This window comes from Poecile atricapillus, chromosome Z (genome assembly GCF_030490865.1).
Source record: "Poecile atricapillus isolate bPoeAtr1 chromosome Z, bPoeAtr1.hap1, whole genome shotgun sequence".
NCBI classification, from domain to species: Eukaryota; Metazoa; Chordata; class Aves; order Passeriformes; family Paridae; genus Poecile; species Poecile atricapillus.
Genome location: NC_081289.1, coordinates 53,400,390 through 53,688,747, shown reverse-complemented (window position 1 = coordinate 53,688,747; position 288,358 = coordinate 53,400,390). Strand labels below are relative to the sequence as shown.

The 288,358-nt window shown below is 38.7% G+C and overlaps 3 protein-coding genes across 4 annotated transcripts; 1 reads left to right on the top strand and 2 right to left on the bottom strand.

Annotated features, from left to right (window-relative positions):
• Positions 1–78,164: 78,164 nt before the first annotated feature.
• LOC131573407 (protein FAM3C) lies at positions 78,165–108,158 on the top strand. The gene is made up of 10 exons (XM_058827346.1): positions 78,165–78,303; positions 91,779–91,838; positions 96,085–96,189; positions 97,319–97,348; positions 97,744–97,867; positions 102,290–102,348; positions 103,876–103,926; positions 104,372–104,456; positions 106,419–106,545; positions 107,563–108,158. The coding sequence occupies exons 2-10, from the start codon at positions 91,826–91,828 to the stop codon at positions 107,650–107,652; spliced, it is 684 nt and encodes a 227-aa protein (XP_058683329.1). The 5' UTR covers positions 78,165–78,303; positions 91,779–91,825; the 3' UTR covers positions 107,653–108,158.
• Positions 108,159–113,340: 5,182 nt separating this feature from the next.
• On the bottom strand, positions 113,341–123,522 carry LOC131572890 (protein Wnt-16-like). The gene is made up of 4 exons (XM_058826317.1): positions 123,194–123,522; positions 122,863–123,101; positions 121,759–122,045; positions 113,341–115,078 (listed from the first exon to the last, which is right to left on the bottom strand). Exons 1-4 carry the CDS (start codon positions 123,277–123,279, stop codon positions 114,614–114,616), a joined length of 1,077 nt encoding a protein of 358 aa, XP_058682300.1. The 5' UTR covers positions 123,280–123,522; the 3' UTR covers positions 113,341–114,613.
• Positions 123,523–139,939: 16,417 nt separating this feature from the next.
• Positions 139,940–287,815, bottom strand: LOC131592688 (cadherin-like and PC-esterase domain-containing protein 1). Of its 2 annotated transcripts, XM_058864370.1 has the most exons (23): positions 287,510–287,815; positions 286,561–287,035; positions 274,207–274,393; positions 253,069–253,175; positions 251,128–251,203; positions 239,691–239,847; positions 237,998–238,166; positions 225,387–225,529; positions 223,964–224,036; positions 222,238–222,405; positions 221,151–221,255; positions 219,947–220,116; positions 215,237–215,304; positions 214,878–214,922; positions 212,830–213,016; positions 209,879–210,047; positions 165,652–165,769; positions 159,041–159,177; positions 149,099–149,319; positions 148,750–148,851; positions 148,439–148,526; positions 146,435–146,581; positions 139,940–142,836 (listed from the first exon to the last, which is right to left on the bottom strand). In XM_058864370.1, the coding sequence occupies exons 2-23, from the start codon at positions 286,810–286,812 to the stop codon at positions 142,609–142,611; spliced, it is 3,117 nt and encodes a 1,038-aa protein (XP_058720353.1). In that variant the 5' UTR covers positions 286,813–287,035; positions 287,510–287,815; the 3' UTR covers positions 139,940–142,608. The 2 variants fall into 2 exon arrangements, with proteins under 2 accessions (XP_058720353.1, XP_058720352.1); XM_058864369.1 differs by lacking the exons at positions 274,207–274,393; positions 287,510–287,815 and having other exon boundaries at positions 286,561–286,693.
• Between the last annotated feature and the right edge of the window lie 543 nt (positions 287,816–288,358).

Sequence of the window (288,358 nt, the reverse complement as noted above, 5' to 3'; positions counted from 1 at the left end):
GAAATAAGTAAGTTTTCTAGTAATTTTTTTAGTTACTGCTTTAAAACCATGACAGTGAGGAAATCAAAACAAATCAGCAGAAAAATGCATTGAGGTTAAACTCACGAGTTTTGGGGGAATTGGGTTTCTCATTCTTGCTCAGTTCATGTTATCCACTTATTTGGTTGCAGCAACTGATTTTATTCTTGAAATACAGTTTTTTTCTTTTTCATCACACATATTTGAACTTATGCTATTTTAGTGCTTTATTTTGAAGGGCATTTCGCCTCAACTTACTGTCCTGTTCATCACAGTTCACTCCACTACCAGACAGCATGGTCCCAGTGGATCACAAACCTTCAGTGCTGTCCTCAACCTGGCTGAGTCCAGAAGCACCTTGAGTCAGAGCCTCTTTGTCTGTGGACAAAGGAATGCAAATTAATTATAGAAATATTCCAGGATAATTGAGTATGCTCTAAGATAGAGACTACAGATCAAGAGAAAATGCATCTTGAGCTGGATGTCTTTCCTGAGAGGTCTTTGTAGGACTAAAGGGGAGCTAATGGCTTCTTCTGTTCCAAAGGTAAAAGATTATTGCTATTGCTTTTACTAATAACATGGTAATTATAAAAAACATGTTCTAGTACACAAAGAGATTTCCATTCAAAAGAAAGCATTTTTGCTGTAAGAAAGGAGGTTTTCACTCCTGCTGTGTCTGGGCAATACCTACATCCTGCACTGCCCTTATCCCTAGTGTTTGTTGGCATGTTTGTGAGTAGTTTTCTGCTTTAGGTTTACACAGGTTAGGGTACGTATTCAGCTTGTGAGTAATGCAGGTAGATTTTTAAAAGTCTTATATTCAGTTGGTTAATCATAAATACATAGTGTTGTGCATGTCCCTACACTAACTCATCTGCTGCCCAGCTACGCATCTGGAAAGGCATAGGTCTCTCTTAGATCTTGCAAGAGACATGCCAACTCTGTAGAAGTACCTCAGATAAACTAGGACTTCTGGTATATCAGCTGATATCCCTGAATTCTTGCCTATGTGTCTCTTAATTGTAGTGGAGGGTCAGACACTCTGTGAGGAGTTCACCTTAAAATTTTAACACTGGAGACAAGTGCATTTAGGAGCCTCAGTTGAAACCTCTCCTATGTTGCTATGTGGTCAGGGGGCTGAATGGGATTAAACCTAACCAGGATTTTGTGTACACTGTTTGCTTGGGGTGGGGGTGGGTTATGTGGTAGGGCTGTGGTGGTGAGTGTAGAAGGAGGGGTGAGTGGGAGACATAACATAGGAAGATGGGGTTTTGATTGATTATCTGGATTGGTTTTACCCACTTTGGTTCTAATCAGGTGGATTCCCTGACCCTGTGTATTCAGTCCACTGCAACACAGTGAGAGAGGTGATATAAGGTATTTGGTATCATGTCTGACCTGTGCTGTCCTGAACTGCTCTTGGAGCATCAACCTAATAGAAAAGTTCTATGACCTAATTTTGGATCCAAAACCCTCAAATCTGAGGAGGAGATGATTATTTTTCCTAGCTTTGCTGTGCTGTCTCGGACCAGAAAAAATGGGAAAGCTGTAGGTTCATTCACATGTTTCTACTGTATTAAAAAAATAGTAAAAGGGAGTTTAACCACATTCCCTTCAGTGCTTGCTAAAACTTGATCCTGTCTGCAATGTGAAATGTAAGACTAGAGTGAAACAAAATGATAACCTCAAGGTCTATGCTCATCACAACAGAAGAATAAAATGCAAAAACATTGCCAGGAGCAGGAGTGCAATACTGAGGGTTTTTTTCAGAATGACTCACTTTTAATAAGGTAGCATTATTCATAATGTTGTAAAGGTTGTGCATTAAAGTTACTTTTGACTGAGCATTCTTAAAACGTACACATTCAAAATATGAAACAAAATAAAAAGATTTGGTTTCTTCCAATACCTCAATGGTTTTAATTAAAAAAAATTGAAATAAGCCATTATTAGCTGACAACTAATCAAAGACATCCCTCCACATTATCTAATGCCCTGTCTGATTGTTGCAGTTACAAAATTCAAGGATTCTGATTTTGCCGTGCTGATACTTAGGTACCTGGTTCTTTTGGCAGTGTTTAGTCACAACTGAATTTTATTTTCAATGAATGGATGATTAGCAATCCAGAAATCAAGATTTAGGTGACGTGAACTAGGTGGATATGAAAACCAGAGGTAAATTTATGTTTTAAGTTCTGCCTCTCTTTCGTATATATTAGAAACTGCAATTTTATTAGTTCTGTTTTTTAGTGCCTCCTTCATGCCTCAATTCATGCCTTGAAAATACTCCAGCAGTAGCAGCACCCTTTCAAGCATGGTGAAGAACTTGTCTTTCAGGCCTGCCACAGGCTCAGACCCACATAACAAACATCCTGGACAAGTTTGCTAACCACTGAGTTGTGGACAAGGCTGTTGTCTCCCACACTGAGCATGTGATATGGTAAAAGGGAACACAAACACCATGAATGTAACGGCAATGTCTGGGAAGGAATCTGGTGACTGGGACACTCCTGTAACTTTTCACTGGGCATGCATAACAGCAAAATCTTACCTTAAAACAGGAAAATTCAAAGCACTGAACCATGTTATAGAATGTAATTTGAGCAGTATTTTAATTTTACAATCCTTTGTTCTTCTTCCTCTCTAAATTAACTGTATAACCTTGAGTGTAGGAGTATTGTGTTCCCAGACAGAAGCTGTAGAGCCAAAGTTAAGGTGCCTTGATTTTTTTTCCATGTAAACATGAAAAAAAGATATAAATGGACCAAGGGCAGTTCCTCAATCAATACAAGTTGACTAACTCCTTATGTTGCTATGCTATTTCAGAGCCAATTGCCTAATGAGAGATAATCAAGTCTGAATGCTAACTACCTGTATTACTGAGTTCTTAAGGCAAATATCTTAACCACATACTGCAGCTTTTATATAGCATCCAGAAGTGCGTTAGGTACTGATAAAAGATAGAGTTCCTACTGCAAAGTATTTATATAGCCAGATTATTCATGAGAGATCAAGCCAAAAATCAAAAGAATGGGAAGAACAAAGGGAAGTAAGACCAAAACATAATGTGTCAATGTGTTTCTTTTTCTTTTGCTTCAGACGTCTTACTAGTTTGAGCATTGTGCATACCTGTGTGTGTGTGTTCTGTTAAAAAGAAAAAAAAATGAGATAAAAATAGACAAAACCCCGATGTAGGATGGGAGGGCATGTGTCTGCACAGAGTACATACAGCAGGGAGAAGGGGTGGCAAAACAAAATTATAATAAAGTGAGAACAGTGAGGAAAAAAAGGAGCAGTTAAGGAATCCATGCCAGGATATAAGTCAAACTGTGAAAAAGATGAGGCCAAAAGGGGGATGATGGGGAAAGGTCATTTGCAAGACAGTCTTACATGCAAGTATTTCCAGTACCAGAGCCCAGAGAGACTCCAAAGGTGACTGTTGGGTGCTTAGCTCCAAACAATCTGTACTTTAATGACATGACCTAATAACATACATGGAAGGTCAAAGTTATACCACAGAAAATGATGTACAGTTACAGCCTGCAAGGGACCAAGTTAACAAATCACAGAAGCAATTAGTTTGGAAAAGACTTCTGAGATCATCAAGTCCAACCTGTAAACCAGCACCACGATGTCAATTAGACCATGGCACTGAGTGCCACACCCAATCTTCACTTAAACACCTCCAGGGACAGTGATTCCACCACTGCCCTGGGCAGACCATTCCAGTGTTTAATAGTTCTTTCTGTGAAGAAATTCTTCCAAAACCTCCCCTGTCATAGCTTGATACTATGTTCTGTTGTCCTGGTTGGTTGCCTGAGAGAAGAAGCCAATGTCTACTTGTTAAAGCCACCTTTCAGGGAGTTTTAGAGAGTGATAAGGTCACCCCTGAGCCTCCTCTTTTCCAGGCTAAACACCTCTAACTCCCTTAGCTAAAGTTCTGAAATCCCTTCTCTTGTTGAAGGTGTTTTCCTCCCAGATTAGTAAATTAAACAGAAGTTGAGAGTTTGCATTGCTAGACTGATTGGAACCTGTAGGGCATGAAGTTTCTTTTCGACTCTGGCTAATCAGAGCAGAAATATTAGGTTATCCTAACCCTGTCATTCCCATGAAGGATTTGAGGCAACAGGTACCAGTGCTAGGGCATGGATTCTCAGTGATGAATCTTGCATTTGCTCCCAGCCATTGCTGTGCTGGCTCTTTGCTCGTTACCTTCATAAGACTTCAGCATAATACAGAAGAATTTGTATTTTCTGAGTTACTTCTGAATTACTGATATCAGTATATTTCAGCTAAATATTTATTACTTGTTGTAACATTACTAACATCACCCCTTTTTGAGCAATTATTCAGCATATCCTAGGTCTTAGAAATATGCTCTTAGCCTCTCCACACTAATTATTACATATTCAACACTTCCATACACTTATTTTGATTATACAGTCCCCATGTGCACATTAAATGATTATCTCTTCAATGCTGCTCTTTTCTCACACTAACAACTTTTGCAATCAAGTCAGATGCCATGAAAATACCTGTCCTGTCAGCACAGTTCATAAGAAGTTGAAATAACCAATTAATCACTGCATCTGCTTCAAACTCCCCTTAGAGGTTTGCATTCACTGAGCCAATTGCCCTTTAAGAGTTTTTCTTTATCCCCAGGCACTTATGACTTCATTTGATCTGAATGTAATTAGGTGCAGAAGAATGTGAAAAGCAAGTCATTAAGACAATGGAACACAATCATCAACACTGAATCTTATAGCAACACCCATAGTAGAATTATCCTAGGAATTTCAGAGAGCAGGCAAATCCCCACGTGATAGTATTTTCAAAGCAAAGGACACAGCTCTAGTGAATCTGGTTGTAGAAAGATGTTTCAAATTTGAAATACTGAAAAAATGGGCTTCAGATTGCATTTTGAAGCAAAAAGGGAATAGGTATGTATTGTGCTTCTGGGACAGCTGTAGCAATTCCTGCCTAGTATTTCAAGGACAAAATAAGGGGCAGGTAAGCCACAGTTTGGTGTTTGTCACAGGCCATCCTTGTAGCAGCAAGGAGCTTCTTTTTTGAGTCAGCATTGGTTCTGCTCCTGGATACAGAGAATGCTTACTTAGAAGAGCATGTAGTGTGCTTGTCTGCCATGGATACTGACATTTCTTCTTTCTTCTGCTTATCTCTTTTATTTTTACTAACTGTTCTCCTAAAGACCAATTCTAATGACTGTTCTCCTCCTATCGATTGCCAGGAGGGGAGAGGTCAGGTGTCTGATTTGATAGGACTGTAGCAGAAGGGTTGTGATGAAAATCCCATGCAACCTTTAAAAATATCACAGACTCAAGAATGGGTAAGTACTCCAATCTCTAAACAGTCACAATGAAAATCAACAATTTTATTTTCCAGTTTATTAAATTATGCTTCTTATCATTTGGGACAAAGTCACTGAAACCCAGAATGAAACAACATAAAATTCAAAAAGCCGAACATCAGATTTTAACATCTTTTTGTCCAAAATGCTACTCTTCATCATCAGCCTTCTTCATCAGAATCCAAATGAACTGGAAGGTGTTTCAACATGGTCTGGAAATTAAGAGCTGCAGGCTACTTACCAAGGGTTAACACAAGTGATACTTAAATGTCCTTCCTTGAGACCACTATGCCATCAGGATTCAGGCATTTCAGCTGAGGTAGGGTTCAATCAGGGCTCTCAGCTGAACTCAGTAGTTGTGATGGAGCCCAAAATGGCATATGCAAGTGGGAAGAGGAAGGGGGGTGGGGTGTGCGGCCTAAAGGAGTTTTAGACTTTTGATCCAATTTTATGAGAGACTTTTGCACCACTATTTGAGTTCAAGTAGCAGTTCTTCTTTCAGAACTAGCATTCTACCACTGATGCCAAAATGAACTTCATCTTTACCCTCAGCACAAGTAGCAAAATACTCTAAATCTGCTGAAGACAAAAGCATGTGTGACCCATGAGCTACAGCCGGCCACTGATTACAGATGACTGGGGAGCCAGGGAGCTCTGCACAGTGCATCACACTGCACATCTTTGGAGGTGTGCTGAGGAGGCAGCAGGCAGCTGCCTTCTGCATTTTGAACCAGCTAAAATTTGTGGTTGTGTCTTCAAATTCATATCAGAGCACAACAGTGTCATTGCACCAGGACAACACAGACTGGCACATACACAGATTTGTTCCCCTCTGTACTTAAAACATAAGAGACATTTGGTGGTTACTTTCATTCTGACTCTGTCAGCTGGGCTAGGGTTCAAGATGGATCTACCCATTCTGCCTACCAGGTCAAAACCAGTGTGTGAGGTAGATCTAGCCTGGGCATGAGTTTTCTTGCCTGGAAAGTCAGTTGTCTCATTCCAGATGTGAGTCAGGGTGTGAGCAGGTGTGTGGGCTCTGGGCTCACATGACAGCTCACGCTATGAACTCAGATGACTGTAGTTAGCTCGACCAGGGTTGAGTCATTCACATTCATTACTGCTTCTAATCCCTGCAGGAATGTCACCATTTTCTTCACCTGAGTGATGTCTGCGAGATTTAAATAAAATTCTACAGATCTCAAATTCATAAGACACATTGAAAAAAGGTTATATTTGTCTTACAGTTATTTTGTTATTAGGTTTGCAGTTATTTCAGGCCGCTGAAGCTGTTGAAAGCTCAATCTGCAGATTACAGCAATATTTCATATAAATATATATAAATATATATATATATATATATATATACAAAAATAGATAAAAACCTGACACATAGTCAGCCTTAGGCCTGCAAAATCTCTGTAATTATTAGAGAGAAAAATAGGAATTAGTTATATTTTTAGAAAATTAATAATATTCTACAACTATTCAATATGGAAAGCAAATCCCTTGCTATGGCGAAACATACAATATATTTCTAGACATGAGAGTGACCTAGTTTTGCTTTTCTGATGCTGTGCACATTGCCTTCTGTTTCAGAAATCTCATCATTCAGAGCAGGAGGATGTGATGCTGAGTACAGTGATGAAAGCCCTTGCCTCAGTCTTCCTTTCACCTATGCTCAGTTACACAGACTGAACTTTTCACTTATGAAGGAGTATGAAGCCAGTTGTACAGGGACAAACAAGAAACAAAGTGATCTCACTGTTTAGCTCCTCCTGTGAATGGAGCAAACACCTCATTGCCCAGAGGAGACAGATGGACATTGTTCACCTGGGTTCACTGCTGCAGGAAACAAGCAGCCATGGAGTGAAGACCCTAACAATGCTCTCAGGCATATGAGAAACTAAAGTCTTTGGAGAATAAAGTTTGTGACATGTGTTTTGTGTGGTTTTTTTGGTTTTTTTTTTCTTTTGCTGTGGCAGGGTTCAACTTCTCATTGCAAACTTCGGCTCTTACTTTGTAAAGAGGCCCCATGGCATGCTATTATTGAGTCAAGACCAGTATTTTTGGCTGAAAATATGGTGGACATTTGATTTTGATTCCTTTTCTTTTTTTCTTTTTTTTCTTTTTTTCTTTTTTCTTTTTTCTTTTTTCTTTTTTCTTTTTTCTTTTTTCTTTTTTCTTTTTTCTTTTTTCTTTTTTCTTTTTTCTTTTTTTTTCTTTTTTCTTTTTTTTTTTTTTCATTCTTTCCTTTTTTCTTTTTTATTTTTTCTTCTTTTCTTTCTTTCTTTCTTTTCTTTTTCTTTCTTTTCTTTCTTTTCTTTCTTTCCCTCCCATCATCTCTCCCACTTTTTCTTTTCCTTTTCTTTTTCCATTTCTTTTTGTTTTTCTTATTCCCAGATTTGAGTTTTGTGTGTTTAATTTTTTTCAGCCAATCTGGCAGTTTACTGGGGACTGTCCTAGAGAGGGCCGGCGGTGCCAGGGCTCAGAGGAGCTGCGGGAGCTGCCCCGTCCCAGGACGCCCATGTAGGCATGCCAGCAGAGCCCTCTCGTGGAGATGCCATGAGGAGCAGCAGCACGTAGGGGTTTTCCTAACTCGGCTCACGTAGTTTTCCTAAAAGAGCTAAAGAAAATTCTGAAAATGCCCCCTCTTCTTCATTTGACAGGTCTACGAATGGCATTTAGTGGTGAAACCAAATTGCCTAGGGGGGATGCTGGCTTAGCCAACACTTGCTATCCTGGCTAGAACTTGTATGATTTTTGGCCTAAGGTCCTCAGTTTAAGCTGAGAGATCTAAGTAGTCCTAAATACATCATCATAGGTGTGTGAACAAATTGTGTCTTCTGTTTCACATCCTTATGCCAGCAGAATTGCTTATGTAGGTGGAAACAGGCTGATGGAGGAGTGCTTTCATTGGCAAAGGTAACCTCACTAAGGTATGGTGGTGTGTTGGTGTGTCTGTCAACAAGGGGAAACATCTTTCTTGAGGCAGTGCCTGTGTTTCCCTCAGGGCTATCAGCTAGACAGAGCTCTGATGTATGGATACTGGCTCTAAACTGCAAAGAAGGAAAACCAAGGTACTCAACTGCTCAAACTGTGTCTGTGAAGTCTTAGGGTAAATCTGTAACATCAGCTTTGAGCCATGAAGGTCTTTGCGGGGCTGTTTGTCCAGCAGCCTCAGTATTTCACAAGCTCCGGACTGGTAGAGTAAAACTACATCTCTCATGAAGAAATAGCCATGGTGATGGAAGGACAGGTGTGAATGTATAACTGGTTTTGCAATAGAGTTTCTGCTCTACAGCAGAAAATCCTGAAGTGTAGTCTTAGACTGTAATCCTCTGTGGTTTTATTTGCTGCCTCTCAAGGAAGAATAGCACTAATTAGATTATTGACATTTGCATTTATCACTGATTACATTTTAATACCACTTACTTTGTTCTTCATCTCACTTGGTTTAATTATCAGTTCAAGAATTTGGTGAAAAGTCAATAGCTACTTTCATCAGGACACCCCTGATCTTTGCTAGGATTATTTTCTCCAGTATTCCCCTGGAAGTTGCCAAAGCTTGCTCTCTGAAAACTGCTGGATAATTTTTGTTATAGTACAGGTTTGGTTCTTAGGAGTTTTGAAATACAGTTAAATAACCTTCCACATTAGAAGGGAAATGTGCTATAGGACAGGGAATTTTATGTTTTCTGTCCTTTATTTGCTGCCATTCTTTCAGTAGGACTTAGTCTTCATGACAAATGATTCCTGTGCTAACCTATAAAACTGCTTGACACCTTGTACTTTCATATTCTCTCTCTTAATATTACTTCTCGATCTCCCCTCTTAGAGCTTGTGGAAGGGCAATTCACTTTTGTGGCGCTACTGGAAAAGCAGTCCAAAGAGGCCATATGGCAGTTAAGCCTTCTCAGTCACCAGGGAATGCAATCCCATTAAAACTATATTTAGCTGGCTTTAGTCCAGCCTTTTTGAGCTGTGACAGTAATGTTTCTGTGACTGTCAAGGCAGCAGAATCAGATGGGGACTAACAGAGGGTCCTTAGCCTGCACTGCACAGCATGTTGGTTTCTGAGACCAGAAATCCATGGGAGGAAAGAAAGAAAGAGGTAGAAATGGAGGCAGAAAATCTATGAACTGGTTATAGAACCTCAAGAGGTTGTAACAGGGAAACAAAAGGAAAGTTAAGCAAGGAAACAGAATATTCCAACTTCCAAATGGGCTCAGTGATAGCTGATGTTTGTATCATGATACAGGCTTGTATCAAGGTGCAGAAGAGGATCTTTGGACCTCCCACTGTTACGTGTCATACATTTTTCTTGGCTCCTACATAGTCAGTTTCAGATCATTGATTCTATAGGATTGGGGATCCTAAGAGAGATAAAACAAACAGTCTGAAGACTGCAGGGAAAAATAGTCATAATCCTGTGCATGCCTATTTGAAGCGCGTCTTGAGAGCAGAGAAGAAATTAATGTTTCACTTTATTGTTCCCCAGAGGTTCTGGCTCATGCTGTGCATGCTAAATTACCCATGCTTGTGTTGTTTACCATTTGTCTAACATTTCTGATCCTAAAATCACCTAATGTGAATGTTTCTGTCTATCATTTTCTTAGTCCAGAAAGTTCTGTGGATACAAGGGTATCTGCCAAAGAGTTTTTTGTTAGCCTTCTCTGTCTAATGTTCTCCCTCTATGATGATGCTTTCTTGGGGTTTTTTTGGTTGTTTTTTTGTGGGTTTTTTTGGGATTTTTTTGGAGGGGTTTTTTTGAGTCCAGGGGAAACATAGTGTGGCAGCGGCCTCAGGGAGACAAGGAGTTACATTGTCCCACCCCAAACCCCTTGTGAAGGGCAGCCCAGGAGTTCTGATTGGGTTTGAGTCCCTGGGGGGTTCTCCCTTGATGTGTTTCTAATGGTCCCTGACCCTGAACTCCACCCTCAAAGGTGTAAACCCTCGGTTCTGTCCCTCAAAAACCCCTGCTGTGCCTCTGTTCAGGGCTCTCTGTTCTGGACCCGAGTTTGTTCTCATGCTGAATAAATGGTTTCATGAAAGGGAGCCCGTCTCGTTGGTGTTTCATGCTGGTCCCCAGAACCCTGCTGCTTCCCTGGACGAAATCCTGAGGTTGCAGACTGCAACACATAGTACAACACTTGTGTACACAGTAAATTTGGCTCAGAGTAAACCGGGGAGTAAACTTAGAAGACATCCTCTTGAGTGACCTGCCTTTGTGAATCTGAAGTCTTTCCTGAAGAGCTGCTTAAATTACAAAACAGAAAAAGTGTAGAAGGGAAAGAGGTTGCTAAAAAGGTGATTTGTTTGTGAGACATCCAGGGCTGCTAACAGTAGGGGCATCCTGTCTCTTTGTTACTGCATCACTCCAAATGTACCCCTCATCCTCCAATTTTCTCCCCAATCCCACTGGATGGCTGCCTGGTGTTTCATCTCCAGCTGGGATTAAAATCAGAACATTGTCTAACAGAATTCCCCAAGTAAAACAGGGACATGTGGGAGCAATCTTCAGTTCCCCTTGGCAGAGGTTTTTCATCTAGGTTACAAGTTTTTCATTGGTCATCTGAGTATGAGTGCTCTCATTTGGATCTTTAGACCATACAAATGTACGTAGCCTTTTCCAGGGTAGGGAAGCATATCCATATTTCTGAAAATTCCTAATCCTACAGACACTAACCCTGCCCCCACCTCACTCTGCAGGGAAAAAGAATGCATTTTGGTGCAGACTCATTCAGATGCCCCTGAGAAGTATGGCAGCAGGTCCTATCCTAAGGGAGTTCTTAGGGAAATTCTGATCTCACAGAAGCACAGCATTTCTCTGCCATTAGAGAAACAACTAAGTGCATGAGGAAAAAACTAACACAGATTTTTACCTGAAATTACCAGTAACATACTTGTCTCTGGAACAGATGAGATGTGCTTAACAGACAGAGTAAAACACAGCTGCTGAAAATCTTTGAAAGGTCCATGCCTTTCTGGGTCACTGGCTAATGGCAATGTGAGATATCAAAGAGCATCTCAAACAGGTTTTCATTTTTATTGGAGTGGGCATCCAATAGCAAACTAATCGAGTTTGTCATCTTCCTACTCCCAGGGCAGTGAGCATAAGGGAGTCCCCTCATGTAAATTGGTTTTATTAATTTCTTTCATTTGCTCACAGACTTACAGAGCTCTCTGACAAAAATCGGGATTCTTTTAGCTCTTGCATCTGCATTCTGGACTGAGATCAAAGACTTTTTCAATGTGATTTGTAGGGTGAAATAATAAAGAGTAAAAGAAAATATAAGAACATAAACAGAAAAAGGAAAGAAAAGTTCCAAGGGTAAAGATAGCTGTAGCTGTAAGACAGTCATTTTAGCCATGTGGATGCCCCAGCATTAGCTCTGCCTGCACAGGGAGCTAGAGATGACGAGAAATAAGGATCTGGAAGTAACATATGGGAATGTCATAGGTGGTGAGTATGGAACACTGAAGTGACTTTTGCACCAGCATTGTGCATCCATCCAGTCATGGACCATCAGAAGGAGGAGAAATGAAAGGAAACATCTCAGTTACCTTTGATTGGCAGATAAGTACAATGTTAATCTGAGAATTGCTTTGCAAGTCCTGTTAAGACTGTTTCAGGCTCCTGCAGCCTGTTCAAGCCTTGTAAATATAGCAGCCTGATCCTGTACGTCCTGTAGAATGCAGGAGTGCTATGTCACTCCCAAGTACTGGGTATCAGATGTTTCCTGAAAACTCAGTGCTTTATTCACATGGTATTACTGCTAGCTTAAGACATTAATTACCACAGGTTCACATGCCAATATGGATGATGTCTACAGGAGTGTCCACTAACAAAGTTAACGCTCTTCTTAATAACAGTATTAATAAAGCATTTAAAATCTTGAAAATTTGAGAAAAAAAAAATTATGAACACTTGTCTTGCTTAATACAGAAAGTCTTAAAATCAGTTAATTTTGAGGTCTACAGATAAAATTTCTTCACAGAAATCCAAGCAAGTCATGGAGACACATAGGGAAGGTTGCTATTATCCTACACTTTATTACTTAGAAACAAGATACCATCTAGTCCTTGTTAGCATGTCAACCTAATTCTTTTTTCCTAAAGGCCAATAAACATGTTAAAGCCCAAAGTGTACCTTTTGCCTTAAGCATGACACTAAACTCAGGTGTAATCATAGATGACTCATTTAATTATCATGGTAATTGCTTCAATTTTTATAATACATACATACATATTTAAAGGTCTAGTTAGCTAAGTTATCTAGTTAGCTAAGAACCATATTTTAATGAACAGTCCAATTTCACTATAGGCAACACCCTTAATGATGCCTGTAATTCACACTACTGCTTTTGCTTTCTGCAATTGCCAAATCTGAGGTATTTAAGCATATGTCCAGTCCTGATGGTAACCTAAAGCAATTTACTGTAATTTCATATTCAGTCATCCAGTCATTTCCAATAAGAAAATAAAATTATAATGTGTCCTGAATTATAACTCTTACCTGAAAATCTCCTGCATCCCAATTCTTTGGAACAAGTAATTAAAATTGGAGGTTCACTTATTCTTGTGAATGTGCCCATGAAGTTCTAGTGAAAATCTTTCTAGAGGTACACATAACTTTGAGAACTTGCAAGCAGTGTTGACTTTCCCAACATATTCATAATTACCTGGGGCTCATTTTTCATATTAACAGAAATTCACAGCCAGGTGAATTGCCTATACAATGAATTTCCTATGTACATGTAGGGGTGTGGTTGAAGTGTTAAGTGAGGAGACAAATAAGTAATATCCAAGAGCCATCTCCTTATCCTCTAACACTGAGCAGTGCTGAGGCCCTGTAACACCCTTTCTTTCTCCAATATATCTATGCTTGCCAGGAAAACTGAGGGAGTAAGGGTCTCTCATCTGCTAACAGATGCAGGTACACAGCCTATCTGTAAGTGATTAAGGAGGTCCTTCAGCAGAGGGACAAATTCTGTTTCTCTCCAATCTCGTGAGCCAGATTACATGATGTATTTGTATTAATCTCAATTTTTAATAATAAGAATGTTGTGACCTTTTATATGTAGAACAATAATATTATTTGTACCTTGTAATATCGATGAAGCCTCAATTGCTCTTCACTATTTAGCACATTACTAACAGGACAGTTAATTAAGTTATTAATTAACCTAATTAAATTGGTGAATATTTTGTGTTTGGGTGCACTTCTACTGTAAGACAGTGTAGGTGGGAGCCCAGGGGAGTCAAAGCTGAATAGTGTGTTCAAGACTCCCAGACACCAGAAGTGTACAAATGAGCCAGATGTGCCATGGTCACCACCAAAATTATCCCTGCTGCACACTGGTGATGTGCTCTTCAAAAATCTTTCTTTCTTCCCAAACCTCATTTTCTCTGTTTGCAGTGCTGGAAGAAAATAATTATAGAGGGTCCCTTATAAGATTGTAAATGTTAGAAGCATACTATGCAACCTCTTAATTAGTTCCATTTCCCTAGTGTGCACTCAATAATCCATTTAACCTGGATGCTATTAGAGGCTTTTTCTACCCATCTTGTTTCTGCTGCAGCCTTTTTCAGGCAAGTGGCTTCACTATCATAGGTGGAACACCTGGTGTCCATCAGAGGTGCTCTATCACTCCCCTCCTCAGCTGCACAGGGGAGAAAAAAAATAATGAAATCTTGTGGTTTGGGATAACGTCAGGGAAGATCACTCATCAATTACTATCACAGGCAAAACAGACTCAACTTGGGGAAAATATTTGAATTTATTGCCAATCAAATCAAAAGAGGATAATGAGAAAACCCCCAAATTTCAGAACACCTTTCCCCCACCTTTCCCTTTCTCCTGGGCTCAACCTGATTCTCAAGTTCTCTAAATTCTCCCTGCAGTGGTGCAGAGGCATAGAGGGTAGGAATTATGAATTGTGGCCTGTTCATCATGGATTGTCTCTGCTGCTCCTTCTCCCTCAGGAGGGCTCCTCACACACTTCTGCTCCAGCATGGGGTCTCTCACACAGGAGACAGTCCTCCATGAACATGAGTCCCACTCATGCCTGCAGTTCTTCATGACCTGCTCCAGCTTGGCCTTCCCACGGGTCATAGGCTCCTTTGGGCATCCACATGCTCTGGCATTGTGCTCCCCATGGGCTGCAGGTGGATTTCTGTGTCACCATGGTCCTCCATGGGCTGCAGGGGAGCCTCTGCTCTGGTGCCTGGAGCACCTCCTTCCTCTGCTTCACTGACCTTGGTGTCTGCAGAGCTGGTTGTTTTCACTCCTCTCTCCACTGAGAATTCTCCATTTCTTATGCCTGTTATCCCACCATCACTGATGGGCCTAGCCTTGGTCAGGGGCAGATCCACCCTGGAGCTGGCTGGCATTGGCTCTGCTGCTCTTCTGCTTCTCACAGAAGCCACCCCTGTACCCTCCCCGCTACCCAAATCTTGCCACACAAACCCAATGCAATGGTACTTTATATTAAAACCAGATTGTGAGAGAGGCTCTAACCTTTGTGTCTCTGAACATTAAGCCCAAAATCTATCACGAGACCTAGTCTTGGACTGAACCTTATTCTTAAAATGGCCTAGACATTATTTTGATCACCATGGTTTGTCAGCTTTCTAAAATTTGTCTCTCTCCTAGCCCTAGCCAAGGGAGTGGGCTAGCCTTAGCCCAAGACCCACAGGTGTGTTAAAAAGTGCAGACTTGGGAGAGGCATATGTGAGCCTTACTTATGTGCTTCTGATATTGTTAAATCTGATGTGTTTATGTTTTTTGTTCAGTTTAAGGTTATCTATTCATGTGTCTACCTGTCTCATCTGTTCTTATCTTCCAAATTTATGTTGTCAGGAAATTGCATTAACAAAGTGTTATTTTGATGCCCAGATTATTAATGAAAACATTAAGAATTCACTGCCAACGAGTATCTTTGGAAGCCTTTGTTACTAATCTCTCGGAAACTCAACAACTCCTTCTTCGGCATGACTTAGTGTTCCAAGCAATTAGATCAATTTCTACTCACTTTTATTAAATAACAATCTTAAGATCATTAACCCCTTTGTTTCCTTCCTACTTATGGTTGTTCCCGTGTTCGTATCCTCATCTCCAATGACTAGATTATCTTTGTCCCTAGGAAGAGAGGAAAACAAGTTTGAACGTGGTAAACTGTGATTCATTATAACATGGCAATACAATGTTAGTATTTTTTAAACATAAGGTTGGTCCAAAACAGGTTGGCCAGAGTTGCTGTGGACTTTTCATCACTGGAGATGCTCAAGAATTAACAAAACGTGGCCCTGAGAAATTTTCTCTGATTAGATTTGCTTTGAGTTGATGGACCCGGGCATGAATAGTGGAGGATGACCTCTGGAAGTGCATTTCAAATGCAAATATTTAATGATTCTGTTTTTAACATCATGATCTTTAGTGAATTCAGAGGCTAATGTATCTTAATGTTTTTTAATTTATATTCTGTTCTCCCATCCCTGCAGTACTTCTTTTCTTGTTCCCCTTCATGTATAAGATTGAAGTGCTTGTACTGTATTTGAAGCATGTTCTTGCTTTCTTATTTTTAAATAGTGTGGAAACACAAGTACAGTTACACAGGGATCGTGTGTTCATAAAACAGTACTGTCTTACTAAATAAGTAACAGCAAAATACTGATTCATGAGATCAGAACTTGAACCATCAAACTGAGAAAGACACTTCTTGTTGAAATAATTCACAGAAAGGTGAGGTTTAAAATAAAAGACAATATAAATGAATAATCCTTCCATGTCATAGAAACCAAGCTTCTTCGGCAAATCAGATTTATATCCATAAGAGAGTCTCACTTTTTGCATAAAGATATGCAGAAATTCTTAAAAGATAATAAAATGCTTCTGTGAAAGAAAAGGTCAAGAGACACTAAGGGAACTAGTCTACAAGATATTGCACTTATTAAATCCTGAAGCTTTTTCCCAGAAGCTTTGACTGTGATTCTGCAGACTGAAGGTGGAGCAGAAATGAAGTAAGTGAAAATATGACTAAGCAAATGTCCTTGTAATTTTTCTTGTTAGCAGAAGTACAGAATCAACTTAGGAGTTTTTGAGGTAGTCTGATAACAAAAATGGTAATTATTTCTGTTAACATCCTGGTAAAAAATCCCAGGAGGCTGTTGGCCTCTCAGAATAGGTGCTGAATACGTGAATTTGGGTCTGTCTTGTCAATCACTTACTTTAATTTGTTATCCTTCAAAGTCTTCCTCTGACTGTTCCCCTTTGTAGCAAAATCATGCCTTGGGAGGTTTTACCTGAATCTCACTGTACCAAATAAACCTGCTTACACAGAGATTGCTACTCTGCTGCTATTTAGAAAGCTGACAGTTCAACATCATTGCAACCATCACGAATCACCCAGGACAATGACTGAACACTGAAGATACAACACAGACATTCAGCTAATTTTAAATTACCCACAAGCATTTAAAGAATTGGGCCAAAACATTTTTCTTGCCCAAAATATCCATCCAACTAATCATGCTTATTTAAAACTTGGGCATATGTTTACAGAAAAATCAATTTTTTTTGGTCACATCTTTACTTAGTCTGAACATTAACTATGAACATTTTCACAGCTCCAGGGAGAATTCTCTTCAAGCTTCATGACAAATTGCAAATACTTGCAGTTTCATCCTGCTTTAGCCTCCTAGTTATAGGAATTCTCTTTCAACTTTATTCTTCTGCTTGATGTATGTCTCAGAAAGTTCTTTCACAACCATCTTCCAGTCAAAATCTCACCATCCTTTCAAATTCTTCTAAAAAATCTGTGATATCACAGAAATATATGAGATGGCCTCAAAAAGGACCTCAAACAATTGTGGTCAGATACAGACACCTTTGAGACCCTTATGGAACTATAAAATGCCATTATCATCTAAGTCTTTTGCTTCTGAATATATTTTGTCCCAATAATCAGAGTTATTAGTTCATGACCAGGCACCTGCAAGATTAATTGTGACATAGGGACAAATGTCAAGAACTGGGTTTCTTTTGCTGAAGTTCTGTTTGTTTGCTAGGAATGTACATGAAGGTGTTTTCTTGCATATATTAAACAGATAATTTCTTTGCTTTCAAATGTCACATCTAAATACTTTGTCAGTCTGGGACAGAGAAGCTCTAATTTTTGCTGCTTCTAGAAATCTTTTTATATTTTCTGAAGGATTGTACCATTGCCTTCAGCCTCAAATGCATATGGATATCCAGCAGTGTAGTGTCCTAGCTTCTGATCAGGTTCCTGTTGCTTTGAGTAGTGTTCTGAGTTACTCTCTGTGGACAGACTTGATTGCTAGTTCCATTGACCTAACACATCCACCATCTGTGAATAAGCCTGTTATTCTGCATTTAGCCAATGACCCACTGCACAGAAGCTGTTAGTACCTTCCAGCCCTATTTTTAGTCAACACATTACTCAAACACAGCTTTTACAATTAACTCATTCAAAACATCCCTTTACCTGACCTGAGGCCTGAGTCTCATGGCAAATTTTTCCACCCTCACTAAGTTACTGAAACCTCTGTAAACAGCAAGATAGATTGCATGAGTCACTCCAATTTAATCCCTCTTGTGAAAGTTTACACTTCTATGCTAATTGTTATGAATAATTTATTTCATCTTTTTTTTTGTTGTCAACATCCAGTCACTGATAATTCAACAGACACTGAATTTCACTGCAAATTAAAATGGAATTGCATTGTAAAAAAATCCTTCTCTATTTCTGTGAAATTAATCTAGATTCTAGTTCAGATAAAACCAAAAAATTTAAAAATTATTGCCCATAATATTCAAACATTTTGTGCTTGTAGACAGACCCAAATTCAGCAGTTAACCCAAGCAGGTTTTGTCAGCTACTACCATCCTTCACTTGCACTTGGGTATGTTTTTTTAGCTGTTCCAGTCTGATACTGTCAATTTTCCAATGTTTATTTAAACAACATATTGAAGAAGGTTCATGCAACTTGACATTACTATGGAAGGCTTTATCCTGCCCAAAACCTTATCTGTGATGGTCAGCTATTAGTCAGTACCCCTGCAGAATTTATTAAGAACTTAATAAGGCATTTATACTTCAAATGTGTCTTTCAGAGCAATGGATAATTTTCTCACGTTTTATCTAATTTATCCTGTGAAAACCAGGACATGCCTTCCTTTGTTTTGTATAGAGACATTTTCTTTCCCTCATTCAGCTATTATTTAAAATTCTATTACAGAAGTTCTAGAGTCCATGAGGATGTTTAGAAATAAGCAGAATAGCTTTGTGTTAACAGCAGCAGTCCTAAATTCAATGGATCAGAAATATTTTCGTTTCATTATATAGCTTAATAGAGAAGTTAGAAATATTTGTCTCCCTCTTTCCGTTATCTGCTAGTAATATTAAAAAAAAATATTTTTGGAAATAGTAGATTTTTCCTCTCAAAACAAAATGCATTTTTTTTCCTCATAATGTCCTCAGTATCATAAATCAGAGAATGTTGCAATGGCCCAGAGAGATTGTGGTAGGCACTGAGCGGCAGTGCTCGGTACAAATCCTTCAGCTCAATGGCACAGTAAAGTAACAGTGTGTAGAAGCTGCAGCAAGTCAGCAGTGGTGGAAATGCTAGAAATGTTTCACCAGGGGCACAAGCACAAGCTCCTAGGGCATAGGCTGAGGGCACATGTCCTGGAATACTGCACAGACATGCCCAATTCTACCCCACATTTGCTGTCTATGCCAGTTTGTGTGATTCTGGGATGTGCTAGACAATTCCTCCTATGGTTACGCTCTGAGGAGCGCTGGATGGCTGGAGCAATGAACATCCTGACCGTTTAGAGGCACAGTAATGTTCCTAGTTACCATGGCAATCAGCAAACTACTGTCAGCACGGACTTGCTTCTCCCCACTTTTAGCAACCCTGTTCTAGACGGCCAGCACAAGTGGCCATACAGAGCCCCAAAAGTGACAGGCAGCAGTACAGCACCATTTTGAGGGGCCTCTGGTCCCTTTAGGATGGACTTCTCTAAATGAAGAGAAAAATTACTTAAAACCTCTGCAACACCACCTGTGTGAGATCAGGAATATGCTGTCACTGAGCTACACCTTGGACTGCTCCTTGAAACTCCCATAAATGTTGCACTGTTGGTAGATGGAGCAAATGTATTAGAGGTTAGGTGCTGTGTGAAAAGGGAAATTAATTATCTCTGAACTGCTTTAGCACAATAGTGTTGCTGGCATTCAAATATTGGCAGAAACTGAGACACATTTGCTGTATTTAAATTGTGCAGTGGAGAGCTGGTACCATTATCATCAGTTAATGTAACACTCTGGTCTGTCCCAATTTCCTGAGATGTAAGATCATGTTCCTAATTCTACTCAAGAATGACAATTTTATTGGGTTTTCAGTGGTACAGAATTATAGTCCTGGAGCCCTAAAGTCCCACTTAGCTCCTACATACTCCTCTGTTTGAAGGCTGAGTAAACTCTGAAATTCTTCAATAAAGAGATACATAATAATTTTTTAAGTTGATTTTTAAATTTTAAGAATTTTAAAAAATTTAAGAATTCTGTGGAGAGCTTTAGTGCTGTTGGTGTGAATTAAAATCTTTCTGCTGATGATGGTGTGATCCAGGCAGGATGCCAACCTTGACTTTCTCCCAGTGATAGCTTTGCCAGCTTGTTATCAAAACTGGTCTCTACTTAAGCCAAAGCTTCAGAGCAAGAATTCCAGCTGTGATTTGAAACCTTGACTATTCATTTTGCCTACAGAGAACAGCTGCAAAGTGATATGGAATAAAAAGATTAAACCCCTCGTTTTCCTATTACCCCCTCACCAGAGATTAAAAGGCAGCCAGGCAGCCAGTTGATTTGACATTCATCTGCATATCTTGGGGACCTGAGAGTCACTAATAGGATTTCCCTGCCTTCCAGAATTCTCTACTCTTTCAGCTGTTCTGAATCAAATGTTCTAGCTGAGGGACAGGAAAAAGTTGCAGAGGGAAAATGAGGATGAAAACTACTTTAAATAGAAATTAAAATGCTTTATTTTTTTTTATCACCGTAAAAGCATTGATCAAAAACTAGGTAGCACTTAACAGTCCTAAGAAAGATATAAATAACAATAAATAACAAAAAGGGAAAAAATATATTATTTGATATCTCTCTGAATTAAGGAGACATTTGCCCCCAGCATTAAATAATAGCAGATGTTTTTTTAATATTTATATTAAATCAAGTCATAGTAACATTTCAGTTAAATATAGAGATAATCATTAGAAAAAAAAGCAGAACCTATTCTATTACTGCATGTTTTGAAGACATTCAAGTGATGGAAAAAAGTAAGATTGTCACTGAATTGGTTAGTATGTTTGAAATAGAACTTCTCTTCAGTACAGTGTGTTCTTCATTGACACTCGCTAGGGGACCTATACAATCAAAATAAGTATTGAAAAACCATGAAGGGACATAAAAGGGCCTTTAACACAGTTATTTTATGTGTCTGAACTGGTTTTGGCAACCCAGATTTCAACCTATCCAATAATTTTGTTTTCAATTGCACTTAACCCCTTTTTTTTGAGTGGGGGGAGAGGGGGAGGGAAGTGGAATTTTCTTTTTAAGTTACTGATCTAGAAATATTAGCTCCAAAGGAAAAAATAAGTGTGTCCCACTGTGTCCTGGGAAGGTATTTGTGATGGCCATCATTCACCCAGCAGTAAGCAACCACTTACACTGCTCACATGCAGTAAAAACCTTGTATTTTGTCTCTGCAAGGGAGCTAAATGAGAGCTTTAATCCTCTTCTGCTTTATTGCAACAGTGGTAGTTATTTATAGAACTGCTCTGGTGATGGGTGGGCATTACAGATGGCTCTGTCTCACCACAAATCTAAATTAAGTAATTTGTTTCTGAAGGGGAGGTTTATTTATTGACCTCAATAAAGTTAATCTTTCGCCTAGAGCTCAACACACAAGTCTAATCCAATGGGTTCATTTCACTTTCTCTATGATTTTTCTGTCTTTAAATCCCTAGGTTTGTTTCTCTTTGCATCCTTTATGTTTAAATGCACCTCTCATTTCAGACCCCGCTGCTTTAGGCATATTTTCCAGCGTCGTTTTCTGTAAGCGTTTTGATTTAATTGCTAGGGAGCTCTCTAACCAGTCAGAAACCCTTAAATGTCGTACAAATAGCCTTGTGGATGAACTCCTCTCACCAGAGAGCCTGTTACATGGAAATAGAGGATGGAAGCTGCCCTGCCATCCCTGGAGACCTCCAGCACTCCTACCGACTGCTTTGTTGGTGTGCCTTCAGGTGCTGCTGCTGAACAGTGCCATGGCCATTCCTGGGAACAAACGCTGCTGAAGCTGCTATTGCAAAGTGACGTTGTGGCAGCCAGCTCTTCTCCTGCCCTGCTGAGGCAGGCAAATCTGGTCTTTCCCACATTTTCACAATTCTGACTGACATGGCATCCATAGTGCTGCTCTGCATCTTCCTGGTGTCTCTCACCTTTTTAACTTCAGGAACAGAAAAAAATAGAAATGACTCCTGAGGCCTTATCGAGAACAGTATGTTATCACAAAACATCATGACCTAAAACTCATACACAAGAGCCAAGAGGAATTCTGTGTGTGTGCTTACAAAGAAACATGTCTTCATGTATTTTTCTACATTCTAGGTCTGTGTTTTACCTGTCACCTTGTGCACTTCACAACACAAAATTAAAACTATTTTTTAGTTTTTGGAAATAAATATCCTTGGTCTTTGGGCTGTATATAAGAAATGTAGTTGGGTTTTTTTTTTAAATTTTAAGTGATCCCTGCTTTGTTATGGAAAATGCCTTTAGTGGTTGAATGTGTTTGGGTGACACACAGCAAGCAATTTTCTTTGCATCTGATGTTAATCACTCATATTTGAGCTAATTCCAGACAGTCTTCATACCTTAATTTAATTTCTAAAGAAAGGATGTTATACATGATGCAGTTATAAAAGCTATAATATAGTTTAGATATTAAAATGTTTGAATGTTCTCCTGTATTGGTGGCTTGTTACTGCTGTACTAGAATGAGGAACTACTAGAATTTTATCCTACCTTATTGAATTTATATTTGAGGTGAGTTTCTACTTTCTACTAGAAAAAATATTGCTGTTGTTTCTATAACAAAACCCACAATTTCTCCAGCTACACAGGAACTGCTACTTTCTATTGAATATTCAGAAGGGTCTTAACATGCCAAGAACTCCATGTGGTCAATGAAAACAGATAGTTTCTCAGTCCACATTTTTTTTTATTGTATTAAACAGGAGGGTTTTTTTCTGTTCTGAAGATTACAGCTGCTCAAGATGCAGACTACCATGACCTCTTATGCAATAGCATAAAGTCATTTTTTGCCAGAGGAAAAATGAATCAATGTTGTGTTTTACATATTAATTTTAGTTATACTTGTTCTGCCATATAAAACACTGTGACAATCAACGTCATTTATGTTCTGATTGCTTAAGTGGAATCCACTTAACCCTGCCAGTGATTTTTAGTCATGGTCTAGTTATTGTAGTAAAAGTTCCCTGAATATCAAAATGTTGCCTTGATCACATATAACCAGCATAATTTTTTCTTATAAATTTTGGATAGCCATAGAAGAATATTTGAAAAGAATATGTATACATTTGAAGATTTTGTAGATTTTTTTTAGTTTAAGTGCAGAAATTTGTTGGAAGATGAAAAATAAAAAATTTTAGGTGAAAACGGAAATTTTTGCAATAATTATTTCAGCTGCTTTTCCTAATGATGTTTGCTACTCAAAACTAGCATTAAATATATCTGTAATGTGCAAAGTGAGGTAATCTTGACCCATTTCTTCTACAAGTCAGCACGAGGTTTGCTCTTGGTTGTTGCTATATTTTATATATTAGTAAAGGCCTGTATGCACAAACCAGCCTTTGAAATAAGTCGTGATATTAAAGGCTAAAGTCCTTGAAACCTTCATGCAGAAGAGAGAGTAAAGTAAAACAATATCCCTGTGTGTAAGAGAAAAAATGTAAACTGTGTGTGTTAGCCAATAGTAGCTCGTTCTGCTCGCAAACCCTGTAGAACCCTATAAAAGTGTGCTGATAATAGAAATAAACTGGCATTCACGATTACTTCTGTGAAGAGTGGTGAACAGCTCGGGGGTCTTCTCAATATTTGGCGCTCCGACCAGAGACACCCTGCGGGCAGAAGGACTCTGGAGTCATCGGAGTGGATCTGGGCTCTACGTCGAGGGCTTGGATCGGCACCAGATAGGCAGCCTGAGCGCGGTGAGACGCGGAGCGGTTAGACGTGGAAGTAGGGCTGCTGGGGGGGGGCCCAGAAGGCAAGGGCGTGTGTAGAAGGGTCGCAACCTTCCCTCTTGCGGGTGCTGTCGTCATGGATGTGGAATTTGCGGCAGTAAATAAACTGCTTCTCAGCATCCTCGTTAAACGAGGCGAAGCAGCCCAGGAAAGGGACCTGGATATGCTCATTATATGGGCTAATTGTCTTGAGCATTTGCAGTGCTCACTGCTTCTTGCGGGGCAAGAACGGACTGATATATCGGCTCTGATATGGGAAACGGCAATTACGGAAAAGAGCAAGGACACTGTGTTTCTCGGTCGAACTTGGCAGATTGTAATTAATACCTTAAAAAACAGAAAAGTGAGATATGCTGAGGATGTGAGCCCTGTAATTCTACCTGCGTCACAGTGGCAGATGCCTTTACCTCCCACTGCTGGGCAAGCTCTCCTATCTATATTGCCCATGGAGAGAGGGAGGGAGAGTTAGGAAGAAAAGAAAATAATGAGAAAAAAGTTCCACAGGGAACGCTGAAACAACGAACAGAATCTGTTCAGTTATGGCAGGATGTGATACATCCAGAACTATTTGCTTCGTTTTTGGAGTTACTTTTAGCACTACAACCTTATTTAAGTTCCATCTTTACCACCCTGGAAGAAAAGAAGCCAAATTTAAATTGGTTTCCACCCGAACCAGGAAGATATGAGGGACCGAGGTGAGCGCAGGGAACAAAGGCACCCTGGGGGTAGAAGCAGCGCAAGAAAAGTTCCAAGGCCTCTGATCGCCGTTGTTAGCACCTGGCCGTGAGAGACTTTTCGTGTAAAATCGCCTGCTTTTGCATAATCATGCCCTTTTTTCCTCTATCAGCAAACAACAAGAGAGATTGAGAGAAAAAACTGCATTTGTTAAAGTTAACTTTGTGAGGCTTTTTTTTTTCTTTCTCTCCGTTTTTCCTCGCTGCGAGAGTATGTAGAGAATGTGAAGAAAGATAAGAGCAGAGCTGCAGCAGCAGCAGAGCGGGCGGTTGACCCCCCCGCTCCCTCTCTCGGCGGGGGCACTGGGATGGTGCCTGGTTTGTTGTCGTGATTTATTGGGTTTTCAAAATGTTTTTATATACCATTGTAGAGTTAATTTTGTGTTTTAAGTAATTGTGAGTTTATGCAATTGCAGTTTTTAGGATTTTACTATAGAAATTATTGTGGTTCTTTAAAAGTTAAGAAAAAAAAAAAAAAAAAAAAGTGTTTAAGGTGAATACTAACAGAAGTTGTCTTGCAATAACTGGTTTTAGAATCCAAGGTTAAAATATGGTGTGATTTATAGCTTTTAGGAAAACCTTCTTCCAATTAGTGTTATCTACAGAAGAGATTTGTGGTTTAAAAAATAATTAGTCAAGAGAATTTTACTGTATAAAACAAAGTTAAGTTAAAGTATATATTATCCATTTGCTCTTTTTTTTCCACAATTTTAATAAGGAATTTATGTTATTGTTATATTGTGTTTAAAAGGTATATATTAAACTTTTAGTTGCTTTTTTGTAGTAACAGAATAAGATTAAGTTATGTTTGCATTTAATATAGATTAAGTGCCAATAGAATTAAGGATAGTCAAGTTTTATAATGTTTAGGCTTGAATGTTTTTAAGTTAAGTTTTCTAACTTAGATATTCTTTTAAGGTTAAGTTTGTTATTTCCTTTTGTCATATATAATTATTGTGGAGTTTAGAACAGTTTGCTATGCTGTAAGCATCTCATAGCTGCTACTATTGAGAACCTTGTTTTAGAAATAAGTTAAGAGGCATCTTTCCAGTTTAAAGCCTAGGCCCTGGCCAAGCCTTGACTTTACCTGGATAGAATGTTTGCCAACAGATCCAGATATTTTCTGTCCCAAATCAGTATTTGAGTCACTTTTTGACTCAGCAATTTGACCCTATTAATATGACAGCTGGATCAGTTTTGAAGTGGGCTTGGAGAGTCATTTTCCGGAGGTGATGATCCAATCCTTCACTGATTTTTGTTTCTGTTTGTTTGCTAACTATGGGATGCTGGTGCAGTGTTTTAGTAATTAATAGCAGTTTTATATTATATATGTTATTAATAATGTTTAAGATTTAATTGATTTTTAACTAGTATAAATTCTTATTAATTGTGTATATGGTTTTGTGTTAATGTTGAACAGAAGTACATCTCATTTTTATTTTTTTTAAGAAAAAACGGGGGAAAATGGATGCCCCACAAGCATTTAATTAGTGTAATTTATTAACTTCAAGGAGAGAAGTGTCTGTGTTTTGTTGGCAGGTTCAAAAAGGTCACCTGTCCATCTGACCAGACTGTCTGTCTCTGAACACATGAGATCCAGTGAACAGAGATGTCATCACACAGCCTTGGTACTCCAGACATGGATCAGAAGTGGACCTGTCAGGACACAGTTGTGTCTGAACACTATATAGACAGTTGCCAACAGAGATTTTATGTTGTTATTATGATGTTGTGTCTCTACCAATTTTTCAGGCATCCTTTGTTTTAAGATTTAGAAGGATCTGAAGAACAACTTGAACATCAAAGCCCTCAGTCACCAATCAACTGCCAGCTGACATCACGAGAGCAGTGAATGTTCCAGGACTGAATCGTGCTGGAGAAATTCTGTAGAAGATCTAAGAAGTGTAGAGACTCCATTTAATTGTATATAAGGCAAATTGTAGTTGTGTGTTTACCCTTTTAGCAAATTGCTTTCACGCTTAGACTACATATATACCAGAGCACCTGTGTTAAAAGTAGTTAGATAATAGTTTAAGTGTTTAGCTTGTGTAGTAATTGTTATGTTAGTATAAAGTATAAGTATTCCCTCTTTAAGAGGTAGTGTAAGCATCTTTGAAAGTTCATTTAACGATTGAAGTTCTAGCTGTGAGTTTGCAAATATGGTGTCATTTACATAGTAAAATGCTTATGGTAATTGTGTTGTGTATAGTCGTGACCAACTGTCTGCTAACTAACATCCAAAAGTGACAGAATATATGGGTCACTCTGGCACATTGAACTGGCCAAAGGTCAATGTGTTTGAGCCTAGCCACCCCTGGAGATCCTTTCGCACCTGTCTCACAGGAGTCCCTGAATGGGATCCTCAAGCATTTAAAAGTTTAATTAGTAATGAGACTCGACTGAATCGATTGGCAATGTTGCAAGAGTGCAGTCGCACTGTTGGCTTCACATTAAGACAACTTGAAGCCTGTTAGCAAGCAAGAATTACCAAAGTTCTTTATGTTACAACCCTCAGAAGAATTGGATTTGTTATGTTCCACCAATGCCTCGGGTGGATGGATAATGTTTGAACCCCCGACAAAAAGTCATTCTAACAAAGTAATACAGCACTGAGTTGCAGTCAGCCCTATAGCTGATCTCGTTACTACCACTGTAAGTAAAGCCTTTATTCGTGGTGCAATCTCACAGGACAATTACCAAAGCGATTACCTAGTTCCATATTCCTAATCTGTGGAGATAGAGCATGGAATTAGAATTCCTGCTAATCCACATGGAAGACCCTGTTATCTTGGGAAACTCACTTTGTTCCGCCCAAGCTTACATCAATTGTTGAATATAGCTAGCAAAATGAAGAACATCAAACAGTCAAAGCGAAGCCTGAATGAATTAAAGTTTAGCCACCCTAAAAAGGCTCGCTTGCTGGACTAGGAAAGAATTAAACTTAACATCCACAATGTTAAGTGAGCTTTCAGCCGATGTGAGTAGTGTGTATCATGCAGTACTATGAAATCAAGTTGCAATTGACCTTTTGCTCTTAGCACAAGGACATGGTTGTGAGGAGTTTGAAGGCATGTGCTGCTTAGATCTTACTGATCATTCAGCTTCCATCCATGAGCAACTACATCAGCTACAGGATGGGTTACATGCCCTGAAAGAAGATAGTGACCCCACTGGAAGTTGGTTTGCCAGCTGAGGCATCACTGGATGGTTGAGGTCTCTTATGCTAGAAAGGGGACGGACTTTACTTATAATGTTAATTGGGATGACAGTCTAAGTTGTATGTTATCTTATCCAAAGCCTGGTTTGTGCAAAAAGAGAAAAGGGGATTTGTTGCTATATTTTATATATTAGTAAAGGCCTGTATGCACAAACCAGCCTTTGAAATAAGTCGTGATATTAAAGGCTAAAGTCCTTGAAACCTTCATGCAGAAGAGAGAGTAAAGTAAAACAATATCCCTGTGTGTAAGAGAAAAAATGTAAACTGTGTGTGTTAGCCAATAGTAGCTCGTTCTGCTCGCAAACCCTGTAGAACCCTATAAAAGTGTGCTGATAATAGAAATAAACTGGCATTCACGATTACTTCTGTGAAGAGTGGTGAACAGCTCGGGGGTCTTCTCAATACTTGGTTTCAGTAGCAATAAGCAAGAGCTTGAGTAGAGAAGTTTTGCTTGGAAGTGAAGTTTGCTTCTTGAAGACTTGCCCTTGACTTTTGTCAGTAAATCAAGTCCCTGGATGGGCTATAATGAAAAAGTGCATCTGTCTCGCAGGAATTATCCAAACCTTCTTCCAATCTGCTCTCTATGGATTTTGATGGTCCTGCACAATTCCACAAAGGCCATTTTTCTGCTGACCATGAAATCGTGCTTGAAAAAGTCCTGCAGCTTAGATGGGGATAACCTCTGCTGGGACCTTGCGCAGGGCATCATGACTCTCTGTCATATCTGCTCAGTATTTTGTTCCCATCCTTAAGAGAAGGATTATTCTGCTGAAAAGGAAAAAAAGAATGCAGCCAGGCTATATGGTAATGTAATTTCTACATTTCACGAGTATCAAAATATAGATAAGTAGATTGTGCCTGGGAGTCATTAATTAGATTCCTGTGATAGGTGCCATGGTTTTACTGAGTGCTTTGTTCTCTGATTATTTATTTATTTGTTCTGAAGTTCCTAGTTAAGCCTTTCTTTTCCTACAATCCTCTTGTGCATAATTACATAGGAATAGATAATTCCAGAGCAAAATCCTGGTCCCACGGATGTCATTCACAAAAATTAGGTCAATTGCCTCATTTGTCAGAAAGCCAAGATAAAACAGCCTGAGTCCTGAGCTTTTGACCTGGCCCCAGACATGCTTTTAACATCTCATTATGTATGCTACTTTTTATCTTCATCAGCATCAAATAATAACCAAAGGTGGGCCAAGTTTTGTTGTTCAGGTGTGAGATCCAAGGGACACCCAGCAATCCAGTAGGTGCTCAAACCGCACAGCAGGGCTGCCAGAGTTCCTTGTGAGCAGGTGCTCATGGAAGAAAACTTGAGAAGGTGGAGGCGAGAGATAAATTGCAAAATTTTCAATGGGATTTGCACCTTCCTTTCCTGGATTTGATATCTAATACTTTGTATCCCCATAACAAATACTTGTTAACACAAGCTTTAGAGGATAAATGAGTTTTCAGAAGTGAAGGAGAGTAACAATACTGGTTATTTAAATGCACTTCTGCTTAATTTTCCTTTAAAGACTAGAGAATATGAAACACCACCAGATTATTCACATATTAATCAAGTATTTTGCTTATCTGATGTTTGCAAGGCTTAAATCTAAAAACAAGGAAAAAAAGCCTCGGAATGACCTTTTTCTCTTGAAAGACATTACAGAATTACTTCAAAATATGCTGCTCTGGTAGGAAGTCTACATCAATAATGAATTAGCTAAAGAGATAAAGCATTTATTGTTTCCATGCCTATTATTTAGCTCTGATATTTAGACAAGTACCACACCCTATATACAGCATTGTGAAATAGAACATCTTTCTCAATATCAGCAAATTAAAATAATATTAGGTCATTACAGAAGCTTACATACACAACCCTCTCCCCCTAAAGACCGATATGCATTTACTCTATCTTTCCTCCAAAATCAACATTTACTGGGGACATTAAAAGATTATGTCCCTATAATCCATGGCAAACAATTTTCCTTCAAGCCCCCTCTACTGTCAGATGCACTGTAATCCTTCGTTCACTTTATCAAATATAATCCTACTTCTACATTAGATATCTAAATGCAGCTGTGCTGCTGCTGCTGCTAGGACACAACTGCCTTCCCCCACCACTTCATCTCTAACACACAGAAACCTCCTGGCAGCTGTGGCACAGGTTAACTCTGCAGCCCACGTTTCATTTTTATCAGCTGGAGCAGCTCCAAGCAAAACAGATCAAGGTGCAAACCTGTTTATTTTCATTTTAATGAGCCAGAGCTAGGTTTCTCTGTTATTAACATTCCAAACTACCTGGTTTGTGCTAATGCAGAGGAATGCATGCCTTCTGTAGTATTTATGTTTTGGATTTTCTTTTTTTGCTATAAATTGCAGTAAAGAGTGCAAGATTGAAAACATATGCTCTGTTGTAATTTAATATGAGTTCGTTGTCATTCACAAACCATTAATGTTCAATTCTCTGTATTAGCAGGTCATCAAAACTCCCTACATTGTATTACCATCCAATATTCAATTTTCTATCTCAAGTTATTCTTTATTAAAGTATGAAGTGAATCACTGTACAGCAGGCAGTTTGCCAGGCAAGAGGTTATAAATCAAATGCAAGAGGCATAGATTTAACCATACTAGCCTCTTTTGTGCTCTGATTAGTGGCAAGATTTGTCAGAACACCTGTTTTAGTTTTTCATGCTCTCAGCCCCTCAACAAGGTTTCATCAAGATAGCTGCTTTTCAAAGACATCTGACTTTTGTTTGTTTTCTTGCCACCTGCAAATCCTGTACTGCATTAATTTTATATACAGAAATGGCAGCCACCTTCAGTGCTGTCAGAAATATATATTCCCTGTCTGACTCAGAGCATGGCTATTATAATGGGATTTCTTATTATTTAACTACTAGGATTTTTAGGTGAGGCTCCCATTATGTGCTCTGCCTGCTAGATTTCTTGCTGCAAAAGGAAAATGGCATGGAGTGTTTTTCTTTCGCAGAAATTTGATTATATTATCCAGAACGTGACATCATTGAAACACTTTGCTCTAATCAGATCAACCGTTTCTGTCCTTATGTTTTATCTGTTCCCCTTGAGTTTAGACACTGCAAGCTGAAAATTCTCATGTCTCATGCTTTACTAGAGGGACCCAGGGAATACTGAAAACAGCAACTCAGTATTGCTGTCACGTATCCTGTGAAACAGATGCTAACTGTCAAGAGGGGGAACATGACATGGGCAACAGTACACTGACAGATAAATGTGACAGTAGTAGGAGGATGTCTTTCTGCTCCTTGAAGTCACAGGAGATCCATCAGTGAGAAATCCATAAAGTAGCAAAAAAGCACCAATGGGGTCTCTGAGACAGAGAGATACAACCAGGCTATGGAAGCACCTACATTAAGGAGACAAAGACTGAGGGGAAGAGCACGCAGAAAATGCAGATTACTTGGAAGTCATGGAAATACAGAAAATGCAAATTTTGATCACTGTTGGCCATGGTTCAGTGATGAATGGCATGAAAAGAGTCTCTTCCAGTATAGCAGCTAGATGGTAACAAGGAAACAAGATGGTAGAGGCAAGTTTAAAACAATAGATTTTTTTTCTCACATAGTGTACTTAAGATGTAAACCTCCGTGTTTAAGGATGTGAATGTTAAAAGTTTGTATTGATTCAAAGGAGGTCTCAATGGGTTTCTGAAGAACAAATCATGTATGTTGAATATAGAGAATATAACACAGACAGTATCTGAATGTGGTTAGAGATTAGAGGGTCCTCTAGAAACACATTGCATTGGTCCTCACACTCTTATTAGTCTTTCATGAGCATCAACTTTTGGCTGGTGTCAGCAACAGGATACTGGATTTACAGGAAGTTTTAATCCAGCCCAAGAGAGCAACTTCATCTCCTGAATATGAACATCATAGATGTTTACCATGGATTTCAGAAAACGTGCAAGACTAATGAAATTTAATTAATTTCAAACAACAGACTCACAAAAGGTTTGCTTAGCTGAGATGTCGGTCATTTCAGAAAGTAATCAAATTCAACGGGTTAACTGTAATGATTTTCCTTCTGAAATTACTCCTGAAATGTTGACTTTTTCATGCACTTTTTAAAAAACCTACATGATGCAAGTGATACAAGGCTTATCTTGGTAGCTGTGATTATCTGTGACAGGTTGAAAGTTAATTAGAAAACTTGACTGGATTTGATAAATGTCTGCATTTCACCAGTTGTTAACCCTGATGAAATATTGATGTGTAAACCAAGTCTACTACCAAGCCATGCAGATGACAGCACTGTATTGTCACTGCCACTTACATCCTCATCTCAGAACCACCCATATTTAACAAACTCATTTCAGGCACTTATCTCAGGTGCTCTCAAGTATTCAGGAGCACTGCACATTAAACAAGGTTGCCCTCAGTGCTTGTTTCCATTCTTCTTGAGAAGAGAATGAGCTGCACCTGCATTCCTGACTCATGGGACCTACTTGTATAAAGTCAAAACCCATGTCACACCACTCAAGGCACACCCTGAAGTCACAGAAAGGCAACACAGAGATGCTGCTGTGCTACCACATTGCTTAACCACCTCCAGACAAGACCAGGGAACATGGAAACAGAAGGCATACAATGTCATGGTCCCCATAACCACTCCCATGCCATGTTTTGCACATTCCATTCGTCTTTTTTCATTGGGTTTCTCTGTTCAGAAGAGAAGTGTAGAGTTGTCATAAATGAGAGAAGAGCACCTTGGGTGGAAATGAGGTGAGGAGGGAAGAGAACCTCCCTTACCACAGGAGGTCTCAACACCTTCCTCTGCATCAGGAGGTGAAGTTCCCCACAGGGAGCATGCATGATCAGGGAGGTTAGCAGATCTCCCCATCCACAGCTCTCAGAAATCCCACTGGGTCTTCTCTCCACAAATGTTAGCAGTTCTGTTATGCTTGGTGCTAACCATGATTCTCTTTGTGTGCTCTGTGCTGTGACAGAGCCTGCTGATTCTGCCTTTCACAGCTGCAGGAACATTTTGTCACTGATTATGTTTAGGGAAGAAGCTCAAATGGTCTCCTCCCCCATACCGTCTCTCTCCTCTTGAATGAGAGATACTGAACTTGCTTCCGAGGTCAAAAAAAGGAGATTCAACATTTCTGAAAGCCTGGCCTAGATTTTTGCCAGCTTTAAAGGTCGAGACCCTTTTTAACACTGGTAAAGGACTGGATTCATCTGATGTCAGTACTGTTGCTGGCCTGCACTGCCTCAAGGCTGTGTAATTCAAGCACTAAATTTAATTTTAATTTCCATTTGGTCCTGAAGATCAGCAGGGAATTGCAATAATTTAGCACACGTTGAAATGCAAAGGAACACATCCAAGAGGGAGGAATAAAATCCCTTCACATCAGAGATAAAAGAAGCTCTTTTCAGTCACGGTTGTTGTCTTGGAAGCTAGAAATAGAAATAGAAAGTCATCAGTGTGTTTTTTGTCCTGTTGTCATAAGGCAGGTTTTCTAAGTGATGTGAAATTCTTCTTTTATATACTTTGGGACTCAGAGCCCTAATTTATCTAATACTCAGCTTGTCTCAGCGTGTGATGAAATATAGATCTTCAGCATGAATAATTATTCTCAATCATAAAACATATTCCTGTCAAAGGCAGTCTCCAAAGGCAAAACGAGAATGATGATGTTGTGCAATTTTTACAAAAAAAACCCGTCAATACAACTTGCTTTGTTGAACATTTACTCAGGCTGTGGTTCTGCTTCTCTCGTCAGTTCATCTGGCAGATATGGAAACAGCTGGTAAATTCTTCCTGTTTTCAGTTTGCCTTCCTCAGTGCTGTATCCCTGGCCATCAGTGAGGTTTAGGTGTTCCAGGGGGACAGTGATAATCTTTCCAGCAAGTTTTCTACACTAAGCAGTCTCCTCTCCCACCTAGCATTTATGAAATGGCTTCCTTTCCACTGTCACATTTAAGTCAATTGGGCTGAAATATGGTTTAAATATAATAGTGAAAATAAACTCTTGCTAGTATGTTTATTCTTTTCTTTACCAAGTCCCAAAATTGTAACATTTGCGCAGATTTTACGGAGGGTATCTCTTGACAAAAGGGTTCAGACACTACCACTCGTGTCCTGCCCTGCAGAAGTCAGATACTGTAGCAGCTAGAGGATGGTGCTGAAGCAGGTTAGCCCAGCTCAGCCCCCAGGCATTCAGGAAAGAACTCCACCAGTTCTGAGCAGGGGCAGAGCAAATCTGCACCCACCATCCAAACAGATCCACTTTGAGAAATTTTTATCAGTCTGCCAAACCAAAGTTTTTCAATTTGCTTAGTTGCACTCTGGATTTGGATTGTGTGCACTGTTGAGACAAGAATTCACATTTCACATATTCTTTATTCTCAGTTAACAAAGAATTATTTACATCTAAATAGGGTTGGAAGATAAGACAGGAATACTATTAATGTTTAAAAAACCCCTGGTTTATATTCAGACACTATAATATTACAGACTGAACTGACCAATCAAAGGCCTTCATATTCTAAGAAAAAAATTATTTTTCAATCACTAAAATTGAAGATTTTCAGTAGTTCACAAGAAAATCCAGAGAAAGTGATATAAGTATACAGAAAAACCAACTATTGTATGTTTTAAAGATAGACCTTGAACACATCATGTTAATGTCAACAATAAAGACCTTAGGGTGATTTTGAAGTTCTGTGTGGAAGGTAAACTCCTTATCTATGTTTGGATCTCAAGTTTCCCTAATGATTTTTTTCTTTGTTTGGTGTTGGGGTTTTTTGGGGATTTTCTGAGTTTTTTTTTTTGTTTGTTTTTTTCTTTAGCAAGCTAACATTTCCAAGATGTCTGTGAAGACGAAGCAATGCAGAGATGGTACAGGGTAGAAAAGGAGGTGAGAGAAAAATCAGGGATCCAGGAAAGATGCAGGATCAGAGCTGCAGGAGACAGTTAGCAGGTGGCTGCTGTCTCCTGCTTTATCATATATGTGTGACTTCTGCTGTTATACATGCTTAACAGAATTTAAAGAATTATTTATATTTTAAGAAGTGTAGTATTGCTAATCTAAAAGAGTTTTTTTATTATTGAGTGTATTCATACATGTAATACTGTGAAAATAGATATATTTCAATTCCATCCAAACAACACTAGATGGCACTGAGAGCCCCACAATTCTTGGTCACAAGATGCAGCCATTAGAACAAATTATTTAGGCTCCATTGTATTCATGTTTCCTTCAGATTTATAAGATTTTTTTTACCAAAAGCAAATCAGTTTTGAACATGTATTTACATAACATGTTCTGACATATACTTGTTTCAATTTTCTCAAATATCACTGTAGTAAATAAATAATTCATTTGTTGAAAGGATATGTATCATCTTTGCACTTACTGAAAATAGGCTGTAGCTTTTAAGTGCATCCCTAGGGTTCTTGGATTATAAACTTGTTTAATAATAGTGGCATGTAGTAACATGGTAGTTTGAGCAATAGAACAGTTTAACATAGATGGGATCATACTTAAATAGAAATAAAGAAAATGCTGAGGACAGAACTAAATGGAATCTTTCAAATCTGTTCCAGTTCTGAGTGTGTCAGCTGCCAAAGGCCTAGTGAGGAGAGTCTGATCAAAATCCAGGTCCAGCATCACCCAAGGAAATTATGTGACCTTGGACACTTTTATCTGAATCTCTCCATAGATGCAGAGTTCACATAAGCCAAAACTAAGATATGAGCTTCTTTTTCACCATCTTTCAGTTTTCCCAAGCCAGAAGTTCACACATTTTTGACTCATTTCTAGCAAATTACTCTCCAGAATTTTGTTGACTTGAGGTATACAATTCATGTTGACTTCTGTCTTTTAAATAGTAATAAACATGGACTATTTGGGGAAGATTTCAAAAAACTGCTAGGAAACAGTTTTGGCAGACATTTGTCAATAACCAATTCTAAATTTTTTTTTTTAAAAGATCAACTAGCGTGCGGAGAAATTTGTGACTAACTTAAGAGGTGTGTCTGAGGAATATTCTTGCAATTTAAATAGTCATAGGACTTCAGGAAGGAAAGAAAAATATTTTCTTAAACCACACCACGAGGAAAATGTGAAGCCTGTAGTAAGATGCTAGGAAAAGCCCTGATGTTGTCATGGCTTTTCTCTCTCCTGCTCTGTTCCTGCATATTTTTTATGCTTCTGACTTATTAGAGGAAGTATTTGAAATTTGTTTGTTACAGGAATTGTTGTGCAGTTTCTGATACAGCACAGGTGTTGTGACCAGGTTTTCTGACCTTTCTGAATCTACTGTGAGTGGGGACCTTTATGATCGCAGTCATTGAATGATTACCTGCAATTTAAGGTGCAAAATTTAAGGTACCTTAAATTTTAAGGCTAAAAGATCCCTTTTAACTCCGCTCCTACTTTCACTCACTATAGATAATAATATAAAATTATTATACTGCAACACTAGGAGCTGCTTTTGGTAATATTTTCTTCCTCACAAATGAAACAAGATTCTCTTTTGTTAAAAATTCACTATCCCCACATTCTCCAAACTGGGATGACCAAAACATGGCTCCAAAATCACCAGAACATCTTCACTGTGAGGATTTAAAATACATATTATAGATTTCTTACTTTCAAAATAAGTGACTTTATTAAAAATGGCTTAGCTTCATTGTTAGTGTATAAATGTTTTCTTTATTCCCCATGGGTGTAAATGTGAAAGAGCACATCATGCTGATGCTCCAGTGTCAAAGAGCTCAGAATCCCCTTCCCCATGGCTACAACCAGACCCAACAGGTCACAGCTGTCAAACAGCCTCAGAAATCTCAGTGGCAGAGTTCTGAGGGGACAGGAACAGTTGGGAGCAGAGGAGGGAGGGTGATACATGTTCATAAGGATGTAAACATATATCATTAAGGAAAACTATTATTTATGGAAATTAGCCTGGTCCCAAAGTAGAATTTTGATGGAAAAATTAATTTATTCCAAAACTCTTACCAGGTATCCAGTAGAAATTAATTATGTTTATTATATTAAGTAATTAACATTCTAAAGTGAGGAAGTGGCTTTGTGCTGGAAGGTGCAGCTGAATAGTACAGACCCACTACAGATTCACTCTAAGCTGTGAATCTGACAGGGACTATGAAGATTTTAGTCTCTCTGAATAATGAAGGGTAAGTTCTGGAGTGTGGAGTGCAAGGAGATAATTCTCAGCACTTTGGCTAAATGATGCTTACTTACCCCATAGTGGATAAATTAATTGTCTCTTTTTCTGTTATATCTCTTCTGCAGAAGGAATTACAGAGAAGCCCTTTAAGCTTTAATTAATTTCAAGATAAGTAGAGCTATAATACCTACTTCACAACCCCATACATAACGGCCAGTATCACGCTATTGGTGATTATTGGCCACAAGTATGGCATTCATAAAATGAGAAGAGTCTGTTTACACTTAGTCCTCAGGTGCCTGTGACTTCTACAAAAGGAAAAAGAAAAAAAGAAACTTCAGAATTCCCACGAGGCAAAGTAATTACAAGGAAAAGCCCTAAAATGTAATTTCACTACTTGCCCAGTATCATGCCAAACACCTGCTGGCTCCACAATGCTGGCTCCTGCAGGAGCTGAGCCAACTTGGCGTTCTGAAGTGCTCAACATGTTTCAGGACAGCACCTGGCTGAGCCTGATACTCCATATGAATAGACAAGATCACCAGTGATTGCAATCTTTTAAGGGAAATATTGCCTTTCATTGTGTATAGATACTATCACCTAAAGTGGGTGTAATTAGAAAAAATGCAAGTGGATGTAATCAGTTTGGAATGTGCAATGGGCAGTTCTTGAACCAGACTTGCAGCACTGATCCTAAGTAAAAGTACATTATGGAAGCAATTTAAACCATCTGAATTAAAGGAAAATTCTATGTGCAATCATATGAAAATGTTGAATCTTGAGGATTGTTTTGGGAGAGGTTTTCCCTGTCAGACTTTCTCTCCCATAATTACACTTTCATGTAAATATTCAAAGCAACATCTATTAGTGAGTTTATATTAATAACCAAAATCATCACAGACACAAACCAGACATGAAAAAAACCCATGTGCCCAGATGCTATGAGCTACTGTTTCTGCTCCTCTTTGCCTTGGATAATTCTTAAATTCTTCTCAGCTTTTTCTAGAAAGATTCCACTTGCACCCCCACAGATGGAGTCTTCCGTATTTTTTCAGTAAAAGATTAACAAGAGTACTTGAATCTTAAAAATTTTATAAGCCACAAATCTTGCACACACAGGCAAAGTCTGACCACTGTATTTTGGAGGACTGCAACAGTATAATCAGCAATCAGCGAATGAAATGTCTCCTCCTCTATGGGTTCCTACTCCCAATCTCCATGGATAATTCAGTTAATCCCTAGCACTCATGCTATTTAGAACTGTACTTCACTTAGTTACTGTTTCATAACATTTCATTAATCTTACCATTAATGACATTGCTAAGGACTAGCAGCAAATCCCAGTAGTATTTTATTTGTACTTTTTGATAACTAAGGCTTGTTCTGTTCATTAACATTTTTTTTTTCTCACTTATCTCACTACCTTCAAGGCCAAGTTACTTTAGAGTATATTTTGTTTTCTTGCATACTTTATCAAAACTTCTGGTGAAATGATAAAATTCCATCTGACTTGCTTGGGGCACTAGCATATGTTTATTTATTTTATATACAGTAGTTTTTTTCCCCAGGAATAGACCTTCATAGACAGCAGCAGCCAATAAGCACAGGCTTCTGTTTCTTTTCTTTGCTGATGCTGAGTTTTCCTCACATATTTTAACCAGACCACATATTTGTAGTTGGATACTTGTATAGCTGGAATGCTCTTTTACAGTCCTGAGAAACAGTTGCTTCTACTTTTACACTTATAAAATATAATATATATTTTATATATAAAATATATAAAATATATGTGTATTTATATATTTATACTTTTATATATATTTAGACTTTTGAGTTCTTTCACTCAAAAAATGAGCAGCATGAGTCCCTCTCTTTCTCTCCTGTTTTTACATGACTAAACAAGTCTGAATCTTTCATAATTGAAGCGCTTAGAAAGAATATCTTAACACTGCCTATTGTCATGTGAGCCAAGCAGTAAGAGCTTTCTTCAGGCTGAATCAATTGCCTCAAAGAGAGGGAGCAGCTTACAGTCTGGAGAAATCAGCTCACTGAATGAGTACCCATCTAGACTAATTCTTAGAGGAAAAAAAACCCATCCTCAAACCTTCCTTCTGAATTTTAAATGCCTTAGACAGGCACCACTGAAGAGCTTTAACCTGTCCTATCTCCACAGCCTTATTCCAGAGTTGTGACTGGAAAGGAGCTGCTAGTGTCTTCTTTAGTGTTCTCTGTGAGGGGGTTCATATTCCCTCCTGGATCCTCACATTCAGAGCTGTTGTTCTCAGAAGCTGATGATCCAGTGGCCCATTTGAGGTGAGGCCACAATTTCCATGTCCCAGGCCGATCAAGTCGTGAGGCTGAGCACGTACCATGGGTGCTCACACACGCACACAATATGTATGCACACATCTGCATACAGAGACAGATATATCTACACATGGCTGCCCATGCAGACAGAAAACACAACACTTAAGCAAGAAGAATAAAGAAGGCCTGATCCTGTTTCCCTCTCTCTCTGATTAGGATAAAACCCATAGGTGGAAAACATGTAAAAATATACACACATGGCCAGCAGTTGTCTATGGATCCCAGTCTCCCCTTCTGCTGTCACTGGGACAGACACACCCCCAGGCTGCTACCACAGTCTGGTTGGTGGTGCTCTGACCTGCCACACACACCTCCACACCCCCCTCCCCAGAACATCCCCCTATTGTGAGGATCAGGCACAGGGCACTACCAGACACCACCACCTGTTTACACATTTTATCCCTTTTCTCCTCTATTTTTCCACTCTTGTTTTTCCTTAAATGACCTCATTCCTCCCTTTGCTCCACTCTTGGTTTGTCTCCTTAAACATCCCACAAGAAGTCAAAAATGCTTTTGCCAGCATTCCATAATGGATTCTACACCCTTGGAGGCAGGAATCCCCCTGGACTCCCAGTCCGTAAGGTGAATAAGGTCTCCCTTGCAAGGCAGTGAGGCTGGTAGCTCAGAGAGAATACGTGCTTGGCTGGCACTGATTGGGTTACAGGGTTCCTCATCCTTGCATTTCTCCCCTACTCATTTATGTTTATGAAAATTAGCTTTAAATCAGGTAGTGCAGCAGTCCCACTTTGCACAGAAATCGTTAGTCACTAGGCTAAAGTGAGCTTCAGTCAACAGCCTTGCTCTTAGGTGAACCTTGCAGTCACCCAAGAGCAACCTGGGTCTTCTGGCAGCATGGTGATGCCAAATAAAACATCCACCTAACAGCAGAGATCCTGGATTTAAATTCCATGATGTCGTCAGATCTTTACAGGTAAGTAGAACAGTCTGTGCTCTTTTCAATGCTTTATGTGCAGGTTAGAGTACAAACTGGAGGCCAGGTCATCTTCTTGGTGCCTGAATCATCTAACCACCGACTCATCCTCTCAGTCCTCATCTGCCATCCCACTGGTTTGATGAACCTGCCATCTCCAACATATAACCAGAGTCTGGATGCTTTCCCAAGCAAGCTTAGGCTTGCAGCTTTAAATCCACTCCAGCAGAAGAAGATGCATCACCTTCCTCCCTCTTGAATATTCATCCTTGAACATCTGCACATAAAGAAGGAAAATAGCACAGCCAGCATATGCTCCAGACAAGTATTTGGAAGAGATCTGTGTAGCCATTACAACATACATGCCTACTGGACTGATTCCCATCTGAGAAACAGTCCTGTACAAATCATGATGTGGCTTCATGTTGAACAGTTCTTGAACTTTTGTAGATGCATAAACTTATAAGGAAAAGTCTTCAATTACTTGGGGAATACTATACATGGGAAACATGGATACCTGTGGACTTACAGCATCTTGAGGGTTAGATGGCAAGACATTAAGCGCTAAATTTTGGATGTCTACCTATGATGGAAATTTGAAATTAAGTAATTGAGACAGCCTATCCTTCTGTATTCTTAAAGCCTATCTGGCATCTACGTTTGTTGTGTGTCTACCTTGCAACCCTGATGGCTTCTCTGCACCTTACCTTTGCGTTCTAAATATAGGCTTTCAAGCACACACAGAAAACACCTTGCCCTGAGCTGAAGTCCAACACTTTTGCAGCCAGATCTCCAAATGGGCAGAACAAATATGTGCACTCAGCATCTGTTCCAAGAGACAGCCACACCTTCAGCCAGTGAGTCATACAGTGAGGTAACACCTGAGCTAGACGTCACCTGTGTTTCTAGAATTCAAGCATAAACAACTTGAGCGTAAGTTTTGGTTTACTGCAAGATAAATACACTCAGCACTTCCAGCTATATTGCTGGGTGTCTCCTCAAAAAGGCTAAATTATCTCACAAGTTCTACTCCAGTAGATTGACATTAAAAAATAAACCCCCAATTAACATGAGCCAAATAATGGTTTATGTTATTTCTTCTAGCCTATGTTCCCAGGACTTTTTGCATCCATTATTCAATACAACCTTGTGAGAAAGACAAGCATTACTTTCCACACTTTCTGTATAAATAAACAAGCTCAAGCAAGGTTAAATAACACCAGGTAGCACAGGAAAGCTTTAATCCCAAATTACTGCAGTATCTGCATTGCTGGAAGAAAGGGTCAAAGCTCCAATGCTATTTTATAGTCAAAAAGTATGAAATTACTTGTCTGCAGATTCATTATTAATATACAGAACCATCCTTCCTCCTACAGACTGCAAACCTATTTAATTAACCTGGGGTTCATGCATTTTTAAGAAATAGAAGGCAGATAAGATGGACTTTGCTCTTTCCCATTAACCAAGTTCTCATAAGGAATATGAGATAGGCTGTGTCACAGATGCACCTAAGCACTCCGCACTAAGAGATAAGATTATTTCACCTGCAGTTTAACAAGCTACTGGTAATTGATTGGAGGTTCTCGCTGCCAAAGTGGTGTAAAACACGTCAGCTCAGACTTCAGTTTAGGTTAACAGATGAAAAAATGTTTCCCCTGATATGTACCAGGGAAGGAGCAAGCACACTGGCAATCACCTGCCTTGGCTGACATGCAGTAACTTATTAAGGTTCAGAAACCCATAAGTCTACCTGAACCATTAGAGATAAACAACCTATTGCCCTAATTAAAATGCAGCTCTGGAAGCTGCCCTTCAGGAGTAATGGCATGTGCAATGTTAGCTCGATTCTGTCTCATACAGGAGGGAGAATGATTATGCAAAGTCATGAGTTCACTTTATAGCTGAGGGAGTAATATTAATGAAGGAGCTCTTGAAAACAGAGAAGCATGTGCAAAGCTTTCCTTTCAGAATAAGAGATTATACTGTCAGTGTTGAATAAAATCTTGCCATGTACTAAATGGGTTTATTTTTAGTGGACATTTTCAATGTCTTTTTTTTTCTTTGCTACATTCAGTTGTACCTACTATAAAGTATTATAAGAGCTTACATCACTTTTATTTTGTAATTGTCCTTTTCTTCAGGAAATAAGCCCTCACATTGGGTCAGCATAGGGTCACCTGTGCTCCACCAGTTTTTAGGATGGTTTGAGACAGAGGTGAACAGGCAGCTGAATAGAGTGCAGGGCTGCAGGTATGGAAGGGCAGAAAGAAGGAGTGTCACAGGCTGGAAGCCACCTTGCCCACAAGAACAGTGGGAAGCCAGCACCTACTGCTTTTGCTGCTGTCAGGGGGAGGGCACAGTGTCCTGAGCTGGTGGTGGCTGCAGGACAAGTGGCTCTGGATAAGTACCTAAGAAACTAGAGAGCAAAGGCATAAACACTACAATAAATTATTAATAATGGCTCCATCTTTCTCCTATACAAATCTACAGAAATTTTCCCATTTAAGCAAGAGGGGATTGGGAAGCTTTGGAAGCAGAACTTGTTAATTGCAACCTTACAACTGAAAGCAAATTTTGAAGTGGCCTCATGCTGCATGGTAATATCCTTGTGCTTTCTGTGCTAGCAGGATGGGTACTGCAGAGAGAAGTGCAAGCAGGCTGCATCCTGACGTGTTCCTCAGGACATTGCACAGCCAACAGGAGTCAGAGACCCAAGAAATCCATCTGAAGTGCTTTGCAAAACCCTTTTATTTAACTTATATTGTTTTCTCTATTTGAGGGATTTTCTACCAATGAAGGTGATGTTTTTCTCTGTAATAGGGATTTTTTTTTTTTTTTAAATTAGAGTATTACCACAAAGTTCATTAATCTCTCATCCCAAACTTTCTGACAGCAACCTGCTTAATTCCATTCTTGGACTGTCATTGAAAAACAATTTTATTTAAAATTCCAGAAGCAGGTTAAAATCATCAGTCGTCAGAACTCTATTCTCTTCAGGAAAAAAATTAAAATAATTATTATTATTAGCCACTACCTTACTCCAGACATTTTTTTCCCTCTTATCTATTGAATTATATGGTACTGGGAACATATATTATAGCATTCACTAGCAAAATGAAGATAAACATCCTGCAACAGATTTCAAAACTATCCTTGAACTAGAAGCATGAAGAAGCAGATGAGACACTGAAATGCAGTCTGAATTTAAATGGACACTTCTAAAATAATCTCTATTCAGGGCTAATATTGTGTGAAAAATTCACTTTGAGCAAAATAGCTCAAAGAGAGGTCTCATACGTGAAAATAAGCAGAAAAGAAGCAGTGGAAACAAGGAAAGAAACAGTCCTGTAAGGGAATTCTGCTTCCATTTCAAAACCTCTTCTTCTCCCAGGGCTCCTACATTGCCACTGAATATAATGGCAGAACAGTTGCACCTCTCATAAAGTTATTTTTAATTCGGACTGAGTGGCAGTCTAAGAAAGTTTCCTAAGGAAAGGGGAAGACAAGACATCAAGGACTAAAACATTTGACTTATACAAATCCAGAGAACAACCTCTCTTGACAACAGTCAAAACTCCTCAATAAGGTTGCACTGCCTAAAATGACAGAATGTCAGGGTAATCTTTGCAAATAAAATATCCAAGGATTTTTTGGGGTTTGCCTCTCTGTGGATGATCTGTGAAATTATTTTCACCCTGATAGCTGCAGTTGTGCCAACCACAATTATTCCTGGTTTCTATTTTCAGCTAGTTCTTTTGTCCAGTGCCCACTTACACACTGTGAACTTCAGCAAAGAGTGCTTTGTGTGCGTAGACCAGCGTGCAGGCCAGGCTCTGCTAGGTGCTGTGTAGGTCTCATCAACAACTTTCAAAAGGACATAGAGCAAGAAAGAGACAGGAGTTTGGAATAATTAGTATGTCAGCCAGACCACTCTGGAAAAGCAGGTTTCCAAAACAAATCTGTCCTGATTGCAACATCAGGACATGGCTTTACCCTAAGCAATGTTTGAAGAGCCAGTTTGTTCCTCCTGGAATATCCAAGAGCCAGTGTTCTTCCCTGGAAGGAAGAGACAAGAAAGGTGATGCAACATTCCTCTCTTCATTCCTGCAAGACAGACGTTCCCAGCTCTCTGTATACAAAACACAGAGATGCTTTGTCTGGGAAATGCCACCATAAAAATACAGATAGGTTAGCTCACAATTTTGCCACCACCAGTCTCGTGGCAGCTGGCAGAGATTTCTGCTCATTTCCATTTTAGAAAAAAATATTTAGAAAGATGTCTTCTTGCCTTCACATTGCCACAATTCACAGAGAGGGCATTTGTTCAGACCCGTGGAAGGTGTTTCCAGGTGGGTATTCCACACTGCTTCCTTTGCTCTCTGCCCTGGATGGACTGACTGAGGCAGTCTGTATTAGCTGGTTAAATGAGATTGCAACACATTACAACAGCAGATTCATTTTGCTCTGTCGTTTGCCACAACCTTGCCTCCATCAGGTAGGTGACCAAGCCTGTCAGTCTGTCCTAGAGTCAGTTTCATCTGGATACAGCCCCATGTTCCTCCCTCAACTCATTCTCTTTTACACAATGCAGAGATTTATTTTTGTGAAAACGTCTTTTCTGAAATGTAATCTCTGAGTACTGAGAGCCAAATTTTGCAAAGGGAAGCCAAATGGGAACATTTTAGCAGCTAATAAAGGGATGATCAAGCTCATGGGTTTTCTCATCAGGGATCCTTGTCTTGTGGTTGAATGATTTTGGATACTAATCCTCCAAAATAGTGTGGTGTCTTGCATTACAGTGACAGAATGGTTAGTGTACAGATAATACTTCAGGCTGCATGAAGGAATGTGGTTTAGCAGGTCACACCCTTGAGGGATTTTTTAATGGGAAATAACTTTTATAGAACCAAGAATGAGTTAGTAAGATACTAATTCCTCATGTGCTTCTGCAGTGAGAACACCCAAAGGCACGCTAACATTGATAGGTAATTTTTGATTCTGTGAGTGTAATTTTGCATCATGCTTAAGACTAAATTAGTTCACAGCATCTTTTTACCTTCATATTTTTGTAGGCATTACCTGTATGATTAACCCTGGTAGTTCATGGGATATAATGTGCCTCATGCCACAAGTATACATTGCAAGGACTCTGCAGGAGCATCCTGATGAGCAGTGACATTTTCTGTTTCTTGCTGTGTGAGTCCACTTCAGTAAAGAGCAGGTTTGTGGTAAAAGTCGCATGCTTGAGAATTACCCAACACTGAAAATGACAAAAGCATCATTAGACCTGAAGGCTTCAGCTCACAGATGGAGAGAGCTCTGATGCCATCTACAGAGGACACACAGGAGGGAATGAAATAAGCAGGCAGCTTCTGCATGATTTCAGGCCAAGCAGCATGAGGTTTGGCCAGAAATCCTTCAGATTCCTGGTATAAACTAGTGAGCCCTCATGTCTGACCCAGTGTGGTCCCGTTGGCAACCTGTAGTCAAATCTGGCATTCAGAGCACTTCCATCTGGTGTCTTCCCTGGAGGAGATGCAATAGTCACTCAAGTATGAATGACACTTGAAGAGACAGATGCCTCTTCCAGAGGCTATGAATGAGCAGCACTGCTGCTGCCGCCTCTGGCAGATGAGGACAGGACCCAGACCCAGATCTTCCAGGCATAACTACCTCTTCCCAATTTCCTCTCACTGCCTACAGCAGCGATCTCCCTGAGACAGTCATGGGTTACTGCTCTTGATGGTAAGAAAAGGAGGCAGCAATCATTTCCTGGAGCTGAGTGGCCAGTGGGGGAAAAAAAAAAAGAAAAGAAGGATGCCAAAAAAAGATGAGTTGTTTTAAAACACCTGAGTGAACAGGTTGCCTTTATCCCTGTTCAGAGGCAATGGCCAGGGTAAGATTTGAGATGTATTTTTAAGCAGAAGGATTATCCCTGGCACTCTGATATTTCTGAAGTGCCCTCACAGAGCTGAAACCCAGGCTTTGGACTGAGGACATGCTCTTTCTTTTGTCTGGACTCTTGTTTCCCAGAGACCATCTTGGCTGTGGAGCCAACATTCCTCATCCAAGCATTGCCTGGAGAAATGGAGAACAGAAATAGACATAGCTCTGCCCAAAAGACGTGGGGGTAGATAAGGGAGTCTTGATACCGAACAGACTGAGCGCTGAGGCGGTATGACACAGACAGGTAAGTGATAAGGCAGAAACACTGTGAAGCAGCTGGCAGTGCTGGAGCTACAGGATATAGTATCAGGAGGAGATGCCAGGAGAATCACCAAGGCTTCTTTGCAGACAGCAGGCAGCTGGAGAGGGGTCTGCCTGAAAACAGCCCTGAGCCCAAAATCTTTACTGTTGACAGACATCTGAGGGCAGAAGAAGGAAAAACTCAAGGGTATAAGGAACTCTCACTGGGAGGACTGTGTAATTTACTATTCACATATGATAATTATTCAAGTCTTCCTAAACTTTCTTCAGGTAATGAAGGATTTCCTGTCCCCTTAGCAAAGCATTCAGCGCTTGTCAGTGATAATGTGTTTTCCATTAAATTTGGCTGGGAAGCCATCTGGCTTTCTCAGGTTTCAGAGTAACACTTGACTCAATTTTGGTTTATATGTTTACTGAGGTTTACTCATCCAGCTCTCAGTTTGCTGTTCCAAAGTCTAAGACTGCTGATAATAATTACATTACTCATATCCTTATGCCTTTGTGTTCTTCACACTCCTGGGTATAATTAACAGATTAGTTAGTTGGGTTGAAAAGTGAGGGACAGAATGGCCCTTTCATACACTCCCAAAAGATAAGCAAATCAATCTCTCTCTAGGTAATTCCTGAAAGGACATTTCATTTGTCTTATGGATACCAGAGATACATGGGAAACAGGAAAGACTAATTTTCTGGTTTCTCAGGGAAGCCCTTCAGTGCCTGAAAAACAATTATGGCTGGAGATTTTTTTTCTAGCCTTCTGTGTGGTCAATGCATCTGACTGCTTCATAAATAATTTTAGGGAACATTCCAACATTTGTGGGAATAAAAAAGCACAAAAAACCCAACCCAAACAAACAAACAAACAAACAAAAAAGCCAGACAGAGAGAAAAAAATCAGTGTGAAGTGTTCATTTTCTGAAGAGATCACATACTGGAGTTCTTTCATAATGACTATTTCTATTGTACTAAATGACTGATGGAGTACTAATCAGCTAATCTGATGGCTTCTGTGTGCCAGAGTGGCATTTTCTCATGCTATTACTATTGATCAATTACCATCCCATTAGCTTACAGAATTGACTTAGCAAGCACTTTAGACATAGGTAAAATAGATACTACACTGAAGTGCCCTCTATTTTTATTAATACACTAGAGTTAAATTCTCAAGGATTGACACCACTGACATACAAGAAACTGTGACTTGTCTGCCACTTAGCCTTGTAGGTCTGTTATTCGCTTTATGTCCCCATGGAGATAGTGCTAACCGGATATGGGATGTCCATTGCTTGCAGTAGTATCTCTTGGTTTAATATTAACAGATAATTAACTGCAGGGTTACAGAACAGGTGGAGTCTAAGCACACTATATTCTAACTTTAACTATATTTGCAGTTCTCAGCAAGCCATTTTCCCTGTCAGTTCCTGCTCTAGAAATCACAATGATAAGAATTATCTAGTAAAGAATTTTTTTTACACAGCCAACTTTGGACAAATAATTCTAGAAGGGAAAAAGTTTTTGAGCCTCAGAAATTTTCCAAATGCTACTCCTCATTCAGTAGGCACACAACATAACTTCTTTTTCACATCTGGATTGTGAACATACTCTCACTAAAAATGGGCTAAAAATATTCCACTGATGTCCCAGGAAGATGAGCAATCCCCATAGTTCACATTTTGACAAGAATCTAAATAAACACCAGGTCTTTCATGAGTAGAACTGGCTTTAAAAAGAGGTGAAGAAGATGATTGCAGAAAAATCCACAGTCAGTACCAGTGAGAAAGTGGCTTTTCCATGGCCCCATTTGCACTGACTGGTTCAGACTGTAGAGAGCAAGTCAGCCCCACAGCCGCTGTATTACACAGCCTGCACCCCTGTCCTCTCCTGTCTGCCTTTGCTCCCCCTGGGGAGAAACCACACTAGCAGGAGGCTTTCTGGGCACAGAGAGAAGAGCAGAGAGGAAACCCACGGGTGGACAGCACTACCCTGGCTTGCCTTTCCCTAGTCAGTCACCTGGCTAGGGCTTGGCACAGGAGATGAAAGGGAAAAGAGGGACAGGCACTTTCTGGGTCCAGGCATGGAGGTAGCAGATATGTGAAATATCCCTGCAGAGAGGGGGATTTGCTCAGCCTCAGGGCTCCCAGCTGGCCATGGAAGACGACACTTCAGTGAGCAGCTTTGTTGCTGACACAAAATTGATTTTTTTTATGACCCAGTAGGAGGACAAAATAATACATTTAATTTTCAGCTTTGGGGAAGAAAACCACATTTGCCTGCTTTACTGAGGTTGCAGAGCCTACCTTGCTCGCTGAGGCTGTGAAAGAATCAAACAGCTATGTGCAGTGCAATGTGACAAAGAGATCCCTCTGACAAGAGCAACAAGGAGGCAGATCCATCGTGTCTGCCCCAGATGGAGGTAGACACATTTGAATCACCCTTTTTCTGCAGCTTAGGCAGCCACTGACACCAGTGAGGTTAACTGCTAGCAAGTCAATTTGCATTCATTTCAGACCTGAGAAAAATAATGAGTGTATAGAGCACAGTGGTGGTGAATGCAGCCCAAAAAGATGGGTGACTGGCACAGCTGTCAATGAGCTAAATGAAATTGACTCTACTTAAACTCCACATTTTCTCAACCAAATGTGCATATCACAGAGTAGCATATCTTCAGAAGAGGATATAATTTGCCTCTTAATCTGGAAACATGGTGCCAATATAAAATCTACCAGAACCTTGGTAAGTGTGGTCAAGAGTCACAGATCCTTTATGAGCTTCCAAGATAAGCTCAAAAATGAATAGTGCAAACAAACAAGCTTTATTCTTGACTGTCCTCCTGCATCACTTAGCAGCAATTCTGAATACAACCCTTTATTACTGTAAAAATGACTGCAGATGGTTCCCAGAAATGGACTCTCGGAGGCATGAGGAATGCATCTCCTCATTTTTAAACCATATAAGGATCTTCCAGATTTGTAAACTGCTCAAAAAAAAAAAAAACATAGAAAAAGTAGTCTGGGAAAATAGGTCTGAGACAAGTTTGAATGAAAGCTGATACTAACACTGTGGCTACAGGGAACAGGTAGAGAAAATAGAATTGATTTTGTAAACCCATTACTCTTTGTCCTTAGCTTTGACAGTGTCTGTTTAATTCCTTGAACACCTGAGGAGACATCTTTTCCTCTGTGGAGATCACTCATATTAAATGAATAATTAGTTTGTTCTGTTGCTTCAGTTTTTATTTAAAATATAATCCATAGGCAAATTCTGTATTCCCTCTAGATTTTATGAATTATAAACCATACACTAAATCCATTATACTTAAACCAACAAACTTTTTCTTTGAAAAGACAGTTCTTCCACACTATAATATCTTAAGCAATTTCTAAGTAGGCAGATGATAATTACTCTGGGTTTTTGTCAAGCCTGTGAATCTGATGCACACTAATTGGAGTTTTATGTGCAAATCAGTAGAACTTCATTCTTCAAAGTTCTGAACAGCTTGCCTAACACCTGGAGGTGGGAAGCTGCTCTTCAAGGTGCCAAGCTCCTCTAAGAACCCTTATGGTAATGGGACCTCTGTTATAACCCAAGGCTTCTCCAGTTGCCTAACAGAGTTTGATACATTCATTACAAATTCTGTCCCAGAGAGAGAAATCCCTTTATATTTATCTGTCTAATCTTTGTCTCTCATTCTTGGCTAGACAAACTTAACAGAGAAGAGTGAGTGTTGTCAGAGTTGTAGTAATATCAGCTGTGTTTGTAATCATCTTGCAAATTCTTATTTTTACAATAGTGTATGTAAGTGTATTAATGTAATGTAATAATAAACATGTCTGCAGTAACTGCATACCACGCAGGAAAGTATTAGACAAAAATCTCACACTCTGAATTCTTTATCTAACTCAACTCTCTTATGATGTGGCTGAAAATAGAAGTAGGCTTATTTTTCTTCTGAAGAGTAGTTCTCTGTACTCCTGTATTTGCAGTCACTGTTCCACACCCTGATGCGCTGGACAACAAAAGCCAGTCAAAAATCACCTGAGAAATTAGTACATTACTATAACGATAACACCAAGAATTCGGGTTTTGTTATTTTAAATTGTTAATGCCCTTTTTCATGTGTACAGAAACATTTTTTGTTCAACATACATGATAAATGCTTTTTAAAAGCTTGCGTGTCCAGACAGACAAAATTTCATCTATGTTTTTAACTCTGAAAGCATTAAGTAAGTTTCTGTGTTTAAATTACTACCAGTTCAGATCATCAGACAGTCTCCCTGACCAGAAACCTTCAGTTGAAGGTTTTCTATTTCCTTAGAATGCCACTATACATCATTCACATTTCTGCTCCCACAGGAGTTTAATTTCTTAATTGCATATAACATTGTATGTTAAGTGTGTACTGCTTAATTACAAGAGAAGACCTAAATTTCACAGGTATCTTAATGGTGCAGGTTTTTTTAAGTAACATTCTGTTTATTTTTATCATCATATAGTACTCAAACTAGAAGAAACTGAAAAACATTCTTTTCAATTAAAAAAATAAGTTTTGAAGACTCCTCTCAAAAATTAGGAGCTGGAAAATAAAATCCATTATTTAATTCTATTGTGATTTTCTGCTCACATCAGTGTTGTGCATCACACTACATTACCAGAAACTAGCTGAAATTTGCTGTAGCCATTTGGCTAGCTGCAATGAGTACTTTGTTCACAGACAAAAAGTAGTTGCTTTTCTGGATACTACTGGGTAAGATCTGCCTGCTGTTTGAATTGTGTTGAGTATCATACAGATTTAAGTGTTACAGAGTGATTTCAGATTTGCCATCTTTATCTCTGTGTTGGAAGTTATTCAGACTTTTGCTTCAGCAACATAGAAATTATTGGTTTGAGGAATGTGACTATGAGTTACCAAGCATTGACTGTTTTTGAAATAAGCAGTGCAATACTCAATAGCAAAGGGAAGGGTACAATTTTCTCACTCAGAGAGATAACTGAAAAGAACATCTTCCCCACAGTTTTCATGATATGACCACTATCAGAAATGATTCTATGTTGTTGTTCTGCTATGAAAATTTTGACTGAGGCAAATACATGGGACAAAGACTGGAGGTACAGAATGAAAGGTGGAACAAAATACATAGGAATGTCTGAAGGTGCCTGGATTGAGACGTTGAAAATTCACAGAGAATTTTTTGCTTCTGTAAGGTTTTGCCATGTATTTTTTTCTTTCTCTGAGTGGTACGTGCTCAGAGTCTTAATGAAAAAAAAAAAAAAAAAGAAGATAATAACAAATGCCCTGTACTGCCTCCTTAAATTAAAGAACTTTTTCCTTGTATCACCTTCTAAGCTGACTTACTTTTTTACCTAAAGGTTCAGTATGATTCACAGTCTCTAAAATACGAAAGTCATATCTACTCACATACCACATATCCATTTAAACTGTCTAATAAACATAAAAGATAATCAATTATAAGGAATAGGAACAAAAATCTCTAATTGTTATAAAAAAGCTGAGTTTAACACCAAATTACAAAAATATTACACAGTTATGCTTCTTTTCTAAAACAATGGGCTCCCTCCAGATAAGATATATTTTGCCATGACTCTCTTAGCTGTTTAAGTGATCTGCTGGGTGAAGCCTCTGTGACTCATTCCATTCAGTGGCAGAATGTAAACCCTTCAATAGAGTGCAGTTCAGCTGACCTAGAATACTGGGGTGGGTTCTTGCTTTTGGATAGAGGAATGACCAGGTTTAGAGTAACTGGAATATCTGATATGAGAAGCTGCATTCCTCAGGGCCAAGGAAACCAAGAAACAAGGGTGGGTGTAGCTTGACTTCCTTTTGACAGGTGCTTTGGTAAGGGCACTCCCTGGGGCTGGGCACTGTTTGAACTCAAAGAGACATTCTGCTTCAGGACAGCTGAGACAACATCGTCCAGTGGAGTGATCTAAATCCCCTGAGCACAAGAATGGTGGGACTTTGCTTTTCTGGTCACTTGCCCTTACTCAGTTCAGATCAACAAGAATAACACTTAATCTTGGCCAGGGAGAAAGGGTCTCGTGTCTCCCCTCCACTGTGTCTGTATGAGCAGCAGGAACGGAGTGTTCCTGGTCTGGGCTCATGGGATCTGTCACTGCATGGCCACCCTGCATTGGTGGTGTGGGTAATAGGCACCACTGGGCAGAATCAGCTCTGAGGACAGCTCAATGTGAGCAGAATGACCAGGACTTCAGGGGCAGGTGGGGGATACACGTGAGAGGCCATAACTAACCATTCAACTAAGGTAAGAGGATGAATGAGCCCTGAATAGATGAGGATTACAGAAGGACAGAGACACCTGAAGATAATGAAATTACTAAAGATACCTGTGCCATCTCGTTGGGATTAATAGGAGGACAACAAGTAAACCAATATATAGGAGAGAGGTGGCTGTGGGAAGAAATGAAAGTTTTGACTTCCTTTGTTTTGTGGGTGCTGCCAGGAAATGATATAGTATTCCTTTCTTTTTATTGTGGTCGTGAATAGGAGAGAAAAGTGAGAAGTTTCAGTCCTGCTCAACAGTAGAATTAGAAGTAAGGAAAGCAGCTCTAGCTATGTTTTTTATCTGTTCTGATGGGAGAAGGGAGCTAGTGAGGGAGCTGAGCAGATTTGATTTGCATATCTGCTGGAAGAGTGGTGGGCAGAGTGGGAGGACAGTGAAACCTTTCATATGTTTCTGAGATGAAGAGAGCTGTGAAAACTTGAAACCTAGTTTCACTTCATTTGGTCACTATTGTGTGGGGCACAGAATAAATCTAAAAAATTCTATTTTATTTCACAAAGGATTTTAGGAGACCAATTCAGTATTTGATTTATCCTGTCATGTACTTGTGTTTGTTTGTATTTCCTGATTTTTTTGTCTTGGTATACAATATGAGTGTATTGCACAATTTGCATTGTGGTTAATGCTCAATACAATTCTAAGAAAAGGACCATAAGTGGGATATTTTTATGAAGGGGAGCATGAAATTAGTGACAAGAAATTCCTTTTTAATTCCTTTTTTCTTTAAAAAAAAAAAATTTCTATGACAAGACAAGTTTCTCCTTATGCCTCATTTAGTCCAGCCCATTTAGACTGGGGGTAATAATACATGAAATGTCCCATTTGAGGATCAGTGAGACAAACTGTTAGTGCCCATACTGTCTTTTACAATGGCAGTAGAAAATGCCACTGGGAGAAAGCAGAAGAGGCTCGTTCCCTACTGTCCACAAGACTTGGTTAAAAGATGTCAGAAGGTACCACGCATCACTGCCTGTTCCCTTTAAAGAATTTATCTACTCCCTTTTAAGGCTGTGATAGTATCTCCATTTTGCCTATTTTAAATCAGCTTCACCAAGTTCTCTCTAACCCTAGCATTGCAAGATGTAGTAAATTTTACTACTGAATTGACCTTTCCACTACCCTCATAATTTTGTAGTTTGAGTCCTTTTTCCTTTCAAACTTCATTTCCCTCTTAAAGAGCTTCCACCTTTTGAATCTTTCCTTGTAAGACTGCTGTGATATCCCTTCAATCATTTTAGTTGCCTTTCTCTGTACCTTATCTAGGTCTTATGTTTTTATTGAGGACCCAGAAATTTCAAGTTCACAGGACGAGGGGTTTACGTTGTGGTAAAATAATGCTCCTTGTGTTATTTTTCAACACCTTTCCTGTCAATGATCTGTATTTCACTGGCTTTATGGGGGGGGCTGATACTGAACACTATGACAATGATTCTTGTAAACTGACTGCAGTGTTTCCAAAATCACTTTCTTGAGCTGGAATCCTGAGAATCCTGAATTCTGTAGGTGCACTTCAAATTCTTTTTCTCTATATGTACTGCTTTTCTTTTAGCTAGAATGAAATGAATTAGATATCTTCTTTTTCATTCAGTTTTTTTAACTGCCTATTGTAAGAACTTGGTATAATTTTCAAATGTGAGGAATTTGCTGCATTTCCTTTTCCACATCACTGGTGAAGAATATAAATAATTCTGGTCCTCATACTGAAGTCCACTGCCAATATTTTTCCACTCTCTACAGGATTAGCCTTAATTTTCCAAACTTTATCCATCTTCTAGTAGATAAAAGGTCATTTTCTGTAATCCTATGGCTATGAAAGATTGCGTTTTTTGTAAACCTTTGGCATGTAATCTAGTCAAAGGCTTTTTAGAAATTCAAGTGTTCTACTCCCTGTGCTCGTGTTATAATTCCAGCAGGCCAGGGAGGCAGGACATCCCTTCACTCTAGCCATGCTGACACTTTTTCAATAGATACTGTTTATTCATGTATTCAGCAGTCCCTTTCTTTTCTACAGACCTGTTGTACCATTTTCTCATGAGTCAGACTCGCTGCTCAGTAGCTCCCAGGTTCCCCCTCCAGCATGTGCTGTGAATAGCCAATAGTTCTGCAGTATTATGTCTCATTTCCTTCTGAACTCTTGGGTGACTGTCATCTGGTCCTGGTGACTTATTAACATTTAATTCTTCTGATTAGTCTAAATACTTTGTGTATGCCTACCCCAAATCAAGCTGTCATCTGAGCTCTCTGCTATAAAAGATACAGGTTATGGGACTCTTACCAAGACTGAAGCAAAGAATCTACTGAGTTTTTTTGTTGTGGCTCTTTTGTTCCCAGTTGCTCCTTATTTCTAGTCTTCAGACAGTCCCACCATTTTCCACCCAGGCTTCCTGCTTGTCTGGATAGGGCTGCTTGACATACAAGAGTAAAATGTACAGCACCTTCTGGGATGCTCTTATCCCCTGTAAATGTTGGAATTCTGGAAAACTGCCACTATCACCTTGGCTGGGATCCAAGATAATATTGGTTTCTTACTCTATTCATCTTCACTGTGATGCTCATGATTTTATAGGTGTCTCTCATATCATATCTCAGGGGAATGCACCTGGCTGAATAGCTTTGTCTAGAAAGTAAATCTTTTCCTTTCATTCTCTTGAGCACCCTTATCCTTCTCTGGGCCTTCAGCTGGAGATCTTTGCTTTCCTTACCTGTTATCCTTTGCCTGGTTTGAATTGTTTTGTGCAATTTGGGATAATTTTTGTCTAGACTGCAATGTGCAAAGCTGAACATCCTGCAACCTTTGTTTTCCTGCAAATAAATCCTATAAACTTGTTTAGTTTCTTTCCCAGAGCTCTAAGTTTGTAACAACCTCTGTCATGGGCATTTGCAACTCTTTTAAATTGTATATACCTGTCCTCATTTCACATTCAAAAAGCATCTCATATTTTCATTTGGGTGTTCTGGGAATAAAAAACACACATGCACACTAGGAACAGTGCCCATCATGGTTATTCATACACAGTTAAACTTATAGCTGCACTAAGTTAGATGTTCACCATCTGTCAGAAATTGTCAGAAAGCTAACTCTGCAAATGAAAAGGGTGCAATTTTTCATCGGATTAAAGAACCTAATCATAATCAAAGCATATCCTACTGTGAGGCATGCTAGAGCAAGAGAGTTTTGCAGCAGCAAGCATGGGAAGAAAGGGCAGGAACAGCCTCTGGGAGGCAATGAGCCGTGGCCAGACTACGCCTGACCTGCACACTGACTCACTACAGGTGGGACATTTATTTAGAAGAGAGAGGTGATGTAAAAGTATCATCCCCAGTCATGGACATGGGAGCTGCCAGCACCAGCACTGGGCACTGCCTCTCTCCTCCCACTCCTGATATTCACAGCTGCAGTCAGACCCATCTGCTGGGGCACCCACCCTGCAGCAATGATGGACAGGTTTCCCTGGGGAGAACCAGGAATGGGCTGGCAAGTTTATAGGGGTCTGCATCTAGTAGATGGACATGGGAGCCCTGGGATGCAGTACATCTTTGCTCCTGCACATTGATACAAGGGTCCCCCTGCGAGTGTTTAGAGGAGAGTGTATCAGACATAGCCCACATGGCCCTGATAACAGAGCAGGAATGTTTGAGAAAGAGGTGGGATTTCTTGACCTTACAGATTTCTTTTTTCAAGTTATAACTTCATAATTACATAGTTTGAGAAACTTTGGACTCAGTCCTAGTCACACTTGGCATTTTTCCAGCAGGAGGATTTGTTGTAGTTATACTTTCCTTGTAATTGTGGGTATGGCAGGAGCTTGTTAGTTATAAGACTGTGCTGTTTCCCTCTTTTCTAATTTTCTGAGTCCAGCTGTAACAAGAACAATAACAAGCTCCTTGAAAAGCTGCAGTTAGGTAGGGACATTCTTTTCACAATTCTGCGGAGTCTGTTCTTTGGTTCAGCTACTACAGGACATAGGCTTAAAAATACAATAACTGCAAAGCATCGCTCCAAACAAACAAATGAAAGAATGATTTATCTCTGTGAAACTACTCTGTTTAGGACAAAAGAACAAACAACAATAATACATACTTGTAGGTGCTGAATATGCATTGTTCAGGTGAAATGCCAAAAAACCTTACAGCCATCCAGAGATGTTGTCACACTTGCTGAAGATGGTGAAAAGATTTTCATGCATTTTAGTATGAGGGGAATTAGACTTGGCCATCTCAAATATAGCAGGTAATTATCACACCATGTAAAAGAATGAATTTACAGCCTACTATCCTGTACCATTAAAAGTAAAATTCACAGTGCTTTGAAAATTGTAATTACTTTTCTTTTTACTCATTTGAACAGCTGAGTATGCAGCAGTTGCCATAAGATTATTTAAATTGATGGTTGCTTTCTTACTAATACTGAAGATAAGTGCAACTCCAGTATTCTGATTATCATGCTCTCTCTGGAAATCTGTTTCAAATTAGCTTTCTTCTTTCTTATACAACCATTGAAAAAAAAAAATTAGATAGCAAAGCCAAGCATTCATATGCCTGTAAAATGTCCCAGTGAGGTCTCCTCATTCAATCTCAGTTTGTTCTCCCTTGTGTGTGTTATGACATCATGTTTAATTTTAAGTTAATGGTAAAATATTCCAGATTCACAAAGAGAATGGATGATCCTCCTGGAAAAATCTGGAGCCTGTAAGGGTAGAGACTATAGGTTATTTCCTTTAAAGACGTAAGTAGACATGCATTGGTGAGCCAGGGAAAAGCAGGATAGCAAGCGATGATCTTAAGACTATATAGTTGAGTGCTTTTCTGAGGAACTGAACCTTCCTCAACCACAGACTGCTTTTATGGTTCCAGACATTTTATTACGTTTAACCTACTGTCTTGGTCAATAGGTGAGCCTCACGCTTTGGAAATGTAGGGCCCTGGTGGAATTTTCTTCTTTAATAGAAATTAGCATATATTGTGCATTGATAATTTTTGTTTTCATTTCTTTGCCTCTGCTTATAGAATGAGAAAAATGATACCGCATAATGTAATAGTCACATTGTGGAGGTAACAATAACAATGATTTTGAATTAAATAGCTTATTCTCTTAACAGCTATCATGAAAACTCTGAAAAGAAAATGCAATTTCTTTTTAATCCAAACCATGGTCTGAGGCGGGGAAGCACTGAAAAATGGAAGTACAGTTTCATATTATTAAAGACAATCACAATGTCTGTACACTGAAAGAGCAAATTAAAATTGTACAGAGGTCCTCAATTCTGTCATGCTATAAGTTCCAAATGTGAATTCAATTTTTTTTTCCTTTTTTTTTATTTCTCCAATTCTAGACCTAATATTTAATTTTCATTCCTAGTACTAATTTAATCACTTGAAGCTCTGGAAAAGCAGATAGCAATAATAATTATGCTATGCTAGGAAGAGACACAAGTTTGGAAGCTGTTTTCTGATACCAAGATATGTTAACTCATGAAACCATAATGTTATTCTAAGATAATCAGACTCAAACTATTATTGAAAAATAAGCATTTTTATGTAGTACTGCTAGTCCCCTCATCCTGAGCATCTAGGCAGAATCAGTGGAGTTATGAACTAATCTGTATAGATGCGAAAGTGATTGGCAATGTGGTTCTTTGTTATTGTTCTCATTATCTGCAAACAGGCATCAAGTCCATATCTTTGCATTGAGGAAGAGGAAAAAAATAAAATTGGGTTATTCGTGAATTTTGAGTTTTCTTTTGGTCTGCACCCCCCATTGCCCCCCAAACCCCAAAAATTCTTTTGTTGCTAGCTGAAGATCATGCCCTAGAGCTGGAGTCATCCTTTGGCCTCTGTCAACTGCACTGTTCCACCATATTCCTCCTTCTCTTGAAAAACCACAGCTCCACCAGTCTTCTCTTGATAGCACCCACATGAAGTCCTTCTGCTCTCTGCAGTCATATTTTTGCATTCCAATAAATAAAAGTGATGACAGCCTGGTTTTGACTGAGAGTTGACAGAGATTAATCCCCACATCGCATAAATTAGCATAAGCTATCTAAAAAGTTTCAAAATGTGATATGCCAAGCTTGAATTTATCTTACAGTAAATGTAGAAATCATAATACCAAAAAATAAACTTTATTAGCATGAAGTTTTCACTTTCATCGTAGTCATTAGGTCATAAAGACACCTCAGTTCCCAAATGACATTACTTTTCATTGCAGTATCACAGAAGTAACCATTTTTAAAAGTAAGTCAGGTAATAAAAATAATTCTCCAGAGTAATTAGCCAAGCAGCTATGTCTGAGATGAGACATTCAATTAGAAATTTAATTATGCAGAGCTTGTTTATACTGATATTAATAAAAAGGATTCAGTCCAACCTTGGAAGCCTGTGTCTTTTGTTAACATTCCGATCAAGACAAATTCAAGAATAAAGGCTTTGTCTCAAGCAAACAAACAAATCTTTTTCTGAGCAATTATTATCATGCTTCGGGTAGTAGAACTTGAAAGCCATGATTCTGCATGCCAAGTGAGAGACTGCTAGAGACATAGAAGTAGCCTTTAGAAACGTTCTGCCAGGAGTGCTGCCTGGTTTTGAAATCAATTAAGGGACAGTAATTAAGAGCAAGATCAGGAATCTTTTTTCTTTAGGTATCTACGAGGGTGAAATGGTATCAGAAGACATCCCTTTTTACTCTGCCTGTGAAATGATCACAGTCTCAGTACTTGTTATCTCTTGAGAAAGTGATCAGCTCTGTTCTAGCAGGGCAGAATTGGGCACCCCTGCTAGTATACCTTCTGCAACCACAGAAGGATACAGAACAAAAAGGAGAAAATGCCCTTTTCAAGTATAACAGTGCTAATATTTTCTTGAATGTTACAAAATTTGGATGGTCACTTACAAATTCATCTCAGTCATTTTAATCTCCTAACTGAAGTTCCCGTTGCTTAGGGTTTTATTTTACAGCAAGAGGGAGAAATGTCTTTAAAGAGTGATTCACCCAAGCCAACTGCAAGCACCTGTTTCTATTCATTGATTCGAGAATGTTTGTTGGAGAATTCAGTTAATGGGTCCAAAGCTTTTTTTGAATACGTTTATTATTTCCAGAAGTGTCACGGGACTGATGGAACTTCCTATTATTCACACAGACACATGAGTGCTTTTTAAGCACACAGAGCCCTCAAATAATCAGACCACACCTCTTCTTATTATTTTGCATAGTAGAACTTTTCCAGGGCTATAGGACAGCCTATTCTTGGTCCTGAAGCAATACTACAAACAAAACTTATTATATTATGTTAAAACTATGTAAGACAGATTGACTGTAGCTTTGCTACTCTATGCTATTACGTCCAGTCCCCTAGTATTAAGCATTATTCTTTTAGATGATGCAAATTGTGTTAGTTATTTTGCCTAGGAAGTCATATACCCAAAACCTCATGTGCATGTAGAATACTGAAATTTGGCTTTAAACTAAAAACAGAAACTGCTGTATAAGATTAGTTATCTAAAAAATACTCCAGTGTCATGCATTGTACTGAACATTTAGGAAGTGGTTTGATATTTTCTGGCCATTTGTACAGGACCAAATGCACCACTGGTACAAGAAGATTCAACTCTGATTACTTCATAAGCATTCCATTCATTTGCTTGCAGAATAGTCAAGGAATTGAAGTCAAGGAATTTCAAAGGGTTAAGAGATCATCAGCAAAGGGGGACACAAACACATATTATCACATAGCCCTATTTTACATGAAAAATCGACTTCTTTCCGTAATATAGTTATGATACTCCATGATATATTAATAACTTCCTGTGCATAAAAATTGCCACTAAGAAGTCTTTCTTATTTGTAGTTGCTGTTCAATATAATCTCAGATACCATATCTCCCTCTATTTTAAGGGACAAATTCAAGTGCAGAGATACTTACCATGGAAATGAAGTCTTCTTTATTCTAAACCTTTTGTTGTTTTCCTCCTATGGGCTGTGTGACACAGAAACCTTTTGCACACCTGGAGCTTTTCTTGTTGATCACCATGGCTCTCTTGGCAGGCTAACAGCCTTAACATTAAACTCTAGTAAGATAATAAGAAGAAATAGGAGGCAACACCAGAGTTACAGTAAATCAATGCATCTACACAGAACTGCACATCAGCTTTGGTGTGAAACAAGAAGAGCAGGCCACAATCTAAAACTTTCTGTGGTGTCTGTATGTGGCAAAAAACAAAGAGAACACACTCATCCAAAAGCAATCCAAACTCATCTGAAGAGCAATAGAGAGGTGGACAAATTAACTATTGACTCACATAGGCAGCTTTGTGACTGTGAACATTATCAGTCACATGCTGGAAAGTCAAGGGCAAGGCAGAATTGATTGCTTGGTCTTTCCCAGTACACTGATGGACACGGGTCTAATAAAAATGTCAAATAAAAGCATCTCATACGCCATCAAATTTTGTGTCTCTTCTTGGGGAATTAAATTAGGCAACAAGCTGTTAAAAATCCCTATAGCTCAGAAACAGTGCCAATAAAATATAGAAATATACCTATAGAGACAGGAATAGATATGGCAATGCATCTTCAAGAGTGCATTTATATCTCTCTTTGTTATCTGAATCTCTTCCTCATCTGAGTCAAGTAAGGCTCATAGTTACTGAAAGAGGTTGATAATACAGTCTGCTGAAATTAGTTCTGCAAAATAAGATAGGTGGATTTCATCCAGCTTCCAAGAGAGACATGTCTTCATCCCAAAATAAATCATCACTGCTTCTGCCACTAACAGGCATCTGTGCTGGTATTTTCAACAGAAGAGCTGAAGGCACTGCCGGCAGATAGGGAATGGAATCTTTACTGCTCCTTAGGGCTGTCATCTGGGACAGGCATGAGACACGTGCAGTAGTAGGGAGCAAAGAGTGCCTGCATGTACTGCCTGAGAGCCTGCATCTCCCCACTAACTCCTAACTAACGCCCTTATGGCCATCATCTGTTCTTCACAGCTTTCACATCTCAATTACTTTGAGTAATCTGTGTGTGTGTGTGTGTGTGAGAGTGTGTTTATCTCACATTTTTTGAAGCATCAAAAGCATTCCTTCCCTTTTTCTTCCAAATGGATTAAAAAGTGAGGTGAACCTGCTAAATGACTTACCAGCACTTATAAAAACAATGTTCTTGCTTCCATCATAGTCGCTGGGCACAAAGCCAGGTTCCTGAGAATTGTTTCACAAATGGTTGACTTCCAGCTGGGGTGAACAGAGGTCTTCAAATTGCAGACATGTTGGTGTGGTATGTTTTATAGATTTGATACTCTGTATGTATTACATTGAAGAATAAGAAAGAGTAGAAATTGCTTATATATTCTAGGTATGTATGCAGGAACCTTATTCTACTATTTAAATACAACAATACCAAGCATGTAATGCTGTCACTATTTGTGGTCAGTGTATTGTTTATCCACTTTTTGGTTTTGATATTTCATTCAAGATGACTACAGTCCTTTCAATCGGCTTTTAAATTGGTATTTCTACTCTTACTAGGAAAATTCACGTGATCTGTAATTCAAGGGATTGAATACACAACAGAAAATAGTTAATTGCTGTCCTCAGAAACAACTAGAGACAGACTGGTGTTAGCTGCCTCTGAGAAGCAATCTCTGCCAAGGTTCCTCCTCAGCAGCTTAGAGCATTCCTGTCCCAAAACCTAAGTGTTACTAGGCCTTGCTACAATCAAAATTTAAATGTTTCCTTATGCTGCAGTAAAATATGGATAGAGAAGTGCAGTGTATAACAAATACATAACAAAAAAGAGCTGAAGGTGCTTAGGCAATTTACTTGATTTATCATAAAGCTTATTATTTCCATGGAAAAAATAGCACTTTAATACAAGAACTAGAGGAATAATTCTTTATTTACCATGTTTCATCTGGCTGTCAGTATAAAATTTCTACAGAGACTTTAATCAACACCAGCTTTTAACTCCCAAAAGCAAAATAACTGAGATGTTTCCTAGTGTTATAGTGATATCATGTACAAAGGACAAAAGTTTTGGTACCTTTGTGAGGGTCTCCATCTTTTCATCTCTTTGCCTTTTTTTAGACAACCATGTTTCAAAGGTAATCTGCTTTACAAACACAAGGAGTGTTTTACATACAGTCAGAAAGAATAAAACCCAAACAAACCAGTCTGTAAATTAAATGCACTTATTTTAGTGAGTCTACAAAATTTTGTCTCACATGAAAAATACGCATTCAAATTAATATCAAAAAAATAAAAATCTTGTCTCTCTCAGAGATAAAAAATTATGTAACAACTTCATAATATTTCCTTTATCCATCCTTACTTTTACAGTATCAACCTTGTGTTCTCAAAACAGGTTTCATTTTCACGGATGCTTGTCAAGTATACAATTTCCAGCAGTTAAATATTTAATAAGAGACATCAAGTCTACAGTGTTGAATGCTGTAACCTGCTACCACATTAAAATTCCTTTCATCAAGCAACAGTTGCAAAAAATTAATTACATTTTTTTTCCAAGGTCTTAGATTGAAGGTCTAAAAGGCACAGTATGATTTGAACTAATTTATTTTTTAATCTGTAGTTTAAGTGAAAACTGAGATGGTTATCTCACACAGGCCTGTGTTTATGTCACAATGATCATCAGGGCTGACAGTTTCAGTTTGGCCCATGCTGTGCATCAGAACAGCTTACAAGCTCTACATCCTGACTGGAGTACTTTTGCAAAACCAAGTGGAAAAGCCTGTATCTGTATAAGCTTTCATACCTCAAGCCACTGCAGTTCAGGTTGAATTGATACTGCTTCAGTTTTCTTTACCAGCCTAGCGGGAAAAATCATTAGTTTTTTCCCGGTAACAGCTATGTCTTGAAACAGAAGTTATCTCCAAGTACAAGTGTGCATCAGTAAAAAGGAAGTTAGAAGCAGTAATTATATTAGTTTCTCAATAAGACACTCTGATGGACTTCTTACGAGGACAGGTAGTGATAGGACTTGGTATAGTGGCTTTACACAGAAAGAAGGTAGGTTTAGATTAGATATTAGGAAGCATTCCTTTGCTCTTAGAGTGGTGAGATACTGGAACAGGTTGTCCAGATAAGTCTTGGCTGTCAATCCCTGCAAGAGGTCAAGGCCAGGTTGAACAGGGCTTTGAGTCACATAGTGTAGTGGAGGGTGTCCCTGCTGGTGGCAGGGGGGTTAGAACTGGATGAACTTTAAAGGTCCCTTTCAATCCAGACCATTCCATGATTCTCCTATTGCTCAGCTTAGTCAAAACTAGCCCTTCTACACATTGAAAATTATTAGAGTAGAAATATACTGTACCATGCTCATATGTGTGCAGCCTGTTCAAACTCAGGAAGCTCTGTGGGAAGGTGTGGTGGTTTGCTTGCATATGAAGAAAAAAAAATTAGTTTTTAGCAGCTACTGCATCAATATCTATTTCTTCATTTCTTTCAGCATTGAAGCCTAAAGTTTTGGTTTTGTCTGATACACAGGTTTAAATTTTGTTCCTTGCTTTGTGTTTTGTGAGAGAGCTCTCAAAGCACTGAGATAAAATGACAGGATCGTGTCCTTACAGGAAGTCAGGAAAGTCTCCCACACACTGGCTATCATGCATGTAAGGCAGATAGCCACAGTGGTGTCTCTTCATACGACATATTTTTTATTCAGATCATCTGGAAAATAGCCATCTTGGTCTCACAGGTTTGAGGGGAGGTCATGCTGTACTACCTCAGTTCTTAAAGAAGTAACAATTCATGCATAGCCATCTATTCTGAACTGTGATTGTGAAGATTTGCATAGGTTTTACCAGGGTATGAGACTGAGATGAGAATACTTGTTTTCTTCCTTAGTGATAAGCATCCTGGCCATCTGATTTCAAACTATCTTGCAGCCTTTGGGAAAGGATATACATTGCCTGAAACCAGTGATATTGCAGACACATGTTGAGCAACATATCATTCTGCTGGTGAACTCAACAAAGTCAGAGGAAGTGTTGTAAATACATATTATAATATTGGCTTTTTGCAAAATATAGAGATAGATATTATTATGTATAATTGAAAGTAACTTTTCTATAGTTTTTATTTCTGCTATTAACTAAACTTAGGCATAGTAGTGAAATAGCTGCTATAGTTATGCTTGTGGTAATTGAACTGCCTGCTTGGTTGGGATTATATCCAATGAATGTATGATGAAGACCCCTGCTGCTGATATGCCAATTACCAGCACCCACCATATGAAGAAAGTATGGACCAAAACCCAAGCTGGAGGTGATAATAAGAATTGACTGAAACCACAGCTGAGAAATGTGCATGCTCTAAAAAGGCGGGCTCAAGGAAGAGCCAGTTCTTGGACCATTTAACTAGTTTGGAGAAAAGTTTAAATATATATAATTGTTTATGAATTTGTAATAGGCTGATGCAATAGAAAAGGTCAGTAAAGGGTGTCTCCAAAACAGCAGGTGTGCTCCTGGCTGACTGCCAAGCACCCTGCTGCTAAACTTTGCTTTATTATCTTTGTCTCCTATTGTCCTTTATTAAACTTTTAGATTTTAACAGGAGAGTGAACTTTGTTTTTCACTGGGAGACTGTCATCTTTTTAACCCTGCCTACTACCCCTACAATCTTCTTTCAGACTGACAGGGATCATGTGTCTGCACATGTACGGAGCCTGATGTACCCCAGACACATCAGAGCTTGTGCATGTGCAGACTGAACTTCAATGCATGTATAGCAAAACCAGTGTTCAAAATGAGTCTTACTTCCAGTGCATGCACAAATCAGTAGCACAGTGGATCCCATATGCTATAAACCTCTCAGGCTGTGTCCACACACCATAGCACAAGCAAGCACTAGAGCAGTGGCTGTATGTCCTGGATTTGTGGACATGCAGAGATGGAGATCCTTAGAAATCCTTCACAAATGGCAAAAACCCCAGCAGTTCAGAAGGTGATTCATAAAAGTAGTAACCAGCTGCTAAACTCGGTAAAGCCAGAGTGTGCAATGCCTGGCAGAGCTGTACTGCAGACTAGTTTTCGATTGTGTTCCCAATGCAAGCTCAGTCATAATGCCAGACTACAGTGTAATCTGAGAATGATGACCATTTACATTACAATTAAACCAATTTAGAGTCTTAGATATTTTCAGAGAGCTTGGAAACTGTTTAAACATTGTATACACTAAACTGAGAATAGGAAGTCTGAGGGGATATATTGGACTGCAAAACCATGTAAAAAATTATGAGGATAGATATAATAAACTTCCACTGATATCTCTGATTCTTCTGGGTGGGGCTCTCCACTCTGTGCAAAATTGACTTGAACTTAACTTTATACCTATTAAATGCTTTTTCAGCTGTGTTTTTCTGACTGACCAGGTAGTCAATTGAGTGAAGCAGTTGACTCAGGAAAAACTCCCTGTCTTGCTCTTGAACCCAATATTTCCTTTTTCTATCCTGGAGAAGTTTTAATTTCTAAGACTGAAAAACCCTATCCAAGACCAAGAAAAGTCACCAGTGGTGTTCCCAAGCACGGCAAAATACAGATAAATGAGACCTGTGGAAGCAAGCCAAGACAAATAGTAGTAGGAGCCTGAAGATACATAAATTTCAGATTGAGTCAAGACCACACAGAGGTTCTGCTTGACAAAAAAAGTTTTAAATAAAAAAATAAAAAAATAAAAAAATAAAAGTTAAATTAAAGTTTTAAATAAAAGCAGCCCATTAAATACAAAATGTTGTGGCAGAGTACACGAAAATGTATCCACTGAGGGACTGATTCAGCTTAGTTTGAATGCAAAGAAAGGAAAATTGGGGACACAGTCCAGTACTTTGGAAATAAAATCAAGAAATAATATCACCCTTGAGGTAGGAAACTTGAGTGTAGGTTAGCCTAAGAATGCTGTAACAGAGAGAAAAGCCTCAGTTTTGAGGTAGGCTCAGACACCAGCCTTTCATGTGCTTCCCAGGCACTCTGTGTTTTCCATCTATGGCACAGTAGCTGTTATCCCATAACATGACTGAATGTTTGGTTAAGCAAGAAATAAAGTTTAATCACCACATAACAGATAATTTGATATTAGATACAACTCTGCCAGCATCTCTTGCTCACATTCATCAAAGTTTTGCTTCCTGTGGTTCATAGAGTACAAGGTGTTGGCCAATGAAGACAATGGGAAGTTTGCCATGAATTTAAAGGAATCAGGATCACCCCCATATTCATCACGTGGCAGTGTATTCAGCATGACAGCAAAAGTGGGAATACTTTAATACTCATTTAATATGTGCAAGGAGTAAAATGGATATTAGGTAACCAGTCAATGGTGAATCCACTCAATACCTTGTCTTTGCCAACACACATCTATCCTTCAAAAGGCACACTCTTTTGCATAGTTTGGTTTCTAAAATGCTCATACTTCTTTATTTTAGTCAAGTGAGTGGTAAATTAGCACTGCTTTACAATCTCTTAAATGGGCAAATAAAAACTATATGCTTGAATGCTGTTCCACTGAAATTGATACAAAAACTTTCCTGGATGTTGCATAATACCAGGATTTCATGCTGCCTCAGAGGCAGTATCTAAACATACCGTGTCTATCAGTTGTGACTGTTGACAGGAAAACAGTCAGATTTTTATTACCTTCAGCAAATATTTACATTCTACAAATGCGTAAGAGCCAATGTAATTTCCCTTAGGAATCTAGAACCAGTATTTTTCTTAATAGGTAGGTCAATGGTCCCTTTAGCTCTGTATTTGACAATGGCTAATACTATGTATTTGTGGAAAAAAGGTCACGAACAGCCATGAATAGAGCACTTTTTTTTCATATCCTACCATAATATCCTGGTTATTTGCAATAAAGAAACTTCCAGGTTCTTGGTTTCAGTTAGACAATTGTGTTGAATGTTAATTAAATAAAATTTTAGAAAATACAGTTTGAATGGAATCATAGAAATGTGGAGGTTGACTGGTCCATTCTCACTCAAAGCAGGACTATAGCTTGTCGTACCTTTAGACCCTCCCTCATTATACAGGTTAAAACAGCAATTGTATCATTCTCTTGGCTGTTCTTTAGGCTGGACAAATGCTGTGACATGCTCCTACCCCATCACCATGATAGTGGCTCATACTCAAGCTCACATCCACTGTGACCTCCACCATGAGCCCTTCTCATCAGTGCTGCTACTCAGCCAGTTAATTCTCTGTGTATGGGGTAATCCTGCTCCAGGTGCAGAACTTTGCACCTCTGCTCTTACGCCTCTGTGAAGTTTCTGTTGGCCCAATCATCAAGTTTCCAAAAGTCATCCTGGACTGAAGCTCTACTCTTCGGTGGGCCACCCATTACCCCGATTTTGTGGATTGTAAGTAGTTTTCATCACATTTAGTAATTCTAATTGTATATTTGACACTGTGCATCACAAAAGAGATATTGGAGCTTTTCCCAAAACATTTTAGTGTGAGAATACCAAACAACTGTGAAACACATGAAGAGCAAATAGCTTTTTTTTGAAAAAAAAACTAGTGTGGCTTCGAGGTCACTGCCATCTCCATAGCTGTTTTCTACTCTCCTGTTTGTACTCTCCTCCCTGTAGATCACCAAGCCCAAGTAGCACCAGTACACAGATCTTGTTGCCATGTTAGGCTAACTTTGAGACAAGAGCAACTGCATCACATAGGATTGGAAAAGAAACAGACACATACTCGCTCTGTGAGCTGAGCTGTAAGGCCTGTAAGTCCCTTGACCACAAGACTAGCACGTGAGAAGTGAAAAGTAAAGAGAACAGGCAATAAAGTTATTTCCTTTGGCTGAAGACAGCTTTGGATGGTCATCTAAGGTACAAAAGAAGGCATTTAATTTTAACTAAGACTCTTAATAGAATATGCTGGACTTTGAAATAGTCAACCTGATTATATTAATATGTTTTGTGGTTCTAAAATGCCAGTAACACTTCCATATGAGGTTTTTTTTTTCTTGTATAATGGAATATCATGTATTAGCATTTCAAAGATATATTGAAAGAAGCAGTTATTAAGTACTGTGAAGAAAGCAATAGCAACAGCAGTGCTATATGCCCACATCAACATGGGCACTACTATCTTGTCTTATGTTAAGGTGTGGCCTTTGTCATTTGCATGCCTATGTATAGTCAGCCTGCCAGAACTCTATTAATCTGTGTAATTTTATACAACAGCTTGTAATAAATGGATATGCACATGCTTACAGGATTAGGCTCTGATCTGGAATAAAGACTCACTAGAGCATCTGGAAGAAATGCAATTTTTTTTTTTAAATACAATAGAAGATTTTAATATTTCAAAATTTGGAATGAAACCAAGGAGTGTTGAGTCTTTTCACGGCATTATGCCTCAGTTCTGGGGAAGCCAGTTAGTCTCGCCCCCACAAGTCTGGATTGCCAAGAAGCCACAAAGAGGAGGGTCCTTCCTTCCCAGCTCTCAGCACTCCGTCAAACCCAAGGCAAAGCAGCCTTTAAGCTCAAGATCTCTTGGAACCAGCCAAATGGCTGTTTAGAAGAGAACTGGCAGGCTCATTTGTCTTGGAAACCTGCCCAGATTCCATTGGAAATTGGTCAAAAATGGAAATTCTTTTGTGGAACATTTTGATTTCAATGAATGGCATACCCTGATGAAGAAATATTTCACCAGAAATTTTCTAGCCAGATTTCTCTCTGTTGGAAGTAGATAAAGCTATTTTTATGGGTCTTTTTGTTTTTGTTGTGTATTTTTTCCACACCCACGTGGTTTGGTAGGATCAGGTTAATGAGCAAAGCACTCTGAACGTTCAGTGGCATTTGATTCTGAGACTTTCATCCAGAAACCCCTCCCTCTAGCTGAAATCTAAGTTCCCTTCAGTTAGCGAAATTGTTATCAAGTGACGCTGATACCAGAAGATAATTAATTGCTCTCCACTTCCACATTTCTTTAATGTCCATAAATGCTCTTAAGCTCAGAACAGTTAATTGAACTAGAAGCCTGCCTCTGATTAAAGACAGGCATTAATACCAGATTAGTCCTAAATACAGGAAGGGGATATTACCTATGGAAATCTTGGTATATCTTTCTCTAAGCAGTTTTTATTCACTTAGACAGCTTCTAATAGTGCTACAAGAAATAAAACCTTGTAGTCCCAAAAGCCGGTTCAAAAAGTGTAGGATTTTCTGGTTATTTCAATTATAAAATGGTAGTAAGTAAAAAAACACTCTGTGACTGTAAATATATTTTATTGTTATGTGGGCAAATGTCAGATTAATGTCATTTGTTGCTGTGAAGTCAATGAGAATTCTGTTAATGAGGGAGAAATATTCCACCAAACACCACAAAGACTAGATGTCTTTTCTCAGCTAATCATCAGAGGCCTTATCATGCTAAAGAAAAATAAAATCATTTAGGTGGGTGATCTAACCAAGTCAACAGGCCATGCAGATGGGAGAAATGCAGTGGCTGCAATATGGTAGGAGGGTTGTGGACTCTGTCTTTTTTGAGATTTTCAGGTGCAATCTTGGCACACAAGACCTGAAGAAAACTTCCATGACATGGATGCTATACTGCTGAAAGGAAAATGCACTCATCTGTGTAATGCCAAAATCCCTGTGCTGCTCTGGTGGTCTATCCTGTCCTGGTTCTAGTAAAGAATGCTGCTTCCATTGGCACTCCAGATGATGGAATATTGCTAAATAAGCAGCTACAATCAATATGTAGGAGCCTGTGAGGGTTTTAGAGAATAGGAATACCATCAAAAAGCTCTTGACAAAGAGCAGAAATTATATAAAAAAGGCTACAACTTAGAGTTCAAAAAATCAGCTTCATAAACATAGGACTGGAAACTCTCATCAGGGTGGCAAATCCACAGATGAGGATGTAGGGGTCACACACAGGCAAGCATCAGTAAATGAAATGTAAGAAAACATCATGGAAGAGTACTGTGTGCCATAGATTATTTTATATTGGTGATGCCTACATAGGGAAGGTGTATTGAAGTTTGGCTACCATGTTTCAAAGAAATTACAATCCGGAGAAAGAGACTGAAAATCTGTAAAATATGATCTGTGAGTAAGGATTAGAGGGAGTGTTTTGTTTAGGGAAGGCTGAGAGAAAACAGAAGAAGTCTTCAAACAAGAATATCACAAACAAGAATAGCACAGGCAAAGCAAATAATGTGGTTCTCTATACATCAGCTCTGTAGATGAGAGGAAGAAATGAGTATGCACTACAACAGGGAAGGTTTAGATATTAGGATTATAGGTTAGGCATATTAGATTAGACATTAGGATTATAAACATAGATGGGTAATGGCATGGATGATTTTCAGAGACCAGACTCTGTCGTGATTCTGATGGGAAGTGAAAAAGTGAAATAGGAGACCACCAGAGGCCCCTTTCAGCTTCCTCCTGACATCTGTGAAAACTATGTGTATCTTTATCTGATCAACCAATAAATTCTAGCAAACCCTAAAAGGAATAGATTGAGGGATAATTTCAATCATTTTTCTCAGAGAAATATCTTCAGTGAATTTGTAACAGAAATAGAGCATTACAAGAAGGGAAGTACACTAAAAGATACTTTGCAACTCAAATCTGTTACAGTAACAATTCTGTCTAGGCTAAGTGGAGTCACTTTAATTTCAGTGTGTTTGGCCTAGAAACTAACTGCAACAGCAGAACAGACTTTCACTTTCACTCTTCTTCCTTTATGCTGTTTGCAAGATAAAAGACTGAGAAGACTGAGAAGAAATAAAAATGTAGAATTCAAGTCTTGCCTAGATCATTTTTAGTAGTTAATAGATTTTCCTTTTGACAAGATTTATTGCTGAAAATTAAAAAAAAAAAAAAAAGAAAAACAAAAACAGAACACCCCCCTCCCCAAAAAATCCCCAACCAACCAACCAATGAACAAAGCAGAAAAAGAAAGACCACATTCAGGCAAATACAAATGCCAAAACCCGAAACTGCTGTCTCTTTTGTTTTAGATGGGACTGTAAGCACTTTCCTTCAGAAGTGCAAGACATTTTATGCACATACACTGCAAGACACATGCAATGTCACATTAGTTGAACTAGTGAGGTTTCCAGAGACAGGGTCACAAGGCAGGCCATGGCCTGATAGAAGAAATTCATGCTTTGGAGAAGTTTGCCTTCCTCTGGATGTTGTGCACCTCTGCATTTTCAGTGGGGTGGATCTAGGAGATTTTCTGTCTGGACAATCTACAAGCTAGTACTCAAGTAGAAACTTGAACACAAGTTTAGCAAACTGGGTGAATAGACCCAGCAAAAGCAGAGCACAAAACACCACAGCACCAAAGGGTGCCTGCCTTGGAATAACTTACAAGCTGCATCTTCTTATACCTCATGAGCTCTTTCTTTCCTTTGATGTACAGCACATTGCTGCAAAACAAAGCAAACATTCTTCCACTGGCATTATTTTAACTAAAATGTAAGTTATCTGTCATTGTATCATATGGAATATATGGTTTTTTAAAGTCAATAACAGTAATACTATTCTTTTGTCAGAAAATCTATGGTAGTAAACTCGTACAGTATTGAAGCCAGCAGCATGAGAAACACTTAAAAGTGTTGATGTATAGGGAGGGGCTGTCCTGCTGCAAAAAAGAGGTGTCTGTTCTGACAGGATACTGTGCTTAATGAGACTATTATTAAAATTGGCTGGTTCTCACACCATACCACTTTAGCTATTGAGATAAGCCTCCTTCAAAGACATCTGAGTTTAAGTGACCATATCAACTCTGTAGGAGAAGGAAGTAACCAATGAGAAATATTTTTTTCCTCCTAAACTGTTGAGCTCATAAAACCACCATGCCTGTGGTGAACAGAAAATCTCCACTGCATTTGTTTTATTGCTCAGAAAGGCTGAGCCCGTGTCTCAGCCAGAAGAGTCTTTGAGACAAGAGTTGGTTAGCTGCAGGAGAAGCCAGAGTCTGCTTGCATTTCCCTGTAAATGTTATTGTGGTACTTTGAGATGCGCAACATTGCCATTGCTACATAGATACTAGAGGCATAACAACAGTGTGAAAATAGCAAGTGAACAGTGTCAGAGAGGCATATGGATTAAACAAGGAGCCAACAACTTCCAAGCCATCCCTGAAGTTCTCATGTTTCTGGATCTTTTGCCCACAGCTGCAAAGCAATGCTTTCTAACCTCGGCATCCAAACTGCCATAGCTTCAGTATTTTACCCTCAGAGTACTGTCTTCTGGTCCTTGAAGAGATAATTTTTGCTGTGTGATCTCATGGCTGGTGAGCTGTAACTTCTGCTTCATCACCATCTATCTCTTCCTGGAATTTCCACAGTTACCAGGGATCCTTTCATTAGATTTGAGCCGCCTGTACTGGCTCAAGCCTAGTCTGGTTTCTAGATAAATCCCTTTGACCTGAAACCTTCTGCATTTTGGTCTGCTGCACCCCAAGTGTGTTTGCTGTCCAAGCTCCCTTTTTCACTTTCAAGGACATTCAGATGTCAGTTCTGTAATTCAGTGGTTAGGGCTCAAATTCCCCTTTTCTGGGCTGTGCCTATCAATCTAGGTAAGGATGCAATTTCTTTTCTGTGGTCTAGCCAAGCATGACAGTAGGGATGGAGTGACCAACACTGCCCATGCAGTTTTTATCTTACTCATCACTTGAAGCTTAGATAGAGGAGGGTACAGTCATTCCATCCTGGTGAAAGACGTGTGAGCTGGCAGAATCCTTAATTATACTGATTTCTATTTCTGAATACACGGGATTTAATGTTTTTTATGATAGGAGCACCTAAGTACCTAACCGAGTAAAGTCTCTACTCTGCAGATGTTTGCTGAGCTGCCCTGTCTTTCTGCCCCATCACCCTCAATGTTTTCTCAGAAGATTAAATTCTTTTCTTTCCACTAGAAAAACACAGATATGATAACTACTGACAATGGTTTGTATGTTGGTATAAGGGGGAGTGGTTATCTTGATTGAGCACTAAGGTGTGGGTGGACACAGAGAGACTATCAATCCATTCCTCTCTCACCCTTTGTGATGTGTTGGAAAAAATCCGAGCACATTCCTCACACATTCACACAGGTGGGGGAAAGAAGATTGGAAACCTCTGGCTTTAGCAACAGGAGGAAGGCTCCTATTCCTATCTGCAGTCCTGCACCTACAAAGTACTGAGTGCCCTGGCAGCAGGGTCCAGCAGCTTGGTCCAGGAAAACAATTGCACCAACTAAGCCTGAACCTGCAACACCACCAGGTGAGAGCAGGGGCAGACTCCCTGGTATGGGGAAGAAGGTCCCCATAGGCTGACCTCACCTGCTGGCAAAGGGAATTTTCTTCTTGCTGGGGCTTGTATTTCAAATACTGAAGAAAGACTGGTGGGGCCTTAGACTGTTACCCTTGCTACTCTTCCACATGGGCAGCAATGACTTTGGCCATGGGAAGCTGGGAACATGTTAGGCATAACTCTATGGCTCTGGTAGTGAGAGTCAAGGACACGGTGGGCCAGGTGGTTTTCTGGTTAATCCTGCCAAAGAAAGGAAAACAGGTCTTGAGAAGAAGTGGACAGACACTGCAGATCATCAGCTGGCATCATGCAGCTGGCATCAATAACAGGGACCTGGTTTTTATGGTTATAAGATCCTATCTGAGTGTCAACTGCTAGGAACAAACTGGGTGTTCCTGAAAAAGGGGAGCTAAAGCAGCTCTGCCACATGATTGGCAAGCATGGTAAGGAGAGCTGGAAATTAGGAATGACAAAACAACAGGGTTAGAGATGACGGCCTACCATCAAGTAAGCAAGTGGTGTGGGATGAGGTGTAATACATAGAACAGGGTGAAAGAGGTCAGCTTAAGCCAATACGCAGTGATAAGAGAGTGCCAAAAATATGGCATTATAGAAAAAGCTCTCATATCTTTTTCTGGGACATCAGCTCAACCTGGTGCCTTGTCTGGCATGCTTGTACATGAATGCATACAGCATGGAGAATCAATAGGGGGGATCAGAGGTTGGAATGCAGTTGCAGAGCCACAGTATCTCATTGGGATCACCGTGATGTCATGGCATAGTTCACACATGGGGGTGGTGCTACTGATGGATACAGGCAGTTTAGCCAGGACTGGGAGGGAGAGGAGGAACTGACCTCTTGTGAGAGAGCAGCAGCGATGCATGGAGCTCTGCCTTGGGAAAGGTAGGGTCTGGTTGAGAGCCTGTGGATCAGGAAAAATATCTTGCTGAAATGAAATATTAATAAACTTGGACGCAAACTCCATGTGTTTTCTATGACAAACAGTTACATTTGGAGGAGGTTTATTGTGTGGAAGAATTCTCATGCTGCCACAAGATGTTCAGAGTGGCACTCATGACCTTTTACAATGCAGCTCATGAACAATACAGTCTGTAGTCTGTCTTTCTCAGGACATCTACAATTTCCAGCTGGTGATGCTTGTTCTTGATCTCCATGAGTACAACCTCAGTTGGAAATGTTCCTCAGATGCGTCTCGTCTAAAACTGGAGCACTGATTTTAGTTCCATACCCACTGTTACCCAGACATCTCGTATCAGACCTGCTATTTTGGCTGTTTGAAAATCAACTTTTGATAGCAACAGGGTGAGGACACAAAAATATATACTGAATGTATAAATATTTTAAATTCTACCACATCATTGGACAAACTTTAAATAATACATTCTCTTTCAGACACACACCCATACTGCTTATATAAAATTTTATAACACCAGTCAAAAAGCCAACATGACATAATTTTCATTTTTTCATAATTTTGAAATTTTTTTCATACATGTTCTCACGTGTTTGGAAGAGGCAGGAGAGAAGAGTGAGATTCATGTTGTATTTATATATTTTAGTTTCTATTTATAGTTACAAGACTCACACCTTGGTGAAAATCACATTCTCCAGCTTCTTCAAGGCAAATTGCTGGTAGCATTCTCTAAGGAACTTTCTTCTCTTTTATTTCTTTTTTATTTTTTTCTTTCTATAATGTTTAAAAGAGGGCTTAGGGATGCAGCTTATATATCACAGCTATCAAATGGTGCTATCAAATGCAAAGTGTTTCCTATGACTGCACTACTCTGTTGAGAAAAGTAACTTCTATGCCACAGATATTTCTAATTTTGGAGAGCTGTGTCTCCACCAGTAATCTGAGTCTGGCTCATTCAAAGTGCCATGGAAAGATTTGCTAGGGCAGAAGTATCAGTTTATAGCATATGAACATGAAGTTCAGGCTTGTAGGGAAATCATGCTTTTAAAAGTCACCAGAAATTGCTTTGATACCACAACTGAGAATCAAGACTCATGATTAATTAGCAGAACATCTCTTGCCAGAGGCAATAATCAACAGAACAAAGGTAAAGCACATGAAAGGGTTTGCTTCTGTATTTTACTTTATTTTCATTTATTCCTGTTATCTCTAGGATGCTAAATGAGGCTTGCAGTACATCTAGTTTTCCTGTAACTACTTTAAGGAAATGTTTTCATTCTCAATATAATCCAAAATCATAGTTCAATGCTTTGATTTCACTTAGTAAAAAAATGTAGTTATGAGATAGACAAGAAAGTTCAGGTCAAATGCTAGAGACACTAGCAAAGAAATTTGTCAAAGATGTAAATAAGGCCATCAAGGTCATCTCTGTTCAGGCCCAATGAGCACAAATTCTTAAGACACTTTGGTTTATGATGTTTGCAAACTAAAAAATTATAGTATATGTTTTTCCTAGACAGTGTAATCATAAAACCAAGTTATTTCATTGATTTATCTCTAAATAAATGTAAAAATTTTGGAATTAAAAATTGTAAATTTAGAACATATTAGGTCATGATGAAACATTTAGAATATATGTGGCTATGAAACACATTCTGTTTCATGACAAACTTAATCTACAGAAGAAAAAATGGTCAGTTCATCACAGACAATAATAAAAAAGCAAGCTCCTGTAGGTATATATATTTATACTTCTTATGGAAGACCTCTACTTAATGGGTATAGCAATTTTAATATATGGAAAAATGGACAATTAGAAGATAAATTAGAAATGGTAAAGAGGAACTATGAGCCTTCTTGAGATACTGGGAGGGCTGGCATACCCCTTCTTCTTTGGTTCCGTCAGCTGCCACGTTTCCAAGGAAGTGTGACTCTACACCCCTCTGTGTGTTGTGGCACCTTTTCAGCCAAGTAAATAATCAACGGGATTCAATTGCAGCTGTTCTCAAGTCTAACTCCTTTTTTTTACTTTCATACAGATGTATTCTGAAGTATTGTTTATTGTGCAGGTAATATTATTTCTTCTTTAAACAATTTGATACTACTACCTATGTAATCTTTTTAAAATGTTTGTTTCAATTGCAAACATTCGTTTATCAAAGGAGTCAGCATCTGTTAGCATACCGACTTGACTAAACAGTTACTGACACCTAATTAATAACCAGGGGAACATGGTTAAATTTAATATATTAAGCACTCTGTTAAACTATTACGTATCTATATCATAAATTAGAACTAAAAACTATAAATACCTTCCTTTTTTGTGTGCAATGCTCCCACTGTGTACTCTTTTCCTTATTTTGAGATTACATTATGCCTGAAACTTCATTGTGTTGTGAAAATTTTCTAAAGAAATTGCTTGACTGAGGTTCAAATAACCATCTCATACCAATGACCAGTTGGTCTCAAAGCACACTATTTTAAAACCAATAAAAGAAATACCAAGTGCCCAGAGTCGTTAAGTCGTTAAAATAAGACACGGAAACTTCCTTTTGTCTACCTGACACTGATGATGTCCGTTATGCCCTACGTTTTGTCTGTGGCTTTGTTCTTGGCTAAGAGAAGTGCCATGCTGATTTTGTAAAAATGCTCTCTCGCTGTTTGGCAGTAGCGGAATTTACAGAGTCCGGAGCTCTGCTTCCCCAGCACTTTCCATATCCACCCCAGTAATAGCCCAGCTGAGGGAGTTAGGCCAGTGGAAATCCTGCACAGAATAAAACGCTGCTCTTCGTGCTTGCGTCCCCACCCACCCCAGCTACCCCTAACTCCCTACCTACCGCAACTCATGGCGGGGCTAGAGGAAAATCAGCGCCAAAAAAAAAAAAATAATAAAAAAAGATAAATAAGAGTCAGAAATTATCTTTTCTTCTTATGCAATAACACAGAGCAGCTCAGTCCTGCTGATTATAGTGTTTTTGAAAGAAAAAGGCTGGACTTTATTTTAAAACAGAAAATGTCATTTCTGTCTGGAACAGACGATAACTTGGGGTGTGTTTGGGTAAGAAAAAAGAACAGAGAAAGCCAGCAGAAACACCTCGGTGTCCAGGTGTCTCCCGGGGTGGGCAGTGGGCAGGCAGGCCCCGCCGGGCTCACTGTGTGCGGGGGCGCTCCCGCGGCCGCCCCGCGCAGCCCCCGCGCGTCCCGGGGCCGGGCCGGGCCGGGGCGAAACGGGGCGGGGCGGGGCGGGGCGGGGCGCGGCGCTCCCGGTCCGCCACCGGCAGGGGGCGGGTGCGCCCTCCGCGCCTTCCTCCGGCTGCGCAGCGGCGGCGGCTCCGCTCGGTTCCTGCTCGGGCCGGGGCAGCCTTCGCGGCGCGGCCGCCGAGGGGACGCTGCGCGACGTGTCCGCGTCCCACAGCCCCGGTAGGTGCTCGCGTTCTCCGCGGGGCTGCGCGGGGCCGGCCCGTGCCCCGCCGGGCATCCCGCCGCTGGCTCTGCCGCCCGGGCGCGCATCGCTCTCCTCTGCGCGGGGCAGCCGCCAGCCCCTGCCCCCGCGGCCGGCTTTCCCCGGCGGCGCCCCTTCCCCGGCCCGCCTGGCCCTTCCGCCATCCCCTCCCGCCCCGGCAGGGAGGCGGGCCGGGGCCGCGGGTCAGAGCCGGGCGGGGCGCTGGGCGGGGGTCCCCGGCCCGGCCAGGGGCTCGGGGCCAGGCTGGAGGCGGCGGCGGGGCGGGCGGCGAGCGGCCGGAGCTGCGGCGGTGGCCGCAGGAGGAGGAGGAAGAGGCACCGGGTGGCGGCTGTCGGGCCGGCAGGACGCCCCGGTCCAGGCAAATGAGTGAAACCCTGGCAGCGTGGCAGCCCCTTCCTGCTGAAACAAAGTCAGCTGCTGCTGCTCGGTGCTGGTGTTCCCGTGGCTTTCCCTGTGGAGGACGGGGTCGCGGACGCTGTTGGCACTTGGGTTGTGTGGCTCAGCGCTTGTTTAACAGGAACGCTAAATGAATGCATGGTTACAGAGAGCAGCCGTGAGCTCCTAAGGAAGTTAAATGTGCAGTTTGCAGAGAGATACTTGTCGAAGCAGTCTGTGTGCCTTTGGTTACTGGCATCTGAGTTGCCGAAGTAGGAAAATCTATAGAAATTACTTTTTTCTTTTTTTTTTTTTTCTCTTAAATGCCACCATATGTTAAGTCGCGTGTATGGCTGAGCCACTGAGAGGCTATGTAACTCACCTGACTTGTTTATCTTCCCATTTTCTCACATTTAAAAGAGGTTAAATGACAGTAACTCCGGACTTGGAAGATCTTTGCATATTCCAGATATTTTAAATATTCTGTGTGGCCTGTTATATTGCACAGACTTGGAGCCCGTGGTTGCTCTTTGCTGGTGAAACCATCTGACTGCTCCTCTCTTTTAACAAAGTATTTATGTAATACTAATTGGGGAGTTATTTAGAAAAATAATTAAAACCACAAACCCACACCAGAAAAGGCTACTTAAAGGCTGTCATGTTGTTTTCTTTTTTTAAAGCTTTCGAAACTTCTCAAGGTATAGGTGTTTTCTCATTAGCACATATTTTCCCTCAGGGTTGCTTTTAAGTATGAAGAAATCTTTTCTAACCGTTGATTAGCATAGTTGTTTTTGTGGCAAAACAAGTTTTGTGACTTGTTTTAAGCCTGCAGGTAGGCTCTTCACAAACAAATAGCTTGTTATTGTCATGTAATAATATCTAATCACTTCAGGATGGAGGAAGCACCTGTTTGTTGGAGGCCCTTGCTTGCTTCCATCTTTGTAGAAGTTCTGACCACTTCACCCAGTAAGAGTGCAGAGTAAATAGATAATAATAGTTGCTTCAGGGAACCAGGAATTCCTGTCCAGCCTCTCGAAGTGCAGCCCAAGTGCTTCAGGACATACATGCTCTACATGGAATGGTATGGTTTGGAAAGGGTCTGAAAGACAATCTATTTCCAGCCCCCCCTCTGCCATGGGCAGGGACACCTTCCACTAGACCAGGTTGCTTAAAGCCCCATCCAAACCTGGCCTTGAGTGCTTCCAGGGATGGATTACCTGCTGGCAAACCTCCAGTGTGTCAGTTCACCATCCTGTGTCTAATCACCATCCCAATACCAACCTCTGAGGCACACCACTTGGCACTGCTCTAGTCTCTTGGACACTGGACTACAACTCTTTGAGTGCAGCCATCCAGTGGCCACCCACATTTAATGAGAATTCTTAGTGCTTGTAGAAGGGAGGGATAATTTAGAGTTTAAAATTTTAGTGGAACTTTGGAAAATTAATATTTAAAATGTGAATTCCTGAATATTTAGTTTTCAGTTTTTTGGGGAAAATACTAACATGCAGGAAATATATTTTTTATTTTTTATTTTTTTTAAACAAAATCATAAGACAGATTGATACTGTGCAAAAATACCTGTCTACTTACAGATTATATTGCAGCCTGAAGGTTAGGTGTCCATAAAATGAACCCACAGTAGACACAGAGAACTTGTTCTTAAAGATTTAAATTGATCAAAGAGGATTTGTTATTCAAACAGAACTTAGGTTTGGTTTTTTAAACCTGTCGTTCCAGTGAAGTCAGGGGATTGACATGTGAGTGTAATGGCTGCAGGTCTTTCTAGTTATATTGGTAATCAGTATGTTCATGAGTCATTATATAAGTCATGTGTGTGTTCAGTTCTGAGATTTTCACTAAAATTTGCTGGAACTGTGTAGGACTTGAGGCATAATTATTGTAAATCTCCATGTTTCACCTGCCAGTGGCCAGCTGCATTAGCTCTGTGACAATTGTTTTGCTGTTAACAGTTCTGGAATTATTGTAGTTGTTTTGCATTTTAAAAGGAACTGAGAAGTGTCACATTGGTCTGAAACCAAGATTGTACATAAATTCTGAGAAAAATTGTAATTTGCATTAGTGTCAGAAATCTGATAGTTGTGCAGTGAGATCATGACACAGGTGAGCAAAACTAGCAGCCCGATTCTGCTTCACTTTGCCTCTCTTGAAAGCTCTCTTGAAAGTTGTCCTCTAATCTAAGTTGTAGTCTCTTTTAGTACATTAAGTATCCTTAGTGAGCAAAATCATGTGAGCTGTAGCAGCCTGGCAGGTGAGCTCACCTCTCTCATCAATTTTCATGCTTCCTTATACTATATATGTCTGAGATCTCCTGGCATGAGGACACGATAGAAGGGTGATGAGGAAGTAACTTTGAACTGGTATTGCTGCTTGAAATCTCATTTCCTAGTATTTCTTAGATTAAGCATCTGTAACCTATAAATAGGTGCTTCTGGCTTCCTGCTTCATCATCTACAATTCTGCGTCTAACCATGAATCTAAGCATAGCCTGCTCATACTTTTGTTAAAGGTATATGCACCCTGAGAGGAATTTAGGAAATTTTTTTTGTTAAAATAAATAAATGAATATTTTTCTGGGTAATTTGTAACTCTAATTCCACCCTGTAAATTGTTTCTGTCTGCTTGCGTCTCAGTGTTATCTATAAATTTAAAAATCTTATCCTTCTTCAGTAGTTCATTTATGTTTCTGATAAGTGGTGAATTGCTATATTAAATGGTATTTCACTCAAGGTTCCTGAAATTTAGTCACACTGAAGTTTTCACAGGGCATTAACAATAGCTACTCTTTTGGAATTGTTCTACTATTTTTGCTCCCCATATACAGTACTGTTTTTTATAATACAAAAATAGTTTGTATCTTAATTAGCAGACTGAGCTGCAAATAGCATTTTCCAGCCTTGGCCTCACATACCCTCAGTGCCAAGAGAATGTGGAAGAGAGGAGGAACTTTTTAAGACTCTAAGGACAGAGGGAGCTGCTGGAGTAAACTTTGCCCTGCGTTTGATATACTGTTGAGTCAGTATTAGTGACAGAAAGTTGCACAATATGCTTGTATGTACAAACACGTGCTAGTTCTCATGACAGTCCAGTTAAAATCTTACCATTGAAATACATGACAGTCTCCCCTCTATTCATAAGACTTGCTTTCTTGTGGCTGGCTGGCTTCCCTTCTCCCACCCTCTCTCCGGTTGTCTTTTGTCTGAGGAGAAAGTAACCATCTTCTAGTAGCACCGGTTTTTTATTTTAATTTTTCATTTTTATCTGTTTTGGTATCGATTAGTTGAGGCATCATTTCACAGATGTTTGGCGTTTGCTAGTATTACCGCTGCTAGAAAGCCACTGACCTGCTCCCAGACACTTAATTGTGCTTTTGGATCAGCCTTGATACTCTTGCACTTGCTAGGGGGGCTGCCCTGGCTGTCTGTGTGCTTGCTGGTCAGCTCAATGTCAGTGACACATGAATGGTCTTTGAACTGCATTTGAGTTGATTCAGACAGAGGTTGATTAAAGGAGTTCCCATAACAATTAGATAATTTCTCTTAGAACAGTATGATCCAGAGGGGATCACAATGAGTTGTTAGAGTATGCAGTGCTTGCATATCAGCATCTTTGTGTCAGCTGTGCATAGAGTCACAGTGGAAAGGTCACTGTAATAAGCACCTTCCTGTCACTGAGGGATGCTGTTCCTCAAAGGAGTTTATATGTTCCTAATGTGGTAAATTTCTACAGAGGTAATGACATGCAGTGAATTGCTATGCAGCCTAATTTTAGATTTCTCCATTCATGATGATGCTTAGATTATAACATCTCAAAGGATAAAAAATGTCTGTGTTGAATTTTACTTCGTGGATATATGCCAGTTGTTAACTAAACATTAAAGTGTACAAATTATGTAAATATATAATATATTAAAAAATGCATTGTCCCTAGATTTTTTTTGTGAAATTATTCCTTTCAGATATGGCTTATGGTTTTGGTATTTTATATATATATAAACAATATAAATTATAAATATTATATATATTATGTATATTATCTATAATGAAATATATTATATAAATATAAAATAAATAATTATATATATATATTTGCTGTAAGATTGCACCTAGCCAAGATGTAGGTTGTGAACCCTTGTTTGATATCTTCATGCTCAGAAACCTGGAAACTACAGGTTTTGGGCATCTTTTATGTCTTCAGTAGGAATAAGTGAGTCACTCAGAGCTGTTAAGAGTCATGTCAATGCCTGACTTCCTCTCCATTTTCAAGCATCTTTCACCTCATCACTCACAAATGGTGGCCAGTGCTAATGTGGACCAGTAGCAATGCCTTGCCAGCACCACAGAAGCACTTTGGTTCTGGGTGCCTCATGCACATGGAGGCTATCAGGCAGCAGCAGCAGTCTCATATATGCACTGGATCCCATTAGCAGTATCCTGTAGGCGTGGTGTGGTGAGCCTGCTTCTGCCCTTCTTCCCCAAGCTGATGTGCAGCGCTTTCTCTGCTGGGTGCTCTGCTCAGCCAGTGACGTGCTCTTCTAATCCTGCAAATGGCCAAAACATATCCAAATGCTACCTCACATGGGAGATGAGTAGATGACAAAGGGCTCTTGAGTGAAGCATGGATTTCATTGTCCCTTAGAACAAGAAGAACTTGAGATACCAACAGTGCTGTGAGCAGTGCCTGTCACTGGGGAGGACTTTTCCCCAGCTCCCTGGTGAGATCAGGGTGATACTAAGCAAAGGTTAAAACTTCTCTCCAACATGCAGCCTCAGATCATGCTGAGCTTTTAGATTGGGTTTTATTTCCAGCAGTGTATGGAGATGTCCCTTGTCTTAGTTAGTAGTCTTAATCCTCTCTGCCTTGTAAAGTATATACAAACTTGGTGGCTTGCCATGTTTGTAGTCTTGGTATGCATCTCTGGCATGAGGTTGGTGTGGTCATCTGTGTAGTAAATGAATCTCATTCAAAGGATGATCATCTCATTCTGACACTTTAAAGCTACTATCTAGAGTCTTATTGTGGTTGGAGAGAAGATTGGTTTTCCTGCAATAAACCTGGAACTGTAGAGGAAGTGTTTGTAGTGCTCCTTTCGTCTTCTCCTTGCTTACTTGATAAATTTATTTAAAATGGACCTCAGTGTAAAATGATGATGTTCCATAACCATACCATCAAGTAAATTTATGTGGGGGTCATATGTGGTTTTATCAAGTCCTCAGTACATGTGAGACATGGAGCTCCTGGAGCAGGTCCAGCAGTGATGGTTAAGGCGTGGAGTATCTTTCTTTCAAGGAAAGGCTGAGGGGGCTGGACCTGTTCAGCCTTGAGAAGAGATTACTGAGAGGGGACCCCATCACTGTCTGTCAGTATCTGAAGGGAGGGTGCCAAGGGGATGGAGCCAGGCTCTGCTGGGGGGGGCTGACAATGGGACAAGAGGCAATGGGCAGAACCTGATGCACAGGAAGTTCTGCCTTAGAGTTCTTCTGAGGAAAAACTTCTTTACTGTGCAGTGACCATGTGCTGGAGCAGGTTGTCCAGAAAGGCTGTGGAGATATCTCCTCACTGGAGATACTCAAGAACTGGCCACAGTCCTGTGCCATGTGCTCTGGGATGGCCCTGCTTGAGCAGGGAGGGTGTACCAGATGACCCACTGGGGTCCCCTTCCAACCTGAGCCATTCTGTGAAGTCACAGGTATGGGTACTTTATTATTTATTTATTTATTTATTATTACTTATTATTTATTGTTCTTCAGGCACATATCCTTTGGTATGGTAGTTCTGTTGAGAATTGCTCTATAGCAGGGCAGGATAATATTACTTGATAGTGATGCAATATTCTAATAAGAGGCTTGGCATTTTTTATTGATGTGAATGTTCTTGTACATTGGAAACATCTACTAGGTTCTGGCAACACCTACAAGTGAGACCTGGTGATCCCACAGATTAAAGTATTGCAAAGCTTTATTTACTTCCTGTTGTGGGAAAACTGAACAGTCTTTGCTGTCTTATGAAATCAAGGTTATAATTTGTTTCTTAAAAGTACGACAGAAAACAACTAATTAAGTTTTAAACTTTTGAACAGGTGGTAATTACAGCAGTGTTTCAGTTACAAAATAGTTTGAGTTACCTCATTCTTTTAAATCTTTATTGTGAGATTTATATAGTTTGCTGTGGTGATGTGGGGAAGTAAGTTGGTGGATGAAGTTCAGCAATTAGTCCTTGATGATTTTATCTCTCTGAACTTCAACATGTGATATTATCCAATGGCATGAAACACAGAGTTAAGATTCTCTTATAACATATAAATAGTGTGGGTTTTAGGGACCATAAATCACATTCTTACCTATATGGACCAGAAAAGTTTTGTAATAATTGAGAAGAGTCTTCAAAGTATGGATTGAGATATTGGTATAAGGCTAAATTTTTGTTGTTGTGGATTGGTTGTGTTGCTTTCTTTTCTTGGATTGCTGTGGTTTTGTTGTTTTAATTGCAGAAGGAATGTGGCTTGAGTTTCATTCTCCGTGGGAAGAATGAATGCCTTAGTACTTTTATCTCAGCTTCTTGGGTTTCAGAAGAATTTTTCAGTGTTTGAGACTGGCTAGTTTGTGTGTTGCCTAAGATGAAAATACTGGCTTGATGCCACTAGCAAAAGCTCACTTGGTCAGTGATTTGACATGCTGTTTGGGAAAGGTTTGTTTTGCACGTCAACTTTCAAAACACTCCAGCACAATGCTGCTTCTCGTGTGTATTTCCTTTCCTAAAAGTGAAACCACAGAGTGGTAGTCCCAACACAGGACATGCAACAGTAGCTGGATTATCTATTCCTAATTTTGGAATAAACTTGAGTTTCATTTCCTACATTTATCTACATTCATTTGTTGTAGCTACAATTTGATAGAAGTAAAACTTGTATTTACAAGCTAACACTTTGAGTCTGATTCAGTTGTCTGGAATACCAGGATGAATCTTGATATGTGTTTGGAACAACACAATTCTCATAAGATTCTCATTTTTATAAGAAATTAATAATTTTACTTCATGGTAACATTTGTCACAAGGGAGAAAAGAAAATATGTATTCCTGAGTCTCTAAATTTTTCTGTGTGGACAAACCTTTTCCCTATGTGGACTTTTACCAGAACCTCAAAGAATTTCTGTGGATGTAGGAGTGCTTCCTGTAGGAGTCATAGCCTGTGTTTCCAGAAGACACAAATGGTGTGTGATTATAACAATAAAATTGAGTTTTACTGTTTACTTTAATTCTTTTCCATGTGTGTCATTCAGTAATTTCAAATTAAATTAATTTTGTAAATGTATTGAAAAACTGTTCATAGCCTAGCAGAAAAGTAAGCAATCATCTGGATAAGAAAATGCATCCTGCATTTAAAAAGAGTAGTCTTGAATGCTTTTGGATGTCTTAGCTCTTTTTTCCATGGCATGTAATTCAGGTTGGCACAACCACTGTTTAAAACCAGAATTCACGTAAGAATAGCTAATGCTGTCCTTGACATATCTAATTCACTGTGTAATATTGAGAAAAAAATCACCACTGCTCTGAACTGCTTGAACACAGCAGACTGAAATATCTTATCAACAGAAGCTGGATTAAACACAATGATTATATTTTGCCAGGTATGAAAAGCTAATTTTTTTTGTTTGTTTGAAGGATTTTTTGCTCTTCTCTCACAGGAATAAAATGCATCTGCTAATCATTGAGGAATGCAGTTTGTGCTAAAAAAACCTCAAAAACAAAAGACAGTGGCCTAATCCACTAAAGTCTTGGAAATAAAACTAAAAGCTCGAGTGTTTTTGGTTTTTTCCTTTGGGTTTGTTTTTTGGGGGGGGAGAATGAGTTGGTTTTTTTTGGTGCCAAGTAATTTTGAATATGTGTTTAAATGCAGTGTAGTGTATGCTATTCATATTAACAAATAGCAGATACATACAAAACCAGGTATAACATTATTTGACCATGCTAGAAAGTGTACAAACACTTAAGTCCTGGTCTGGGGAAAAAATTTCCCCCCAAATTGAATGCAAAACATGTCAGGCTGCCACACATTCAATATTACATAACCTGGGTACAGATTTGCATGTAATAGTATAGAAATGCAGGCTTAATATTGAAGGGGACATTAGCTCACACCTTGTGGACTATCTGTGTTAAGAAAAATTGTCTCTGTTTCCAGACTTTTATGATGATTTACAGCCTCCTTTTAATTTTTTTGTTAATCCTTGTAACTGTAAGGTTGTTTTTCTGTGATATTATAACTGCAAATAGGTAAGCAGCAGCCAGGGAATACTGAGAGTGGTTCTTCTCAGCATTTTTTTTTAATTATAAAAATATATATTTAAAGTAATAATGTCTTTAATATATATTTTAGATTTTCTATAAATAATAGTATTATTTTAAAAAAAAAATTCTAAAAAATTTTAGAATTACACCTTGGAGATAAGAGATAAAGATGTCTTATCCTGACATCATATGTCTTTCTTTCACAGTTCCTTGCAAAGCAGACTTGATTCTTTTATCCCTTAGTTGGTTTATTTAGGTCATGTAATTCTTATCTAGATTCTTCCATTTGGGGATTATGCATTGAGATAGGAAAAAACTACATGAGTCAATTAAAAGTCAAGATAGCACATAGAGCAGGGTATTTTTTGTTTATTTAGGCTGTACAGAGTAATTGCTTTTTTTTTCCATACACAGCTGTTCTATCAGTGCAGTTCACAATGAACAGTTAAACTTTTGTGGCAGTATGACATTGTTGACCCCAATATTAGAGAGCTGCTATAATCTCTTTTTCCATTTCTGCTGCTTGTTTTTCTGCACTTGATGTCAATTTTGGAGTGCATAATTTTCGGTTTTATTAAGTATCGTTATTGGTTTTGGGAGCCCTTCCTAATCAGCTAAGGTCAGCATTCAAAATTATCCTGACCTTCTATATTCTTGCCTCTCATCTTTGCTTGTTTTTGTGTGCCCTTTTTGTAAGCATAATCCAACTCAAGTTGCTAATGGAAATAATATTATCGTGCAAATGAAATAGACTGATCTACATGTTTCATTATCATCCTTCAAAGCATTAATTACAATCATATCTGAAACCTCTCTTAAGGCAAAGTTTGTGGTAAGTGGCCGCAGCTTTCTGCACAGTAAGTAGGGCAGAGGCTGTGCTCCTGCCCTAGTGACGTGTGTCCCATCTCTGGACAAGTGTTGAGAAAAGCCTGATAAAGAATTAACCAAATTGAATTGCATCCAGCTTGGGACTAAAATCTGCTCTTCATTCAGTGTTATGTCAGTGAGGCCAGATGAATAGGAAGTGTTAATTTGTCAATTATCTCAATGCTGTTTCCTCTTGCACAATGATGCTAGGAGGAAAACTTGCTTGATGACCACTTGGTCTAACACATGAATGTAGAAAGAACTCAGTCTTGGTGTGTTAGAAACTTTATATCGTCTAACAAAATATGATAACGATTTGCTTGGAAGGATTATAGGCTTGTAATTTTCCTAAATGAAGTCATATTATTAGCTTCCTCCAGGAAGGGCCTAGCAGGGTTCCCTCAAGAGACACAGGTTAGTTTTAAAAGCAAGCATCTGCTGGTCTACTTATTGAAACTAGTTTAGGTATGAACAAAAATATTTGTAGTAGCTCTGTGGAGTTATATATGAAATACATTTATTAAATTTTTTGTATTTGTATTGAGTATGTCATCGCACACAAGTTAATCAATTGGAGCAGAGTGGGGGAAAGCCTTTTGTTTTTTCTCTACCTTTTTTTTATTATAAACTGCTGTTTTCTGTGTCCCATGGAGAGCATTTTAAACTGTCATGGGTGTTATTTGGGATGCACAAGGAGGCAGGAAAAAAGCAACCAGTAATCTCAGCTCCCTGCTGTCTTTACATGTATCCTCTCCCTAGTTTGTATCTAGAATAAACAATCTTTTTCTGCATGGATGGATGTGCAGCTCTGTGTGGGGAACTGGACAGTGATATGCCAGCATTCAAAAAGGATTTATAACCTCTAATTTCTTGTCTTCTGTTCAGGGTCTTTTGTGGATAACTTTTCATTTCAAGGCACTGCTGCACGAGAGAATTTTTGGTTTCTTTCTGCTGTCCAAGCTGTAGACTTTGACTGAAAAACTTCCTAAGTTTTGTGCTAAGAAAACAGTCTGAAGAAAAAGAAAATCCTTATTTAAGTCACATGATTCTTCCCAAACCCAGCCATTTACTTTGCAACTTGAAGATGTTGATTGCTTCTGCTGCCTGTTTTGTGGTGTTTTCCTTGGTCTGTGCATCTCTGTAGGTTCTGCTGTACTCATGGGGACACTGCCTGTCAACCCTGCCATGGGCTGCACCTCCTGCCTCAGTCTCTAATAGGGGATGCAGAGGGGCCTTTTTGTACTGCCTGACAGAGAATGATGTAGTAATAAATGGTTATTTGTATTACTTGACCCTCATAAGTCAGGAGGATACTAAGGTTCTAATTCTCCTGCCTCTGCTTGATGGAATTTACGTCAAAGAAGAGAAAAATAGCGTGTAGGTTGTTTTGGCCCATTTCTAAAGCAATCAAAGGAATGTTGTTGGTACTGGTTTTCTGCATCTGAGTTTGAGCAAGCTCAGTTGTGATCCTGTGTTGTTTGTTTTTAAATGATCCAAAAATGTAGACTATTAAAAATTCCAAACCACTTCTCTAATTTCAGTTATGAAATTCCAAATCTAATGACATCTAATACCAAAGATGTGGAGTAATGGTCTATAAGCATTTATAAGGGTTCACAGCTTGTCCTGTTTTATTTCTGTTCTGTCTTGAAATACTTCAAAAAAACAATCTAAGATAATAAGTGTAGGAAAAGAACTTGATGTCCATAAATTATTTTCCTGCAGCTGGAAAGTGCTGTGTAACACTTGTCTGTACGGTAGCACTACTGTATTTTTTGGTAAATCAAACCTCATGATTTTTCAGTATACTGTAATTTAGAAAAAGAATCACTAAATTTTTTTAATTCCTTTCAAGTTTAGGCATAGTATACTCATTTTTCCTTTTTCTAAATCAAACCACATTCCATGCTTAAAAAAGAATGCATATCCTTATTTGTTGCTTGCAACAAATAATGATCCCTGAAATGGGTGAAAGGGAATATTGGGATAAAAGCAGTCAAGGTTAGATCATGTGATTGTTTCACTTAGATTCTTCTTTCTGGTTTTGTTCATATTCTTATTTTCATGCTTTGAATTCATGATGTGGTTTTGTTCAGAGTAAAACAAAAAAGGAAACTTCTTTTTTTTCAATGCAGACCTAAAACAAGCTTATAGTTGTTCAAAGAACAGCCAGTGTTTATTGTAACATTGAGCTATTTCTGCGTGTCTGCAGAGGAAGAAGCCTAGAATAATTCTGTTCCCAGACTTTGAAATAAAATGAGTTTATCTGCCCCAACAGATTAATTTTTGCCTTTTTACAAGACAGATAAATACTAGCCTTTCACTGAAAGAAGTTCTTCTATGAGGATATAATATGTGTGGCTGCAGCTAAATGGATATATTATGGTCTATAATATGCTGTGAGATTTCCTTTACTGTACAACATTAGTACTCAAAAACATTTGTCTGCTTTTAAACTTTGGTGATAAGCATTTTCAAATTCTGATAGAATGGAAACAAATATTTCTGTACTTGGATTTTTTTTTTCCTGTTTATTCCTATGCTGACATTTTCATGTAAACTTAAAGGGATAGGGCACAATGACTGAGTCTTCAGAAAAGAGGGTCTGAACACACATCACTGAACTTGAAGATACTGAACTAAGTGAAGGCAAAAGGTTGTCTGCATAATACCAACTTTTTCTCCCTAGTATAGACCATGAGAACTATATGGGTGTTTTAGTGCTTGTCTCCAAATAATTTGTATTTCTAATAACAGCAGTTTTTCTAATAATTTCTAAAGATAATGTTTTTGATGTTTTTCAAAATCATAGCATAGGACTGCAGAGGGTTAGGGATGCTATAGCTTTTGTGATGGGTCTGGGACAGCTGCTTGGATTATAGTGATAGCTGATTACATGTTTTCAGTGTGGCAGTAGTGTAGATGACTTAAAAAGATCCCTGAATTTTTCCCTGAAAGTTGAACCAGATGTCCAGGCTCAGTGCAGCATGTGTGCACCAGGACTGAGCATGAGCATGGTACAGAGCCACCCTGGAGCAGCTCTGGCTCTGCAGGTAGAGTGCAGAAGATTTGGTATGGTCCCTGGACCCTGTGTTGCTTGAGGAGGAGGAGGTGAGAGCTTTTGTTCAGAGCCTGTGGAGTTTGTGGCCCACTCTGTGCGGTGACCTGCTCTTCTCAAGAAGCTGGTGGATGCTTAGGCACTGTTTGCTTAGAGTGGTTTTCAGTTTATTCTGAAGTAATTCGAGTACTAGGGTTGGTGCTTCTGTCGTTGACCATCATGTTACTCCTCTGTCTGTACCTATGAGTGACAAATGCGTTGTTACATTTCTGTGATGTAGAGATTAAAGTGTTGACCTTCTTTCAGTTCCATTGAATGCCATTTATGTAGTATCCTAGAGACCAAAATGCTTAAATCTTTCTTCTCCAAAGCATAGTTTGCTATGCTATCTTGCCAAATAGCAACTTGCACCCAGAAGCAGGTAGGGTTTTGATGGAGTGCAGGTGGAGTTGTTGACTTTTACCACATAGCTTTAGGAAACTGAAGACTGCTTAGATAGCGCACTGGTAAGTACTTAGGTCACAAATTGAAGGACTGAAAGTTAAACTGAATTTGTAGGGGATTAGATGAAATTAATGTTTTTTTCAGAATACTTCTTTTGTGGAGAAACAGATGAAAGCAAGACATCAGAAATATATCTTAAATCTTCCCTTAGCTGTGAGTGCTAAGAAATAGGTATTCAGAACAATCATCGTTACTTTTATTGACTAGAAAATCTGTGGGTTTTTTTTACTCATCACAAAAGTGCTATTTTGGTTCTAATTACGGTAAAGTGTTTTTTTAATATTTGCTTTATTTTTTATTTTTGTTTGTTTCCCCTAGGTGGCTGTTTTAATGCAATAGTGTCATTAGCTGGCTGAACACTAAACATGAGAATAGCAGGTAAGTATGCTCTGTAAAATCAGACTTTGGTCATTTATGAAATGACTGCTATGGACAACATTAACAAGTTGTGACAATAAGGTTTCAAAGTCATAGAATTGTAGAATACCAGATTAAAAGGGATCTCATGAATCATCTGGTCTGACATTTCTTGTCAGAAGCACAAGAAAGTTGTCATGTGAAAAGTGGAGATTTCCTCAAACCTTGAGTGTTTGATTAGTCTGTCAGCATACCAGGAAAGCCGAGATCCTTGTGCCTGACTAATCCGTGTCCTGTTATGGGACCCTTCAATGAACTTTCTTTTCATTTGGGTGGATCTTGAGTGACTCTAGTAATACATACTTTTGTTACTCATTGATGTAAAATTCTTTTGCTTAACTGCTACAGATATAGTCAATAAAATATAGAGCATGTGCTCAGTTAGGGGTGATGTGTACACCGGGGGCAGGTAACTTTGGGATGATGGTGTAAGTTAATATTACAGTTAAGTTACGAAGAACAGAGTTCATCTCAGATGAGTGATTTCACCACAGTTGCTGGTTCAGCAGCAAGATACCTGCTCTATATCCCTTGGTTGACAGGTGCTGTACTGGTTTATCAGCTACAAAGTACCATTTGATTTCAACAGAGCCTGTCCAAGGAGTTTCCATCCTGTTCCACTCTGTTGCCCGTTAGCATGTGCTTGAGGTTGCAGATTGTGTGTGTATGGCATCATTGTGGGATAGGATTTGAGCATACTCACAGCATTCCATCCAGGAAGTGGCGGCTGTATTTAACCCTATAATTTTCATACTGCTGTAATTTGGTCTAATTTGAACCCTAGCCCAGCACTCTGTCCAGCCAGATTTTAAAATGATCAGTGTTAGGGAGTCCACCACTTCCTAGGGAGATTATTCCAATGTATAATTGTTCTCATTGCGACAAATTTTCCATGTCTAACTGGAATCTTCCCCAGAATAACTTGTACCCACTACCCCTCTTGTTTTCCATGTGACTCCTTGTAAAAAAGGAGTTTCCATCTTCTTTGTAGCCACCCTTGAAATACTGGAACATGGTACTAAGTTCTCCTGTAAGTCTTGTCTCGAGGTTCTCCTGTAAGTCTTGTCTCAGCAGTCTCAGCCTTTCCTCATCTGGCAGGCTTCCCAGTCCTTTGATTGATTATCTTTGTGTTGGACTGTCTGTAGATTGTCCATGCCTTTGACTTTTTTCTTTTTTTAATAGCAGGATCCAGCACTGAAGGGAGTGTAATAAGTGTGACCTGACAAGTGCTGTGCAGAGAGGAATTATGACTTTATCTCACTCTGCTGGTGATGCCCTCGTTGATGCAGGCCAGCATCTTGTGGCTTCTTTGCCAGCACCCTCCATTTGTATTGAGCTTGATGTCCACCAGAATCCTCTAGTCCTTTTCCACAAACCTGCTCCCCAGCTGGGTAGATTCCAGTCTGTTCTTTCCTCCTGGGTTATGAGTTCTGTGGTGGAAGATTTTACACTTGTCCTTGTTGAACTTCACTGTTCCTGTTAGCCCATTCTTCCAGCCCATCCAGGTGTTCCTGCAGGTTGGCTCTCCCTTTAGACATGCCTGCTTCCACTCAGTTTGGTATCACCATCAAACTGTCAGGGTATGCTTCGCTTAACTGGCATAACAGGCATTGCTGTTCTACTTTATTGACGTTTAATGAAATTCATTTAGGAATTGGGATGGTCGAAGAGCCATTACCTTGTTAAAGTGCTTGTAGCTGATCTGCAGTGACTGCTTAGGGTGCCTTGACTTGACATATTTCGGCTGCTATTTCTGTAAGATGATGAAGGAATAAGGAAATGGGAAATGGTTGTCTTAAGCCATTTCTTTCCTGCCTCACTGAAGTTGCTATGTGCTGTTTTAGGTGTCTGAAACTTTCTGAATGGCTGCTGGGAGTTTGAAAACTATAAAAGCCTTTTCACAGAGCTAAGTTACTGTAGAACAGGCTTTAAGAAACTAATTCTACTTGACAGAAGGTATAGTGGTTGTGAAAATAAGATCTTTGCTAATATGGCAGTAAAAGAAAACATTGTTTTAGACATTTACAGACACAGACAGTAGAATAGCCTATGTATCAGTGGAACAGTTTTGAGTTTCTGCTGCATTGCACTTTTAATAATAGCTAGTGTTCTTTTGCAGAAGGAGAAACTGTTGCCTCATCTAGAAGAGAATGGCACCTTTTCCAAGAGCTTGTTAATGCAAGCAATTTTTGTCACTACTCCTAATTTTGCTTTATTAACCACAGTATATATAACTGGGAGCAATTTGCTGAAGTAAATCTGATAAAGAGCTGGAAAATGCTCCAATTTCCGGGTGCCTGATTCACCTGGAAAATTACTTTCCAAATATGGTTAGGGTTTTTTTTCCCCCTTGCATACATTTTTTTTCTTTATTTTTTTTCCAAAAACCACAAAGTAGATATGGCAGTTCCTATAGAATCTTTCACCCATAGCAAACATACCAGTTTTGATTCAAATGCTTAAAGAACCTTCTAGGAGACTTCTTACAATTCCTTTGGAGGGAGCACTTGCAGTTCACTTGCAAAGCTCAGAATATAGAGGGGATGGTTAGTCCTCAGGCGGAGTTCTTGTTCATCTCACATCCTATATACTAAAACATGCTCTCCAAATGCCACTTGATAGATGACACATTCCAAAATCTGGTACCATCTTGTGGTTTTAAAGAGTGTTGCTTGGAAAACCTTTACCCCATTTCTTAACATATGTTCAGATCATCTGCTTCTCCAGTGCTTACACATGGTTCCCTTCCTTTCCAGTGCAGTGATCTTTGGAGTTCCAGTATAATATTTTTAAACTAGGTTTGCACCTGTGTTTTCTTACATCATAATATGTATGTGCTCACACAGGAAAAAAGACCAAACTACAAGCAAAAAACCCTTGTATCTTTCTTCATCTTTCTTTTCTTTTTCTATCCCCTTATCTTTTTTTAGCCTTTTGGGAGGATTGATTAGCATCTCTCATCCTTCTGAAGGCTGAGTAATCTGTCTATTTTAAGTTTTTCTGAGCAGCCCATCACAGCAGCAGTCTGAGATCTGCAGGAGTATATAAGTTTGGTTTTTCCTAAAGGGTTTGGCTGGCAATCTGAGAAAAAAGAGCATGCTTTCAGGTTGATTCTTCCAACCAGTTTGACATACTGCAGTGAGATAGGAAGGCAGAATGTTGATCAGATGCCTCCTCACATGACTCGTACTCTCAGTCAGTACTTTTTAGTCAGTATTTTGCAGTCAGTTAAGAGTGGAGTATTCTGTAAAAATGTATTGCAAATTATGCTAAAAAATGGTGAGATTTGTGGCAATATCAGGTACATTTCCATTTCAGATGTAGGTTGCTGTGGTTGTGTGGTTGCAGCTCTTCTCCCAGGAAGTTCTTCTCCCATTGGCCACTCAGCACTGCAGGAACTTAGCCTTGTAAAACTTAGAGCTGCCTCCTTCAGTATGTTAAATGGGGGACAGGAGAGGTACTTATTTTAAAATAGCCTTTGAGTCATCAAACTTGCTTTTTGAAAGAAGTCTCACTTTTTCTTAAGTGAGAATGCTTGTTTCTGGTTGGCTGGTGGTTTGATTTTGGTGTTTTGTTGTTGTTTGGTTGGTTTTTTTTTAATGTCCAGCTGACTGACTATAGTAGCCAAGCTACAGCATATAAACCTATATAAACCTTAGATCCCTAATCCCTCAGTCTGGGCCATATATTAATACAGGGGTAGCTCAACTTGAGGGCAGGGGGAAGCACAGTATTTGTGAACAGTGAGGAGCCAGGTACTCCTGGCTAAGAGGAGGGAAGTGGAATGGGGAAAGTGGGAATTTTGCCTTTGGACGATCGCTAGGTAGATCATCTTAGTTCATTTGGTTAAGCTGGATTTTCATGGAAGTCTGGTTTCTCCTGGCTGCGGAGATAAGTTGGTGTACTATGGTGTCAGACACGCATGAAGGTAGAGAAAGTTAAGAGCAGAGTGCATTCACTATGATAACCTGAAGGACTGGTGCAGTTATATCCTACATTCTAATACCCATCCTATGTTACAATATCCATCCATAATAGCCATCCTTTTTTTCAGACTTACTCTGTTTACTAGGCCTACAAATGATCATCCTGTTCCTGAGTTCCCCAGAATGTAATCTGATACACGTTTCTCATGTTGCTAATTTTGGTAAACCAGTGTTACCATTTGCAGATAATTTTTTTGAAACTTCTTTCTGTTTCTTGACAGGTGCTGCAAAGTTGGTAGTAGTCATAGCAATATTTTTATTGACGTTTTATGTCATATCTCAAGTGTTTGAAATAAAAATGGATGCAAACTTAGGACACATATTTGGTAAGTGGTGGCTTTGTTTTGTCTGGACATTTATTAATATTTACTTGAGCCTTTATCTAGAATATCGTATTAGTTTTGCCTTAGGCTCTTCAACTTAAGAATACTGTCTTTATCCTTAATATGTGTGCTTGTTATTTTTTGTATATAATATATGTATTAATTTATTTTCTGTATGAAATATTTAACCTACTCTCTTAATCAGTTTGATTCTATCTGCCAAGGAGATATAATTTTACCTGCTTTTTTTTTTGTTTACTGGAAATGCATTCTTAGTGTAGAGTAATAAATCAGGTGACTTGAACCATGTTGCTGGAAATCTGTGCTCTGCCTTACTACTGATAAAGAGATTTAGAATTTATTTTGGGGGGGGCTTTTTCTGTTGTGCAGATATGCTGCCATGTTTAATTGAAGGTACAGTAATCAAAACATTCCAGCTGTGCCCAGGTGTCCTATGCAGAAAAAGATTAGCAGTTGAGGTGTCTCAAATTTCAGTCTATTTTGAACCAGAATTTTCTTTCAAGGTGCTTTTTATTACCAGAAAACCCCCAAACAATGGTCAGTACATGGGTGGAGTTTGTGCTCTTTAACTCTGGATTACTGCAGTGTGAGCTGCCATCCAAACCAGTCAGCAGAGACATCTTTAGTAATTATTGAAGAGACAGAGGTGTCATCTAGATGTGTGCATGATGGGGGCTCCTGTGTCTCTTCATGTCTCAGGAAAGGGTGTCAGGAATGGCTGGGTTGAAATACACCTGAGCTGCAGGCTTCCAGTTTAGGTGAAAGGAACCCCATCCCAGTGAAATGTAAGGAGGGAATTAATTTCACTTCAATGCCCTGAACTCCATAAATTTTCAGAGATTTTTGGATATCTGTGGGTTTTGGACTCCATGACTCTCAAGGAGCCATAAATTAAAGCAGTACTTCTGAACTGGATTCCTAATCACTTTCATTCTGCTAATGCATAAAAGTTGTTTTTTATTGGAGCATAATATTCAGGTGTGTTTGATACTTCATTTCAACCAGCCTGTTTTTGTAGGGGTACAGAAAGATTTTACATTTATAGGGATATGATTTAGCAGATGACATTTTAATAGTAACATCTTGTTAAAACTTTCTTTTTTCATTTTAGCTAGATCAGCATTGGATGCAGCTGCACGCTGTGAGTATTCATAGACATGTATTACTGCTGTGACTTGCTTTTACTAATAACAGAAAGACTGATGAATTTTCATATTTAAGAAAGTCTTAATTACACTTCAAATGCAATCAGAAACTAATTTTCCTCTTCTCCTGATTTCCCTAAATTTCTGGTAAAGTCTGTTTTGTAGTTTTGGCTTGTGGCTTTTGATGACATTGCCAGAACAAGCAGCAGGGTGACAACAAGAAGTTGGAGTAATGAAGTGCTTCAGGAACTTAGAGTATTTTAAACTGCTGTGTAACTACAGATGCAATAGTATTTGTGTTTGCTCTCTTCCTTGAATTCCTTCAGAATAGATTTGTCAGTTAGCCTACCTCTGGTGTTCTCTAAAATCTTGGTTTGTTTCTTTTTGAAAGCTACAAAACCTCCAAGATACAAGTGTGGAATCTCTAAAGCTTGTCCTGAAAAGCATTTTGCATTCAAAATGTCAAGTGGAGCAGCGAATGTAGTTGGACCTAAAATTTGTGTAGAGGATAATGTGTAAGTATTTTTACCTGTTGCTTTTAAGTGTCTCTTTCAAATACTTAGATCACTTTGCACACAAAATCAGCAGTTTAAAATAGGGTTTTTTTGTAAACAGTTTGGCTCCGTGGAAAGGTCACATTGCGTTATAACCTTATCTCTGATGAAGCACACTTAATGCTATGCCAGTTAATGAACAAATGTATGTTATATTAATACATGTGAGATAGCTTGCACTTTGTTTCAGGTTTTCAGACTTAAGGGTTAGTTAGATTTTGTCAAGTCAGATGCACACTTGTCTCTAAGTAAGTTGTCCTTGTGCCTCTAACAGTAATTCAGTGAATAATTGTATTGTCTTTGCAAGTAATCTTTTAAACTATATTTTGTCTGTACCAATGTCAGAACATATTTTCTACTTTTCTTCTAAGGTTGCCTTCAAAAAGGAAAATAATATTTTAATGATCGGTAGTTATTTAACTGTGCTGATGGTAACTAAAGTTAATAAACTTTAAATAATTTTGAAATGAGGAAAACAAATGATTGAGACGGTTTGGTTTTAAGTCCTCTTTTTATTAATGCTTTTGACACAGTATTATCAATAGTACTGTGCATAAAATATTTAACTGAGTACTTTTCAGTAATTCCCATAATGGCAATATTAGTATTTATTTTTACATGTGTTTTTCCTCTTATGTTGTTCCTGCTTATTGTTACCCAGAGTGTGAAGCTTCCTATTTCATAATTTATCCACTTGATTTTGCAGGTAACATATCAGAAAAGACATGATGTTGCTGAAAGGAGTTGGTTTTTTTAGTATCAGTCACACTTAATGCTTTTGCCTTCCACTTAAGCTTCTCCATTTTATCTGTTTCTCAGCTCACTCTATATTAGTACAGATAGCACATACAGCAGCTGGTGCTAATGAATTCTAGAGCCAATGGCAACTTGGCTGTGAACAACAGAACCCCACATATTAAATAGCATAATTCATGTAGAAGAGAAAAAAATGTATTGGCAACATTTTCCATCACTTTACTGTCTAACAGCTGTGAGACTAGTCTCAAGTGATCTTAGAGAAGCCTGTATCTAGCACCAAGCAGCATTCCTGTGTAAGGCTGGCTTAGCTCACTTGTGTGGGAGTCAGTTTGCAGCAGAGCACCTGGTGTTGTTGGGGAGCACGTGAGCTCACCTTGGCAGCTACCAACTGCAGGCTGCTCCTTCTGCTTTCCATTCTCACTGGGGACTTGCTTGGTGACCTTGGGCAGGCTAATCTAATCTCTCAGCATGGTATTTCTGCTGGGGTTACAAAACATGCCACTGTCTCATTCTGGTTGCTTAATATAGGAAGCTTAATATCTGTGAAGACTTAAGCTGATTTGATGATTAAAAGTTGAGAATTCAGGTAATATATTTTAATTTCAGGATTGTCAGGTTGTTTTGTTTGGGATTTTTGACTTTTTTTTTGTTTTAATGTCTTGCCGACTGATTAACCAAGAAGAGTTTTGTTATTTCTGTCCAAAAAAGAGAAAATCCTCTACTAGATATTTTGCTAAAGAAAGTGATGTAAAAAGTTGTTGCTGTAAAAAGTCCTCTAAGCAGGCACTTCAATTCACAGCTATTGGATTCTATAATCCAGCTTTCCTTGGCAAGCATATTTCTGAATTCCTTCAGAGGAGAACTGGTCATGTCTGTGAAACCTAACTGTCAAATCATTCAACTTTTCTGATTGATTTTATATGATCTCCTGCTTTGCTCAAAAGAGGTTTTCTTTCTCTTTCAAAAGCTCTCAACTTGTTGACTAAATTCTTGGAAGAATTCTAAAACTGATGAAGGGCTGCCCTCCTGTGAGAAGCTGTTGCATTGCAGCCTGTTGTGTTTGTGATGATGCACAAGCTGTCTCAAGTGTATAAAGTAATATATCTGAGCTCTGAAAGAATATAGTTTCCTCTTGAGTAGCTTTTTTTATATTTTGAACTCATACCTGCAAAAAGGTTTTTCTGATTACTTTGTGTTCTTCATACTTCCAAGACAGGACATCAGGAATGAGTTTTCTTAATTTGTGAATGATATCTAGAGTATTTTTCCTTTGTATTAAGTGTAGGGATGTCACTTGATGTATGAAAGCACTAAAGTTGCTGATACTATTCAGAATGCAAATAATTTGTCAATTTTTCTTTATTATATACATATTTTAATGTGAAACAGGATTTCTGCTGTATACAAGTTCAGTTATAGCCTTATTCTGTATTGGGAGGCCATAATCTGAATTAGTAAAAACATGCTGGACGCATCATCAAAATATTAAATATTGTAGTTGCTACTTCATGGGCTTTTTAGAGGGGGCTGTATTTACTTCCTTACCAGCAACTTCTCCATGGAGTTCTACTTTAGTATGATGCCAGTTGCTTGATTGTGCCACAGTAAACCCAATGGTAGAATGTTGTACTGCATTCCTTTAGTAACTAGTAATTCTTGGATTCATAGTTGCAGGTTTTGATATCTGAATCCATTATAACTTTTTAATATATGTCTATAACTAGATACTGAAAATGTGGAGTTTCAGTGTCTAGTCACCTCAGTATTAGATATTTTTCTACTGGTACTTATTTACAGAGAATTTTGTAGTTAAAATAAAAGGAAGTTATTATTCTTTTTGGTAAATTAAATGCCCACTAAATTTTACAGGAGGAAAAGAATGGGTTCAGAACTTCACTGCCCTTATTAATTTATGTTCCAATCTTTATTTGCCATGTTTTTCTTGTTTAGAATGTTCAGACATGACGTGCAAATCACATGATCAGAGCAGAATTGATCCTCTAGTAGCTAAAATACTTCTGGAGTTCCCTACTAAGTAGAATTAAATTGTGAATTTCAGCAGAAAATTTCAAGTATTTTCTTTCAGAAATTACTGAATTAGAGTTTTAATATAAATCACAGTTTTTGGCAGATAGTATAATTTAAGGGACTAACAGAAGAATATGAATTTGATCATCTCTGATTACTAGTTCTTTAAAACCTTTTAAATTCACTCTGCCAAGAGGTGCCCTTATCTGGTGGTCTTTCACAGCCTCTCTGAATAATGAATCTGTTTCTGATACTTGTCTATTCAATTTGTCATTCCTCTAAATTTTAGCTTCTCTCTTCATCCTGGGTGCAAAAGATAGCACCAGAGAGGAAGATTTTGGACATACTTCCATGATAGACCATTTCTTGTTTCTAGCCTGTCACTAAGAAGTTGGCATAAGAGAGCTGGTGTGGAAGCTGTGTGTGTAAGGATGCATTGCTGAGAACAGGTGTTCAGACATGACCGGAAAATTGTATTGCTGTAGAAGAAACGTAAAAAAAGTTTAGAATGTAACAGGATTGTACACGTGTGCAGCCCCTTCCTAAAGCCAGCTAGGGAGGTTAAAGAGATCCTGGTCAGGATGAAATTAAAACATTTTTTAGAGTGTTTGTAACTAAGGACGTGTGCACCTCTGCTCTTGCTGAGATGCTTTCTTTAATCTCTGCTGAAGGCTTCTTCATTATCTTAAATTATGTAATTGTTCCAACTGTTTGTCCTGTTTGTTACCTCTTTTAACCCTAGCTTGTTAATTGAGGGATATTTGGGGCCTGAAGGCAGATCAGAGTTCTTCACACTGTGTGAACTGCCAGTGAGGCAGGTCTGGAAGCTTTCTCTCACTGGAGTGGTACAGCCACCATGGTCTAAGGCAGCACAGCATCCTCTCTAAATCTTAACATTCCTGTTTCCTCCTCTTTACCACTCTGAAGGGCTTCCATTTCACAATGGGACTCTTCAGCCTCTTTGCCCCTCTTGAGTTTGCTTAATAAATTACTGTCATGGATTCTGACATGGTTTTGGGATTTTAGTCCAACATTGCATGCAACTTTTGCTAAAGTCCCATCACTGCGCTATTTTTCTTACAGTTAGGTTTCCTGTTATGTGTAATCTAAGTGCTTTGCCTTTCTTGTTTCTTAATGTGAATTTTAAATGCTTCTGTTCAGGTAGCTTTTAAACTCATTGACACATTTTTCTTCATTGTGTTCTTGCAAAAAAAAAAAGCTTAAAATGTTGGTTATGTGATGCTGAGCTCCGCAAATTAATATTTGGTTATTTTTTAAAGCACTAATAACATAACTACATAAATAACACTAGTTTTGTAGCAATTTTAATATACAGACATACTTTGAAACCATGATTAAGTAATCAAATAAAATCAATACAGCTGGTGATACTTGATGTATTATTCTAAATTCTGCAGTGCTTTAAGAACATAGATTAGTTCAAGGAGATTTTGCTTCATTTAAATACTTGTGAACATGCAGTCTTTTAACTATGTATCTCTTAGAACTCAGTCCTATTTAAAAACCAGAAATATTTCAATCTGAAGAAGATTGAAGATTGCCCTATTAAAAATAAAAATATTTATTTTGTTGCAGTTTAATGAGTGGAGTAAAAAATAATGTTGGCAGAGGAATAAATATGGCCTTGGTCAATGGTAAGTGACATTTTAAGTGGGCAGATTGTCTTCATTTTCAAATTGTTTCTAAAATTTAAGGTGAAATACTATTCGATGGTGAAAGGCAAGCACCAAGGAGAAAAGGAAGTATTCAGCTTATTTATACTGAGATCATGTCAGGTATTGGCACTGACACCTTGTTACAAAGCAGAAAACCCAGTGCATTTTTGCTTCTAAAAATGGGTTATAAAAATAGTAATGTGGAATGCTGTGGTGACTGCCTTCTTGATATATCATGTAAATTCTTAATGCACAGAAAAATGGAAAAAGACATGAGATGCATGCTACTTCTCTTGGCCTTGTGTGTTGCCACCACTAATTAAACTGTAGACTGTATTCTTCTGTTGTTCTGTTTTCAGTGAAACTTCTTCGGCATCTTTAATAGTTTTGTGACTACACAGAAAGACCAGTTCATTATTTCCTCACTTGAATCAGAATATTTGGTCCATAGATCTTGTCTGTAAATACATCATATTAGGCAATTGTGTTCAGGGTTTGTAATTTTCATTAAAACCAAACAAGTTTAACTCTGTGTTACCTTGAAAGCTGAACTGAATGTCAGCACTGGCAAATTTGTCTTTAATGTGTTGGTAAACGATTCCTTGTAGAACTGAGATAGCATTTTGTCATTTCACTGCATAACATAAATTCTTGTTATTTGTGGATTGTACTCCAATTTTCATAATTTAAAACATAACTTGAACAATACTTCCTAATCCTGTGTTGCTTTCCTAAATTGTCTCAATCTTTTCAAAACCAAAATACCTATCTTTGTATTTTATAGATCCAGTCTTTCTCTCTGTCTTCCAAACTTTAAATAAATGTATATATTAAAATATACTCCACCTTTCATCAAATACTCCTTTGTAGACAGCATAATAAAAAAAGGTAATGAGATATACTATATTGTCCATTTTTTTCTATTTATTCTGGATGTTTAAGTCTACTTAAAATTTCCAGTCTATAGCAAAACATGCAGTCTAATTTTAATCTTTCTGACTTTCCATGTGGCACAAAAGGCAGTCTAAGGCTGTACTGTCTATTTTTGCAAAACTGTCTTTAAAAGAAGGCAGATATATGAACTGAACATTCTTTGTTGGTTTTAGAGCCTGTGGGTGTTACCATTTATTTTAGATTCTACTTCTAGCAAAGTGATTTTGATGCAAAATCAATTTTGGCATAAATGATCTGTACTTGAAGGGACCTTTGAGATCACCCAGTTTCAACCCCCCAACACCTTGCAATAGACCAGGTTGCTTAAAACTACATCTGGCCTGGACTCCAACACTTCCGTGGATCTTCCCACTTTTTTCCTCATACCTTTTCCTGCACTTTTTCACAACCCACTATGCTGTTTCCATAAAAGAAAATTTACCATAATTAATTTTTCTAATGTATTCTGCAGCATTTTCTCTGAAAGTGTAAGAGAAGTCGGGCATGTTATCTGTAAAATAATTTTGGCTATATTTGATGGCACCAAATGTTTCTTTTTCTCTTTTTCTTCAGGTAAAACAGGAGAATTACTGGATACTAAGTTCTTTGACATGTGGGGAGGAGGTAGGTGCAATTACACTGGTCAGAGAGAAACAACAAACGTACCTTTTTTCTTCCTTCTTGTCCAGACTCCATTTGCTGATTTAAGGTGATAGTTAAGGGAGTGCTTCACCTCTACCTTTGAAATTGTGAGAAGAGTGCAACTTTAAAGAAACACAAGTAGTTGAGATGGGAGGGAATGGTGTGGTTAATCAGACTTGTTCTCCAGAGTAGTTCTCATTAGTAGTTATGCCTTTACACAATCCTTTTATAAAATAAGAGTTCTCTGATGCATTTTAGCTTTCTCTCACTCCGTGTCTTATAATAAAGATATATATACAAGTATTATATATATTTATGTATATAAATATTATCTTTACAAATATTCTTAAAAGTAATATCTTTGCAGGTGTTTAAATACTGAATTATTGCTTGTTATTAAACAGTTCTATGTTCTCTTTCTTTTCAGATGTGGCACCACTTATTGAATTTCTGAAGACCATCCAGGATGGAACGATTGTGTTAATGGCAACATATGATGATGGTGCAACCAAGTATGTAATTGATTTTAAACAGCAAATATTGCTTTAACTTTTACATGCTGTTTTATACATTAAATATACATTAAAAAAAAATTATCACACAAGGACTTTTAATAAGATTTTGTTCTTCCAAGGTGACAGATTTGGAACTATACTTTCAGTTCACTAGTTTAATAATGCAGATGTGATTTGGGCACAACAAAAATCAAACTAAAACTAAGCAGGTACAGGTATGCTGATTTTTCTATTACTGACAGCTCATTCTGTCTTAGGCTAGTAAATTCAGATAGGTCCAGACACAAGAACATGATTATGAGAACATACTGTGGTGGAAAGTGTCTGTTCTGTCTTTCTTCAGATCATCTCCAAGACAGAGATTGGTGGTTACAGGATGGCAGAGACCATTCCCAACAAGCCTTGCCTGTATTCTTACATTTAAAGTCACAGAGGTTACTAGTGTGAGCCTTATATTTTTTTTTGCCTCAGTGTTTTACTGTTCCACCCTAAAGCTATTCAATTTATTAATCTAGATGTAGTCTAAGAGAGTTCAGATCTCTTGAAGCATTGTCTTCCAACTTTCACAACTTGGGTCAGTTTCAATAGATACTAAAATCACTGTGGAATATGTAGTATAATCTATTCCCTTAAGTCATTCTGTACAAAGGATTGTCTTTCACAGTGAAAATTGAAACTTCTTTCCTTTTCCTCTGTTTTTTTACTAATTAACTTTTTTTGTTAATGTAGTCTATACATTTTTTGTTCTCTTTTGGTTCAATTTGTTATGTACAACTTGTCAGTATTTTTGATACAGAAGCAGCCTCCCTGTGACTAAGTCCTGACTTTGCAGTGTGGAATCTTCACAGTAAACAGTGTGTGTTTGCATCCACTGCTTTTAGGAAAGAAGAAACCAATTTACTGGGGTTTTAGCCAAGATTGGATCAATCTCTGTTGTTCTATTCACTTGTTTTTTTACTTTACATTTTACTTTCTTCCCTTTCTTCTTTGACATTTTAGATAAGTAGGGTTAGTTTTGCTTCAGTAATCATGTTAAAGCTGATGTTTTTGCAAATTTGTATGTAGATAGAATACAGCTAAACAAGAAGTTGTATTTGGCCTTGTCATGCTAACAGCCAGGAACTACTGCTTACTGACAATACTACAACTAACATTGGTAGCTGATAGTAAATATAAATGCCAGGTCTTAGAAACAAAATTGCAAATAATCAAGCTGTCCTAATGCTTGAAAAAGTTGGATTATGTGTTGGGCAAATAACTTCCACAGTATTTAATTATTTTCATAATTTTGCCTATAGTGAGTCATACATCTATATCTCAATAGGTGGTAGTAATCAGAAGTTTTGTGTCCTGTTTGGTAATCAGGCATATTTAGTAAATTGAAGAAATAAAGAGCTTCTATTTGGAGATTTTGGAATGATATCTCATCCTACAGAACTGTTCCTTTCGATACTAAAATTATCCTACTTGGGTTTACAGACACTGAACCATGCTGTGAGGCAGCATTCTGGATTTTCAATCAACTGCCCCAAGCATATGAGAACTTACTTCAGATACTCATTTCATTCTTCTAATCTAAAATAGCTTTTACTTTATCTAGACTTCAGCTTGAGCCTGCAAACAATGTTTGCTTTAAAGGCTGACTTTTTTAGTTGCTTGGAGAACTGCTAACAGAACTTGAGATGTATAAATTCTCACAGGAGAGGGTTCTTGGCTGTTGTTGGTGTAGTGATAGCTTTATATCCTGGTTCCTTGACATTATAGTATGAAAGAGCAGCGCTCGTTGTATCAGGTGATTTCAGAACTAACCTTACCTGATTCTGAAAGATAGATCTTGCCCAATATTGACTGACTTAAAATATATAAAAGTATGTTAAGTAAGATCAGGTGCACTGAGCAGTGAAAGCTCTAGGGGCTAATGTATTTTATTTACATACAAACTTCTCTGGCTTTTTCAAGGCTTAATGAGGAAGCACGGAAACTGATCGCAGAATTGGGAAGCACATCCATTACTAACCTTGGCTTCAGAGACAACTGGGTCTTCTGTGGTGGTAAAGGAATTAAGACTAAAAGTCCATTTGAACAGGTTTGTGATTCTGTAATTTCCTGTAATTTAAGAGCCTGCATTAATAGAGGCATAGCATGTTTTATAAATGCATTTCTTCAAGATGGCTATCTACTGCAGTACCGGCACACAGTGTTGTTTTCAGGTTTTCTCCTTAAATATTGTCCTCCTCTTAAACATACCAAAAAAAATTCTTTGGTGACTCATAAATAAGGAAAAAAAATCTTAAATGGTGTAGATCTTACTATGCCAGTAACTAGATTATTCATCCTTTTAATGAATAAAGTTAAACTGAGGAATTCAAAGCTTTCTGCCCGAGTTGTATTTTAGATGCACTAAGAACACTGAACTTCCATGAGATAAGTGGGTAGTTAAGTTGTTGGTGTTCCCAGCTCTCAGGTGTTACCGTTGCTCTTCTCTCAAATTGCTGCCATTGCAAAATTTGTGAAATAGAATATATTCCCATATTTTAGCTGTTAGAATTCAGCATGTGTCAATGTTGCCTTTAATTACTGGTAAAAGTAGCTCTGTAGTAGCAGAGTAAGGAAGATGTGTTTTCTTCTGCCAGCTTTGTAAGGGAGGAGAAACTAAGTGCAGAAACAGTGGCAGACTCTTGGAGGCAATAAGGTCTTACCTGACTGTAGATGGTTGTTTGGTGGACAAATAAAATGTTCATCCAAATCTCACTATTTGTTTTCATTGCCTTGTAAATTTAGAATCCTTATTTATTTTTACCTAGTGGTTCATGCTTTAATGCATTAATTTTCCTTGCTTCTCTCTTCCAAAGCAAACATCTATAATAAAATTTAAAAATGTTTTCCCCATATGGCTTAACTTTTTACCATACACTGGTCTGAGCAAGTTACTTTAAATGGCGAATACTTACAGATTGTTATATTTGATTTAAAGTACAAGAAGTTAATAATGATGATTTTTCATTGTTCATGGCCTGAAAATAAGTATGTCTTAAAGCTTTGAGTTAAAGCAAAAGGATAAATGACTTCACGTTAACGGCAGATTGATATTTTCCGTTTGTAGCATATAAAGAATAACAAGGACACAAACAAGTACGAAGGCTGGCCAGAAGTTGTTGAGATGGAAGGCTGTATCCCTCAGAAGCAAGAGTAAATGAAAACAGAAGAAAAGGAAAAACAATATGGAAGAAAATGCACTTTCTGCTATTATTAGAGAGAGAGGGCTATGAAGGAGACTGTACTGTAAAATTTTTTTTTAAAGCATGCAGCCATCTTGTCAGTGTGTGCATGAGCACTGACATTTTGAATATTGGGATTATTTATTGCTAACACACATAGAAATTCTTTTTGTAAATAAGTCCAAAATAAAAGAAACATCCAATCATTTCTATGCAGGTTTCTTAAAAGCACAGTATTTAGTTTGCCTGTGGTAAATAATACTTGTAGATAACTGGCTAATAAATTATGTATGTGGACAATAAAGAGATTGTGACAAATGTACTGTCCTCTTAACAGTGCAATGTTGCTGTGACTATGTAAACTTGGTGGAATATTGTAGATTTTAGTAACACGTTAATAAGGAGCTTTAATTTTTTTTTTTTATCCTCTGCCTTTTTAATGGCAGCATCAATTTTTATTAAATCTATTTGGTTATTCTAATACCAAGTGCTCCAAAAATTTATTTTGTAGTCCCCCATCAAAACTGAATGATCAGCAAAGGAAGACTTACATGATGGTTTAACACAGATATGCCATGAAAGGCACAATAGAAATTTTTTTTCCAATCTTTAGGGGATGAACTAAGGTAAATATATAAATAGCATGTGTGATATTTAAAAGCAGCCTGGAAGAATCTGTACTTAACTTGAAAGTGTTTACTTTATAGAAAGAAACTGGCACATTAAGCAGCAGTACTGTAGCTGATTTTTTCTTTTTTTTATTGCAGCTTTTGTACCGCTGCTTACCCATTGATTTTCTCTGTGGCTGATCAGCTGCAGTGGCTGGTCACGCAGTGAATGTGCGTGATGGAAGAGCTTCCTCTTGTAGTTCTAACATCAGGAACAAATTCCCTATCACAAAGAGCCTGTTAGAAAGCAGTGTGCCTTCTAGTGAGGGTTGTTTCAGGGTACACATTTGTGCACCTTCACCACCTACAGTACTTCTCGTGAGCCGGCGGGGCAATCTTGTCTTCAGTGGAATGTCAGAGACAGCATTGTGTCTTGGGTTATGCAATGTGTGACGTGTAAACTTCACTGATGATGCTTCCCTCATCCTTTTTTTCATGGGGAAAAAAAAGGACCAAGTTTAAGTGGCCTTATTCTTACCTTATATCAGAGCTGTGTGAAGACCTTACCTTCTTTCTAAACACATGTTTCTTTTAAGTAGGGCCAGCTTGAACTTTTCCTGAAACTAAGTTATACCATGCTAGCTGACTGTGTCCATATTCACAAAACTGGGGCTGACACAGAACTGGCTATAATCTCTTGGAGCTTTGTGTCATGAATTCTGGTATATTTCTCAAAAACTTCAAGCTACTACTGTGGGACAAAAGCCACAAAGGATTTTTCAGGAGCCCACAGTGAGTTTAACACAGAGGCATTAGAAATAGTATTATTGTTGATGTTATCTGAGTCAAATTCTGTGCACTAAAAGTTTCAAGCAATATTGAGAATTATCTTGTAAGAAAAATAAATACTCTCTGATACCAGAGTAAGACTGGATTCTGAGTTGTTCTCTATGTTTAACTAGCTTTTTAAATAATGTTTGTTTCCCTCGGTATTAATGTAAATTAGCTATAAATGCACCTGACACTTTGAAAAGTGAAAGTGCTTTTGTTAAGCCTTCCAGATTTTCCTGTGTAGGAGGATGTGTTAATATATGTGTTTTTTCACTGAAGTAAAATCCCCTTTTCTAATCAGTTTGAAATGCTATTTCATTACTTAAGCCTGTTGTGAAAAACTAACTGTTTAATTCCTGGAGTTTTCACACAAAAACAGTTCTGTTGGTGTGTATGCCTGTATTGGCTACACTGCTATTCAGAATAATACCAAAATAATTTTGATGTTACTCAGCAGGGTCTTAAGAGGAAGAAACTATTTGGCTTCATTAGTAGTTTCCCTGGACTACACTTGTCTTAATTGTCTTTATTCTTTTGACTTTGAATGCAAATGAATATTTCATCTTTCTTCAAATTAAAAAGTTCAAATTCCCTCTACAAAATTAAATGAAGAATGTGTGCCTTTATTAGCAATCCAAGTTGAGTAAATACATCATGAGTCTCTTAACCCCTTAAGGTTGGACTTGCAACAAAACTTTGAAACAATGAATTTTAAGACAATGTGGTAAAATTATTTTTGTCACATCTTAAATAATTTGATTCTTACAATTTTGATGGAAATCTTCCTCTTACTCTTTAAGCAGTGTCCTCACAGCCGTATGGTTTCATATTTAATAAGACTCTTACCAAATAATAAGAAATTGTACTGGCATGGCCACACAAGCGGGATCTCCTTGCTTTTCTCCACCATCATGCCTCCTTGACTTGCTGCAAGATCTGGTCCTGCCCGCTCAGCCTTGAGTGGGGAAGTTACAGTATCCTGCTGCTGAGGTGAACTCTCAACCTTATTAGCAAGACTTTCTGGTAATCTATCTGCATTTCATTTGAGTTGCCAAGCACAAAGATGACTGTTCTAGGCTCTCCAGCTGGAGATAGGAAATCAGTTACAAAGGTACAGGTGTGTGAATACCTGTGTGTGACAAATCTCCAGGATCCATATTTTCCATTGTAAGGTAATGGGAACATTTGTAACATCATGCAGACTTGAGAACAGAGCAGCAGGGGAAGGGCAAGAAAAAGGTTGTGAGGTATGTCTACCTGAAAAGGCAGAGCTGTGAGAAGAGAGGGGGAAGAACACAAGAAGGATTCAACTTAATTTTCACCAAGGAATACCCAGCTGAGATTCAAAGCGCCTGAACATGACTTCAATGTAAACCACAGCTCTCAACTGCTTTACTAGTGCTGCTTTATATGGATTAATAGGAGTCCTAAGAAATAAACTGAAGGGACTCTGCCTTGATGCCTCTGGACCTTCCCTAGTGTCCTTCATGATCCAATTTTTTTCCCCCTTCTGGAAAAAAGCAGACCCTTTTACAGCCTTAGTTTCCTGGTTGCCAGTTTGGAAAAAGCTTTATTTTGGTCAGCATGTTTTGCTTTCCACGTCTTACTGTGGCACTTTCCTCAAACATTGAATTGACTGCTAAATGCTTGATGTGTATGTAATGTCTCCTGAACTGTTTGGGTTTTCTGCAGTCTGAGTGTTTCTCAAGAATAAGTGTATTAATAAAGTAAGAGGCCAGGTGGGTAATTTCAGAAGGGGAAATAATACTGCCACCCTAAGTGCTGACTGACTTTCCTGTGTAAGGATAGAAAGGGCTGCGGTGCCCCCCCAACTGACTTGGGTCATGGCAAAGGTGGATACTGAGCAAAGGGCTTTTTATTGATGAAATCCTCTTCAGTTTTAAGGCTGTAAGGCAATAGCCTAGCCTTAATCCAAGGGGCCTGTTAAAGAAACTTGAAGAAGCCTGTAAGGCTAGATGGGAACTTTGAGGCTGAAGCAGGAAAGTGTGAGAACAGCTCATGACCTGTTCTGTGATACCATGGGGTGTCAGTGGCTCCTGATACTGTACAAGGGATACAAGGGACCCTGCTTCTCACCCTCTGAGCAACAGGACAGCAGGGCACAAACACCTGAGCTTCAGCCACATCCTGCTCCTGCCTCCCTGGGGGGTGAAAAAATGAAGAATGGTAAGAGAGATCATGCTCTGCTTGAGTTGTTTCTTTGCATTTCTGATAACATTAAAGCCACTTTTAGTTCCTCCTTGCTACCTCTGTAGTTATCCCTTTCAACGTTACAAAGATCTAAGACATCCTTCATAGACTCATAGGTTAAAACAGATTCCTCAGAGATCACTTCCTGTGCTGAACTGTCCATCTAGGTGGGTTGACTCGTGCTGTCCAAATCTTCTTAGCTGAAAATTAACAATTACTTTTTAGCAAGTTAAAAACTGATGACTCTCCACTTAGGTATCTTTTTACATTCTTCCTTGCCCTATGTTCTCTCCAGAACTTGCAAACCAGTTCCTTTAATATTGTATTTTGATTGCTATAATCTCTAAATATGTAAGCACCTGTTGCCTCAGAAAGGTCTGTATCTTTCTTAAGGTTGTCCATAGCATGATACAGCTGCAGGCTCATGCAAAAACATGAAAAATGAAACTTGATCGATGGCAGTGGAAGAGACTGCTATCTTCTGTGGAACATAGCTTGCAAAAATGTTTTTTCCTTCCTAATGCTACAGCAATCTTCTCTGCTTATCCTTTTCTGCCTGCTTTTATCAGTACAGTCTCAAGTTCCCAGGTCTTGGTAGGTGAATCATCTCATTGAAAACCTTGGTGGATGTCTTGATTTCTGACTTTTATATCTTAGTTCTCCTAAGTGCCTCAAAAAGACCTAACCCACCATGTAGATAGCTATACCTTGTGTTTTGTAGTATATTAGTTAGTAAAATGAAAATCATCTGTTTATCATCATTTGAAGTGAGCAGATACGAAAACAATGTTTCAGGGCATTAGAATATATGTGGAGAGAGGTAGGGATCAGCACAGAGCACCGTAATAGTCCAACTACATTGCCTACTATGTAATATGTATGGAAATCACTCCATCCTTTGGGAATGATCTGATCCCTGGAGGCAGCCAAAGGAGCTACTTAATTCTCTTTCTCTTGCTGATCTTTAAATCAGTGAACAGGAAAAAAAAAACCAAAACCAAAACAACTACTGAGTTCAAATAATATTTCAAGGTTATTTAAGTGGTCAAAATGGTATTATCCCAAATACGGTCTCAGCAGGGAGTATGATACTGTTCATTCTGGACTTAGTGCTTTTTTGTCATCACCCATCCTTGCTGCCAGTCAGTCCTGTGGCACAGCTTGAGGAACCTGTGGGTTTATTTTCACTGTGGAAACAGCCTGGGGTCACAACTTTCTCTTCAGGGTCTTCCACCATGATATGTCTTCCCTACCAAGTTTTCACAGAGAAGGTGTTGAAACCTCCTGTGACAGTGAGGCATCCTGAGCACCCTTCACAAAGACAGCAGATTTTGTGGTCCCAAGATAATAATTTGGTCAGGCCAATGGAGATGGACTGGCCAATGTGGAGTAAAGGTCCAAATAGCATATAATGGACTCCACTGTTGCTGAACTGATGTTCCTAAGATAATCCACATAAGGCAGTGAAATACCACAACACAGAAGATTTTGTTTCCTTCTTCCTGATCTACACATCCAATAAAGAGTGACAGTTCAGAATCTGGTCACCATCTTTCCAGGGAAAATAACTGACAACTAGGAAATGAATTCTTCAAAGTAACTTTGAAAGCCTCAGCCAAACTGTCCCAAGTTTCTAAAAACTGGCTGTTAGTATGAAAGAAGTAAAGGGATTGCAAACCCTTCCAAGTTCCCTTGATTTCAGTGGGAGTACTTACTGCTGGACCTGGGATTTCAGTGTTTGTAAAATGTATTTAAGAGAATAATGAAAAAGAAAGTATGCATAATACTAATTAACGGATCATTTACAAAATCATAGTGTTTCTCATCAGTGTGTATGAACTGCAATAGTTATAACCACCCTGATGGTAAAAACCCCTAACATTTATGCAGTTCTCTGACTCATTCCCCCCAGCACATGCAAATAAAAATCAATTAAAGGCTACTAAAATATTAACAAATATCTGACCAACAAATCTCAAGGGCTGTAGTCTTATCACATTACTTCTGGAAACCTTTTACATAACTTGCATAATTTAAATATTTACAAAATATAAACTTTCTTGTCTTATCAAAAATAGTTCTTTGCACAATTAAACAACAGTAATCCTTTCACATGATGCTTTTTAAGCCAGGCATTAAATCACTGCATAAAAATAAACAATCTTTCACAGATGTAAAATAAAATTAAGCCAACATATGGAGACAGAGAAAATGTTATCATTAACAGTTTAAGTATTTTAGTGGTGTGAGTCAATCTATAAATTACATTGTGTATTGAACTTACTGAGGATGCAACCTAATGAAAAATTCTGCTGATTCTATAAAGAAAATACGTTTTAAAAAATCTGCTTTATGGCAGATTCCTTTGGACTAAATCTCACATGGTAAATTTTGATAATGATGGTGAACCACCAGTGACATGGTTGAATGTGGCAGGTTATTGCATAGAATTCAAGAGTAGGGTGACAATTAGCTGACTTGCAAGATGTGTGCTCAGATACTCAGGAAATGCCTGCAGAGGATTTTATTTCCTTCAAATGTCAAACTGGTCCCTTCTCAGACTAATCCCTTGCGTGTTTGAAGGACAACGTGTTAAAAATCCTGAGATTGCTATTTGGTACCCCATTCACATTCTCCAGCCTCTCTCCCCTGGGCACAGCTTGACCCTCCTTTTCCAGCAGACACTGCTGAGCTCTCTCCAGTCACACATGTTCCTCACTTCCCAACACTTTTCTGCACATTATGCAGAAGGCAGTTTTCTGAACGGCTGCAAAGCAAATGCTTTGTGGTCAACAGCTGAACTCTTTCCCTACCTTTGTGGGTTTTTCTGAAGTCTGCAAAAATTAACTATCTAGTGGATCCATCTAGTCCCAGTTTTAAAAGCACAGACATAAGGACTATATTCAATGTGTCTTACAAACTCTCTTAACTCTTCTGTCTCTGGCTCAATGAGATCTTGACATTTTTCCACTGTACCTACCCACCACACGGATCTTCAGGACACCGTGTCTATTGAATGCTTGAAAAGTTTAGCATCTGTCCCTGCTCATGGAGTAACACGTTCAAATGTGTCATCAGGAGTCCTTTTTTGCTGTCTAAGCTGTCCCTGCGTGCAGCCTGGTGTTTGCTCAGCTGTTTCGGTCGCGGCATGCTTGGGCTCCCCGTTGTCTGGCAGTACCTGTTCCCCCTGAGGCTGATCCCTATGAAATCCCACATGGTAACAGTGATTGCTGCCCCAGTGCACCACACAGCGTGGATGGTTTGGCCAGGCCTCCTGTACTTCATCTTACTTGCAGGTGTGTACGTCGGTCATGGTCTCGCACCTCCTGCAGCGCACGTAGCAGCACCAGACAAACTTGCACTCGCACCTTTCCACGTGCCTGACGACGTGGGTGTTGTACCCGCGCCCACAGCACAGCAGGTTGCAGCCCTCGGGCCCCTGCGAGGTGCGGTTACATTCTCTGCCCTGAGTGCCAGGGATCCCCAATCTTTGGTCTTCGACGCAGTAATTGGGTGATTTGTTCACATACAGCAGGTCCTCTTTCCCGATTGGTATTTTTCTCTGGCTTTTCTCTTTCCTGCGCAGTTTTTTTTTCAGTCTGTCTGATATTTGTATGCTGTTTTCGTACTTATCCTTTAAAAACCGGCCAATCTTTTCAAAGGATGACATGGTTTTCCAACAAGTTTTCACAGCACAGGACCCAGAAACACCATGACAACGGCAATCCACGGACATCAGCTTTGCTACAGCCTGAAAACAAAGGAAGAACAACATTTGGTCTTCCATTCATCAGGAATGCTGCCTGACATCAGTAACACAGAGGTCTCAAAGTATTTAATATTGCAGCTGCCACTGCCATTTCTGTAACAGGGAAGTCAGAGCACGTGTTAGAAACCAGGTTTCCAGACCTGGACCCCCACTGTGAGAGGCATGATCTTCAGATGTGCTCTTCATTTGCAGTTTGCAATGGGCATAATGTAGCAATACCGACCATAACAGTGAAAGCTGTGATTTCTGGATGGCTTTCCATTCTGGAGGATCCTAAATACCTGAATGACATGTCCTGAGCCACTCCTCCCACTGCTGGAATGCAAAAGGCTCTCATGGGTTAAAGGGTCTAGTGGGAAATAGCAGAAAAGGAAAGCAAGGATAGGGCAGGTCAAGGCACCCTTCCTATGCTGGAAGACACCAGGCAAGTAAGTGCCCAGTTATGTTGCCTTTTTAGGGTACTTTACAGCTACCATGATGATCACTAAACATTCACAGCACTGTTTGTAACTAAGGCCACAGGAATGGCTGAAGTCACACAGCAGTGCCTGGGCAACCAATGTGGCTCTGCACCCAAAGCAGCACAAGAGGAGGCACCTCAGGGCAAACTGTGGAAAGAGCAGGAGGATGCTCACATCTCTGAGCTTCACAGAAAGCCTATCAAAAGGCCCACCATGGTTTGGCAGAGGTGTCTTCAGCTCAGGTATTCTGTAATAAATCTCAGGTGCTTCTCACTTATAGTCTTAAGCCCTGTTCTTTTAATTTAGACTTAACTAGTTCTAGTATGGATTTCTAGTGTTTCCAGTTTCATAATGGCTCTATTTCACACAATTAGGAAGTTACATTCATATTAAATTAAAACTCTCAATGTTTTAGCAAGGTTTCCACAGTTATTGCCAACACTTAAATACCCTTAGCTGAGTTACTTTTCTATGCCCATGCAGAAGCAAGGGCTGGGCTGAACAGTAAAGCTCTGACCAACAATGGGAATCTGAAGCCTGTGTTAAGCTTTTTGTAACACACAACAATTTTGGCACAGTTTATAGGATATCAAGCCTCAAATAACTGGAATCTGTAAACAAGCAGTAACTTCCTTTGTCTCATCTTTATCTAGAGACTGACTCAAACACTCAAAAGACAATCAATACAATACTTCCTTCTCTAACATCTAATAGTCATGGTATAAAATCATACAATTAGTCTTTTGACAACCCTCACATTAGAGTCTGGAAAGGGCACTGAAGAACCACACATGTACACACCTGTACACATGTACAGATGTAGCACACGATACCATAATTTTTGGTTTGTTTCACATTTGCATTAATGTAGCTTCTGAGACATCCTGTAGACTCATATGGGCCATTGGTTAGTGGTGTGAAAAGCTCATGTTGCCATCTTACATTTTATTAACCTTTTTCCCCATATTTAATTTCCAAAATCAAAACAATTGGGAAATTTAACAGTAAGTGTGGATTTTAAATTAACTCATAGTAAGTTTGTCTGGAAACTTCTCATGCATCAAGGCCAATGCATATTCAAATTAATTTCTTCTGGAAGAACCACTTTTACTAAAACATGGGGAAAACAAAAGAAAACCCAACATCCCAACTACAAGATGTTTATTAAATTTCATCCTAAGCCTTCACTTATCCCTTCACCTCCACAGATACTAACTGCTGTCAGTCTATCTCTTTCTGAAACTGAATTCAAAAAACAGAAGACAAATCTAACATCCTCCTCTGGTTGTCCCTGAGAAAATAGTTTAATTTGTGACAGTTCCTAAGCCTTGATTCTGCAGTGAGATCTGAGACCTCAAATCCTACCAAGCCCCACTGGCCCTCTGCAGGACCAGAAAAAAACTCAGGTCCCAGGCTCCACATTGGTAACTCAGGCAGCACAAATTCCACAACCAGCCAAGGAATAGGGCAAATCAAATGAGCTTTTTCTAATCTGTGTGCTAAACTGGGTCTTTTCATGAGGGTGACTGTGGTCACTGAAGTTTGGGATGAGTCCAGCATGGTTATTACATTGGTTTAAGTGGGCATTGAGGCCTCCTGCCACATTCTGCCCCAAAGGTACACAATCTGGAGCTGGCATTTGGACAAAACTCTACAAACATTTTAAAAAACATATGATTTAACTGTTTGCTTGGAGTCACATCTTTGGTGAATAAACAGGAATGATTTGTAGGTGGTTACTACAGAAGCCAAATATGCAAGACATTCACAAAAAACATTAGCAAGAAAGAGCAGGCATATGCCCTGACCTAGAACAGCCATTAGCCTTTGCAAATTAAACCTGGAGAAGAGAGGCACCTGTACAGGAGATACTTCCACGTGCTGTGGGCTGCTTTTGCAATTGGAGATTTTTCAGCGCTACTGGAAGAAATAAAAATATCGCAACAAGCAAACTCTCACCCATGAGCACATACTTTTAGTGGCAAATCAACTGCTAGTTAATACTGGTAGATACTTACCATCTCTTTTACACAGACTAGTTTCTCTTTAATAGACAGACTTGACCTTGCTCATATCTCAAGAATCTGTCAATAGTGAAATCACTGGGTAGTCATAATATTAATCATAAAGATGTAAGAGTGATTGAGGCAGATAAGAATTTAAAATAAAAGGACAAAAAGTCTGCTAGAAGAGAGATGACCTAAGAAAAATGTGAAGGAAAAGAGAAACACAATATCAAAAGATACATTTTACACACAATTTTAAAATAGAGAGGATTTAATAGTATTTTTCAGATTTTGAATGATAATTTATTTTTGTCAAGTAACTTGAATCTCAAAGTAGTTTTAAATCAAATTGTGCTACTAGATTTATAAGGTTACAGATGTAATCCTTGTTTTCACTGCAGTACTTACTAAGGGCTGAAGGATCCAGAAATTGTCAGAGGAAGCTCTAGACATGCCTGCTTGGTGCAAAGGGTGAGCTAATCCCATGTGGGCAAGTAGCCCAGCAGATGACACTCAGAGTCATCTGAGGATGAATTAAACAAAAGTAGAGGGAGACCATTTCTAAACAGGAGCAGAAACTGATGTTGAAGTCTTAGACTGATATCAAAATATAAAAATGCAGCATACATTAGCAGTGTGTGGATGAGAAGATGAATGCAGGAACTACAAATACAAAAAGATGAATGTGGAACTACAAATCTGGCTTCCCAGCTGCTAGGATGGGCAAATTTTCAGCCTGGACTCCAATATACTTTAAGCTGCCAGCACAGGGAGGGGACATTTTGCTTTGCCTGATCACAGAACATGCTGCTGCATCTCAGTCTGCCATGTGAACTTCAATGAAAAAGTTCCCATAATTGAACATCTGGAAAAATTTAGGGATTAGGCATCTTCTCCTGATGCAAACAAACCTAAGATAGTGCCTCTAGAGCCAACAAGGCCTTCAGGTGTGACACAGCTGCAGCACCCACCTGTGTCTCAGCAGTGCCCAGTGACTGCAGAGTTACTGGGACCACGACTTCCAGACTGACTCCACAACCAGTGTTCTGTTTCACACTTTAGATTCATATGGTGAATCTATTCAGTTATTCATGAAATAGTGAGCAGATTCTCCCTATAAAACAAAATTCCATGGAGAGCTCCAGAGGAGCACTGTTATAGAAACCTAGGGGATAGAGAGATGATAGATAGATTAGATAGATAGATTAGATAAATTAGATAGATTAGATAGATAGATAGATAGATAGATAGATAGATAGATAGATAGATAGATAGATAGATAGATAGATAGATAGATAGATGTGTTGCTCTAAGCAAGTTGGGACAGATTTTCTTAGGTGGGTATGGAACTGACAGCCTGTGAGAAATGGTCAGTGTGGAGCTGAGCTGGGTCCACAAGTGTTGTGGTCAGCCACAAACCCATCTGAGCAGTTCCTCCTGCCCCTGTTGCCACCACTCAGCCTTGGTGGTACAACACACACAACAAGAGTGCAGGGTTAAGTGATGAACGGGATGAATGCCGCTCTTTTTGAAAATTAAACCTGAGAGAAAGATCATTTTTAAACTGTCTTCCTTTCACAGATCCAATGCAATTAACAGAGGGAGCAGCACAGGGTGGGAACCTGTGGCTGGAACAGAGAGAGGAGGCAGAAAGCAGAGACTGATTTGCAGCAATGAAGAGTGTCAATGGAATCACAGTTTGCATACCCTCTAATGCCAGTTAATGCTTAACACCTCCAAGTTAAGCTTTCTGTTTGCAGGCACTGTTCTCAGCTGTGAGACAAGGACTGCCAGCAGTTGTTTTGTCATAGGAACCAATGCCTGTAATCAAATGTCCCAATTCCAGCCACTGGTGAAGACAAGCACGTCCTACCAGAGGTGCATCACTTAAGAACAGTTCTAACTGCTGGTGAGTCTCTTACCAATCCACAAGTATCAGCAAAAACAAATTCTCTGATAAGCCAGGTTTTTCAATGAGAGAACACAAGCCCCACATCAAATAAATTTCCACAAGTGGAAAAGTGAGCAGAATTTTTCCAGCAGTAAAAAAATACTATCATTAGTATTTTTAAATTTTTTTTTTAGGTTTTTTTTTTATGACTACCATAGTTGACTACTGTGGTACTCAACCCATAGTGCCTGACTCCCCACATGCTTTTGTATAAGGAGCAGAAGAGCTCAACTCACATATGGACATCTAAGTACACTGAAAATTGCCATGCTAAAAGATGATGAATGTTTTTCTTGTAACAGAATAAGGATACAATCTGAATCTTCTGAGAGTCAGATTAGTGGACAACTCAAAAGACACACAATTTTAAAACATAAAATTTTTAGATGCTGATACGATAACTATGAAATGTGGAAGTGTAAAATAACATTTTGTACTGAAATAGGAGAGAAACAAGAGAATTCTGCACATACCAGTCCTGTTACTAACTCCAAACAAACTCAGATGTATTGTCCCTGGAAGACTGCTTTTGCAAGACAGCAAACCAGGAACATGATAGTATTTATTATAAAAGGTCATAAGAGATCAAAACATCCTTCTTGAAAGCCCCAAAACATGAAGGCAAACATTTTCCAGCATCTCCTAGTTAAGATTTGAAAATACAAAAAGGAAGAGTTATGCTAACTTTACTTCAGATAATATTTCTGCTAGAAATCCCAAGTACCAACAATAAACATTATTTTACATTCTGGACAGTGACCAAAATATTTGTTTTGTCCTACATTTTGCCAAGAAATTACAAAATATTTATGCATGGAAGCTGACTATATATTTCTTCCTTAACTATTTCACTCTACAAACATGATAAACAATACTTTTCTCTTTCCTTAAGGAAATAACAATTTAATCTTCTGTTTCTCTTATTAACATCTCCTACTGCAAGATACCAATCACCCTTCCTTGGAGATTATTTAGCTGACTGGCATCTAATTAAATGAATAGTAACTGTTCCCAGCTTTCACTTAGGTTTAAAGATTGCTTTATCTAATTCAGTTATGAAAAGGGTCTTTGTCACAGTATCATGGAATTGTGGAATGGTTTGGGTTGGAAGGAACCTGAAAGACTTCCTGCTTTTCCAGCTACATAGCTTATATGAAATAACACATATTACCTATAAAAATTACTTCAAATTAAAGTAATTTTCAGTTATACCATCATGGCTCTTACGATGGCTTACAATGGCTATTCCTTGTCTATGGCAGATAGGAAAGCTGGTTAAGTAAAACCCACTGATCCTGCTTACAGCCACAGGAAATTTTGGAGTCACAATGGAGTCCATCAAAACGTGTAGTCAAAACCAGAGGTTTTCCCTTTCTTTTTTTTTTCCTTTAGCTAAAACTCTGTCACTAAGCAGAACAGATTTAAAGTATTATGGGCCCAGAGAGACCATTAAAGATAAAATCTCCAAGGTAAAGCAGAGAAAGCAATTTTAAAGGAAAAATAAGGCTACAAATCTCTGCCATGCCATATGTAAGCTCCAAGCACTAGATTACAGGCTCACATCTCCCTGTATAAGTGACTTCTGCCCCCATTTTATATCCTCTGCAGGACAGGAAGGAGAATCCAATGTCACACACGCAAACACAGAGTCTTCCTCAGCAGCCCTGGGTTGGAAGTTCTTTGGGATGAAAAGAAGCCATCTAAAATCAGTCTCCTTTCACTTCTTTGATGCATGTCCTAACCAATGAGCTACTTTGAAGGTATCATTTCTATCCCATGTTTTTACAGAAAATATTAACTCTTTATTTCCCCTTAGAACAATGTTAAATTTGCACCTGCGGGTGTGGACTGCAGATGAGTAATGAGGCCTTCTGTCCAGCTGGCCTTCTCATTCAGTATTAGAGAGAATTAAAAATGCAGGTCATGATAGTGACAGAATAAACAGTGACAAAAATCATATCCTATTATGCTGATAACAGGACTATTTCAAGTTTGCAACTGAATATCAAATATCTAATTAAGATAAATTTACTACCTAAGCACTACAGATCTATTACTTTTTTTTGTGGATTTTATTTTAACATACAGAGATGAGTTGGTTAAAACCAGCTCTGATTCAGAGTTTGTACATGTTTGTTTGATCGTGTTACTGCTGCTCATGCCAAGAACCCGCCGCCTTTGCCTGATGCCATTTTGTCAATGAAGGTCACCGAGCAGGCGCTGCCACATCTGAATGACACCTACCTGCCTCCCAGCCTCGTTGTTGTGCAGGTTCATCGCCGCCAGTCCGCTCCCGCTCTTGCCTGTTATGTTCTTGAAAGGCACGTCCAGGAACTTCCTGCTGAAGGCCATTCCATAGTGGATGTCGTCGGAGCAGCCGCCCCAGTGCCATCCCTCGCTGGCCGAGCCGCCGTGCCGCAGGGTGACATCGCAGGAGCACTCGGTCATGTTCCCCGCGCTGCACGACCGCGTCACCGAGTGCACCAGCCCCGCCGCCGTCACCGCCGAGACGAACGCCGTCTCCTTCGTGCCTGAACGGCAAGGTGTGAAATGTCACCCCGGGACTCCCCCCGATCGCCCTCCTGGCTGGGCTACACACAGGGCCTTTACAAGCCAGATGATTATTAAAAGAGCACGGTTACAAGTCTAAAGTCATTACAGCCTGGGCTGTAGCGTTAACTTGTTCAGAGCAGTGGATGTTCATACCCCGAAATGACTTCAGGGCCTCCTCATATGACCATGCTATTAATGATGCTGTTTCACACTACTTGTACCAAGCAATTTTTTGGTAACTTCTTTCTAAATCTGATTAGGGATTTTATTTGCCACGGAAATTTTCAAGCCAAACAATAAATAAAAAATCAAACTCAAAGCTAACCACATTCCAAACCCCTTACTCTCCACTCTGCTTTTCACCTGCAAGTGATTTTTTCGAAATAATATGTCATAGACCCACTTATTTAGTAACTATGACACAAGGGGATAAAACCCAACCGAAGTCTAAGAACAACAACATTTCTAGTTAAGTAGATCTAACCACGGGCAGTGTCATCCACGGACGTACTACGCGAAAATTACAAGAAGCAACAGCAACGTAGCAAAGACAAGGGCAGGTTTCGTCTGCTCGGAGCATTCGGTCTGCCCGCGGTATCTCCCGGCTCGGCGGCGGGGACCGGCTCTGCCGCCGGGGCTCAGGGACGCTCCCCGCGGGCTCCTGGCCACACACAGACACACACACACACACACACACACACACACACACACACACACACACACACACACACACACACACACACACAGAACGGGGCCAGCCCCGTGTCCCTCCCGCCGTGCCTGGAGGTCACTCACCGCTGCTCAGCTGCTGCCCGAGGGCGGCGGGGCCGCGGCGGGCGGCGGGCGGCGAGCGGCAGTCCCAGCGCTCGTGTCGGAACTGGCTGCGGCACTCCTGAAGCCCCAGGCGCGCTCCCTCCCGGATCGCGGGCATCAGCTCCGGCTTCTGCTCGCACAGCTCCTGCTGCCGGCGGCTCAGCGGAGGGCTGGCGCAGCCCGGCTTCTCGGGCCCGCCGGCGGCGGCGATGCCCAGCCACCTGCGGAGGCAGCCCCGCGTCAGCGCCGGGCCCCGACGGACACGAGGGCTCCGCGCAGCCCTCCCACCCTGACCCCGAGCCCGGCTACTCACACCCAGGTGCTGGCGGCGGCGGGGCAGAGGGCGAGCAGCAGCCCTGCCCGCAGCAGGCACGGTCCGAGGGGAGCCCCGAGCCCCATGGCAGCCGCATCAAGCCCGGCCCCGGGCGGCGGGGACCGAGGGGACTGTGCCCAGGGACACCCCCCTGCTCGGGTTTCTCCCGCTAGAGGGACAGGGGGCAGCTGGCGAGGCGAGCCCGGCCCGTCGGACGGCCCTCCTGGGGAGGCTGGGCCGGCAGGGAGGGCGGCGGGAGGGGACACATCGGGAGCGCTCCGTTCCCGTCAAGGTGAGAAAGTTGGGACTGATGTTTTCCCCGGCTCCTTCCCCGGCTGTGCCTCTCCGCCCAAATGCATTGGCCGCCCGGGGACCGGGGCGGGCCGGGGCGGGGCGCGGTGGGGGCTCCGCTCCGCGAAACACCGCTCAGCTCCTCAAAACACCGCTCAACTCCTCAAAACATCGCCCCGCTCCTCAAAACACCGCTCAGCTCCTCAAAACATCGCCCCGCTCCTCAAAACACCGCTCAGCTCCTCAAAACGTCGCTCAACTCCTCAAAACATCTCCCCGCTCCTCAAAACACCGCTCAGCTCCGCAAAACACCGCTCAGCTCCTCAAAACATCGCCCCGCTCCTCAAAACATCGCCCCGCTCCTCAAAACACCGCTCAGCTCCTCAAAGCGCCGCTCAACTCCTCAAAACACCTCCCAGCTCCTCAAAACACCTCCCAGCTCCTCAAAACACCTCCCAGCTCCTCAAAACACCGCTCAGCGCCTCAAAGCGCCGCTCCACGCAGCACCGCTCCGCACGGCCCCGCACGGCCGCACCTCTGCGGCGCTGCCTCTGGGGCTGCGAGGGGTGCGAGGGGTCCGGGCTCGGCAGAGCAGAGCTGCGGGCAAAGGAACCCGTAGGTCTGCAGTGATTTAATCCACAGAAATGAGAGAGATGCTAATACATCATAACATTCCCTACACTTTTTATTCATATTTTCTAATGCTTTAGCAGCATTAACTGAGTCAGCATCAGTATTCATTAGGACAACATTTGCTCACTCCTGCTAACTTCAGTGAGACAGTCTTATCAGCTGCTACCTCGATTGCTAGTCCTTAGTTACACATTGAAAGCCAATGAGTCAGCTAGCACCTGATGTAGAGCTGGCATTGGCACTCTGGACTTTCAAGTCCTCTTTGATCACAATATATTGCTGCTTCCCTCTGTGTAAGCAAAACACCTGCACTAAAAATAATCTGGATAAAATGACAGATCTGTAAAACTTTGATTTGACACTGTTGTAAATTAGTGAAACAGCTCTTGTGGACTGACAATAGCTCCAAGTGAAGAACACAATAAATCATCTCAATAACAAATGAACATTTTTAAGAGTACAACATGTTGAGAAATAATCATGTAGATGTGCTGTTTTCCTTGCGTTTCCCCCCCATGAATGTGCAGAGATGTTTTAAGAGCACAGTCTGTGATCTATTTAGATCTATAAAATGATGCCTCCTTCCTACTTCATGCTTATGTGTCTGCTCTCAAAGTGTCTCCAAAGCATCATCAGCTCTGGGCAGATTGCTAATGACCCCACTAGTTATTTAAAACCTTCAATATAACTTGTTTTCTCTGCTTTGTACTGAATTTTAGTCTAGAGAACATCTGCTTGTGGTTGTAGAGGAACTTAGACCAGAGTGAGGGACATTGAAACACAGGGAGCGAGCCGTAAAACAGGCCTGAACCAGCCAAAATGTGTGGGCTTTGTCAGAGAATTATCTAATTATTCCAGGACACATGGTTCATTTTATCCTCTTTGCTGCTTCCTGGCTCCATCTTCTAAAGTTAATTCAAAGCCTTGGTCTAGCAGACGTGGATTCCTTATGTGCTGCTTTATCTGCTCTGTGAATTTATCATCCACTCTGAAACTATTTTTTCCTGCAGGTTCTTTAAACAAGTTTCTTCTCTGTGGTTGATTGTTTGTTTTGATTTTGTTGTTGCTGGTTTTTTTATTTTTAATTTATTAATGTTAATATGGATAGTTTGTTCTAAATTCTTATGTGTGAATTTTTCCATACTAGCTACAGAATCTTACATGCAAATTTCAGTGTAATATTTAAATTTTAAAAATATTGATTTCAAAAATTCCATTCCTATTTGTAGCATTTCATATATGTCCCCTTAAATAAATAAACTGCCTTTCTGTTGGGTTCTCATGGGGATCTGATTTTATGTACATTTTTTGCTACAATCATCTTTGTCTAGTCAGGTAGACCCATTGACTGCATACACTGTGAAGTGAAACACTTCCAATTTGGCTGGCTGACGCTAAACAAAAAATAATATTTATTGTAAGGGACTTCTTGAGATCATCCAGTTCAATCTCTAGAAGTGACTGGAAGCAAACTACATTTTTCCATGACCATCTGATCTAAAAAACTTTCAGTTACTATGTGTTTGAATCCTAATCTCCCATCTGCCTTTCTTCCCATCTGTTTCCCTTACAACCACTCCCCTGTTGCTGTCACAGCCGGATTCCCCACCAGATCCCCATCCTCTGCCCTTCTCCTGCCTTTTAGCTTCCTGCCTGCTATTTACACCATCTCCCTTCTTTATTCCCTCCAGCAACACTCTTCCCCAGGCAAAGGCAGCACATAGAGTAGCGTTCCTGCTAGTCTAGAGCTCTGGGTCTGCATGCAGGTCAGCTGGCTACCAGGAGTGGAAGGGCAAACACCTTGCTTTGCACATTATGTGCTTTGCAAACCTGCAAAGGGAAACAATTGAGAAATGCCTTGCTGATCTCCCAAAATTTATTGTAATTTGCCAAATGTTTCTGAAGGCTATAATTCTAATTTACTGAGGCTTCAGAGCCCTCTGTGCTGGAAAACCATTTACTCCATCACAGACAGCAATGTGAGTGGGATGCAGAGACAGTGAAGCGAATCCAAGCTAAGGTCAAGTGCCAAGATTCAGTGAACAAATCTTACTATAAATCACAGAAGATAAATTTGACTTTCTGCTTATCTTGCTTTCTCTGGCCGTGGTGGGGCTATCTGTGGCCTTTCATACTAAAATGCCCAAATTTTTTTATGTTAAAAAGATGAAAAACAAATGCTGATAAAAGGAAAAAAAATAAATAAAAGGAAAATGTGTCTAAGCAGGTTTGTATTTCCTGAAGATACATTTATTAATTTAATATTTAATGAACATTAATGGGATCCTGAGAGGGTCAGTTACATATATATATATATATATATATATATATATATATATGTATGCATGTATGTATATATATGAATATATAAATAAATATATATATGATTCACTAATATATAAAAAAATACTATATTGTGCAGAAGCTCTGTGAATAAGTTTCACTCCACAGATAATGTGCTTAAGAGATGGACCAATTATCTCTTTAAAAGGATAGTGGTTAGTGCTTTCACTATAATCAAGTTTTGTTGCCTTAGTAGATGTAAGTACACACAAAGTTAACTTCTCTTAAGCAAGCCACCACTTTAGAGAGCTTTATTCAAATTATTTTCCTTCTCCTGGAACTTCTGATGCCCATCAGAGACATGACTATGCCGAACAAACTGCATTATCCCACCTGTACATACAATGGAATCATTATCCCCTTATCTTATAAAAATGAACCGAGAAAAACCAGTATCAGGGTATCCCTTCAGCTATGACATTTATCAGGTCAGGCTCAAAATCTGTACTTCTAACAGAGAAAGCTTTCAATGTCCTGCAGTGCTTGGCTGCACGGTGTGCCACCACTTTGGGAGCTGAGGACGTGCCCAGTCCTTGCATTGAAGGCACTCTGTTGGCAAAACAGTGGTACCCAGGCAGAGCCATTGCACCATGGGGTGGTGGGAGTACTGCATCCTCAGTGAGAAGGGGCAGGAGGAGACGTGCAGAGTCCCTGGACTCTGGGGTGGGAGTCCTGGTGCTCTTGGTGCAGTGCTCCCTCACAGTGCAGCATCTCTCTGTCAGGGGGTTGTCTGTAGAGAAGTCTCAGAACTTCAATAAGGTCAGGCTGGCAGTAGAAGGGAAGTTGGGAGAGGAAGACAGAGATTCCCCTTCTGCCCTACATGGCCCTCCAAGATCCCTCTGCCCCTTGTCCAGAGGTTTAACATTATTGCTGTTCTTCATTTTAATATTTATACCTGAAAGTACACACTGTTGCTGATTCAGATGTAGCATGCTGAGTTCAGAATTGACCAGGACAGCAATTAAAGTGCATCCAGTAGTGACATGTTGTCAGATGGAGACTTCATAAACAGATCTCACAGACATGTAATGATTCTAAAGCTACCCCTGAATATTATGTTCATAGTAGCTGCATAACACAGAATACAGAGCCACATTTTCTATGTGCATGGATATATATAAAAAAGGGAGAAGTAAGAAGGTGAGGAAAGAGCATGCATGCTTCTTACAATTCCTTCTGTTTTTGCCAAAGGATCCAGAGGAAAATAAAGCTTTCTGGAGCCCGTAACTCCAGATAGCTGCTGAATCAATTGCTGAGCAGGTCTTCTGGCAATCTACATCTACTGGTGGCTTGCTGCCAGAAAGTCTGGCTTTAGAGTCTGATGTTTCCTGTGGTCACAAATCTGGAGGCAATGTCCTGGGCTTGCCAATATTTACATGTGTGCTTCAGAATTGCTCATTTTGTGGGGAATCCTGGAAGTAGGTATGGCTTTCTTCTGAAGTGCTGCTAGCAAATTCTGTTCTTTGACATGGGCTGTCTAAATGTAGATATTTTCTAGAGCTACCCCAGGGGAATATTTTCAGCATACTATTATATATACATATTATTAAGTAAAATTCACCAAGGGAATGCTGTAAAGGCTCCAAAACATAGTGTGAAAGGTGTGGGAATAAAATCCACTTATTCATTCTAATTTCACCCAGACTTTACTTACTATTAAAAGCTAAAATTAGTAGTAAAATTGTATTTGATAACAGTGCATCTTTATGGTGCCAATGAATTTCCCTGGTTGTTTTGAGGATGATGAGAAATCTTGGAGATTTCTCTTGGCTCTTGGAGACAGGGTATAATGAAAAAACAGAATTTTCCCCTGATCTAAAGTGTGCTTAATGTTTTCTTTGTACTTGAAGCGAAATAATTGATTTTTTTTTATTTTATTTTTTTTTAGATCAAGTTTATGAGATTAGAGTAGATGCTGCTGGCTGGTGTTGCAGAACTTCTAGAAGATAATTGTGTACTTTGGTAAAAAGAGTAACTCAAATGCATGGCAGAATCCAAATTATTTCAGTGCAGAGGGGGCATCTGGAGGTATTCCTTATTTAGTTTTAAATCATTCTCCCCTGAGGATGTAACACCAGAGCTTTGCTGATGTGTGTGTAAGCTTTACAGAGAAGTTCCTGAGATAAGCAGGATAAGGCACTGTGTGTGTGTGCTCATGCTTATTCCTGATGTGTGCAGAAGCAGCATGCTTGCTCCCAAAGAGGACACTGGATTTTAGGTATAACACAGATAGAAGAATGAGGAAAAATGGCTCCCCTAGGAGCAGTGCTGTCTACAACTCAATTTATATTCCCACCCCACCTGATAATTTGCATTAACACTTTCCACATGACCCTTTTGTAGATGATTTTGTTACATCTCCTAATGGAGACATGATTCACACACACAGAACTGTCAGCATCCTGTGAGAACTGACATTCAGAGAGCTATTTAATTTTCTGGTGTCAGATGGTGCATTATCATCAAATCCATGATCAGGTCCTTGGTTTCTCATTGCTAATTCAATTTCTAATGCATTACTTATTGTTTGAGTGAGGATAATGATGGGAACAAGAATCTGTAACAGTTGTAATACAAAGCTCTATTTGTTATCTTCTCATTCATTGAGATATGGATATGTGCCTAATTTGCAAAGCACTTGGTCCAGTGGTCAGGCTTCTTGCACCACACATGTGCATTTACCTACAAGGCCAGATTAAACTGAGGAAGCTTAGGAAGAAATGCGAAAGAATGTAGTAGTACACAGAAGTAGTCCCTTTCTATGCATGGTGTGGTGGTAATGGGAAGAAATTAATGGCCTACTTTTTCAACTTAAGAGCCATTCAAGTTATAGGACAGCATTTAAAACATTCCAAATTAAAATAATTAATTACACACTTCCCCCTCCCCCCCAAATTTCAACGATTTCTCACATTTCAGTGCATGAATTTAATCTTTTGTGTCTTCCTTTACATTCCCAATAATCTTTGTTACACTTCTTGCCCCATTCTCACTTAGCAATTTTTGATGAAAAAATTAAAAAATTAAAACCTTATACGGTTACATTATGGATAATCCAAGCCCATATAAAATCATATCTCTTCACAGGTAATGAGCACTGCTGATCTCAAAAATCAAGATGCAAGAATCTCCCTAGAAAAAAAGCAATCTGTCCCTTCATAAGTCTTCATTTTAATCTCAAATGCCTTGTACTAGCAGGTTCTATAAGACTGTCAAAATTTTTGATTGGGTTAAATGACAAACATCATATCTTTACTAAATCTTGCTAAGTCAGATTGTTACATGTTACCTCTTTCCTGAGCCACTTTCTTATTTCCTCTCCTCAGTGATCACCTCCTTTTCTCTTTCTAACAACTTTTTTCTTTTTTGACTGGGCCTGGCACAGGAGTATGTGAACCCACTTAAACTTTTTAACACTGTTGTCAAAGAAAGTCAGCTTCGGAAACCTTATCCTTCTTATATTCCTGCAGCTGTGATATTTCTCCACTGGTGCATAAGACAGGGTAGTTGTGGTTTAAAATGTGTGTAGGCATGGGCAAGATGCCAAAGACTACAGGTTTTGGCTGTCCCCAACTAATTGAACTCTGCTAAACTGGCAAGTTATCAGAATAGCTGGGGTTTAATATCTCAGCAACCTTGTAATAGCATTGATCTAAATCATGCAAAAGTTAAAACCATGGGGATAAAAGGGAATAGTTTGAGTAGTTTGGGGAATTTTTGTATTTTTATGATTTTCCCACTGGTAGTTACCTATTGTGTTTATAATTATTTATTTGAAAACTTTCTTTTACTCCTGTGTTCTAAGATGTTTGAGCAGCTCAACAACTGCAAAAACCTCCAGGGACCACCAGTGAAAATGGGGTCAGTGTGGAGCTTGAGCAGCTACAATTTCCCCTGCTCCTGTGAGGAGAGATCTGTATTCCTTAGCATGGCACAGGCAGTAGCAATCATGCCTTGGGATTCATCCTGGAGAGTAGGGCAAGGCACGCTCCACCCCAGCCCCATTCAGGAGATGACACAGCCAGGTAGTCTCTGCTGGAAGAGACACGCAGGAGGAACCTGGCCCAATATTTCCCTGGAGCATCCAGGTGATGCCAGGACTCCATCAACACCTCTGATGGAAGTCTCTCAGTGCCTTAAAAGTGCAGTGGTTAATCCTGGCTCCCAGAGTGGAGCTGGGCAGTTTGTCACTCTCTCTGCCTTTCCTCACCATTCTGCAGAGACAGGGCTGCTGCCCAGATGCCTGGAATCTCTTGCTTGTTGCAGTTCCTAGGGTATGTGAAAGATTTCCCAGACAAAGTGTAGAGGAGCTCACAAACACAGCTGTAAAATTAAGTGCCATGGTGCCATAAATATCTGCTTTTAATAATGCACACAGTATTAAGTTTCTCTCCTGAATGAACAAATTATTTACAGCCTCCAAACCAAGTTACTGTCATCTTCTGTCTAGAAATAAACATATTTCTATACTTTAAATATACTCACAGCAAATGCTTTCAACCTCTGATATTGCTCAGACAATTCAACTATGTTATGATTCAAAATTTTCCTACCTTTTAGGTAGTGAAGGACAACAGGCTGGATCATCAAGTCCTTTGATTTCTCATTTCTGTAAATATAATCTATTTTATTTTGTAATTATCCTCAGCAATTGCATTAGAATTTGCTTGGGCTCACCACTGCCCCAGCTGTGCTTGGTACTTTTGCATGTCAGAGTCTGACAGGTGCTCCATTGCTGTCACTGATTTATTTTTTTAAATATCTATGGCTATTTCTGCAGAAGTGATTAGGAAGTATTTTTGGATAATGAGCTTGGAGTGTAAGCTCTATGTTATTCCTCAAAATTGTTTTCCAGTGCCAGACATCCCATTATCTGTGTTTTAATGGAACATACATCCTCTTCAGCTGCACTCTGAGAGGTGTTATCTGCAAGGATCCAAGAGAGTCCATTTGGTCATGGACAAACATCACGATGATATACAACAGGCCTGGTCCACACCAAAAAAAGGGATAATAAGCCCATTTTCCAGAAATTACTATCTTTAGATCTTTACATCATCTTGTCTTTTCCAAGGCTTGTTACACTTCCATATCTGTCGGAGCAAAGGGGAAGAAAGCTCTAGGGGCTGTCTATTTTTATTAACATAGAGCTGACTTGGTTAGCATGCAAATCTAGTAACTCTGCCCTTCCTGTTTACCTCATCCTCAGGCTACACAGGATATCACAGCATGCTGGCCAATAGTATGGGGCATTCAACAGGAAAGAGTTTTAGACTCACGTGGTGATACTTGTGCTTTGAAGTACAACTAATTGGGTACATGTGATGAAAAGCTTTCATGATTGTAGAGGGAGCTTGAGTGTGTGATTCAGGTGCAAAAATACATGAAGGGGAAGTCAATATATTTTGTTTTATTGTAGCTGTCACAGTTATGAAGAACTGATGTACTGTTTTTATTTTTACAATTGAGATTGAAGATGATATTGTTAACAATGTCAACACTAATGTCTTCTTATGGTAAATGTAGATACTGAGGGCTAAGAATATACTGACAAAGACCAAACAAAAACATAAGCTGAATTTAAGGACAGAGAGTAAATACTTATTACGTATCTTTACCAATAAAAATTACTTGTACTCCTGGAGAAATTGGTGAAGGCGAAAACTAATGCAGCATAGCTCAAAGGGAAGCCTAAATACAAAATTTTAAGTGAATAATATGTATTCAAAATGGAAAGAAACATATTCTCAGATCTGATGATAAAATCTTCAGAGCTTTCAAATACTCCATATGGTCTCTATTTTATATCTATTGCTACTTTCAAGGAATAAATGACACTATGTGTACCAATAATGTATAAATAAAGCAGAAAAATAAATGTCTGGTGAATGAAGCTATATCAGACTATATTTACATCATATAAACTTAACAGTATGTGTCTACTGGGTCAGATCCCTCCTGAAATATTGGAGGACAAAGATTCATTGTATTATTTGTGGCTATAGAAGGGCTGTATATTAACTTTAAATTTACCTGCCTTACAAAAATAAGCAAATGTGTTTAAAAAAAATATAATCAGATGTTAAACTACTCCCTAGCTGCAGAATCTGTCACTTTCAGAAAGTGGCCAGAAACTATGGAAATAACTTTTTTATAGAAGCTTTAAGACTCTTAAAGCTGTATGCTGCGGTGATGTGTTACAAGGGGCGCTGCTTTACAATATGACTCCTGAGACCACTTATGCATGTGTGAGTGTGAGAGTTGGTGCAACTTACTCACCAAATCCCAAATCTGCCCTGTTATGGGAACACAGCTCCACCTATTTAAATCAGGGGTCTCCACCTCAACAAAACAAATCTTTCCTTCCTTCGGTACACCATCCCTGTATTAGAATTAGCTAAAAAGGAAGACATGGCTGTGTAAATACACTATTTAATTTTGTCTATTACAGGCACAGGGGGTGGAAGATAAATGGAGAGGTAGGACACATTTCTATGAAAATAAGATTTTGATGAAATTCATTAGCTGGAGAATAAAATGAGGGAGATGAAGGAAAAGATGGATCTTGTAAGCAAAAATGAAAAACTGAAATGTATTCCCACCTTATTTTAATTTTTGACTTCTTACAATTTTTGCTTCTAACAGGTTTCAGTTATGCAGTTCGCCTGTGTAAACACAGACACATTGTCTTGCTCACAAAGCCTTCACTACTTGTACAAAATAAAGCTGATGGAGATCACAGCTTCACCAGCTGAGAACTGGACACTAGTCAGCAGGCTAAGGTGATGGGTGGAGATTGTAAAATGAGGTTGGTCACTTGTTCATAGACAGGGGAGGTGGAAAGGGAGATGTAGAATTAAGGAAAAATGATGGAAGTGGAAAAGAAAGGCCCAGGATTTTAGCAAGGAATATTCAAAGAAAGGCAGGAAAAGGAAAAGACAGGGAATGCTTTTGTAGGAGGGTGACAATTATTTGTTTTCAGGATTCATCAAGATGTGCCAGGAGACTCCATGAATTCCTTGAACATGCAGTCATGTTCATAAAGCGTATGCACCTAAGTAAGGCAAATCTGAAGAACTTTGGGCTTCAGAGGTTTATAATTTTCTGATCATCTAGAGGGCCTTGTTGGGGATCTTTTGAAACAAAAGTATAACCAGTTGGAAAATGGAGTCTAGACATGAACAGGTTCAAATATTGTACCTATATGCAAGACACAGCATTATCTGCATTCTTGGCTAGATAGCCATAAATATTTATGGATCCAGGAAGCAGATGCATTGATTGCAGTTGACTATGTGAGCACAGCAGGGCATTTTCTTTGGTGTTTTCATAACAGTTGTCTCTAAATTTGTCACAAATAACCTGGAAGGAGATGGAGAATTTCTGCTGGATTTCTATATTTTCTTCAAAAGCAATAAGATATCATGTATGAACAAGCCAGGATTGGACCTCAGATTCCTATTTCAGCTTGCACTGCCATTCATATTGGTGTGTGATGAGAAAAGTTCCCCAAATGTTCCATTTGAAACAAACAAAAACAAAAACAAAAAAAAAAAAAAGGCAAGATCTTTCAACATTAGTTGGTGAAAGATTTGAAGAATCAAATCCCTATTTAAATCTACCAGTGTTGTGTCATAGCATTTTTACCAGAGCACTTGTAAATCAAGCCTTGATTTTTCTTTCATTTTATATTGCAGTGCACTGCCACTTGGACATTAGCCATACTTTTCACTTCAACAACTTGTCTGTGACTGAATTACTGTCAAACCCTTAAATGTTCTGTATTTGAGACTTTTCTCCTCAGATCTTCTATTCTCTGTGTTGAAAGCCTTTGCTTAGCAGAGGTGATGACAGCCTTGAACCAGGCAACAAATAGTGAGGTGTTTTCATTTACAAACATCCCAGAAAGTGTGTGGTCAGGATGATGGAAAGGGACAGGACCATACCAGCTTCCCCAAGCCCCAAAATGAGGCAGATACCTCAATATGGTGGACAGAGCAAGGCAAATCTTAAATTCCCAAGTGGAATAACCTGGAGGAAATCCACGTCAGGTAGCATCTCTTCTGAACAACGAAAGTTTTGCTAGATGTACAAGTGCTGCCCTTGTCTGGCATATGGCAGTCACTTTGCTTGGGCTGTGCTACTGCACTGACTCTTTCCCAGTACCTGCAGGACCATATTCTGTAGTGTTCAGATGGTGGTGCTGTTATTAGGGATTTGAGAGCTTATAGTCAGCTCTGCACCTCTATTGACCTCCCTACTATCAAAACAGATTGTCTAGTCAAAAGTAGAAATTTCTGTGAACTTGAGGGCTGATATTCTGTCCTTCAAGCCTTAGGAAATAACCCAAGTGGCCAGGCTGGAGGAGCATGGAAGATGGCATACCAGATACAAAATGTGGTAATTGCAGCGCTGTCTAGACAGACACTCCACTCCAGACTGGCTCCCGTGGAGTGACAGATCACTCATTTCAATGACTTGCATCTCTACTGAATTTTAATTAACAGAAGTGGGAGGAGCAGGTGTTAACTTGTTTTATAGATTCATTATAGTTCCTCGGGCTTCCTAGGCACAATTAGATATAGTTGCCAAACATTTAGGTCCTGCTTCTGACCCTTTTCATCTCATTTACAAACTTGTATTGGTAGCAGGTATTTATTCACATTAAGAATATTACTTTGAAGCCAGGCATTTAAACCCCAGGAGGTGAGGATAAGTCCACCAACAGCCCTTCAGTGGGGATGGATGTGGTTTTTCTGCATCTAACTTGTGGGGAGATTGTCAGCTCCCTCCTGGCTCCAGCTCTCCATTTGCCTTTCCCCTCTATGAATTCAGGGATGTTACCATTCACTCTCTTGTAACTGCTGCCTCACAGCTGCCCCACTCATCTGAAATTGCACAAGTTAGTTTATACACTACAATTCAAAGAGGTCTCTTCTATACTGCATTGTTTTGAACTAAGTAAGGCAGAGAGCAATTACATGAACAGCTGCAAGCCACTCACAGAGCAGTGATGTTGGGGGTCTATTTGTGTGTGAGGTGTGGAGAGATGCTAAGGGCATAAAATTCTTCATAGAGCCAAAATGGGGAAGGTGGCCAAGGTTAGGCTCATTTTTTTAATGCCTATTAGATATTTTTCCTACATAATGGTCCCTAAGTTACTTGGGCTCACAATGCACTTCTGGTACAGAAATATGTGCTAGAAGCTGGAGCCCTCAGATACCAACCAGGCACCCATCTCTGATATGAACTCTAAACTTGAAAAACAATCTCTACTCTTTCCTGGAGTTAGGTGCCTCTCAGCTTGGCTTTTCTCACAGAAACAGACATTCACCTAGCCCTGTTGTAAGGCAGTAGGTGGAGATTTGTTCTTCATTTATTACCCAAAAGTATATCCCATACTGCCGTGAAATGTTCTGCTCACCTGCAGACTGGTATCCCTCTGACACAGTGCACTGTTAAACATACAAGCAGCTCCAGGAGCAGATGTTGAGCATGTTCCATGTTATGCTGGAAAGCATCTTCTGGTGATCGTAGTGGTGGGCTTGTGATCAAGTTCCTGCAGTAAAGGAGCAGAAGTGGGATGTAAAAACATCTCTTACCTGCATAATGAATCCCACAGACACATTGTTGAACTGACATTCTTCTCTCAAAACTTTAGGCACCAATCAGAAAAATCTGAGTTTCTTTAGGTTCCCTTTACAGTAAGCAATATTGTAGAAATTGTAGACACCTCCAGAGAATAATTCAGATTTTGGTCTTTCTGTGGTGATTACTAAGAAGCCTAGTGTGAGTGCAATCATAATTACAATGTCTCTGTTAAATGCATAGGGTTAAGCAGGAGACCAGGTTTTGGTGCCTCAGAACAGTCTCTGGAAGTCTCTGTCCTTGACTTCCAGGCTGGCCTTGATCCAACAGGCAAGTTTTGAGTATGCCTGCAGGCTCTGCTGTATGCATTTCACAGCTGAAGGTGTGTTATTTTGATAACTCCATCACAGCTACATTGCTGAACTTTTCTAGAGACCGAGGAGCCCTGCATTAAGAGGTGACTAGACCCTGACTCCTTGTTATTGCACAGAAATGATGCAATGCAGAATTTAGTGAACAGTAATGGGTGGAGCAGTAAGACCTGTTATGATTTAACCTTTTATCATCAGCCGTAAATCCACTTGTATGCATGTGTTTTATAAGAACTGGGCAGGACAGTGTCAAAGGATGTTGAAACAGGATTTTACAGTAGCTAATAGATACCATTTGCTGTAAAGAGAGCCCAACAAAGGCTGTGAGCTGAAAAAACCACATCTCTCAGTCCACACAAAAAATGTTTAAATTGTAATCACCCCAGTGAAAACTTTAGTAGAACACAACTGTGACTCTCTATTTCACAGGAAGACATTTGTGGGCTAGATCATGCTGGGTGTTGCATTATGTAATGGCTCGCACGGTCAGGTTTTCAAGGCTTAAAGTGTTTTCAGTCCTGTTAGGATAAATAGGGATTGGCAGGTTTCTTTGAATACATTGGACGCATTAGAGCTATCATAACTAAAGCTTTCTGTAAATATAAAGAAACTTTGGAGCTGACATATGGAAGTAAAGGAAAAATACCATTCAGAAGTAATAAAATTTCTCTCATCTGTTAGATGATTTGACTACCATCTGGGGAGGCTGCACAATCATTATCAGGCAGAGTAGAAATATTGCTTCAAACCTCTTAGTCCCACAGAATTTTAACAGAAATATGGAAGCTGATAATGACAAGAACAAAAGAAAATATAAAAGATGTTTTTGAACATGGCAAGTGACAAACTCTGACAAACACAGATCTGGTCTTCCAACCCTCACAATAATCCATATAATTTGTTAACTTTAAAGGGCTCCTGTCAACATTATTTTCACATGCTTGATCTGCAGTGAGCTCATCATAACTGCACAGACTTTGTCAAGAGGTGTCTGGGCCATTTTTATTCCTCACTCAAGGATTTTAGTTCTGCAGTCTTGCCTTCACCCAGAGCCTACTCCGCGTCCTTAGAGCAGCACTGGGGCAGGTGGTGCAGGCAGACACTGAGCTGTCTGTTTTAACCATACAGGCTGTCACTGCTCATAACACATCCAAAAAAATCACAATATTGAAAACACCGCTGTAGGAATGTAGGAATGTTGTCCCCACGATGAGGTACGGGAGGGAAACGCCCACTGCAGCGACTGTGTGAACACACCTCACTCTGTTAGGCAGGAGCATGTAGAGCAGTCCCCCCCTTCATTTCAGGCAAGCTAGCAGTGGAGAAAAAAGTTTGTCAAAAGCTGGTTATACACCTTGGTACTTGAATTTCAGCTGAAAGGGAATGAACCCTGCTCCTCATCAGTACTAGAGGAAATGAAGGTGCTGCTTAATAGATGCTGTGTTGCATAAAGACCTCAGTTCAGATTTATTTAAACATATGCTTGATCTTCATTTCAGGCCTGCTTAATGTGGTGTCCCTTGCCAAGGCTGTTGAACATGCTTGAGTGATTGCAGGAAGGACTGCCCACAGGTGCCGAGAGCTGGCCAAAGCCAAACAGTCAGAACAAAAAACACAGAAATGGGAGAAGTCCATCACAACAGAAACTCTTGCTGCAGAAGACTCTGCTGTGACCCCACAGGCTCATCTTGACCACTGCCATTAATGACCTGAGTAGTTTTCTAGGGCACTTAGCTCCAGGTACTGGCCTAGACTGACATGTAGCACTATTTTTAGGCACAATCTAACCACAGGTGAGTAAGCCTGAAATGCACAGTGTCTTTTTACTGTGTAGTCTGAGTTTTTCTGTTAAATGGATACTGTGAAGGTACCAGCAAATGCTTCAGGGTATGTACCAGCACCAATAAACAGCTATGCCTGCATTTTACACAGACTGTTCTGGTGTTTGGAAGATTTACACAGGTAAAAAGAGCAGTGGAGTTTGAAAGATGAATTTTTGCTCAATAAAGGCAAACTCCATGAAGAGGCAAGTGCTTGTGCAAACTAACTACTTAATACACAGCTGTTTTAAATTCATCAGAGAAAATCACTGCCCTAGATAAGAGGCTTGCTCTACCCCTGCTGTATTCTAGTGCTTTTGAGCTTGATTTTGAAGATTCAGACTGAATCTGCAAAAATTGTATCTCAGATTTCCAGAAGCTGCTAGTCTGACAAAACACAAATTTCTAAGGTCACCTGAAAGAAAGGCTGACATGGAGTAGAGCAGGTGCAGACAGCCAGTGAGGTAAAACAAGCCAGATGCAAAGCTAGCAGGCAAACAAGAAGGTAAGACCATATTTTTCATGTGACCCTACAGAGACTTGTTTAGCAGTTTGAGTCTATGCCAAATAGTTCACTGCACCTCTAAAAATTGCTTTACTTTAAGAGAGTAATCTGAAAGATCCCTGGACTGCAGTCAACTTAATATCACACATATCTGCATCTTCAAAGCATTCTCTTTGGCTCAACATAGCAATAGAATCATAACTATTAGTGGTTATTTCAACCTTGAGGTAATTTGATGCCTTGCTACCCCACCCACTAAGCAAATAAACCTACTTTGATGTCCCTTTAATGTGTCATAGAAGAGAAAAATAAAGGCCTTGTGCTTAACAGTGTGAAAGAGATTATTCTAAAGATTATAATTTTCAAATGAATACCAGGACTATATGTTGTATTTGTAGTCCATCCTTTCAGCTCCCTGAAATCCAGCAACTCTGATAACAGGGATGATTTGTCAAGGCATTTCCCTACAAAAAGGGAAATACTGTTTATTCCAAAGTCAGTCAGTTATTCCGAAGATATTTATTAGGATGGACTGGATCATGGTGGCCAAGTATCCTGCGAGGCTCTGACCCAATTCACTTCAACATCTATGGAGTTACATGAGAGGTGAGGAGTTGCAACTCACTGGACACTGGAAAAGCAGTGTTAAAGGCATGCAATAATAACTGAGACTACTGCTCTGTATATCAGACTATTTATTTTGCAACTCAGTTCCATTCTTACTCTACCTGTTGTTTAAAGTATACCCTAGTTCTGTTCTAAGCTCCACATGCTGCTGGGCAGACACTGAGCAGAAAACCCCACTTTTCAGAGCACTTGTTCCTCAGCCTAAGTATTTCAATCCTGCCACTAATTTCAGGGCCACTCATGCCTGTATTAGGAGGTGGAACTCAACCTGACAGCTAGGTCCTTTGCTATTTTAAAGGTAAGTAATGAGACTAAGGTAGATATATGGACTATAGGAACACTTTAATGTTTATTCAGGCAAAATATCACAGCAGATATAATAACTCTAGAGTAAACTGTAGATAGCAACATGTGCTCTCACTGGAATTCAAACACAGTAATCCTTTTATTGTCTTAATCCATAAATTTTAATGCATATGAGCAAGCAATCCTTGCATATCAATCTCAAATCTCATCTTTCACATTCATAGAGATACTAGATATATTTTAAAGTTAAATAACAAAAATGTAGCTTAGTATTCTTTGTTTATTCCTAAGACTATGTGGATCATACATAGTGTTGGAAAAAGCTTATTCTAAGAACTCGCTTAAATAAAGACCAATTTGCAAATTGTACCAATGACTTTGTACAGACATAATAATGTACACAGACATGTAAAAAATAGAAAACACACAGGAAAATATACACTTAATACACTTGAAAAATATTAAGATTTGGAAAACATTAAGACACCTGGGTGTACAGCACATGTAAACCATTTTGTGGTGACACCAGAACTGATGAATTGCACATTCACTGATACCCACTACAGTATAACAAAGTCAGCTCTTTCCTTTTCATAACTAAGTTGATGCTTCAGCAATAGGTTTTGGCTAAAAAAACCCCACAAAAACCCAGTTAATGCCTTAAAAACATTTATGTACAGAACAAGAACAGTAACAGCATGTGGATTTAAATGAGCTACAAAAAAAAAAAATCTTATCAGAAGCAGAACTGTAATACAGCTATCATTGATCATCTTAATACCAAAGACATCTGGCTGTATTTTGCATCTACTAATATCAATGATGATATTCTATCCTTCAGCTTTAAGGTTGTGCAGCCCTGGATTTCCAGACCCAAGAGAATATATTACATCATTTGCATATAATTACATTCTTTAGATAATCATATTGCTCAAAACCAAATGCTGATATTTTCAGTATTTACACACAGCTCCTGACCCATCTTTCATGTAGATCTCCATGCCAGGGAAAACCTTACATTGAAATCTGGGGATATTTTCTGTAAGCAATCAGCAGCATATTATAAAGAAATAGATATAATCATACCATCTCACTAATTTTGTCATTATCTAAATTAGAAGGTTTTTCAATATAGTGAAAGGTGTCTTAAATCAGGAATGCCAGATGCTGTTTTGGAGGATACACTCTATCATCTAGGATGCCAAACTCCATATTGCATGAGAATTTCCTGTTAAAACTTTACATTTCTTACCTGAAGAAGCACAAATTCACAGAACTATAGCTGGGCATACAGTCTGTTTATAGATACAGGATCTTAGGCAACTACAAAATGTTGTGTTGTGAATTGCTAGCCCTACTTCTATACAGGGTAGCCCTCTGTGTGCTACTAAGACAAGTAAGATGATAATTAGTTCTTTGCTTTGTTTTTTTATTTGTTGGAATTTGTTTATTCCCTGACATATTTTGTGGCTTCCTTTCCCAAAGCAAAAGCTAGTGGAGGATTATATGTAAATTGTGACAGAGAAGCACAACACAGAACTCAGTAGACCCTTGGTTAGACTTGCACCTGCCTGCTTAAAACACCCTTTTCTAATGCTTGGTGGTAGAGTGGTGCCTTGATTGCCTGCTGTGTGACTGGATGAATGAAATTCCATAAGTGGATATTCTGTAGGGACAACAGTCCTATGGGTTGCCACTAACCTGTCACCCAGCTGCTAATCCTGGACTGTGCACAGTTTCAGATCGGGCACCACAGCTGTGAGTGAGGGGGCTACCAGCACTGTGGGAGGAGACCAACACACAGCTTCTCCCTGGGATGTCACCCACAGGTCTGCAAACACTGGGGATGTAGCTGGCCTACAGCATGAAACTGCAGCTCACAGAAGGTCTGAACTGAAACTGGCATTCAGAGAAGGCCCTTGTCCATGCCAAGCAAGAGATGCTGGCAGTATATTTTGCTGCCATCATATCACACACTTTTTATGACAGATAAATTACCAGATCCTGAAATTCTTGTGTGTGCTTTTTTTTTAATGCTTGTGGTACTGGCTTCACACATTGGCAAGTGTTTTATAAAAAATCATTAAAGAAATGGCACTTCTGTGCAGGAAGAATAAATACTTGATTGGCTTATGGGAGAAGGTAGACACTGAAGCACTTACCTAAACATTCTTCCTGCATATGGAACTCTCCTAAACTAGGACCATAAATAAATTTATGTTAACAAATTCACTATATTTACATGTTACATTGAAACAGTTACAATCAGTCTCAAGTGTAGGTAACCTATCTCCCTATTAGCTTCAGAACATGCAAAAAAATAGAGTAGATATCTGTTCCATCTAAGATACAAAGAAGAGATGTGTTTTCACTAAAAACTAGAGTTCAAAACTGAGTATCATCAGTAAAATGCTAATAGACATTTTCGGATTCTATAAACCAAGTGCTGAAACAGAAAAGGTTTGATATGGAAGGGAAACCCATCCATATAAAATAAAACTCTTTCAAATGGAATGTAGTCAGTTTCTAAATACATTCAAATATTACAGTGTCTATAAATAGAAAAATAGATAGTGCTGAAGACCTAAAACAGCTCTTTTGCAAATGTTCAAGAGAATATATGTGTCTCTTTACTATCAATAATACGCGCTTGCTTGAGCTACAGCTGTTCTAGTTTTATGCAATCGTTCAAGTACCTTCCCCTCTTCTCTCCTTTGCAACCCTCCATCTTCCATTTTCACACAACAGTCACCATGGCATATCTTAATTTCATAAGGTTTTTGGAAAAAAACCCCACATGTCCTGAAGTCTCTTTGTGTGCATGCAGTCAATCAAAGACTTATCAAAGTCTTATCATAAATCCACAGTGGTCCTTCAATTGTCACTCAGGCAGTGGCACTTCCCTAGCCTTGGTGCTATATCCAAGAGAGGCTATGTGCTGACAAACTCCCTCTTATTTGCACAGAGCCTGCTGAGAAGGATTTCAGAATAAACTTGATTTATTGGACCTCGGACATGATATGGGGACTGAGAATTTGTTGCATAGTCCTGGAGTTCTGATGGTTTGCTTTGACTGCCGAAATATTTCCCCAGCGTATAGTGCCTTGATAACGTCATTGTTATGTGTGGCCTTTCTTCAGAGGGATTAGATTTCACCACCTGCAAAAGAAATGACATATGTGAGTGCTTTCTGCCTGCACCTAGAAAGACAGACATACAGCTGTGTGTGCAGAAATGCTGAGGCAGTTGTCCATGAAGTGGGTCCTGATACTCTTACCTTGAGGTGCAAGTTTCTCATAAACATTATTTTAATGGCCAGCTTCTAATGTTACAAACTCACTAAGAGTAAGATCTTAATTTTTGAAATCTACATGCATAGGCCCATTATACTCAGCCATTTGACTCTGTAGTGCCTTTGTGTATTAGACTGTTCTCCTCATTAGAGACAATTTACCTAAAACAATAAAATTCATACCCAACAGCTTGTGTGTATACTTTTAGCATGTGAAAAAACAAACTCATGACTGCTCCAAATTGTGGAAAGGTTTAAATCTTGCCCTGATACCAAGCACTTGAGGTACATATAACGTGTCTCAGCTATGAGCCCAGTGAGAATGCCTCATTCTATGATCTTGATGCAAACCTGACCCAGCCCCGCGGTGAGACGAAAACCCTCGTGTGTCGTGTTTCTCCAGGAAGGGAGTTACAGTGCCATTTAACACCCTCTCCCTGGGACACCATATAGACAGAACCACAGCAGGATTCAGTAACTTAGTGTTGAAGACTGCTTCACCTTGGGCCCTAAAACATGTATAAAGGTCAGGAATTATTGTGTTCAACTTGTATGGAATAAAACCATGCTCATGGAACTAACGAGTGAGAAAGTGAAAGGTAAGGTTGTCTGAAGCTTAACAATTGGGAGGGTGATCTCCTGTGAAATGCTGAAGGTCTGTCTCAGCGAATAGTCAGTTACCAGTGAATAATGAAGTAGCTTGGAGAGAGACAAAACTTAGAACCTGGCACATATGCGGGACAGAGGACCTCAGCCCAGGCAGGGCAAACCTAGAGAAGACAGAAAATGTGTTTAACTTATTTTTAAAATCGTATGTGTATGCTGACTTGATAGCTCTAATGCCCATCAGTTTTCCTGCTATATCAATCACAGCAGACACTTGAAAATGCAGAATTTGTTTATTAATGCACATACTTATGCAGAAGCATGTTAGCTTTTAAACATATAATGTAAACTGTCACTGAACAATCAGAATCAACATATATGTGGTGAAGCTCATAATAAAATAAATCATACGAAATTAGGTGTGAGTGAAGAAATAACATGTGCAAATGCTTGAAAGACTGAGAAGAGAGACTATGAGGGAGCTGCCAGAACTGAAAACAGACCAGGAATTATCCATGTAGAAAATTAATATATCCTCTGATCAATTTCATACAGCTAAGCCAAGGGCTATTATTTGTTTTCATGCAATTACTGTGGGTTCATTTTTCTAAATTAGTGCCTTAGATCTTACAATTATTTCAAAATGATGCCACCTTGAACCAATCACTCAAACTGCATTCCTGTTAGGCATAATCTCCCAGGAATGCAATCTAATGTTCACCCAGCCACTGGGATTAAGATACAAAAATCCCAAGGTTGCTAATTTCTGCGTAGTGATTATGATTTCACTGCCATTAAAATAGGAAATAAATCTGAATTTAAAAATAGCTTCTGTAATAATTGTATAATGCTGACCAATGTTCATAAGCATTTTTAAAGAATGAGTTAGATAAAAAACCAAGGTTTCATGTGTGCATAGAACTACAAGTTTGTTGGGCAGTGAGTGCCAGGGTTATGCAAGATATTTTGTCCCAGCTCAGTATAATCTCTTTGAAAGTACAGATCCCTTAGAAATCTGAGCAAAGATTGTAGAGTCTACAGAGATGGAGATTTCTTTGCTAGGAGGGTCACCTGAGACTGTCTGAAATAGCTTGGTGGGAATGTAAATACTTCTTCAGGCCTTTCAGAGAAAATAGATTTCTCTTCAGCCAGCTAGTTGGAATTAAATGAGAGCTGCTGAAGGCATTTCAGTTGTTGTTTTTTGACTGCACAGAATGGCCAGCCCTCCATTCTTGCATAGCCATACTTTAGCTTGGATGGCATTTACAGAGGGGTGACATTTTCTGAGACTCTAGGAATGACAGTTTTTAAGAGAAAGAAAGTGAAAGTACAAAGCACAAGATTTAATCTCTCATCTGGTTTCCGAAAACCTGAAAAGTGTTGGGGTTTTACACAGTGTTCTTGGCTCTGTCCTTGGGGGCAAAATGCCATTTTCCTGGTGCAAACTGCTTCAGCACCTAATGAAACTCCACTTGCCAGGATGCAGAAATAAGCTGATGACAAAACTATTAAAACCAATGAAGTAACAAAAGAACTCAAGGGCTTTCTTTTTGGTCTCCTCAAGAATCAAGTCTGGTTTTTGGTGCATGATGGATTCTACTGAGCCTATCTATGGCTCTTTCAGGCACAATGACCTCTCAAGCCTCATTAACAACAGCTCTGTGAGCCAAATTCCCCCCTGATCCTCCCCAGAAACACATACTCTGTTGAGATTCCTTCAGCAGAGAAGCAAGAACAAATCTGCACATGAGCTCATACAAAATGATGGAGGAGTACATGAAAAATGCTGATGACTGATCACGCCCTGCTGTTTTTCCACCCAGTTCCATACAAAGCATTTGAAATATTTAATTTTGAAGCTTTCTGTTTCACTCATAAGATCTGTGGAAATGGCAAACATCAGCAATGACCCACAAAAACCCCAGCATCTGTGTTCTAGAAAAAAAAGAGTCCATACAGCTCCCTCGGTAAAATGGAGGGAAGCATTTGCTCCATGGGACTATTTATCAATCACATGAATATCTACTCTGTGATTTACTCCCTCTTTTCCAGCTTCATTTGCACTGAGCTGTGTTTGTGCCTCTCAAGTATTGAGCAGAGTAGAGCACTGGTTAACTAACCACACCTGCTGCTGTTGGCCCCAAAGCAGGATAGAGGCCATGGCACTGGCCTGAAAACATGTGAACTGCTGTGGAGACTGAGTGGAAACCAGCTGTGAAGCTGACACATGGCACATGTGCTCATGTGAGTCTGATAACACTCCCAAAAAATTCTATAGATTTTAGTCAAGAAAGCGGGACTACCGGTGTGAGAACAAGCAATCAACACTTCTGTTTGTACAGTGGATCACTGTACAAATTACAGATGATTTTTTCTCAGACATAGGAAAACAGAGATATAGCATTAATATTGGTTCTTCAATTTTAATCTCCATTTTAATTGTATGTATGGTTTGATGTGAGTGTGCTGAGCTGTTTGGTTAGGAATGCATCAGTCAAACACTTGTGAGACTGAGTAAAAAGAGAAACTGAGTCCATGCAGAAGCAACAGATATATGACATGTAGCAAATAATACAAGGACCTGCAAACTGTGCAACATACTTTTTTATATGAGATACCTTTGCAGAAGGGCATGTTTATTTTTGTTTCACCACGCCAGCAGTTCAGCATGTCCTTGGGTGGCCTTGCACTGTGAGCAGTGACAGCCAAATGCCACCACACAAACCACTTTCCCACAAATTGTATTCAGGCGTAACTCTGAGTGACAGATGCTGACCTCACCATATATCTTCTTGTTTCTAAGATCTGACAGTTAAAATATCTTAAATACCTGGAAGTGATCTAAGTGTAAACTATTACCTCATGAAAATGGCAGCCACACTTCCCTTGCAGGAATTCTTTGTAACGTCCCATGGTGATGACAAAGGTGTCAACCACTTCATAGCCCAAATTTTTTGCTGTATCCAGAATAACCAAGTTTTCATTCCACAAGTTTTGTACTTCCGCCTGCATTCCAGAAAAAAAATTGCAATGTGTTGTCAGAAGGACTGTTTAAAGGTTATTGTGTCATTGAAAAAAATAGCAAAACTGCATTTTGAATAAACAATTATGTTATACTACAGACATGCATTACTATTAATTCACTCTTAAAAAAAGCTACTACTCCAAGACTGATGTAGGGGTTTTTTTCAGAAATTATAATTACTTTTCAGTAGATGTGCAGCTTCCTTTATAGGAAGATTTCATGATTGTTTAAAATACAATTCTTGGCTAATGGTCTTTAACATGTACTTCACTAATACGAAGTATAATTCAGAAAAAAGTTCCAATTAAAAAGTTCATCTGTAACAAATGGTAAAACTGCTCCTTTAAAGAAGAATTCAGCTTAAAATGAAATTCATTGAGGCAGTTGCTTAAAAGGGACTATAGGGCCATAGGTATCTTAAATATGGTTATATTGAAGAATGGATTATTATTTCTGAATATTCTTCAAGAAGACCAGGAATAGGAAAAAAAGTTAGCCATAAAGCTGGCAAGACAGTGGATTCAACACGGCAGACAAAAGGCCTTTGGAAGTTGCTGGGGTAATCCTGAAGCATACAAACCACATGGGTAATTTGGCATATGATTCCAATTATGAAAGGGAAAAGGATGTTGGTTATGCACTGTAGCTGATTTCTGGAGTTTTGTAAATTTAATGAATAAGAAAAAGAAAAAGTCTTAGGAAGCCTTTAACACTCTATCCTTCCTTCACATACTCTGGACTGAAGTTCTTCATCCTAGGATTGAACTTGACTGAAAACTATGACAGGACCTATGAAAATGTTTCTTCATGTTGATGACAACAATTTCCTTACTTTATTCTATTTAATACCTCCAGATAAATTAAGATTAAGATAAATTGTTTGAATCAATAAGAAGACATTCAGTAGAGACAAGGCAGATAGGCAGTACTAACACAGACAGAAAGAATGGGCAAAATCAGACAGGGCAGTCTCTGTGGCAAAGAGAAGGGTGGGAGTAGCAGGAAGTCACACACTGAATACAGCAGTGTGTTATGGTTGCTAAAAGACGTGGGCGCTAGTCCCCAGCGCACAAGGAGTACTGTATGTAATCTCTGAAAGGTAATAATTTTCTCTTTTCAACACCTGGGAATAGCTGGAGCATGACACACAGCACTGGTAGGCATCATTTACTCCGTTCTGCCTTCCAGTGCTTCTCATCCATGCATTTTATGTGTGTTCAATAGAGAATCACTGTCCAAACTGTAAACAAAAACAGTGAATTGAGAGAGTTACACAGTGCATTGAAATGAGCACATTTGTTACTCTGAGAGTCTTGGATATGATTTAAACCGATTGTAACATCCAATTAACGTGCAAATAATGCCGGATTCACCGGTACATTCCAGCTGCTCTGTAATGTCCTGGCTTCACAGGTGGGTTAAGATAGATTTATTGAGTTGTGCAAGCCAGACAAGTGAACTGGATTCAGCAGTAACCATGGAGGAAGCCTGGGGAGGCCCTATGCACGATGTAGTATGAGAAGCAATCTGTTTGTCTCCAGCACAATCTCTCAGTTTTGGCAGTAGGATTAATATTGGAGCGTCTTCTGCTTCTTGGGACAGCGGACCAAGCATGGCATCTCAAATGCTCTCTGACTGCAGCAGAATCAATGAAATAAGGAAAGTGGTTTGAATCCCTATTATTACTAAGCAGTATGAGCAAATACAAACATTAATATTCCTTTGATCCACTTAAAATGTGCTCAGCAGACATTGTAACATATTTTGACCAGACAGTAAATTAATGATGAAATGACAAGTCTTCCATGAAAAAGCACCCAAAATGTACTGTAGCTTACCTGTGATAGAGAATGGATTCCATCCACTGGAAGGTGAAAGCCCATCCCTATGGATTTGACAATTACCAGGATATTTGATAGATTTTCCCTGTTTTGCAAATTAAAAAAAAAACAAACAAAAAAAACAAGCATACACTTTTTACTTAAGAGACACATGAAAGGACAATGCATGTTTTATTTTTTTTCAAAGTCACTTAAGTACACACCTGTGAAAAAAACAAATTAAAAGTTCGTATTTTTTTTTTTTTGTGTGTTGTTTCCCATAATTTATCATATTAAAAATCTGAATAACACCAAGAACATAACATTACCTGTTTAACACCTTTTGGATAATTTGCAGGTGATTGGAATTAAGCCACTGAACACCACCTACAATTAATACCGTCTGGTCTGTGTTCTCCAGGGGACGTGATCTGAAACCCAGAAAAGAAAAACAACACATGTTGCTTTAAACAGATGGCAAACATTTTAACTACATTGCTTTGCACTTCACTGAACTGTATCTGGCACCCTGATTAGAGGCCTGATATAATTTTCAGCTATTTTTTAACCACACAATATGGTCTGTGCACATTACTGACTTTAATTGAAAAACGTGTTAAACACATTTGTGAATAGAATGATAATACAAACAAGGCAGATACAGAGTTTGTGCAGTACCTCTGCAGCAGCTGTTCTAGTGCTTTTTCAAAAGTCGGTCTTTGGTTTGCATTCATCCAGAACTGGGGGTAGTAGGAGTAACTGATAAATGTTTTCCCCTCATTGATATTGTGATAACATTTAACATCATGAGTCTTCTGCCATTCCTGAAGAGTCTTATTCACTCTTTCAATTAGATAATACATCATCCCTCTGTTGGTTGAGTCACCTATAAAAAGAATCTTCAAATGGAAAAAATATGACTTAGAAGTTGTAAAATCCAGAAACAAAAAGCTAAGGTAAGAATACAGCTAGTTGGGAGGTTTTTAAATGCTTCTCCTAATGTTCCAGAAATATCTTTGTGAACTCCCAGTACCCTGGCATCTTAATACGAAATTTGTCCTTTAGCAAAATCTGTGTGATTTGATTAATAAAAAGCTGTATCATATACTTTAAAGACAAAAAGTACAGGTTATAGATGGCTATAGCTGCAAAATTAGCCCTGCATCTTTCATCCTTGGTGATAATTTCTTTTGCTAAAGTTTATATTTACTTCTAATTGCTAGTACACAGTTGCTCTCATCATTGCTTGCAGCTTCCTGCTTTTTTCCCCTACAGTTTTTCATGTGGTTTTCTTCTACACGGTGTGTATTGGTCTTCTATAAATGGTATTCATTAGAATTTACACCAAAATAACACACACACCCCCACACTCCATGAAGGATGCAGCTACTGCCTTATTTGTACAAAGATGGTCCTTTCTGCACGTTCAAAGAGGAAAGAAAAGGGGGTTATTTGGATGGAGGATAATCTCAATAGAGTCCAGTCATGTGTGATGTGACCACCAGAAAGCATCATGGCCTGAAGAGAGTTAGAAATCCTGCCAGGATGACAGAAGTGCTTTAATTATAGCAGTCTCTGCTGGGCTACCCTGAACTTGCAAATGAATTAAGAACTCAAATATGGGTATGCTGCTACTCATTCTATGGATTCCTCTGAAAAAACAAACATCTCTGTATGGAGAGACCACAGAACCTAAAGTGTTGTGGGAATTCTTTTTAATGCTATTACCCTATTTTGGGTGGGTAGGACTGGCATTTCCTTCTGATGAAGCAGGTAACAGAAGACAAATTCAAAGAGTAGGAGAACCCAGGTTCACTGTGGTTTGCCACTGAAACTGTGTGCAGAATCAATTACCCCAATCAGTTCAGCCAGAATCCACAATGAGAAACAAATTTGTAAAACTGGGATTAAGAAACCCCACAGAGCCATCAGACAGTAACAGCCCTGTTCTCTGTACAGAAATACTCAGCTTCTCCTACCTCCTCTGTCAATCAGGATAGCTGGCATTCTGTAAGTTGGAATTTTGTTGTTTCATTTCTTAATTTGATTTGGAATTTGATGTTTTACCACTTCCACCTTGAACATTTGATTATGCAAATAAAACTCAGACTGCATAAGATGACATGTTTAAGGATATATTTCCAAAGATTTTTTAGAGATTTTATGTGGTAGAGGTATTTTGGACTACACTCATCTAACATTTTTATCTATCTATTTATCTATTCCTTTCAGGAATGTCACAGTTTTGAAAACTGATTCCACTTACCACTATTAACCTATTAACCTAAAAATAAGCCACAACAGCGTACCAGTGATACTTCCCACAGAAAAGAAGGAATTTCAGATGAACCTACCCTCATCTGATGCTAGGGCCAAGAATGAACATGGCAATGCCTTCAACTTCCCATGCCTTACCCATTGTGGGCTGCAGAGAAGCTCTTGACAGATTATGTATGGTAGCAAACAAATTAAAACTAGCCCTGAGCTCATAGAGGCTCTTCTAACTCCTGTCCTGGACCTCTCAAAGCCTCTTCATAGACGAAATTCATAAACAGCTGCTGTTCATGCTTGTATTGCACAAGCATTTCTCTCTCACCCAAGGGGGTTTCCAGCTTTTCACATCATGTCAGAAGAAACCTCTTTAATCAAGCATAACATGACTCACAGAAGTCAAGGATCCTTGCATTCATGGAAGAACTGGTTGGATATTCTGTCTTTCCTTCTCTGACAGACACACACATGCATAAAGTTATTTACAATTAGGAAGACAGTCCATGCTTAGAATATGTCCTAGTTCTAAAGTAGGTTAACTTGAGGTTTTAAGCAACAATTCTTTTAGGTTGCAAAATCTCTTGATTCTCCAGCCTGTATATATCCATGTCTCTTTAATCTCCATTTCATAAGCCCATCACTGTAGTATCTTGATGCATATCTATTTAAAAAGCAGTTCTCAGATATTCACAAGGCAAGGACATCATGAGCTTGTAATGTGGGTGAGAACATTTCTGTAAAAACCCAACATATCATTAGCAGAATAACAAACAGGCCCTACCAAGTTACACACATACAGCAGTTGGTAGAACATACAAGACTGCTTCTCTTCTAGTATCATATGACACCATTTCACTATCACAGCACATGGGAATTGCAAAGAAGCATATTCAGCTATTAATTACACAAAAGTGGCAGGTGGGACATTTTTATCTCATTCTAGTGTGATTAGAATTCTCATCATTCTCCTATCTATATTTGATCTAATCTCATCTACTACTGATTTCAAATAGCAGATCAACAACTTCCATGGAAAAAAAAGAAGAGAAGAACCACAGCCAATGTCAATGAACATGATGAACAGATGCCTTTTTTGCCGACACTATACATTCACTAGCAGTTTAGGTGTGAAGAGTCATGCCAAACATTTCCTAAGTCTCAAACACTGCAGAGCATCAAAGACTAAGATCTCTTTCTCTCTTTTTTTTTTTTTTTTGTTTTGTTTTGTTTTGTTTTGGCTTGTTTTCTTGTTTTGGTTTGTTATGTCAAAATTAGAGCAAAACACATACACACACCCCGGTCTACACTATTACATGATTTAGCATTTTAGGGCTTTGAAATTTTTCTATACCTACACAGATACATATACATAAACAGTGGACTCATGAACAAATTTTCAAGTCTGCCCTGGGGTACCTTTCTGGTCAGGTCTGGAGATGGAAGGGCATTATGTGCAGTCATTTAATAAACCCCTAGCAGAGGAAACAAATTAATTACAATCATGTGTTAAAGTGGCAGCTCTAGTCTGGAAATGCCATGATACTGGGCATTATATAAAAGTATCAGGTGGGTCTTAGCATATTACTATTGTTTTTCTGCTGTTCTGAGAATGAGAAATAGGTGACAGGAGTCAGAGCAGATTCCTTTAGAGCAATTAGCATAACTAGATGAAACAGACAACTGTTAAGGCCCTGACATACTTCTTCAAATATCATCACAAGATTGATGAGACTGCCCTCAGCCTATTTCCAGATCAGATAAGAGAAAGATAGCAACATCACACTGGTAAGAATACAGGTTGTACCACTAGGGAAATTCACCTACTTTTAGAAACAGGTCTGCTAAAAGAATAGTCAAGCCTTCCTGCAAGTGGGAAAGGAATAAATGAGCCAAAGTGGACTTGTGGTTGTATAGAAAGACAGGGGAGAAAGGGGAGGACATTCTTAAAGATGTCAGTCAGTTATAGAAACCAGATAATACAGTCATGAAGTTTTTGATTATTCAGGTAGGTACATCAGGACTGTATCACCGGCATTGTTTAACTCTGTCTCTGTCTTCCAAGGTGAAATCACAGTTTTTTTGAAAAGTATGAAAACTAGGACTGCAGTGTGTGAAACCTATGGTCCCTGCCCTCTAGCTCTGAGAGACAGCTCTAGTCTGCAGTCATCATGGGACAATATCAGCAGCCATCCTCTGGAGACTGTGTGCTGGGATTTTGAAGGGAATGCTCTCTCATAAGTCTAAAGAAGATCTCAGATAGAAAGATAGCTGTACATTTCTTGTAATGTGATGCACCTCTGGCTGGTGGATGCTCAGCACATCATCAGTATGTCTGATCACACGGCATCCATTCATTAAGATTTTGTCTGCATCCAACAACCTGCTTCAAACCATTGGTTCAACCATGATGTGAAATGTGTAAATCTTGGGAAAAAAAATCTAAATTCTTCTTTTTCTTCTCCTCAAAAGAAAAAAAAATAAAATTGCAGTGGATGAAGAGGAAATCTGTAAGTAATCCTACCTTCTTTTCAAACTGCCCTTGCCCTGCCAAATGGATTTTGTTACTGTATGCAGGCCATCAAAAAGCATCTTTCAAAGTCCACCTTTTCCAAGTCAGCCTCATTTTTAGCAAATTCTTCGAGGACTCAATGGCTAAAATAAGTGGTGTTTAGCCTGAGGAAGAAAACCTATGTCCTTCAATTAGCCCGGGAGTTCTGATGAATTAAAATAATCTCTCAATGTGATTGAACATATGGTAAATAAAACCACATTTATTTCTATACAGTTAGATGAACTCATGGTAGTTGCATGTGGTATGTAGTATTTAATACGTTTTGAACAAAAGTCTCTACAGATGATTCTGTATTTACCTCTATGATAATAATGAGGGACATGATGGCTTAGGTGTATAGACTAAGCCATATCTCATTTTTTTTTACAGGTCTGCAACATGACTTAATCATGTACTGTTCAAGTTGATGGGGCAGTTGTCTGCAGGATGACTAAATGATCAGACAAACATAAGGTTATAATTTTACCAGACAAAGAACAACACTTCCACACAGATGTTGTCACTGTCTTCTGTTGCAAATATTTTGTGTGAAAAATTCCATTATAGCTTAAAAGGTTTGAAAGATTGTGTAAGCATAGTGGAATTCACTTCTTAACCAGACCTATCATTAAAAATTAACCACACTTGGGAAATTTAAACACCTGTAAGTTCAAAACACTACTTAACTCTAAAATATTATTAATAAATCAGAAGTTAAAATTCCTGTTTTAACAGCTGAATTTTAAGTACTTCAGCAAATATTGCCTTTTCATATTTCCTGTTCTTAATTACACATGACTCAATGGTATTTTATTATAAGACTAAACTCTGGTTAGTATTTCTCAATGATAAGCAAAATATATATCCCTCCTGCTTTGAGGCCAACTTTCTATATACTGCTAATTGGATAAATAATAACCTGTTAGAACCCATTTTCCTTCACCTATTTTTAAAAGTACAAAATCAATCTTGTACAAAAATCAAAGCATTATCTTAATAAATTTGTATATGTCTTATAGAAAAAAGTCATTAATCACAGCTAAAGAGATTTTTTTGTCAACATAATACAGATAAAATATTTTATTATGATGAACGATTTATTTGATTCAATTAGGACATATGTATGGAGTCCCCTATGAATGAGATAGTCAGCATCTCATTATCCTTAAAGTGGAAGAGAAAAAATGCTGCTGATATTAAAAGTGGACTGAAAGAAAATCTACTCAGCCAGAACCACCTTAACCTCAGCATTTCAAAATTTTCCTGTTTACTATATATGAAATACAAACATATGACTGACCATTCTTGCTAACACATCATAAAGCAAAATAAGGCCTCATAAAACTGTTTCTGTGCATGTACATATTTTCTCATGTCTCCACCAGCTTGAGTTATTGTTTCACTACAGGTGGTCCTATGTTTTTATGAAACCAAGTGTCCTGGTTTTGGGTGGGATAGAATTAATTTTCTTCCTAGTAGCTGGTACAGTGCTGTGGTTTGGATTCAGGATAAGAATAATATTGGTAACACCTTGATGGTTTTGTTGTTGCTGAGCAGTACTTACATTAAGTCAGGGACTTTTCAGCTTCTCATTCTTCCCTGACAGAGAGGATGATGGCACAAGAAGCTGGGAGGGGACACAGCCAGGACAGCTGACCCCAACTGGCCAGAGGGGTATTCCAAACCATATGGCTTCATGCTGAACAATAAAACAGGGGGGTATTGGTTGGGGGACTGCTGCTCTGGGATGGGCATCAGGCAGTGGGTGTTGAGAAATTGCATTGTGGATTACTTTGTGTATTTATTAATATTTCCCTTCCTCTTCCATTCTACTAAACTGTCTTTTTCTGAACCCTCGAGTTTTACCCATTTTCTGATTGTTTCCCTCATTCCTTTGGGCAAATGAGTGAATGGCTGTGTAGCGTTCAGCTGCCTACCAGGTTAAACCAAAACACACAGAAACAACTTAGTTCAAACAGTTTTATATGCACACAAACAAAAATAGCAGTTAATGATGATGTGAAATCAATTGGAACTCATATCCAGGGAAATGGATTTTGATTACAGAGAAAGATTATAAAGCTCAGTTGAGCTTTGGAAAACAGATCAATTTTATTATAAGAAATAGAAACAGCCTGGAGTTAGAAAGCAAATTAGAAAGCATTATTAAAGGCTTAATTATGTTGCAGGTAGGAAAGAAGTGCTCTGTTTGGGTGACCATAAATACATTTCAGAAACATTGACAAATGAATACAAGAAATTAGGGACCAAGAGATATCTGCTGCCTTTTACCATTGTTCTATGAAACACAAAAAAAATAGAAGGGTTGCACTTAAAAACGCAGTTGATCTTCCATGTGCTACATCTCAGTCAAAAAGAGCATTCACTTTACATCTTAATTCATCACTTGCTGAAATGAACACAAGTCAGGAACACAGCCCTGGTTAATTGTTGCATGTTTCCCTTCACATCCATTAAAAGTAGAAATATAAGTAGGCTTTTTTTAGTCTTTTTTTTTTTCTCCCTTATAAAACTAATAGAGAAGCACATGAAAACAGCCTCCAGCTGATAAAGTTGAAATCTAACAATGGTATAGAGATTAACACCACCTATTTAAATTAAAAGATGCAATCACAGACTTATGCTGTTTATATCTTAGCATGATCATAGAATCATGGAATGGTTTGGGTTGTAAGGGACCTTAAAGATCATCTAGTTCCAGCCCTTGGACATGTGCAGGGAACCCTCCAGTAGTCCATTTCCCCTTGTCCTATCACTACATGCCCTTGTAAAAAAGTCCCTCACCCTCTCTCTACTAGCTCCCCTTCAGATAATGGAAGGCTGCTCTAAAATCTCCCCAGAGCCTTCTCTACTCCAGACTAAAAAGCCCTAACTCTGTCAGATCCTGTCTTCATAGGAGAGGTGTCCCAGCCCAGTGATCCACTCATGCATGAGTCCCTCCTCTGGACTCATTCCAACAGTCAGCATTCTTCCTTTTGTTGAGGACCCCGAGTGGAACACAGTACTCCAGGCAGGGTCTCAGCAGAGCAGAGGGAGAAAAGGACTTCCTTCAGCCTGCTGCTCACAGTGCTTCTGAGGCAGCCTAGGGTATGGTTGGCTTTCTGTGCTGTGAATGCACACTGCTGGGTCATGTTGAATTTTTTGTCCACAAACACCCCCAAGTCCTTCTCCCAGGGCTGCTTTCAGTCCATTCTCTGCCCAGCCTGTATTTGTGATTTGGATTCCCCTGACACAGGTGCAGGACCTTGCACTTGGCCTTGTTCAGCTTCATGAGGTTCACAGAGGCCCACCTCTCAAGCCTGTCAAGGTCCCTCTGGATGGCATCCCTTCTCTTCAGCAAGTCAACTGCACCACACAGCTTGGTGTTGTCTGCAAACTTGCTGAGGGTGCACTCAATTCCTCTGTCCACGCCAACAACAAAGATGTCCTGTGTAAGGGATTTTGAACTCCAGAGACCAAAGTTACACAAGCTGGATATTCAAAACCTCTGAATAAAGAGGCACATGGGTTAGTTGAGGCCATTTTGAGTGGACAAATGAATGAGATCTGTTGTTCTTAGCTAACTTAAGCAAACAACAATGTAAATCAAACAGCATTCCAGATCATTTCAGTGTCCTCACTTGGGTTGAAGACTTTTTGCCCTTTTGTTTGGCACTCATGCTTTTTTTTGACATCTGCTTTTGTTTCCATCATTGAAACCTTCTGCTTATTTTATTATGGAAACTATGATATCTTCAGTTTATGATGTCAGTGATCTCTTTAGTACTTAGAGACAAAGTATATAATAAATCAAAACTAAAATCACAATTGAGAATATATAAATATTTACAGATGGCTATGAAAATCTCTTTTAAAATAAACATGTATTTGTTCACAAGAATTATATCTTCCTACTACTCAATAGCTCATTTATAAAAAGTCCATTTTGCTTAAACCTATATAACACAGACAAAAATCTTTTTCAGTGAGTAAATGAAACAAAAAATATTTTTCTACTACATTTCTTGGGCAGTGTAAGGTAATTCCAAAGTTTGACTTATCAAAGGCAGAATTGGGATCTTATTGGCTAAGAAGGGAACTATGTTTATTCATCTGACTTGGGCAGGAATAAAGCCTCTCTTAATTCTTAAGATGTATTGACAAAAAGGAGTTGATCCAGGCTCTACATTTATTTATCTGGTAAAAGAAGCAAAAATGCTATTGCAAAATTTCAGACAAAACTAAAATCACTACAAAGTTACGACAAAAATAACATCTGAGAGAAAGAGATAGGAGAAATATACCAAAAGGGGAACATGCTTTGGAGTGATGACTTTAAAAGAATAAACCAATTCAATATACATCTGTGCAAAGGTTACAGAGGTAATTCAGCAGATTTCTACAGAGCAGAAGAGGTTATCAGACAGTGTCAGGAGGCTTCCGTAAAAGACACATAATGGGAAACAAGTGCTATTAGTTACAAAGATTTTTCTCAAGGTGTTAATGTAACTCACTTAGGATCTGGCTGTCATCTGACATTATAATAGATCAGTGACCTCAGACAGTTAGAACATTATGGAATTTGAATTAAGAATTTAAGCTTCACAGACACTCATTTAATTTACTTGGTTTTAATACACCCTTTAGAAATTCTGTCCTGTTTTTGACACTCATGAATATGAGTGGTCAGATTTGGGATGTGTAAATGTCAGCAAATGCTCTCAGCAATATCCTGGCAATCCACTTCCACAGTGGCATACTGTTCCTCTGCTGTCCTTCAGTTGCCTGACCAAAGGGTGGCTGCTTGTCAAAGCAGACTGATTTCCATTGAAATTAAAAACTAAAGCAAAGCAGTCAAATTCTTGAATATTTTTTTCTGTGGTTGATCCAGAAGAGCTTGTTTTGTACATGAGAAGCAAATTAATATTCGCCTTTGTCATAAAAAGAATTTTTTTTGAAAAATATTCTAGGAGTAACCTGCAGCTGTATAGTAACAGAGAAGACCACAGGGAGAAATAAAACAAAATGGCAATAAAGTACTTTGTGCAGGGCAAGAAATTTATCAGAAATTAAGGAGAAAATGTTAATTGAAACACTACTATTTTTGTATTTGTCTATATGGAAATGCTCTCAGATTTTATCAGAATGCCACTTTTAGTAACTATATTCTTACCTAGGCAATACACTTTAAAGAGCTTTATAACAATTAATTACTTACTTTCTGGATACTTGTATCCTCAAGTACTTGTACCTGAGCCTCAGATCAGAGCTCTCTCTCAACAGTATTACAGTCATAGCATGCTTATTAAGGAGACCTTGTATTTCCAAGCAACCACTTTAGAAGCTTCACTAAAAGAAAAGAATGTGCAAGAAGACTCGGTAAGATTAGTGTGCACAAGCAATGCCATGCATTAGGTATGCAGCAGAAGAAAACCAACTTGCATGTGAGACAAAACTGTGACAAAAATGCAACTACGTCCTCCATTTGTGTCCTTGTGTGCTCACTGCAGGTCTGACTGGTAATCACATACACCATAGGTCTTGAAACTCCAGTGGTGTGACCTAAGATCCTCTGTGAAACAGCAGCAGTCAACTGTGTCTGCATATAAGGGTAAATTACTGACAAAGGTTGGTTTTCATCCCTGTGAACTTTTCACCCAAATACTTCTCTAGTTAAAAAAGGATTTTTGTCACATGTCAATCTTAAAAATATTTTTAAAACTTCAGGACACTATTTACCCAGGACTCATTTACCCAGATAAATGAGAATGATTTAAAATGCAAAGCCTGGTACATACCCTTCTGCCCTCCACGCAGCGCTGGAGCTCGGGCTTGGCCAGCACGGAGTATCGGCAGCCGTGGGGCTGCCAAGTTATTTCTCTCCAGTCGCAGGTCCTGTTGTCAGAACAGCTGAGGCAAGGGACAATCCATTGCCCTGAAAAACAGCAATGAATATCAGCACCTCTCAGTATTCTTCTGAGTAGTTTTATTATACAGGAAGCAAGATATTTTTGAGTATTTTACTCATGTATGAATAAAAAAAAATTCATAAGGGAGTTTCCCCTAAATTAAATGCCCTCCAACCCTTTGAAGAGACTATTTCCTTTCACTGTGTTGTGCCCTTTTCATTTAGCTAGGGTGGGAGTTTTTTCCTTTCTCTGAAAGAGCTACAAATGCTCAATTTTGACAGCCATTTGTGGGTTCATTTCTCAGTCCATGTTGCCTTTCTTGTAGCAGCTTGTCCTTTCTCAACAGAAGGGATATGAGAAAGAGAAAATGGGTGAGGAGGTTGAATGCAAAAAGAAAATATTCATATTCAGACATGTCTAAAGATTAATTCTCATCTACAATAAAACACCTAAAGGTTGGGTGTATGGTTAAGAGAAATTGATATAAAAATGAAGATTAAGACTTTCCTTCCAAAACACTAATTTTCTTTCAATTTGTGAGAATTCAGAGAACTGTCCCAGATGACACAAATACATTTCAGAAGATGACAGTAAGGTCAAATAAACAACAGATGTGATTTATTAGAGCCTGATATTATTTACAAAAATGATTTTGAAGATTAGGAGCAAAAACTGGCATTGCTAAAAATCAGTGGGTTTTAGTAATCCTTTATCTAAGGTTAAATGGTTTTGTTATTTTGGTTTTCTAAAACTATTCCTTTCCAAAATCTTACTGGAGGCTTGACAGATTTAATTTCTGAAGGAAGACAGAAAACTTTTGAGTTGCCTTTGTATTCAAATGAACAAAAGAAACACTTTTTCCAGCTCTTATAAGTACACAGTGCTGACAGTATCTCCCAGTACCTATGCCACTGCCAAAAAACCTACTTTTGCTCTTATTAAAGGCATTACACAAGGAAGAGTGCAGAGGCCTAAGGTCCTTGTGTCAATGCTATCGTGCCTTTCTATCACAGATGGGTTTCTCACCACAGCCCAGAAAACAGCCCCAAAGTCAAATGTTTGGAGATCAGACCTGGCCTTAGAGTGGCTGCCCACCACCACTACCAAGGCAGCAGCTCAGCAGCCAGCTGTGTCTGATGGATTGCTGCTGCGGGATGCCACAGCAAAGAAACCCAAGGCTGCCTATTGGCATTTCACCTGGCCAGGGACTGAGGGGGAGGCTGAGTTTAGAAACGCTGAAGAATCCCAGCCTTGGGAGAGTCAGCTGCTACCTCAGGAGCAAGGGAATTTCCAGGGAGGCAGCCTGTGCTTGCACTTAGGCAAAAGTCCAAGTGACTATGTTTTGGTAAGTAGCAGGGTGAGTCATCGTAGCAGATAAAGAAGTCCTTCCAAATAAAATCATCAAGAATTTTTTTATATGGGAGCCTGCACGGATATTCATCTAAGCGATGAATACATCCCACAGTGCCGCAACCATGCGATACCAGTTTCTGCGTACCCTTTACAACTGCCTCTATTTCAACATGCACCACCCTCAGATGCACTTGTAGATGATATGGAGAAAATTATAGCAGACTGAACCTAAACAAACCCCTGGACAGTGGCCTTGAGCACACTGTGATTCAGTGAGCATAACCCAGCTTCCCCTGTTCGCGTGGGTGTGGGGACTCGTGGAGGCTGTGATGGGCAAGTTCACAGCATGGACAGAGGAAGGAGGGAAGGAGGGACACTCAGGACCATGGTGGGACGGTACAAGCAGGAAGATAGAGATACCCCACTCTTCTTGCTCAGAGGAGTTTCAAACTTGCATTTTTCTGTATCCTAGTCATGCAGCTATTAGGGGAAATATTCCCCACTCAGTTAAGGACCACTTTAAAGTTCAAAATTCATTAAGACACGAAAATAGCATGCTTGTAACCTGGTAATTTTTGTGTGAAAAGAGAGATCTGAACTCTGGTCCCTAAGAGAGATCCCATGTAGAATTTTTATCGAAGGCTTAAATTGAATTTTTATCTGAAGTTATCAGGTTCTGGAGCAGGGAGTTCTCTTCCAAATGAATACTCTCCTCAGCCAGGATGCCAGAGGCTGCATTTAGACAATTTCTTTTACTGTAGCCTCCCAATGCTGTTGTGAGTCCCTTACTCATGCTGACCCTCCTTCGATGTTGAGGTCCCTTGTTCCAAGCTGTGGTTGCCTGGCCAGCACTGGGGCAAGGAATACTTCTACCCTCCAAGATTTCTATTACCTCTTGTGAATCCTGCTGTTGGCTTCCACTTTGCAAGCCATGACTAAATGATCATTCCCAGCTTCACAGCAGTCTCATGAGGAGACTGAAAAGTGCTAGTTCTCCGATAACCCAGCAATAGGTGCCATGGAAACACCTGCTTTGTACCTTTTGAGTAATAGAGCAGGGACAGAATGGTTGGGTGATTTAAAGTCTGGACTCAGACCCTGCCACTACTGTAGAGATCTTAATAAATGATCTGAGAGATGTTTCAGGCAGTGACATATCTTTTAAAATTATATGAAAACTCAGTATTTTTTTCCTGATATTGCAATTTTTCTTTCAACCCAAATATATAAAGTTCTGGCAAAGTCTAAAACATATGAGATCCCTCATTTTATGGAATTTTCTTTTAAACATCCTATACTTTTATGAGCTGATTTGGTTTAAGGTAATAAACTAGAAAAGTAGAACTCTATAAAATGAATATTGAGGAGCCAAAATATCTGATCAATAAAAGTTTAAACTTTGGCAACAGAAAGTGATAAGTAACTTTTGAAAAACTTCTTTTAAATATTTTGGTTTATGTTTAATGGCTCCCTAGGTATATTAAAAAAAACATAGGTCAATTTTTGGCATATGCAAAAGGTTATTGGCAAATGAAAAAATATCTGAGAACACAGATATATGGAGATAAATTCATATTTTTAGGAAGCACTACCATTTAATACTAACAGAATAATTCTATTGGTTTTATTTTTTATTTTTATTTTTGCATAGATTTTTTAAATGATGCATGTAAATTTATGCACTTAAATCCAACTGTTGTGAACTTTTCCTGTTTCAATTTCCCAGTTGCTCAATGCATTCTTAACCTTCAAAAACAGGATCGTGTTAAAAGATAAAATTAATCTCATCAAAAAGAAGACAACAGTGAAAAATTGCTAATATTAGTTTGGAAATTAGGCTTATATTATATAGTAATTTGAAGTTGCTCTTTCCTCACTTATATAAGTTAACAGCACACACTGCAGCTTTCAGCACAATTTCGATCAGGCAGCATCTCGTCGTGCTTCAGGCAAAAGCAATAACATTGGCTCTACCAGACAAGGGCAAGTTTACCAACATTTAAGTGAATGAGAGCAAGAGAGACACACTGTTAGTTTCTTCACAAATTAAAAATTGGCACAATCTAACTTATATGAAAACCTGTAAGTAGGAGGTTTCTACAGGAAGAGCAAAAGCTGGACTTTTGGCTCATTAGTTATCAGTTGTATACATAAATCTTCTGCTTAAGATACGAGATTAAACATTGCCAGTACTCCCTAAAACTGTTCTCATAAAAGGGCATGAAAAGAAATATACTTTCAAAATAATTAGCTAGGATTGTTTACTTTCCATTTAAAAAATATTAGCCTAAAATTGGAAGTTTTAACCAATAACGGCCGTACACTTCATTTGATAGCTTTGCTTTTTCTTTCAGTCTCTTCTATTTTTATTTATACTTTTACATTGTCATAGTCATAATTAAACATTTTGCTTTCAAATTTAAAATCAAGGTTTTTCTATAGTGCCAAACAATCATCCATATAAAGAGAAAATAGTATTCTAGCTTTCTAATTCAAAATCTAAATATTTAACCTACACTGATGCTGATTTGTTGACTGATCACTAGTTTACTTCTGTATTAGGTGTTTATTTGGTACCCTAAGAACTTTAGAAAGCTTTTTCTCTGTGAATAGGATACGGGAATATTTTTCTTTTTGTTCTAGCTGTATTTATGAAAAAACAAAAGTATAAACTATTCTTAAAAGGACATTATTTGCTACAGAATAGCCTTAGGCCTATGGATTTATGTCCAAACTGAGATTTACTCCTTGTAACCAAAGGACACATTCATTTTGTTGGACATCAATTCATGTCTCTGCTGCCAAATCCAGACAGACATTGAATGCAGAGAGACATCACACAGAATTATTTTAAACTGGATGCAGTGCTAGGAAGAATGGAAAATGGGATTTAATTAAAATATATGTGTCACAGCAACAGAAAATTAGAAGTGAATCTCTGATATCTTACACCCCAGATTTTGTTATTGCTACAAACCACATTTCTACAGACCACAGTAACCTGATTCACCTGCAGGAATTTAGCACAAGTTGGGTTCTCATGGTCTCTTTCAGTTCTCTCTCTTTCCCTCTAAGCCAAACACACGGTTAATGTTTGCTGACTTTTTGTATTATTGGTAGTGCAACAATACTGGCCAAAGAGCTAATTTTGATATGATAGTCTGGTTCAAGCTGGATGTGAAACAAAAGAGAACTTTGGAAAGAAGAAAACATTTCTTTGGTAGAAGAAAAATAATTTCATTCCATGATGTAAACAGGAAGGAAAGAAGCTTCCTCTGTTGTATATTCCACTTTGCATTTATTGATTATAAAAGGGACAGAGAGAGAAATTGTGCAAATTGTGTATATTTGGTAAGGTGTTGAGCTTCCTCTAAAAATAGTGCCATGGTGACTAGGAGAGGAGGATGTCACTTCTGTCTTTGGTTGGACCCTGAGTTACTGTCTCTGCTCCACATCAAAGGATTAGAAAGGAGTCATGAAATCCTGCTTGCACTGAACTATAAAGCAGCTATCTAAATTTTACCATTAATGTCAGAAAAAGTAAGGTTATATCTTTATCTCTGCTGCTCCACCTCAGCCTCTGTACAAGTCTGAGGACAGTGTATGACACCTACTGACTTCTGCAAAATTTTTGAGCTGTCTTCTGAGGGGAAATGACATTGCTTGGCTTCTCTGAAAATTTAACTTATTTAAGAAATATTACTCCTTTAGCAGGGAATTTGCCATTTGCCATTTTTTGTTTCCAGGATCAGTGCATCATTTGGCTGCTACAAATTTGGAAGGATTTTCCAAACAAAGCCACACTTTCCCATTCCAGTTAGAAGGTGAGATGCACTATACAGCCACTTGTTGCCAGACACTGCAAACCCCTGCTCTAGGCTCATTAGACACCTGTTGGCAATATTCACTTTATAAGCACAATTTATTCTTCCCTGTTTAATATACTTGTCCTTTGAATATACATCTCCTGAATTTTCTTTGGACTTTAATTGTGTATATTATTCACAATAAGGTTGTAAAAGATACTACATTCAGCCTCCCTTAGCTAGATTCAGTATTCAAAAGGAGTATGTTGTATATCAGGAGAATGAGATTGTCTACCTGAGGAAGGATTCAGTGGATTTAGTTTGGGCTTTCTGGTTTTGAACTTTATGTCCTGATATTGTTGCATAGGATAATACACAACTTATGTGAATAAAATACGCTGCTAGGAACAACAGTGTCTCTTTTGTGTATTCCCTCCATATAAGACAAATTTACTGGTTGCCTCTGTTTCACAAGAAGTGATGCATTCAGGCAGTTCCCACATTCCTGTAACTTTTTATTGATTATTCAACGAGTTTCTGCAAATTTACTGCTGTGAGGGCCTGCTCCTGTTTATGGCAAGATAAAGAAAACAGTTGTGTCAGTAAACCACAGAGGACTGTTGGTTTATTTTTCATTTCTCTAATAAAGAATGGAACAAAATTATTTACTGTCTAATACAGCAACTTAAACATGAACAGCAACTTAAATATGAACAAGACCACACACCTGAGTAGTTAAAGTACCTTGAAGAAATCCTCATGCAACTGTGACTTTCACATGAGCACCTGCTTGACAAAATCTGTTGTAATCTGAATTCTCACTAAACCAAAGGCACATCTTGATTTTATTGGTTATCATATAATGTTTGATTTGTCCATCTTGTGTTTTAAGGTATATGTGAAATTAAAAACTAGTTTTGTGTTTCTAACATAGCAGTGGAAATATAAAATTCAAATGGATCGATGGAATGTATTGAATGGATGCAATTGTGTTCTTTTTCTAAAGTAAATTTTATTTTGAGTAGATAATCCCTTTTATTTAGGATAAAGCATTTTTATTTTAAGTGGTTTTGATGGAATATTCCAATGACTTTTAAAGACTACATGACAATAACACACGCAGTGGTGGATCACTGACTAGAAAATTATCAAACAAAAAATTCTCACATAAACAAATTAACCTGATTTTAAAAATCAGTAACTGTTACAAGTGATTGGTTCAATTTATTGTGCACAGGTTTGTGCATGTCTGTAGCAAAGAGTTAATATTGTTTCTAGTTTTTCTTTAATGAGTTGCATGAGCTAATTTTCAGAAAAAAACAATGGAAATAAAGTACAAACCTTTTGTGTCTCCAGCTTCACAGGTCTTAAACATTGTCTGTGAAATTGCTGAGAGGTATTCATGAGAGAGAGGCTGCAAGCCACAGGACTCCTCTGGGCGAATTTTGGAAGCACAGTCCTAAATTAAAATAGAATCTGTGAAAATGACAGCACTGTGCCCATACACATTGCCTTGAAATCCTCTTCAAGAGTAAAAAAGTTATTTGGGGTGGTTCTGCAATTACTTTAGCCTTAGCTCTTCAATATATAATTTAATATGAATTTAGAATCCTTTTTCCATTCAGACCAAGGTTTTGCAATAAATTTTCCCAATCCACAGTAAACATACAAGATACTACATTTGCTAAAGATATAAGGAAATTTATTAAGGCAAACATACATACCTTTCATGTAACATCCTGTGGTCTCTACATATTGTATAATCTCAACCTATTTGCCCTTAGGAATTTTATATGCCTATTTGTAGTCATATGGGATCCATTTCTGTGATGAAATGCCCTAAATTAGCTTCAGGAGATACAGGTGCTTAAAGGAAAAAAAAAATCTCTTTTCTAAAACTGTACTAAAATTAATATCACAACTGTTAACATAATATCATTTACTGTTGCCATGAAATTATGCTACATCTAGGATGCTGTGCCTAAATTGCACCAATGAGCAAAAGACAATTTATTCCTAATTGAGTCGAGGTGCTGACAGTAGAATATGTGCCATTGATATGGATAGCAATACGAACACATCTTGGAATTTTGTAAATACTGTTGGTTCTTGATTATGCAAGAGGCAAAGTGAAATAGCTGTATCACAATTATTATGATCTCATTAAAGTCCATGGTGGTGAAAAAAAAAAAATTAAAAAATCTTCCCAGTAACTTCAAAGGCTTACAGTAATATCTGTGCATAAATAAGCAACAAAATAGTGGTTTTGTGTGGGTTGTCCTGTTCTCTGCTTAATCTCTCTAACTAGGGAAAGCTGTTATGACAAAATAAATGGCACAGTATCTTCTAGTATTAAACTGTGTTTTGGAGTCTCTGGGTCTGGACACACTGTACAGCTATTTGACAGTATAACTTCAACTAATATTAACATCAGAAAGTTCCTAACTTGCAGTAAAACAATTTCACAGGACTTCACAAGAGAGCCCCAAATTCCTGAATATGCTGCCATTGCCCTCAACACAGTGCCATAAAATAAGACATTTTCTTGTTCATTCTGCTCAGGGTATGTGTTTAAGCAAACAAAATTTTATTTTAATCACATTTCTTGGGCAATACCATTAATAAGAATTTCGTGTGGCTGTTTTTTTGCTAATTACAACCAACATGCAGGAAACTACGTAACTGATTCCTTTTGACTTTGTTGTATTTTCAAAGTAAAGGACACTACTTGCATTTAATTTGTAATTCACATCTAAGCTGTCCTGTCATGAGAGATTGTGAATCCCTGAACAAGACTTACTTATTTCATTTTTACCTTTGTAGGAGACCAATACTTTACCATCATTGACATATTTAATATAATATGCAAAATACACCTGTGGTAACTATAGATTTACTGCAGCTCCATAAATGTATGGCACACTGAAGGTTTTTCTAAATGCAAGCAGATTTTTTATTGTCTTCTTCAGGTGATGTGTTGACATCCTTCTTGCCTTGTCCAAAGATAAAACATCTTGTGATCTTAAGTATGTTTACAAAAAATCACTCATGACAAAGATGAGAGCCAGACATGGAAACTTAAATGATAGTTATTGCTGTGTCTGTTCTTCCTGCAAACCTTCATTTTTAGAAGGGAGACATAAAAAGGCCCTTGTAATTTCTGGATTAGAATCAAAAGAAAAATTCCCTTACATTACATACTTTAGTGCACATTTAGGATTGACTATAAGATTGGTGTTGCTTTTGCCTAGTAAACTTTCTTTTATCTTAATTGAATATTTTCTGGGCAGTAGCAAATAAAAAAGGAATAAAGCTTTCTTCTGTACATCTACATAGTTTTTAATCAACATCAGCTGATACTTAGAGAATAACATTTCTGGAGTCCATCTACTATGTGAAATTACAATTTCTTTGTCTCTTTCAGATCACACTATAGTGAACCCACTTCTTCATAATGTTTTAGTCTTTAAGAGATCAAACAGATTTTCAAGCCTGTTACTTTACTGAGTTTTCTCAATTATTATCTTCAAAATAACTGGAGCTATTAATTCATGGTATTTCATTTATTTATAGTCTGGGTGCCTAGTTTAATAAGAATTTTGTTTGTTAGTTCACCTTTCAATAACCACACTATATTTCTTCTCAATTATACACTTATGCATATGCATATACATACATAGTTTTGCTCAGACACATATAAATAGTATTAAAAACAAATCATAACCAGTTTTAAAATTTCACAGGTGGAGACAGAGAGAGATGAACAAAGCATTATAAAGCTGACCCACACTCGTGCATCTGATGCCATGGGATGAATGTTGTACAGTGAAGATCATTGCAGATGCAGTGATGCTTCAGATTAAGGAATCTAACTGAACTATTAATGGATTTTTAATTTTTGTTGTAACTTTTTCACCACCTCCACCTTAATGAGAAATGATTACTCTGAAACTGCATCAAAAGGATAGAAGGTAAGAAGCCCTTGACTTTCCTGGGAGAAGTCATACCAACAGGGAAAAAATGTCCATCTATGTTCATTTTAACAGCTGGTGCTCCAGCAGTGATAGAGCACCATAACTAAAACAAAGTTACTTTTAACATCTACACCTGCTGCTACCTATCAACTCAAGAAGGCATTTTTAAATAGAAAGGAAGGATTTTCAGTATTTTTATGGAATAATCCAACTCTGTTCATTCACAGCTGGGTCTAAAACCATACTTTTTGGTGGAAGTAGACTTATGTTAATGAATTGAATGCTTTATGAACTCCCACCCAGGATTCCTGTATACAGGCTCTACAGTCAGCTACTCAGTAGAAGTCCTTCTTGCATTTATATGAAAACTCCTAACAATCAATGGGAGTGGTGAGCTCAATGCAGAAAAACAGTACTCATTTCTGAAATCATACCCAGCCCAAATCACTGAAGCCTACCTCTGTCAGTTAAATAAAAGATCAATGTATCAGAGTGTTTTAAACTAAATAACAAGAGAAATATAACTAAGATCACAGGAATTCATTTTAGTGTTGCATACAATATATGTCCAAAATCGTGTCTTTTCAACATCTAGAAACCATGCATGGCTGAGAACTAGTGGATGAGATAAACCCCACGAAGTGCTCTTGGTAAAGAAGGTGTGAGACCCCTCAACCTGTCAGCTCTGACCCTGCAGTCTCTTGGCCAGCATTGGCCGTCAACCTGGCAGGTCACCCAGCCACCTCCGCCAGGCACTGCAGCCCTGCCTCCTCTCATGGTGCTGCCAGGGCTGTCTTTCTCCTTTTGACTGCACTTTAGATGTGACAGAATAAAGCTTCATGTGAAACAGCTAATTTAGAACACTTTTCTGTTGGTCTTTGTAGGCTCACTGACTGAACTTTATTTGATCTGATTCTATTTAAGCTGACCTGAGTTTTTCATTAAATCCTTTCATGTCTCTTTACTCCATCTTTCTCTACTGTTTTACACATAACTAAAGCTGCATGAAAAGTGATTAAAATGATGCTATGGAAGGACTTCTAAAAAAATTAGTCAGAGACTGAGCTCATTAAATAGTGAAATCTTATTGCTAGGCAATAAATTGTGAGCAGATTAATGAGCTCCTCTCTTATCAACTTTCTTAATATGGCAGGAATAAATGAACAGTTGGCATATTGACCTCTATTCAACTGTCTCCCTCTGTTCCTCTGTTACATTATTCAGTAAGAGATGAACCTCTAAAGATCCAGAGCTTCAGTCCAGTTCAGTTCAACACCCAAACTGACTAGATTGAACTGAAACTTACGTGTGTGCAAAGTCTAGAGACCTGCATAAGGACAGGCATTCTCCCAAGAAATTTCAGTTTGCTACTGCTGTCAGATGGAAAACAATGACTATTATTCGCCTTCAAGCACTGTCTAAGACATAGATAAAGACACTGTCTACATCAAAAGACACACAAAGTCATTAAACAGAGAACAGGATTAATGAGAAGAACTGTTTTATAGCAAATAAACTGTATTTTATATCATTTATATTTTATCATTTGTATTTTATATCATCATATTATTTTTTAAGGAACCTAGTGAGTTCAATCTGCAAATATGGGATAATAGTTCCCCAATGACCCCAAAAACTGTAACAAATAACACATTAGAAGACTATGAGATTTCCAGTTCCACACAAATCTAGTAGGGGTCATAAAAACCACCTTAGAAAAGGACTCTGGGCACTCCTGGGTGGGAAAATGCAGTGCTCAGACACCAGTAGGAGGTCGGGAATGGTACAAAAAGCTGACATACTGCTCATGTTGTCAGGGCATCAGAGAACAGTTTGGTGTGCGGATAAAGCAGAGCCAGCAATCTAAATTGCCTTTAAACTCTTAATTGTGCTATTCATGTAGCTAATTAATTATAGTTAATTAATATTACCGTTTCTTAAGAATAGAAGCATACCCTAAATTGCATGATTTTTCTCAATCACAAATTTCTGCATATAAAATTTCTTAGAAAATAATGTCACGCTTTAACCATTGACTGAAGATTGTCCTAACTACAGAGTACCTTTATTAGCTGCTAAAGAAATTTTTAAAATCCCAGTAGATGCCTCCCCACAAACTTAAAGCACTTACTGTTTATGTGGACAATTAAATTTCATCCTGACACTACAGCAGATGCAGTGTCTTCCTTTGCACTCAGAAAGCTAACTTCACAGAAAGCTATGAAACTGCTTCAAGAAAATATTGCAAGTTTCATACCACTAGCTTAGTATCCTTTATGTTCATGGGGAATAAAAACCCTTTTAATCTATGAAGGATTTTGATTCAATTCCATTCTATATGCATGATATCAGTTAGACCCTATCTGCCTTCCTGTTCCCAAGCAGTTCAAAGTGCTGCATTTGTGAGCCACAGAACAAAAATATACACGAGACCTAAAAAGCATGACTCTTAATCTAGCAATGTCTTGTGAATCATCATTCTGAACAGCTCAGAGATCCAGAAGAATTAGCTGAACTAAGACAACTGAAAGTGAAATCCAACTCCAACTCCATTAAGAACAGAATATTATAAGCTTAAATTCTGGAAAATGTTTCAAAATGTACCTAATTATAATTCCAGAGGTTTTTTTTGGTTTTTTTTTCAGTATTTGTAGTTAAGATCTGCATGGCTTTTTCAAGTGCTTTCTTAGTGAACATGTTTTCCTCATGAAGCTTTTCCCAAGCAAAAACAGTGAGGATTTCCAGCTTGTATGCTTTATAAACAAAGTACACAAAGCAAGAAAGAAGAGGAATTAAAAGAATTTAGTATTTCCTCCTCCCTAAAAAGGAAGATAAAACAGGAACAAGGAATATCAGACAAAAAGAGGCATTTTGCTGTTTATGTTCTATTGTTTTTTTCAATTTAAAAAGAGATATTGTAATGTTGACCTGGAGACTTTAAAAGCTGCATCAGTTTTCAATTCCATTTTATCCTTTTCCTACATCTAACTTTTTAAGTGCAAGCTCTGGATATGAACTGACTTGAATTTTGCCAAGTCCCCTATCTAAAAATGAGGAATAGTTTGATAAAACCATAAACTTTGACAGTGCAAAAAGTAAATGTTTTAAGTGACAGCCAAAGAAATTATTATGTATTTATGGTTCTCTCAATAAAGTGCTGATGTGACCCTGATTTTTTTCCCTGGTAATTAGGTAAAAAGGGTTCTATACTAGCTGGGAAGTCCCACATATTTTTATAAGGAGTATTCATTTATACCCTTCCATGTTCAGGGTATATGGCATTCACAGATCACAGTGCAGAGAGATCTATATTCTAAGCCTCCTATGTGCAAGAAGTACTTCAGCTCCAGCCTTGTACCTTGATTTTAGGCTAGGACCTTTATATCACAGCCATGACAAACACAGCAGAACTTCTCAGACTGAAAAATTATCACTACTTTCAAAAAGTATGAAAAGGGATGAGAGAAAGAATGAGTTGAAAAGCATTACTGTTCCTTCATGATTTCTTAAATTGAAATACTCTGACAACGAATGCAATGCACTGAAAAACACATATTAGCCTAGGACTTGGTCCAGTGAGCAAGGCTTGGAGATATGAACTCAGTGTTTCAGGGTATAACAACAAAAGCACTTCTTTCTCATTTCTAGCATGAAATCCTTTAAATGGTGAAGTACATTTATTAACTTTTTATTTAAGGCCTGGGGCATACCAAGGTTAGAATTTGAAGGAGAGATTTAGAATGTTTGAGTCCAGTTCACAACTCTGCCTCTTACTTTCTGTATCTTGGAGCTCCATCCACCACTATTCACCCTTGCAATGTATCATCTCAAAACCCTCATTCAGTTACCACCATCCTCTAAGTGCCTAATTTTCTTGTATTGAGCATAGGCAAAGCCACCCACAGCTCACAGAGATACGTAAGTCAGCCCCTTCAGCACTAACAGAGTTTAAAAATCCCTTTGCCAACAATACTTGATCTAATAAGTGTTCTCAGAACATGTTACTGGGAGTGTGCAGTGTATAATGCATTAATTGGTATTTCCCTGGTAGAACGTTTCCCTGTGATGTAGAAAACACAGTTTAAAGTCTCCCTTTGAACTGACTGGCAGCAGAGATTTCACTTCAAGCTCCCAATGTTTTCCCTCCAATTAGGGGCTACAGGATATTCTGGTCAGTTCTGTCCGAGGCACTCCCAAGGAAGCTGGTTGCATTTGCTTTGTACACACAACTAAATGCTGACTTGTAAAGAGCCTTGAACCCACTCTGTCCATAGTCTTTGGGTGTGTAAGGATCACAGGCTGAAACTGGATGGAGGGAGCACCACTAGATCCCTGACAACTGCTGTGTGAGAAAAGACTGACTGAAGCAGGTACTGAGATCCCTGAGAGATCATGTGGCAATTCAAAGTGAAGGACAGGTTCTGCTGTAACCTAACACTGGATGTATAACTGCCAGAAAAATGTTAATCTAGGATACCCTCCTTTCCATATCACTATCTGTGGGGGAATATATCTGACTCCCTAATCATCATGCTGGTGTGCAGAGAATCTTCTCAAGATTTACAAACTGAACTCTTATTTCAAGTTTAACAAAGGGGTGTACCCAATTTTGTGTGTGTGTGTGTGTGTGCTTTCTTCCCCCAATTATATCCAATGTTCTACTAGAAAAAAATATTAAACCTTTCTCTGAAAGCCTTATCTCACTAACACTCCCTCCACACTATAAAATGAGCCTAGTTACACTGCTTGGACATGTTCTGTTTCCCTAGAACTCTGGATCCCTAAATCTCTCTCTGTCTCCAACTGATTGCCCTGGATTCTCCTTGACATTACCTGAACATCAGAAAAGGAATGTAACTTTGATTTTTTTCAGCAAAATACTAATCATGAACAGCAAGCCTGGTGACCGACAGGATGCAAAAGAACAGATTTCTGCAAGATCAGTTCAATAGGAACACTGATTCTGTTGCTTTTGCTTCCTTTATGTGACAAAGAAAAAAATAAAAAGAACATCAGTATTTCCTCTCTTTTTCTAATTTTTCTCAACTTTCTCAACTGAGATTAAAGGAGCCCAAAGGGCTGAAAAGGTATTAGTGAACCATGGATAAACTGAAGGCAAGCTTTCAAAATGTAATGTACGTAATGTTGGCTTCAGGGCAAATTAAATTTTTTTTTTAAAGGAATTACTGCACACACTGTTTTATACAGAAATTCAGCTCTCCATGGTGTAGTATGCATTGGAATACACATCACAGCTACACATGGTCTGGGGAATATTGAGAAAGCCATTAATATAGGCTCAGAAACATCAGGTAGAAGACTTCTAAAACTGTTTTCCCAGGCAATGCCAAAAAAACCTGTGAGTTCCTCCCTTTCATGTAAAGACAGAGTCTACATATGCATGGAAGCTTCACTCTAAAGGAAATTACGCTTGTGTGTGTGGGCAACAGGAGGAATTTCCCTTTATACATTTACAGTCTGCACTGACACATGTTTGCAGAGCAGCCATGGGCTTTGATGCTGGCTGTCTTTAATGGTGTCCCAGGGAACAGACAGGGTCAGATCCTCAGAGCAGTCATGTGGAACACTTGATTCATTTGAGTCAGTTCCCAAGAGCCGAACACCCTCCACTTCAGACAACAATATCGCTCGTGAAAGGACCTACTCTTGCTCACAGGTAAGTGTGTTCCAAGTGGTTTGTCTGCTCAGGCATGAACTGAAAAACATCACCCAACTATATACAGATACAAGGGGACACAAGGCAGTGCCATTGGGTCACACTTGAGCCTGGGGACATATTTTCTGTGGAAGGCCATCTCATCCACTAATGCTTCTCATCTGAAAGGTACCAAGAAGAAAAGGGGCACCTGAAATGTGCATGTGCTCATTGCCATGCAACGACTCTGGGCAGAGGTGATCCCTACACCTTGAGCTTTCCCAGAAGCTCAGTGGGAGGCAGGTCAGAGTGCCTGGCAGTCTTGCAAGCAGCTGCCTTAGCTGTCTGTATTTGGTTCTGTTTTTAAAGTGACCTTTGATAAAAGAACCATCTCTGATAAAGAATCAATCTCTGAAGTTTTCTGGCCAAAGATCAGGCCCTTAAAACATCAGGTTGTTTGCTTAAGTGAGCCAAAAGACCTTGAGAAAGTATATTTTTAGATAGGGAGCATTTACACAAATCTTCCTAACTGTAACCAGCAAATTCATTATGAAAAGTCTATTACTGATGTAAAGTTTAGAACTTTGTTGCCTACACAACAAAATGTGAGGACTAAAACTAAGAATGTGGAAATGACACTAGAGAAGTATCTGTTCAAATGACTGGGACACATGAGCAGTGCATGGATAGGTGTCCATCCAATGCCATCCATAACTCCATAACTTATATGTGGAACATTCTGTATAAGCCCATGGTACTGCAGAAAGGATGACTATGACTTCATTTTTGAAAGAGAGTCAGACAATGGAAAGATTTAAGAAGTGATCCTTTTTTCTCTTTTCTTCCTCTTCAGTTAAAAGCTTTGGTAAAAATAAAATTACTTGAAAGGAATTAAGGCAACGTCATTTGAGACTAAAGTTTCTTGGAAAACACTCATAACGGAGACTGTATCAAAACACAAAAGATAAATACATTTACAGGCAGAATATGGTTATCATTTATGTTTCCCTTATACTGCACAGTGGCTTACCATAAAAAAAATGATGTCATGAAGGACAAATTTGATTTTGAAAATCATTAAGTATTTCATTCAAAAGAGCCTTGAAGTTAGAATATTTTAATTGATTTCTAATAGCTGTGACCAGCACTAAATTTCACATATCCCCAGATATTAATTTAATATACACAGCTGGGAGACAAGAATAAGATACTTAAGTTTGTTTTCCTAGAACACCTAAAAATCTAGCCATGTAGTGATTTATTTTCTAAACTATAATAGGTTTGAAATTGACTCTAGTGAATTTGCAGCACACTGGCTTCTATAATCACAGAAGTGAATATAATGGATTTTTACTAACCGTGATCTCTTTTAAAAGATACTGATTAAAGACTTGCCTTCTGGTGCACAACAGACTGAAAAAGCAGGCTTACAGCTTGATGGCGCACTGAACAGCAGACTGCATGCAGGTACCTCTCACACATGGGCAGAAACAGATTGCATGCAGTTAGTGCCAAATAAGCAGGCTGAAGTTAGAATTTGCCATGCTCTCTAACAGCCTTCTTGCAGTAATTTACTACATGTACTTTCCATTCAGCTAAAGTAATCAAGCAGACACTAGTTGAACAAAGCCTCCCTCAAAAAAACCAACTACTTCTGAAAACTGAATAACATGCTTCATGACTATTGTATTGCACAAGGCATGGTAAGCGATGCTGAGCTGAATTCTTGCATTGATAAATATTGAGAACATTAGCACAGAGATGAGACATAGTGGAAAAAAAAAAAAACCAAACCCTTAAAAATCAAAATTTAGGCTCCCTCAACAAGGTATTAAGGCAGTTAATAAAATCTTATTGGACACTGATTTTCCCCTGAGCTATAAAAGTACTTTCAGAAAGAAATTCACTCCTTATAGGAAGACATCTGGAAGATTTCTGTGATTTACTTCAGGTCTGGGGAGCAAAGAGGAGGCAGATAAAGCAATCAGGGTAGCACAACAAACATAATGAATGAAAATGACTCAGGTTGTTTCCACTGAGATGTTAGAAACATGTTAACTACTGTTTTTCTTGTAAGGACAGAGGCTACACTTGGATGTGGGCAATATTCCCAGCCCAGGTGGAACTCGCTCACCAAGATTCAGTACTTCAAAGAAATAACTCTCTGTAGAGCTAGGGACTCCTCCACCTTCTGTAAGTATTTGGAGTCAGTGAGATGTTCAGTGTTTAAATTTCTTCTGTCCACTAATAAAATTAATTACAGTAAATTCAGCTTTCTGGAGATATGGAACAAGTTTTTCCTTCAGCAGAGTTGGCAAGGATATGTTCACATCCTGTAGCAAACCCTCACACATTTTAACTCACATTGTATTCCTGATTGAAAGGATTATTTTATTACAAGCAATGCTCGCTGAGCAGCTCTAAAATAATGGATTGATTATTATCTTACAGTTTCAATATTTTTGCCTTAGCTAAATGAACAGTCAAGCTGATGCATCACTCTGGACCTTCCCATACTCTTAGTTTTTAACCATCTATTTTTCATCTTCTTACGCTTCCTCAGTAAGATAATAGCTATCTTGAACAAGAATTTTATGCAGTATCTTCCCAGTATTAAAAAAAGCTCCACAAAAAGCCCTACAAATCTTGAACCAATCACACAGACCAGATTCTCTCCAGTTCCAGCTCTCTTCCATGTGGCAAGGAGCTAGAAGAGCTTACTGTGGACATTGAGACTCTGGCCCTACAGCAGACTAGGCTGTTGCAGAAAACTAAAATATTTCCAGTTTGAATCAGACTTAAGAGGATTTACTACCAACAAAAGGACTGAGATAGTAGAAAGAATCTATTCCAACAAATATTAGATTACAGTGTCTTATTATAAAGCATGTATTAGGTTCCATTATCTACTGTATACTGTTGTCTAAGAATTCTAATTTATCTAATAAATTTCTATAATACATTATATAAATTTAAGAAAAGTTAAATTAAGTATTAGTGCAAGGATGTTGTCATCATCTTGCTTTTACTTAATTTAATTCCTTCCCTCCACATCCTTTTTACAGCCTTTTTATCATCTGACAACAGTAGATACTGTATAAACTTCACAGTATTTTTTTTTTATAGGATTACACAGATGTGGAGTAATTTTGCTGTGCAGATCCACCCACTAATCTGCTAATAACCCTTTCTCTCATAAAAACTGGCAGTTCTGCATGACTGAATCAGAGGAGGATACTTATAGGAAAGCATTGATGTTTAAAAACTTCTTGTCTTTTTCCAATTTTTTTTTTCATGTTACCAACATGAGAAAGACAATGAGAAATCTTGAGGGAAGGTCAGAAAAGGGAAAGGTGAAAGGTGAAAGTAGGATATGAGTTAAACAAATAATAAATTGTTTTCTTAGGACATGTGGCTGTCTAGATGTGCTTTGTTATGGCAATTTAATAGAATTGCTTAAATAATTATTTTAAACTGCTAAAAAAATGTGTGGAAATACTTTGAAATTCCTCCATTTTGCAATATTTAACCTACTATCCTACAGTGTTGAAAGAATAACATAGGAGAAAACAGCTCAAGATTGTCTGCTAGTCTGACCTGCATTACTGTTTTCATACTAGTGAACTTCAAAGAAAACATGCAGTAGATAAAATCTAGCTTACAATTTTGCGCTACAAAATATCCATACAAAGACTGATCTTAATAGAACACCACATAGTGACTGTGGGGATTAAATGAGCTCCTTCTAGGCTGATGAACTTCATCAGCTAGTACAGTGGGGAATGGAAAGATACACAGGTCAAACAAAAGACCTCAATGCAGCTAGGAAATCCCAGACATGCAGAGGCTCCAAATGGCCTTCACACTGCCAAGTTCCATGTCTTAGGGATGATCCCACTTCCTTTGGTGAAACAGCATAGGTGAAACCTCTTCACTGTATCAGAAGGCAAAAGTGAAGGTTCATGTAAATGAAGGTTGGATTTGATGATCTTGGGGATCTTTTCCTACCTTAATGGTTCTATGATTAAATGAGACTTGAATGTGCTGCAAGACCTTTCATGTAAAGCAAAAAAAGCTCTCTTGGTCCTATTCTGCCTTTCTCACCGTCCAGTAACTGACTGAAGCAGTGAAATTAGTTCTGAGTTAAAGCCAAACAAAAGCTGTGCTATAGTTATTTATGAGTGCCGGTGGTCCACTGGCAGTGTGCTACTCATAACCAGTTTTTACAAGAAGCTGGACATTTCCCAAGATATTTCTCCCTGTCTTCGGACTTCGGTGTCAGCTGTTGAGTGCAATTATTTCAAAGGTGCAAAAGACTAACAAGTACCTGTAAACAGCAAATACAGCAAGTTACAAAAGTAATTCCTATTGTTTCACCATGCTTAATATTGAATGTCACAAATGCCAGGAGCTAAAGCAAATTTACCCGAATGCTCATGTTTGCACCCTACTAGATACAACTCATATATATGATTTTCTCCAACAGGGCAGCTCTTCAGGTCTGTTTGTCCTTTTCTGAAGTACAAGATCCTTAATTTGAAGCTTTCCTCACACAGATGTAATGTATAAAAAAAAAAAAACCGTATCATATCATGATACACTGTCAGAAAAATGATGAAGTAGAAGCAAGCTGATCATAGCTTTATCGTGATTTTGTCTGGAATAACTTGCTGCCTGCAACACCCATATGTGCAGTGTTCAAGGGGTTGTCTAACCACATATTTTTGCTCCACATCTGTCAACAAAGAGTAGAGATCTGTTTGCACAGTGTAGCACTCTGGAATACTATGACACTTCCACAAGTATTTCTGGCTTATTAAACAAGAAATGGGTTACCTTGAGGCTGTGGTATGTTCATCTGTATTTTATATGTTACAGTTGTAACACTCCTCATATTTTATACATTATATAATGTACTTCAAATGCCAAATCATAGAATTTCAAAACAAAAAGGCACATCTAATCATTAATATAAGCAAACACATATAGCTTTGAATCTTTCACATCATAACAATTTGCTACAGTCAAAGAGCACATCAGGTTTGTTTTACACTCCTCAAAAGTGTCCATCTTCCATACACTTCACAGAATCACAAAATCATTCCACTTAGAAAGAACCTCAGGAGGTCTGTAATCTAAACTCCCACTCCATGCAGTCTCAGCTATTAAATCAGACCAGGTTGTTCAGATTTCTTTGCTATTCTGGGCTTGAAGACCTCCAAGAATGGACCCTGCCCAACCCCACTGTGCAGACTGAATCACAAAGAAAGAAATGTTCCCTTACATACTCCCAGCCAGAAACTGCCCTGTTTCAACTCATGACAATCAGCTTTTATTCTGCTATGAAGCTCTTCCATAATGAGCCTGGATCCCTCTTGTCAACTTCCTCTTGCACAGGAAAGCTGTGACAAACTCTCATGGAAACCCTGTGCATTCTGGGTTAAAATAGACCCCCTCCCTCAGCCTTCCTTCCTGAGGCAACTGCTGCAGGCCAAAAGTGCCCAATAGGGCTTCCTATGGTGTAGCTTGGCCTTCACACACTTGCAGGAAACCTGATGGTGCTGATTTTCCAATGCAGACTGGGCATTCCTCTAGTTTTGCCAGGAAAGGCTGAATAATAAATATCCTGGGAATGATATGCCAGACTTAGTCCAGTAGAAAACACAACTAAAACATCTCTGTAATGTCTAAGAGCCTGATGGAAATGGCCTCAAGCTGCACCAAGGGAGGTTTAAATTAGGCATTTAGAAAAATTTCCTCACAGAAGGAATTGTCAAACATTGGAGCAGGCTGCCCAGGCAAGTGATGGAGTCACCATCCCTGGAAGCGTTCAAAAAAATGTGTGGATATGGCACTGAAGGTCCTGGTTTATTGGTGAACAGTGGTGATGACAGGCTGATGGCTGAACTTGATAATCTAAGAGGTCTTTTCCAAATTTAACAATCTGATGATTCTATAATTTTCATGAGAAATGCTGAGATGTAGGAGATGCAATTCAAATCCTTTATGTACTGACTGATGTGAGTTAAATTAATGGTTTAAGTAAAAAAAATTCTTCAGTGGCATAAGAAATGACCAACTCTAAACTGGGCGTTCATCTGGCCTGGGAATTCTGCTCCACTTTAGGTTTCATATATTTAATAACATCCAAACACAAACCAATAAAAATCTTTTTTTATGAGACAAAAACAGATCTAATTTTATCAGCTGCACTTTACTTGTTGCAATGAAGTTTTATTTGAATGATTGAAGATTAAGTACTGTATTTGTTGTTACTACTGTTTTAGAACCTACTTTAATATTATGCAGCTTCAACCAAAAAAAGAGCTGTAATTCAGCACTTAATTGGAGTTCACAATTAACTGGCTATCAGTCACTGGTTATCAGTTCTGGTTTATAAAGATAAGATAATTATAGCAATACAAAGCTCAAAACATGTATTCATTTATATCAGGTTCTGCTTCCACCATTAGAGAAATGGACATAGTTTCCCATTCATATTTTCCTACTTTAGGATCACACAATTAAGATTGAGATTGATATTAACACTTTGTTGGGTTGAGAACAAAATACTCAGCACTTCATAGGAAGAACCACTTCAATTCCTGGTTACAGGAACAGAGACTTCTTTCTGTAGTATCTTTATTGTAAGAGTCCCTTTTCACAGAGAGTATGCAGGAAACTCACAAGTCTTTTCTGAAGCTGCAAGACAGTTCACAAAAAATTATGGAAAGGCAGAGTACAAAGTCAGTGAATGTCTTTTTTACCACTATCACCTAAACTATAATCCTGGTTTTTAAAGTGATCCTTATCTCTAATCATTGAGAAGGAGAAGGATTGGGTTGCTACTGACTTAAAGAAGCGCTGTTTTCTGTAATGTGATGGCATCTGTTAGGTTCTCCACCTCACTCTCTGAAGGATTACTTTTCTCCATTCTCTTTACTGAGCGGACTGAGATGACTCTGAAGGACTAATGATCCAGTTTAGGCATCTGAGAGAGATGCTTATATTTAAACACGCATCAACACCTCCATTTTGTTCAAAGGGTCTTCAAATACACTAGAGACATAGAGAATGGAAGGAAATCTGGACATATTTAGGATGACTACAAAATCCCAAATTGTCTTAATTTTTTAACTGTAACATTTTATGACAGAGATAAGCCATTGACCCAAGAGTGTTGTGTCATTCATATCTTGGCATGTAAGTGGATTCTTGATTCCAGCTTAACAAGGTTTGGTAAGTTATACCACTACAGCTGAAGCTATTTTGAGTCAAAGAGTGGACAGCAGTAGCTTCAGAAGTGGATTTGGATGGTGCCAAATTTAATAGCCTTCTGGAGGAACCAGGATAATGCCCATCTGCCACAGACAGAAATTACTGTAAGTATCCTCCTAACAGAAATGCTCCCATGAAGAGCTGATGCAAAGAGAATGCTCCTATCAAGAGGAATGAACTTGATCCAGGTCCTTATTACTATTAATTAAGTTTCCAAGCTTCTTAAAGTCAAGCATTTGCTCAGCAAGTGAGAGGGTCAAAACTATATCCAAAATAAAGTACATGATGTGCTCTTTCCATCTTGACAGAAATCTACACCAAGTTTTAGACACCATATATTTCTTTGTTCTTTCCATGAAAGAGACATTTCCAGATGGTCCTTGCCTCCTTTCTAAGTTGTTATTTAGGATTAATGGACACTTTTGAAGGAGCCTTTTTGGCAGGCAGGGACTTGAAAACTCAAAAGAATAAAAACTGCATTTTATATATATCTTCTATACTATACTATATGCTAATTTGCTTTGCTGTTCATATTATTCATGCTATTCATATTATTCATTATTCTATTGCAAAATAATAAGAGCAAATAGTAGTATTTACAGGTCAGATTTTATATTTCAACAGCTTTAAACTGTTGAACTAATAATGACTTTCACACCTAAAGGTAGGGAACAATCACAAAAGTATGTGACTGGACCAAAGCTTCATAACTTTATAAGGTGAGAAGTGAACACTGAATTTTTATTTCATAGAGACAGAGCCTTCATTCTTATCACTAGTGGGTTTATTTTTCTATCATTTATTTAAATTATACATTAAATTTCTAACAGATGATAAAACCCTGGATGAAGGGTAAAACAACCATATAAAGAAAAAGTAAAAAATGGTAATGAAATTATACTTTCAAATAAAGTGATTATTGGAAAAGTGGTTTCTCTGCTCAATTTCTGTCATCGCCTGTCTTCTTTCCTACCCCCTTCCCCAGTTTCTCTTCTTTCACTTCCTTTTCCAAAACAAACCTTTATGCAAAAATCATGTTACCTCGATAATGACTTGACTCTGTATTTTTAAGAGTTTTAGGAATTTTCAGTGGGTGAAGAGCCAGATCCAAGACAGGTCCAATCCCTTAGGATCAAATGCTTTCATTCTGCTCAAGTACAGGTATACAGACCACACCCTGTAAGTCTTCAAGCCTGAACATCCATCATCAGATACTCAGTAGTCGCACAGTGGTACCAAGAGTTACAACATCAGGTTTGAACTACATGAATTTCATGTGCTAATGAATGTAACCAACATCCTGCTAAAGGAGTCTGTACCACATTCCCTACCTCCTCTGCACAAGACTCACGTAACTTTGCTTGCATGACTTGTTTTAGTCAAACACATTTTAACCAGATTGCTCGGGATATAAGTTACAGAAGATAGGTTTCATCTGATCAAATATTAGGAGCTGAAACACAGACACTACAACCTTATAGCTAAGCCACCCAGACATGGATAAAATAGATATTCAGAACAGATCAACTGAACTGTGCCTTTAAATTTCTAATTCACCCCAGCATATAAGCATCCAAAGGAACTAGGTCACACTGTTAAAAACAGAAATCAGGTAAGATGAATCGCATGCACAGTGAACTGACTGAAAAAATACTTGGGTCACAGAAGACTTTCCCTTCCATTCCACTATCATATTTTCATTTTTGCAGAGAGCAGGGACCAAGCAAAATATTTGGCAGTGAAGGTCAATGTAAACTGTCAGCTACAGGAGCAGCTGTCAGTAATGCACATGGTAGCTCTTCAGGTATCATGTCAGCTCTCTTGCAACTTATCAAACAAATGTCTTTTAAGGCTTCAATAAAGCACAGAGGCAATCCACACATGCGTCTCCATCTTTCCTACTGTAAGAATAGTAGGAAGCAGGAGATACTGTTAATATTTTTTCCTATAGCAAACCAAATATAAAACTTAATGATCCACAATAGGCAACAATTTCTTTCACAGTCTGTAGGAGTAGTCAAAGAACACAAGAGATTTGAATGGGCTTTGGAAACAGCTAATTGTGGGCAATAAACCACAATAATGAAAAATAGAGCTTTGAAGCTAAGCCATTTTAAATATCTTGCTTTCAGAGGGAACAATAAAATGCATTTGGAGGAGACATTACACTTTCACATTTCTGTTTTGGTGTATTTACACATTTTTTCAGTGCTAAAGTTTATGGTTATTAGTTTAATTTCTTGTAAAACAGAAAATTTAAATTCCTATAGAGTGTGGTATACCTTTGATCCATGACTCAGTTTTCCCTCTGCTCTTTGCTGATAACAGCCATGAAACACAGAGTTATTGAAGTAGAACAAAACAATTACAATACTCCATTTTCTTTTTCTGAAACAGTATTTTTTCTACCAGAGACCTCTGTTTTTATTGATTAACCTTTCAGACAGAGCCTGGTCTACAGTGCCTCATCTTAATTTGGCCAGTCAGGCATTCAAGCTCTGTCAAACAACAGGGAATAAAGAGTTTATTTCCAAACATAATCTCCAGTGGAAAGAATTAATAAAGAAGGTGTAGATGATGTATTGACTCTGCTTTTCTGGGTTTGTGCCTGGAAGAGATCACTGCAAATGTCCCTTGGCTAAGGACATCATGATTTCACCTACCTGGACCAAGCACCAAACTTGCACAATAAAGCCTACAACTATTTTTGCCTTCCATAGGATTATCCAGCCGAATCTTCCCACACAGAGGGACCAAGTTAACAATTTCTGTGGCTATTTTTGAAGTCTTATCTAGGCTTAAAATATGGTAATTGTTAATTTTTGTAACTGAAGTCAGCATTTTTGTTGGACAGACTAAGCATAATCTCAGTAATTGTGACTGTTTGTTCTTTTATGTATTGAAAGTATGTGAGCCTTCCTTCGCTGGATTAAAGCATCAATAGAGTGGAGTGCGTTTAGGCAAAAATCTTTAACAAAATGCTATAAATGGAAAAAACTCAGCTTAACATACTCCTTCTTAATGATGTGTATGCAATCACAGTTCAAATTTTATTTTCAGAAACACCCAGATAGATCCTGAAGATAATAAGTCATTATACTTTTTGTCATGATATGTCCAGCTTTTCTGGGATCTGTGTGTAGCATCATTAATTTTTTATTTTTTTTTTTAAATCATTATTCCAGTATTTACATGCGATCACAGGCCTTTTTGCAGCTATTTTTTTTTACTGTTTCATTTCTGTCCTATTTCTGTTCTGCTCTTTCAGAAGAACAGGATTTTAGATACCCTGGCTTTGTTCAGAACACTAGAACTTATACTAAGTTTAAAAAATGGAACACAGCTGATGCTAATAGACACAAATGTCTCCTAAAGTTGTTTTCCATACTTATGTTGGAACAGATGTTTTACGTCTTTTTGTGTCCTTGGACACTGGCCATTCCACAGGACTCTAACAGATACAATAGGAACTGTATGGCTAAAACACATTTAGCCACATTTGTTTAGCAAATGCATCTTCCTTTCAGTTGGAATTACCACCAATATCAGAGCAAAAAGCAGGAAAAATATTAATAACTTTTCTTCATTGTGCACAGTTGACTATAAATGCAGAAAAAAAGTAACATTTTCCAATTAATATGCTGCAAAAATGAAGTTATATTAAAACTTTACCTCTTGCGACCATATATCATTTCTCATAACTGTGCAAAGTAGCTTTCTTCAGATAAAAAAAGACATTAAGAAAAAATAGTAGCATTTAAAAAAAAAATTAATTTCTATTTGGTTTTATGAAGCCAGTATTTAGAAAAAGTTTCTTGGGAAACTAAATTTTTAGTGATTAGGCTGAATTTCTGGAAAAGCATTAAAGCAGCAATATATAGTTGGAGATTACTTTGCTAGCAAGTAAAACATGTCTGAAAATGTCTTTGTTTTCTACTACATCACAGTTTATTAATTTAAACTAGGTAGACATAATAGCTTGCTTTGAACAATGGATTAAAGTAATTGCTTTGCTTTTATACTTTTATGTAAATCATAACACCACAGTTCTGTTGACCTCCAACAACCTCATAAGTTTCCAGCAATCATAAATGAAGTCTTTATTCTCAGTCCCAGATTCAATTTGAGTTGAAATCTGTATCATGATACAGATATCAATTCAGAGATTTCCATTCTCAAACTCTTGCTTCATTTACCTAATGTCCATATGTATGGTTACATAGCTTCATAACAGAATGTTTACTGGGTCAAAAACAAGGGAAAAGTCTCATTGTTCTAATGATGGCATCTGTCCCAAACCATATTAGCTACAAATAATTGCTTCCTAAATTGCACTGTTGGCAAGGAACATCCTAGTTTAAAATCCTCTTGACCTTTAATTTACAGAGCAAAGCATTTGTGAGCAAGATTTCTGCCAATAAAAAGTCTCTAAATTACACTTCTCTCTTGTTTCACTTCTTTAAAGCTGAAAGGAAATAGAAGTTCTTAAACTCAGATAGGAGAAATAGAAATTGATAAAATTCTTAGCAGATCTACTTTATTTCCAGTTTAGGCTAACTAAATGTAGCATAGCACAGCTTTTTACAAAAAAATCTGAGTTGTGAGAATCATGGGCACACAAAGCAGGATAGAAACACATTAGCAAAGAAATCCACAGGGTCATTTAGTTCTTTTTCCCATACTGAGGCAAGATCAAGTGCACCAGCAGTTTTACTAATCTCACTTAAAGTTTTCCAGTAAAGGGCATTCAACAATATAGCTAAAAAATCTGTGAGAAGCCACATAATCTATCACTCATGAAATGCTAAGAAAAAGCAATTGGCAAAAGGAATGAGCATTAGTGTTCTTTGCCAAATATCTGTTTCACATCTATTATTTCTTCTTTACAGAACCTTCCCTTGTTTCATAGATGAATCTTTAACTAACCATTAGCAGAAAGGAATTAATTCACAGGACAAATAGCAATTCTCTAGAGATTTGCAACTATAAAGTTCATTTAAAACAGTGCAATACAGAAGAGACTCTGGCATGAATTAATCTTCCTTCAAGCACAAGTAGGATTCCAAAAAAAGTGAATCCAGAATTCTAAACAAAAAAGGATATTTAACCAATAGACCTGCTAATAGAAAACTCCAGGTTATTTATGCTCATTTCAACTTAAACTATTAAAAACATGAATTCAACTAACATACTGATTACTAACCCCAGTTATTTTTATGTGAATATGGTCAAGAGACAAATTTTTCTGAGTGGAACTTTAGATTAAATGTGATATGAAGCAGTACATTGCAACCTTTGGACTTTAATCAACTCCCTCCATCAAAATGTCAGATGTTGCAAAACTGTAAATACAACTGTGTAGAAAAACAATATTAGTGAATGTGTTCCACTTTCTCAGGTGGACTAACTTGTATGAGAGTACTAGGACATAACTTGTATCATACTTAGCTTCACAGTAAGGCAAGCCTGGCACAGCTTCTAACTTGCTGAGTGGGGAGTTGCAGTCTGACTTGGCAGACAATGCTCCTGCCTTACTTTGCCAAAGGTCCAGAGGTTGGAATCTAGCTGCAGCTATGTGTGGGATATGTACACAGCAAGTCCAATCTCCAAATCCAACCAGTCCCTGCTAATGAATTCTATTCACTTGTACATCTGACTGCCAGCTGGCAGGCACACAGTCTTATTGGTAGGATTTAGAAAAATTTGAAGGGCTACAGTCAACTCAGACCTTCAAAGATAGGTGAAATTTTTCTGGATGCAGTGGAAATACTGTTTTCTTTCTTGGGACACATATACAAAGGAGGTGAGAAAAGCTCACCTGTGATTCCTTTGTAGAGGAATTACAGAAGAGGCATACTATGGGATGGAGTTACTGTGAAGTAACCCGTGGAGCTGAGGCATTCTCAACAGTCGTGACACTCAACTACTTTTCATGGACTCTACACTCCCAGATTCATGGAATAATATATGTTGAAAAAGACTTTAGGAGCCGGCAGAAACGCGCTAACTCATTTATTGAGGACTCCAAAGCATTTTGATTTCCACATACCACAATATAAAAAACCTGGTTAATTTTTTCCGAAGAGTGTAGGAGAATTTCTGTAAGAAGTGACTGCATGTTTGCTGAGGAAGCAGTACCAAACAGCTTACCAGCAGCAACAGAAAGCTACACAGCAGAGACCTGGTGCATTCCACCAGTTGGTTAATACACCTCTAACCAAAGGTGTCCCAGTCAAAGGTTTTAACCTGCTCTGGAATGAACTTTCTCAATCCAGTTTTGTCTGATGTTCCTTCTTGGAGCCTCAATCTGAATTTCCATAGAACCATAAAAACATAGAATAACATGTTGGAAGTGACCTCAGGAAGCATCTGTTCCAACTTCTTTGTCAAAAGCACAATCTAGACAAAATGACCCAGCACCTTTCCACTGAATCTTCGGTGTCCAACGTTGGGTAAATCCACCAGTTTTCTTTGCAGTTTATTTCAATGCCTGACCTCATTGTGAAAAATATTCCTTCTGTATCCAAATGAAATCTCTCCCAGAGTAATTTATAACTTTACTCCTCATCTTTTCCATATAACTCCTTATAAAAAGGGAGTCTCCATCTTCTTTGTAGCCATCCTTTAAACACTGGAACATGGTGCTAAAGTCTCCCCTAAGTCTTCTTTTCTCAAGACTGAACAAAGCCAGCAGTCTCAGCCTTTACTCACCTGGCAAGCTTCCCAGTCCTTTGATCATCTTTGTGCTGGACCTTCTCCAGCCTGTCCATGCCCTTTTTGTGTAGTGGGGACCAAAACACAACCTTCCAGGTGCAATATTTTGTCTTGGATAAAATCCCAAATGAGTGGATTTTTTTCTTGACTAGAAAATTAGGTTTGCATGGTGTCTGTACATCAATCCATCATCAAACTACATAAGAGATCAAATTGCATATACAGATGCCTTAGGACAACTGTACTGATTTGGAAATGTGGAGAATTCCATAAACCAGCAACAGAAAGATTCTCTGAAAACTGACTAGTCAGATATTTTGGTCCAGGATGATCATTAGAATATGATTCAGAAGGAACCATTAAGACCATCAGCAGAACAATTATATAAGGTAGTGTTGCACTTCTTATGAAGGGCAAAGCCAGTCAGGAGGAGGACATAGCAGTACTCATCATGCCTCAATCTGAATCTCACTTCACTAATGACATATCACCAGTGAAACTATTGGCCAGGAAGCAAATTATTCTCTCCCACCAGAGAAAAGAGCTTTCTGAGGAATAATCTACCTATTTTGTTACATGGACAGAAGAACCTGGAGCAGATTGAGAACAACAGGAGGAGGTAATTAAGAATGAAGAAGATAGGACACAACTGAATTGGAGGCAGAAGAAAAAGAAACTAGGAGCTACATTCTTTTTTACTTTGGGGTATGACTGGAGGAAGCAGAAGGACATTCTGGGTTGAGAGGAAAAACCAAATTGCTTCAATTCCAGTATGCTGAACCAGCCTTCAAAAGAAACCTCTTTGGACATCTAATAATTAAAGTAGGAGTAGAAAAACTGAAAGCCTGAACAGATAATGAATCATTATTTCTGAACCTAATTAGCACATGTATCAACTAACTTCCAAAGGAATTATACACATTTTATTGTAGAACTTGCCAAGATGATAAAAAAAGTATTCCATTCTATTGAATCACTATTTATGCTTCTTTAGCTCTTTCTTTAAAACAGAATGTTTAGTCATATGTAATAATTCAAATGTGAAATTTGGTAATTTCTGAAACCCTAAGTGCATAAACCCACGTGTCAAATGAAAGCAAATGATCCTGTCTCAGACCTAGGGTTAACACTGCCAATATTCAAAGCATCAAATATCTATTAAGTTACTTTATACTCCTAAAGACAGCCAGAGGTATAAAAAAAGTAATACAACTTGTTTCATTCCATTTTTCTGATGTGCTCATTTCGAATGGGAACACTGATATTCCCAGGAAAATTATATTAAGGAGACTGTATCAGTCTTTCAGTGAATGAATGGTTCAGTCTTGTTATTTTCTGATTTAAGATCAGAAGAGTTATGATGCCCTCAGTCCTGTCTTGGAAGCTGACTCAGATGCCTAAACTGTTTAGCTAAAGTGCTAGAAGTTTGTCATAATCAAGCACTAAATTCAAACAAATACATTTTACCTGGTCTCCAATAAAACACCCTTACCCAAGGTAGCAATGAACAAAGGTTAGGGACAGAAATGTATCAGTTCCCAGACATTTGCATTTAAAAGACTGCTGTTAAGAAAATGGAATATGTCATAAAATCATCACATAATGAAAGCAATAACTATGAGTTATGGGTTTGGCACTGATCCACCAAAATTTCCAGCTGCCTTGCAAATGTATAAACCTACAGTCTGTACTCATCAGTTACTTTGGTAGGGTTACGCCAGGCTGGAACAGCAACAGCTGAATGCAGGCTCAGTCCTCATTTGCAACAATAAAATGCAAACAGTATAAAACAACTCAAGAAAAAAAAAATCTAAGTTTATTATAGATTACAGTAAACTGCTTCATATTGTCAACATAAAGTATGCAATATATCTGAAAAGAAATACATGAATATAAGTAAAATAAAGAGAATAAACTTTCCCTTCTTTTGCACAGAAGAATTTCATGCAGATAATGTTGACTTCTCTGCTGGACATTTCAAGACCCTGTGTCTCACAGTCTGAATTTTCTTTCAGGTAGTTTTGTATATGTGTTAGTCATCACACATTTTTTAAAAGACTTTTGAATATTTATTATTAGTTTTGAAAATGCATCCTAGTCACGTGCACCAATCCTGAAATGTGTGGCCAAAGCTGCATGCACAGTTGAAATCAGCATGTACAAAAGTGTGTTTTTCAACGAACTAAAGATGGTTGGGGTTCTGTGAGCAAACACCTTCTCATCCCTTGGCAAAAATTCCTTAAAAAAAAAAAGAAAAAAACAAGTGCAATTTTATCCTTACTACTGCAAGTTAAGAACTCCTAATAGTGAGACATAATGCAAGTTTCTCCCACTGTGATCCACAATGGTTTTTTTGCTGTTTATATTATGCCTTTAATAGGGATGTCTCTTCTTCTGAATGGTTTTTTGCCAGGTAGCATTGCTTATCACACTAGCTGTTCTCTATCTGTACGTATTAGCAATACTGGGAATTGCAATTTCTAAAAGCTTACAGTGCACCTTTTCTATCAGGAGATAGTGGGCTTGAATCTTAGCACTGCCAAACAAACTCTGGAGAAGCCTTCCATGGGCTCAGGTAAAAGGAAACAGTATTTTATACACCATCCAGAAAACTGGACAGCTAATATATCTGCTTAGCCAAGGATTCACAGACCATGTCCTTACATCCTGGATCTCAAAGCCCTGTTCAACAACAGCCTTTAAGGCGCTCAATAATGCGGTGCAATATTTAAGAGGGCTTAATCCTGTTTGCAACAGGGAGGAAAGGTCGTCATTGCAGAGGGTCACTGTATTCTGGGTTTCACCACCTGTCCTAGGTGGCCTTACAGTCTTTTGTACTCATCTTCCAATTCTTCTTGGATTGCAGTCCAATCTGCTTGGATTATTGCAAACAAATATCCAATCTATTTTCAAGCTTAAAATTTTCCTGACATCTACTTCCCTCTTGAAGCTGGGGAACTGGAAGTTTTGTGAGAGTAGAATCTGTATGAGAACTTTCACAGTGACTGAGGTGACAAATGCTGTACCTCATCCCTAAGGGAAGGTGGGTGACTGGGAGCACCAGTTCATGCAGGGCAAATTTTAACCTCATTTTTCCTCAAACTTTATACATGCTCAGCAGAATTCTCAAAGGAAACAAGGAAAGTGAGAAAGTTGAAAGAAAAAGGGGAGGGAGAAAAAACGAGGAAAATGTACAACCTATAAAAATTTCATACAGGAGAAACAAAGTACCATAACCTTGTACTATTCTTAGTATTAATTTTATTTTGTTAGTCTTGCTCTAAATACAAGCCTTAGTTTCTCTAACCCTCTGTAGCAGACAAAATATTACAGTGTAAGACTGAATACACAGCTGAATAGAGAGCAACAGTGGCAGACGTTATCACAGGGAAGGAACTTCAAATACCAGAAATGAAATACCAGTGTAAGTGTGCATGCCAGAGACTGAGAGTTACTGCTATAGATGCTGTTCTTACACGGCTGTTCTGTTCAGTGGATTTACTGCTTGTAGAGATAACTGTAGTACTTTCCTTTGGTCACTGTAACCTATCTATATTATTTTGATCTCAGGGTTGCTAAAACACAAATAAATTCTTTAGTCATGTGTTCCTGTCATTTGTTTAGTGGTATACAGTATGCATACTGCAGAGCCTTGTCTTTTACAACCACAAGAAGGAACTCTGCTCATGACTGGCCCTGACAAAAATTTCATTTATATTTCATGTTTTCAGGCACAAGATTTGAATTTTAGATTTAAAAAACCCCAACAAGCCAAAACTCCTTTAAATTGTTCCATACTGTTTTAAGAACGGAAAAGTAATGCCCTAAGATTTTAATGTGAAGATTAACACACAGTCCTGCATGACGCATCTACATGTTTTTGATGTTTTCCTACTATGAAGTACAAATAAAGAATTTCTGTTGTTTTTTTTCCTCATACTCTACTGTGGGATGTCCAGATCTTCATGATGACCTCAGTTTAGACTCTGCTCTCATTGCACAACCAGCTAGAAGACTCCAGGTGTTGTGTTTACTCCTAAGTTAGACTTGTCAATTCATTCAGTGAAAAGAATACTGCAAACATAAAGAAGCAGTAAGAGTGGTCGATTTGACAGTAAACATTAGTATCTTGAAGATCTCTGACAAATGAAAGATGTGTTTACCTGTGAGTTTAGGAAAGGAAGAACATAAAACCATATTTGGCAAAATACATAATGTGCACTGTATAATACTTCAGTGCATTTTACTATTAAAAATAAAAATGCTTCAATTATCTCCTGATCAGGTAAAGCATTCTTTGAATGTACTTTTTTAGTCTTGAGTAAACCAGCTACAGAATACTTGATGGCATTTGATTTAATACTGTTGATAAAATGTTTTTATGGAGGAATTTGAAAGGTACATGCAAGGGATTTAAAGCCAGTTGAGTACTTTGTTACTCTGTTCATAAATGAGTGGAAAATATGACAACTTGAAGTCTGAAGAGTTACGCGAGTATGATGCTTACAGGATAAAAGATCAGTCACTCCCAACACAAAACATACAAAACAAAACAAGACAAAACAAAACAAAAGGCACAAAACAAAAGTTTTCTGCCTCTCCTTTGATTACTTCCCCTACTTGCCAAGGTTCTGACCCAACGAGAAGAGACACAAATTCTAAATCCACTTGAAGATTTCCAAAAAGGTCTTTGACTTGTTCCCCACCCCGCCCAAATTTGATCAAACTCCATTACATTAGTGGATGAGGAAGACTAGCATTTTTCATTTTCATAGTTTTTCATTTTGAAAGGGACATTGAAGGTGGACCTAACAGATGCTTTTCCACAAACATGCCCAAAAAAACCAACCAAATATTACTAATGGACACATCAACAGGAAGAAAGAAAGAAAAAAGAAGGACTAAGAGGCTATATTCTTTCTTTGTTAGTTGTGATTATTCTAGTAGATTATGTTCCACTAATTTGTAAAGACTTCAAGAAATCCCACTGCAAAACTAGTTCAGAGGACACTATCCATGCCCCATATGTATAAGAAAATCCTTGATGCTTATCGACTCTGTGTAATCAATGAATATGCTTTTCTGAATTAATAATGTGATAATTCACATAAAAAATAAACAGATCATTTATATTTTTCATATCTAACAAACCGTCATTTTTCATAGTTAACAAAGCATGTCATCATGCAAAATTGCAAAAAGACTTAGAAGACGAAAATCAGGAGCATTGATAGATACTATAAATATGTTTCTGTTTTAGGAATAAATAAATAATGACTGTCCTGGACGAATGGATGCTGAACATGGATACAACTATATACATTCCAGATATAATAATATAGCTTAAGACTTTGGACCTGAAAAGATGGAGACATACAGTATTATTCAGAACAAGTGATCCCACTGACTGCAGTGGAAATGTCCAGTGTGGGAAGTTAAGCATGCACACCACTTTGCAGAAAAATGCACTTGATCTTCATGTTTTCCCTCTAAAACCTAATCAAGCCATGGGGATTAGAGGTCCCTGAAGTATTTTCTGTCTTTTTGTTGTTACCATATTATTGTTTAGTTCCTGCATTCTATTAGTGCTCCCTTTTGTCTAGAATTTACTTGGCAGCTCTTAGAGATTTTTTTGTTACTATCATAACCAATTTCCAGCACATTCACACTCTCTCACAATAAAATTCTGAAGTGTTAAACATCTTCTTTAAAAAAGCTCCCCAAAAGTACCACTAAATTAAAATTGTGCAACTTTTCTGTCAAGCATTTCATCTCTTGAAAAAGATATTATGGCATATTGCACAATAACTTTGCTTAGGAAAGAGTTTTGATTAAAACAAGACAATCTCTCATGAGGTTTTTTTCCAATATCTTTTTTTTTTTTTTTTTTTTTTTTTATTCGTATCTGTAGCTCAACAGTATGAAAAACACTAGGTTGTTGGATCAGGAACGGTATAGCAAAATGGGGACAGTTACCAGGAGCATCAGTAGGGTTTTTGAGTTGTGACAACATACTTCATAGAAATAAATTCATATAGCAATAAGGGGTCATGGAAATTACTTTGCCCTAAAGGTGCCCAGCCAGCAGTATTCAGGGTATTCAGGGTTTGGTACAGGTACCAAACCACAGTTATCTAGGATCACTTGGAAGCATTAAGGTGTAAAAAATTATTTTGAACATACTGAGCACTTACACAGAACTGGCAGGTATGCGCAGTCCTAGTTTCTTAGGGATCAGCAGCTTGAACAAAGATGTGATACAAGCTTCTGATGTGGTAAGAAGTGAATATTATGGCAATTGATACCTGCTCCCTTTCTCTTTGTATTCTTTTCACATGGCAAATCCTAGTAAGTTCCTTGATCCTTTTCTAAAGTGATTTCATTACTAAAGATGCAATAGTTGGGAACTTCCCTGCTGAAGCTTTTCCTTTCCTTGCAGGAACTCAAACTAAGAGATCAGAGTGACCGGAAACATTCCTCAACCCCTCTCCCAGCAGAGTCTGGTATGGCCAGGAAAACATTTGTGTCTTTGTACTCCACTGAGGTCAATAAAGAGAAAGCTGACTAAGAGCTAAGTTATTGCCTTGAGATACCAGGATAGCCATTTATTTATATTTTTAAGCCCTTTCGGGTTCTTCTAAGGTTTTGCTTTTTGGGTTTTTTCACTGTTGTATGTGCCATCCATGAAGAAAACGTTGCCACAGAGGGAATATCTGAAGGAAGAAGAAAATAATGTGAAATCCCTAAAATACAGGAGCAATGACTCCATAGGAAAGTACAGGCACTATTTTTATTACAATCTATTAGTGGTATGAACTGAAGATGTTGCAGCTGTCCCAAGGTATTTTATAAATCAAGGCATTCTACAGGACTGCAGTGGGTTTGCATGGAAAGCTTTTAGTACTCGGGGATCTTATAGGGGTAATTTCTGTGAGAAGCTGCCAGAAGGTTCCTCCATGTCGAACAGAGCCAGCTCCAAGATAGACCAGCTGCTGGTCAAGACTGAACCACTCAGAGATGGTGGTAGTGCCTCTGGAATAACACAGTAAGGAAGAATATGAAATATTTACTGTGCAGAAGTAATTGTGACCAGAGAAGAGAGGAGTGAGAATATGTGAGACAAACAACTGTGCAGACACCAAAGTCAGTGGAGAAGGAGGGAGAGGAGGTGCTCCAGTGCAAGAGCAGAGATTCCCATGAAAAACATGGTGCAGACCATGGTGTGACAGGCCATGCCCCTATGGAGGTCCATGGTAAAGCAGAGATCCATCCACAGCCCATGGAAGAACCCCACACTGGATTAGATGGGTGCCTGAGAGGAGTCTGTGACCCCATGGGAAGCCTGTGCTGGAGCAGGCTCCTGGCAGGTACCTGAGAACTTGTGCAGTCTGTTCTGAAAGGACTGCACCCTGTGGAAAGGGACAAATGCCAGAGCAGCTCATGAAAAAATACAGTCTGGAGAAGGACTCACACTGCAGAAGTTTGAGGAGAACTGTCTCCTGTTGGAGAGATGTCATGCTGGAGCAGCAGTAAGGACTCCTCTCTCTGAAGAGAAAGCAGCAGCAGACACAACATGTGATGAACTGGCCATAACTCCCATTCCCCATCTCTCCCCAGCACTGGTGGGTTAGAGGTAGAGAATCAAGAACAAAATTAAGGCCTGAGAAGGAGGGAAGGGTAGGAAGAAATGTGTTTTTAAGGTTTGTTTTACTTTTCATTATCCTACCCTGATTTTGATTGGTAATAAATTCCCCTAAGTCAAGTCTGTTTTGCCAATGACAGTTATGAGTGAGTGACCTCTCCCTGACGCTACCTCGACCCACAAGTCTTTCACCATATTTTTTCTCTCCTGCCAAATTGAGGAGTGGAGTGATAGAGTGGCTTTGGTGGGCATGGGTCAACCCACCACAAAGACATATGAGAAGCAAACATAAATAAAATAAACAATTCTAATGGGAAAATAGAGAGTTTCCCACCCTGAAACAGAGATACAGGTTTCATTCAGAAACTCTCAAACCACAGATTCATAGAATGTCCAGAGCTGGAAAAGACACATAAGGATCATTGAGTTCAGCTACTGGCTGGCCCTGCACAGGACAGTCCCAAGAGTCACACCCTGTGTCTGAGAACATTGTCCAAACACTTCTTGGATTCTGTCAGGCTGGTGCTGTGACCACTTCCCTAAGAGAACCTGTTCCAGTACCCAACCACCCTCTGGGTGAAAAAGCTTTTCCTAATATCTAGCCCAAATCTTGTCTGACACAGCTTCATGCCATTAAAGTAAAAATGCTGACCAGAACACTGGCCACAGGTTAAGTGAATTACACACTATCAAAGACCTTTAAATCAAACGCCCTAGAGAAGACAGCATTTCTTTGGTAGGCACAACACTCTGTAAGTAAAGGTGGCTTTATCCTGCAATGACTTTCAGAAGAAATTTTCCCCTTTTTAATGGGGGTAGAAAGAGCAAGCAATGCCTTCCTTAGAGACAAAGGAATAAAAGAATGACAGGCTGAGACAACAGTCCACCTGTACCACATATGACTCAAATTCTTTACTGAAGTCCAGAGGACTTCCACATATGGTGGCTCATTGTCATGGCTGTTTCACTTTTCATGCCATGCTCAGACATTAAGCCACTCACAACTGCTCCTTCTTAAATAAACTCCAGAAGCCTTTGATCTGTTTTCTACAAGGCTTCCCAGCAGATATTGGCATCTACTTTATTTTTCAGACAACACCAGTGGAATGAGATTTATGAATAACTTCTGTCCTCTGAAGTAGTCTGGTTGCAGACAGCTGAGTACATGCCACTCAATGGAAAACTTATGATCAGCAGCAGAAGTTTGTTTCCCTCCTAAAACTTTTATATTTTTTGAGGTGAGAACCACTGCCAGTGTAGCCAACACGTGAAGACTGACAGTTTTACACTAGAGATCCAACTGTGGTTGACAGTAATTTGGAAAATTTGTAACCAGATTAATGTGCAAGGCACCTTCAGGTGATGGTTAAAGTGAAATTTTAAAATTTATGCATTTTATTACAAAGTACAGGCATTAGCTTCAGAGCATCGGGTATCTGAGTTTGCATTATCAGTCACAAAAATACCAAAAAATACTGAGGGAAAAGTTTCAAGGTCTAAAATGAATTGCTACAGGACTGAATACTGCCAGTAGCATATTGCTGTGTTTCATACAGAGCTGTACATTGAAATGAACAGTTTGAGATAACTGGAAAATATGCTTGATTCAACACAATTAAATGAGAAACAGAATTATGATTAATCAGAACTATATGAACAAAAATCTAAATAAATAAATATACCAAAAGTATTGCAAAATAGACCACAATAATTCTTTATAAAGAGATCTAATATTGCAAAACCTAGGGATCCTAACATAGCATGAGAGGAATGTTTTTTTTCTTCTTTGAAATATGGTGAAATATGCTCCCAACAAAATGCTTCTCAGCAAATAGGCTGACTGTCTTTAGCAAAAGGGCAAGGAATCACTTCAAGAGTAGTACTATGTAAAGTAGGTAAATGACCTTCAAGACTTCATTTAAACTTCAAGCTCATTTTCTTCCAGTATCTAGTCAGACCCTGGGTCACCCTCACTGAGGTACTTATGTATTCCATTCTCTTTTCTGCAATGCATCCCATCTTTTCTCTATGAGTTTAGTTTTAACTGGTCACCATTTTCATTGCAACATTCTGCATATAATTTAAGCAGGTTATTATAAATGTTTATATTTATTTCAATTTGAATAAATAAATAGAGATCACTGTGTAATATTTTCATTCATAATCCTTTAGTTAACAAGCATCTGTAATGGCTGGAGCTTCGTATCCTAAAGGGAACAAGACTGAACTTGATGCTGACTTGACTGCAGCTACCCTGATGTAATTTATTTAAATTTTTCTCGCATTCATATCTACACACTCTAGCCATGAACAAAACCAGAAACACTGTCCACCAGCATTCCACACTCTTTTATGTTGCATTAGGTTTAGTAAACACCTAACTTGACAACATTCAGCACACAGGTAGTTCAATTTATTTGTGCAGCTAAACAAAATAGATTGAAAGCACACACACACACAAGGATTAAATGGCCTGAATTCCAGATGGCTTGCTTGCTCCATAAAGTAACAGTATCTGCTGAGATGATCATGGTACTGTAGTTCTTTCTCCTTACCAAATACATGCAGTAGGAAGTTTTCCTCTGCTCTTTTGTCATCTTCTTTGCTGCTCTCCTATTTCATGACCTCTGAGTTAATCCTTCTATTCTTCCTATTAGCAAGTTTAAGCAGGCAAACTTCAAACAGACTAGTGATGGGTCACAAGGTTTAATGGCCATGCAGATAATCATCTAAATTACATTTCTGCAGCTGATGGGCCAGACAGGCTTAGAGAGTAACTTTACCAGCTTTCACTGTTAATCAGCAAGGATTGTGTGTCTCAGTACGTATCTGCCTTTGCCTGCCTCCCCGAGGGCTTGGGTCATACTGACTGATTAACAAAGGCAGCTGCATTAGCTTTCTTCTCCTGAAAAGTGTGGCATGGAGGCCCAAATGACTTGAAAGGCAAATGTGACCACAGCTCAAACACCAAGCACTCTCTTCTCATCACTGTGGAATTGCTGGCCCTCCTCTTGCAGGTTATGATACTCAGCACAACAGTTGTTGCCAATTTTCATGATCTGTTAACACTTAGGAAGCCTTATGCTGAAGGCTCTTCTTTCACATCTATTGTGGTATCATCAAGGGGAAAATTCAACAGGCTATTTCACATTTTCAGATGAATTTGAGAGCAGTGTATGAGGTGAACTGAAAAGAATACACCAATTGAACTGTCAATAATGAATGCCCTGGATTTCAGCTTTGAAACACAAACTGCAGAAGGCCAGGTAAAGAGAATAACAGTTCTCTGTAGGATACAGAGATTTTACAGCTACAGAAATAGCAACGGATCTATACTGTGAAACTGATTTTCTCAGCAAAGAAAACTGTATCAAATCTGAGTCTCTTTGTCATATATGGGTGATTGTGTTTTATATAAATAATAGTGTTTTATACCTACCCTGATTCCAAAAGTAACAAGAGCAGTGATGGATTGGCTTCCTGACTTTGTCAGAAGTTTGTCCTTCAGGTGTTGGACTCATCTTGCATTGTAAATGCTTTTCAATGACTCATTTTACTGCTCTTTACAAGTTGTTAAACAAACACAAAATTAGACCAATTAAACTATAATTATCCATGCAAGAAGCTTTTACCATCTTACCCAGGAGCAACATAGGCCGAAACCAGCAGTCTTTAGAACAGTAAAACCTTTTTCATACATTTAATAGCTTTATACAGAAAAGAATCTGACAAGACAGCTAGGATTCTATTTTGGACTTCAGTTAAGAACATTCTACAAGAAAAAGCTACTGAGGAATGAAGTAAAATAATCTACAACACTGACTTCCTTTATTTGTCTCCTGAACTTCAGAAGTTGAATTCTGAGCTTCCAAAGTTTTTCTAGACGGAACTACAAAATGCCTAGGTTTCTGTGACCTAGGTATAACTACTTACTGATGTTAGAGACAAATAAAGACAATACATGAATTAAGCTAATTCTCCAGTCCATGAAGTATGCAATTTCTCAAGCTTCTTAACAAGAGTTACCAAATTTCCCACTTTTATCATGGACAGGCCCAGAACTCAAGGACTGACCCATTTTGTGATAAAATCTTCAGGTCTCAGTTTTGTTTTGAGGTATCCACTGAGATACAGAATTATACCATTTTCCAATTTTTGTACAGTGGCCTATGTAAGTTACTGACACCTGGAGCCACAGCACCTAAAGATCTTTCAAGGAGAACAAAAATATCTATACCAGATCATGAGACACACAGCAGGATTTTGGTTATGTCCCATCTTCTTTACCAAAACAGCGCAAAGGGAAAACAATCTGCATTTCAAATATGCATTGTGACCATATAGCTGTAAGTGACAGCCTTTATGCAGTGCAGCAATAAATCACTCTTCATTGTTCTACTGTGCCATTTGGCTGAATTGCAGAATTATCCTTTTTGCTTTTATTTTACCAAATCAGGACTTTATGACTGTCATTAGAAGTTGAGACAAATTGCTATTAAGCCTTACAATGTCATTACTAATACTCATTGGACTTCCCTTTATATTTTCATAACAACCTATACCCTCTATTTTACTTTACAGCATTTCAATGCCAAAATGCCACCAATAATTTCCACTAGCATCAAAAGCTGAGATGATCAAAGACCAGAAATTATTTCTGGAGATGCAATAGGAGGTATGCTCTTTTCTAAAGACTCATTTTTTGATCCTACATGTTAAGAAATAAGTCTAGTAGGTTAGATACATGGAAGTCAAAGGGAGTCTTTTCCCTATTCAAAGGACTTGAATTATGGATATTTTTCTTTTCTTTTACCATTATACACATCACAAAATTTGGCACTGAAGCTGTTACTAAATCCAAATGACAGCCTACTTGGAGAGTCCCAGAACTGGAAGAGCTGAGGTGTACAGCTGTATAACTAAGAAACATACGACTTCAGTGTGCCTCAAACGTGGCTTTACATAGTTTTACCATACATCCCTCATGATATGTCTAGGAGCATGGCAGAAAGTCTTGCAGAGTAACAAGCTCATTTACCAGAAACTGTGATATTCCATTAACATGTAGCTGGAATGGCCTGTGTGCCATGTAGCACATTGTTTGTTCCTTGTATTTAGACCAGTTTGCGCACAGTCAGCATGAAGAGCCTCCTCCCTCTACTGCCACATCAGCCTTTTAACGAGTGCCATGGTTCACCAAAAAATGTAACCAAAGCATCAGAGAGCCCTGGTGTATCACACAAAGCTACTGATGTTTAATCCTAACAATGACTTTTGCTTCAATACAAACTGCAGTGACCATTTATAAAAACCCCACAGATTTATGCTCAACATACACTTTGCAAATATTATACCCATATGCCTGTACTGTGATTTATAAAGTGGCAGCCTGATCATGGCTGTAATGCTTTGTGTGCTGTCATACAGTGCAAGTTATTTCTAATTAGTGAACTTTCTCTTCGTGAATCAGGCAGAATTCAATACATTGACAGACTGCAAACACTGACACAGCTATTTACCCAAAACATACACTAAATATTTCAGTTCAGAAACTTTGGATGACCCCTTCTTCTTCCCTACCGCCTTCAATTACTGTACTTTTAAATGTCACTGAATTTTCTGGAACTTGTAAAAGAGAACTGCTAAACTCAAGCTTTCATGTTTTCATACTTATGTGGTTCATTCAAAGACCTGTAAGGGTTTATGCTTTACTGAGCAGTTAATTTTTAAGTTCTGATATTGTATGGTTTAAAATGGAAGCATCAAAAGATTACGGGCTTCACTCTACCTTCCTAATTTAGCCTAATTAATGTAAGCAATGCAAATCCTGACCCAGTATGGTGATTGAGACAGCTAAGCTAGGCTCCCTGTGGAATCATGGAACAACAATCATGGCAGAAGGAGAGAGAGTCCTCAAGTACATCATCTGTTCCCCTCCAGAGATCCTAGGTGCCCCCACAAGGTAATACCATTAGTACAACATTAGGGCATGACTCAAGAGAACCTGCCTCTGTCTGCCCAGTGGCTGGCTCCAGCAGTGCCTTTCTGTAGGTAGAAGCAGCCAGAAGAAAGCAACCCAGATAGGCTGGGCCAGGACCCCCCAAACACTCTCTCTCAGCTGGCCTCAGGTTGGGGTGATTTGAGTGTGTGGCTCCCTCTTTTCCCTACAGAAAAAGTCACCATCCATCATTCCATCAAGCTATAGCTCTCTGCCTGAATTGCACCACAATGCAGCAATGAAACTATTGTGTAGGGCAGAGAGAGGAAGCAAGAACAAGCACAAAAAAAGTGTGGTATGGGGAGTCTTTTACAAAAGTTAAACAGTTCTCTAGCAAAATATAAGTGATTCCAGTAGTGTTGCTGGACCTGTATTATATTAAAACCATCAAAAATAAGAGCAAAGAAGGACTATAACTGAAAATCTAAGTATGTGGGATGATTGCCTGATAACTTAGCACAAACAAAAAACCACATAACTGACAAAAATTATATAAAAATAGGTTTTCTGATAAACTCTTCCAGAGAACAGTGTTCTCCCAGGAGCAGAATTGCCTACCCAGCATTTACTGTCATCTGTCTCCTTTCACAGCCACCCACAATGATTTGCTGCTATTATTTAAAAAGACATTTTAATCCTTTGGTTAAAGGCAAGGAATCAGAAAAATCTGGACCTCTTCCAGTCTTTACTAACAGTCTGTCATGGGCTCAGACATAGCAGTGTATCTACAGAATCTGCACCCACAGCACTGTAGCAGCCTCAGCATCTCCCCATCCTGTAGCACCATAGGGAGCAGCCATTGTAAGGCTGAAATTCCAGCCATACACCCCACTAGCACCAGTGGGATTTTGTTCACCAGTTGCAATCATACAGGTCACATTTTAACTCCCTGACATTTTCAATCATGCAATTATGAGTTTCTCCTTGGCTAGTTTATGGGCAGATCTTCATTTTCTCTAATGTATCATGCACACTCATGGGATTACATCAGTGATTGTGTGAAAGGGAGGAATGGCCTGAGTGCACAAAAGAATGGAATTGCTCTGTCAGGTCATTGAGGTTTATCTTTCATCACATAATTTTTATCTAATGACATTTTTCTGTGGCAGCATAGCAGCAAAATAACAATTCAAGTCAGGAGTCACCTAACTGAGTATCTAGGAGGGTGGGATGTTCCTAGTAAGACTGTGCTAAACTGCAAATACATAAAGGGAGAAAAGAATGGTAGGAGATACTAAATTTTCCACAGCTGAGGTAGGAAGTGCTACAACCAACCTTAGCTGTGTCAATAAACTCAGTGGTGCTAAAGTGGTATCACTCTTGACTTAAGAAGTTCTTATCCACAAGAGTGCCAGCCAAGGAAAAGGAACATCGGAAAAACTAAGGCTGAAAGCTAGCTATAAATTTCTCAGTCTTTTAGGCCTAATTATTATAGCAACTTAAAACTTCTTCTGGCTAATGATTATAAACCAAATTAGCTCATTGGTGTCATCCCTGTCACTATCGGCTTATAATTGTAGGATCACTGAATCAGTATTCATACGGATTGTCTCAAAGCACTGGTGGCAATTGATCCATCAGTGATCCATGTAACACACCATTTCCCAAGTCAGTGCACTGTAAGAATGACAAATGTAGCTGCTGCTGTATGGAAACATCTGCTCTCTTCAGTCTCTGCCTGAAAGTTCTGGAAGCATTTCCTGGAGGGTATCTGGTATTAATCTTGTATCTCATGTTAAACAGGAAACTTAGCTACATAGAGAAGACTAAGCACAACAAATATAAAATCAGGAGCCTAGTAAACTGGAAGACTGTAAACTTTTCTCTGGGCAGCTGGAGCCAACATGAATTTGAGCCTTAAAGTTTGGGCTTTGTAATGTGGCATCCCCAAAGCATTGGAGAGTAAGATGATGATCCTAATCACGCACAGCCCACAGAATAAAATTATATATTTTTATTCCATGCTCAAAGCAAGATATGCCTAAATAGAAGCACATACAAACTCATTCTTTTGTTCTTACTTTCCATTTTATGCCCAAGTTGTGCCCATTTTCTCTGTGTGGCCTCTTCAAAGTGCAGCAGATGTCTCACTGAACACCGATTATGTGAACTCGTGACTACCAGATGATAGTGCAGACTGTCTAGGAAGTTAACTTTGCTGGTGAAAGACAGGCTTGACTTCTAAAGCATTATATTAATTCCTTCAGATGGTGGATCTATGCTCTGTTGTGTTTTTGGGACACTTAAAGCAGCAGATGCTGGCTGCTGATTAAGGTGTCAGCCTAACAGCAACATCCTGATTCTGCTATCCAAAAGGAGTTTAGCACAGAATTGCATAAATATAAAGAATATCCATCACAATGGTTAATTATTTCTATGACTCATCTACAGAGCAATGCTTTAAATCATCACAGAAGTCTTTGGTATAATTAAGAAAATGTGGTAAGCCTTCTCTCCCCAGTGGTATAGATGTTGACAAAGACAGAACACGCTGACTTGACAAAGTTTGCTCTGAGACACATTAACCCTCTACAAGAAAATTAATTAAGTGTATTTATTATTTACATTTCTCCCTTCTACATCCTCTTAAATACACTTTTTTAGAAGCACCAAGTTGTGTTATTAAATTTAGGTCTTTGTTCAGTTTATACTTACAGTGAATGGTGATTAAACATTCCTTGATCTTTAAATACTTTAAAACATCTTCAAGTAGTTTTTTAGATTATCCTAAGATGTTGTTTGACATAAATATTGAGGAAAATTACTAAAAACTTCAGCAGTTTTATGCAAATGAATTCAGTCATAAGCATTGCCTGGCATAAACAATGGAAAAGAATTCAGCCATATGTTTCTGTCGGGACAGGTACTCAATCAGTATAATTTGGAATTGCTCCCCTGAAATTAATTGAACCATGTTGACATACAGCAGTTGAAGATGTAAGACTTCAGCCTTCTTCTTATGGCAGTCTCTCTCTCTATTAGCTCTCTATTTTGTGTCTTTCACCTGACCTGCTGACAATTTAACACATGTTCAGTTTGCTATGTATTTGCTCCTCAAGGCTATGTGAACCTCACTTCATTTTTCCTGGTAAGTGGGTTGCAGTCACACAGAAACAAAATAATTTATAGGTTAAGAGCAGTGCACACATATTTCTAGTGTTTTGTGTGTTTCCACTCATAAATCACTTCTAAAATTTTTGAACATGAAGCTCCTGTTCATTTAAAACCAGCAAGAACTTTAAACCCAATCTCAGTGTGAATTTCTTTCATGATGAAAAAAAAGTTGCCTAAAACAGCACCCAGTAACCCTTCTTCTGTGCTCAGCAGCTCATTTCTGCCCCTGCACTTTCCCCTCCCTTGTGTTCACGTAGAGAGAATAAGAACCCCATCCTAGAAACTTGTTCATTTTTAAAAAAGTTTTCCCATCTGGTTCATGAGTAGCTGCAGGCAGGGAAAGGGATGCTTAAATTGGCATTGTTCCTGGAAAACATGATTGTCATACTGTGCTCTCACCAGTGCTTCTGAGGAAAATTTAGACTTGGCTCTTTCAGATCTAATGAATGAGCTTTTTGGTTGTCCCAGCCACTCCCTCCTTGAAAAGAGTTAGCTTTTTAGACTGCACAATGGCTAAAATATCTAACAGTTACACAAATTTTGAATGCTAAAAATTTTAAGCCAAATAGTCCTCACTGAATCAAAGCATCATCTTTTGAATAACAACAACAACAACAAAAGTGAAGTCAAACTAGTTTTTTGATGCCTGGGGCATTTTTATGTTGTTTTCTGAAAAATTCAAAACCACTGAAAAAAAATTTCACCAGCTCTATACCTGAGAAGGCAGAGGAATGCAATGCATGCCTGCTCCTATAATAGATGTTATTTTTTTCTCTAAAAGGGAAGTAAGCTAACTTTGCAAATAAGATACAGTCTAGTTGCTGATATAATTAGACTGTAGTTCCAGAGATGCACTTTCCATGCCTTTTCAAGCAAGACACTCAAACTCAGAACTGCCAAGAGAGTCAGCTGCTGCTACAATAACTACTGCAAAACCTAAGAGTCTGTTCATGGCATTCACAATGTCCTTAGACAGAAGAAATGGGTCGTTTGTAATGGTGGTCACACTGAACCTAATGAAGCTAATGTGTGCATCCAGCCTGTCCAACTACAGGACAAGTTCTTTGTTTCTCTCCTAAGATGTTTGGTTCCTTTTATTTTTCTTTTTTTTTTTTTTCTTTTTTTTTTTTTTTTTTTTTGACATTATTTAATATTTGCAAGATTCTTTGAAATCTTTCCATGTAAGTAGTAGGCAAAGAGTTAATACCTGTTTCTATAACTGACAATTTTTGCTTTTACTGTCTGGTATGAAAAGCTTTGCAATGGCAACAGTACACAGTTTAAAACAAAGTAAAACCATTTTATTTTCCTTTGGAAATTTATAACTTGAGCTAAAATTTCTTCCATCTCTACTCAAAAAAGTCTGTACTAAAGTTAAATATAGTTAATATGCTAGTCTTAGGTCTTAATTGCTTTTTGATCAATGGAAGTTTAGTAGACAGACAGAGAAATAAACATATTCTTGCTAGCATCTTGTTTCCAGCTGCATTGCAGCCATTTAGTGTTTTACAGTCAGCAATGCTATGCCAGTATCTCATCATAAGCTCGGCTGGGCTTCTTAAGCTCTCAGAAAAAGAATATGATAAAAGGATTTAAAAAAATGCAAGAGATAATAATACATAAGAATAAGATGTTCTATAAAAATCAGGGAAGTTTTTGAAGCTGTCTGTAAGTTCATTCTTTCAGACCTGGAAAAGCTGCAGGACAGCACTGATTTTGGAATAAAATGTATAAATGCACAAAAGAAAATGACAGAGAATGACACACACTATGCTATAAAACATTGCTTTAGCTATCCATTGGTCTCAATATAAATGCAAACCCAAATAATTAACTGTATTATTAAAATACAGCAACAACAAACCAAACCCAAACTCACCCACAACCAAACCGACTGACCAAACAAACAAACAAAACAAGCCATGTGGCAACAATGCACTGTAGGTACAAACAGATACAGAAGTTCATAGGGTCAAAAAAGTTTCCCTAAGCACATCAGCAGCTACTCTCTATGATTCCAACTAGGCAAATATTAACAGTCAAAGAGGCAGCATCCACACATTCCAAGTGAGGCATAGATAGATCTGTTTGCATTTTAAAGATAATGGGCAGTGCAAAAATGAGTAAAATATTTTGTCCTTTATGACAGTATGTACATAGTCTGGGAACTTTCACCTGAGAGTGATGCTAGTAACTGTCTTAAGAGCTCACTTTTTTTTTCTGCTGACTGCCTTGGATTGACTGTCTTCCATATGACAGCTTCACAGGTGATAATGGAATGGCAACACTTCTTTCAGGGATACTTAATTTGAATATTGCCAGCGATTGCACAACATTAAGTTCAAGCACAAATCAATAGCCTCTCCATTTGCAGTCCCAACAATACTGTCAAAATGCAGAACACAGAATGGAAGGCAACAAAATCTGCTGAAGGTGCTATTGTGAGATGACCATTTATCCTCCACTAATTTGGTTTTAATGGGGATATTACAGCTGCTATCAAAAACTACAGGAGACAGTATTTTTTTTCCCTTTTTAGGGGTTGCAATGCTTGGAACCACACATTTCTCAATTCAATACCTCTAAATTAACCCAGGATTATTTAACTGCATGAGAATTGTTAGACTGTTGGAAATCACATCCCACATTCTGTCTTTTTATGGTAAGCTTCCTTATAGTATCATCTTTCAGTGAAACCTGAATATCTTAATGAGATTAAAAAGAAAGTGAGGAAAAAAAGCTGCTGGATTAGAATTTTAACTGAAGCCTTCTATGAGAAAGACCACACCACTATCAGTGGCCTTTCTCTCCTCATGCATGATCCCACTTGCACCTAGCCAAGTGTCCAAAGGAGACTCCATCAGTTCACTCTGTATTTATCCTTTTTCTTCTAAAACAGGGTCTCATTACTAACAGAACAAGTATTCATGCCACTGATGGGGGTGTATCAACTGGCTCTGCAAGACTACATAAATTTCTCTAGTATGAAGAGCAAAATGCAATGATGCTGTTTAAGACCTGAGTTCTGTATTGACAAAAAAAATCATTCTAAGCAAAAGGCAATATATTCTTTCTAGCAAATAGGAAAAAATGCAGACTTTTAAGTGTTTTAGAATGCCATTTCTATCTCCAGCTCCAGCCTTTGTTTGTTTTTTAAAGGCACTCTCTGATAAGTTTGCCTCTAACATATCTAAAAGTTTTTAGAATCTCATACTGTATCTTCACAGTGCTTATTAGATACCACAAGAATGCTTTTCATCTCATTTTTACCCTAAACTCCTGAAGTCATCCCTAGCTCTGAACAATTGTATTAGTTAAAGGGCAGTTATTCACAGAGGAGCACAAAACCAAGCTCAATCAAAAGAAATTTCTAAAACACTTTTTATCAGTCTAGATCTCTGCCTTCACAGTGCTTCAAAGATTCCTACTCAGTCTCATAAATGGAATCATAAAACATTAACAACAGTGTAAACTCTGGTGTGGGGAGATATTTTTGAGGTTGAATTCCTGTTCCTACACTCAGATATGTCCCAAATAAGGAAACAAAAAGAGCTTTCCTCACATCTTTCCAGCCAGTATTTCTCCTAGTAACATAACTCCAGTTCAACTTACTACTCTTCTCCTTTTCATATTAAGTCATACTTTAGATGTCAAGCAGGTTGCTGTACAACTGAACTGAAATCTCAGGTATTATATGTGTTTATTCTTCTTTTACTGTAGCAACTACTACATGTAGTGTTGAGTCAGTGCAAATCGTAAGAAGATGGTCCTTGACCTTTTGAGCTTGTAAGAGAAGTCTAAAAGAAGAGACAGAGAATAGGTGGTGGCCCAGACACCACCATAATCAGATATTCAGGTCAGCAGGCAGTACACTATGTATTTTGCTGTATTTACACTATGCATTTTCTCTGGCAGTCCTGATTTACAGATTGAGATAATCATTGCCAACACAGAACTTGCTATCAACATTTATAATCTCTTTGACTCCTGTTTTAAGTCCTAGTGCTTATTTCTCCCCAAGAAAAAAATCCCTCTTGATCTGCCACATCATATAAATGCTCTGCCTTCTACCACCCTGGTCTCCGAACCTCTTCTGCAGTATATGAAAAGAAACCAGGGAAGGATAGAAAGTTTTGCTAAAGGATATACTAAGATCTTCATACAGAAAATAAATAAAGATAGGATTAGATATCTGACATAAACAAGCATGACAGTTTCAACACAATAGTTTAAAAAATTCTGCTTCTTGGTTGCAGAATTAATTGTGACAAAATATATTACTCCTGGATGCCCTGGAACAAACCCACCAATCCTTTTAATCTGCCTAAAATTTCATAGAAAAATGCACTGCCCATGATTACCACTTACAATGTCACTTCCCTCTTTGAACTGTCTGGTTTACCTTTGCCCATCATATCAAGCAGCAACCAACATTTAGTCCTCAAACTTTGCAATACAAAGAGCTTTCATCCAGCATGTGTCCCAGGTTTTCTCTCTTATGCATAATATTTTTATCACTATAGTTTCACAAACTGAAACCTTCACTGTTACTTTCATTAGCTTTATTCCATTTTTGTGTCTAATTTAGCCTGAGATCCCCTTTCCCAGTCCTTATTAAGCCATATTTGACAGACTCTGGTCCTTTTTTCATTCAACAGACCCACTCTTTCCTAAGGACTGCTATTTGTTGGGAGTAAATTATGTGCATTCCCAAATTTGTTATTTGGATAAATGCAAAGTAAGCAACAATCATCCCTTCCTTTGGAATTATGAGTGAAGGTTTTTTTAATTGTGTTTATTGATCTAGAATAAACAGTTTTCATTCATAAATTATCTGGCAGCATTTGTCTTGGACACTGATAAATAGACTGTCATCATAAATATCTTTCCTGGTAAAAGGATTACCGTGGCTCCAGTGTTAGAGTGAGACAGTTATGAAAAGTTGTAAGAATTTTTTGGCTGACCAAAGTAAGGATTAATTCACCTGGAGCTCTCAAATACATGGTAACAGGTACTTACTCTGGGCTTGCCTTTTATATCTAATGGGTTCTGTAAATGCTGAATTTCATACAATCTCAGCAAAAACTGGCTCTACATGAGCTTTGGCTCATGTACCCTAATTTCTACCATGAAATGAACAGAATCCAGCTATTCCTATTAATTTGTATAGCAAAAGAATGTAGAGACAATACCTGCACAAACCCACACATCATATAGTCATCAAACAAAGGGAGGCTAGGGCGGTCTTCTCGATAAATTGTGATTTTGTAGCTGCTCACAACCTCAGGGCTGGGCTGTGAATCATCCGTTAAGAGAATGATGACTTTGTTCAATCCAAGGCCAAGGGGGTAGTTAGCATTGCTGTATGACAAAACAGGAAAGAAGTGCAATAAACACTCAAGGAACAAAGATTTTACACTCTTATCTTTGGCTGTTAAACTTGCTCCTAGAGGCTTCTATTACTAACATTTTCTTTCTCTTATAAAATACATGAGATTTTAAATAAATCAGTGCAAAATAGGATTTGTGAGTATTTGAAGTTCTTCCAAGAAGACAAAAATATTGAGAGTGAAATTTAGCGAAAGCAGTGGCAGTGACAAATATTCTGACATGAAATCTGTGAATGAAATCATTAGGACAATAATTCCTTACAGGCCCAAATTTGTGATGAAGTCAGCAGGGAGACAAATACAATCAGAAATGTAGCTAGCTGCTGAAATTGTCCACTAGCCAAATGTGATGGATTCCCAGACAAACTGCTCAGAGTGACAAACTAGAGCAAAGCTGAGCTGTGTTCTTCTGCCTTTAGCAGGGAAATAAATCCTGAAAGGCACAGAACCTGCACATGCAGGACTCTTATTTTTCAGTGTAAAGAACATCTTGCTATTCTTTTTCATTCTAAAAGGTTTTTTTGAGATTTTTCACATATATTCATGCTGACTGCCAAGGCAGTTAACATTAAAACAGAGAAATGTTGGGGGAAGAATTTAATGACAGTTTCTTTTGAAATGATTAATCAAGACTGATTTCTTATTGAAAAGACAGGAAACATATTGGGCATTAGATCAGTAACAACTGCACAGACTTTCTGGTTAGTAGCAGACATTCTAGGTCAAAGCATCTGCGTCAGTCAAAAGGTTGTGTGTTGATTAAGCACTTCATGTCATGAAGCAAAGTTAGCTCTGAAATGGTTAAGAATTTTTCTTCCCAAGTAAATCACTGTCCCTGTTCTCCCATTTATCTACTCACTAATGGCTAGTATGTAAATTAGCCAGTTCTCTGGTTCTGAGGTACCTGACCCAGATAAATAAACAGTTTATTCCTCACAACCTTAAAACCACGTCATACCCAAAATACCTATTGGTATTTTCCCTGGTAAATGCTGTTGTCTCTGTCAGAGCTAGTTGGGAAAGCAAAAATTGTGCCAGGGTTCATAGGAGCAATTAAACATCATGGTTTATTGTGGGTCAGTGCTCAAACACGATGTTTAGTGATGACTGCTCTCTCCTCTATCATCCAGCTTTATAGTTCTCCAAAAGATCACATAAGCTGGGACCCTTGTGGATGACAAGGTGACCCACTTAGTGGATGAGAGAAAGTCTGTGCCTGTTGCCTACCTACACTTTAGTGAAGCCCTTGGCACTGTTTCCCAAAGCATTCTTCTGAAGAAAACTGGCTGCTCACACCTTATTTTCACATATATTTTGCTGTATAAAAAACCGGCTGTATGGCCAAGCCAATCACATGGACATGGAGACTGAGGGCACCGTCAGTCAGTTTGCAGATGACACTAAGTTGGGTGGGAGTGTTGATCTAATGGAGAGAAAAAAGGATCTTCAGAGGGATCTAGATAGGCTGGATGCAAAGGCTGAGGCCAGGTGGATAGGTTCAACAAGGACAAATTCCAGGTCCTGCACTTGGGTCACAGAGCAGGCAGAGCTACAGGCTGCGGACAAAGTGGCTGCAAAGATACCTGGTAGAAAAGGACCTGAGGGTGCTGGTCAAGAGCTGCTGAACATGACCCAGCATGTGCCCAGGTGGCCAAAAAGGTCAATGGCATTCTGTCCTGTGTCAGGATAAGAATAATGTGGCTAGCAGGACCACGGCAATGATTGCCCCCATGTACTTGGCACTGGTGAGGCCACACCTCAAATCCTGTGTTCAGTTTTGCGCCCCTCACTACAAGAAAGACATTGAGTGGCTGGAGCACATCCAGAGAAGGAAGGAAGCAAGGTGAAGGTACTGGAGCACAAGTCTGGTGAGAGGTGGCTGAGGGAGCCAGGGGTATCTATTCTGAAGAAAAGAAGGCTGAGGGGAGACCATGTCACTCTTGACAACTGCTGGACAGGAGGCTGTAGAAGGTGGGGGTCAGTCTCCTCTCCCAAGTGAGAGGACAAAAGGAAATAGCTTCAAGTTGCACCAGGGGAGGTTTAGGTTTGATATTAGGAAGAATTTCTTCACTGAAAGGGTTGTCAAGCATTGGAACTGGCTGCCCAGGGAAGTAGCTATGTCAACATGTTGAGAGCAATTTAAAAGCTGTGTAGATGTGACACTTAGGGATATGGTTTAGTGGTGGGCTCGGCAATGCTGGGTTAACAGCTGGACACGATGATCTTAAGGGTCTTTCCGATGTGACTTCTGTGATTCTATGACAATCCCCTACAATACAACTATGACAAAAATGTATCATTCTGAGTTAGTAAACTTCAACTTATTTCTTCTTTTGAAGCCAGCTGCCCTATTTTGACCCATGTAAACATATCAAGACCAGCAGGGCAGCAGATCAGGGCACTGTGCAAAATTAACAACAAAAGCTCAAATTTCCTGTCATCTACTGTGTGCAGTATAGTGATAGTCTCTTCCCACCCAGCTTTGATGCTGTCAGTGACTACAGAAGCTGGATGAGATACTGGAGCTGTACACTCCATTAAGATAGAGTTAATTATGGCTTGAGAACAACATATTACCATTGCCTTCAGGACACTGAAAATAAATAAAGTTTCTCAGTGTTGAACTCCCTCTGACTTTCCTGTGACTAATCTATTTGTGTCCTGGGTTTTTGGAAACTAAAAAATTCCCAATTAAAAAAAAATTCCAATACTTCCAAAATTAAGTTTTTACACTCATAGTTTGTTGCTCATACCTTGGTCCATTCTTGTCATCGAGGTGTACATGGCATTGACAGTTAGAGGGTTCTGCTCCTATCTTCACTGTCACCATGTCAAATGGCACTTCTGCATAGTATTCTCTGATCTTTGGGTTAAACTGCGGATTCAAGTCCAGCAGTGGACTGGTGAAGATCTGTCTGATATGAGATAGGGTATCTTTATCTGTTCCAAGAAGGCATCAAAGAAAAAAAACATTGTGAAATGTATGAACATATTGGAACAACATGCAACTTCTGGCAGATTGGTACCACGTACAGTGGCAAGATATTTAATGCCTAATGACTTTGAGATTCATAATCCTGCTGCAAAGTTTTAATGGAGTTTGTAATGGCACTTGAGAGAAATCTGCAGGCCTTGGAGGGATTTTAAACATTCAGTGTCCAATCACTTTAGTCCTAGTCACAAAACTCAAAGCCAGGGTAAGCCTTTGAAAATGGAAGGATTAAGTCTGGGAGATCTGTCTCTAGTTAACTGAAACTTAAAGAAGAGGTAGGCCAAAATTCATAACTTGCTTAGGTACCAGGCCGTGTAAGGGTTTATGTACAAGTGTAATTTCCAATTAAAATGAAAATAAGTTAGACATAAGAGTATTCTTATTGTTCATAAGAACAAGTCACATGGAGATATCAAGACCCATGGGGTCATTTGCAGTACAGCTGGAAGAATGTTTTATTAAAATTCCTATATCAACAAATTCCAGCTCCTTTCCTGTGTATGAAATCTCAACAATCAAATCCTATTTGCTCAAATGTGTCCTTTATTTTATAGTTTGCCAAATTACTCATGAGAATAATTATTTGTTGGCAACCTACTTACAAAAAATATTTTAATCCAGCCTATTGGATTCGGATTTACAGTATAATACATTCAAAACTGCTTTACACATATATTCATTAGTACATGTTTTAAAGTGGGTACTTGAGAAAATATTAGATAGGAAATTACTCTAATATCTAACAAAATCTTGTGGCTTAAAAGGGTCAAAAATGAGGCAAATATTTTTATTTCTAATTTGAAGTATCCACCCTGAGAGCCAAAATGGGGCAATTTGAGAACCCTTTTGCATGGATTAAAATTTAAGGGAAGACATTCCAACAGAAGAACAGAATTTGGGCTAGTTTTGTAGGGGATAGAGTTTACACATTGACACACAGAAGGCACTTTGAAAATCTCTACAGATGAATATAAATATTTCTTCATATTCTATATGCCTTACTTAGAAATGTTGTCCCACTACTAGCTTAAAAATGAGGAAGAATTTCATAGTAAAATTAATTGAGGTATTTTTAAAATAAAGGATCATGCAATTAGAATGGTGATGCCAATCAGCCAGCCCAGGAGTATTTCTGGCCTCTATCTGGCACAACAATAGGTCCTGGAGCCAGCATGAGATCAGCAACAGAGGGGACATGAGGCTCAATGTGTAGCAAAACCTTCCCACCATAGGGAAACGGCTTCACATTTACAAACGTGCCCCTCAGATAATTTGGGAATAAGGAAGGCAGCAGAAAGCATTGCTACCACCAAAGAAAAACATATTTTTCATCTTTACAGGTATTTCAAAACATTTTAAATATTCCTACAAACAGATATTTTAGAAAAACTCCTCATCTCTTAAGCAGCTCCTTAATACTCCATTATCGAGCTGAAGATAAAGCTTTAAAAAAAGCTTATTAAACTCCAGACAAGTTTAAAGATTTTTCCACAAGAACAAATGTATGCTGAGGTTATTGGAAAGAGGGGAGCAAAAGTCTATTGAACTCTGACAAGGGATCAATGAGTGCTGGAATACTGACATTAATATGGACATACAGCAACGTTTAATTTTGGTTTTGAGGCTTATTTAACAAAATAGCCCATTTATTGAGTGCTTTATAAACATTCTTTCTATTTAAAAATCCTCTTTTTTTTTCTCAGTAAAAGCCTACAGATACTCTATTCACTTAGCAATTATGTAGAGAAACCCAAGACATTTTTTTAAGATTTTTTTTCCCCTTTGTGGTCTAGAAAAACCTTTACTTACCATAACTGCATTGTCTTTCTCCAGTCTTACTGGAATAATGCAATGCTGAAAGATAAACAGAAACAGCTAATAATTTTCTGTTCTCACCTTGATTACTGTCCTACTGGAGAAGCAACCATCTTTTACTTTTAAGAGACACATTGTATTTTTATTCTTTACAGTGCAAGATCTTTAGGCTTGCAAATGCTGATCATGGGCTCCATGTAGCAATTTACATAAGATAAGGAACTTTTATATGTAGTAAGCTAAGACTTTCCAGCTGGAATGCAAGGCAATGTGATCTAAATCCACACATTACCAGACATAATATAAATAGGAAAAACATACTGTGTATGAAAGACCTTACTCTGAACCCTTACCTTCATGGTTCTTTCTGAAGTCAGAAGGAACATTCTGCTTAGGACTCATATTTTCTTGAGAAAGTTGCCTGTCAATTCAATAGCAGACATATTTCTGTATGAATGTAAGGAACAGAAACAATGAAATATTTTGCAAAAAATTCAGTATTTTAGTATTCTCCACAGAAAAGTGAACCTTCTGAATTCATATTTCCATCGTTAGAGATATTTCCTGAGTGAACGTAACAGAAAACACACATTCCATAATGCATGGCAGCACATCACATCAATAGAAAAAAAAAGAAATAAATTCCAAAACACAGTTGCATTGCTGGGGAAAGGAAGAGTGGATATAGCCAAGAAGAAAATAAACCAAGCCATATCTTTTACCTGCTTCTATGATAGATTTTTTTGCATACACTTGAGATTAAAGTTAGACTTTGTTCAAAAATAATTAAATAAAAATAAAGGCATGTAAAGATAAAAATAAAGATAATCTCCAGGGCATTATCTGCACTGACATTAGCATGAATTTCTAAAATGGAACCTCTATGTGTTTTGTTTTGTTTGCAAATGAAAAAAAAATCCTCTGTGTGTGTGTGTGCGCGCGTGTAAATTCTCTGTGAAAAAAAGACAAATCAGTTGCAACAAATAATCAACATATCAGTGGTGCCCATATTGTGAACTCTGCAGATTTTTTCTTTCAAGTACAATTTTGGTAGCATGGTAGAAAAAGGGGAGTAGGCCTGTCTTCAATCCAACCCTCTGGCTGATAAGACGTGGTTGGAGGTCCATTAGCATTTCTTGAAGCTTTCACTGGTTTTCCTCCTAGTGTTTCCTTTAGTTCTTGTAATGCAGCTTCTTCCTGGATACTGCGGTTTGGATTTCAAAGGACACAAAGCCACTGTTTGTGTCAAGGAAGGGAGGTGGCAATATTGTTCTGTGCAATTATCCATCACTGATGTTTCAACAGGAGCTTCTGAAAGCAGTATTGAGGTCAATCATGTAAAAAGGTAAACTGTGCAGTGATAAAAAACTGTCCAGTGATAAAACAGATTCCTGCATTAACTCAATGAGATAAGGAAAGAAGCAGCTGGCAGATCTGTGTCTTTGTGTGTGCAAGAAAACGTAGTTCTGAGCTTGCAGTGTCTAGACACCAGCCTAATTTCATGCAAATTCATCACCTTCTTCAAAGGAGGCACTTAAACTCTTGGAGGGCTTGCTTTCCAAGTTGTAAGTAATTTTGCACCCCTCCTTATGCTTGTCAAGGAATTAACAACTAAAGTCTGTCAAATACTGTTGCATATAGGTAAAGACTTAAAGACCCTTATATTAGGGCCTTGCTACCCTTGTAAAATCATGGCTCAAGCCTGCTACTTCAGCTAAGTAGAAGAGGACTATGGGAAAGTGACTCAGCTGAATTAGAGGTAGAAAAACAAGTTCTATAACCATTACGTGTTCACGTTGTGGGTTATGGTGGTTGGTTGGATTATGTTTGCCATGATTTAAAACTGTGTAACTGATAAAGGCCTGGCTGCTTAAAAAGGCCTGGTTTTTGCAATAAAGCAGCTCTCCTTCACACCTGCCTGGGGACTCAGCTTCACTTAGTACATCTGGTGCCTGAACAAAACACATTTTTTCTCTCAGCTGTTCCTTTTTGCTTGCCTGGTCCCAAACCCTGTTTTACAGTGAAAGCAACATGTCTTAACTCTATGAAATGACAGACTTTGGTTTAGTCAGAGAACACCTCAGGAGTGTGGCTGCCACCACAACTGCAAGGTCCCTGCTTACAAAGGAACAGCATGACCTGTATGAATATCAAATCTGTAGAGACTGCAATTAACATCAGACAGCATCAAGAGACTTACAGGAACTATATCTGATTGCAGCATTGTAGCAACATGAAATATTTAGAAATCACATTAGAGAAAGATAGATTGTAATACAGCCAGCAGGACTGCGGCAGTGATTGTCCCCCTGTACTCAGCACTGGTGACGCCACACCTTGAAATCTTATGTTCAGTTTTGGCTTCTCATTGCATGAAATACATTGAGGTACTGGAGCATGTCCAGAAAAGGGTAATGAAGTAGGGGAAGGGGCTGAAGCACAAGCCTTATGAGGAGTGGCTCAGTGAGGTGAGGGTATTTAGTCTGCAGGAAAAGAGGCTCAGAAGAGACTTTATCGCTCTCTACAACTCCCTGAGGCAAGGTTGCAGCCAGGTGGAGTCATTCTCCCACATAATAAGTGATAGGATGAGGGGCACCTGTCCAATATAAATGACTCTATGGTTCAGTGATTTATCTCTACTGCAGCCTGAGCTTTCTAATCATCAACACCATGAAGCTTTCCTTTGTCCAAGTTCCTTGCAATCAGAGGACTGAGATATGATGCGGTTATGAAGCTCCTCCTAATTCAGAGGACTTTGCAGACTCCTTTCTTTCCCATGCTGTTACTCAAGAAAGGACCTTAATCTATTTGAGTGGCCTCCTATTTACGTAAGTGTCTTGGAGGTGTCAAGTACAGATGTGGTCTTTGCCTACACACTTTGCAGTTAGCTTTAATGAAACTAATGTCTGTATGTCAGTACTCTTGGTGAGCACATGCTTGTGAATGTACCTTTCAAAAGATTCCCAATGTGTACATCACAAACTATTGACTGTGAACCTGTTCTTTAGGAATCTCTGATTCAGCAATCAAGAAAGGCAAAGAATTGACAGTAGCAATAGTAATATAGCTCTGATGGTCTATGCAATGAGTTAAAATATGTAAACTAGGAAACATCTTTATATCCTTATATCCTGCCTTCATCTTACGGAGTCATGATCAGTGAACAAAGTAACTGTACAAGACCTCACTCAGAAGTCACTATTTTTCCCATATATTTCTTCTCTGTCAATTATGCAATCACTAGATTTGATAAATGGAAATACCAGTTTTCCACAGTCAGAGAAATAAGAACTGTTAAATTAATCAATTAAACAACCTGGCCTTAACTGAAGAAATTCAGGAAAAGTGTTCTGATATACAAACTTATCAAAGCTGGGAAAAAAAAAAAAAAAAAGCTTAATAAAAGCTCAAAGAGAATGCATACCTGAGTTATTTGGGGAGTAAGTACAACTAAGCTCTTTCCTCCCTGCAATTAAGTATAATCACATGCATATCTGACACATGCATAAACCTCACATGCATGTAGCTAAAGAAGGAAGATTCTGATTTAGAAATGTCAAAAGACATGTTTTTTTATACAGTGAATGAATGAATGGTATTATTAGTTTAGCCACTGCAGAAAAATACAGAGCAAAGAAGCAGACTGGCCTATGGCCTGGAGAAAGGTCATGGTACTTCTACACATTTATACACATACAATAATGTTGAGCTTGAAGGAAAAAAAAAGAGGCCAAGGGGTTTGCTCAAAGTGAGTGAGTGGCACAGCTTAGATTAGAAGAGAAAGCTGCTAAAGGCTGGTATGCTTTGATATACAAACCTAAATATTTCTGCAAAAGGGCAAGGGCTTACATATGAATGCAAGCAGCTGCATCTTTGAGTTACTTCTCATGGAGTGATTGGAGTGATTGAAGTCGGCAGTAAGAACAATAATTTAGCTCTTTCATGGAACTGCGTATATCTAAAACACTAATAAACATTTACCTAGTACAGTGATAAAGTATAAGCTCCCCTTTACAGTAAAGCAAATAAACACACAGATAATTATTTATTTGCTGAAAGTCATGCCCTCATGCCCAATTCAACGAGGAACAAAATTAAAACTTCAGAAATCTTACAGATGCCTTATATACTCACTACAGCATTCTCCCAGCAAAATGTACAAACTATTATTCACGCATTCATCTTGAGACTCAGTGGAATGGAACATACTGTCTAATACCCTCTTCCCAAGTCCTTCTTTGTAAATCATAAATGCCAGTAGTTAGTATAGCATACATGTATATGAAACATCATTAGCCAAGAGATAATAATGAAAACAGAAAACACATTTTGGAATATTTTATAAATACTATAAGTTTCCTTCCTTCCTTCCTGCCTTCCTGCCTGCCTTCCTTCCTGCCTCCCTTCCTGCCTTCCTGCCTCCCTGCCTCCCTGCCTCCCCGTCCCTTTTTCCCTTGTTCTGTCCTTCCTTTCCTCTTTCTCTCCTCATGAAAGTTAAAACTTCTTACCAAAAGTTCAGTGCATCTTGTAATTACAGCATTTTTTTCCATCTTTTCACAAGGAGTTAAAATGTGGTTCTCACAGTATTATGCTCTCTGACCTGTCTTTTTTTGGACAGAAAATTTGGAGCCAATAAAAATTATTAATTCTTTTGGAAAACCCTTCGCCTGAAATTTTATATTTTCTTTACTGTTTTGCTGTTTATTGGTGCATAAATTAAGATAGTCTTAACCTTGGGAAATGCTCCTAATTTAGAGTTTACAGTTGTTTAGAAAAAAAATGTACCTAATTAATCTTTCTTGAAAATATTCTGATAGTTCTGATTAATTTTCGATCCAGAGTCCTTCATATTAGATAAACAAACCCTGCTCTGTTTAGAAACCTAGCTACAGTTCTAATGGCAGAATGGCTGACAGAGCTCCATATGGGATGATCGACCTCCATCTCAAGGGTTGCAAGCACACTTACATCTACTGAAGGATAAAGTTTTATGACACTCACTGGAGAAATTGAAATTATGTAACTTGAGAAACTACCCTTAACACATATAATAGTTATCTTACCACTCTGAAAGATTTGTATGTGCTTCTTTATTCATGAACTGGAACTGTTGAAGGACACTGGAAAGCAACCAATGCACAGTCAGGACTGAATTATGCCGTCTCATTGGGTCTACCATTCGATAAAGGTCGTGCAGCAACATTTGGATCTTGGGTGCAGAAGAAGGGAAAAGCTGAGAAGAGAGACACTGATTTGAGTATCATACTGACACAGTATGATATTTGTAGAGTGCAAAGATATGACAAATGATCAGAAGACAGTATATACAGCATAGGATTGATTATATATTAATGTCCTTTCCCATATGCTTAGAAAAGGACTGTCATGCCCAGCCTTGCAAATCAGGATTACCAGTACTGATGAGGAAGTTCTTCTCTGCCTCTGAGCTGGCCCTGAGGTTAGCTCAGCTGGTCAGAGTGTGAAGCTAATAATGCCAAGGTTACAAGTTCAATCCCTGTATTGGCCATTCATATAAGAGTTGGACTTGATGATCCTTCGGGCCCCTTCCGACTCCAATAATTCTATGAATTCCAGATCTACTAGACTCAATGCTTCTTCAGAAAGTCTCCATCCTGGATACTCATCCAGGAAGTCTCATAGAAACCCTGATATCATGCATACTTTCTGAAGAAAAGATTCAGTTGCAGATCCTTTATTTTCTGAATACCCACCATTTTCCTCATTAACTATGCCTACTCACAGACACTGATTGTTATTCCTCCAAGTTCTTCTCCAAAAATTACCTCAAAGCATGAAGAAGAAAACATAACATATTCTACCTGCTTTTTTTTTTTTTTCTTTCCACTTTTTCATCTAGATCTACTCTCTGGTAATGATCTCAGTATTGTACGATCTCTAGTCCTTCCTTCTTTGCTTTTTTATCATTCTATTTTCTTATCACCTCATTAGTCATTTACATTGTTTTCATTCTTTTCCTTTCCTTCCATTGTCTGGTCTCTGTTTCTGCTTAGCTGTCGTTTTCAGTGGAAGCTCAGCTCAAATACTCTGTTGTTTCTTTATCTATTTTAAATTAAATTCAAATGATCCACCAAAGTAAAATCAGTGTTACCTCTATCTCCTTGCTTCCCTGCCCATCCAGCCTAATTACATATGCCAAAGACAGCAGAGAATGATAACGAAGGAGTAATGTTAGGAGATTTACTTTATAGATATATAGCCAATAAAACAAAACCCTATTTACTTTACCAGCTCAAATTGTCCAAGACTCTTCAGCTCCTTTATGAAAGTAATCATTGAATTTATCTGTTCCAAAGAGAAACACTGCTCATCTTCTCTGTTGTATGTTCCATCCTGTGAAGGAAAGGGCAGAATGTCTACTGAAATCACAAAAGCAATGTGCTTTCATTAGATCCCAATCCCTTCATTGATCATAGGAAAAAGTTACAGCAGCTCTCAACTAGCCCTAACCTCAGCCAGCCAGCTCCTTGATAGCTCATCCCATTTTTCTGTCTAGAGTAAAGCAGACTATGCCCTAGTTTTGAGTAGAAACCAACCCATAGAAACCACTAGTCTCTGGAACATAGGCTAGGTAATCATATCACTACATGTCTGGATGTCTGCAGCTTTCTACTTTATCCTGACATAAATTTAGAACCCATGACCCTATTTTAGCCACATCTGTCCAAGAGGCAGAAGTTGCCTGGTTAATTGAGTCTCTGTATGTCTTTCAAGCAGGGGACTTCTCAGAAATGCATCCTTAAAAATTCCCAGACTGAGAGAAATACTGCTGAAAGAGATCTCAGTTTGTCAGAAATGGTTTTCACTAGTGAAGCAAAATGTATGCTAGATTCTATAAATGCAAAAAACAAAACAAAACAAAACAAAACCCAAAAAAACCCCAAAAAACCCAAAACCCTGGATCTGGATTTTGCATTGAGAATAAGACATAAAGTTGTAAGAAACAAAATTTAATTCTGATGCTCATGGATCTCCATGCATGAGTTAACCCATTCTGGATGAAATTGTGAAAACACATAAATCTGTATACTAAAAAAAGACCATTTAAAAAAAATAGTGGTATTTTTTTTTAAAGCTTTGAATATATCTTTCAAGCACAGTATTTTGGAAAATGACATAATTTGAGAGTAGAATTTTTACAAAAGAAAACTCAATTGTTCAATATAATTACAGTTTTACTCCCCAGAATACAATCAAAGATGGTTTTGATTAAATAAATTCTTCATTCTATCAGTTGGCACCTACAATTTCAGAAGCATACAATTTAAAATTAAATATTTTTAAATAATAATGAGAAAGAGTTGGAATGAACTACCTTGCTCACAGATGATCCATATATTTTTTGCAAAGCTTCTATGAAACTGGATGTTGAAGATTCATTTGATAAGAGAAATTTGAATGTATCTTCAAAAAGAAGTTCTTTGGAAATTTGGTCCTGAATAGTTGATTCATTTTCAACTTGAAAGTCAAAGTTTTCATGCACCTGTTGGAAAAAATATAAAAAAAATACACTTTGAATGAAGATTCCAGTCTTCTTATAGCAATAAATACTAAACTGGAACTTTCAGAAAAGGTAGTAACAACACAAACTGACAGGACTACAAAACAGCAAATGCTGCACCACATTAACTCCATACCACAATGTTTGCTGCCCTCCAGTGGAAAGAGTGCAGTATTGCAGACACATGTGAAAAGCTTTTTTTCCATATATGATTTGAAATGTGATTAAAAATATAAAATGTCAGGTTATATGTTAACATATCTCTTGAAAAACTCATGCTAAGGGTTACTACAGAACATCTGTTACTACGGATGAAAGTATAAGTTTTACCATATGTAAAGACAATGAACAAATTCATGGTTATGAAATGTGACTAAATTATTGTTTTGGCATAAACACAAATATAGCATGAATCTGAATAGGTTTTGTGCATACTATAATTTTCAGGTTATAATATTCAAAGTTAATGTTGCATTAATTATCAAGAGCTATCTTCTAGAGCCATTTTTTTTTTCAGAAGAAACTACTAAATCTTACTGATTTACTATAAATTTATGGATAATGGTTGAAACTTCTATTAAGTTAAACATTATTAAGGTAAACATTATATTTTATATTTAGTTTTTTAAGCTCATCTGGGATAATTTTATTACAGCCTAGTATACAAATACTGAATTGTTATGATATACCACATTTCTTATACTAGCTAAAAAAAGTCTTCTCAGACTAATTAAAAATACTGTCTTTGTGGACTTTTTAAATTCTGCAAACTTCCTTTCATATGTGCATTTTTCCTTTGTGTTTAAAGAATGCAGAGATTGACTGCACCGTAATTACCAGACACTTGAACAGATTTTAAGTGGGAATATATTAAGTAATTTTTGTTAATATTTGTATGTCATAAATACAAAGAAACTTTTACATACTTAGGCATATGCATAGTTATGTGTATGAACATGAGCTAATGAGAACAGCTGGAAAGCAGTACAATAATAGTTTCAGGACAGGTTGTTCTGAGGCAGGAGTGGTACAAAAACTGGCACAGGTCTCATTTCCTTGGTTTTAAGAGCCTTGTGGATCATCCAGGAAGAAGGCACCACAGTGGAGGTCAAAGCAGGTAATGAAATGAAGAAGTACAATCCAATTTATGGAGAACTTTAATTTGTATTAAAAGCCAATTGTGTTTTTTTTAACTTCCTCCATTCATCTTTGTTCTGTCACATTTAAAACCTAACTCCACTTTCCTGCAATGCTTCATATGGATTTTATTTCACTGATACTCATTTGGGATAATAATTAGTCCTTTAATGTAAACTGAAAAGTTTGCACATTTTGATGGTCTGGTGAATTTCATCACAGGAACTCTGACTCTTGAAAACTGGTTTCTTCTACAGAAACTCTCCACAATGAGCCAAAATTAATATTAAAGTATTGGTACATTTCTTAGACATTTGAGGGTACCTATCAAAGAGAGTTTTCTGCTGTGTTCTTCTGGGTGTAATTTTTTTGAGTCAGGCATTAATTTGTGCAATTTTCTCACCTTAAGAACTACTGGATGTATGGACATGCTGAATCCAATGTCAAAGGTTAGCATTTGAAAACACTGGCTGCATCTGAAATACAATATGAAAGAAATCAGTTTCAGTAAGGTTAGGTACTCTTGTGAAATATAGACTCATTAAATAATTTAGGTTGGAAAAGACCTTTAAGATTATGGTTTCCAATCATAAACCTAGCACTGCCAAGTCCACCATTGAACCTGTACACAGCAAAATTCAATACACACTCAAGTCCACAGAACACATGCAGGAAAACAAACACAGATGGGTCACAAACCAACATGTGATAGAGACTAAATAAATTTCTAAGCAGCATTAAACATGGAAGGAGTCAGATTGTGAGGTGGTGAAAATAGTGGTATATGAAAGTGTTTTTAATGATTGACAGAAAGGGAGGTGAATTGTGGTGAAGGAAGAAATGCCTTTGGAAAAGAGTGAATGAGCCCCTGCAAAAGCCTTGAAGACATTTGGAGGGGAAGAGATGGTGAAACACTCCAGGCTCACTGAAGCCAAAGAGCTCTGCTGCACCTATGGGGATGTTTGGAGACATAGGCCAGGAGTTATAAGCGAGTCTTGTGTTACACAAACAAGAGAGTCCACTTCATTGGTAAAAAAGAGATTTTGGACCGCTGTCAAAATAGCTTCATCCCCATTACACTCCTCCCCTCCTTGCTACCCTCTCCACTCACAATATAAGCTTTATTCCAACTTGTGTAAGTCAAATAATGAGCTTTACATTACTGCTACTAAAACACCTGGTTCTCAAAATAGCTTAAACACATACATTTAATAAATAGTAACTTATTTAGTACTTATCATAAAAATGTCAGGGATGGGACATAACATAAATAGAACAAATATTAACTTTATTTAGTAAAAATATTACATAATGGAGGTTGATTTATGTGTAAGAACTGTAACACTAATAGTAGTGACTACACACAGAAATGTGACTGTTAGTGCCTAGGTATATTTCATAACATACACTTTATAAAGTGTTTTACAGTGTCTCTTGCTCAGATTGCCTGCCAGAGCCAGCTCTAAACAATCTGGGCTACTCTAGCATTAACTATTTGACATATGACAGAATGCTCACTGAAAGGAAATACAACTTTATACATGTTAGGACTAGCCCAATTGTGCGTGATTTCTATTCATTTGTGCTGCCTGAAACACTTCATTAGGACAGCATCTGGTCCTAAGTATTCATCATAACCTTTTCACAAACTAGAAACACTGTGGATATTGAAGAGCTGTACTCCTTAAATGCAGCATGTCCTTACTTTACAAAGAAGTATGAAATAGATGGGAATTTTTAAGATTCTTGTATCCTCTGCATTATTTATTCTGTTCTAAGGAGCTATCTTCACACTAGAATTACAATGACTACTGCAAGTCACTTACTGATTGAAAGAATTTGGTCCTGAGGCAGATGATTTGCTGAAGACCTCAGTTATAAGTAGAAGTTTGTTTATAGCCTCCTTCATGTTGTTGAAGGCTTGTTGGGGAGAACTGTTTCTGAAGAATATCTCAAAAAAACTTTTCAGCTGTGAAAGAGAATACATATATTTTTGAGCATTTACAGTAAATCAGTGCTTAAAATCATTAATTAAAAGGCTGATAAAAATTGCCTTGGAATATCACCTTCAATTCTTATTCATTTGTACAATGAAGTAGAATGAAAAGCTTCACACAGCACACTAATATAGAATGACTTTTTATTTACAAATAAGTATATCAGAAACAAAATCTTTATTAACAGTTTTAAGAAATATTGCTCAGAATCTAAGCTTAATTTGATAAAACACTTTGCTGTCACTGGTTCTAGGCAAACAAACTCACAAATGCTTGTATCTTCATCAGTGGGTAACAGCACACTCAAAGTAAAAGCCTTCTCTTTTATTAGAAAACATTATTTATTATATTTATATTATATAATATATTTATATATTTTTAGAGAATATTATTATTTTATTATTATCTCATTTATGTCCCCCTTGACCTTCACTACAAATCCTTACCCCTGGTCAACAAGCTTTAAATAGAATATAGAAGAAAGATGTTGGAAAAATGATCAGCTACTGCAGCCTGTGTTTTGACAGAACTCTGAATATTCTGAGGTTTTCAGACTCATGAATCCCCACCAAAGGCCTGTTTGCTGGCCTGCACAGCACTGTCTTCAGGTGCTTTCATCACTCATGCAAATTCACGCCTATCATCACCTCAGACAGAGATTCAGGGAAACAACTGGAGCAGCACAGAGACCCATGAAGAGTGGGACATAGGCAGGTTTTGTAATATCAGAGTCCTCGGTCTAAGAAAGGGGTACCTTTGAATTTCCATTGACGTTATCATACAGCACAGAACCCAATTAAGGTCTGAACTATGTAAAACTGTTAGATAATATAGTAGTACTATATTACCAAAGAGTCACTTTCACATAGCAAAAAATACTACCTTCAGAAATAAAGCATGTAAAGTATATGCAGAAAACATTTTATATTAACACTAAGAAAAGGAAAATTTTCTGATTGGAAATTTCACTACTACATTTATTTAGAAATGCCAGTATATATTTTCTATTATCACCCACTTATACATGCCCCAGTGGGGTAACATGATGGAAGCATGTAGGCTTCTGTAGACAACCCTCCTGAGGACTGGTATGCTTGGCACCTCTCTATCTGCCTTGGACTGCTATAATCATGAACATATATCCACGGCAGATGGGTTACCCAAGTGTGGGCCTTGGTAAAAGTCCACAACAAAATTTAATGTGATATTTTGGCTCCAAAACATGATCACAGAACCACAAGGAGCTCTGGAGGTCATGTGGTCCAACCCCCCTGCTTAAGCAGGGTCATCTACAGTCAGTTGCCCAGAATTGTGTCCAGAAAGCTTTTGAATACCTCCAAGGATAAAGACTTCCACAACTTCTCCGGGAAACCCATGCCAGTTCTTGGTCACACTCTAAGTAAAAGTGTTTCCTGATGCTCAGAAGGAGCATGTCATGTTTCAACTTGTGCCCATGGCCTCCTTTTCTGTCACTAGGCACCACTGAAAAGGGACTTTGTCTTCTTTAAAGCCTCCTTCAGCTATTCATACACTTTGATGACATCCCTCTGGCCTCTGAGAAGCTTCTCCAGGCTAAATAGTCCCAGCTCTTTCAGCATTTCCTCATATAAGGAATGCTGAAGACTCTTAATCACCTCATTGCCCCTACCCACCCCACCCCCCCACACACTCCTCCCCAGCCCTGGACTTTCTCCATATGCCTCTTGTATCGGAGAATGTAGAACTGGACACAGTACTCAAGGTGTGCCACAAGGGCAGGCTTCTGGCTGATGGTCAGCTAGATGTCCTAGACCCTTTTCTGCAAAGCTGTTTTCCAGCTGCTGACCTCCAGCAGGTGCTGGTGCCTGAGGCTCTTCCTTCCCAGGTGTAGGACTTTGCAATTCCCCATGTTGAGTTGCATGAGGTCCTTGTCAGCCCCTATCTCCAGTCTGCTGAGATCCTTTCGGATGGCAGGATCATCATCTGCTGTATCAGCCACTCCTCCCAGTTTTCTGTCATCAGCAAACTTGCTGAGTATACAGTCTGCTCAATCATCCAGACATTTAACAAAGATGTTGAACAGGTAAAGACCCAGTATGGATCTCTGCATACACCGCTAGTTCCTGATGTGCTATGATGCATTCACTGTGCTGACACCAGAACTTATAGCATACTTCTCTCCACCCTAGTCCACAGAGTTTTTTGGACAGTTTTGGAGTCTCCAAGTCTCCCCTTGTGAGCATGAATACTTTCAAGCACACTGGTCTGCACTGGCACAGATGAATGGCTTTCAGTTTCTTCAGGGACCATATTGCAGTTAAATGTAATAAGCACTTTTTATTTTCCTTTTTAAAAAATACTGTAACATTGCTAACAGCCAGCCATGGGAGATACTTAAGTATGCAGCTAACATTGATCCTCCTCTGCTTTTTGCTCTCTTCCATTTCACTAACTCCATCCAGTTGTGCTGGTAAATAACTGAATGGTAGGAATTTGGTCTGTTTGCCTTTCTGTTCTTATCACCTCTGTTGTCATTTCAACAAGTGGTTGCCTTTCCAAGTTTTACTGACTAAAAGTATTGTAACCCATGCACAGATCTTTGCTGAAGGTTTATAGTGCCTGGGACTTTTTTTCATCTTTTTAGCAAAGCGATTTGAAATGCCAGTAGGGAAAAAATGACAATGATATATATGGCTGAAGTTATAAAATTAAACTTCTGACAGCAGGAAATGGTGAAGCAAAGGTTGCACTCCTCAACTCTGTTCTTTGGATATTTGCATGATACTGAAATCTTGAATTAAATCACACTGTATTTCTATACTGTAAAATGTTTTCCATGTGTACTGCAGTTCCATGAGCCTATGGGGTAAAGGAGTCCTAGATGCATTATTTAGAGATTATGCAGCTCTGCACATCACGTTCTATTTCATCTCCAAAACAGTCTGAGAAGTTCTTGTTTCCCAAAGTCTAAGACCACCAAAGTTGTGTTTCTCCCACAGAGTGGTACAAAGATTAAGAACAAGAAGCTCCACATTTTTCAAATCAATTCTGATTCAGATTCACCTTAAAGTGAAATTGTTCTACTTCAGCTCCTTGTTCAGGACAAAAGCAGTTAATTAAACTGTTCAGGTAAATAAAGAAAGTTAAAATGAAGGCTCATCTCACCAAGGTGGTTTCTCTGAATTTTGAAATTATTTCCAGCACCTCTGCCAGATTCTGTGCACAACTTACATTCCCACTACTCTGACTTGCACCTTTTCTCTAACTTCCGAAATCTCCAGTGGGTATTGAAGGAATAAGTGAGAAGATGGTCTACTGTGCTGCACAGGGAATAAAAGGAGCTGAAGAGTTTTATAAGGAGAGATGGGGATTACTGGAAGGAAGAGCAAGAGCACCATTAGCTCATTTCCACCCTCACCATTAATTCCCAAGCACTTTAACACAAAGGATACAGAATGCATACATTTCTAGTAACAATTGATGAGGACAGGCTAGCTTGCCCTGCTGGTAATCAGAGCATGCTGTTAGCTATAATAGTCAACTGTTGCCACCAGAACAGGCATTAAAAGAGAACTGGCATCCCCAAGAAATTGCATTTTAGTTACAGCCCTCCTTAGCCAGCCTAGAAAAGAAATATTGCTCAATAGGTTCTCATTGGAGGATATCAGGTTTGAGACCAATGTTTACTCTAAACCAATGGTGAAAATAAATATTTAGTCAGGCTGGTTCAGGGCCAATAGAGATGAGATAAATACTTAGGTTTTAATGAAACTCAGGTTAAATTCCAATTCATAAAAGAATCCTATTTAAACAAGTTCAGGTTAGGTTTGACTCCAACAGATTCCACAGGATTTACAACAGTAGGAACAGACAGGAAAAATTTAAAGTGTATGGATTAAGGGTGATAACATGTGAAAATCTGCAGCAACCTCAGGTTTTTCTGAGTGGATAAAATTATATAAATATCTATGTTCAACTGCAAAATACTAAAGAGCTGAAGGTTTCTTCAAGTGACCACCACTGATGCCGATCCTCTCACTTTCAAAGGAAACTGACTGTCTGTCCAACAAGATTCACCTTCACCATTGATAGAGTGTGATTAACAGAAGCTCCAAACAATTTAATGAGGACAGAATAGGAAATACTGCTAGCAATTGCAGGAACCTATTCTGGGACAAAGCTGACCTCTGGCTGGCTAATTTTTAAACACAAGAATAGGGTTTAAATTTTAGTAGACTGTAAGACTAAATGCAGACATGCACATTTATTTTATTCAATGACTCCATTATATACAGAATTGCAAGACTTTTTAGAAGCTTGGAGGTGTTCATCCAGATACTGGACTCATACAGTTGGAGATATGTTCCAAATATTTATGTAATGCCTTACAGAAGTGCGGAAATGCAGTCAAGTTACATGGATCAAGTACACATTTTCTGTAAAGGCAGAATGAACTAGAAATACTCTTTAGATTAATTTAAACTCATTGACCTTTCATTGCCCAATAACTTCTTGCTTTAGGAAAAGCCACTGGGAAAAAAAAAAAGGCCAACTCAATATTAATTTTATGATGCTTTTTTTAACCCATGTTGACATCCAGTTTTTAAAATCTGCAGTCATTAAAATTAGCCTTATAATCTCAATGACATAAATCCCTCTTGCTCCTCAAAAATACACTGAATCATCAGGTAAAGGTCTGGCAATTTAAAAAAATGCAATTTAATTGACAAAGGAATTCTCATTTGCAGATTTCATGCACGGAGTCATGGAGCCTGAAGAAGAGTGGAAGAGTGTGGCACTCACTGGGACGAATGTTATGATGACTGTAGTAACTCCCTCAAGAAAATTTTTCTTGGGCAATTTTTCTGCAAATTAACTTCTTAGGAGAGCTGCTGGAGCAGCCTGGGGCAGTTACCTGAATGGTCAGCTGAGGATAGCCCTGAGAAAGAGTACAAAATCAAACTGTAGTGATCTTTCTGAGGTTGCCTTCTAGCTCCTCATAGGATAGTAAACAATCCTGCCTTCTAATGAAACAAAGATTTTCCTTAACTAACATTAACTAACATTTCCTTAACTAACATTAATGGCCATAAATGCAAAATTAGAACACCTTCCTTTACTGACTGCACTGATTAGATCTGTGTTGACTGCAACAGGTGTTCAGAGACACAGCTCACATGAAGACAAGTCACTCAGGTGTCAGTAATGTGGAGGAATCCCACACTACAAAACAACATGGCTTATGTCTATGTACAAGCTAAACATCTAGGTTCCTCTTACACCTCACTGCAGAACACAGATGCTTGAAGAGCATAATTTATGCCATCCTAAAGCAGATGTCTCAAAACAGTGACATTAATTGCAATCTAAAGTTGCTTGGTTCCCCTGGGGAATCTAAGTGAGACACTGAAGAAAGGACATCTGTCACTGGAGTGCTCATACAGCCTGCCCACAGACAATACCACCTGTGTGTCTAGAATACACAGAACTGTCTGGGATGATGTTTGACCAGATTTACCATGATAAAGAGGAATGTGACCATCAGCAAGGTTAAACAGTAATCAGGAAATGACAAAGTGACTTTTGAAACAAAGGAGTAGTCAGCTTGGGAAATAATAGAAAAGGAGCATGAAAATTTGCATCATGGGAGAGACTCAGGGTGGAGAGAACAGGAGCCAAAACCTGGTCAGGCACTGCCACAAATCAGCCTGCTGGCACCACAGCTTCTGCCTAGATTTCAGGGAATACTGAGATGTAAGGATGGGCCCAGGTCCTCCATAGGTACATGTGAAATGGGCACCACAGAGCAGGGGCTCCCTCTTCTCCAAGCAGAGATGCACAAAAGAAGGGAAACTGCATCCCAGGAGAGCAGGACTGTGTAATCTGTGTTGCCTGTGAGATGGAGACTGGATAAACATGGGTGAATGAGCAGATATCCCTAGAGTTCCCAAGAGTATTTACAGAAGGAGGTTTCGGAATGTGCAATGTTAAATGAAGTGTTTTAAGCATCTGGTATAATGATTTATCTCTTCTGTTACTGAAATTGATAGAAGGTATATTATAATTACTGGTTGCCAGTTGATTGTATATCATCAGTTAGACACTTAACTGAGACACTAAACAACTAAACAGTTGTTTAACCAGTGTGAACTCCTATGTTTTTTCCTGTAACAGTAACTCCCCTTTAGAGACATAGATGAGCTCTGAATCTACCTTAGAGGCAAGGAGGTAGAAGAAAAGAGACCACTACTGAGCAATTCAATGCAATTTTGACGTTTACATTTTGGGATTTAGAACATCCTACTTTAGATAATTTCTATTAATCAGTTTTGAAAGATCTTGCTGGTTCCTAGTTGTAGCCCTCAAAATGACATGGCAGAAAAAGTTATCAGGATAAGAGTCGAAAGTAAGGTTTATGTCTGAGTGGTGAAAGCATGACCTTCGGTTTCAAGAAATTACCCTTTTTGAAGTAGCAAAGGGCATCCTCTCCAGATTGTTCTGCTGTGCACTGGAGCTGTTGCACTCTTTCTGATCAGCTGGATCTTCATGCTCTCGTGGTCTTACAGTAATTGCCTCTTCTTGAAAATAGCTTGAATAAATTCAATAAATCACTAAAAACTTTCAATATAGGCTCTATTCTCTCAGTTCACTTTTGTACATTCATTCTTCTTACTGGATCTCTCTTTGGTGAAATTTCTTCACCAGGTCCAAATACTTTTGGGCATAAGTAGTTGTTCATAGGCATAAAAATACTCTTTTACACACAAACAAGAATCTCCTTGATTATATGTATGGAAGTATCTAAATATCTAACATGTCTGCAAGAATAAAAACTAATTCCACACAGAAGGCAAGGAAGAAGCATACTTAGCAATAAAGCCATGTCCTATATTTTCTGCTAGCACAGGTAGACCTTTCCACTGACCAGAGGGCATAAAGATAGTCAAAGGCCATGTAATGGAAGAAAAATGTACTCATGAGCCATGTACCAGTGGTTCCAGAATAAAAACAGAGAAAACAGTTCAGTAATTTATCATAAGTTTATCGCATTAGCTTCAGGTAAATCTGTTTATTCCACTCCTGATTTATTGTTATGATGTGCCCTATCTCTGCAGCTCTAACATGGCACTTGATGAAAGGGGAAACCACATTAGTATCCAGCTATTTTTAACAGTAGATTTCCCACATCTTTATATATTTTTCATTACAGAAGTTTTTAAAAAAGATATTAAATTGTCCAGAAAAAAAAATTGTTCACAAAAACCCTGACATCTTGACCCTTAACACTTTTATAACTTAATTACATGGAGAAGAAAAGGCCATCTGAGAAAGGTTTCTTTTCTCTAAAGCTTCTTGCTCTTAAGACTAAGTCCAAAAGCAAAAAGCCACTCACCAGCTTCAACTACCATGAAATTCAGCCTTTTGACTGAGACTGAACTAAGAATGGTTTCCTAACTCAGCTCTGACATTTTAGTGGAAAAGTAATGGTTATTACTATTATTAACAGTATTTCCCAGGTTGCTGTGAGAGCCAAAAGTGTATCAGCTTGACTAACGGAAGCTGGAATTCAAAAAAAAAGGAAAGATGAGGAGAATGAGGATAATAGGAGGCAGGTCCAGGAAAGCTGGAAGCCACAGAAGGGCATGCTTAGAGAGCTGACTGGATTAAACAGCCAAAGCAAGAGGATATGTGAACTGGAAAAACACCAGAGAGCTAAGAGCCAGGATAATAGTGTAAAAACTTATGACATATCCACATGTTGTAGAGGACAATCAGTCTCAAGCTCTTACTTGGCTAAATAAGGAATATTCAGAATGAGAAAAGCAGAAAAGAACTCAAGAAAGAATTTTATTTGTGCACCGCATGAACAGGTTGACACAGATGAAGAAGACAAAGAAGGAAGAATTTCTTATTCTTTGTTTTAAGATGAGAATTCAGGATATGAAATCAAGTCATATTTGACTTTGATGTAGTTTTAAAGCAAACAAATACTCTTTCTCAAGGAACATGTAAATAATCTGTACAGTATCATTGTTTGAAGGCATTGCTAAGACCAAAAGCATTCATAAATTTAAAAATCTAGGAGAGAATTGTATGCATAAAAGCCCACTGGAGCTTATTAAACATATATTCATTACACTTCCAGTTTTGTGTTTCTAACCCCGCAGGTTACCAGAAATAGATAGAATCTGCCTAGGGACCATTACCACTTTATGTTTGTCCTGTTACACAGTTTCATGATGCTCTCTTGACTGCCACAAATGGAGTATCAGACTAAGCATGTCTTTGATGTCCCCCAGTCCAGAAAAGCCTTCCGTTCTTATATCAATGAAAAGAGAAATTATAGATACCAAAAGGAGAGAAAACAGAGATGGCATTTGTATTATTTGTTCAGTTTCCCAGAAAGAAGAGCATTACAGCATTCTAACAGAACCTAAAGAGCAAATTTAATTTAGTCCCAAATAACCCTGCAATCTAATTGATTAAGAATTGATGGTAATTTTTCTTGTGTGTTTGCTCCTGTAAGTGACAGGGAAACTATATGAAATTAAAAAACAAATAAATAAACATAAAGCAAAAAAATCCCAAGCCCTTCAGCTGTTTGCAAGAATTTTGCTCTTTATCTATATGTATGTTTGCATTCTATCTCACTTTAAATGTGTGGCTAATACTCAAGTAGTACCAAAGCTGGCCACTTGACGGCGATACTGCAACTTAATTTCCACCACGCTTGGCTCAAAACCAGACCAGCCTGTCATATTAAAAGACTGATTTCCTGTAAAGGTGAGGGTCCAATTTTATTTGCATGTATGTAAAGTCAAAAAAAAAAAAAAAAAAAATTCTTTACTCAAGTTTCCAAATGCATAATACACAAAGAGAGTTTCAGTGCCAGTTACATTGATTCACATCATAGCACTGCTTTAATAAATTATACTTACTGCACTTCCTGACTGGAAAATTACTTAAGAACAGTTTCATCCGAGCACATCAAGAGTTATGCAAGAACACCAGTCAAGGAATTCAAGTCCAGGAGGCACCTGTCTATTTTGGATGAGCAAAAGGATGATGAGCCATAGCAGGGGCCACGGGAAGTTGCTGACAGCACAGAAGAACCTCCCCTGATAATGCAGGATGTGGTACTTCTGTCTACAAAAGTGCATCCCTTCATAAAGCACGGGAATCAGGTTGAGAAAGGTTAATGGCAGGGCAAAGAAAGCAGTGTGTTAAGCCTTGAAATAATTAATCATAAACTACTGGTTTGCACACTGGTTTCTATAAAAGAGATAATTATTCAGGGGTCACCATTCTTCTAAATACACACATATAATGTCGATTAACACAAAAGGAATTATTGCATACATTGACAGAGATGCTTCTCTTTATTGGTACAATATGAAAAATACAAAGCTTCTATTTTATCAATATTTTTTCAACACACAGATTGTCTAAATAAGCAGTTTCCAACTCTCCTCAAAGAAATACGGCTATTACACAAGCCTCATATCTAAACATCTGTGTAGAAGAAAGCCATTTTCTTCCCTGCATCTCTTGTATCTTCCCATGCTGGGCTCAAATCTGGAGCCGCACTTTTGTTACCCTTTGACTGCACACAAAATCCTCATGACAGCTCAGGATTTACCTTCTTTTGCTTTCTGAAATGAAATACTGAAATATGTATAATCCAGAGAAAGCCTGTCAGCTGGTGAGCAAAACTCACTTGAACTCTTCCTGAACTGCCTTTTGACCAATGGTTATTCAAGGAATCATTCTGAAGCCATGCCACTATGACGATAAAAAGCAAATATGCATTGCAAAAATCATTTGCAATAGTTTAATAACCAAAAGGCAGTGGGGAATGCAGTATTATTTAATGAACCTCCTGTTTTTTCTTTACACAGTTTCTCTCAATCATTGATATCATATAGCTACCCCATCTCCAGTTGTTCTTTTAAATCTCCCTTTCATATTTCCCACATTCTAGTAACTCCTAGCAACCATAAGGCATTGTTGTACATGGGAGATCAAATTTTGAACATACTTAACATACTGAGTTTGTGATAGCAAAACAAAGTTAACCATAAATGTGGATGAATTTCTCATTAAAAATGTTGTAATTATATTGGTATGAGAAAAAATTTCCTGACCAGAGGACCATACACACTGAGGAGGTCTCTAAATTATGGTATAATGTTACTGAAAGCAGATAATTGAAATTTGCATTAAAAAAATATATATTAAAAAAGACAACTTAGTCAGTTATGGAAAAACACTGGCAAATTTTTCCAGACCAAAGTCTTCCCTCTAGGCTTATTTAGTCCCCGTTGGGTATTCTGTCAATCAGTGGAAAAACAGGTCTTGGAGATTCTGTCTGTATGTTGAGAGGTTGAAGCTTCAAAGTGTGGCAGTTTCCATCCTACACAGAGCTGGCAGAAGCTTGAAGCTTAGGAGATTTCTGGACCAGGCTCCTTGGCTGCTACAAGTATGCATTGCTCCACTGACTACTTTGGGAGGGATGAATCTCCTGGAATTGTATGCCACACTGGCAACTGATGGAGGGCTGCATGAAGTTTTTGAGAAATTTGACAAAATCTCTTAACAAAGGATATCAATGGCTGAATTCATATCTTCTCCCAAGACCTTTCTGATGGGTGACCTGCCAGCTCCTCTGAATCAAATACAGACCCTCTATGTGATTTTCCCAGTAGTGCTTTCTAGCCACTTTATGAATTCCCAGTGTCTCACTTCTCCTGGAAGTTCTCTGCCCCCTTCCATGATCTTTACAGGGCAGGGCACACTGTGCTGAAAGGCAGCCTTACACACCCCATTTTCCATCATTTTGTTAATTTGCATGTCAATATCTACATCACTACAGTTGTGTTTTCTTTCACGAAAGGTGCCTATCTTTTGGGGTTTTTTTCACCATTTTGATGAGTTTGCCTGAAGCTATGGAAGGCATAACACCACAACAGCATTAAACAGATTGGAACCCCTATAGATGCACTGCTAGTTCCATCTATCATTTTTATTGCTTCTTCAGCTGCCAAAGTGCTCTGTAAATGGAGGCTGGCACCCTGTTCAGCAGACTTCCCCCAGTGGGAATTGTTTTTCAGAGCCAAATCAAAATAAGTAATGACTACTAGCCCTTAACATAGTCCTACTTGAGCTGCAAAAGTGATGCTGCTGGATATTGTGCTATTTTAATAAACATAGACCAAAACTGAATCCCAGGATTTGAAAGTAAGTGACCATTACTCTTCACAAATCTAAACAGAGGAAAATACATGACAAAGTAATATATCTCTATGGATTTCCATAGTTTAAGTTGGGGGCAAGAGAGAAGTAGATTCAACTCACCTAATTTTGGCAATCGAGAATTTGGCATGTTCTCTAAGAATGTCATAGCCCATAGAAGGAAGCAAACACTTTCACCAGGAAACTCATTCCAAAACTGGTGTCTAAATGGAGTAGGATGATTTGTTTTCTAGAGGTGTCTGTTGCTTCAATGACTAGAATTAGATAATGAGCTTAAGCTAGGCACTCCACTTGGTGAGAGCTAAAATCGTAGAACGTACCAAACGGCTGATATCATCAACAGTCCTGACAGTGATACCACAACTCAGACTCATCCAAAGTCATGACCTGCTCTTACCCCAAGAAGTCTACATGGGCAAAGCACACCCATCCTTTAACAGCTGCTGCAGGAGCTGATCTATGTAACCTCAATAAATCATTGTCACATTGTGACTTTAATTCTTCAAAAGAGAAGAAGCAGTGGTACAACTGTAGTTTCTTCACAAGGAGCTGATGTGTTACAAGCACAGTCCCCTGCTAGAAGAAGAAAGGAATAGGAAGGCATATTTGCAAGTCCATGGGGATGCTGAGCAAGCAAGATGTGGAGAGAGAGGTGTATCTCCACGTACTTGGACATGTTCAGAATTAATCTAAGACACATATGAAACATCCTTCTTCATAAAATTGAGACTGGGGGGAACCATCCTATCCATGGTACACTTCATTCCCTTTATTTAGAAGTGCCCTGACCCTCCTCTAGTCTGTTTTACTGCATCTAAAAAAGAAATCTAAACAAACTGTTTTAAATATTTACTTCCCCTTTTTACAACACTGTCAATATCCCAGCAAAAGTTGCTACTGCACAGCAGCACCCAAACTGCTGTGCTTTAGAGAAAACACTGACTTTGCAACTACTGTCAAATGTCACCAATAAAAATGGGCTTGGACACATGCAAATCCCAGGCCCCCAGTGCACAAGGCAATGCTTTCCTCCTTCATGAAGCAAACTCCACTTGTTCTGAGAAATGAAAACTGTGTATTAGAAGAATATTCACTGTAGGATGTGGGCTGCTAATAAAGAAGGAGTAAAAGAGAAAAAAATATTCTCTAGTTTTCTGTCTATGTACTTTGCCTGAAAGATGTAAAGCTGAGGAAATTAAATGTTTTACCTTTATGGTAAAATGCTTCTTCTTGGGCGGATGCCAGACCGTGGTGGTTGAATGAATGAATGCCCGCAGAGGTGTTAAGGATGTCACAAGCACATATGCTTTGATGATTACAGAAAGGTCTTGAGCTTTAAGGATGTCCTTGTGGTCTGATGTAGTTGATACTTGATTCCTGGAAAGAAATAAGAATATGTTGCATTTATTATTGTTATAGCATTAAATATATGTAGCATATATTACAGTTCTTTTGAAAATGAGCTATAAGAAAATAGTGAAATAGTGAAATTAGTGGAAATAGAAAATTAGCCTTTTTTCCCCTAAATTAACACAGTAGATTAAATCAAGTAGGCTGGAACAAAGCTTTACATCAAGTCATTTTACTGATTTCAGCATTTTTAACTCTTAATTTCTAAACAAATGAAGGAACTATATTTGCAGGGAGTGATGTTTGAGGGTACATATGGGTAACTGCATTGTGGGAATAATTTAGTGTTACAAATCCAGAATATTCAGAGTGAAAGATTAAATCAAGATTAAATTAAACATTAAAGAAATCCAATCATCTTAAATATCAGAAATACATAGTCAAGGTATCCTATATAATGCTGATTTGTAGTGAATTCAGAAGAACATCCCCACCCAACCCTATGGAAAGACTGCACTATTGTTAGCACTTTCTTCTGTAATAAAGGGACAGAAACACGTGATGCTGTGTACTTCCCCTAATGAAAGCCAGTCGTTTCAAATATTATGAAAGACTAGGATCCTAGAAATAACCCACAATAAATCAGTTAAACCTAAGAATTCTGCAAGTAACTTTGTTTAAGAAGTGACACAGCTCTCTATAAACTGGCCTACCACTACCACAGTACACACAAAGAGAGTCAGCCACATAGAAACAGAACAGAAAAAAAGCAAACCCAAGAAAAAAACCTGTTATTTAAAAGCTCATTACTTGGGAAAATCTGAGCTATACTTGTGCATATTCACAATGGCGCTATTAACCTGTTTTGTTAAAATCTCTGAGTATCAATTTACCTCACAGAAAATTCAATGGAAAGATGACTACAGAAATTATTGGTCTCTAAGACTGATCACTGGTAAAAGACAAAGGGCTCTTCTTCCATTTCTGTGTAATTTTTGGCAGTATGTGGCCTTTCCAGACCTCAATTGTGCTATCTGTTAAGTAAGTCTAATAAGATCTGTCTTAAGGAGAACTTTTTCTGCCCTTTGCAGAACAGCAGGTCCTCAGAACATAAAATTTGTGAAATAGTGTAGTGTAGGAAACAGCACTTGATACCAGATTAATTATCAAGTACTTCTTGGTTCTTCACCTTAAGGGAGAATCTCTGTGCAAAGAACTACACATGAGGGTCTGTGGTAGGGGCAAAGCAAGGATAGGAGCAGGAAACAGCTCAGCCACCTTGGGACCTAAAGGTTCTGGGGTGTCTCTGGGTCTGTATTTATCTGTTGAGGTGCTTCAATGTCTCAACATAAAGACTTGGATGTTTGTACCAAGACATAATGCAAACTTGGCTAGTAACAGAAAAAAACATTCTGCAAGTAAGAGATGCAATACATCCAGGTGCTCCATCTGCTGTAGTCTCCTCTTTTGCTCCATTCTGCATCCTTGACTCCCAAACAACTGTGTGCTGAAGCACTGGCAGTTTCAGAGGGTGGGTTATCATTAACTTACAGCTTAGTGCTCATGCTCTGCTTCCACCAGTGCTGTGGATGGGAGGCACGTGCCTGCTCAGTGATTGTGCTGCCCTGGGACACATTTCTTGCGGTGCTGGCCCTTGACAGTCCAGGCTGGCCAGAACAGTCTGGGGTGACAAGTGGGAGCTGCAGGTCTGGAAAAGTACCAAGGAGATGAGAAAGGAAGTCAGCAGAGCACTGAAAGTAGGAGTGGACTCCTGCTGCTAAGGATTAAATGTATAAAATACAATAGACAGAAAGGAGCTATCAACATCAGATGAAAATGTAAAATAACAAATGCTGAGACAATAAACCTTTTTGGATCTCCTAGCAGAGAGTTTCACCCCCACCAATCATTCCTTTCCAGCTGCAAGCTGAAAGGCATAGCTGCAACTCCCACTTTAGAGGTGAGTGCAGCAATAATGCATACAAAAAGCATCCCCTTTTTCCTTCTAAAAAATTTTGAAATCCTTGATTTCCAAATATAGAATACCAAAACTTACTTTCTTATGAAGCATTAATTACAATCAAGGGGGATAAAAATTTCCTTTACTAATGACCAAGGGACTTTGCCACTGTTATAACATAGCTCAATAAATAAGCACATATCCTTGTTTCTGTGTTCACCATTAAGGCTACAATTTGCAGGTACTAAAACCTATGGGAGTCAGTTCTGCCACCAAACACAGTGGGAGCAGGACTGATGTACCATAGTTCTCAAGGTTATTGAGGCATGTGACTATTAATAGTAATCAAAATATTGTGATGTGAGATCAGTCAAGGAGTGGTATGTATTTTCTGCTTTTACTGTGCTTGATAAAAAAGGCACAAAGCCCTTATGTTGTGTCAATATTTCATGTAGGGTAGTTTTCATTAACTTAACACACCTCATGTTTCAAGTTCTTAAGTAATGGCCAGGAAAAATCAAGCTGTTCAAATTATTCCCAAACCATATTATTTTTCTTTTTAATGACATACTGCATTGTGCTATGTTATGAATTTATGTGTAGAGCTTATTTTCTAAAGCATGCACGCTCAACTTTGGTACATGAAACGAAAAATAAAACTGATGTTGTGTTCCTGGTGATGAGCTGTAAACAGACATTTAAAGAAAAATACTAGTCATTTTCCTGGAGAGGCTATTAAAATGACATTGTGGTTGTCTGTATTTATTGTCCATTCATCAGATCAGCTCAGCTCAACCTTCCAGTCTCAACTGGGATCTAGAATTAATCTGGTCCTCTGCCTTACATACACCATCTAACAGGATTAAAGGCTCTAATAATCAAAACCAGGCGGTTATTTATTAGACCACATCATGCTCAAATTATATTCACACTACACTGACATCTTTCTGCTGTGTTATGCATTATAACTGATATGAACTTTGTAAGCAACTACCTGGATTTTGATGGTACAGCAACAAAAGCAGACTGCTCTGCCTACTTGACTGTGTAGTGACAGAAGGAAGACAGTAAACTCCCATTAAGTAATTTATATAGCAGACTTGCTTCTGAATATGCGTAGGAATCAGATCTGCAAAATCAAGTTGTATTTTTTCCATATCTGACTTGATGTAAAGACACAAGGGCATTTTACTATGGCAATTTCTACCCTGTAGATAGACAATGGTAGTTCACCATAGCAATTAGCAATGGTCCCATGTAACTATTCCTGTGCATCACTTTAGCTATTTAAAATAAAGTAAACATTTTACTGAAAATAAGAACATGGCAGAGAAGGGCTGTACATATCATTACTCAAGAGAAAGCAATGTGTCTTCTCCTTTTAAAAGCATGTTTCTGATTGTGTTGCTAAAGCAACAAGTAACAACTCACAAGACAAAGTTTGATAACAATGAGGGGTGGTTTCTCTACCTGTATTTATCCCTCTTAAATGAGAGTGTTAGTTGTTTCAGGGAAAGAAAAAAGATTACTTTGACATTAATTAATTTGTTACTGCCCAGTGGACCATTTCCTGGAGCTGAATTTAACAAAATAAAACAAATGGGTAGGGACAGATGAAAAACACAGCTGTCCTCGAATTCTCAAACTACTGGGTAGAAGATCCTTAGTTTTGCCCTAAGTCATTGCAAAATGTCTTAACTTAAAAAAAAACAACAACCCCCAAAAACCCCAGCCACCCCTCCTCCAAAAAAAAACCCAAAAACCACACACACAGAACCCCAAACAAAACAAAAAACAAAAAAAAAAACCAACCAAAAAAAAAAAACAACAAAAAAACCACCAAAAGCCAAAAAAATCACCTTCCATGGCTTAAGAAAGAGAAAGTTAAACAAATTTCAGGGTGCTGACGATTAGCACTGAAAACTAAAAGTGGGCAATGCTCATAAATGCCTCTTCTATAGAGCACCTTTTTGGTGCCTTACACCCCTTTGTTGGTTTTGTGTTGGCATCCCCCTGTGAGACAGCCCATCACAAGGGGGCTCTAAGAAGTGATACTCTCACTTCCTTTGAGACGACACAGAGCATGTATACCATCAGGCAGAGTTAAAACGGAGTGACTCTTCCTCACTTTGGTAAATCTACTCCTAGTAATCAATGAACACAATTAAAATAATAGAGACATCAGTAGTGTTGAACTGAGCACACTCAGCTGCATCCGTTCTCATGGCAACTCTTCACCTGCTCCTGCACTCAAAAGCAGTAACAGTGCTTATTAGAGCTGTGTATTTGTTAATCAACTTTATCATCAATGAAAATTAGCCTGCAGTGCCTTTACTGTTTGCAGTAATTGCCATGTTTTTCCATCTTGAAATCACTCTACAAGCTGTTGTTAATTAAGCAGTCCTCTTGAAGTACATAAACAACATCAACATTTTATAGTGGAAGAGGTGAAGCAGGCTCAGCAGTTGATGTGTCAGGCAGCTTGGGAAACCAAGTTAGAAAGAGTCCCAGCATCCTAACACCATGTCCAGACTACATCCACTCTTTCAAAAATTCAAATCTTATTATTTGAAATTTATGAATCATAATTTTTACAGCAGACTCTAAAGATCAGAGGAAAAAAAATTAAAAAAGATTATTTTTCTTTTTACAGTGGCTATGCAGTAATGGAAACGTTACACAAAGTGCTGTTTTTCCTGAGGAGCAGCTGCAGGCTTTGCCACAAGTACTTTTTGCTACTGCCATTTTTAATGCTCCAGTGTAAAGCAAAGGACTTATGACTGGATACTTGCTTTCAATTTGAAAAAAAAAACCCAAAGCTTCACTGAAATTCTGGTTTGAAAATGGTTTCTGATGCTGACATCTCTGGAATGGTACCATTGCAAACACCGACAAAAACACCACTTTACCTTTTCCTAGGGTGTTCACTGTGAGGCCATGTTGATGAGTAAGGAGGCCACTACACATTCTCACCTGAATTCACACATTAACCACAGCAGGAGGTAAAATACAGACCTGAGACATAAGAACAGCTGCATGGCATATGCAGAGGAGGTAGAAAATCCACCAAAGCAAGTCAACACCTCTAGATAAAAAAAATTAAGCACCTCTTTGTCACATGAACTGGCAGCAGATACTGTTCTGTCAACCGCAATCTATCAAGTACAACAGTCAAACAGATCAGTTGACAGTGACAACTGATACCTAATGAAGCAGCCTCACTTGCATCTAATGAGGCCTTTCAAGTGTTTTTACACAGCTATGACTTCTTGCTCCTCCTCCCCCCATCTCCAGCTCACAAGTTACTTACTTGTCATTGCCTCAGAGTTCTGATGTGTAACATGAGATTCAATGCACACATAATAAAGAACAGTTGATTTAAGAGGTACAGCATGTGTCTGAGCAAAAGGTTTACCAATAGCTAGAAGTACATTTGGACAAATTAAGAATTCCTGGAGCAAAGCCAGGCTGTAGCCACCTGGACTGGTGGTAAATGGAATGCTTAGGTTAACACAAACATCTAGTGACCCACAAAGGCAAGGAATGAGCATATACAGGAGAATACCCTTCTGGTTGAACTGAGTTAAATTTGGTTGAAAGAAAAAGAAACAGAAGATGAATGAGAATGCGTCCTTTATCTTGCCTTCTACAGTATCCTTTAATGTTACAAGGAAGGTTCTGATATGGGTTTTTAGTTAATTTCTTTACTTTGTACAAGATCAAATAGACTATATTTTACACACCTCAGACATGGAGCAAGGAACAATTAAGACTACTGTCTGTGAGAAAAAGGTCATTTTGTTTCTCAAGTGCCCATCAACTGTCAGTTCTGTTACAAACATTTTAAGAGGCATTGAGTCACCCTGGGAGCTCCTGGTTGTTTAATGAAGCACAAAGCTAGAGATGGAATGAAATGTAACTGAAGCGCTGTGCTTTGTTCTGAGCCCAGCACATTGTACATTTCTTTCATAAAATGACATTGTAAACTCAGCACATTTGTACTTGCAAGGTATTCATCCAATTGCTTTTCTTTTTAGCAGGAAAAACACTGCTTTAGAATGTCAAAGTACATTGATACTGAAACTGTAGAGCAGCCTTTCCATCTGCATAGAAACCTTTTGAATGTCTTCCTAGATTTTCATACTGGTAGCCTGTTTCTAACAGGAGCCTCAATTTTCTGACATTAAAAAAAATGAGAGACTGGAACCTCATGTCATTTGTCAGCAGTTTCTACAGTACCATACTCAGGAACTACTGATAATAGGTCCTGTCAGCCTTGCAGGTTTGCATTCTGACAGGGCACCTCTGTGAGTTAGGAGAACTCCATATTGCAGTCTCTTCTGTGTTGGCTGCTGGAGCACAAAGAGCTTATATGTGACACAGACCAGGCAAGCTGTATTTCTACAACCTAGTCCTCTTCTAGAATTTACAGCTGGGCAATTTTCCAATCTCTGGATTGGAAAAGTTGGAAAGGTGTGTTTAACAGCTGCAAAGATTGTTCCACATCAGGAGATGCCTAAAAAACTTCCATAGATTCTTCGGCAGACTTCTGAGTCCTCCAGGACAAGGAATTTAGATCAAAATAAAGCCTGGTAACCTTTGGCTCAATCAGGTACAGCAACCGGCTCTAAGCTGCTTAACTGTGAAAGCAATGAACATGCAAAATGCAATTTTTTGTCTGTTTTTCAGGGTTTATTTTGGAGAATGGATGATTTCACTTGAACCACTTCAACTACATGCCTTGAGACTTGTCACAGAAAGCAGACCTATCCCATTGAACTGCCTCCTGCTACCCATTTGATTTTTGGATGAAAAGACTGAAACAAAGACTAGTACTGTACAATGGCTTACACATTATGCCCTGAGGTTGCTAAAAAAAGAGAGAGAACCTTTAGCACTCAGTTTTACGCCCTATGCATTTAGAAAAGTGTAGCTGTGAAACTCAAAGCAGATGATGAATATTTGAAGGAAACTAGAAATACTAGGGGCAATCCTGGCCCCCAGTGAAGTCCTGGAAAAATTTGCATTGAGTACACTGGAATATGTTTTTTTGCTAGAAACTCAATATGTGATAGTCTTGATATGCATTACGAGCTTTATTTGCAAAGTCAACATTGATGCAAGTTCCATATTCTGCCTACTGCTGACTACTGATTCAGCTGCCCTTAAAAGCTTTTTACATTAAAAAAATGCAGTGATCCTACCCTCTGTACACTTAATCTGAAAGTAACACACTCTGGATATTTAGAATGGAGAAATGTCAAACTGCTTGTCATTTCTGGAAGTTTAAACTATCCTAAACAGGTTTAGTATTAAAAACCAAACAATTTTATACTAAAACAGATCTAGAGGCAAATTAATTCAAACTGTGGGTTGAAATGCACTGAAATTCATTGTGAAGTTTCAGAGTTAAAAAGATAAAATTTTGGCAGTGCTACATTTGTACGATGTTGTTTATTTTTCCCTTTAGAAACATCAGCAAATACAGCTTCAGTTTAGATTAATCACTTAACATGTTTTTTACGTCTCTGTTTTGGCAGGTGCATGAAAAATATTATTTACAGTATTAATTATAGTGTTTGTGTCTTCATTCCTAAAGCATCTTAAAAGAGTTAAAGTTAGAGATGTGGGGTTTTTTCCAGTATTTTTTAGAAGGGTTGCCTCTTCTGTGTGCACCATTCAAACTAGAACTTAATTACACAGATAAGCTATAAAACTTTGGAAAAAGCAGCTCAGTGACAATGCTGGCTGACTGTTGCATGATTAGAGCCACAATTCTGTACTAGTGGCAAGGCAGAATATAGAACGCCAAGTAATTAACTTAATTTAGCTGCTTTATTTCTTTTCAAACTACTAATGTTTGCTGTTATGTTGCTGTTCTTATCTAGCTGATATTTGACACTGCTATAAAACCAATGAAATTCCTGCCTCACATAGTTTGTAATCAAATTAATTGGAAAAATCAGATGCTGATTTTATTAGCCACTCCTGAGGCTCCTATTAACTTCAATAGCAGAAAGGTAATAGCCACAAACCTGATCAAAACTGGTACGCAAATATTTATAAGGGCCAGCTGCCAAAAGAAATGCATTCTTCTATAAAAAAAATCAAATTCACATCTCAGAGATATAGAATTGTTACAATAGAAAATAAATTTGATCTGTAATTCTTCTCTTCCACAAGTGGCTCCACTAAGTCTTGCTTCCTACCCCCTCAGGTCATAACCTTTCATGTCAACTCCAGAGTAACCCAAGGACACTGGGGATAGGCAGCAGAAGAAAGTTAGCACAGGGTTAGCACTAGACCATAAACATATCACAGAGAGGGAACACAGTCACACAGCTGGACTATCTTGGCTCTCCCTCCCATACAACTTCATCAGGCTCATGCCTATCCCAAGACCTCCTGTGTGATTAATGCTGCTGGCCAGCCCAGCAGGAGATCATGGGAGCACATGAGGCTGGCAGACACTCATAAAGTGTCTGCACTAGTGACACTAATAAACAGAAACACAGAAGGAAGGCACACAGCGAAAGTATTACTTTAAAAAAGGATCAATTATTTGCACAGGTAGTGAAAATAGCTATGCATGGCACAGGCTGGGCACTGGAAGTGATGAAATTAGACAAATGCTTACATGGAAAGACACACTAGTTTGGATTCCTTAGGGAACAGGAAAATTAGGGAGGCAATGCTATAAACAGTTCCACTACTTTCCCAGGCAAAACCCATCAAATATAGTATTTGTTGCACATGCATCAGGATGCTTTTCCTGTGCCCTATACTGAATCTGGGAAATTCTGCTTACATTGTGGACTTTAGTCCTCTCCATCTCTTGGCGGAGAGTAGTTCCAGGAGGCATCCAAGACCAGTTCTAAACCCACACACGGTGGGTTACCAGGTATGAATGCCTGAAATCTCTTTTACAGTCATTTTCCAATCTCAGAGAGCTTCTAGGTCTGGGTCATTTGCAGGAAGATTTAATTTCCAGATCACTACAACTACTGAAGCTTTTCCTGACCTGAGCAATAAATGCCAGGAGACTTCCTTGGTTATCCATTAGCTATGTCAGAATCTTCTCAAGGCCCAAGTCCCATATAGTGAGCAGACATCAGGCACTTGAGTAAAAACTGGGCCAGTTGCCCTGAAAAAGCACTTGTTCAAACAATCCTCTCAGACTGTGCAGCAAGTAGTCTTCCATGTTGAATTCTTAGATCTTTTACTATTCTCATGTCTCATCACAAATCCTTTGCCACAAATCCACACAACAATCTTCCAGCAACCCTGTCTTCAATGGTAATCCAATTTATCCACACACAGCATATACTTTTAACCTTTTTGCTCCTCTAGTCTTCCTCCAGATGGATTTTCCTAACTTTTTTCTCTTCCCAGCTTCTTTCTTAAAAAGAATATCGTAAGTGCATTATTTCCCCTGACACCATAGAGACAGAAGCAATGTGAAATGCCAGACTGACAAAAACATTTTCCATTAAAGAGAAAAAGCAAAGAAACAAGCACTGTCCTGATATTTTGTATAAATAATTTCCTTTCCTATACAACAGGGGTATGAGAATGGGCGTGCTGTCTTAAATACAAAGCCTAGAATCTTAAGAGTTGCACGACAACAAATAAAGTAACATGAAAAAAACCTAAACCACTTTACCATTGCTTATCCACATCACCACTGTCATAGCCACAGTAAATCCAGTAACACCATTTTCTCAGCCTTGCTGCCTGGTGTTTCTTTCTACAGCTTGCTATGTCTTTAATTAGAGAACATAATTCTTTGTATTTTCAGTTTTACAGGAAATTGCTTGGCTCCTTGAAGGCTGACTAAATGACAGTAATAACAAACCAACTGATCCTCTTTAACAGGAATTGTAGAGAAACCCTGTTGACTCAAACACACAAGAGGGAAAGTACATAGCTGATTTGAAAGGAAATAAACTGTTTTGTGGAGGAAATATTAATGAGGACTGTTCTTTCTGTGAATAATTTTAAAATTGAGGATCAAACAAATCCTAATTGCTAATTGGCAACTCTGCTGTTGTTGGAAAGAGAGATCTGTTGGAGAATGCAAGCAAAAGAAAGTGGAAAGAGCTGGTTTAATCAGATGAATGGAAGGGGGAGTATCTGAAGTCTCACCTCTAGACTAATTTGCTCCAACTTATGCCCTTTTTGTCCCCTGAACCTGAAATCAAATTATTTACCCTTCTCCTTCTAATTTCACCTTTTGTGGAAGAATTCCACTCATTCTAGATTACATGTCACATATCCAGTGATACTGAATAGGATTAATTCATGGGTTTAAACTGAGGTCTGGTCTATACAGAGGTGGCCCCAACAGTCTAAGTTGCCATTCCTGTTAGTGTATGTAAGTGTAGTCTATAAAGTCCATGTAGAGCAATTCAGCTAACCCTGAATTACACTGAAAATAAATGCTCTTTTGAGCTTGTTTACTCTAAACACCAAGTGTTAAATTCAGTATCTACAAATAGACATCTATTGCCATCTAGGATACCACAGGATATCCCTCTAAACCTCTAGCTGCTGGACCAAAAGAAAATGGATTCTGTGGCAAATCTGGCCATTCTACTGGGCATGCTGGACTCTCCGTGGCATCTTAATTGTCACAAGAACCTTGTGTTGAAATAGCTATCTCAGCCCTAGGTCACATGCTGATGTGGAGATACCTAGATTTAAGAGACAGGATTTTTTATTTTTACTTTAAAAAACTTCAGCTAATTTAGGTTCTAAACCTTTCTTATTGGTAACAGAGAAGTAAGGGATGGGCCTTTTTCTGTATGATAGTTCCTCAACTGAGTGCTAGAATAATCCTCCTTTGCTGTGAGGGTAAGATTTAGAGCCAGACCGCAAAGCACATGTATTACCTTGGGATTTCACCATCAGTCACAAGGCCTTTTCTCTTTGCCAGGAAAGCACTAAAAATATAAGTAAGGAATAAGATGCTTACAAATGGCCCTTCCCTGAAGACAAGATGTGGTAGGTTGACTCTGGTTATATGCCAGGTGCCCACCAAAGCCTATCATTCAGTTGGACAGGCAAGAGAAATTTATGAAATTCTTGTGAGGCATTACAGGGAGAGATCACTCATTAATTACCATCATAGGCAAAAAAATGTGTGGATATTAATTGAATTTATTACCAATCAAATTCAGAGTAGGATAACAAGAAATAAAGCTAAATCTTAAACACTTTCCCTCCATCCCTCCCTTCTTCCCAGGCTCAGTTTTATTCCTGAGTCACTACCTCCTCCCCACAGTGATGCAGGGAGAGGGGAATGGGAGCTGTGGTCAGTTCATCACACATTGCTTCTGCCACTCCTTCCTCCTCACTGGCAGGACTCTTCACACTCCAGCATGGGGTCCCTTCTCCCAGGAGACAGTCCTCTGTGAACTTCTCCAAGGAGAGTCCTTCCCACAGGGTGCAGTTCTTCATGAACTGCTCCAGCATGGGTCTCTCCCATGGGGTGCAGTCCTTCAGGAACAAACTGCTCCAGCGTGGGCTCCTCTCTCCACAGGTCTCTCCTGCCAGGAGCCTTCCCACAGGGTCACAGCTTCCTTCAGGCATCCACCTCTCCTGGCACTGGGTGCTCCATGGGTTGCAGGTGGATCTCTGCTCCCCCGTGTACATCCATGGGCTACAGAGGCACAGCTGTCACCCCTTGGGCTGCACCACAGGCTGAAGGTGAATCTCTGCTCCGGCGCCTGGAGCACCTCTTCCCACTCCTTCTTCACTAATCTCTCCAGGTGCTGTTTTGCAATTGTTTTCTTTCCCTTAAGTATTTTATCCCAGAGGTGCTACCACCACTATGGGCTCAGCCTTGCCAGCAGCAAATCCATCCTGGAGCTGGCTGGCATTGGCTCTGCTGGACTGAAGGGAAGCTTCTGGCAGCTTCTCACAAAAGCCACTCCTGCTATCAGAAACTTTCCACATAAACCCAGCACAAGAGAAAACACCAAACAGCTTAATATTACAAAGTGGCTTGTACCACATTTCTGGATGGCAGTGAAAGTGCGCATACTTTAAAGAGAAAGCTCTGTGTGTAGTAAGCGCCTCTTGTGTTTGTGGTTTTGTGACAGTAAAATGATAAAACCCCTGCAATTGGCCTTTTTTCAAGTAGCAGGTGAACCAATGTTTTTTTTAAGACAATCTTTTACAACACGAACAGGGCCTACCAATTTCTCCAGGCAGTGGTGAGACATAATTGGGTAGCAAGCACCTGCAGAGACTAATTCCACACACCTATTTTAAACATATATTTTAAGATAAAAAGAATTAGCATTTGTAGGTAGGTATCTCTCTCCACTTATTTAAATGGAAGACTAGAATACTGCTTTCAGAAGATACCTAACTCCTAAATGGTTAAATGAGATGTAATGAATCCTTTCCTTCTGTGTTAAATTTACTATATATATAAAAAAGGGTAAAAGAGAGGGAAGTTTAAATAGACCTAATACAGTGCACAACAGTTTTTTTCCAGTTTCTATTCAAAGATTAATTTTACCCATGGTAAATTAGAATTCTTTGGAAACTTGCCCATAACCTTTAAACTTTTCTGGTTGATGATCTTAATACACAATAAAGGCTTTTTATCAGTAAATTATGTCTGGATGGAAACCAAACTATGACTCCTACTCCTTCTCCATGCCACAACATTTTTGCAAAGCTGAACAAACATATTACACCAAGCCCAGGTCACAGAAGTGTAAATACCAATACACTATATTAACACAAAACAGTCCAAAAATAAGACACAGCCAAATTATTTCTGCAACATGCAACAGCTGAACAATGCAATATCTTTACCTGGAAATATACTGCATAATTGTAATCTATAGTTAAGTATGTTTAAAATGGATTATCAATCTTTTATTTTTTCCCTCTAGGCATTCATGGCTAAAAGTAAAATGGAATTTTAAGCTTGACAGTCTCATTTCAGAAACTTCCTGTAACTACTATTAAAAGACCATGATCACATATGCAGATTTGAAGAAATCAGATTACCTGAAAAGGCTTTTGTTATCTGGCATAATCCCTCTTTTCTGCAAAGAAAATGCTGGATTTCTGGAAGTAGGTTTACCTGTACATAAAAAGAGAAGCTTTAAAGATTTCATTAAAAAAAAACGTTCTTTTCTTCTTCAATAGAAAATGCCTTAAATAGGTTTGTGTTTAATTTATCAGAGATACCTCATGTTCAAAACTCCCATCAGTATGAAGAGGAAATGATAACTTTGTCCTCCTTGTGACGTTGGAATAATGAAGTTAAAGTGTAGACTCTTCCTCCGTGTCCATAAAACCCCAAAATTTTAGGCCTTTACCTCTCCCTGTGGCTGCTGAATGTTGACCTGTTCCCTGTCCCCTTTTCAGTCTCTGCAGCTTCTCTGTTCTGTTCAGTTACCAACCACTGTCTCTCCCTGCATGGAAATATCCTCTTGAATTGCTGTGCTTGGGATCAATAGGATCAATAGTAAGCCAATGTAGCTAAATCACAAGCAGGCTCTGCAGCAAAACACTGCTGCACTTTGGTACGGACATGCCAGCAGCAAGTAATGTTAGTTCAATATTTAAAGTTTTCTGGAGGAATGGGCCATCTGGTTTAAGTCCCTTCTCTGCTGCAGACTTCCTGAGAGAACTTGGAAAATTCCTTTGATCACCTTGTGTCTCAGTTATTCATGTGTGACACATCTGGACATTGCAGCATGCTGTCAGGATTATTATCCTGCACAGCATTAGAGGCTCAGATATGTTACTATAGGTAGAATGAGAAAAAAGCAGTTTGCAGAAGCCTAGGGTGCTTTATTATCTGAACATATTCAAAACATGTTTCTAGCAAACTATAGCTGCCATAAAAATTTCACTTTGCATACACTTTGATATGGCATCCTGTCCAGGGGAACCCCAGTGCACATGCTCAAAGCTCTGACTTCTGTGGACACCAGTGGGTTTTTTGTATCAACAAAGGCACCTTTTAAAAGCAGCTCCATTTCTCTCAGACCCTCCAGCTGGAGTCAATAATTTAGAGTCTTGCCATTATTATCTGTGCTATTTTACTTAAAATACAAGTCAAACTGTACCTGTAACTTGGCCACATTTTATCAAAGACTTCAGTTTATATCACTCACATATTTTTATCAACAGGTCAGGTATTTACATAGAAATTACATATCTAAGTAACCTAAACTGTGTCCACAACATGCTCAAGTGATAAAAAAAACATTCTGAAAATAGCAAGATAATTGGTACTACTGATGCTTTGGACCATGCGGAAGCAGGTTGCAGTGCCAGAGCAAGGAACTCCCTTGAAGGCCCTGGTCCAGATTATACATTATCGATTGTAGGAGCACTGTCACTGTTTGCAGAAGTGCCTAAATTATGTTTTACAAAGGAGGAATTACATAGGTGAAAATCAGTAGTGATATAAGATATGAAGCCTAAATTCATGCATCTCTATCTTCTGCCTATACTATCATTCTGAAATACTACATGCATTTTCTAATTGTTTCTCACTATTTCTAAATTCCCTTTTCCAATAGGGAAAATTGCTTAAATAATTGCCTTTTTAGACAATTTTGCAGCCAGACATGGTGGCTGAGGGTAGCCAAGAATCCAAAAGTTCAATCTAAAGAGAAAAGGTAAACTTGACACTGAGTTGTAACCATTTTCAGTATTTACACTAAAATGCTCACAATCAAACTAATAAACTATGTTCAAATGAGAAATTGCTTTTGATAACTGGATAAAACTGGATATAAAGAAGAATTAAATACTGGTACCTTACAAGTATTTCTCAGTAAACAGAAAACATGAAAAAACTTAATTTCTTCTAAGCCATGCTGCTGCACTATAAAATAAACATTTGATACCTCTCTTATTATGAGTGAGGGCTGCAAATCTGGGCTACCCTGTCCTTCAATTCCCACAAAGGATAGTACAGTACTCTCATACCTTTTGGAAAAGCTCTAGATTTCTCAAATCTTCTGTTTGAAAGCAGCCAGTACCACCATTTCTTCTGGAAGATAAGCAGATGAAAAGATCCCAAGGGGTCATACCACCTGTCCGGAAAGAAAAGAAGCACTTTGAGAAAGAAAATATCATGCTATTCTTATTTGCATAAAAAATACTTTTGAGCAAAATCCTGAAGAACAGCAAACTGTTGGAGAGCTAATTACATGAACAGCTACAGCTGGCAGAAGGATAAAAGACATATTTGGTACCACAGTTCAAACTTTGGAAGTATATTTCACAGTGGGTATTCCCTGTTGTACTTGCCTTCTGATGTCCAAACCCTGCTGTTTGACCTGTTGAACATTCAGAAATTAAAAAGTTTGGTAACACAATGCTGCTTTAAGTTGTTCTTTGTTTTCTGAACTCCTCAACATGCATGCTTATAACATGTATCCAGTACATGCAGTGGTGGTGTTCTTCTGAGGTGTTTCTTAAATGGGAAGTAAATTTTACAGGAAATATTACTGGTCATGCTATTGCAAACAGCAGGAATTTTGGTGTAGTGGATTCTTAAATATTAGACACCAGACTGCCAGATCTAGATCTGGTGTGCAAGTGGTAATTAGATTGCTAGCTTCTGAGCTAATGCGATGCTTCCTTCCTGTGGCAAAGCTGCCCTGAAGATACAAATAGGTCTTGAACTTGCTCATATCTCAGCATGTGATCTGGTGTAGGAATGCCAATGTTGCTTCAAATAACCTTGGTCAGCTTCCTCACATGGTCATTTGTTTTGTTCTGTATATAAGCTTTGCTATATGGACCACTTACAGATGGTGACAGCTCACAACAGAGTTATTACATCTGCTGAGGACACCGTATGTTCAATAAAGAGTGAATTATTTCATTGAAATGAAGACAATCAGTAATAATGAACTTACAAGCAGAAAGGGCAGTCAAAGTAGCAGTACACCATCCAAAATTATAGAATCAGGTCTCAAAGCTCCCTGCAGAAGAGGTATTTCAGGGACTGGCTGGTTCTTTTTCCCAAGGCTGGGAAGATTACATGTATTTTATTCCATTTTGTGCTATCCATCTGTGATACCTTCTTAATTTTATTAGATGACCCCCTTAATTTGGTCCTACGGATGGCGCACAGAGGTATTTCCTCCCTTCCTCCCTTCCTCCCTTCCTCCCTTCCTCCCTTCCTCCCTCCCTCCCTCCCTCCCTCCCTCCCTCCCTCCCTCCCTCCCTCCCTCCCTCCCTCCCTCCCTCCCTCCCTCCCTCCCTCCCTCCCTCCCTCCCTCCCTCCCTCCCTCCCTCCCTCCCTCCCTCCCTCCCTTCCTTCCTTCCTTCCTTCCTTCCTTCCTTCCTTCCTTCCTTCCTTCCTTCCTTCCTTCCTTCCTTCCTTCCTTCCTTCCTTCCTTCCTTCCTTCCTTCCTTCCTTCCTTCCTTCCTTCCTTCCTTCCTTCCTTCCTTCCTTCCTTCCTTCCTTCCTTCCTTCCTTCCTTCCTTCCTTCCTTCCTTCCTTCCTTCCTTCCTTCCTTCCTTCCTTCCTTCCTTCCTTCCTTCCTCCCCCAAAACGTATTTTTCTCCTAGCCCAATCATGATTACAAATGTCAAGCAGGGTAAAGATTCCACTTAAGGAGATTTAACACTCAATTTACGTTAAGTACAGTAATGAACTGATTGTATAGAATGGATCCAGGTCTATGAAAGTAACTATCACTTTTTTATGTTTATAAGCACTGTGACAAAGCTGAAGAGATCAATTTTCAGTTATACTGTGTTTATTACTGTAACAAGTTCTTCAATTTCACATTATGAGAACCAGTATTATGGTATAAAAGTAATTAGGGCATATGAAATTTAGGCAAGACAGATTCACTACATGCTTCTTTGTGAAAGAAACAACAAAACAGCCCCTGCAGGTAGATAAAAGTGTCACAGATAGCAAACAAACAAAGCATTAAAGAAATGTACAATCAAATATCTCACTTTAGTGCAACAGTTTGGCAGTGCTAACAACCTACTCAATGACCTCACCAGCTATGTAATTATCAGATAAGCAAGTTTTTATGCCTCTGACTAGTAAACACCTTTGAATAAATCATTATAATTACATATAAATCACAATGCCTAGTTGTGTGCAAATTGAAAGGGAGCTGGAGGGAACTCTATTTCTCAGAAGCAGTTAATTTCCTTCCCTTGTTTATTGTCACACATCCTGCCCTGGGAAGAATTTGATCCATGACTCCAGAGGATATGCTGCACTGTGTACTTGCCTTTAGGATACATCAGAGTGATCAATATGAGTGTACCTAAGAGAAGAAAAGGAAAATGCACCCTCAGATCTGGTTTGCTTCTGAGCCAGTGCCCAGGAAGTAGAAAAGTTCAGGAGAGCTTGAATGTCTGCCATTACTTGTGTTTTCTATTCTGCGTAATTTAACCTCTAGCCAGTTATTTCAGTACAGAACAATCAGAACTGAAACATGTCTATTTATAGAAGTCAGGAGACTTCCTATTAGAAAAACAGCGTACATCTAGTACTGTCTCTCAGATTCAGGCTGACAGAGTAGTGTGACTTCTATTTAAATCATCAATATATCCCTCATTAACTATACCTGAAAAAACATTATTGGAAAACAAAACCAAAAGAGTCATGGGTTACCTCAGCTATTTAGTTCTAGAATAGGTTCCTCTATTTCATTTTGCCTCAAATTTGCCCATATCACTCCTTCCAGAGCTTAATTTTTTGTGGAAAATGAACATCTATGATCAGGAAACCAACAGTCTGTCTTTCTTCTGCATATTCAATAATGGTAGAAGTATATCTCAGGGAAAAAAGTGCTACTGTTATTAGTATTCCAATATCACATGGGCCACACAAAGGACCGAAGATTCCTTCCACAGCACTTCTTTTTAAAATAAAGCAAAATACATGTGGGCTAAAACATTCTACAATAAAAGAGAAAGAACAAAAGTGTTAGTAATAATAAACACCATCTGCATGGAAGGACTTGGGTTTCAAAATGTTTCTAGAGACTTAAATGAAGAAACTTTAATAACGTTCATAACATCCCATTTTCAATGTACACACTGTTTTGCTGGTTTCCTGCAGACTTAAAACCAGAAGCAAGCTTTTCCAGGACATTTGAGGGGGAAGGTTAAAAAGAATGCTTCATATCTGAACAATTTAATTACTAGAAATTTGCATGAAGCTTTTCCCACAGAATGAACTTTGTCTCTAGTTATGGAAATCTGTTTGCATTATTCAGCAAACCAGTGGAGCTCAGCACACAGGAGTCGTAGATCAGTTAGACAGTTTGAAATCACACCTCATGGAGATACACTCTAGTCTGCATTATTTCGCACTTGGACAAGTAAAAGGACGGTAACAAGACGAGAATATGCAATTGCATGTTCATTTGCTCTCTGAATATCATTTCATATCAAGATAGTTCAGCCTGTTAATTAAGGCCTTGCACACACAAGGAATGCTCACCTGCAGAATTATATCTATGGAGGCAAAGTGAGCTTGAAGTGGACACAAGCTGGTAACATGATCCTTTTATTCACCTTTCTTTTGCCAGCTCTTAGCCTTTCCTCTCCTGCAGTCTTTGAAGCCATAATCCAGTCCCATCTCAAAAAGTATTTATATCTGCAATGTGTATCTCATATTTACCTAAAAATATCCACCCAAGTTTCTACTTCAATTAATAGCAGTACAGCATAATTTGATTGAAATCTGATGTGATCACCTTTTATTCTGAATGAGTCAAAGAACATGCTATTCAATTCAGAGAGTATGAAAACTGAAAAATTTTCCAACTGAAATTTGATATAATGTAAAAATTCTAATTTTCAATGAGATAGCACTGTTTTCATTGGCTTTGACACTGATTTTTCATTTGAAATAATTAAAATAGCTAATGTAGAAAAAATAATTTAAAAGATAATAGTTTAGGGAGAAAAGCAAACATTTTTTAGCAGCAAAGAAAACAGCAATGCATACACCAATAAAAACACTCAACTTTTTCTGCAATGATATTCTGCAGAGACTTTTTGTATTCTGATATAATAGACCAAAGTTAACAGAAACCAAATGAGAATTGTAGGATTTAATGGGGTTTCAAGTTTATAGACAAACTTCATGAATTTTGGAAGTTGATTTCTAAAGTAAAGTGATTTTATTCCAGTCTTTGAAATGATCACATTCTCCCAATGAACTATGGCATTATAGGCTAAATTTTGCAGGAAAACTGTTAGATGCATGCACCTCTAAAATTTTTAATCTTTTAGGTGTGTATTATTTAATTTAATCAAATGACTGAGTTTCATTTCATTACCACAGGCTAAAATTTCATTTTGCATTATCAAGGTTTTCATCCTGAATTTTGAAATGAAAGGACTTTAAAAATCAAATAAAATTTTCATCTTTTATGTTTATCTTCCTGTATTTCATTCATTCTGGGAAATTTAAAAAAAAAAAAAGCCATCTGGATTTATTTTAATCTCAAGTCAATTTGCAATTTTGCATTTGCTCACACCACTACCTTGAAATCAATCAGTTTATGAGTTCTGGAGACAAAGAAGACAAGAAACAGCCAGCATTTATTTGTCAAGAACATATTACATAAAAATAGTCTCCTTTCTTCTGACAGAGTAATTGATCTAGTAAACAGAAATCAGAGAAACCGATTTAGTGAAAAAAAGCAAATATTAGCAATGAAACAATTTGACTTTAGTAAATCTTTAAACATTGTTTCCACATAACATACCTATGAGATGATTGCACAGCTATTTGAAAAAATGAAGTCTAATCCACTATCAAAGTGGATTTTTTTTGAAGCAGAACCTCAAAAAATACTCCACTGTACATTCAATTCTGAACAAATTTTTTGGAAATAAATTGAATTATGGAATAATAAGTGCATTTATGAATAGCAAGTGACATCAAGTTGAAAAGAAGTATAAGGACATTGCAAAGCATGGTCAGAATTCAAAATAATTCTGATAATTGGTCCAAATTCAACCCAAGGAAATCCAAAGCATGTTAAAAGTGCCATAGTTCATAAGAAGAAATCAAATGGAGATATATAATTTGCCATAGAGCACTACTGCAGAGAAGGACCAGATTTATAAACTGCATATGAACTAACAATACAATATTGTTTCCAAAAAAGAAAAAAAAACAAAACAAACAACAAAGCAAATATAAATCATTTTTCTGCTGTTGGCAAGTATTTATTGATGCTGAAAGAGTTGAATCCACTCCTTTAAAATTTCCTTTTTAATTTATTCCATGACAATTCCCCACAGAATTCTAAATAATAGTCCTGCAGATATCAAGAATTGTCACCATACCTGTTTATGAGGGTTACAGTAGTAACAATGTTCAGGGGTTAATCCTTCTGCTTCATTTTGTTTTGGTCATACCTTTCCAGTAAGACTGTTCCCCAGTTTTGGAAAACACGGCTTCAGTAAAAGGTTAGAAAAAGGAGATAGATTTTGGAAGATCTCCTACAGGGACTAACTTGGATTGAGTCAATCCTTTGTCTATCTAACTCACACAATGATGTCTTTTTGATTTGGTACCAAACCAGTTTACAATACACCACTGTTTTAACTATTAGTGAGTGTCAGTGCCTTCTTGGTGTCTCACTCTGACCTGCACCAAGGAGGCTGGGATGGGCATGAGGCTGGAAGGGGATACAGCCAGGACAGCTGACTCCAACCGGCCGAAAGGATATTCCACACCATATCATGCTGTGCTTAACAACCAAAGCTGGGGAAAGAAGGAAGAAGGGAGCCAGGGGGAAGACACACACATTCAGAGTGATGGCATTTGTCAGCTCAATTAATGGTTTGGTTCCATCCATTATGAAGCTCCTGTCCTGGGGATGGCTGAAACTTGTCTGTTCACAGGAACTGGTGAATTAACTCCTTGTTTTGTGTTGCTTGTAGACACAGTTTTTTTACCTTTCTGATTCTCTCCCTTATCCCACCAGGGGAAGATGAGCGAGCAGTTGGGTGGTGCTTTGCTGATGGCTAGAGTTAAATCACACCACCACAGAATAAATTTTTATCCATCCAAAATCAGCTGTCTCTAATCACTAAAGACAGGATACAAAGTAAGCACTTTAATTTGCAGCAAAGTGTACATAAAAACCGTTTCTAAAAACATATATCAAGTACTGGAATACCTTACTCTAAGGAGGCTACACAACCACTCCTAAGGGAGATCCTGAGATTTGTACAGGATCCTTTTCTAAGAGCAATTCGTGTCAGCTCTACTTGAAATATATTTTCAGGCACCTCTAAGCTGCATGGATGTAAAGAGAAGATTTTCAGGAAAAGTTATTGTTTACATACTGATGCATTTAACAGTATTCAGTTATAGCATGTTGTAATCCTGATCTGTAAAAAAAATAAATGTAAGTCTTAGATGAATGTAAGTTTTAGCTTCATGAGTCATGAGTCCTCATAATATACAAGGGAAAAAAAAAAAAAAATCAACCTCCTCTGCTCCTGCACGGTAATGGAGGGAGCACAGATTGTACCAAATTGGGTGAGGAAACACGGATATATGGAAGTAGCTGTTTGTGCACAAATCCTACTTTAAACTGGACAGACGAATATGCTGGGCTTCAACCCTGCCATGTAGTCAATTTATAAGAGCCAATAGTTATCTAGCCAGGATTATAATGTGGAAGCACTAACAGATGTCTGAAAGACACTTCTGCCTCACTGAAAGGCTCTGAATTCTAGGCTGATTTTTATGCTCTTCAGCATCTCAGAGGGCAGCAGCATCAGGCAGGCTGTGTGTTGGGGTCTGAGGATGTGGGAATTCTACACCTCTGAAGATCTGAGCTTCACAGATATCACTCCAGGGGAAAATATCCTTTGAAGCCTATTTCTGGTTATAGCAGTTTGGCTGTCTTCTTGTGCAAATATCAGAATGGTGCTTGTTGGACTGAATAGTTTTTCTTTGTTAATGACACGTCTTCTTGCAGTTTTTGATATCGCTGTTTCATTCATAAGACTTTCCCTAAAGGACTGTCTGACACCTAGGTGTTCAGGAATTTTCTCCTCAAAACAGTAGTTATTGGAAGTATTTAAATTTATCTTTTGGTGTGGCCCTTGATGGTAATGAGCTATTACCAACATGGACTCACTACAACAACAATGAAGAAATGGTCACCCCACATAAGTGATAGCACAGGACAAGTTGGTGAAGTTTCTGATATTTTCTGAACTATTCTGGAAAGCAGCTATTCACCTGCCCATATACAAATCTGTCACTGCTTCAGAGTGTGCTCAAACTGACTGTACTCTGCCATAACATTAGCTTAGCTGGACAAATCCGGCTAAAATCTATTGTCACATTAATCACTGTGGTGTGTTTTAAGTGTAAGAAAATACCCTACCCTACGTATGCGGCCGAGATGGTTGGACACAGTCAATTCATTCACAAAATACTTGTGCAGTTGCTGTGTGGCTGCCAGGGAAAGGCTGAAGGAATCCTGGGGACAGTCACTACTCACTCCCCTTGAGGCTTGATCAGGATTTTTCTTTTGGCTCAACTACCTAACTAAGAGGATTTGAAGTGCCAAGGGAAGCATTCTTTGTAGAGAAGAGGCTGGTGTGAACTAAATGGAACCAATTTAATTCCAAGGACAGTTCATCTGTCTCCAAACAACTGAGCACAAAACCTACATCCCCTATGCTCAAGAATTAATGCACAGTCACATCTGAGTTCAGAATTCAGGCAGTGAAAAAGGCATTTGAAGTTGTTTGCAGTGCCTGCCATAAAAACAGAGTAATGCTTGACTATCCTGTATCTCTTCTGCCAGTGCTGTGGAGGGATATTTGGTCTAACTAAAAATGGAGAGGCATAATGCTTCCACTCTTGACAGAAAGAAATAAATATTTTATTACTGTTTATTTATTCAGGGACAGGTTTCAAGCCTGCTTTCCTTGCCAATCCAAAGGCAAATTTTAAAAGTAAAAAAATGAGCATAACAATCTAAGAGCTACCTGTTTCTATAAGAAATATTCTCAAATGTGTAAAGATATTTTAATTTCTCTGCCTGGTCTCAAACTCTGAAACTGCCTTAGACCTAGCTACCAAGTCAAAGAGGTACCATCTTCCTTACTGGAGCAATTGATAATACAAGGTAGATGACTTTCTCCAAAAGAAGCAAAAGAAATCTACTGCAGGCATAAGTACAATAATGGAAACAGACAGGACAATCGTTTCTCCATTTACATCACATTCAGTCATACAATAGATTAACAATCCTTTCTTCTATCAGTAAATTACCAAACTATAACAGACAACCAAAAAAGAATTTTCAGACCTGCAGCGAATGTTTTAAAGTTGGGTTTTCAATTTGCAGATACCCGTTGGTAAGACAACAAAAGGTATAAAAAAAATTTAAATTGTAGTATTATTAAACCATATCCATATATTTTCTGTGCAACCAAAGAATGGGTAGAATACTGGAAATAAAAGTGCATTCAAAAATTCTATTAGTCTGACATGGGGAGAAGAACACTGCAGTATGACTGCAGGAAAGACTGTCAGGCTAAGAATAATTCTCCGCTGAGTTGTATTACAGATTGCAACTCTAACAACCTGTAGGTTTTATGGCAAAACCTGTCAACTCAAGGTATGAAAATATTCTGTCAAAATACTTTCTGAGCTGTAGAAGAGTTCAATAGCAAATAAAAGGAAAATATGCAGTTCTGACCCAACAACAAATACATTGGGGAAATTCAAACACTCAAGTCTGTTATTCCACTTCTGTGCTTACACACTATGCTTTGGATGAATATTCAGATTACTCTGGTATGTTCTCCACACACAGGTAGTTTCTGCACAGCAAGCCTCAGTGAAACCAAAATCTCCTAATAATCCAATATAGTATGCTCTTCTTGTATGCAAGCTAAAATGACCTAGAACCCCAACTGCTCCGAAATGCTGGAATTCTTACTTTATATGTATTTAATACACAACATAAGCTACAACAGCCAAAACTGCTATATATGTTTCTCACCCACATACTGTGGGATTTTAGGATGGAAGTACTTGGTACCTAGTTAAAGCATAGATGTCACAGATCCGCCAAAGCTCAGCTAAATTCATCTGTGTGTTTTCTTACCTTCTGTGAAGGTAGAGGAGGAAACTGCCTGACAAAAAAGACAGATTGAGAAATATTATGGACAGGCTGCTGAGAGTAGATTGGCATGAAGAACCAGGTGAAAACTGGAAGGAGAGAATGTGCATGTGGAAAGAAGGGTCATGCAGCTGAGACATGCAGGGACCAAGCTGTGCGATGCAGCCCAGAGGAACTGCAGCAGGTGGGAGAATTCAAATAGCACCCTGCTCCAGCTGTTCCCAGGGATGTTGCAGGAAGGGGATCTGCCCACAAACTCTCCTCTTTTATCCACAGACACACACACACACGAAGGAGCACAGAGGCACAACGCTGGGTGGGGGAACCCCAGTAACCCTGATACAAGCCCCCGCCCTGGTACCCCCAAAATGTCCCTGGGGAGACTCCACCACAGCATCAAACATGATGAGTGAACAGGAGCTCCAAAGCACCTTGTGGACCTTGTGGAGGCACATCCTAACTTGAATGAGTGTGTACACAGAACTTTACAACAAGAACAAGTGGTACTGAGGCACCTTTCCCCACTAGACAACTTCAAAACCTGTGGATCCTACTACTTTTATAAGAGTCTGGGTTTTTAGAAAGGCACATGCAAAAAACAGAAAGAGCTGGTGGCTGGAAAGAAGATACAATTTGAAAGTAGTTCCTAGGGAGGAGGAGTTCTGCCCAAGGAAACCAAACTGTCAGCTTGTGATTGCTTTCCATCCTGCATTTCACTCCAACATTTCTACCACTCCCACTCTTTGCAACAGAACATGCTATACCTGAGCTGAGAAGCCCTCTGAATGATGGCACTAATGTGAATTCATCATTGACTTTAAAAGGTAGAAACTGAACGAGAGCTGAGAAAACAGCCTCTTCCCTTCTATGGAAATATAGCAGCCTCAGAATACATAGCTAAGGAGTAAATGGGTTTATTTATCTTAATGTCCTGTCTCATTCTAATTACAGTGAATGAGGATATCAATTAAAATGTTAAAATACTGATGTTTGATCACAAATGCAAAAAACAAAAAAACGTATTTTAACATCCAAATCACAGACTTTGATCACTGCAATGACAGCACTCAGGCACCTATGTCAACCCTTATTAGTGTGCCAGATTCCCTCATACCCAAGAGACATGAAACAATACTGAAAAAACAATACTGAAAAAAAGAAGTTTGGGAATAAAAGCAACAACTAAAGTAAACAGTATCATGACACAGGCTCAACCACTGGCCTGCAATCATCTACTGTGTTTGTTTTCTTCTCCCTGGGTGGCCATGCAATGCCCCAGGAGACAGCCTAAGCCAGTGACAGTTCCTAAAACTCAGTGCAAAGCAGGCCACCCTCAGTCAGGGGAAAAGAGTTTAGATACATGGACATGAGCCATACTGCATCACTTGCCCTTAGAACTAGGGAGTTGACCCATTTTATTTATGAGTTAGACAAAACTGCAGAAGACAGTGATGCAATAATTAAGTCATGCCAAATGTAAGGGTTTCCAGCTGTACTTCAGATACCACTTTCTATGTATCACTCTATGCTGCCTTTCACTTCTACTCACTTGGCGTGCCATGGGAAGTCCATGACAGATATCTAGACTACCATGTGGAGAATCCATAAAATATGGAGTCTAAAGTAGACCTTGAAATATCTCTGCAAACATTTTAAAGAAATGTAGGATCAGACCTCACTTTTGAATATAAACAGATATCCTCATACTGTTAGATTAGCAAAAAAAAAGTGTACTGTAACATCTAGGGTGTAAATCATATGTGCCATGGAGCTGGGTAAAGGAAGAATAAAACCTGATGCTTTCTCCTACTTCATATACCATCCTGTCCTAAAAAAGGCAACGTAACTAGTCTAAGTTACCTTCTGAGCTAGTACTTTCCTGAATACTTCTTTTTTTCTAACCTCAGAGCTTTTTTTAAAGCTCTAAGACTACATTCCTAGGGAAAATAGGGTAACATGTCAAACTCTATGTATTTAAAGTCCTTGACTTCAGCCTCACCTTTATAGAAAATTACCTCAATTATTTTTTGTTGAAGAATGACTTCTAGACAGGCTCCACTGATACTTGGCTTCACTGTGGCTGTGAAACCTGAAGTGAGAGAGTTTTTTAATACATTTGCTGAAGCCAAATGGGAAAAAAATATTTAAATGCCTAATTTCCATTTAGACAGACAAATGCTTCTTTACTTCTTGATTTGCTCCAAAATAGCTAGATCTTGTTCTTATTTTGTATATCAGCCTGTTGAACAGTACTTTGGCATGCTGATATGTTTTCTATTTTACCTATTGCAAAAAAAAAAAAAAATCGTAGTGAATTTGTTTTATTTCAAATAAACAAAAATTATCTTGTCTTACTTCTCCATATTACACCAAAAGTCCTTCTTCAATAAACAGATCAACTGAGCTGTATTCTATCAGATCTAAAATAACTGTGGTTCTGCCATATTCATCTGATATTTACAAAACACAGAAGAACACTCTGTAAGCTCTCTCTATATAGATACTTTAAGTAGTTGCTATAAACTAAAACTGAGAATCCTTTTTATAGCTAAATATTTATTTTTGAAAGCATTACCACAAATGTCAAAAACAAAGTCATTAAACAATAATCTTATTCTAGAAACACTTTATGACTTGAACAATTTAGTTCAAACTTCCCAAAATGCACACCACTCAGCTCCTCTGTGCTTCCCTCTATCAGAGTAGGAATGTATTTTATTTATGTGAGGCACCATTGAGGAAATATTTTAAGACTATATTTTTTTAGTCCTGCTACCAGTTCAAGTTGCTCAAACCCTATTCCACTGTTACTTTTTAATCCAAATCCCTTCAATATTTTGCCTTTCTGTTGTGAAAAATGGACATTGTTTTGTAAGGAAACATGCCTGCCAAAAATGATAGAAATTCTTGATATGTGGGGTTTTTCCTTTTTAACCAAAGTGGGGGTGGGGGGGGTTCACTTTTAGTAGTAATTTTCTGAATTAAGTATTTTTTTCTAGAAATTTGAAGGTTCTCATGACTAATTTGGAACTGAGAAATAGTTTCAATTTCTGAGTATGTCAGAGGAGCCTCTACTCTCTTTGACATCTGTGCAAACTAGGATTACCTCCAAATGGACAACCTCAGGGACTGAGTAAAATAATATTCAATATTACATTGAAAAATCAGCTCTGAGGGAGTACAATGAACATCAGAAGGGTAGAATAATCATTCCCCTCATGAAGAAAAGGTTCCCTTTTGATGTAAAATAAGCCAGCATAACAACAATACGTTGTGTGAAATTTTCAGAAACATGTTCTAAACCGTGGGTGGCTACTGCACTTTTGATGTCTGGGGTGGCTTTAGGATGCAGCATTCAAAAGAGCTGTCAGCTGAAAGTGGATGCAGCTGGAGAAAGTTGGAATCTGAACCTAGGAATGGCGTGGGCTGGCTGCAAATTACAATGAAGGCCTACATAGTGTATAAGCTTTTTTTCTGCCTGAACCAATGAAAGTCATGGTAGCCAAAGTAGAAAAGAAAAAAAAAAAAAGTGTTTGTTTCAGTGGTATATTATGCCACTACCTAAAATGGGAGCACAGTGCTGAAAGGCAGCAGCACACTTCTCACAGCTGACCAGGGCTCAGAGCCAGTGACTGCATCAAAAAGGGTCCTCAGCTTCCAGCAGCCAAATCACTGAGCAGTCCTCACCAGCAATCCCTTACAGAGAGTGCTCTGGCAGGACAGTGACAGGCTTCTGGCTAGACTGACTGACATTCTCCCAGCACCTATATTAGCAGACAATTATCTGACATTTAGAAACAGGCATATATATTTATAAACCAGAGTCTCTGCTTGAACCCTATCAGAGCCAGGATTCATTTCTTAAAGGGAAACATTTTAAAAATACTTTAAAAAGCAATTGTATGCTGTCACCTTCTTATCCGACACACTACAGTTATAAAAATTGCCTCAAACTCTTTTACAGGACTTGCATTTTACTAGCATATTACAAGGTTGGTATACTGATGCCTAAATCCCTTGTATTTATTTAATTTCAGTAGCTGTGCATATTGCTGCTTTCCTTTGGCTGACATGTGGATCTTCCTGGACACTGGTGTTTTTCAGATTCTGTTAACATGACATAATTTATTCCAGTAAAGCTTTAATTTTAGCTCACTGTGTAATCAGTGTGTATCATTTTAATTATTGTAATCTCTAAGTCAGCCCCTTAAATACCACTCTCCACTGGACTGTATGTCCTGCTTAAAAAAATAAATAGAACATTCTGAGAGAGATATGTTTGGTACATTTAGGACTAAATGCTATATTTTCATTTTACCTTGCAGAGCTTGGTGTTTTTATACTTTTGTTATAAACAAATAAAAAAATTCACTTTCTAAATGAAAAGAGTTCATTTGAAACAGAGGATTCAGTACAATCTTACAGAGGGTTTATTTTAGTAATACAAAGAAATCATTTGTGTGCTCTTCTGCAAAGCATGAACATGTTCTGCTAGTAATTAGGAAGAAGAATACATATTGTTCAGAAAAATATATGATGCATTTAGATTTTCTAACATGAAACCACAGCATCACATTAGAGAACAGAATTCATTTATGTCAGAAACTTATGTCTTGTACTGAAACCAATGATGCGTGCATCATGAGATTAATTGCTAAATGCAAAACTAAAAAGTCATCAAGATAATGGATGTTTCTGGTATGTTATTTCCTTCCCAAAACTAAATGAACTTCCATGTTATGGAAGCAGAATAAATCTGTTACATGCTTGTAGCTCAGTATGCTCTGAGGAACACATTTCTACCTTTTTAGCTTGTTTAGGAAGCTCCTTGTTCAACAGCATAAAAAGAAGTGCTTCTAAAATGTGTGTTTTATTTGTCAAAAGTTAGCTCAGGACTCGCATGACATATATTTTGCATTAGGAAACCAACCAGTTTTGTATACTGTTGGTTATATATTTGTACCAACAGTTAACCAAAAGGATTTTGGGAAGAGAAGTTATATCTGCTAGATTAGAATATACATATGTATTTGTATGGTAACCCACAAAATATTTCTGTGGCTAGCTTCACCATTATTATTTTGCACAGTATTTTATATTACTGACTTATGATAGCATGATCTTGTGCTTTTGCTGGCATGCTAGGATCTCCAGTCCTGCTTATTTAACCTTATCTCCAGAGGGTTATTTACACTTTCAGAACCTGATTTCAATTTACTTTAATTTTCTCAGAGACTTTTGTATTTATAAAAGCTGAGCATCTAGTGACCTCTCTATTCCTGACATTTCCTTTACTCTCCAGTATGAAAAAAGAACAAAAACCCCAGTGTCCCATTTCTGTTCCAAAAAAACTAAACTGCTTCCTTCAGTGGGTTGGTCCTTGTAATTGAAAATGGCAACCAGATGTTTACAGAACACACAAGAAATTTTCCTTTAGGGCCTTTAGTCTTTACAATTGTTTGCTAAAGTTAGTTGGATTTCATGGAAACTTGTCTGAGGCTGAAACAAACAGCAAGTAGGGGCTCCTCCTAACTGTATTCTGAAAAATTAAAAAAAAAAAAAGTTAAAACTACTATTTCCTACTCTTGTTGATATATTTCTAACTCCATAGAAAACCATTCACCAAGGGAGAAAATTTGTTTCTCTTAGTACTTATTTTACATGCCATTCCATGAAAAGCATCCCTATTTCACAATACACTATTCTCTTTCTACTTTCTCAAAGTTCAGCTGGCTATTATCTAAGCACAACAGATTTTTGCTCCCTTCTCTTTTCCCCACTCCCATCAGGAATATATTCTCATAAATTTGGGGGGTTTTGAGAATATTTTGCATTTTAAGAAGATGTTCTAAACTACATATTGTTTGTTCCTCCAAGCCCTGAATCACCACAGCTGATTCATACCTGAAATCTCTCCATCTTTAGAAATCACCATTTTCCCTCTTCAGTTTTTTGTCTGCCTGATTTTCTCAAGGCTACTCCTGTACTCCAAGAAGTCTGTGAGACCATCCCCCGCCAGGGGACTCATTACACCCAATATAATCTCTTTACCTAATATTTCAAGACATCTAAGATTGAATGCTCCACAGCTCCAGGAAAACCATTTGATTACTTCACTAACTTTACTCCCAAAACAGATTTCCTAATAACAACTTTGTTGTAGTACATCACACCCTGATTACTACATGCACGATGAACAGATTGTTCTTTTTTCCTTGGCAGCAGAATTTGTTAACACTTTGTGTTAACAAGTACCTCTGTTTACCCAAACATACCAGTCTTCACTCTTACTGAAGAAAGAGCATCGCTGTGTCCTCCTGTCTCTACCACCTTCTCTCATTTTCACTAATTTTGCTGATATGGTATGCCTTGGGAAACAAAAAACGGATGTCTGACAGTGACCAGCCATGGCCCTGGGGGCCTCCCAAACCTATGGCTATAGTTTATTCTCTAGACTAATTAGCAGCTCTGAGGAAACAGTTACTGGATGCACTTACGAAGGAGCACTTCTGCAAGTTCCTACCTTGCTGCTGGCCAGATGTCAGCAATTAAGCTGTTACTTTTCCTATTTAGCCTCTGGTCAAAAGTATGAACAGTGAGGAGAATAGTGAGGAGTGATAGAATATGCTAAAGGAATAACATAAAGATATACAGCAAAGAGCATGCATTTCATCCTAGTTCAATGACTCATACAGTTTCTATCCTAGTTTCCTCCATCTCTAAATGATGTGGCAACATTTTCCAGCCTTGGAACTCCAACTGCAAACCAAAGTGAACTGAGTAATTTTCTTCCATGAAAAATGTAAATTTTCTTTAAAAAGTAATTTTTACGAAGGATACCAAAGAAACCAAAATGAAAAACTGACAAAGACTGACTTGGAAAATTGCTTTTGCAGAAAATCGAATGAGGATATTCTTTCATTTTTCCCCAGCTCCTTCTTCAGTCATGCAATATATAGAGAGACAGAAAACTTTGCAGATAGCATCACTCCACATCTATGAACACCTGTGCCTCCTCCTGCAGCCTCATGTTTCCTGGAATTCCCCAAGCACCAGCTTTTACAGGGAGTGACCACCGCAGGGTACAAAGAAGCAACAGAACTCTCTATACAGACAGCCAAGAGAGGGGCAGCAGAGGCTTTATCTTCCATAAAAATACAATCCTCAAACCACCATTTTACAGCAAAATGAGTTATGCCTGAACATATTCAGGTGGCTTTATCAGTGAGGGGGTATTTACTCCTTGCTGTAATACATAAGCAGTGCCACTTTAAATACCAGACAGATCTCTTGACCTTAGCACACAAAGAGAAAGGCCAAGATTCACTCAGATTTGCTCCCATGGGTCTGTTGTCTCAATCATCCCTTCCTGTTCCTGGTGCAGCTCCACCCAAGCACCACTCCCACATCTGCAAACAGCCAAATCATCCTCATAGTTGCTGGAACCAGGGCTTAGTTTACACAGCCGAGTATTTGAACACAGCATGCTCTTAAAATAGCAGAAAACAGAACACAATTCAATGTATATTGATAATGTCAGAAAAGAGGAAATAACTTCAGATCTAATATTCTTTGCAATATATGTAAATTTAAGTATCTATGTAGTATATAATCCCTATTTAACAATGTCAGGAAAATGAACAGGACATGAAAATGGCATTGATTTCCATGGAAATTGACAGAAAAGCTACACACTGAACAAAGCAAAGATGGGTTCAATACTTACCTTATGGAACACTAAATCACACAAAAAAATCCCAACCCAAATCAATATTTGTACTGTGGCAATCTTTCTAATGGCATGGCTAAAATTTAATCTTCAAAGGATATCACTGAAACTGCAAAAAGAGGCAATAGTAAAGTTTAAACACTTAACTACAGTATTCTAAAATAGGAAATGATCATGTAAAAGCAATATTATGAAAATGGTTTATGATTCTTTTTTTTAAAGTCCTTCATTGCAATTGCAAAAGCTTCCACCAAATTACTCACACTCTAAGGCAGCAGGGAGCACATAATGTTACGCTGCACTCAGTGTGTCAGGAGCCTGAATACATGTGCTTTTTCCATGACCAATCCGATGGGCTACCACCAAGCATATGCACAATCCTTTCCATTCCAAGAGCTAGTGGTAATGACAGAATTTTGCATGTTATTGCAGAATGAATTAAAATGGGCCAGTCAGATTTCTAGCATACAACTGCACACATTTCTTGGAGCCTGAAGTTTGCTGAGGTTTGCTTAACTATTAGTAAAGGTGAAGAATTGAGAAATGAAGCAAATGCCTATTAAGGAAGGGTCACCAATGACTAATGACACAGGCACATTCAGCAAAGGATAGAAAAACTGATGGCTCCGTAAGGAAAGATATAAGTAGTCAGTCTATCTTTGAAGATATCATCTGGGCAAAGGATGGAATTCAGGAAAGATTCAGGCAGCAGGCAGTAACTAGGGAACACTATTTTTGGAGGGCAGAAATTCCTACCAGTGAAACAAATTTCTGAGATAAAACCTTCCTTCTAAAAAATGTTGTGGAACTGTTGGCAGGGTAGCACAGAGTCATAGGGACACCCAAATCCTGTTAATCTTTACTGTGGTAACAGAAGATGAGAGCTTCTCAGACTGGAAGAACAGGGAAGAAGGCAGAAAACACTGAAAAATATTTGGCAAGTTCTTCTCTGGTATTTGCCACTTCTGCAAGTGATAATTCTTATATAGAATAATTGATTATTCTTACTGTGATAAGGGCCCTCATGCCTCAGATCTTCCACAAGTCTCCTGTTTTCAAGGACTGTGACTGTATATCCATGTTTTGCCAGGATGCGCTGATAGAGCTGATCTAAGGGGGCTCTGAAGCCAGGCGGCTCATCCCACTAATCTCTGACAGAGCAACACTGCTGTGGAGGGGAGGGGAGGAAGGCGAATCACAGTACGTGGCAAACCAAATAAATGTGCCATTTGTAGATGTACTGGCCAATATAACCTGACACCTTTCTTATCAGCTGTTAGGATGAGTTGCTCATCAGCAACTTCTTTTTAACTGTTTACTTCAAAATGGATTTACCACAGATATTTACTGAAGATAGTGACCATGTTAAAACAGATTTCCCAAGGTGGTAATCCCAGCTTTCTGCAAAATCTGACTGTTCCATCATTTGCTACTAACACAGTTCCACCTCTCCATCTCCACCCCAGCAGCAGACTAAGAGACATGTTAAACTTACAGCAAACTGACTGATTTAGGTCTGCTGAAAAAGGAAATCTCAAAAAGCTCAGAGCAGGCACAGGTATTATCAGATGTCCATGGACTCTTCCCTTCATGTGAGTTTAATTGCTAAGGAATGGTGAAAGTACAACTACTTTTTGTTCAAGCAAAGCAGCTTGAGAATTTACTGACAAAGCTGTTTTCCAGTGAAAAATTAGGGGCTTGAATAATTTATGTTTTACTGCAGAACACATCTGTATTGATTTTTCATAGTAAACCCAAAAACCACAGTCTCTTTGCCATGATTTAAAAAAAAAAAAAAAGCAAAAAAAAAAGCTATGTTTTTCCTTTTTAGCCAGCTGTTTTCCAGTTACCAAAACTCAAAATGGTTTTGGTTGATTTGTAAGAAGTGAAAAATTTCCACTGAAGAAAACTATTCCCCTGATGTTACTCTCTGTACTCTCTGACAGCAATGAACTCAACACAGTGGTGCAGCCCAGGTGTTGAGGATCTTTCTGGAAGATCAGTGTGCAGAGCTGTCAAATTTGAGTTTCAAACAGCAGCAGAACTGGTCCCAAAACTCTTAGCAGGCCAACAAAAAAAAAGTTAGGAATGTTTTGTGGTGAATTTTTTTCCATATATGACTTCAGCTAGAGTCTTGGCTCTCAGCCATTCAAAACAAAAAAATCCTTTCAAATTTAGAGTGAACTTTAAAAGATATACGAGCAAGAAAGACTGCACACAAACAAAAGCACCTGATAGAGCTTCTAAATAATACCAAGTATTAAGAAATTACTCTTTTAATAGATTTTTCACAGCACTCATACTCTGTGTTTCTCAGAGCATTACCTATACATTTTTAAATAAAGGAGCTTATTTTTCATACCTTAAAACACTCCTATTATAAAAATATTATGCCAAAGAATAGCTCAAAATACCCTTCTCCAAAATAAAGAATACTATCCCTTCCAGAAGACTAAACCCCATCATCTAGGGAAGAAAATTAGCTTTGAATGTAATTTTCTTAGCTGTAGAAAAAGATCATTGGGTTGGTATGTAGATATGTTCTATTACTTACTTCTTGTTTTTAAAACATAACTTCAAAGCTAGACACATAACAGAGAATAGTTAAAGGCAGATTTATGCTGCCATGAAATGGAATTAGTAGAGTCTTACTCTTTGCCTTAAATTGGCAAGCATTTGACTTTTTTACATAATCCAACATCTGCTGGAAGCTGTAGGATGTTCCTGGAAAATACCTGACCTTTTTATTTATTTTTTTTATTGTTATTATTACTGGAAAAATACTTCAGGAAGTACTGATTCTAGCCTGTAAATTATAAATATCCACAGTTAAGCTCATTTCTGCAGAGGCAATATTTGGAGTATAAAAACTGTACAGGAGAACTTCAATTTTAACTCAGCATAGTAGGAAAATCTAGTGGAGTCTTTTTTCCCCTTTTTTTTTTTTTGTAAGTTGCAATGGAATTTGGCATACCCACTTCCTTGGCAATTTGAAACCGAAGTATTTCACAGAGATGGTGCACATGGTGCCCAGAGATACCAACTTTTCTCTGCAGCCCATCTGACATTAGCAAAGCCCACAGACATGGTGTGTTTTGTCTCTCTGAGATGGACAGTACTCAAGGCAAAGAGTGGCTAAAAGGTGACTATAAAACCAGATTAAAGTAAGAGTGTGATGAAGACAATTTACTACTTCTTGGTTCAGCCTGCCAAAGAAAACCACATGTACCTTATTTTCAAGGAAGTTTCTTAAAGAAACTTGAAATTAGTGTTGGAATTTTAAGCAATCTCAAGTATGGTAAATAATTGTAGTTTTCATCTGTGAAATTGTCTGGTTTGGTTAAAACTCAAAGCAAACCTGAGGTCTCTGGTAACTCCAGAAGTGTATTGCAAGCCTGAATGATGCAAACAGTACTCCCTTTAGCACAAGAAATATCTAACTACACCATTTTTCTTCTGACAGAATAGTAGCATGCGTATTTTTTTCAAAGCCTTCCATTTCCTGAATTGACTTCCAGGACCAAATTGGCTTCACAGTTTCAGTTCATACCTCTGAGGTGTCCAAGAACACTCAAACATGGTCATCACATATCTACCTGGTGCCCAACCTTCTCTACCAAGCACAGTGTAGCTCTACACAATAAAGCTACAGTCCTTTGTGCAAAAGATCAGGATTCTTCAATAGTCTCCTTGAAGTGTTGATCAAATTTCAACAGGAACTAAGAACCAACAGCAATTTATGCCATATTCAGCAGCAAGTGCAAAATGTACTTGTCCTATACTGTGTTCTTTAACAAGCCTGCAGAACAATCAAAACATTACAAGAAAAAATAACCTTCACACATACAAGTTTCCTTTAGGAAAGAAAATGATAAAGAAACAAATGTAGCAGGTATGTGTTTTGTTATGCAACATTCTACTGAAAAGCCCTCAGTTATATTGATGAAGTTGGTATGAGAAGTCATCAGGAACCAAACTGATCTGATTTAGTTGTCAAGACTATGATGAACTACTGTGCTGCATTGTGTTTTACAGAGGGATATAGCTAATGGAAGAATCACCTAACTGTGGAAAATTATCCACACAGCTGAGAAGGGCTATAATTTGGGCTTCTATCCTTACTTTTATCAGAGTTTATATGTTTTTGTTTGTGGAAGAATGCTGGATCAATTCTACATGTAGTGATCACACTTAATAATTAACAAATTAACTAAGTCCAATTATTCTTACTGTGATAAGGGCCCTCATGCCTCAGATCTTCCACAAGTCTCCTGTTTTCAAGGACTGTGACTGTATATCCATGTTTTGCCAGGATGCGCTGATAGAGCTGACGGTCCATTTCATGGTGAGCAGCAGGTGCATAGAGAACTGCTCTTCTCGTGTGGCTTCCAAAGTACTGGAGAATGGAGACATCAATCTACAGCAAACACAGTGCAAAGACAATGGTTGTAGGATAGGACATTCCTCAGCAGTATAAAATACAGTTGTTGTTTTTCACAAAATAAAGCATAACTTACTGTGACAACAGTGAAAATAGTTCTAGAATGATTAAGAATTCTCTTTATATCAGGGACTTGGGACCACAAATTCCTTTTTGTCTGCCTCTCCATTTTTTCTATATTCATTTTGAACTGATACCATAAAGGTTTGAAAGCTCTGTGTAGCACTCAAGGATCTGGACTGCTCTGGTGAGATGGTAACAGCAATTGCCATCTGACTTTGACTGTGGCTGCGGTCACCTAAACAGAGAGGTCTTGGTAGGTCCCATGTGAAGTGTTCCAAGGAATGTGGGTTCTATGCAGATGGAAATTGCTGGCATCTGAGTTGTGCTGTGCAGCATTATTAAGTAAGAAGAGTACTGGGGTAAAATCATACACAGGAATCCTAAACAGAATTGGAGATTACTGTGCTCTAGAAAGTTAAATGTAACTTTGTCAGTCCTTTATTGCCTTATTAGTCCAACACCACCTAGCCCAAAAGAGGACTGGCAGTGAGACTTGTATATAAGAGCAAGTATCTGATGTCTCCAGTGAATCCCAAGGAACACTTGGATTATCTACCACTTACTGTCTTCCCATATAGTGCCTAGGGACAATGGCATCTAGAGAAAACCCCTCCTCTATATCTACCCTGGGGTATGAGCTTCTCAAAAGAAAGAAAGGGAAAACAGACATCCCAAACACATAGTCATAGTGCAAATATAACATTAACTTCTGAAAAGAGCAAATCACTGAGCCATTGCCATCAGATCTTTGGGTAAGGGAGATATTTTATGCCTTAAACAAATGTGGTGGGTTAACCCTGTCTGGAAGCCAGGTGCCCACCAAAGCCACCCTACCACTCCCCTTTCCAACTGGACAGAGGGAAAAATACAGTGAAAGTCTTGTGGGTAGAGGTCAGAATAGGGATAGATCATTCATTGATTACTGCCACAGGCAAAACAGATGCAGCTTGGGGAAACCGGTTTGTTTGATAATAAATGGAATTAGAATGAGATAATCAGAAATAGAACCAAATCTCAATACACCTTGCCCCCACCCCTCCCTTCTTCCCAGTTTCAACTTCCCTCCCAAATTCTCTACCTCTCCCTCAGTGGAGAAGGGGGGTTGGGACTGGAGGCTTGGTGAATTCATCACACATTGTCTCTGCTGCTCTTTCCTCCTCAGCAGGAGGACTCCTCACACTCTTCCCCTGCTTCAGTGTGGAATCCCTCCCATTGGAGACAGTCCTTCATTAACTTCTCCAACATGAGTTCTTCCTACAGGCTGCAATTCTTCAAACTGTTCCAGTATGGGCCAGTTCCACAGGGCCCAATTCTTCAGGAACAGACTGCTCCAGCATGGGTACTCCATGGCCTGCTGGTGGATCTCTACTCCACTGTGACATTTGTGGACTGCAGAGGACAGCCTGCCCCACCACAGTCTTCATCACATTCTGCAGACAGCTCTTTGCTCTGGTGCCTGAACTGCTGAACTGCTACCTCCTCCCCCTCTTTCTTCACTGACCTGGTGTCTGCACAGTTGCACAGTCGTTTTTTTTCCCCCTTTTAAAATCTGTTATTCCAGAGTTGCTACCACCATCACTGATGGGCTCGACCTTGGCCAGTGGCAGGTCTGTCTTGGAACTGGCTGGCACTGACTCTGTGGGACATGGGGGAAACTTTTGGCAGTTTCTCACAGAAGCCTCCCCTACTACCAAAACCTTGCTGTTCAAACCCCAATAAAATAAAGCATAAAAATAGGACACTCCATGTGGGAATTAGGACACTAATAGATGCTACAGTCTAGCTGTTCTTTTGCAATAAAAACACCATTAAAAACCAAGATTTTATTTTGATGAAAGATAGGGTTAGAAAGTTTTAGGATTGAAATATACCAGAAGGGATTAAATTTAGGACATGAAATTAGTTCTTTGCAAGTTTGTGAATTTCAACCTGACAGTTGTCAGCTGTTTAAAAACTAAGTTATTCCATAACTTCTAATTTTAGTAAGTTTATCACTGGAGATAGGAAGCACTACACAAACAAGTCACCACCATTTTTTGCACAGTAGACTAGACTGAAAAGAGATAGATGCTTTGATACAAATAAATGTCATTCAAGACGCATCCGGTTGTTTATAGGCCTGGGATCTAGTGCTAAAGTCACTCTTCGCAGCAGTGTATTCCCCGAATGTGGGATGCAGTTTTATGTTGTGCTTGGCTGAAGCATAAGCTTTTCTGTAGCAGTAAAGAGGACAAATATTTCAGAGCCCTTAGCTTCTAACACCAAAGGTTCTTTTGCTCCAGTGCAGTCATTGCCATTCCATGGAAAGTGTTAGGATTATTGATGAAGGAACCCTGAAAAAAAATCCCAATACAACACTATCAGTCTTCCACATTTGCAACCCAAAACTAGTTTAGAAACTGAGATATTCAAGTAAAGGTTGATCAGTTGCTGGCCAGAGTAAGCACATATAGCACAGGGTGAAGTCACAGGAACTGTGTTAGGTCGCCTGTTTGACAGCGTTCCTGACATCCCAGATTTTTAAAACACGCTAATCAGGTGGCAAGCACAGTGTTAGTCTCAGATGGCCCTTGCCCACCACAGCAATGTCACCCTTGTCCCCTTCTGCCTTTGCCCCTCCTTCCTCTCCTCTTATCTTCTCGATTTCCTGTTCTCTTGCAGCGCCAGCTGCTGCTGGCAGCCCTTCCTCTCCATTTCCCTTCCTCCCTCCCTGTTCCTAAATCCAGCCCTTGTCCCAGCCCCCCTCTTGTGCTCTCTCTCCTTTCTCTTCCAGGCATTCAAGCCAAATACTTCCTACTTTCCATTTCACTTGCATCGTGGAAGAAACCCAGAAGACAGAGACACCTCATGCTTTCTTTTGCAAGAAAATTCCCTTTTCCATCCCTCGTGTGCTGCGGGGGCCAGCGCTGCAGGGTGAACTGAGGACACGTGAGGAGTAGAGAGGGGCTGCAGACCAGGACATGTCTCTGCTCCTGGTCCATTTTTCCTGGCGATTACAGCTTCTCCCGTCCCTCCCAGCGCGGCCTGGGACGAGGGTCCTGCCTTGGATGCGGTGGCACTTTCTGTGTCCCCCTCCTCACTAACAATTACCACTTCTATTACGCCATGAAAACACACCTTTCTTCGTGGGTGCAAAACCTCCTACAGTGTCACCTCTGAAGTATTTTGCTTCAAACATAGAGATCCTGCCTCAAGCGCCCAGAAACGACCCTGCGCTCAATGCTCCAGGGCCAGCACGCCAGGGCTCCCTCGCTCGCACATCTGCTGCTGCAGGCCTTGGCCCCTGCGGGCCCGAGGCACAAGGGACAAGGGACAGGAGCCAAGCAGCCCTGAGGCGTCCCCCGGGGCTCGGGCCTGCAGCGCCATGCGCCACGGAGGATCCCGCCTCAGCGGCTGCCTTCCTGAGGATGCATCTTCCTCACGTCTCTGGGGAAGGGCTACAATGTTTACAGCGCTCTGGTTCGGCAGTGACGAATATTCAACACAACACTGATAGCATAGAAGAAAAAAAAAAAATAAAAAGAGGAAGTTCAGGCAGCGGCAGTGACCTGGGTCATTTCCACAAAACACAAAGGAAATGGCCCCGAGCGGCTCCACGGGGCCCACGCAGTGCCAGGCTCCCACCGGGCGCAGTCCCCGGGATGGGTGACCAGAGGCCTTGCGACAGCCCTCACAGACAGGGCACAGCACCGGCTTCTGCGGGGGATCAGAGGCCTTGCGACAGCCCTCACAGACAGGGCACAGCACCGGCTTCTGCGGGGGATCTGAGGCCTTGCGACAGCCCTCACAGACAGGGCACAGCACCAGCTTCTGCGGGCGCTTTTCTCGGGACACTCGCTCCGGAGATTCGCAAAAGCCGCCCAGGCTGCCGGGCTCCGCAGGCTCCTGGTGCTGCGGGGAGGGACCGAGCAGGGACACACCGGGCCGTGCCCCAGCGCCCGGGCTGGCTACAGGCGCTGCCCACAGGCACTTTTATCCACCAGCTTCCCAAAGAGCCGCAGCGGCGTCTCTGGGACATGGAAACCATTCAGGAGTCTAAATTGAACAGCTTGACCTGATGTCTAATCTGGTACTATTAAATAATATGAAGTATCTCCACACCTTTTACGGTACTTGCTTGAGATCCGTACTTAGTGTTGCCAAATTTATCTTCTCTGCCCTGTCCTTTCACAGCTGTTTGCAGTCCAGGTTATAAGATGCAGCGTGTTCTCTCTATTTCTTTGCCAAGTCAGTGCTGTGTTGGGTGGGTTGTCACCTACACAGATTTTTTTTTTAAAAATCTGGCCAACTGCATGCTTGTAGCAAGTGATTCCGTACTTTTTTCCAAAGCGTTATACAAAATGGACATATACAAAATCACTGGACATGCTGATCTAGTTACTACTATATTTTTTTTCCAATATTATAGCAATAACAGTCACGTTTATGCATTTAAAGAGTCTGCTGGTTTTCATAAAATGTTTCTCAATCATAAATATGAGGTCTGGACAGAGTTAGTACAAGAGAAGCAGCATACAATAGATGAAAATAAGCTGTTCACATATTTCCACATTTTACGGTCCTGTTTTTTTTGGCATTCTATGATTTTAATGTGCAACAGACTCAGACACACAAATAAAAATGGATCCATAACATTTTAAAAATTTGAGAATAATTGGTAAATGGTCAAATGCTTCCATGTTCCAGCCATGTTTTAGTTTGAAGACTCAGACTATTTGTTTGCAGGTCGGTTTATTACAAATTCAATGTATCTTATGTGAAAGGGATTGCTAAGAACATCTGCAGCCCATGTCATACCTAGAAAATGGTTTGTTTGTCTCCAAGAAATTAATGAGGCTTTAGAGCAAGGTTGAGATCTCCTATATGATTTTGGATGAGACCTAGATCAGCTTTGACATGATGCACCTGCTCTTACAGCTTACAAAATACTACACTTAGCTGAGTCACTGACCTCATTTAATGAAATTGGCTGTTACAGAGATGATCTACAGCCTTAACAATGTTCCAAACAAATCAGAATGGACTGTAAAGTAAATAAAAACGCATAAAAATTAATTTTGTGCTTTTTGTTTTCAGTTTACAGAAAAACATGAAAAGCACAAAAGAAAACAAATTGAGCTCCATTAAAATTTAATAAAGATGCTTTTTTAAAAAACTGTATCAAATGTATACTCCTTTGATGTGTTAACAAACAAGATAAAAGGCCCAGATTATATAATATGAAATCTGAAGAATTATGTAACCATTCTTGTGCAACTGAAAATAGACATCTACTTTCAGAGTTGCAATTCTTAGTTCAGTCTGTCTGCGACTTGCAGGGAGCTGTAAAGTTCTCTGTTAAAAAGAAAATGTTTTGACATTTCCCTTGAAACTGGTATATCCAATTCTAGGTTATGAATGTATAAGGATATAATTGATTCTACTAGTCTCTGAAGTTTTCCTCTATTGTACAGAATTTCTGGGTTGTTCCAAAAAAACTAGAATTTGGTCAGTAACTGAATCTTATGATGAATAATTACTGTTTTTGTTCTGGCCAATAAGAAAAGAGTGAAGACATTTCAAGATGAAGAGAGCAAAACAGTTCCTTGGCAGTTCTTTCAAATTCCAAGAATATTACATAATTCCATAAATATTGATGCATTGTCTATGCCTGGAAAAGAAGCAAATATACAGTTTGAACTGTTGCCATAGAATTTCACTGACCATCACTTCAACTGCAGAAACAAAATTCTCTATCCTATCATGTCGGCCTAAGCTTGTCCCAGGAAAGAACTCAAAAACTGCTAATCATCTTTTCAGCTACCCAGTTCTGGAGTCATTAGTCCCTGTGTTGATTACAAGCAGCCACTTTTCACACTGAGCTAGCCAAGACTGTCAGAGACTTGGTCCAGTAGCTTCAAATAACTTGACTGCACTTACTTTAACCCCACTGCTTCCTGCAGGTACTGAGCAGCTGAAAAGGAGATGTATGAGCCACTGTGCAAACCAAAAGGCCTTTGCATGAAAGCAGAGTGCAACAAAAATACCACAAAGGAAAACCGCCCGTATAAAAACAAGGCCAGCACTATTAGCAGTATTCACAGGCAGTGAACAGACTAAATTCCCATTTAGCTACCAAAGGAAGTCAGTCGCCTTTACTACTAAATACCACCTAGCAGAACAACATTACAAAAAATACATGAATGGGACTCCCAGAAAATGCTGCACTATTATTGAACAACATCAATAAGAAGAGTGATAATAAAAACTTAGCATGTGGTTCTAATGCCCCAAGCCGCTCATTTATGAGACTATGCAGATGTTTATTAGCTCCAAATGTGACTTCTAAATTCCTTTTTGTGTTTGCATAAAAGTTCACAGAAATAGAAAGTTGTTCATACTACCATTGTATTTAAAAGTGGGCATGGCTGCTGTATTAAGTAAGAGAGAAGTTAATTTCCTGTTTCACTTTCTGGAGAATATTTAAATGTGTTTGCTTTATGTTCTGGTAAAGTTCCTAATCAGAAAGGACTGTGTTGAAGAATGAAACTGCTGGAATGTAATTCTGCTTTGGATTGTTTGTTGGATAAATACAGAATAAGCAATTAGATTATTGGCATTATTTTGATGGCTGTCTTCTCATGACTTTATAAATTCAAGAGCAAAACTGGAGTTACTTGCACAGTCATCACCAATATTTGAGCAGGAGGTACAGCTATTTTATCAAAATGCTTTATGCCTGCATGTGGTACATGGTACCAAAGGCCCTGTCTTGAGAACAGACAATGAGCCAGTGCTACTACCACTTACCAAAACACCTCATTTTAGAGGAAGTTGCAGTGAAGTCATGAGTTAGATTCTGCCTCCATTTGCACCTCACATGTCCTTCTCGAAGATCCCTTCCTTCCAAATCTCCACCCTGCCCCTCTTTCCTGACTGCTACCACAATAGCCCTGCCCTTTACCACCAGAATATCTCTAGCTATCTGCTCAGTAAAAGTAGTTGTTTCCTTAGTGCCGTTTCATTTTACATCACAAAAGAGGAAAAAAAATGTTCTGCTTTCACAGGACGGAATGTGAATGTGGTATCATTTGGAGGAAATCAGTCGCTGATGCTGTACCCTCCTATGCTGATTGTTTTCTTGTTGAAACAGATTTCATACTAGCAAAGTTCTTTGTTCTTTTGTGAAAAGTTATCATCCTACTTATTCTATAAAATAGTTTTTGAGCTAAATTTACTTTAACATGTATCAAACCTTATTATGCATAATGAAATATTTTCTATCCAGAGCTCTCACCATGCTCTATTCTGCATAATAGCAAAAAAAAAAAAAAATCTCATTCTAACACCCAACTTCAATTCTCCTTTTTCAGATACTTACATTTCAGTTCTCATTAGCTTTGTCCTCTTTTCTTCCCATTTCCATTCTCATCTCGCTTTCTCCTTCCTTGCACAAATTCAGCTGCCTCTGTACACAATCTCTTCAGTACTTTGTGAGGTTACTATTACTTTGCAGCTGTAGTTCCCTACTCTCCTACATCTGCTTCCTATCCCCATGCCTTCTTCCATAACAGACTCCGCTCCTATCTCCTTTGTTGCCTGCTTATTCTGTCTGAAGCAAACATATTCCATAAAAAACCAAATCAATAGGAGACATATCTTTAGAGGATGAAATTCACTAAATTTGTTTTAAATGTCTGCATTAACTAATGATAAATCTTTCTTTAGATGTAGTAATTTCCATTGACTGTGAAGTCCAGCTATCTGCCTCTGACAGAGTAGAGCACTCAAGTAAAGAGAGGATAATTCCACTCTGGATGTCCAGTGTTCTAATGCTCTAGTAACATTTTCTCAGCTTTTCAGTAATTTCTCTGCCAATTTTCAGATATAGATGCCTGAACCAGTAACCTATACAAGATGCTTGCCTGGATCTTGCTGTAGATGTTGGTTAAGACTAAACCATGATGTTTCTCTTTTTTTTCTTTCCTTTTGTACATAGTATCTTTCAGATATGACCACATCAGGCTGTCATTATCTTGGATCTTTCATACTGTCCACTCCTAGGAAATTATATCCTATCCTATTTGTTCAGAATGAAGCAATAAAAAGCCTTTTCTTATCCTTCCTGTTTGCTCATTTCAGTGTAATCCATCTTTGAGATACATCTTTTACACAAAACATAAGTGGCAAGTTCAGGGCCTTGGAAAGAAGACAGGTTTTTTTCACCACACCTGTGGTATTTCATTTATTTGGATGCCAGCCTGACCCACTCATCAAGTTCTCATACAATCAGCTGTGTATCTTTGTTTTCTTGTTCTCTGGCCTAAATGGCCAGGGGATTTGAAGCAAAAGGCCTGTGAGTATCCATGAAATAATCTTCCTTCAGGACCCAATTTAAAATCTGATTTTTTTTTTGTTTGTTTGTTTAAATACATTCACAATGCCTGGAAAGCTAGTAGGCCAAAAAAGTATCTGTCACTGGAGTAAAAACTATAACAGGTGATTAATAATTTCCTCCTCCTTTTTCTCCAGCTGTAGAAGAAATAAGGAAGAGAGACACTTCTGCTTTCCAGGACCAAACAGAAAATCCCATTGACAGTATGTTGCACCAGGCTCACAGTTTCAACCAGGCTCACAATTTCAGCCTGGATGTAAAACTTAATGGCTTGGGAACTGGGCCTTTTAAGAAAAAAGGAAAAGTGGTTTTGGGTCTTCTCTGACTGGGAAAGCAACTGAACACCAGGTATCTGCACTCCTAAAAGCAGTACAGCCTATATTCCTTCTACCCAGCAGAGGTACACCATCTCCCTGGGCAAAATTACTCCTGTGCAGAGACATCTAAATTGTCTGTGGCAGAATTAATTCAGAGAGTGGAATGACATCTTAACCAGATAATTAGCTCTTCTCAAAACTGGCTAAGAAGCAGAGCTAAATTATTTAAGATCAGTGTAACCAGCTCACTGGTACCAAAATATTTCTGGCACAATACTGTATCAGGCAAACTACACAGAGGCCTTGTGTGGGCTTTTTTTTTTGTTGATACCTATTCCAATTTTGATGCTACAGCACCAGCTCTTCTCCCTACTATACAAATCCACAAAAATTTCATCATTTGGGAGGTAAGAGTGCCCTGCTAAGCCTGCAGACAGTTTGCTGCTAGATGTGATATCACTCTCTACTGCCTTTAATGCTGGAGAATCAAAAATAAGCCTTCTATTTTTCATGCTTCAAATATTAACATTTAATTTTGTACTAGAAAATGTTGACCTCTGTTCCTATGAATTTAAAGCTTCAGGACAAGATCTTCAGCAGCTTTTAAAACTGTGTGATACCAGAGAGAGAGGAGTACTGTGAGCTCTCTCTGGTTTTCCAGGCTGTGAATGAAATCTGCATTTTTGCAATTTAAAGAAGACAGCTTGCACTATGTGCCCAATAGGAAGAACTCCATCCCACATAGTTAAAGACGCGTTTACAGATGTAATTGACAATGTCCATCCCCATGCTTCTTCTACACTTGTCTGTAACTCTCCAAAATGAGGTGGATGTTGACATCAGAAATACATATGATCTGTTCCTCTGCTTCCAACAAATGGCTCATAAAAGATGCCCGGGTTTTTTTTGTTTGGTTTGGTTTTGTGGGGTTTTTTAAGGCACTTAGTGCCATGCATACTCTGAATGAAGAAATTACTAGATTTTGGAAGGGGATTTTGCCCCTGTAATAACAATCGGAACCAAATTCTCACAACAGGCTCAACTGGTTGTTTTTCTGAAGGAAGCAAGGAAACCTGCGCTATGCAGAAGAGAATCTGCAGTGTGACATGCTATCACTCAAAATCCCCTATGTGCTACCTAAAAAAAATACTATCTCCAGCAGGGTCTTATTTTCCTTAAAATTTGTTAATGAACTTTGATTTCATAAGACATGATGTGGTGTTTGCTTTAAGTCACTATTTAACTGTATAATAGATTCTTTTTAATGCATTTAAATTTTCTTGCTGGACTATTTATTGAATAAGAATTCATGTATGACTAGTTAATTACAAATGTGAATAACTATATTTTAAAGTATTTTTCCAGGTTCATACATGAAGATTTTAACCAGGGCTTTAATGAAATGTTGTTTCCAAACTAGCTCCTGTCAGTGGGCACGTGACTGTAAAATAAAACAGTGTAAAGTTTCAAAAGCAACATCTGTCTTAGATGTTACTGACTGCCCAATAAAAATCAAGCCAGATAACAGTTCAGCTGTCTGAATAAGCAGTGGATGAAAACACACAGTTCAAGAACACATTTTCAAAGCAAAGTGGTAGAGATTTTTGGCAATGTTTGTCTTTTCTGTTCTCTGAGATTATTATTCAGCCCACATAACCAGCAGGGAAAGTTGGGAAACAGAGAGCAACATAGAGTAACATCCCAACATGTGCAAGACATTTTGTTCATCATGCTCTGGAGGAAAAATTCAAGACAAACAGGGAGCCAGCTATGGGTGGTCTTAAGAACTTGAAAAAGAATGTGTTAAGGTAGCACAGCCCTGGAAAACATAAGGGTTAATATACACACATCTGTACTCCAGGTCCAGCATGTGCATGTGATGGTCACATCCAAACACGTATGCTGGAGAGCATAAGTACAACATGTTGTAAAAACAAAAGCTTTCTTCAATTGGCCAGCACACCAAGTTTGATGTCAATCTGCCTTTTTTCTCAGGCAATTTGCAAAACAAGATACTACAGATATTTTCAGCCAAAAAGCATACTAGCAAAACTTTGCCATTATTTCACCAGTTTTTGCAAACATTCAGTAGCCCAATGTATGAAATGTTCTTTGCCATTACAGTAGCAATGAGTAAAAAGGAATGGACTGTTTCTATAGACATAACCCAATGCAACCCACATATGTCAGCTGTGCTTATTTCCCTTTAAGCTGTAATTATTTATGTCATATTGCAGATCAGTTCTGAATCTGGGTACCTAGTTTACTGAAAGGTTATTAAAAAATAAAATTATGACAAATGCAGCATGTACTATAAGAAACAAACTGAGTATTTTAAGAGTTAAAGAGTTCACGCCACAGTTATTCCCCATATCTGTTTTTGATTGTTGAAAAAGATGCACTGTACAGCTGCTCCCCTAAAATCAATATTACTGACCTTTTAGACTATGAACTCTGTCTAATCAAAGTAGCAGACTTGTTTGTTTTTTGTTTGTTTTTTTAAATTTTTTGAACTGCTTCATGCGGTTGCTGTCCATAATTTGTGAGTTTACAATTTTTTTACAGTTCTGCTACAGTTGTGTATATAAAATGTTAGCATAATGATAATTGCACAGTGTGCTATCTGCTGCACCGTTAGCAGCTCCTCTATAGGACTGAAGGAAACCTGAAACATTTGTGCTAGTGCTGATCATAGATTCCAGAGTAAAAATAACTACCTCGGTCTGGAGACCATTTAACAAGCCACATTTTCCAACAAAAATAACAGCGTCTCCATTTGTTAGGTTTTAACACCCATCCTAGGAACCCTATACAAAATAAACATGAAGCCAGGTAACTTATGGACAAAGTAAAATTTGTGAGACAGAGGTTCCAAAGTATATAATGTGATTTGAAAATATTCTTTTATTTCTCAGATGCAGTTAAATCCAGCTTTTCAGCAGAATCCCAGTAAAGTTCAGAGCTGACGAGCAGATAACTTTAATACAGGGCAGCTGCAGTCCCTGTGCCAATTAACAGCCTCAGTCACTTCCATGAAACCCCACTGGCTCCTGATTTACGTGCCTGTACTGTAAAGCCTCTAAACCAATTCCCAGAGCCAAAATAAAGCATGGTCTGTGCAGCAAACTGAAATCTTGCTGGAATCACAGAGCAATGCCATATTTCAGTTGAAGATTTCAGGATTCCTGTGTTAATAACAGCACGCTGAGGAGCTAGCAATGGGAATGTGCTTGTGCATATGCTGCTGTCATTAGATCACCCATTTGTTTGTATACAGATCCCAGACTTCCAAGCTTGGGCTAATTTTAGCTGGACTCAGATGATCCTGCCAGACTTGCTATCCCTCGCTTTGCTAATTATTGCTCAGCACTCTGCTCGAGCTGACTTACCTTTTTCACTGTCTCTGAATTACTGCCAGGGAGGAAGCAGTGAATGGTGCTTGGGGAGACCTCCTTGTATCTTCCTTGCTGTGTTTTAGTCAGTTTGTTGGGTGCAATCCCATTAACAACTGCTGAAAGGACGCTGCTGGTCATGAGAGGAGTCAGGGTCTGGCAGAACAGACAGAGGGCCACCACTAAGGCCAGAAGGAAGGGACGAGGGCGACAAAGCCTGCGGCATCTGGGGACTTGCCCACAAACCATGGCCTCTTTGCCAACCTCACTTTGTTCTTTGCCACATTGCAGATGCTGTCCAAGTAGCCACGTCTTGCCAGGGTAAAAAAAGTCAGAAGCACACTTTACCCAAAACTAGTGTGAATTTTCCCATTTCTGCTGCTGAGTGTTTTCCTGGTGCCAGGCAAGAAGTCACGAGTTCCAGAGGAGTTGAGCTTTGAGGAACACCTTCCCATGGAATTACTGGAACAACCTGTGAAAAAACAACAAGTGAGCGGTAGCAAACAGTAGCATGCCATGGGACATCCTTCAAGGAGCTGTGGAGAGCTCTTCCACTCCCTGCTCTCAGAAAACAAACCTGCCAGCAGACAGGTAAGGAACAGAAATCTTCACCCCCTTTGCAAAAGGAACTACTTACTCAGCCAGACAATAGTGTTCAAGAAAGCAAGAGGTTAAAGTTTAATGTGTCTTGTCCACAGCTGAAAAAAGTAAGAGAGTGTACCAACTTTGTGAACAATCGTTTGCTGTTTGTTCTCTCTTGCATTCTCAATTCCCACTTTGTTTTTACAGTTTCCTTCATTTCAGTCCTTTTAAATTTCCTCCTTCCTGTTAGAAGGCACAGCTTTCTCTCTAAAAGTGATAATTTATCTGAAAACAGACAGACTATGAAGATTTTCATTTGCATTTGTTTTGTCCAGATTGCAAGTTCAAAGTTAGGTTTACTTACTTGGTTCTTACCCTGTTTGAAGTTTTCCGTTCTCCTCTAATGGGCTGCTGATTAAAACCACTTGGAACAACCCTGGCTCATGATCCCAGCTCGTCTCACACACTCAGGAGGCAGGCACACGCACATAACACACACCATCTGAAGCCAGTTGGACCACAGACTTCATATAAATAAGGGCTGGACTGCTCAGAGGGTGGAGCTAAACTGGCTCTGCTCAGAGCAGGCACAGGGTTTGGAGACAGAGCCTGAGGTCTGCACAGGGAATGAGTGGTGTCCTTGCTCATGCTGCATTCCTCGAAGCCACCATCACTGCAATTTTTAGAAAACTGCTGTTACAGTGATTAGCCTAATTGAAACAATATTAATATCTTTCAGGGAGAAGCACCTGCAGTATTTTAATCCAGATTAACAAAAAATGTTGCAAACTAAGCAGATTTACTTGGACATAAACATCACTGACAAAGCAGTCAGTGTCAGTACTTTTCCGTAGTAGATGTATTATCTCGTAGCAGAATATAAATAAAACTTCTTGCTGATGTCAAAGAGGGAGAGAAAGGAGGGTGGACAAAAATACTCTGATGAAAGCACTTGGTATCTAAGCCACAGAAGGTCTTAGTTACTACTTCCCCCTACTGACACAGGACAGAGACGAGACAGATGGGAACACTTCACGAACTGTTATATTTATAGACCAGAACTTCTAATATAATCAAGTTATTTTAGCTAAAAATATCTGTTTATAAGTAATCTATTTTATCTTCCATCCTTAATTAATGATTTTTTGAAAAGACAGTTCTTCCTACACTGCTTCATATATAAGAAGTGAATGTTGTTACAGTAACTTTGAAC

What these genes read in the sequence shown, in the direction of transcription:
- LOC131573407 (XM_058827346.1), top strand. An exon ending in ATTTGTGTAGAGGATAATGT is followed by an intron (nt 97,868 to 102,289) that starts GTAAGTATTTTT and finishes ATTTTGTTGCAG; the next exon opens with TTTAATGAGTGGAGTAAAAA. An exon ending in CTTTGACATGTGGGGAGGAG is followed by an intron (nt 103,927 to 104,371) that starts GTAGGTGCAATT and finishes CTTTCTTTTCAG; the next exon opens with ATGTGGCACCACTTATTGAA.
- LOC131572890 (XM_058826317.1), bottom strand. Translation starts at nt 123,279, where the DNA reads ATGGGGCTCGGGGCTCCCCTCGGACCGTGCCTGCTGCGGGCAGGGCTG. An exon ending in GCCGCCGCCAGCACCTGGGT is followed by an intron (nt 123,102 to 123,193) that starts GTGAGTAGCCGG and finishes CTGCCTCCGCAG; the next exon opens with GTGGCTGGGCATCGCCGCCG. An exon ending in CGGGCAGCAGCTGAGCAGCG is followed by an intron (nt 122,046 to 122,862) that starts GTGAGTGACCTC and finishes CTTGCCGTTCAG; the next exon opens with GCACGAAGGAGACGGCGTTC.
- LOC131592688 (XM_058864370.1), bottom strand. Translation starts at nt 286,812, where the DNA reads ATGGTTTGTGGGCAAGTCCCCAGATGCCGCAGGCTTTGTCGCCCTCGT. An exon ending in CAGAGCATGAGCACTAAGCT is followed by an intron (nt 238,167 to 239,690) that starts GTAAGTTAATGA and finishes ATTTCTTTCCAG; the next exon opens with GAATCAAGTATCAACTACAT. An exon ending in CATACAAATCTTTCAGAGTG is followed by an intron (nt 215,305 to 219,946) that starts GTAAGATAACTA and finishes TTGAATTGACAG; the next exon opens with GCAACTTTCTCAAGAAAATA.